The sequence below is a fragment of the Falco peregrinus genome, chromosome 6 (genome assembly GCF_023634155.1).
Source record: "Falco peregrinus isolate bFalPer1 chromosome 6, bFalPer1.pri, whole genome shotgun sequence".
Lineage (NCBI taxonomy): Eukaryota > Metazoa > Chordata > Aves > Falconiformes > Falconidae > Falco > Falco peregrinus.
In genome coordinates this window covers 42,863,396-43,124,037 of record NC_073726.1, presented here as the reverse complement: position 1 = coordinate 43,124,037, position 260,642 = coordinate 42,863,396, and the positions used below count along the sequence as shown (strand labels likewise).

The following is a 260,642-nucleotide window of genomic DNA, read 5'->3' as shown; positions in this document are numbered from 1 at the left end:
GGGCCGGGGGCCGAGCCGCGGAACCGGCGGGGGGTGCTTCCGTGCGGAGGCGTGAGGTGGCGCCGGGCAAAACGGACTGACCGAGGGTACAAGCGATTCAGACCGGCCTGCCCGGCAGTCCCCTGGAAAACCGCTGTTCTGTTGTCACCCAGTGTTGCTTGCTGTCTTGGTGTCTTATCTACGTCGCCTTGTTCTCCTTGCCAGAGAAATTGCTGCGGGGTATGCTTTGCAGTAAGAGAGAAGCAGGGGATAACCAAACGCGAGGTTCTGCGTAGACCTTGGCCGGAACCAGCCCGTTCTCCTGAGGCGCGTGGAGGACGCGATGGGTACCGACACAAAGCGAGGAGAGTGGTGGTACCTAGCACCCCTGTGCCGTGCTTTTGCACCTAAATCCCATATGCACAACGTGGTTCACACAGCGTGGCAACATTAAACAAAACAAAACACTGGTGTTTATTACCTGTGTTATCTTAGTGCACAGGAGCCCCAGTCAGAGACCAGGATGCCATTTTGCAAGATGCTGTACAAACAGAACAAAGAGCACATGTCCTAAGTGCATAACAAAAGGCGGCAGTTAGAGGCAGGTAGATGGCAGAGTGCAAGCAGACAATGGGATGATACTGGTCACCAACACAGTGGTCACAGCTGGTTTTGCTGCATTGCCTTTGTCAAGAAACCATGGGATTTCGAGAACAAAATACACCCGAGGGGAGCTTTAGCCAAGTGTCTCAGAAAGCATAACTGAAGATGTAGACATCTTTGAAAATTAAGCGAGTGGGCAACAGAGAAGGTTTCTGATTTGGAAGGCAAAGTTCTCAAAAATTATTTCAGCTAGAAATACTGGGGTAAGATGAAGAGAAGGAAAATGTAGGTAAAGTGCTTGACATCGTCTTAAGGGAAAAAATGAAAGACCCATTAGTTGGGACATTATGTTTACGTAAAAGTAGTAATACTTTTAGAGTCACAGTTTTCTGTGTCTCCCAGGCAATCCCTTACATCAGCAACTGGAAGCCTGCGTAATATTTCCTACTTGTTGTTGGCCTTTTCTCCTAATTTTCTTCTGCATTCACATCCTGCTTCTAGTATTGTAATTTTCCCCATCTTCTGTTTTTTTCCATATTTACCTTGCCTTTTTCTTTCTTCCTCTATGGCAGTTTTTTTTCTTTCTTTATGTTTCTCATACAGCCTTCTGTAAATTACAAATAAAATGTATGGCTTGCAGTTCTGAGGACAGACTACGCCAGACACAGACAGCTGGCCTGGGGTTTTTTGTACTTAGAAATCTACATGAACTAGGTGCCCAGACCCAACCCCCAGCAGGGAGAAACGAGGTCCTGCTGAAGGTGATTGGTCTGATGCCAAGACAGGCATACAAGTTTCTCACCTACAGGGACCGTTTCTCTCCACTGACTATAAAGACAGCTTTGCACCAGTAATCCACAACTGGACACCTACCCTTTAAAATTACAGAATTACATGAGGTGACTTACCTGTGTTTGAACCTCACACCACGTAGAAATCTCTATCATAGACAGGAAGCAGTGGAGAAACCTGTCTCCTTGTGCCCTTTTCCACAGTGCACTCTCCCTACTGTATAAATAAACATACTATTTCCCCGCTTTCAGAAAGCAATTATTTTGAAACAGCCTCTTTCTCTTGACCTTTCCTTTGTCACAGCCTACTTTTTCCATACTGATTGTGAGAAATAAAACAGAACTTCCACTGATGGTTACAAAACACTGGGATATGTTGTTATCCCACAGGAACCATTCTTGGAGAGAACTGTTTCTAACCAGCCGGAGGAATCGCAACTGCCAGTCACAAATGTTATACCTAATAGCCAAGTAATCTTTCTGGTTGTTGCATTCCAGACCTTCTGCTGCATGGCCATCACCCAGGCACCACTATGCTTAAAGATCGCAGTGTTGTCCCAGCAGCATTGGGCCTCTTTCCCACTGAACTCCCAAGTAATCCTGATTTTGGGAGCTGAAAGGTGATTTGGATGGTACATTCAAAAGTTCAGCTGGATGGCTCATGGTGCTCTCTGCATGGTGCCACCTATGATGCCTGCGAGTCTGTTTAAGGTTGGGTCTCATTCCTGAGTAACACTGAAAAGGAAACAAAGGCCTTTTCCCTCACACCGTGTTCTGGCCTCAAACAGGAGCGCAAGAGAACACCAGTAAAAGCACCAAGCCATCCCAAGTCATCTCTGCAACTGAAACGGTGGTGGAAAACATCTTGTGGCAGCAATGCAGGAAAGCACACGGAAGAGATAGGTGTGATAGTGAAATACTTAATTAAGAGATTTAGGAGGACTTTGTTACAAATTGACAAAGTTGAGAATTCTATAGCTGGACATTTTGTCATCCAGTGATACCCATGTGAACCCAGAAAACTCATCTGTCTCTACCTAATAATTGTATGGCACAGGACCTAGATAGTTTGAATGATGAAATTGATGACATCAGTATTAGCAGTCTTTAAAAAATGTTTCAGGAAATGAAAGGGGATAAATGAAACTTCATTTTGAATTTTGAGTTTTGAGTTTGATTTCATCTAGAAGTACAGTTGTTCCAGAATAGTTATTTGCACCCTATTTTAATTCAGCTGAGCTAAAGTAAACACATCTTTAGGACAGACGGGATGGGCAATATAACTGTCTTTTTGCACATCAGGCATTCACTCTCTAACCAGTGTTTGGTCTCTTACTATCTTAAAATTGACTTTTTTTGTAGCATTGTACTACGGAAATGCTCATGGTATGATTATGATATTGAAGAAGATATTATGCTGATAGTTTTGTGGAAGTTAAAGATCTAATAACATTTTCAACATCTTAGGGTATAAATGTTCTGGCATCAAGATTTCTCAGTTAAAAGTTTATTCATATTAAAAAGGATGTGAAAGGGGATGTTTGCAATTTCCAAGTATCTTTTTGTGTGAAAATTCTTGCTGCAGAGAAAATTACAGTAGTTCCTGGGATAAAAAAGCGTTCACATATGAGGTTATTTAAGAATAGGCTATTTCTGCGTAAATCCATATGAAGACTTGCCATTTAGTCAATACTTGAACCATTGTTGTGCACATCAAACCTATGCCAGTTGCTGCATTACCAGCATCTTGAGCAATTAAGTAATCACTTCGTCACTGCTTGAGTTTAAAAAACTCTCCATAAAGACGATTATCATTATATTGTAGATAAACCACCTTTTAATCCCTATTCATAGAAACGAAAGCTACATAAGTATAAAATTGCACTGGAACAAATGCATGTTATTCTAGCACAGTGTATCTGTTTTGCTTGGGTTGCACTGATGTAATAAAATCAACACAATTAAATCAATTCATGGGAATTTGGTGATTATTTTTAACATGCTTGGCATGATGAGGTCCGAGTCCTGTCTGAGCTTCTACATGCCACTCCACTGGGAAAAAACCCCAAAAAATCAGAGCTTTTGAAAACTGAAAGATACTTGCAGACCCTGTAGTAAAGACCATTAAGACTGGTGAGAGTGAGAACTGCCCCTCCAGCACGTGTTTGCTCAGCCTCAGGGTCAGCCCAAGCTATCAAAAAAGTATCAGTGGCTCCTGGCAGTCCACACTTCTCTTGTTGGTGTGTAGAGGCAGGAAAGTGAAGTTCTGCTTTAGAAAGGGCTGGGGCAGAGAGGGACCACATCTGGGGTATGTCATAACATCAGAGAGCCTCAAACATGTTTTAAAAGACTGCACTTCCTTGCGTGTACAAGCCTGACCTAAACACATTATATAATTTTTAGGAAACTATGGCATTCATGAGACTTGGTTCACCACTGTATCCTTCGGGAGTCAGAATGGCCCTGACATCAGCAGGGATATGCTGTTGTGAAGCTAGAATAACATGGTGGTGAACGAGTCCTGGAGTCTTTCTAGGGCCATAATTTGACCATATGTGTGTGAACTTAACTCCAAACATGTGAGACAGAGGACTGTAAACACTCGGTGGTTACAGTGCAGCAGCAGTAGCTGTGTGTGTAGGACCAAGAAAAATTTGTCCATAGTGGTCATTTTTTTTATTTGTCCTTTACGGACTGGGATAAAGTTATCAAACTACTTAATTTCAGATGCTTGGTAATTATCACATAATTATTTCCATTACTGCCTACTTCTCATTCACTCTCCTGGTCTGGGCCCAGCCTTTATCCTTGCAGGTTTTGTAGTGAACTTAAAAGATGACAAATGTTCAGCTTTATAGTCTCAGTAAGTCCTCTACGTGATCACAGAAAACTCTTAAAGTAGGATTTTCCCTACTTTTTCCATTCAGCCTCTCTCAGAGGTAATCTGAGGTGTGAAGGTTCCCTGCTAGGAATAAAAGAACTTTCTCAACTCTCATTAAATATTTCTGGTCCTTTTGCTGAGATTCCCAGGCATGGTGGTACACACAACGGTCTTCTATACTGAAGATGATAATTGATTTTGGATAGATCACTAAAGATTGTTGATAAATAATACCAATGCTTGGTTCTTCTATCACTATCTTCTCACAGCAGAGGTGTGCTAAAAACTGCCTGTGAATGCTAAATTGAAGGTATGCCAAGTGATGGCTTCAGACACTGGAAAGGTGTTCACACACCCTGTGTCTGGACTGGAGGGGCCAGCAGAAGTTTTCACCCTAACAAATGGTGAAAGACTGGCTTCTCCAGGGCGAATGGTTCAAAGCGGTAAAGCTGGGGTCTTACTTTGACCCACCTCCAAAGGGAGCGGAGGGAGACAAGGCTCACTAGGCTCTGTGGGTTTGGATCTCTGACGTTAAAGGAACCTGGGTGAAGCTGCTATTATCCAGTATTTAAACTTGGGGCTAAATCTTTCCCTGGCTGCTCCCATGAGGGTGAACCAAGGTAGTGTCCAGCACATCCTCTGCCAAGGGGGATTCATTCACACAAAGCCAGTGCCCCCTGAGGAGGAATGGGTATGCATTGCAGAGGCTCCTTTAAACAGAAACAATCTCTGTCTTCAGCTGCCAGTTCTTGCTGACATCAGCATAAGATCTAGCTGGTTACAGGGGTGAACACATACATACCTTGATTAGCAAACCAAACTCCCTCGGGGCTATAGGAGAGGGAAAAAAAATAGCCCACTGTCAATGCTATCTGTTCAGGACTGCTCCCTGATTTCATCATCTGCCTTTATCCCTCCTACTTTGCTCCCTCTTTCCCTCTCTGCTATTTGTCGTCTTCCTGGTGGTTTTTTTTTTTTCCCTTTTCATCCTCCTCTTTCTGTGTTCCTTTATTCTTCTTCTTGTTCTATTTTTCCTTTTTGTCTTTACATCTGAGATTTACCATTCTAGCTGGACTTCTGCACTGCTAATTCTGCCTGCTCCGTCCTTCTTTCTGTCATGTCTCACTCTTCTCTTGCTTGCTTTTCACCTTCACTGATGACCTGTCTTTCAGGAGTTGTTTTAAAGCATTAAAATCTGGCCAGAGGTTGAGTTTCCTATTTTTGTGTTGTGCAGGTGGCAGGCTTCCAGTGGAAATACTGCCAAAGGAAGAACAGCAGCCCAAAGGAGCTTTCACATTTTACAGCAATATTGAAAGAATTCTGAATCTGATTAGGGGATATGATTGAAAGTCACATAGCTTCCTGGTCCTACATGGCATTTTTTAAAAGCTGTCAAAGCAAAAAATGAAATACTGGAACTAAAGCCCCTAAGCAAGTTCCAGCTTCAGTTTAGTACTCCAACGTTGTGTCAGTCAGCACGCAAATAGCTACTGCAGCAGCTGGATTCACAAGTGCCATAAGCCACCTTTGGATCAAAAGTGCCATTCAATTTTTCTCACTGCAAATCTCTTTTATAAATTCCTCCAGATTTACTCTGAGATCAGAATTTGACTTACAGGCATTACCTCTGACGAACGAAGGGGAAAGAGTGAACATGTAGCACTGTGGCATCAGAAGGGAAAAAGGATATTGCAGATATACTGATTTTTTCAGATGTAATAGTAGTAATGAACAAACAAACCAACCTTCTGTCAGAAATAAACATATAAAGATGATGAGTCCTTAAAATGAGTGCCTTCTCTGTGTATAACAAAAAGTGTGTATCACTGCTTATAGCCATACACAGAGACACACATACAGAGACATGGGTACATAAATATTCAAAACAGTTGCAAATTTGTCTTAAAAGGTATTCCATATCAGCTTACTACATTTTCATTATGAAATACTCTGAGGTAAGAGACCTCTGTGAGAAATCTCTCAAGTTCCCTTTTCCCAGTTTCCATGTTATTCTAGGTAAGAAAGGCAACAATGGATTTAATACAGGTGCAGCATGCTAGGAGTGCTGGTAAGAGATCTCACTTCCTTTTTTTTGGCTTGGAATCACTGGCTTTGTCTCAGTTTGGCCAAAGATTATATCCTTCCTGACATAACCCATGGCAGCATCCTCTACCTCCAGCTCCAGTGTTACACTTCCCGTTTTTCCTTTAATTTTCTTCCTTTTAATTAAATTAATATAAAATACAGCATCTAAAGAACAAAAAGGAACACAAAAAGCATGGGGATCAGATCCAGCTAACAGAACACATCACTGTGTGCGCTCAGAATCAAGGCCAGAGGAAGCCTCTCCCCTGAGAAGACAATTTCCTTGCCACGGTGCTAAGGGTATTGCAATGCTAGCATCCCTGAGCAACCACGCACTGCATCTACCGCCCCTTCGTCTCTCTCCCCATCCTTTTGGTTGGATTTGTATTGCTGCCAAGTGCAGGGCTGGACTGCATAGAGACTCAGTATTTGGTAGAAGTGTTTTACAGAGCTTCTTTTTCAAAATAAAGAAATATATGAGAGAGAAAGAGTAACGAATTTCTTTAATTAATGTGGAGTGTGCCCTCAGGCTTTGCCTGTAGGTTCAGAATACTGTCTGTAGCGAGCCCATTGCACTGACAGGTGGACTGGGGGTGGGAGAAGCAGAAATCTCCCAGAGGAACCTGTCAGTCGGCATGGATTGGTGTTGATTCCTCCTGTTAGATAATTGCTCAAGTGGAAGATTCTCCAAATTGTTCAGGATTCACGAAGAACTGTTCAAATAAAAGACCATCTAGCCTTCAGTGCTGCTATTTTTCAGATTATTTAAACCTTAAAAAAAAAAAGTGTTGTGGAAAAAAATATTGCAGTTATCAAGGTGATCATCACAGATCACCATCACTGGGAGTTGAACATTGAGGTCAGAGGACTTCTTCACAAAGCAGCTGCACTGCACAGACTGGCTGTGCTGTCTAGCCTGCAAATGACCGGGGAGGCTGCACGGCTAATGCTGCAAAGGCACACCACTGATGCAAAAGATCTGCTCTCAAGCTAAACTGCTGCTCTCTGGCTGCTAAAAAGGAAAAGGAAATGTAGTTACACAAAAGGGGGTTTGAAAAATGACAAATTTTGCTACTTAAATCTGCATTGGAGTTATCATCTGTAGCCATTACGTACACTTCACTAACCCTCAGAATGCTCTCTTGCAGCCTTACAAAGAAATCTTCAAAGAAACCCTGGGATCAAGGCAGTGTAAGCACAAGCTTTAAGTCAGCTTTGTGTGACAGCTTCTGATTTATGCTTTCAAACATACAGACAGATCTCTGCCTCAGTTTTAGTTACCACTTGCAGAATGCTTAAAGACATGCAGTGCCTTAATACACCTCTCCCAGAAAAATAAAACCTTTACACATACCCTATGAAATCAGGTGATTTGGAGAAGAACTGCATTTTCCTGAAAACACGGCAAATTCTGTAGCATTCTAGACAACTTTAATGTCCAAATTTGTCATCACTATTTAACTACTACTATGATCATATAAACATTGATAAATATTGCTAAGAATGAAGTGTTGAATGTCTTTTTTTATCATATCAGTAGAATATACAGTAAAGGCTTTACCATTTCCCTTATCCTTGGGGAAGTACTTAAGCAGATAAAGTAATTAATAATGATGTGAGTTACTAGCTTATATAGTAACAACAGAATATTTGGTAGCTGCACATGTAAGAAGATTTCAAATAAATTCAGTAGTTCTATCTGGAGTTCAATTCTTTGAAAGAAAAAAAGAATCCTATAATTGGATTTATTTGTCGAAAAAAGCTGTTTCACAGTGAAGAAGGAAGACATGTAGCAGAAGCTCTTTAGCCATGTCTCGCATTAATGTGCAATAAAATGAGCTAGATTCTCTGCTTGGGTTAACCATCATACCTTTATGCAAGCTGTTTGATCTGTACACTCCACTCCAGGTAAGAATCTGTCCCTATGTAACTAGAAGATAACAAACCATATAGAAAACATAGGAAAAAAAAATCATCTCAACAAGGCAGAGGCAGGAAATGATTGACTGACTTTGTGTTTGTTTAGTAACCTCAGGAGGTCAATACAAGAGAGGCTGTGGAGCTTCGAAGCCTAAAAAATGCACGTATTCTAAGAGCTGTGTTCTCTCTTCTTAGGGGTTTGCCTGGGACACCAGCCAGAATAACACTGCAATAGCACCTGACAGATAAAATTAAAGCATGAATCATAATCTCTCTGGTCTGCCAAACTGAGCTTTATTCAAGTTGTAGCTTTAAGACAGATTACAGTTTATAATTTGATAGCATGTCCAAAAGCTAACTAACCCTTAATTTCAAACAGTGTTGAGGAAAGGTTCTGTATTTACACTGGGGTACAAACTTGGGTTTGTGCAAAGGGAGCTCAATATCATAATGGTTTCTATTATTTAAATTCAAATGAAATACCAGCTGGACATTTGCCAGGATAAGGTATCATTCTGACAAGGCAGAACGCTCAAGTATATTGAGCGAGTTATTTGGATTAGTCTAAAAGAATCAAGGGCATCGTAACACCCTTACAAGGCAGGGAAAATGTGGAATGTTTCAAAAACAAGCATTCAAAACAGCATTGATAGTAAATGATTTAAATGGAATTTGGAATATGGATTTCTTGATGTTTGAAAACTTTTTCTTAGATATGAGGAAGAAGGCAGGCAGACTATATGTAGAAGAAAGCCCATGATAGGGTAGAAGGGTATTATTTTCATTAATGCTAGCATTAATGAATGCTAATGAATGAATGAAGGCTAATCTTCCAAAACAAATCTACTTAATCTATAATCTTTGAAGCTATAGAATTGGTTGAGTACCATAGTAAGTATCATCCTTCCAATGTTCATTTTAGATGCTGTAGCAACCCGAGGATGATATAGCTTCAAAGACTAATGTAACATAGTTTGAAGTTCAGTTTATCGTGCTGGTAACGGACCAGCCACTGGGATTTTTTAGTTAGCTTGACTGGGACAAGGGATGGACATACAGAAGTCTTCAATCATCAGATGACTTTGATATGCGTGACATTATAGGGTTAGGTAAACTAAACACTTTGCAATTGACAGCAAAATTCCTGCTTTATTAACACCAATAAAAAAAGACTAATGCAATCTAAGAGTTTTTCTCTCTGTGCCTAGGTATGCAGCAGCTTTGTATCTCTTAACAAGTGTTGTAAACTATAGATCAAAGGATAAAATAGTAGAGAAATGAAACAGACTATTCAATTTATAATTCAAAGCTTTCTTACATTTAAGATATCAACTCACAAAAGCAAAATAGCTAGCAGACTTCAGTGCAAGAATATGTATTTACTTTTAGCCTCTTTGGTAGTGTCCTGTCCATTCTGGGCCTGACATTCAGTTAATCAGTTGCAGATGTGACCACATCTGTGAGAAAGAGGATCTAGATTTTGATGCGAGTAGCCACCAAAAGATGCAGTTCATATCTTTTCTGGGAGTACTTTCAGTTAAATTAGTGATACACTTTCTCAACATTGACTTCAATTTAACATTGATCTTTGTCTGAGAATTTCTTTAAAAGGCTTTTACATGTGAACATTTAACAAGAAAACCCAGGAAGAAACCCAATAAGAAGACACAAGAACGGCAGCATAGTATCTGCCAAAACCTAAAGATGCGTATGAGGTATCTTGGCTTAGCTGAAAATGTATCTGATGTTTTGAGACAGATTCATCAGTAGGCACTGGTTGCTTTGTGCTGCTACATGGCAATGCAAAGCAAACAAAATACAGTCATAAGCTAGGCCAGTCTACAGCTGCTTTGCATTTCTGGGAGAGATAACACCATCCAAAGAGACCTTATAAGCCTGATCATTAATTGTCTAGCAGTCAGGCACTGAGAACCTTCACAAGAATGGCATCAGGGACTGGGCAGTAATTGTGTGTGCTGTCAGGGAGAGCTATTAACAGATGAGGCAGGTGTCCAATTAAACTGCATCATGCAAATCGGTGAGTGAGAAAGGATGACGCTTGGCTTTCTTATCTCCAGTTATATACATCGAGGTATAGATCTGCACCTGCTTATCACCTACAGCAGTTTCCATACTAGTCATTAATAATATACTGTCAACGTATGTCCTCCAGGTGAAGCCTACATGTGAGATTTCGGGTGCTTTAACTACAGAAAGTTTGAATGCTCCTATGTTTTCACATATCGAACAGAGATGGGGGACACAAGACTGGCAAACTGCAAATTTCTAAAGTGACTGGTGGTTTGGCCTTGGGTTTTTTTTGGTTTGCTTTACTTTTTAAATTAAAACCTAATTGAAACACTTTATCTGTAAATCATTACAAAAAGTGCTTTATCCATAGCATAGGTAATGCATCCTATAAAATCCATATCCTAGGTGATGTGTCCCACAATGCATACAAAAGGATCTTGAACTTTGATGTGTACAAAGCAAAGAAGTTTTGAGTATTGAACCATTTGCTGAGATATCTATTAAGAAGACTCATACCACAAACACACAGGTGTTCTGTGTTCCTTACGGTACATCCAAGGTCTGGAAATATGATGAAAAAAAAAAAACAAACAACGTATGGTGATGATATTACAGACCATACAAGCCTTCTCTGTTGTTCACAGGGTGTAGAAAGGTTTGGGATAGTAGGCATAGTCAGGATGATCTTTCACAGCATGCTGCCACTTTAGTTTGACGTCCTCAGTAAAAAGCTCGGAAGAATTATTTCAGGCCAGTCCAATCATAGTGTCTTAGATGTGCTGATGAATGGGTTGCTATACAAAACCTCCAAGTTCAGAAGCAAGCTTGAAATGTCTGTTTCCAGTGCTATCAAAGATGGGAAGCATTGTAAAGCTAATGTTACTCATATAAAAATGAACAGCAGGAACATCAGTGATAATACAAGTGTGCTGCAGCTGTACCTGGACAGTGGGAAAGCCAGGGAGTTAAAAGCAAGAGAGAGTTCCAGAAGATGGTCTGGGTGAAATTTTTCTTTTATTGTCTGCTGGTTTATTTCGTTTTTAATTGGTGAGGAAGAGGGGTCATATTTTGATACCAGGAGCTTTCCAAAAGTCAAGAAATGTCATATACAAAGTAAGTCAGTGCAGTTTTTTATTTTCTTGGAAAGCCTATCAGCTACTAAGTTGTTTTATTAGATACACATTTATTTCAAGAAGCAACTGAACATTATACAGAGGGTATCAAACTGTAATAGCTGGGGTTTTTTTCTATTGTACACGAAATATTTTGCAGAGGCAAATGTGACTGCACAGTCACTTTCTTTGTGTTTGAAATCTGGTAGAGGTGGGAAGAGTAAGAACATTTGTAAAAACTAGTAATAGACCATGTTTTTCAGCCGTAATAGGAGAACTTCATTGCTGTATTGGGGAAAAAAAACCAACCATTCTTCAGCTGGAAAGCCCAGACAGATTACTCCAGGACACCAGTAACCTCTGCAGATATTTGCATTGAGGTCCCCATAGAAAGGTTATGTTTTCAGAAAAGGTGATTGTTACTAGTTTTCATATGTCCACTAACCCGCAGCTGTTTCAGCCTCTTAGTGCTTGCAGCAAATGAGTTAGCTAAGTTAGCTAACTTAACTAAGTTAGCCAAGTTCTTAGAGCACTATTTTTTTAATTTTTTTTTTGTGAGCCTGCCCTTGCAACACCTAAATCTGCAGTGTCATGGCAATATTCTCCTTCACTGCAGCCTGGCTTCCTGCTTAACTAGCAGCTGAGCACTGGAGCTTGGTATTCAATGCTCCTCCAGTGTCCCAGCTGAGGAACCTTCTTTTGGTAGTTAACAGCATCAAGCTGACTGCCTGAATTGAATCACAGACTTTATTTCAAGATAGCATTATGTGCTTACACTGAAATAAACAGTGGGTGCAAGTTCTTGTTTAAACCCACCTCCAGGTTGTTTATATGTGTTCCTAACTCAGACTAAGATTTTGAGTTTTTGTCTCTCACTGTACATCTTCAGTGACTCTGCTTAAATCCAAGCATCCACTCTGGATTTTGAAGAGCTTTAAATGGATGCAGACTCTTCAGTTTTATCTTGTTTGGGCTTTTTTCCCTTCTTTTCCACCTGGGAAATAAAATAAGCAGAGGGAATCTCAAGTCTTTTTAAGAACAACTGCAGGGAAGTTTTCCGTGGGTGTGCAAAAACATTGGAACCTATTGCTGCACTGCTGAGTCTGAAGTAATTGTGCCACTTCTGAGCAGTCTGAGGAGGCTGTGTGAAAGCACACATTAACATGGGAACGTTACTAGAAAAAAGTGTGATGTCAAACTGGCTAGTTCCGACAAAAATGGCTTATGTGGAAATAACAGAAAAAATATTTTTCTGGATGATGTTAAACTATGTGTGGATTAATTTGCATTAAAAACAAATAAATCCACAGCTTTTCTGGTTAGAAACCTGTGTTAACGGTTGTGAATACATTAAGAATGATTTGCTTATTGCCAGCCAAAGTATTCTGACATAATTATAGCACTCCATGGTCTTTCTTAATGGATAGTGTTAATTTTGGAGCCTATCTGGGTTTGCAGAAATTACTCACTGTATTAAGAGGTGCCAGCTGTGAGATAAGCCACTGACAGCTTCTTAAAAATACTGTTGTTCTTTCACACTGACTTCATGTAAAGCTAATCATTGTACAGTTTTACATTTTTTTGCCGAAAGCTAAAAAGAAAACCACTTCACTTTACTATTGTAAATATTTAACTGATGAACTATCAAATATTCTCTGGCTTGCCCTTGTTCTATGCCAGAAGAAATAATAATTTTAAAATTATAATTCTTTTCTGCTACTTTTGTTCGAGGGGAAAAAAAAACTGGGAGGGTGTCTTCTACTGACGCTGCAGTTTCATGGGGGATTTCTCCTGGAATGTTTAAACATGTAAAATCACCTGAAGAAAGATTTTAATGCAAGTACTTCTGAAGATCAAAAGGTGGCTGACCTTGCAGTTTCATGGTCACTTTCTACAAGCTGATTGTAGGCTGCCCCCGAGGGGAGTGCTCCCCCTTCTCTGCCCAGGGGTCTGTCCCTGCCTCCCCACTGCCCTGGCTGCCATAGGGAGAGCAGGGCACGGTAAGCTGGATCAGCTTGCCAGGCTGACTGTAACCGCTCTGCTGTTTTTTTTTTTAAGAGTTCATTTTCTCTGCTCTGATCTGTGAGCCAGTCTGGCTCAGCCCACAGCTGTTTGATTGGAAGCAGCAGGAGCTTATAACCAGGGGCAAGGAGGAGAGAGCTGGACTGTTCTTTCTAGGCTGCAGCGAGTCAGGCTTCATTGCACACATCACAAGTCAGCAATATAAAAATAGGTAACCCGAGCAATAAGACAGCATTGGAGGTTGCACTGAAAATCATGCAAAAAAAGAAATTGTCCTAACATCAAAAAGGACATGAATCTGACCCATGATCAAAAGACTGAAAAGCCTCCAAACAGACAACTTACAACTTACTGGGAAGCACAAAGCTCTTTGTAGATTATCACTTATTTAACAGCAGACATGTAAGTGGTACTTCACAGATACAGGACTTGATTCTTGGCACTCACAGTGTAAACCCTTGCCCTGTACATTGCAAGATGGAGGCACGGAGACCAGCCTACATCAAGGGGTGGCAGTCCTGAAGGATCAGGTCTTATATTAAATAATTAAACATGATAGTGGAAGAAATGACCTGGACAGTGAGTAGACACATGTACATGATCTTACAGGAATAAAACTACTGTCTCACAGCTTGCTGATGTGAGAACCTAAGGCCCTGTTTTCCCAGCGTTAATCCTGGCTGTGTGGCTCCACCTTTTCCCATTTTCTTGCCTCTGGCACTGTCTGACCCATGGGTGAGCCAGGTCAGCTCACTAAACTAGCCTTCTGCCAGCTTGGCCGGCGGATCCAACAAACTGTGGGGCCACGTGAGCCATAACAAGAAAGCAGGAAGATCGGCAGAGCAGAAGCCATCCTTCGGGGGCAGCCAGGCATCCAACTGCCTCAGCTGTAATGGGAACCCTCCCAGCAGTTCTCCAAAGTGCCATTTGCATGTGGTTTATAGCACTAGTGACAGCAAGCCAGTAACTGGTTATTTTTCACTTTAAAAAATCATAGGATCACAGGAAAATTCAGGTTGGAAGGGATCTCAGGAGGCCTCCAGTCTAATCTCCTGCTAAAAACAGGGTCAGCTTTGAAGGCAGACTGCGCGGCTCAGGGCTTTGTCCTTTCCTGCCTTGAAAAATCATTCTTTATATTTGAGAAGTTGCACAGTTTATATAAAGTTTGTGATATCTTCCAGGGGAAATGCTTTTCCTCTGTCACAAGAACATCTAATGTAGCTTTAGCAGAGAACAAAACTAAAAAATTACCACTGTCCTTCTGCTCGGGTTGCTCAGGTGTAGGCAGAAGAGCACCCTGCAAATGCCTCTGCACAAACAGTGTGCTGGCGTGATCGTAGCCTTCTCTGCCAGGAGGCACCAGTTCTTAGGAACCATTTCTCAGGGTCCATTGAGAGAGCTACCAGCTCCCACCCTGGGACCCTTGACTTTCCCCTAACCATTTCAGTCTGAATGAAGCATGTGAGCGAAGCCTCCGGCTCACAGTTTAACCTGGAGTGATTTTGTTCTGACCTCAGAGGCGGACAGCGGGCTCAGCTGGCAGGCACCAGGACACAGGAGCTTTTCCTGGGGAATGGTGGGTGGCTATGAACCGCGGGGAGGATAACTCTTCACTCCAGCAGAGCTAGATCTGGAAAAGGGCATCTGTCCATAGCCTGGGACACACATGTTATCATGGCTGTATCTTCTTTAAAATGAACTTCAGATTTCTTTGTAAAAAAGAAGCAAGGAAGCTACTTAGAGAGAACATCATGTGGATAGCAAAGTCAGCTACCCAAAAGTTAGACAATGCCAGCTGACTACGACATTGGCTTGGTCCCCTGAGCAAAGTGCATTATGCAGTACCAGCACGTATTGTTCCTCCATGGGATTTCTGTCTGGTTCAGTGCAGAATACAGATGAAAAAGGAGTAATAAGGGGGTCTTAAAGTTGCCGTTTTCTAACACTCAAAAGTTTCACCTTGGACCTTATACCCCAATTAATATTCCTGTAATGTAGAGGGTTACACACAGCATGCACGATGTGTGGACACACCTGTATGTACTTTGGACCAGGTTCTCACCTGAAAGAAAAGTAAAAATGCCTTGAAAACGACTGAAAAAAATACAATTATTAATTATGAGATTTGATTTTATCTCCTTTTACAAGTCATATTAACTTTAGACTTACAAGGTCATGTTAAAAATATTATCTAGGAAGTAGTAAATTAGCTTATTGTAGCAAGTGTAAAACAAATATGACTGAGTTTGGATGTGGCCGTGTGAACAGTCACATGGGGAGAAAATCCAGGCAACTGCCTCCAAATAACCATTAATCCTCCCAAAGGCAAACAGACAAGAGAATGGCCTAAGGCCCCCACGAGCCAGACCCCATGCACTTCAGGAGAAGCAACACTGTGGAAGCTGGGATGAGGCAGAAAACTGAGAGGAGAAGAGCTCACATACAGTGGCACCACTTAGTACCAATGCTGCCTTTTTTCCTACTCTCTTAATACCTTCACCTTTTTGTTTTTTTCTTAGTTTTCCATTTTTTTGTCCTCCTTCCAGAGTCTGAAGTAAACTCCAGAAGACAACACATGCATAACATCAGCCAATTAAAACTTGTAGATGTTTAGGAATCAGAGCTATTTTTAGGTAAAGTTTCTTATCCATCTCTGCCATACATTGAGTTCAGCAACCCTGTTGTCTAGCCTTCTATCTCTTTACTGCTTCATGTTGCCTTTGTGGATGAGATACAGGGACCTGATACATTTGGTTTTTATTTGGTCCCCTGATTCCTATTAAGAAAATGAGGAATTATAATGTGTTGGTAGCAACACACACTGGATGAAAAAGTACAGCAGGAAGGTGAACAGGAGGTTTCCCATTGATTTGATGTGATCAAGATTTACACCACTGTTTTTTAAAAGTCCATCCATTTCTAAATGTCCATACAATAAAAAGGCCAAAAGGTGCCTACATTTAATCAGAAAAACACACAAAACAGAACCATTGTAAAATATGAAAACCCTCTGACATAAATAAGATGTCTTTAAAGATACTATTTTAATTCAGATCAAGTGTTTGTCAATTAAGAGCATTAACTGGGGACACAGTCATCCTAAGTGGCATATGCATTCATCCATGGACGTAGCCTGGAGGAGTGGTGATCAATTATTCAGCAAGGCATTTTATGCTGCCTCCACCTTTCATAGCACATCATCTGTTAGATTATGATCAGCAGCAAATATCTGAACAGCAGCGAACGAGAAAACAATATTTCTCAATTGAAACTAAGAAAGATTTTAATTTCCTCAGTAAAAACTCTCCTCAGTGACTAGGTTATGGAAGATGCATAATTCTGGCTCCTGTTCTCCAAAAAGAGCTGAAATGGTGGTTTCCCATTCTCCAAATATCCCATATGCTTTAGCATTCAAACCTCTCAGAATTCTGCCTCTTCCATCATATTTATGGTCACCTGCTCCTCCCCCGCATCTTTGCTGTTGGTCCAGCAGCATATTGATAGAGAACAGCTCTCCCTGTGTGCTTTTCCAGCTTTGATGCTGCCTAAGCAGCTGACTGCAGCCAGAAACGTTGCTCTGGCTAAAGCTGATAGAGGTAAAGAGGTCACATACTCATCAGTTCCTTCCCCATCCTCCCCATCTACCCCCAGCTCATTTCTCTTGGGTTAGCCCAAAGCAAACTATCCCACCAAAAACCTGTTCATTTTCTGTTGGATCAGGGGAGCTGATTCACCCTGAAGTTGCATAATCCCTCGATGTGATGCAAGGAAGAGAACAGGGACACACGTGGGAGTGGGGCCATGAAGACAGAAAGACTGCCATCTTTGGTGGCAGCCCACAGTTGTACCAGATTAAGCACAGCGTGAACCACTCTCAGAAGAACGCATTGACCACAATCTCTCTACTGGGGAAAATACAGTATTATGAGGTTACATAAGCTACCTCCCAGTCCTTTTGGGTTTTCCAGTTTGGCTTTCATTGGCTTGCCCCTCACTGGAGCTGGAGTCACAGTTCATGAACTTGAGAAATTTGACACGTAAAATTCCTTCAGACTAATTTTTTTTTTTTTCTTAAACTCTCACTAACACGTGCCTGGATGAATCCATGCAGGACTCTTTCCATACCCATTCTCTCACTAAGTTACTTATACTTCATACCCTTGCTTTTTAGCACCAGGTAGGCTCTAAATAATATTTTTTTGTGTGTGTAGCAAATAGCTTTTTTTGCCTCATAACAGGAAAAGCATACCAGAGGCCATTACAGAATAACCAAGATCGTTAATCCTATTCTTCTCCTGTGGGAGGTGCTTTGTGTTTCTGTTGCTCCAGGGCATCCATCTCTTGGAAGTGCATCTTCAGCCTTTTCCCCCAGGTATTTCTTGTTGTCATGGGTAATATCAGGTAGAGAGTAGGATTTGTGGGGGAAATTGCAGTATCTCTTCATCTCTTTCCCTCTCTCCTACGAGGTTAGGGATAAGAGCAACATGACTTGTTAGACAGCATTTCAGTTGATGTTCCTGTGGGCAGTTACTACATCTGCATTGTCTGGGTCCATTTGCTTAGCATCTTGAAAAGGTCTGGCTGATTCTAAACTGAGGTCAATATTTGGAAAATAAGATGTCTTTTACTATGAAATTAAAAGGAACTGGTAGCTCTGTAAGGAGCTTAGTAGCTCTCTAAGAAGTAAACTGTGCAGTTATTACCTTTTGTGTCAATAATCAGACCTAAACCTAATCCTAAATAATCAAACCTAACAGATAACTAAACTATGTTCTGGGTGGAATTAAACACATGACTCAAAGAAGTAATTCACAAGAAAACATCTTGGTCACAAAGGTGCCTCAGTATACCTAGTTTTCCCAAAAAAAGTCAGCTAATTTCTGGTATCACTTAAGTCAAATATGATCATTGAAAACTGGTGAAAGACGGACAGCTACACCTGTCCATTGCCAAAACACTTTCTGATCATAATAAACAGCTTTGGGGTTGTGTGAAATGTATGAATGTGTCTGCCATCACTTTAAAAATTGTGTCTATGCTTGTTCAGTGGGATAGTTTTTGGGAGAGAGAGCAAGCAAAAACTAAATGCTTAGTAGTCTCCCAACCATCGAGGGATGGGGATGTGAAGTGGCCTTGATCAAAGTCTCTGAGGTGGGATGGGCCAGAGGAGGGAACATGTCTGCTGCAGAAAGGTTGGGGAGCAGGATAGCTGAGAAGACTGGACAGCCCTGCTGGAAAACTCTTTTGTTTGGCAGTATTCCCAGAAAATAAGATTTGCCATGAAAAGGAGGCAAAGCACCCACAAAGGGGGCTGTCCCTCCCATTTTGTGCCCTTGTTGGCCTGGGACCTTCGCAAGGGTACCTGGGAACTGAGGAAGTCTTGTTTACCTCTTGTTCCCTACCCCCCCACCCCCCCCATTCCAGTTCCCACAGTACTCCAGTCAGTGTAGATGGATGCCCATCTTCAGAGGAGGGGAAATGGCTCCTACAGGAGGGAGGCTTGGGGCTGTACCACCTAATCCCTGCTGTAATTGGGAAGCGCATCCCCAACTCCCACACCAACTGCAGCCAAGTTCATTCTGCTACAAACAAGACATCCCCTGGCACTAGACCATCTATTAGTATTCTTATACTTTCTGTAGGCCTTCTTCAAAACCTTTATCAGATGCTCCACTAGTCCAAGTCCTTTTGATGCCTCTCCTTAAGCGCACACATGGCTCTGGCACTGTATTCCTTATCCCTGGCTATTTCACCAGTGAGGAACAGCTGCACAGCAGCTCCCTTTCAGAGCCTCAGCAGGTCTCTTCCCAGGTCCACTGTGGATCACAGCTGATAAGACTGAAACCAAACATTTCTATGGCCTTTGATTGGCTCTACATGGGTGATATTGCCACTGCTGGCTACTATGGCAATGGAGACCTGTGGTGTAAGGCAAGGTCCAAGGTAAAGGCTGCAGAGATCCAGCTGCAGTACCTGCAGCAAAAGGATGGGCAGGGCTGAGAGTGGGTGCTTTGAGGAATCACCTTTGCTCTTGGGCAAAGCAGTTATAAGTTGGCAAAAGACTTGAGGAGAGATGTAGAAGGTCCACTAAAACCCTAGTGAGAAAAGAAAATACATGATCTGTCATAAGACCCTTCAGCAAACACTTAACCCCTTTTGGGAACACTTCACCATTTGGAGTGACTTTATTCCTGGTCATTACTTTGTATTATGTAGCTACAATATCTTGATGGGGTGCAAGGCATTCAAAAGTCAGGCTTACTGCTTTGCCAGGTGTCATTTAACCCCAGCTGGTAATTAAGCACCACGCAGCTGCTTGCTCACTCCCCCTCACCCAGAGGGGTGGGGAGGAGAATCAGAAAGGAATGTAAAACTTGAGGGTTGGGATAGGAACAATTTAAAAATTGAAATAAAAATGAAAGAACAATAATAGTAACAGTTGAATGGAAAGGAGAGAGAAGGGGAGAGGAATGAAATCCAAAGGGAAGGGAGAAAAGAAAAGAAGTGATGCCCCACACAGCTGTTCACCACCAGCTGACCGATGCCCAGCCAGTCCCTGAGCAGCGATCAGCAGCCCTGGCCAGCTCCCCTGGTTTATATACCGAGCATGCTGTCCCATGGTATGGAATATCCCTTTGGATAGTTCGGGTCAGCTGCCCTGGCTGTGTCCTCTCCCAATTTCTTGTGCCCACCCCCTCTGGCTGGCAGGGCCTGAGAAACTGAAAAGTCCTTGACTTAGTATAAACATCACCCAGCAACATCCAAAAATGGCAGTGTGCTACCGACATTACTCTCACATCATAGCCAAAAGACAGCACTGCACCAACTACCAAGAAGAAAACTGACTCCAACCCAGCCAAAACCAGGCCAGCAGCCTGTGACCCACAGCCCTTCAGCCCACAGCACCGTCCCACCCGGTAAGACAGCTCGGGACCCAGGGTGGGCAGGCGGACCCGTAGCTTGACCTCACCACTCCGTAAACCACTGCTCAATTTTCTCTTCTGTACTTTCTGCAATAAACTGTAGAGCACCACTGTGGAAAGCAGTTATTAAATAAATAAAAGCTGGTGATGAACAGCCTCCTCTTAGGCAGGAAACTGTGTCGTTGAGCTTCTCACTTATGTCAGGGAAGAGAGGAGTGAAGGAGAGGTGATAATGACAGGGGCTGCCTCCAGGGAGGGAGGTGGAGACAGCATTGGAGGGGGTGGAGAGCTCAGATTGTGGTGAAGGGAGAAAAGGAATACAGCACAGTCAAATGAATACAGTGGAAATAGATAAAGGTCAAGCAAAAGAAGAATTTATTATAAGTGAAACAAAGCAGAAACACCAAAATCTTCAGAGCTATAAAAATGAGGAAAGGAAAAAAATTTGAAAACATTCTCAGCAAAATTCCTAAAATAAGCACATTGGCACACTGGGAGAAGGAAAAAAATAACAGGGAGGCTTCGATCTTGTCTGTCTCTTTCTCTAATCTAGCTAGCAGTGTGCCCACGTTCCCATGCAACGTGACTATAATTATAAACTGTGATCTATCAAAGTGGGACCTGGAAATTTTCATCTTATTGCCCTGCAAACATACGGGGAAGGCTGCAAAATTGTTAAAGCATTGATTCTTCTCATCTAACCACACTATTTGTTATTTAGCACCATGATTCTATACATAATGAGGGTGGCTGGGTTTCCAGTGAGTAGGGCTTGATAGTATCACACAATTAGATAAGAAATGTAATGAACATGACCAACATCTCACCCAGGTTTACTGGCTCTTGGTGTCTAATGGAAACGGCTTGTAGTTGCCTTCTCTTTAAATTATGATCCCATACAAGGCCTTCTTTCCAATTAACAAAAAAATCTAGAAATTTAAGAACACATTTAAAGAGCCCTTTTTACAGTTTTGTCACTTATTTGTGCTGCAGAGTCTGTTTCTCATTCTTTCCCTCGTGTGCTGACAGACTGAAGGGGGTGAACTCGAACAAAGCCTGAAAAATTGTTTCAGCTTTGGCATTTACTACATTGGCAATGGATGGTCTCCCCCTACCACTTCACCAGAGCACCAGCCTCCTGCTGTAAGGGAGTATAAACACAAGCAAGGATAGGGTTGCCCTCAATCCAAAAACACTGAGGTTTTTATAAACGTTGTATTTGACCTTGTTAGTGATGGGAGGTTATTGATATTTAGAGAAGCATCACAGCTAGAGGCATAATGAAGCTTGTTGGGGGCTGTGGGAAATACCGTCTATGGCCCCAGGCTTCAACACAGCCTTGAAAGACAGAGGACAGTTATTAGCTTTGAAGATCTTATAACTTGTCTCCAAGGAAAAGAGCGTCTTGTTTTGCTAGACAGCGACTTTGAAGATTAAAAAAAAACCCAAAATGCAAATCCCCAAATGAACAGCACCCCTCCCCAAAACAAAAAAAAAAACCATCCCACCCAGATTTAAAGGATCTCCTCCTGAAATATTAAAGTGCCTGTGAATCAAACATTACCAGACCAACCATTCCCTGGGAAAGAGATAGAGCATCTACTGAAAACAGATCATCCAGGAAAAAATGGTCAGGTGTGTGAAACCAGATTTAGGGGTTTCAGTCCCATTTTCATCTGGAAAGCTTTTATTAAAATATTCTGCCTAGTTATTGATCATCTTGCCACTGTCTGCATAGGACAAAGACACATAAGCCTTGAGCACAGGTCAGTTCAGCTGGTGAAATCGCTGTGATGAGCAGAGGGCAGGAGCCCATGCCAGCTAGGAAGAACCATGGGGAGAAGCAAGGGCTGAGCAGACGGTGCTTGCAGAGGTCATCAGAGGTAACTGATTAGCTCAGGAACAGCCAGGAAGGGAAGAGCTATTCTTATGCCCATTCAATATTCAGCAGTTCCAGATGAAAATCCAAGACAGCTGGTGTCCTATGTGATGCTGGTTATTCACAGGTTTTACAAGCATATTTTCCATTCCGCCATCCAAGGTTTTGAACAGAGTATTGAACAGTATTGCATTCGTGACAGGTGTCTGGAGAACCCCACTCAGTACATCTCATCAGTTTGTCTGTGAACCACTGACAGCAGTTTTCTCCAAAAATTTTCACTCAGTTTATAGTAGTAGCATTTAGGCCACATTGTTACTATGTCACAATATTGCAAATCTTAATGAAGTCGAGACAAATGATATCTACCACCTCTCTTTTACATGTAAAATCTACACCCTTGTACAGAAAGACATCAGATTGATTACAGTCTGTATTGATTTTTACCTCTCACCCCTTTGCTCGATAATTTTGTTCCAGGATCTTTTTTAACCATGGGTCTAAAGTTTCTCAGCTCCCATTTTTTAACACCAGAACCTGAGTGTATACTTGTAAATGCAAATTCTCAAAGACAACTCCTAAAATATCCTAGAGGCTCCAGGTACTCTTTGAAGCCCAGCCATTTTAACAACACCTAACTGCCCTAAGCATCCGCTACCCCTTTCTTTCCCAGCTGCAGCTTGCACGCTGATAGGTGGTTGCTAGCACTGCAGTTGACTTTATTAGTGAGGGCTGATGCCACCAGGGCTGAAACACCTCTGCCTTTTCAGCTGCTACACTGAGGACTTCCCCCTGCTGAAGGGCAGATCAGCTTGTTCCCTGGTTTTACTCTTAGTATGAACATACTCCTCTTTTCATGTTATTCATACAACACTCATTACTGCTTCGTTTGATTGGCTGATCTTTTGATTTTGCTTCTGTATCCTTGTGCTACTTACACTTAGAAAACTGATCTAGGTTCCCCCCCTTTTAACACTGTTGAAGATTTCATGGTTTAATTAGTTGGGCTCTTACCTCACTCTTTATTTTATCCCACTTTGGGGTAGTTTGCAATAATGTCTTTATCACAGCTTCTTTAAAGAATTGCCTCTTTTAGCTTTTGACCACTTCCCATGGGCTCCGAGTTCTCATCTCTTACTGCTTCAGTTCTGTTGTGACAGTATATGAAAATTAATGGGATCAATAGTACTTTTACTAAGTGAAACTTGAGCCACTGTCTCTGGATGAGAAAAATAGGTTGGGAAACCAGTTGAGTGAACCATCAGTTGTCTGGGATTTCTCCTCAGCAAGGTGACTTCTTTGTTTCATATGGCCTTCCTGCTTCTTAACAAACTGTTCATGCCATGTAAATGATAGCAGCCTAGTGAGGCTCCTCCCAGTCTCCCAGTTACCTTCTGTGGTTCAAACTGGAGTTGAAATGCAGTTTCCCTAAACCAGCATTCAGCTGTAGTGGTACTAGTAAGAAATATGAACATTTGGGAACAGTCTGAGCATGCATCTATAGAAATACGAATCAAAATATGGAATAACCATCAGCTGGTTGGCTTATTCTTACTAAAGGGGACAATCAGCTAATTTTTATTTCCAAGTGAAGTACAATAAATGAACTAAATAAGCTTAAGACAGTATCTTTGAAATGACAGAAGAATATTACAGAGATTCCCCACCACACTGCTTTCTATTTTAGAAATAAAGACACCATTCTAAAGTGAATATTTTCTGCCAAACATCAGCAGATTTCCACAGTGAACTCTTAAACCCTTGAAAAGGAAGGGGAAAAGAAGGGGATGGGGGGGGGGGGGGGGGAAGGAACAGCTAATAAACCTTCTCAGATAGCAACAGCAAAACACACTGCCTATCATCACACTGTGGCACAAAATACGTCTTTTAAAACCAGTTATCAATGAATAATGCACTTATCACTCAGACTGGATGCGTGTATGAAATTCATACTTGAGTATTCTCGAAAGGAATATGTCTAGACATTTGAAATACACTTTGTTGGCCTCTCTCATCAGCTGAAGCCTAAGTATGATACATCTGTCATCAAACACGGCAGCAAACATTAGCCCGTGTGATTCATTGCTGGTTTTGCTATAATTCAGCTAACAATGACCATGTATATTTTAATCATCTCAGGGAATTCAATTTAACTCATTCATATTACGTCAAGGAACTGTAACAATTATATTGCAAGAGAGAAACAGAGATGGCATAGGAAAGCTACCACGCAGCAAATTTTGGAATTAATTTCTCGTGCCTTATTCATTACTAAGACAAGTAATTTTGGAACAAAACATAAGATTAAGTTTTATTGTTAGTTCCTCACTTCAGCTTGTTAGGGTTGTGTCCATTTTTAAACTTTTTATACTTTTCTAGTTAATTAAAAATTAAAAAATAGATGGACTAAATGTGACAGAAGATAACTGAACACCTCACATTATTAGCAATTTACTGAAGGAAAAAGAACATGGATGAGTAAAGTCTCCTTCAGTTGTAAACCTAAGCCTTTATTTAGATATTAAATAATGCAGAAGATAATTAGACAGAATAATTAAATGAATGGCATAGCTGGAAAGCAATGTTGGTTTTTTTTAAAAAGCATCTTGCAGGTAAAGTATAGTTACAAGGAGACACCCTGAAGCTGGTCTGCAGAGCAGATACCAACACATAAAAACCCACAGAACAGAAATCCCTCCATCTGAGAGAGTCAGAAATCTAGGGAGGAAACCTTCATCATAGGCAGAACAAACAGCAAGTTATGAATGAGGAAAAAAACCTCAGCATAAATCATATAAATGGTGAAGTGAATAGAGACAGGAGGACTTTGTCATCCAGACAGTTAGAAAAACTGGAGAAAGCTCTGAACAATAATGATCCCATGGGGGAAGAAGGGACAGGAAAGCAGGGAACTGAGTTTGAGACACTGGTTTTCAGAAGCATCATTAGGTCTTAGAAGTTATTTATTGACTAAAGAGCTCTTCAACAATAACTCGTGACACAAAGGATAGACTGGGAAGTAATTTGTGGCTGCATTTTTCAAGAAAAGCTGAGCCACATCCACCTTTGCCATACCGCTGTGAAGTTCAGGACCTGAGAAAATCAGATACCTGAGTTCAGAGTTGAATGTGAAAAACGAACCTTCACTGCAATATGCAAAATCATTTATTTCCTGTAAAAGTCTTCTTTAAATAGAGGGGAAATTATGTTACAAGTGATTGTGTGTGTTGATTTTTAGCTAGTCTTTTTCACTCCCTTTTGCCCCTTATTCTGATGCTGATCTCTCCTCCAACAATAGTCTCAGTCTCACCTGCCAATTTTGGGTGGGTTTTTTCACTCCTGAAGTTCTGCTCCCTCTCCTCTAAAATGTAATACATCCTGTTAATTTCCACAAAGCCACTGTGCTATCTGCTTTCAAGCCTCTCATGTAAAAATCTATTTAAATAATACCTATGTAAAATATAGTTTACAATAAACAGTTCTACTAAGAGACAGGTGTCATTGTTTCCCTGGAGAAGCCAGTTGAAGCATGAAAGTAACTGAACATGAAGATGTAGCGAGCCCCATTTGCATTAATATAATCCATATTAGACTTCCATGTGACTGAAATAAAATCTTTGCCATTAGAATTTACACCTATGTATTCCAGAGAGCCACATAAATTTAATACTCATAAATTCTCATCTAAAGTACTGTTTAGCGGGGAATCTGTAGAAAGAAACCTGAAAATGTTTGGCATCATTGATATACGCTTACTCTGGATGCACGTTTGGCCTGCTCATCTCTTTGCCCTGCCTGCCTCCTTCCCTCCTCCTCTGGCTGCCAGTCCCCAGGAGCGGTGAAGGTGCATTCAGAGAATGCTGCAATAATAATTACTGATTGCCCTGTCCTCAAAGGAGCAGAGTAATCTGTGTGCAGTGCTCCTACGACATTCTGATTGAGGGAGCTCAGTGCCTCCCCATCAACTAGTTTGCCATTTTGAAGGTTTAAGTAATGATTGCACTCATATGAAATCCTGAGGAGGAACACCACACCACATCTGCAGTAAGCTGGCAGGAGTAATAATAACATATTGTAGCTTGTATTTTTTTTTTATATTTAGCTGGCATATGACGCGTGTGCAATACAGTACAAAATCTGCCACCCTAGCATAAATAATGTAAGAGTGAAAAAAAGGTAAATGTTTTGCAAGGGCTACTTTGTTCTGAACTCAAGTACTCCATCATGGGCTTGATTTAAATTGTGCAGAAAATGGAGAGAATCCTGGACGTTCTCCCACAGCTTCAGCTAAATTAAATATGAACATGAATAATGCCCTGGGGCCCTGCATTCTCTGGGATGCCACAGGCATGGGACTCACAGAAAATCCACCCTTGCTGCAGAACTGTGTTCCAGACTTTAATTAACTGAGTTTCCTCTGTCAAGCTTTTCCCGTGAAAGCCTCACACAGTGAAACATTATGCTGCAGCTGATGAAAATAAATTTAGCTGTTGGATTTTCAAAAACTTTCTTTGAAAGAACGTAATTTCAAGGTCTACAATCACTCATTCCAGATACATGGTTCGTGAACTCAAAACCATCACGTCCAAGTACTGCATGTTCTCATCTTTCCTGACTGCCATATGCTACTAAGTCATTTTGTTTTATATGCACCCTCATGGCTCCAGGCTTCATGGGCAGATGGCTCTTTGCCACCTAATCAAATTCGCACATCAAGGGCATCCCAAGTGAGGTCCTTTGTAGAACTGTATCTTCCTTTAGTTTCTCCCCCTTTCTTGAACATTTGCACGTCAGTACAAACTTGTACTACCAAAAGGTTAATAATTTTCACATATAAGACACTCATTCTTCAATTAAGCCCAACACAGTACAAGCAGTTCTATCCCATTCACTCTAAAAATACAATTCAGTGCCTTGGAACTTCACAGTCTTTAATATCTCTTTTGGTTCTATTTTGGGCCTCTCCTTCCACAGCCACGTCTGTTCATTGGGCAGAACATGTCTACATCCTCTGCCACCACATATGTAGTTATGATAATGCATCTTTACTCCTGCAACTAAGTGACAGTTTTTGCTGTACTGCACCAAGCTTGATGCAGTATCTAAATTTGGATGCTTTCTAATGTTCTTTAACTACATATTGATAAAACTGAATTTTCATGGATCAGCTCATCTTAACATAGGCTGGTGACTGTTGCTTTTTGATGGACTCATAATCTCAGAGCTGCATTTGATTCTCTGGAACATCCTATGAATCAGACAGGAAAGTTCTTGTATTAGTGAGGTATTTCTTCAAGCCACTGTGACCTACATTACCTCACTGCATTGGTTAGATTTTTCACACACCCTTTTATCACATTTTACTGCCACAATTTCTGTAACTCTTTACTTGCTGCTTTATCTATTACATCCATTCAATACTTGTATAAGCACACATCTGTTAGCCAGGCACTGATGAAACATTATTTCACAAACCTTCTTCAACTTAAAAAAATACTGCTTTCTTTTTACATGCAGAATCTCCTCAGCTTATCCCTTCTAGGATACATTTTATAGACACCAGCATAGATACAAGAAACAAGGTCATCTACACTGACAGTGACTAAACCCTCCACTTTACACCTTTTTCTCTAAAGAAGGAACAGTGTAGTAATTTTTAATATTGCTGTCAACAGCTACAGAAAAAAACCTCACCTCGTTAGGATCTGTAAGATAAACAAAGCTGTTTAGTATGAACATTTTAAGGACACCTAAAAACAGTTTTGTAATCTATACTAAAAAGAAGCAATCAGCTATCCAATACCAATGTTTAAGATAACGCAGCTGGAAGAGCATTACTGGAAATATTTTTATGGAAGAGCAATGGTGGAATTGTGATGGTATATGTTACCATATTGACACTCCAGATGCCAAAAAGAATAGAAAGCAGAAATGAAAAGGCCCATATACTAGTTACTTCTAAACATTCACAGTAGCACTTACTACATCCCATTATAAAATCACATTTCACATCTAGCTGTTCTAAGCAATTTAATATTTTGTGCCTCAAAAGACTACAGCCAAACCACATGCACAGCTCACCTTCCCATGCTACAATGTCACCTCTGTAGATCAAAACAGGGTTATCCCAGAGAACAGTGACCCAGAAGCCAAAGATAAAGTGTTTACAATTTGTTCCAGACATCACCTATTTAGCTACACATAGTTCTTTATATTTACAGCCCCTTCTATTGCTCTGCTGAGAGTAGTAACCTGAATATGCCAAGAACATAGTGGGAGCCTGTGAAACGTTGACTAAAATTACTCCAGTGTCTCATAGCTGCTGTGGTTTAACAAGTGCTGCACAGGCACAGTATAAGCAATACCATTTATAATCAGTTAAGCTAATCATCCTTATCCCCCTTCCATAGCTCCTGCTTCCCCAAGGACAGATAAAAGTCATTTTGTAGTGGCTTTTGAGACACTGTTCTGTTAGCCATTTCAATAGATGAGAGGTCCTATGACCCAGAAAGCATTATTCTGACAATTTTCAAGCTGTTTTAAAAATACAAGAGACAAAATCTAGTAAGTGGATGTTTGCAGAAAGATCCAAGTTTTTGACATTATTAAAAACAAAAAAATCTGTCTGCCACTTAATGTCATTTTCTCTATAATCAGAGGCATATTATATATGCTCTATAACTAGCATTCAGCTAAGCTAGGTACCTCAAAATACAAAAAAACCCAACCAAACCCAAACTAACACAAAAAACCCCACCCACAAACCCCTGTGGTTTTTCTAGCAATAACAGGAAAGGTGTTCTACAAGGCGTTTTTTATTCTCTCTTTTGATAACATGGCTATATAGCCTCATCTGCCTGGCCCAGAGCCATACAGCCACCAAAGCTGTTTTCTGCTTCCTGAGCTGGTGCTTTAAGATACCAAACTCTGACAAAAGCACCACTCTGTTGCTCAAGTTTTGAAAACTAATTGCACCTCATTTGCCTGATCTAAATTAGGAGCCTAGTTAATGCACCACCTAGCCTCTACTGACTGGACTCGGATGGAAACCTGAAGCCATGCTGCTTAGAGTAGGTGAAGTTGGGCCTGAACAGGAGCAAACCCCTTGGCATTTGAAGATCCAAATGGGACTTAGCTGACAAGCTGTGGCCTTCTTCCAGAATGAGGCAGCTGCATCAGGGGGTGCTGCAGACAACTATTTTGGATTTAAGCACGCAGAACAGGTATTCGTGCTATCCAACTTGATGGTTATCTAAGACAAGTGTTCTGAATTTCTCACCTAGAGATGCTTCGTTATCTTGCTAACAAAGAACAGAAAGATAAAACTATTCAAAAGACCAAAGTGCAAAACTGCTAGGCACTAGGTACTTTCTTCTTTACCCTGACTCTAAGTCAAAAACAAGAAGTGCTGCTAATCAATAGAAGTTCAAACAGAGTTAAGAATGCTGTTAGAGGAGGATGATTTAAGGTAAGGAATTCTAGATGCCAATCCTGCACAGAAGCAGGCTCATTTTTATCCGTTTCCTTTCCAATGTCACCTGCCTCAAGTGACTGTATGCTTGTAACAAAAGAGCATGGAACAACACCGCTGGGTCAGTTGTAACAGTCTGGACTGAGCTATTGCTTCATGCTGACAAAAGCAAATCCTACAGGGAAAGCAGGGAGGCAAAAGCAGCAGAGTAGAAAGATAGATCAACATGCTTCAGCTACTGGAACTCTTGAAAAAGTACAGTATTAGGTCAGAACAAAGGTCGATTTTGTTTTTATTCTTTCTGACAAGACACCAGGAGCAAATATGAAACTGTAAAATGCATATGAATAAAACATTCCTAGACTGTTAATATCTCTGTATATTTTACAGTTAGAGGTAGTCAGTAACTTAAGATATTTCTGAATGGAAACTGTATTTAAACTAACATTTTAAGTATCATATTCAACATATAAGCCTAATCCTTTTGACCCTATGACCCTGAAAAAGTCTCATAGCATTGAGTTCTATTACTACATTACACAGCATAATGAAATAAAAGTTTGAAACTTGCTGCCTTATCATTTAATTGAAATCTTAATTCTTATAAGCTATCAAAGATTTCCAAATCCGCATCACAGACAACATCAAACTGGTTCTCTGTCACATTTTAGTTTTCTATCTTTTTTAAAAACACCGTTGAACATGGTATTGGAGAAGACAACAAACCCTGATTTTAAGTAGTGGCATAATACTTTTGTTTCTTTTGCTTTCGATTTTTTAAATTTTATTTTATTTTTACTGCCATTGAACCCCAACCTAGCATTTGCAGAGAAGCATGCTGGCAGCAGGACTTTATTCCTTAGCAGAGTTTAGAACTTCTCAGTCTTCATTATTCTACACATGATGAAGTGATTTGCATTTATTAACGCTAAGTTACACCTGGCACTTCAGTACTTGCTATTCAGTATCAAGAGATCTTTCCAAAATTCAGTAAAGGAAGCTTCAAACTGAATATATAGTACTTTCATTAGAAAGTAAGTCTTTGGATTACTGAGTCCAAGACCTTCCTATGTATAAAGCCCAGTATTTCTCCCCATTCTGTGGTGTGAGTAGTTCATACAGAATTATCTTTTACATTACCTTGTTCTTGCTTCTGAACTCTGGTGAGAGTAGCAACAGAAGACCCCAGAATTACCTCCTGAAAGTGACTGTTTTATATTAGCTTGGGGCTGGTGGTGTGTGCTTTGCACCCAGTTATATATCTGAAAGTTAATTGGTATTAATTATGAATATGTAATGGTGTATTTGAATTTACATTTTCCGTACTTGGAAGAAAACCAAGATCCGATGAGCAACAGGAAGAGCTGAAAACAGGAATAGAGGCCAGCCGATCTCTTCTTCCAACTGTAAAAGTGTGAATGTGATTTATATTGTGCCTCCTAAAAATGAAAAGTTTGACCACACCAGGTAGTCAATATAAAAGGATTACCACCATCACCATGTGTCTGTGGTTTTGGGAGCGATCACTGCTGCAAGGCTTTGTACAGTTTTCCTAATGTGTCTATGAGGCTTTTTAGGAGAACACGGCTAGAACACTACAGAGATTTAAGGACAGAGACACTATTTAAGAGATCTGAACAGCTTTAGGCACAAGCCAGGTGCCAACATGCTTTGCTTCGAGACTATGACAATTCAAAGTATACATGAAAACTGACTTCTAAGCACACGGGAAACTCTGTGCCTTTTGGATTTTGCCAGCAGGTTCAGATGCCTGAGAACACAGAACTGTAAGCCATGTTAGATACAAATATATTTAAAATCCTGTGCATAACTATATTTACTGTAGTCAGGAGAAACAGTGCAGTATAAGCCCTTATTACAGCAAGAGACTTACGATATCAGATCAGAGCATATTAGAACATATGCACATTCCCATTTTTAACAATACGGCCATTCTCATTTTTAATGCAAGAACAACAGAACTATCAACCTTAGTATTTTTTCAAGTACGTTTCAAGACTGAACTAATCACCACATCACTTTTAACTTGCATCTCCTATGAAGTCTATATTGTATACAAGCTATATAGTACTATGAAATGTACAGCAAGTTACTAAATGTGTGCATAAGACAGAAGATCAACATCTTAATATCCTTTTGGGAATCAGATAGATGTATTGTTAGTCTAAAATGATTTCACAGACCAAGCTGATATGACAGTAATTTATTACATTACGCATGAAGAATTAAAAGACTAGTACAATGCTTAAGGCTGAAATTCAACCCTATGCAGAAGAACTAGTACACGATTCATATACTACTGAAGTACTACTAAAGCACTGCTTCCAAACAGGCAATAAACAGAGCATTACATAAACCATCAGTGATGTTAACAGTGATCCTAAGAGGAAGTCCTTTCAGGAAAAAAAATAAATAAATGGGAAATTCTCTTACAAAAGATTTCACTCCAACGGTCTGGGTCTAGATACTAAATGCAAGAAGCATTGTCCCTGATAATTTTCTGGATGTAAGTGTAGAAACACATCTCTCAAGTTCTCTTAAGAAACTGCCTTGAAAGGTGAAGTTTTGAGAGAGAGAGATATCAGAAGATCAGAGGTTCAGAGGGCAGGGTAGAACTACAACGTGATTTTCATTAAGTGTCTTCAACACCAAGACAAAACCTGTATTACACTTTGTAAAGTGCTACAAAGTTATCTGTACACTATATATACCATATATGCATATAAAACAGTATTATTTCAATCACTAAGTTCTTCCTCATCACTGAAATAAGCACTTTTCTTAATCCGTGGACGTTTTGAATCATCTGAAATTGAAGATTCCCCTGCAGTCTGCGTCCATCTTTGCTGTTCTTCCTCAATTTTTGCTTGCTACAATGAAAGAAGGAAAAGTATTAGCTAGGATTAAGAACAATTACAAATAATAATGCTAATTATTAATGTGTATTGAATTATTTAATAAGTTAAAGAATTCAAAGGGTTTGTTTTCATTTGCAGATAAACTGTGTGATGAGAAATGTTTTTTAGTGCATTTGAAGTAGTTCTCACATGCAAACAGTAAGTTTTTGGCACCAATGCAGGCCACATGACTACCTTCTATTTTCAAAGAGGGCTTTCCCATGGCAGACTTACAGAACTATAGAGCAACTGAGATCTGAAGCAAAGAATGCATCATGTTTTAAACTGACATTCCTGAATCAGCTTTGTTCCACTAAAAAGTCTTCTACCTGTTGTCTTTTGCAGTCATTCATTCAGGGAATGAATGTCTTCAGGGATGTAAGAGTTATTCAACTAAAGGTTTAAATAGATGCTTCCTATTTCTACTGGGAAACATACTATCCCAGTTAAAAATATCGGGATGACAAGAGAAATGGAAATGTTTCCTGGCTTGTTTACATTTATAGGTTTTACTACTGGAATTTTCTGGGGGTGGAGGAGGATAATTCTGCATATTTGCATCATTTTTTTTGACTACGTAATGTGTAAGTTTTGCACTCATCACAATCATATTTAGAAGAAAGTTATCTTAAAAACTTTTGAGCGTTTCTAGGGAAGCCAGGGCACACAAGGGACAGCTGAGGACCACGGAGCCAAGAAACCTGAACAGCAGGTCAGGCTTGCTCTATGCAGTACAGCAAAAGCCTCTAAAGAATTATTAAAGATAGCAATACAGCTGTCAGACTATTAAAAAAAAATTGCATTAAATATATTTTGAGAGGTCTATTAGAGACTGAGATGGACTGTATTAGGCAAAGGAAATGCTCCAGAAATAAATGTTGTTTCAGGATATTCAGTGAATGACGGCAGAGGATGTACGTTGTTATTTATATATTACTTTTTCTGGCTGCTCAGTTAACAGAGTAAAGACGGATTTGTGGACCAAAAACATATTAGAGCATCACAGCAGTGATGACAGGAAACTAACTAAACAGCAAGGGAGCTTGAAGGAAAGAAAAAACTGCTATGCACAAACAATGCAATAGTGAAACGGGGCAGGGGGCAAGAGAAAAAAAAGGACCACTGAACATGCCTGCAATACGAAGGAACCGGCTATAGTCAACAACTACTGCCAGGCAAGAGCGCCCCGAGTGCAACAGAGCAGAGAGACCTACAGGGGTATCTCAGAGCTTTTGAAAAGCAGCTAAAAAGGAAGTAGAGTTGCATTTAGATAGTAATGAATAATAACTATGCAATGCTTCAGTTTTGTACCTGAAAAGCTATGGCTTGGCTGAGGCTATCTAGGGCAGGGTCTTCGCCTTCCTCTTCGCTTTCTTCTTCCTCCTCACTTCATTGTGCAGAGAGAGAGAAGAATACATAGATCTTTAAGTGTTCATTATGAAAAAGCTTCCTAAAAGGGGTAGTGACATGTAAATAAATATACATACATTTCTTCTGGCTCAACTATTTTCTTTCTCTTCTTCTTTTCTTTTTTTTTTGGTGGCTCCCGCTCTCCTAGCATATTTTTAGGACAAGCATAACTTAAGTGTCCTGCTTCCTTTGAGAAAAAGAAATATTGCTTAACAGAAACCATTACAGACAACTGTATGTTAAAACCTATCATGAAGAAAGTTAATGTAAGACAGTTCACGGGGAAAAAAATGGAAGCAATTAGTAAGATAAATTAGCACACAGAAGACAAACTCTTCTCTATAAGCTTGCCATAGAAACGAAGAGATCGGTGGTGATATGCATGTTTAACTGCAAATTGAGAAAAAGCTATAAGCAAAGTAGATTTACTTTGGTTGTTGCAATAGCTGAATACACTAACTACAGTACGGTTTATGTTCAAGACAAGATTTAAACCTCAGCATTAACAGTTTAAGAAACAGGAAAGAATCAACATTTTTGTTCTAAAAATGTGTTATGAATATAAATCAAGTTTGTATTTGACACTGAATACTATCCAAATCTCAATCTCCTATGTTACTATGTTCAGGAAAAGTAAGGAACTGCCTAAAACTTAGAACACACTTCTGTACAAAAACAGTTGTTTCCAATATTTATTTTACTTCCAAAGATATAGAAAAAGCAGATATTTTGATGCAAAGGTTAGGACGTTTTCCTTCTCAAACAGATTTATACGGATACTCAGAACTGTCTGCTCATCAGTATGTTACATGCATTTACATGGACATATTTTCCCCCACATCTAAAATGCCAAATAAAAGACAAAAGGGGTACTACCATTCCTGAAAATGGTACAACTGCTACGCAAGTTGGTAATAGCAACAGAAAAAAATTAATTTAACAGCACAGGCAGGATTAACAATGGCCAAATGGAATATCAAGCTAAGAATCTGTGCTGGTTTTGGCTGGGGTAGAGTTAATTTTCTTCATAGTAGTATGGAGCTACTGAAAACAGTATTGAGAATTCAGGGATGTTTTAATTATTGCTGAGCAGTGCTTACACAGAGTCAAGGCGCTTTCTGCTCCTCACACTATCCTGCCAGCAATTAGACTGAGGGTACACAAGAAGCCGGGAGGAGGCACAGCTGGGACAGCTGACCCCTACTGACCAAAGGGATATCCCAGACCATATGACATCATGCTCAGCAACAAAACGGGGGAATTTGGCGGGGTGGTGGCGGTGTTATCAGTCAGTTAGTGGTGAGCGATTTTTTTCATTTGCGTCATCTGTCTTTCTTGGGTTTTATTTCCCTCTCTGTTATTTTCCTTTTCATTACTTTTTTTTAATTACAATTATTACTATTTTATTTCAATTACTAAACTCTTATTATCTCAACCCAGCAGTTTTCTCCCTTTTACCCTTCCAATTCTCTTCCCTTGCATCCCACTTCAGGGGGAGCGAGCAAGCAAGCAGCTGTGTGATCCTTAGTTTCTGGCTGGGGTTAAGCCAAAACACTCAAAAGATGTAAAATATTAGTTCAATCTTGGTTTTACTCACCCCACATTCGTAACACTTAGACTTATCAAAGTAGTTACGCCTGCGAATGAATTCTGCTGCTCTTCCATTATCAATGGCAATACTTGCTTTTATTACTCTTCCAAACAACTACAGCAAATTGGAAAAAAAAGGTAAGTATTTTGGGACTTACCCCCAACCCTCCTGCCATGACAACTTTCCAGTTTACCTGTTTGTTATTAAGTGCCCGAGAACAGTTTTGTGCAGATTCTTTATCCAAAAACAAAATAAAGGCGACTCCTTTGCTCTTCCTGGTGTCTTTGTCTTTCATAATAGTAACTCTGAAAACATATAACCACATTACTGATACACTAAAATTACTTCAGAGACATTTCTTTCTTAAAATCTCAGTGGGATCTTAGCTTTGTTATACAGCAAATGGAATAAGTATATTTAATAACAGAAAGACTCACTAAACAGAAATCCAAAGGACAGCTAACCTGGCCATGTGCTTACACATAGAGTGGAGATGATCTAAAAAAAAAAAAAAAAAAAGTATGCGGGGTCTTTCTGGGGCTAGTGTCATTCTTTATTCCCTTGAATGACCTGAAGAACAGAAAACATACTCTAGGTTTGCAGACAACTTAACTGGAGGGAACTACAAATGCTGGAGGTAAAATGAAAATTCAGGACCAATCTTACCATTATTACCATTGCTGAAAAACATAAGTGTGTTCAACTGCATCCAAACTAAGAAACTATCTTCATATAGGACTAACCACTAAACAGATTAATGATAGGAAACAGTAAGTATATGCAGTATTGTTCTACAAATATCTCCAGCTGAAATCCAAGCAGAACACGGATGCATGTGCTATTTTACATGACATAAGAAGTTAAATCTTCAATCTAATATTGGAATTAACAGCTCCAGTAACATATCAAGAAATTCAAGACAGATCTAGGCCCAGTCAAAGGAACAAAGAAAAAGAATGATAAGAGGTAAAGGTGGAGGGAGGGAGGAACCCACACTAACTCAATTCTTTTAATGTCAGTTGTATTTAGTCCTTAAAAAAACCCCACATGTCTGCATGTACATAAAAGTACATGTTAAAAAGTAGGGAATAAACTCGTCCCTGTGTCTACCATGGGCAGAACAAGGTTCAGCCATAAGGCAAGCCAAAATTGTAAGTTGGAATAGGCCAGTTAAAAAAACAAACCACAAATTCTACTTCGATGCAGAAGACCTACGAGAGAACCTGTATAAGTAACAGATGACCTACACAGCAAAAACTGTATAAAATAAAAGCTCAGCAAAGAAAGCTCAAGTTTCCCCCAAATACAGGCACAGAAAGAGAGATTAGAACAGGTTTTCCACCAAAGCCTCTTGGACAATAACGTGTCCAACTGGATGCATTGAGTTGAAGTATCAATAAAACTGATTTTAGAATGATTGTACTAATTCTTTTACCTAGTCACTCTTCCAAAAGTTCCAATGGAATCCTAATATGACTGTCAGGCTTCTAATTGGGATACTGAATGTACCAGTTAATAACACAAGCACAGAAAGAAGTGTGACAAATTTTTTAAAAGTCAGCAACTTCTTGGAGCCCTAGAAAGTTTGATTTCTCACTGAACAAACCGAACTGACTGAACAAATGAACTATCATAATAGTCAGGATATATTGTGCTGAGAAACGCAGTGCTGAAGAAAAGTCAGCATGATTTTGCCGAGTCAAGACACACCTCAAAAAAAAAAAAAAAAAAGTTTATGAAAGCTTATTTACATTAAGTTAAACCTGACCAAGATGGCATGGCAAAACTTTCTGCAAAGTGTTTTAAAGTCCCTGGACAAAGATTACAAAAATCAAGCTAATATTTCAAAAGATTTTTCTAGGGAATTAATAACCAGCTCCAGATAGAAAAACTGATCCTTGTTAGCCTCAGTTTCACAGTGAAATGAGAATACCAGTAGAACCCCACAGTATCTGCACTGTTTATAGTCGGGTCAGCTTGTAAAGGCGTGAACAGGAAACAAGTTTTGCTAGATAGAAGAAAAAAAATCATGGTAGTATTTTACACATGGTATTCTGTGACTCTTTGCATTTGGTTTAGCTTCTGGCAGTGACTGGACAAAATGGCAGGAAAAACTATGTATCAGTAAGTGAATTTTTTGCAAAACAATATATAGATGGGGAAAACAGTAATTGCACAGACAGAATTGCAAGTTCTAAATTAGCTACTTTCACACAGAATGCAGCACAGGATTTCTTCTGCACTGGCATCTGATTTTTTCTGTTGTCTATGACTACAAAAGAAAAGCAAATAAAATGCTAGAAACTTTTACAGAGGAAAAAAAGAAGAGACAACACTGCTACGACACATTTTAAATAAACAAAGCATCATACAGCCAACACTTCATACAATTCCCATTCTCCTATCAAAGAAGTTCAAAAACCAAGACAGTAAGAGACCCCTACCCCCAAACACACAAAATATATGTATATTACCAAATGATAGCAGGGAGGTCAGAAGAGTCAAGTTTATGGAGGACAAGCCCCTCGATGTGTTAACACCAGTGTTACTACAACTTTTGCTCAGGAAATTTCTAAATCGGTAGTTCAGCAATCAACTGCTGGAAACAATAGAGACTGTAGGTGCTTAGTTGTATTGGTAACTGCATGTCTGCGCAGAACCCTACATAAAGGTTTTCCTCTCAGTCAATTTAAAAAATATTTTTTTTAAAAACTGCAGTTTGGCTTTTCCTGCTATTTGTCACCTGAAACACACTCCTGAGACTTCAAATTTAGCTCTGTATCTCAGATTATTACAGCAGCTACTAGAAGTTAAGAGTAGCTATTTGCTGGTGTAGGGTTAAAAACTGAAGCATTGAGTCTTGTTATTCTGACCAGTTAGAAAACTAAAGAAACAAAACACAACAGCAAATTCCTTACTGTGGCATTTGTTTCTATCATTTGAACAGAAGCAGGTATTCACAAGTATTGTTCATGAATATTCAAACACTAAAAGCCATTACTATGCAGCCTTACATCTCATCTTAAATGTAACACTAAGCAATCACAATAGCAAGTCCTTCTGGAACCACAAATAGAGGAATCATACATTGCAGTTGGGGGAAATGTCTGTGGGAATTGTGACACCTAGTTCATATAAGTAGAAGCTCCCACTTTTACACTTATCAACTTGTGTCCCAGGTGGTGTTCAGGAGAAGGGGAACAACACTTACCAGGAGAATATTATTTCAGCTATTTCAGAGAAAAGATGATCGGTATATAACAACATTCCACTTGCTCTTAAGAACCAGTTAATAAAACCTATACACAACACAAATATTCTTACATTACGTGTGTAACTGCAAGAACTTCCAGTTGTTAAAATCAATCTATACTTTATTAAAAACGAACAGGACCTTCAATACAGTTCTAAATTCATACTGAAATTATAAAAAGCTTAAGACTTTCAAGTGAAGCAAAGACATTAAACATTTAAAATGAAAGCTACAAAAACAGCAGGCCATATCAGGTCACTTACTTGACAACTTTCCCATACTTTGAAAATATCTGAAATATAAAATAAAATAAAAAGATTTAGCAATAAACAATTGCACTTCATTAGTAATAAATTTATCATGACAAATTTTTCTAAGTAAAAGATATAGATCAGGATTATATTTACGCTCAAAATTGTTGTCAACGAGTTTAATCTGAACAATGCAGTTCTTAAAAACTTACCCTGTACAGATCGTTGTTTGTCAAAGCAAAGGGTAAATTGGACACATACACCGTGCTTTTGCTTGGTGCCAACCCACCACTCATTTTTCTGATGAAAGAAGAGAGAAGAGTTAAACTGTAGTCAGATAAATCCATTAAAAAAGTTGCAAGATTTTTTTTAAGTTGTTTTTCAAACCTAGGCCAGACAGTCATGATAAAGTTCCAGGAAAGCACAGCTTTCATTTCCCTTTCAACATTTTACATGAAATTAGGTTTGCCTTCACGTGCTACAGAAGACATACATTCCTTCTTCCTTCCCTGGATCCAAAGCAGATTTTTGCTGTATGCAAATCAATTTCTAAGTCATGAAAAAACAGACAAGATAGTGTACTTAAAATAAACCTCTGTTGATTTGTGCAGTAAAGAAAGGCTTAGGACCAGAAAGAAGCAAGTAATGTCCACTTATTAAACATTATGGCCAATATGTGAAATTATTAACCTTTGTTCAAGTACCTGCATGACCTGATTCTTTATACATATTTCAGTTCAGCTGCATCCAACACAAATTAAATCACGATTGTTTTGGGGGTAGGGGGTGGGGCTGGAGAAGCTTCCCTAACACAGAGTCCTAATTATCGGTGGGGCAGGGAGGGGAGCTACTATATTGACTTTGAAATATATCTAAGATGCTAAAGGAGCAAGCATTTCCTCTTGCATTTATTGCTCAAGCTGTCAAGCTTCTACACTGCTGTGGACCTGCAAGTGTCCAGAGCTGATCATGGACAGCACCTCCCCTAGAGACGCTCCCCCACCTCCTCCTGATTAAGGAGCTCTGTACTCACAGGAACCAGGGAAACCTCAAAGCCAGGTTCATTTCCAATCTCTTTTAAGCCCTTGGAACTAAGTATGTCTGGAAACAATGAATCAATTCAAAACCACTATTATAACTGCATACACATCATCTAATACTAGGTGAAGAGTAGAGCAACTGAACTAACTTGAAAAAGAACAGTCTATGTTTTTCTTCATGTTTGGATGTTTCCCAAAATTTTAAGTGGTGCTAAAGTCTGTGCAAAACACTTCTTCCCTTTGATCCACTGTGTAGCCGTGGCTCAGTCCAAGAGCTAAGCCAGTAAAATTTAAGATCAGAATAAAGCACAGCCCTTATGAGAGGGCACACCAAACAGTAAAACAAAACTGCTCCCTACACAGTCCAATTACTACCTCCCTATCCAGTTTCCTGCAGCCTTATTCCTGCCTCTTGGCACCTCTAGCTGATTGCTAACTGTCGATCAAGCCATTTCTTCAGCAAGACCACCTCATTTAAAAAATGCAGACAAATGCTGATAAAGAGATAAAAGAAACTGCAGTATTAAAAAAACCCCAACATCTGTCATAGTACACAGTTTCTTAGGGGACTTTTCGGGTAGTGAGTCTGAACAGATTGCTTGGCCAAGTGCCAATGAAGTAACTAATATCACACTCTAATCCGGCTGTGGTTATTTTCTGGCATTTCATGATTCAGTCATCTGAAGACTTGATATTCCCAGTAGACACTGATTATCCAAGTGTTTTGCTTCTCCTTCCTGACATGCTTACTGTATCACAATTCATTTGAGTGGCAGTTTCCAAGTGATTGAATTTTGAGGTTTTCCATGTTCAGAGACTGGTTTTTGGCACAAGCAGAAATGGCAACATAAAGGTTAAGCAAATGAAAACAGAATAAATCTGCAATAAAGCCCACACATTGCATCTGGTGTTACGCAGACTGGATTAATTATCCCGAATTCCTTGCTGCTTGGCATCAGCATCCTTGACAGGGCTAACCAGACTGACTTGGCAACATGCCACGCGAATAGATGGCCCGAAGTGCAGTTATCCAGATGTACAGTGGATACAAAGGACTCTGTAAGAGCTGCCTTAGCTCTGCATTATGGTGTGCTGCCAGTGCTAATATATTAGAACAGCAAAGGAGAAAACAGCACATGGCTACAGATCGCAATTTAACTCTGCCTAAAAGACAAGAGAAGCTAGAGCACCTTGTAACAAGAGGCCAAGCAGATGAACACACACCAGGGAGAACTGCACGACTGGAGAGCAGTCAGCTTGTTCCACACCACCACAGTGCAAACCTCCAGAGAGAAGGTGATGTGTCATGTGAAGATCACTAGAGGCCTAATAGCTCAGTTGATAGGAGATGATTAATGAATAAAAGCTACAGAAGTGCCATTTTCAGCTGCATGCTACTTTTTCCAGAAGCAAGCTGAAAGAGTTGCAGCCTGGAGCGCTGGCTGCCATACAGCTGAGATTGAGCTTTGTTTCTAGTTCCCTGGACAAACTTGAGCAAAACAGCTTTGCTGCTCCAACTGCCCCAAGAGTCTTAGCTATTTGTATTGTTAGGACTATTGTGCCTGGATTTCTTACTTTTAATGTCTGCCTTGCCAGACAGGCACAATTTTAATAAAAGAGGAAGTACAGTAACTGTAAGGCTGTCACTATGCTCATGTTCAAGATCACAGAGGTTCAGATTTACCACTCCAGGAAAGAATATTTCCCCATATCTGCAGGAAAACTTCCTCTTCCAAATACTAAGGGGTCATTGGGATGGTTTATAAATATCTTATTTAAGCCAGCAGATACTGACAGGTTTGCATAATGTCAGCATTTGGGTCATTCCTCTATCTACTTAAAAGTCTGGTCATCCTTACTAAGTCTTCTGCAGGACATTAAAAAACAAAGCTTGAGCAAGCTAGAATGCAGATTTCTGGTTACCTGTTGCGAATACAGTGGTATAAATGCAATTTTAGATCCAACTACTAGCACAATTCTTCCCACACTATAAACCTTAACAAAACATCAAATGTCAATTTTCACTTTGATATAACCAATCTGTTAGTCTTTTTCTTTTTTTCTAAACCACCACAAAGCCCCTGGGGGATTACCAATGCCAATACCATATGAACAATAGCTTTCTCCCCCCCCTGCCCCTTCATTTATGGATACCAACCTTGCCACATCAGCTTCACATTTATTGGTCTGACATTTTCTAGTTGTGCGTGTGTGTAAAAAATGACAGTTCCAGCTTTAAGCTAACTCTCCAGATGAGACATATCTCATCCAGAGGCTCATCATTACAAGGCTCAGAGTCCTTCACAGAACTGTCTGATACAAGTTTAACATTTTCATCCCGTTCTTTCCTCTTGATCACCAGTCTCTATGCTCTATAGATTTTCACTTCACAGGCTGACAAAAAAAAACCAAAACAAAAACCACCCACCCCCTCCCCCCCAAAAAAAACCCCAACAACAACATTTGAGCTTTCTACTTGGTGCAGGGGACTCAACCGAGATTCACGTACAAGCTGACTTCTATACCGTGCTAGAGGTCTCCAACAAATCAAAACCATTTCTGTTTAATATTGAATACTTTTACGGGGCTTCCCTGATCTTCAAAGTATTATCATGGTTACTTAGCTGTAAAGCATCAGCTGGAGCCTGTAAATTACCTCCGTGGGGCTGAACACAACTCCCATTAATGTAATAGCCTCTCTGTAATATTAATGCCTTCTTCATTTATCATTTTCACATATTAACTTTCAGGATGGAGTTGTCTCCCATTACGATGACTTCTTGAATTCAATCTTTTCCGTCTTTTCTAACAACTTGAACTAAAAGAAGCCATTCCTTGACAAGAGACATCTGTCAGTATTAAGTCTCCTGTAAAATATATTTGGTACACAAGTATGTTTTCCTTGAATCCAATGTGCTTAGTGTGGCATCTATCACTCATGTTGAGAAGACCGATTAATTTCAGTAACTGGCTTTTCTACAATGTTCTAGAACATATGAGGGCACCACCAAAATAGTTCAGATGCCTCTGAAGCATCAAGTGGAGTCTGAATGTACTGATACTTTCATAACTTAACATCAACATCTTAACTCAAGCACGAAGTTCTGTGTCTGTTTTTAAGTGCACAGTAGCAAGGTCAGTTTTGTGATTTAATCATTTACAGCATGTGTAAATGACCTGTGAGTTACTCAAGACGGGCTCACTCAGGCCAACCAATTTGAGTTCTTCTATCTTGATCCTTGAAACACCCTATTTTATTTCTGACTTAACAGTATCAACAGAGTTTAGACCCAAATCAACAAACCATTAGTTGTGGTGGGAGATTGGCTCAAGCTTATAATCTGTAGTAGAGGAAACCGAACTCATGTTCTCCTTGGTCCCAGACATGGGTACTAACCACTTGCTAGCCTGCACAAGGGGCCTGTAAAAAGTTGTCAGAGCATGTTCTGTTTTATCTCTATGTAGTCAATTAAATAGTTCAAGGCAAATATTAATCAGGATCAGATATTGGTAAATAAAGTTGGCGCTATCAGCAGAAAGAGTACAAGAATCTTTCAATCCGCCAAAGCCAAAGATGTATACAAAGGACTCGGGGCTTGAATCAAACTACTCCCATATACTAATGTTACTACAAAACCTTCGGGACGGTAAGGTTGGGCTCCCAGACCACCAGCGGGGCTACGTTAACAGCTTTAACGCCAGTTTCTTTTAAAAGGGATTTCCAGCGTAGTCAAGATGTGAGAAGAGCTGCTCGGCTGCACCGCACCTGGCCTCACCTCGAGCTTCACCCAGGAGAGGCAGACCCAGGTAACTCACCTGGCGACGGCCCTTCCTCCTAACCCCCGCCGAGCCAAGCGATTCCATCTCAGAGCTCACTATGTGCAAACCGACATCGAGGCGAGAGAACTACAGGCTCCTCAGAAACCCCCGCACGTCGCACCGAAGCCGAGGGCTGTCGGTAACGTCACGCTGCGGCCCCCCCCGCAGCGCGGCCCCCGCCCGCTCCTTCCTTCGCTCTGCCCAGCTGCCGCCCGAAGCCAAACCGCGGCTTCCCCGGCACCGGAGCCCCTCCTACACACACAAAACCCAGAAGCGAGGCGAGCAGCCGCCCCAGGTGCGAACCAGCGCTCCTGCCGCCCGCGGCGCCCCCGCTCCGGCCGCCACCGAACCGTGGCGGCCGGGGCGGAGCGGACCCACCCCCACACCTGCTCCCGGGCCTACTCCCCCACCCCTGCCCCGTAGCGGCCTAGCCAGCCGCCCCGGCCTACCCGTCACGGCAGGACTCAGCCCGCGCGGGCTCCCATGGCGCGACGCGATCGCGGCATCCGCGCAGGCCCCGGCAGGACGCGACACACCGCTCCCGCGGCGCCGCCCCAGCCGCCCTCCCGGCACGGCGGCGCTCTGCTGCCGACGCGCGGCGGCCCGCACCGTTCCCGGCCAATAGGCGGTGGCAATGGTGGGAGGAGGGCGGGCGTTTCCGCTGACGTCTGCGGAGCGCCGGAAGCGGCGGGAGGAGGCTCGGCGCTGGCCCGGGGAGCTGCGTGCCGCGCCGCGGGAGCGAGAGGGGGAGGCGGGTGAGTGGTGGGGGCTGCCCTCCCCCGCGGAGTGAGCTGGCACTTCGTCCTGTCAGAGGCGATCGCGTGGCCCTCCGCTTCGGCCCGCGGGCGGCGGGTTTCCGCTCGGCTGCCTTGCGCGGCGGCTGGCGTTGCGGGGCGCCTTGGGGGCCTGCCTTCCCCTCCAGCCGCGCCTCGCCCTGCTTGCGAGGGGCCGCCCTGTGCTCGGAGGGTCGCGCCAGCGTCAGTGAGGCCCGTCCTGAGAGACGGCACCCGGGGCGGGGGGGGCTTCGGAAGCGGCTTCCCAGTGCCTGCACCTGCGGGGAGCCCCTGTCGTGGGGCGGGACCCTTGGCTTACCCGGGTTTCTCAGAAGTTGGGGTGAATGGAAGTGGCGGGACAGGAGGACTGGGCAGGGTTGTCTCTGGGCAGGCGGCTGCGGCGGCAGCACCGAGGGTGGCTTCTGCAAACTTTGTCTTTTAATCCTTTTTAAAACCCATGCGCGTCAGAATATTTTGATTTTCAGTTTAATCTGTGTTTTTGTTTTGAAAGGAAGGATGCTCCTACTTGTGCATACTTCTGAGAATTATTTCAGACTTTAATAATTGGTAATGAATCTTTAAAGACTGTATAAATCCCATTGTAAAAACTTTCTGTGAGGTGTCTTGTGGGTATGATGGTGCAGCATCAGTATCCTTGTGTTTGTAGAGGGATGAGTAAGACGCGTGTAACTTAGCTGATTTCCTCCAAAGTACTAGAATTAATATTCTTGTTTAGCTTAACAATAGTGTGTCCTGGAATATACGTGAAGTTATTAGTATTCAAATGCTTTTAAGTCTGTTTTCCATGGTTCTTTGTTCTCACTCATACTCCTTAAGTATTCTGTGTACATGCATTAGTTTTCACGCATAGTTTTGTAAAAATTTTTTATCTCAGGTGTCTGGGACTTAAAGGGAACAAAGACTTTGTCAGAAATACACAAAAAGATGTAGAAACCCACAGAACCTGTACAGGCAATGAATAGAGTTTGATACAGTAGCTTCCCTGGATGAAATATTCAGTTGGTTGGTACTTTAAAGTGTAAATATTGAAAGCATTGCAGTTTTGACCCATTATGACAACAGTACAGTGAGCTGATGTATTTTGTTGTCAAAATGTTTGTGCTGCAAGATGGAAAGTCACAGTGGAGGCAGTGATCCATACAGTTGTTTGCATTGACACTGCTAGTGTAGCAGCCCCATCACAGCCTGGTCTTAGAATCATGGCATTGATGCTGATGAAGGACAGGACGTTGGTAACTGCAGGTGTTCAGGCAAAGATAAGTGCTAATATATCAGTCATTGTATTAATATAGCCCTCAATGTGTTGCCTCCATTCCTGTTGCTGCGATATATTAAAATGATGTGGTAAGAAAACTGAACCGGTGAGATTGTAAATCCTCATGAGAATACTGCTGTTGTGAATAATTTTATTCAGCTTATACATTTCTAGCTTTTTTCCCTTTTGAGGTGGGAGTTAATTTGACTTTTATGGTCAGATCTCTTTTAAATAATATTTTTTCCTTTTTTTTTTTTTGATTTTAAGTCAAAATTATTGTGAACAGGTCAGGAAGGATTGGAAGAAAGCCTTTTCCTTCAGGTTATTTGGTATATGGGTTGAATATGGCTAGACTCATAGCAGTCATGCTTCTATTTCTTTTGAAAATCTTATAGTCTAATATTTGTTGTTAGGAAGAGACAGATTCTCTTTGAATCCTTGTTTTTTCTTCAATGCCTCCCTTGCAGTATTTTATGTACTGTTATGATGGATTTTTCCTTCTGCTTTTACACTTCTGTTTTTTCGTCTTACCAGTAGAGGACTATGTTTGGTGTTATCTGCCTGTTCCAAGTATGGGGGCAGGAGAAGAAAGTTACTTTTTTTTTTTTTTTTTTTTTTTACCCCAAACTCAGTTTTATCTGTTTTGCCTTGTCTAGGTAAGACATACTGGGATATCTTTGAAGCACTATGAAACAGAGCAAGGTGTTAAAAAGATTGGTCAGGATGAGTTTGGTACAATGCTCTGGGTGATGCTCTGTTTGTGTTGAGAAAGGAATGTACTCTGAATAATTAGAAAAGGTTCCACTGACAATGTTAAAGGAATATACTCTGAATAATTAGAAAAGATAAGGTGGGCATCTGAAGGAGGTAAAGGGGACCACAGTCAGGAAATCGTTGAACAAAGAAAGTTGAAAGGTTTACTCCACCTAGATCCCACCTATTATGAACAGAATGATTAGGTGTCAAAATCAAATGAATATGTATGTAAGATGTTGTAACCTCTTATGAAAACTATAAAATACCTAACTTTTCACTGAAAACTTTGGAGCTAGTTTATCCGGTGTGAACTGGCTAGCTCCCCAATGTTGCATGAAATAAATACCTTTGCTGCTTAAAGACAAAATTCGTCTCTGAGCAGTTACTCTGTGCTGTTTTGGCATCAACTATCAAATACGGATTCTAATGGTTGGAAGGAAGAGTGGTGTTTTCTGTTTGTCTTTATGTCCTCAAAGCAGAACTGTTGCAAAGTTGGCCATGATATTTCTAGTGTTAGAATTCTCTAAGCATCTCTTCTAGGTCTTACTCATACAAAAGTGTCTTAAGTTTTTTGTGGGTTTTTTTGAGAGTTTTCCAAAGCAGAGGAGAGACAGAATTGGCTGACACTTGTCAATCTCTGCCATTTGTCAAAGTAACAGTGTAAAACCAGATATATCCCAGTAGCATCAGAGATACTGCAGCTGCTTGCCTCTGCATTTACAGCACTGGCTTGTTTTTGTGCTTTGTTCACGTATGGCAAGATGTAGCCGTTTAGATTAGAAAGCTGTATGTTTTTGAAACAAAAAGGTAGATTCTGCTGAAGGTTGATGGCACATGCTGGAAAATTGTGAATCCTGGAGAGGTAGATATTTCTAGCTGTGATGAAAATGTATGTCTCAAGTGTGTGCAAACAGACGAGAATGGTGTACATAATACTGTGGAATACTGGAGTGCTTTCATATCAGGGATTATTTTTTTTTAGCATACATTATTTAGAAAGAAAAAGAATAAGAAATTAATGACTGATAAGGAGAACCCAGTTGTGCAAAAGATCTAAAGTTTAAGTGACCTAAGGGCTTGAGGATGAAGCCCTTTTTGTATTGCATCAGTTATACTAGGATAGAGCAAGGCATAGTGCTGTGATAATCGGAGCAAAGCCATTGTTGGCAGCTGGCCACAGTGGAGCAGCTTGTACTCCATTAATAGAATGGCTTTTGCATGTGCTGGAGTGTCATTATTTGACAAAATTAAGACCTTGTTTTGGGGAAAACAGTCACCTCTGATCAAAAGTAGGAAGAAGTTGTTTAATACAGCAAGTGATTACATGTTATGATATTAAAGAAATATTAACTACTTTTGCTGTATATACTAATAGAAAATAGTCAATATGAGTGACAGTGGTGGTAGGTGTGAAACAAAAACAGATTTTTTTTTAAATCTTTTTAGAATAACTGTACAGAGAGAATAGATGCATCTAAACAGAGTGTAGTAAACTTGAGGTCTGATTTCTTGAATCCTTGTTAATAGAATCTTCTCATATTGATCCAAAGAGTTTAGTTTTTTCATGGTTGTTACTAAAGCTGATAACTTTAGGTCACATCATGTAAGAAATGGGATTTGTTTTCTGTAGTAACAGATGAAATGTGCTCAAGGTGCTGCAAAATGCATTTTCCTCCCTTTAAACATTTAGGTTGTTTGATCGTCCCCCATCCCGTCCCCTTTTTTGGGGGGGGTGGGGTGTCTTCTGGTATTTTCAGGTGCATCCTTACTTTCTCTCCTTGGTCCCAGCTCAAATTTGCCCATTTAGTCTACTATATAAATTTGGTCTCCTCTTAACTTATTTTCCTTACCAGCATTTTAAGCAATGTACTTGATAGTTGACTCTAACTTTCTTAATTTCATTCCTCTAAATGCAAAGTATTCTAATTTCTGAGATTGTATTTTTTTGTTCAGCCTGTTGACTTTTGTGATAATGTATCTCTGCTTATTTTCCAGCTTATGTTTTTGTTTTGTCAAAGTACTGGTGATAATCCATACTAGTTTCAGTGAGATCCATCAACAGTGATAAAAATAGGAGTGTTTTTATCAGCCTTGCTGCCTGACCGTGTAACAGAGTGTGTGTTGGGAGAGGGGTCCGCCGGAGTCAAGAAATTACTCCATATGAGTTATGCATCTTGCTCATCTTTATTGGCTTCTAACATTTCTTATATAGCCTCAATACACAAGCATGTTCCCAAAGTAAACATATAATTGGTTATTAGCCCCTAAGTGTGCACTGCTCTCACACCACTAATTATCATGATTAGAACAAGCATTCTATCCATGCAGCTATTTGCGTTAGCTATGTTTTAGCCTTGCGGTTTACTACTCCCTTTATTCCCATTCCGCTCCCTATCTCCCTTGGCCTTGCACCTGTCTTCCCTAACAGCTGCAGCTTGTTACAGCCATGGCCTGTTAGTACAACAAAGTTACTTGGTCTCAGGATTCAAGAATAGATCAAGGCCACTTTCTTGTTAACTTCAGCACAATTCTAATTACAGGCCTATTCTAATTCCAGGCCTGGATTGTGCAGATCTTTAGGGATTCTATGGCCACGCTTCTGCAGCCATTCTTCTACAAGTGTGTACGTGAATGTCAGTGTCTGCTGCCAGTAATGTGTGTTGGCATGTTGGAGGTGGCTTGACTGACAGCAGCATGATGTGCATGCAAGCTTGCACTTAGCTTCAGTGGCACTTACCTGAAACGTGTTGCTTTTTGAGCATTCTGTTCAGTTAACAATTTCATTAACTGCTGCAGACAGCAGGGCATGGACACTGCTGTGTCAAAATGCAAAAACACCTACTTGAGTATCTCATCCGAATCCAGCTTCTTATATTTGCTGTTGGTCTAAAAACTGAGCGAGGCTTGCCATCAGGTACCAAAGTCTGTGTGTGCGTGAGGAGTGGATGGGCAGGGATGGGAGCAGGTGCCGTGGGATGCTCAGGTGCTCTCCATCTGTGGGCAGGTATGGACAGAAGGAATGGTCTGCCTTGGGGCATGAGGGTCTAGATGCAAAACTTGATAAAGAGCCCATTATGCTGTTCCAGTGTGATAATTTTGTCATGCCTCATCTAATTCTGTCCCTTCCAGTACATGTGAAACACAGGAGTATTCAGGTACTGTTCTAGGTACAAAGAAAAGGTTTGTGGGGACAGTTTGGAGCAGATAGAGCACTCTCCCAGTGAAGTGGGAAGGAGGGCACAGTGTTGGCCTAAGAACAGTTAATGCATGTGTAGCCTCCGGTGTGATTTTTTAAGGCTTTAGCAAAAGTCCCCGAAGTAAGAGAATGAAGAAAAGTTGAGGCAGTTACTGTGAAACTGCCAGGAAGGTGCTTCTGATGGATATACATGACTAACAAATATGAGCAATGGTTTCAGAATTAGCAACTGTTACATGGAATGCACTAGAGAGGGCTATAGACCCTCTAGCTCTTGTTCTTACCAAAACCAGGACCAGCCAAACTGTTGGTTTAGTCTGCTTTTGGTTTATAATCTCGAGCTAGATTGATATGGAATGTTTCTTGTTGTGGAATGTACTTACGGTCTGTTATAAAATGCAACAGTGTTTTAAGAAGATGCTGTGGTTCGTTTGTACCAGTGGTAGTGTCAAAATCTCTGAACATAAAGACCTACCAAAGGAAAAGCATTTGTTAAATCAAACTTTTCATTAACTTCTCATCATATCCAACTGAGTCTTACTTTTCTCTACTTAATGATATTGAAAGACAGTTAAATAAATCTAATTTAAGGGACTATATTAAATATTTGTCTGACTGTTTTTAAGAAAGCACTTACAGTAGTTTCCAAAAGCTTTTGCTAACACACAGAAGAAAAACTGAGACTTGAGATAGTAAGAGATGACAAAAGGGAAAGAGGGCTCTGGAATTTATTAGGAAAGTGCTGTATCTGTACTAGTTTGTCGCAGGAAGTTTTTTGATACTGTGAATTCAGCTGAGTCGTTCTTATTCTTTCTTAATTGAAGGTAGTGAGTTACTCTGTACTAATTCAGACAGATTATGGGGGCAATCAGTCGAAAGACAGATTTTTAAGGGTCTGGTTTACTTGAAAGAAAAAATGTACATATGAATATATATGTATTTTTTGCTAACTTCCATTTCTTCCCTTTTTTGTAGGTAACCGAATGGATCTTCAGAAGCAGACTTGCTAAAACTGACAGAAAAGTAAGTATGTGAGTGTTCATTATTTTTCACAGAAGTATTTATCTGACATAGTGCTGTGCTGTTTGTAGTTAGTAAACCCTTTTTTCATGTTGATTCTTTATACCTATAATATTTTTATATAGCCTCATAAGCCTATTTCCAGTTCAGTTTTTTTATTTTGTGAAAGTAGATACAATGTTATGTATTTCTTCTTCTGAATACGTCCCACTGTTTCTTTTTCTTATTATTTTTAATAGCTAGATATAGCATTGAGAAGGGAAACTTTGAAAAATATAATTCTAGCAATTTCTTATCTATTTTCAACAATGTATAATATAATAATTTGTCACCTTTACAATCATCCAAAATGTTTCACTTCCTCAAGTTTGTGTTGACTAACATAGCATGACTAGAAGCTCTTGTGGTCATGGCTTGTTTTCACCTGTATTTTGTTACTAATTTTGACTTTGAAAGCTACCTTTCTCTGGAAAGAGAAATTTTTGTGTTCTGCTGGCTCCAATTTAAAATAGGAAAAATCTGCATATGAAGAATGCATTTTATTTATGTATTCAAAATATGTAGCTTTGTTCTAACTGCCTGCTGTGTTGTAGCCTCCTTCCAGATGGTAGAGATGATGAAATAATTGTATCCAAGTTATCATATTATATAAAAATGTGGAAATTCTTCTATTTCATGAATAGTAGTTGAACTTTTACCAGAGCAATATCAAAATTTCATAAGATGTGTGTGTATGAATTTACATGTGCAGCTGGTATTTACAATATACATATTTCAAAAGAGCTGTTTATTGTATGCGTAAGTCCTGTAGTTCTACCGATTGTTGCACTCATTTGCAGTTGTTCTTGCACTTACTGCGAGTTATTTTTGCTTAAAGTTCATTGATTACTTTCTATAACTAGGTATTTTTTAACTTTATTTTGAAAGGGTTAGTTTTTTTTAAAAATAGTGTACGTATAGGGCTCTTGCACAGTTCGTTATAACAGGGGAAGTCCAGGAACCTTTATTTCTGTGCTCGCTGTTCTTTCATCTATTCATGAGTTTGTGTTGCAGCACTCTCAAAACTAGCCAGCTGCAACAAGGCTTTTACCATCCCATACCAGGTTAACTTCAATAAGTAGTTCCCACACCTTGCCCCAGCACAATCACCAATCCCCCAGAAGGTTTCAAAGGTTCATCTACCGTCCATGCTGTTTCTTCATACTCTTCAGGCCAGTCCACCCCATTTCTTCCCTCTGCTGCATCCTTCTCCTTGTGTCTCCTACCTCCAGGGTACTCTCTCTCCTCCCTCTGCTTCTTCCCAGTCTCTCTTCATTGGCTGCTCCTCTTCCATACCCCTTAGAGCTATTTAACTACTTAGCAGGAACCTGCCACAGCTGCACCTTGTCCACATCAGCCAACCCACCGCCCCTGAAGCCAGCCCACAGCTGTATATTGTTAATTAACCCAGCTTCATTCCTCTACAAGTTTGTATTTGGCTAATTGGATTTTTGTTGGCTTTAGTGGCATATCGAAGAGTTGAAATGTGGTCTGAAGGGCGATATGACTATGAGAGAGTTCCAAGAGAACGTCTCCCTCCAAGGATTCATCCTGATGTAAGTGTATAGTATGTTTCTTTAGCATTATATCGTTACACTGTACCTATATACCATGACTTGTACCATAAGGGCTGGATTTATGTACATGTTTAAGTTCCTAGTATACCCCAAGTTCTGTTTTTTCTCAAACATTTAAGCCAACAATCCACACAGAGATAACAGTATGCCTACAAAATTAAATCTTGTATTTTTTTTCAAATCTATTGAACATGTTTTTTAAAAAATTGCATTTGATAATTACACCAAAAAACTCAATTTCTTTATGTTATTAAACACAGGGGTTTTAATAACTTCTGGAAAACCAATGGCCATACTATGTTATATTTTTCCACAGACTTTTTTTTTTTTTTTATGTCGTTTGACGTGGTGAAACAACTGCTTGTCACCAATGCAGTTTTTTATTATGGTGCTTTAAGTCTAGAATGAAATGCGTTTTCAATATTTGTTATGAACATCCTTGCTAAAGAAGCTGTGATTTGCAGCCTTGTAAGGGAAGTGCTTATCAAAAAGTGTGTTGATGGAAGCCTACTTTGTAGGGATGGAGAATTCTACTGTATGTTATGCTTGTAAAAGCAAATGCAGAAGCTATGCTTACTCTGCTGTAGAATAGCTTGAGAATGGTTTTAGAAAATCTCTGTGCTAAAGAGTTGGGTAAAATTATTAATCTTTTTTTCTCCCATGTTTGAAGTCTTTAAAGAAGAAAGAAAACAGGGTGTAGCTTTGTCTTTTGAGCTATTGCACTTAAATAGGACTTTTAAGAATACTTTTTGATATTTTTGTTTACATGCTGTGCAATGTACGTTTGTAAAAATAAAAATTCCAGGTACCTGTGCCTGTTATCTGGCTTTTCTTTTAACTCTCTTAAATGTTGGGATAGTAGCATAGCTGGCTTGGCATACTTCAAGGCTTCCCTCTACTGTATTTTCAGCTTGGTAACTAGTTACGAGTCTTCTCTATTGAGTGGTGTATTAGTGTTTGGCTACTCCGTGACATTTTTAACTTTTTACAGGCAGCAACAAAGCTGCTGCATTTCCAGGCACAGGGTAGTTAGTCAGCTGGTTCTCCACAATATTTATCAGTAATAGGACATGAAGAAAGGCAAAATCTATTTTCACAGATATTTTTTTTTAATCAATGTTTGACTTGACTAACGCAGTGCTAATTTAATTTAACCATTATAACAGTGACATTCCTAAATTCTTAGTCTTTCCGGCTGTCCACAGAAGAATGCATGCATGGCATATGCATTATGAAAATTTACTTTACAATTTAAAAGATATGATGCATTCATTTTGATCCAAAAATTAACTAGATATTTGAAGGATAGCTTTATATTACATGTGTTTGGAGCTGGGGATGAAAAGACTAGCTGAATACACTCCTTTACCAGTCAATACTATCCATCTGCACCAAAACAACACCCGTAGTAGCTGGGCAAACCAAGACCTGTTGTCTGTCTGCCTTACTGAAAGATGTATAGGAAGCTCTTTCTCATGCAGCTCAGCTGATTCAAGGTAGTTGGCAGGCAGTTTCTGTCCTCGCAGGCCTGTGCCATTTTATCTGTCCATGTATAGAGGGCTGACTTTAATTTTGACTGGACAAGTAAAATGGAATTAATTTTATTCAGTCTGTGGATGTGTTTAGCAATTTGCTGGTAGGTTAGTGCATTGGAACTGAGGCATGTCAATGGCACAGAATGAAGTATCCCTTGTTTGAGAGAGCAAGAGACTTGTTCTGATCTGAACCGGGTACTAGTTATGTATCAAGTATAGACTGTAGTAGAAATACTTGCTTTCAGATCCTGGTAAACAACATAAAGTTGCAAGCACTTGACCCAGTTAGCTGTAAGTGGGTACATCTCGGGCTTTCATTTAACTATCCTTCTGTATGTCAGTATAGTTATGTGATGGGGACTTCTGGGTGAGGCTAAAGAATGGAGCAGTTTTATTTTAGCTTCAGAGCACATTTTCTTTGTAAGATGCCAAACTAAAAAAAAAAAAAACAAAACAACAAACAAAAACCAAACCAACATGTGGAGGATACTGAGTGAGGTAAGGGTAGATCAACCATTATGGCTGTATATGAATGTGTATGTAGTCTCTACTTTGCATCAGTCTGGCTGTAGGCTGGCTGTGGATTGCCCTCTAGTGAGTTTGTTGGGTGCTCTCTGAAATCAGAACTAACTTTTTTTGCATGACAATATTTAGGAGTTTGTGAATTTAATGTATTTTTCTACAAAAACTACTGGTACATTAGATTGTGACTTCTACCACTGTTAAAAAATCTAGTTTGATTATCTTTCCCCTCCAAATTGCACATGCTAACTCAGGTTTCTGCATTTATAGTTTGTGTTTTTAAGGCTCATGGAAAAAATATCTTGCTGAAGGAGGAAGACTTAAAATATATAATCTTGCATTCATGTTTTAATTTGCTTTTTATTTGCAGTTGATTCATATAATATAATCATATAATGGGCTCCTTGTTCTACAGATGTTACAGGTTTAACTTTCTTTATTGCATTCCTAAGTTAACGTAAAAGTCTCTGAGTATGTATATATGTGTATGTAGCTAGTGCTGAAAAAAAAAGTAGCTGATGCTTAGAAAGTAGCTAATGCTACTGCTTTAAATTTCCAAAAGAAGCTTAAAACCATGTTGAAAATTTTCCTTCTATAATTAAACTTGTAACGCCAAAGGATTGCATCTGAATGGTGTCCGAACCAACTAATTAGATTTAGTAAGTTATTGTGCCATCAGACTGTCATGACTTTTACTGTTTGTTGTTCCCTTGTGCTATTTCAGCTTTAAGGTTATTATAGTCCCGTATTATAGAAATAACTTGTTTTTACTTTTGTGTGTTCATTACAGATTTCCAGCTGTTAAAAGCAATATGATTTTTTTGTTGTTGTTGTTTAGGATGATTACCATAGAGTGGTAAATGTTGTGCCCAAGAAACCACCACTTCTTGAAAGACCTGGGGATGGCAATTACAGTCGGTATGATGATTACAGTCACACTGAGTACAGAGACTATGAAGAGGGTCGCAGTTTTGCCCATGATCGAAGAAGTGGCCCTCCACACCGAGGTGTACGTAAGGTGATTCTTCTTACAAGTTTATGATGGGGTTTTTTTGCATTAGTGCTTGAATACTGAAAAATTAAAATGTTAGTTCAGACAGAGCATTGATGTTACTGCTATTCTGCTGCTATGAACCAAAATAAAATTAATAGAAAAAACATCCGGCTTTTGATACTTGGTGCTTTTTTGCAGTTACTGTGCTTCTAAGACTCTTGTGATTATATGGTAATAGCTGTTTGCTGCTGCTTAGGATTCCTAGCTGCTCTGTTGACTTAGAAAAGAGCCCTTATCCCCATCTGTGGAAAGCACAGAGTCTGAACTGGGAAAAGTGGCCAGAGGTCCTCTCTGTAGTGCAGTGCAGTTATCTGGATGAATAGAAGAATGATTGCAGAATCCTTCTATTTAACAGGTCCTTGCACGTGCAGCTTGTTGAATGATGTCTACCTAGCCTTCTAATTGGCACAGTTGTTCACTTGTTTAAATTCTGTCCTGATGCTGAATGCATATTTTTTTCTCCAGTACCTATACTTAAATACAAAATTTATGGTCCGTTTGAAAGGTCATTACTGTTGCCTTCTCCAACCCAGCTATTTGAAATTCTGTAGTTTCAAGCTATTGATGATAATTTACATTTCAATGAGGAATTTTTTTCTTTTTTTTAAGTCATGCCTATGTATGTAGCTTGGATTTTTTTTTTATTTTTTCTGTTTTTTACAGTCTTGCAAAGTTGTTCTCTTTAGTAATGATAGAGGGGGAATATAAGAGGAATGGGGTAGAGTGAATAAACTGAGAAAAAACTTGCTGTGAATAATTGATACTTTCCTTTAGCTCATTAAATACTTTGGTTTTGCAGTAAATAAGTAGCATTTGGCAACTAACTGTACCTGACATCTGATGTTTAGATACATGTCACACAGTTGTTCTACATGTATGTTTTACAGGATGAATCGGGTTACAGATGGCCAAGGGATGATCATCCTATAAGTCGGCAGCCTGAGTACAGGTATTTTATAAGACTTTACAGTGGTGTCCTGCATGGACTGGGGTTATTTAGGCCATTTTTCTTTGTTATCAAAACAGTTTGTAGAGCAGAGCAGTGAAATAGCAGGGATGTAGGAAGGGACATTGTTGAAGTAAAAGATGATAGCGGAAAAGTGGTTTCTAGTTCTGTTGTTTGAAATGTGAATTAAATAAATGGTATGACATGAAAGTCTCTGTTATACTATTTGTTTAGTAAGGGTAGAAGGCATAATGAGGGCATCTTTAGGCATATTAGCCTGGGACTGTAAGACATTTAGTGCATCTCCCTGGTTAGTCACATTTTTTACACGACTTCACTGAATTCTTTGGTCTAATATTTGCTTCCGTGACTGTAGTACCTTGAGGCCTCAATACAGTGGAGAGACACCTGCGCCATTTTGAAGGCTGGTGGGGTGGATGATAGGATCATGAAGTTCACCATAGCCTTGTTCTGACCTCCCTGTTTTCTCAGCTGGACTGATGAGTGGATATTTCCATTGTACGTTATGTTAATTTCTGCGAACACTTCTTAGTGTATACCTCAGGTTCCCATCCGAAATGTAAGGAATAATATTAAACAACAGGGCTGTAACATACATATGCTTGCAGCGAAGCTTGACATGGGATTATTTGATATGATAAATAAAGTGCACAGGGTAATGTTACAGTCAATATTTATGGCCAAGGATGAAGCTCACTTTCAATATTCAGACAAGAATTACTTGTTAGTTTAACTGAAATATTAGTGGTCTAATCTAAGAATGTCATCTCATGGCTGTACTTTTATATGCCACTTCTCAAGTTGTCTGCTGTTATACCAGGCCTGTATTTCTGTATACTGCATCATAGTAGCTATCTCTATAAAACTATGGCTGTACCGTACAAAGATAAAGAAAAATAAAGAGTTAGCTACAGACACCAAACCTGAGCTGACAAGCTTGCTCAAAGCCTCACTCTTGAGGATGTGGCAAACTCACTATGAAGCTGTTAAGTAGCAATGGCGCTACAGGGCTACACAGTTTATTTGTTTGACTGTGATGATTTAGATGTAGCATAACTATGTTATTACATAACTTCACTGTAAAAAGAAAATATCTTTCATATCCCATAAGGGTCTTTGTGCACTAGAGTTCTCTCAAGATTGAACTACTGGGGCCAGAAGCAGCAGTAAAAGGTTTTGAAAAATAGTAAGTGTTTTATAGAAACTTGTGTAAAAATTCTTCCATCTTTTTCTCCCACTGTGGAAGAATCAGGGTTGCTTAAAGCTGAAAAACAACAGCAACAAAACAGAATTGAGAAGAGTGCCAGGCAGTTTATTTTACGCAGAACAAGAGTGACACCCAGTGGTCAAAAAGATTTTCTTAAATGCATCCTGATTTCTTCTATTTAAAATGTGAGGATAAAATGTCGGCTTGTTTTGTTGAAGGCTTGAAAAATGTGTTCTGTGATAGTCCCATCTGAGTCTTTATTATACATTTCAGAATATGTAAATGTTACACAACTGCAGTAACACTATGAAAGAACTTCACGAAGGTGCTTGGTCCAGTTGAGGCTATGGGCATGTATTTGCAGTTGAATGAAGCCCTACTGATTTATTATATAAATATGGATTAGCATGTCAGAAGTCTGATTTTACTGTTACTGTGCTCTTCTGTACATAATCTCAGATATAAAATTCTGTGATCAGAATGTTAAACAGTTGTTGAATTGCATGCTTTGTAAACTTAACTATGATTTTTTGCTGTTGAGCTATGTAATGATCTCAACAGATGAAATTGAAGTACAGTATTTGGTATATGTTATCTCCTGTGGTGAAAATGCTAATTACTTTCTATTTCTAATTACTTTCTAGTTACTTTCTATTTGCACTATAAAACATGAGATTAAAAAATTATCATATGCAAAAATGCTTTGTCTTTGGATATGATGAAAGTTACTTTGGGTGAGTTTTTCTGGAGTACATATAATTTTTTTTTTTTTTTCCTCTGAGGTAGTAGAAGCAGATTAAGATTATTTTAACCAGAAGTACTTTTTAAAGAATTGCATGGAACATGGCCAAAACAAAGGTGTCAGTGTCTTTAGCTTCACAAATATAAGACTTACAAAGTTAATGGGTTTTCATAGTCAGTACAGTGATTATAAATATTAAAAATAATAGTTCTTTTATTGACAAATAATCCGTTTTCTTGAGTGTTCTTAAAAACTCATTCAGCAGCTAAAAAAGTGCTGTAAGAAGTTGTTTGTCGATGTGATGTTTAGCATTTCCTCTTAAGCATTAATCATTCACATTTTCCTGGTTTGAATTTTGGCAACTTAACTGTCAAAAAGTAGTTTCTGATCTTTTATTCTTTCCATTTTTCTTTCCCCATCTTTCTTTGGAGTGCTGAAAAGCATTACTCAAAATTTTCCCAAAGTAAAAGAAGCTGCTTATCTGGAATATAAAAAAATCCTTAAATGATGCAGAATTTTGGGAGGTGAAAGTTTCCTGTGTTGAAGAAACCAGCTGTTAGATTGCTGATGTTGTTTCTTTTGTGGATTTTTTTTATTGTCTTTTAAGCTTCTTGTCTTTTCCTTAAAAATAGGAAGTGCATGCTTACTTTGCAGTTGCACAGCTGTGGCTTGAGCTGTGATGTGGCTCTGGATCAGCAGCAATTCTCCATGACTGATGAGAAGATAGTTGAGGTTCTATCACTTGGCTTAGTCGTCTTTTTTCCTTGCTGCCTTTCTTCTTGCAGTGATGTGCTCTGGTTTGCAAACAGATGTCATTTGCCAATAGTCTACCATTGAGCAAAGCATTATTGTTGCTTTTGCGCTTTCTGGACTGCTGTGTTCTTGAAAGTTGTTATATGTAAAAAAAAAAATAAAGTAATTCAGAGGATGTGCTGGGCATAGATTTCAGAATAAGTTCCCATCCCTTTTTTTCTTGTTCTGACTTAAGGGATTCTTGCTGGATTTCTGAATGCCAGGAACTGATGTGACTTCTGTAACCTTACAGTCATAGCTTGGTTTGAAGTGCCTCTTGGTTCAAGCCCAGTTGTTATGTATAAAGAATTGTACATCAAAGCTGAATCTTAGTTTGGAGAACAGAGAATTTTCTGCACACATAATGACAGTTTTAATGTCTTGGTTGCTGATGCTATGAGAACTGTGAAACTTGGGAATGATGAGAGGAGTAGAGATCAAGTAACACATGACTTCTTCGTACGTTTATCTTTTACTGATGTTGATCATTTCTGGGTCTGTGTTACTACTTGTCTTTAGTGATATATCACACTCAGTTATTCAAAGCACTTGAATTCTTTTATACATGTTAGATTTTTTGAAAAGTTGAAAGGAACTGTGCTGTTGAAGAACTCCAGTTTTACAGTATGGGCCTCATAGCAATGGATTTTGCATACAAGTTCATTTTTATAAAGTCAGATGAACTTTTCAGTTTGAAATGCTTTAGAAGACTGTTAGCTGCTGTTCACTTTAGTCATACCAAATTTTAATCCTTCTGAGTGCACAAAGCATTACTTCATGCTTTTTTTTTTTCAGCCAAACTGAGTTCATAAGATGTGAAATATGTGAAACTTGGCAACTTAAGATGGGTAAGACTCATCTTCAAAGAGAAGTTACAAAATGACGCACTTGTAAATCCCAGCTATACATGCATTAAATTTGATCCTTAAAATTATCTGAGGTCCAGATTTTTGTAAAATGAGGATTGCTATATTTGAGACAAAGTACTGTGCATCAGTAGTAATGTCGGTTCATATAATACACTCCTGAGAAGTGGCTCACATAGGACATTTTTAATATCTCCTCTCAAGCTGTTGATCTGAATAAGTCTTCCTTTGTTAATGAAGGAAAATTGCTGCTATTACTTGTGTGGTTTTGTTTTTTGGTTGTTGGTTGTTTGTCCGTCCCGTGCCCCCCCCCCCATGCCCCATGTCCTGTATTAAATTAGGAACTAGTTGTAGTACAGTCTTTAATACTAATGCATTTATATATATAAAACAGATCTGCTTGTCTGTGGAGTGCACAGGAAATACTTCGTAATAATAGAAATAATAAAATAATTTTGATGCTAGAAAGAAAACTGACAAAATATTGAAACAATTTTAAACAATGATCTGTGAACAGCTAAGATTCACCAGTCAGTTCTATATTTTGTTTTTGAAATCTTTTAAATCAATGGCATATTGCCTTTCCTTTGAAGATTTTATGTGGCTTTCTGAATGATAAATGTGCAGTTACATCTTTAGGGTGGTAAAACATAATATACCCCAGTTTTTGTAGATGCATAAACCTTCACAGTGAGATTGTGTTTACCAAAGGCCATGGAGAAAATTGGCAGGAAAGTGTGGGATAGAAGCTGAGCAATCCTGGCTTTCAGATCTCTGCTTGAACTACCCTTCATTTAGTGATTAACTCTTTGCAGGTGCAGTATGTGATGACAAGATGTTCTAGAGGAGTGGTCTGAACATTGTACACTAAGAAGAAAATTGTTCTTTGGCAAGAATGGTTATTTTAAACCAAAACCGTTGATGGGCGAGTCTTCAGATAGAAGTTAAGGGTCACTGACTTGTCTCTCAATAAAGTAGGATTTAATATTCAGGGTTCAGATGTGCCATAGGCCAAGGCAGTTATCTTTACATTATCACTGTGCAATCACCTTTGAATTACAAGGGGTAGCTTATATGTTGTTTTTTTCCCCTCCCTGTATGTGTTCTTTAATGAGTGAAAAACTGAACCTGGTTAAATATTTTATACTAATTTAAAACAGTGTATTATATTGAGGGAGGTCTTTAGGCCTTGGATTTAAACTTTTTTGTAATGTAAACCGATCTTTGTCTTGCTTATAGAATAGAAACAACCAAAGGGATTTATGAGATGGTGCTAAAAATGTACATAAGTGTGCTGTTCTGTTGCAATATTTGACAGGTCTTAAGGGACACCATACAAGAACCTCATTCTTCATTTAAAAACCTATGTGGAGGGAAATAAATATGGCAGTTACCCAAAGAAAATGTTCTTGCTTTTGACAGAGATTGATAAGCAGATTTCTAATCATATTCATTAACACATGCCTTTTTCTTTTAATAAATAAAATCTCTGCCAGAATATTGAACCTCTCAGGTATTCACACAAACTACTAGAGTAACTTGTTTATTCATATACGAAATTACAGTTTCCTTATAGTAGGTCGTTGTGGTAGATTCGTTATACCTGTCTACAAATCCAGGCAAGGACTTGTCTGTTGAAATCTTTAGTTCAGAAGACCCATTGTATTAGGCTGCTAGCTAAATTAGTTTACCTTGGCTTATGATATTTTTGGGGGGTGGAGAGGGGCGTTAGAACTTTCTGGAACAACAGAATAGATAACAGGTAAGAGTAGATTTTTTTTTTTACATTAAATATTTAGTGACTTCCTGTTATACTTCATGTCTCATGCTGCAGTCTTACCGATTCAGTAGTTGCTATATTTTCTTTGATGGCTACTTTTTGATCCACCACCTCTTTAGCTCTTTTGTGCTTGGGACAACTGGTTTGTTTGCAGTCAGATTTCTGTTTTATAATTTGATTTTTTTGTTACTTGGCTGACATTATATATGTCTAATTCTGTTACTAATGCTTTGGGTTCCTTTGGACCATGGTTTTTTATTTTGAATGGGTTTTAAGAATGCAAATTTTCTCATGCAGCTACCACTTAGCATTTTAAGACTGCCCTGTACTGAAGGTGGTGTATAATTAAGAATGTAGCCATCCACTATTGCAGGTCATTGCAATTGAAAGTAAAAAAGTTTCAATTCAGACAAATCTGGTTTTGTTGCTGTGATGGTTCTCTTTCCTTTATTTAACTTACAACCCAGAGACTTAAAACTACATTATGTGGGCACTGGCTGTTTTCCTGCTAAGAATACTGTGTTAAAGTAAGTTTCTGCTGTTATTTATGCTGGTGGGACTTGGTTTGTATCTAGAAATATACTAGGAACTTCTTCAAAGCTAGACTGCTGTCACTCCACTTCTGAAATGTTTGTCATTTGAGAGAATGGGGAGAAAAGGAGAGACTGGTGGATAGGGTTTCAACTGTAGAATATTTTTGCCTCGCTCTATAATGTAAGAATAGGAAGAGGAAGTAAAAATTCATCTTATTTTCAACTGGATTCTTTGCACATTTCAGCTAATTATGGGGTTATTCTGTAAGGTGACTGTTGCTTTCACTGGCAGCTAGTTGTAGTTGTTCAGTGATTGCTGTTTTAAATAATTTGCCTAATGATTGACTGTGATCTTTATTGAAGGCCTGTTTTCTTATATTTCTTTGTGGAATTTCTCATTCCAACTCTAAAAAAAAAGTTTTCTCTAGAAAATTGCTTACTAATAATTTTGTTCCTTTTAGAGGGTCTTGCAAAACTCTGGTTTAATTGTTTATGCAGTTTCCATCTCAAGTTGAGGAGAAGGAGTTTAAAGTAATTATATATGCTGTATTGATAACGTAAATTCTTTTTCTTTTGATCATTTCTCCTGAAGAGCTTCTGAGTTCAGTGCCAGTATTCCTGCCATTCAACTGAGACCCTGGAACCTCCTGCATGAGTCTGTGCTGTGATTTATTATTTTTTTTCTTTTGTCCTTCTAGCTGGTGGGAGACTCCTTTGTTGCTGGTTACAGAGAGTTCTGGCTGTTCTGTTTCATTTCAAAATAATGTCATGGAAGCTTTATTTTTCTAGTCAAAACATTTCAAAGTTTTTCATATGGGAATTGTCACATTAGTAGAACTACCCACTACCTGATTTTTTTTCTTTTTCCTGCTAAGCTTGTAAATATACAGCATCATGCAGTAGAGCTTACCCTTTATATGAAAAGTAGAATGGTTCTAAATCTCGGGTTTAACTCCTGCTGAAAGCCATAAGAGAAAACTGGATAAGCTTGTTTTTGAAAAGCATAATTAGAAATAGGTAATTTCAGTCTGATTATGTGTGTATGGTATTTATTATTCTTTGGTCCTTTGAAATGTTTCAGTTACATTTAAATATGGTCTGTATGTTGTGACTAAAGGATTGGCAAAATATTGTTTGGACTAAAGACAGGTAGTATCTTCTCAAAGAACACTTTGCTATTCTTAAAAACCTAGTCTCAATTGTTGTTGAATAAGGAACAGCTAGGTAGTAAATTGAGTTGTAAACATTTATTTGATAAAAATTACAGTAAACACATTGAATTTGGTAACAAAAAGCCTAGAATTTCTCATCATGGCAATTCTCAACTGCTGTCATGCATTTATTCAGCTTGCTTTTGATCCAGAGCTATGTTATGTTTTAAAGATCTATGACTTTTTGTGAGTACAACTGTTTCCTGCTGCAGTTTTTCTAAGAATGTAAATTGTCATATGAAATTGATGTCATCATTATATTTTTTAACAGTGATTATTGCATGAGAACTGTTTACTACAGCTGTTAGTATGTTATGATAAACGTGTAAGGGAAAATTTGATAATGTGTGCAAACTCAGTTAAATTTTGTCATAACAGATTTGTTGCTTAAAACTAAGTCACATTTTGGGAAAATGATTACTTTCTTATCAATGATCTTTACATAATGCTAATAAACTGTAAGGAGATCCTCTGTTTCCAATGTATGATAGGGCAACATGCCTAAAGATTATATACCTTTACACTGTAAGATCTTGGCTAACACTTTACTTGAAAGAAGACTTGAAAAAGCAAGCTCATCTGATCCAGTTTTATAGCTAGCATTATAATCAGGTGGTAGATGGTATCAAACTAGCAAGTTAATGCTGTATTGGGAAATAATGAGGCAAACTCCCATGGGTAGCATATGATTATTCTGGAAAGGTTTCCTAACAAATATGTTGAAAAACAGCTTGGTACTGAGAGACAGTGGGGAGAGAAAAAGAAGGGAGTCTCCCTTCAAGTCCAGACAGCTACTGTTAAGATGGCATCTAAGTCAGTCATGTCAATGGCCAGCCAATGAATTGGCTTAATGAATGTAGTCATGGCTTTCTCAGGATGGGGAGTATTGTCAGAGGACTTGTACGTAATTTCCCTTAGGAAGATAGATTTTTCATCTGTTTGGTTCCAAGCACTTGTTATGTTTTGAATATACTAAACATTACAGGGAATTTAGTTCCCATTGAGAGAGGGTGGGAATACTAGGATACAGTAAAGGAGAGGAAAAAGTTTGGTGTTACAGATAGCATAGACATCCTTTTGTTAAGCATTTTACTGCAAAGAGAAGGTTTTTGATATGCAGTTTCCACCTACTGCTGCATTTGAGTGTATTATGATCGACACCTGAGGAAAAGTTCATCAATAAAGCAATTACATAATCTCATGCCATTGGTATTATTTTTAAAAAGTGATGCTGTTTTTGCATGGTAACAAATTATTCTCAATGCTAGGCTTGACATTTATTCAGGATATATGCATGTATAACCATACAAGGTTCTTTCCCTTGTATATGAAGCTTTGTAGTATTAGTTTGTGAGTTGATAAGAAATGTTTTTGTCAAAGTGGAACTCAGTGTTGACACCATGACATACACTTGTGTCAGCCAGCTGTGGGAATGTCCTTCTCTTCTGAAATCTGACTTTGAACAGTTGCACGTTAAATGAAGTCCTACCTTACCTAGTCTACTATGCCTGATTATTTTTGGAAGTTATTTTTGAGAATGTGTTTATACAATTTGGAAGTAGAATGGGAAAGTTATTTTAATGAGTTACAGAATGGTTTTGGTTGGAAGGGGCCTTTAAAGGTCATCTAGTCTAACCCCCCTGCAATGAGCAAGGGCACCTTCAACTAGATCAGGTTGCTCAGAGCTCCATCCAAGTTGACCTTGAATGCTTACAGGGATGGAGCATCTACAGCCTCCCTGGGCAACCTGTTCCAGTGTTTCACCACACTCATAGTAAAAAAAAAAATAATAAAAAAATCTTCCTTATATCTAGTCTGAATCTACCCTCTTTTAGTTTAAAACCATTACCCCTTGTCCTATCACTACATGCCCTACTAAAAAGTCTGTTACCAGCTTATTTATAAGCGCCTTTTAAGTACTGAAAGGGTTGCAATAAGGTCTCCCTGGAGCCTTTTCCAGGCTGAACAACTCCAGCTCACCCAGTGTTTCCTCATGGGAGAGGTGTTCCATCCCTGTGATCGTTTTTGTGGCTCTCCTCTGTACCTGCTCCAACAGGTCTGTGTCTTTGTTGTGCTGAGGGCTTCAGGGCTAATGCAGTACTCCAGGTGGGGTCTCACTAGAGTGGAGCAGCAAACCAATTTGGGTTTGATGAAGTAGTAAACAATGTACATGTTCTACAATTTTTATCTTACTAGATGCATTTTTTGGAAGAATTGTGTACAAGGATTATTTAATGTAAAGGATTACGTTAACAGGAGATTGAAGTGACAAGCAATGAATTGTCTTCAAAAACTCACTTCAGCTATTGTTAATTTTATCCGTTACTAATACTCCTTTCTATTTAACAGTATGCTGTTTTAAAAAATTATCTTTGCATCTACATTTATCTATCATTACAGCCAGAATATTGTTTTCAGTGTTACTTAGATATGTATGTGTTGTTATTTTTGAGTCTTACTGATGCTAACTTTTAAGTACTATAAAATTCTGCCAAGGGACCTATTTTATTTATCATAAATAAATAACAGTAATGAATGCAGTAAGGAGACTGATCTTCCAACAGTAAAAATCTATTTCCACAGCAGTTTAAACCTATCTAAGCTGGTGCTGTGCCAGTCGTTCCCTCTCCCTGGTACTGTTTCAGGTGGTTGTACTCTTCAGTGAGCTGGTCCTGCGTGCTAACTCACCACAGTCAATTAAATAATTGTCTACCAGTTTGGTTGCCTGCGAGAAAGTATCAATGCCAGCTTAGGCATGGAGTAGTAAAATGGATTCAAGGAAGGCCGGGAAGGTTGCGCTTGTAGCAACATCAGTTTGAATCAGTATGACTTGTGGAGCTATGTTCTGAAGTTAACTGTTATTAAATCACTGAAATAACTGAAGACATACAGTAGTTACTGAAGGATTTTTAATAATGAATTTACCCAAGTAGCATGGCTTGTTTTTGTGTTAAATAAGTTCATATTTGTAACAGATAGGAAACGACCTAAAAAAAAAAAAAAAAAGGCAAGAGATACTGGTGTACATTATAGTGATTGTAAACTGTAATCAAAGTGAAAGAAAAAAGCAAACTGGGAACAAAAAGGTAAAGCTATGTAGCTGAATAATGTATAAGAGAAAATGTCTTAACTTGGGGCTTTGTGATTCTGAACAAACTACATACATGACAGGAACAAATGAGAGCAAACAAAGAAAAAAACTGGTTGTGGTACAATAAATTTTTTCTTCATATATAATGTCTTTTATCTTGAGAAATCCAAAAGCAGAGGTGGTTTGCTAACTTTTATTTAAATTTGTTATGCAAAAGTCTGTACCACTATTACAAAACTGGTGCATAAATGAATGAAACTTATTTGACCTAATTGTTTCAGATCTCACTTTAAGAATAAAAGCATAGCAATTTGTGGAGCATTTTTCTGATACAGAGAAAAAAGGAGTGTTTTTCTGATTTATAGATCTCATTAAGGGATTTGGAAAGGGGGAGAAAACTAAATATAATACGGGTATTGTGTGACAGTATTACTGACATAAGGTATTACTGCTTATAAACTTCTTCCACAACTTGCTCTTTCCTTTTGCAGCTTTTTATTGATAGGGTTAGAAAGTCAATCACAAGGGCTGATCAAATCAGTATGTATTACTGCAGTACGCTACTTGTTGCTTTCTCTGACGAAAAGCCTTAAGAGCTTCTTTAGCAGATATTTCATGGTTCCTGAGTTCTATTCAAAAACTTTAAACGTATTCTTTGCGAAAAAGATTAGTAGTTTGCTGACATAAAATTCATTATGCCCGGAAAAATGTAGTGCAAAAATATATCCTTCTTCCTTTCAGGTCCTTAGTGTGTGTAATAGACAACTGCTTGCCTGCATTGAATTGCTCGACAAGCACTGAGTGTGAAGTAAAAAACAAAACAAACCCAAAGGAAACCCCCAAACAGCCCCCCACAAAAACCACCAAAACAACACCCCCACAAAACCAACAAAACAAAGAACCCCACTAGACATACACACACCCACACCCCCCTTTCATTCAGAAACAAAAACATTCTTTTGTTTTGAATTTTGGCAGAATAAAGTTGTGTGACTCTAAACAGCATGTGTTTTCCTCTGCAGTCTCATGCCTTTTTCCATACTGATTAAGATCTTTAAAAATTAAAATTTATTTTAAATATTTCATAGAACTGTTTACTTGTGTTTCATAGTATGTTATTGACCACACGTGCTTGTTCTCAATACCTTTATGCTTGCTTTGGGGTAGTACTTGGGAATGTTTTCCATGTCCTATGCCATCAATCCCGTGTCCTTTGGTAGCACAGGGAAACTTTCTGAAGTAATTTTCTCATGTGCTGGTCTCGGTGCCTGAGGCAGGATGACAGCAAATGTGCAACCACCTACTTAGGAAGGTCTGTCCCATTAGAACTTTCTCTAGAAGCAGTAATGATGACCAGTTTCACTGATCTGTTATGGTATCAGGAGAAAAAAAAGAAAGAAATATGTGAAGATACTGTATCATGCTTCCTGTCTTCCTTCCAATTTTAAGCTTGTCTGTTGAGATACAAGATTTGAATGGTTTCCATTTTGAATTAAGTCTATTTAGGATTTGGTTCAGTTGGTACTATATTGAGAAGTTTTTTCGTTGAACTAGTTACCTGAACTGCTTGACTGTTCTGGGGTGACTGCGCAAGAAGTTGAGAGTATGAGATCCAGCCCAACGATAGTGTCTGTCAGTAAATATTTGATCGGTGAAATTCTGTGTTGTTGTAATTGTTGTAGCTGTTAAAAGAAATTGTAACTTGGTCATCACTTCATGCCAATACACACTTTGGAACTTCAGTCCTATGATTTATTTTCTATTGCAGAGAAATTGCAGAGACTTACTTGGCCCTTGTTTTCAAAAAGAAAAGAGGCCAAGATCACATGCATTTGAATGCAGTTATTTTGTCTAATTTGCTCATGGTTTGTCTAATAAACATATTTTGTCTTTATTCTGCATACAGTTGTATAAAGCTGTTTGCTCTTAATTCTTTGGAACTTAAATCTGTGTTTTTCTGGACTCGTAACTCTTTCTTTTTCCTCTGTCCTTATCTGTATGCTTGACCATACAGAAAGAGAGTTTGTGTTTAAATATACTTTTATTGTATATGCTTATCTTCCAGCAAGTTTAGTGAAGTACATTATTGATGACAGTAGAAAAGAGCGTACTTTTTACTAAGGATAGAGAGGAGTATGATCTGATCTCCAGTTTTAGCTGGGTACATCGTTTTACTATTCAATTATAGGACACAGAGGCATTTCTCTCTAATGTTGCTGTAATACTCAAGTTGTCTAAGTTTTATTCCCTGATCTGTTAAGATGTCCCCAAGGTTGGGGGTAGATGAGTTTAGTAGCTTTTATATTGAATGAGGTGGGCAAGTGGCATCAGTGTGGGGGTTTGGTGTTTACGTATGGTAACTTCAATAGTACCACATGCAGCACAAAATTTGTGAAGCATTTATAAATTTTTAAATTTTTTTTGTACATCTAGTTATCCTCCTGTACATGAGATTGCCACTGTTTTGCAATGCACTTGCCTTTTTAGCCTTCCTGCAAAAAGTCATTAATAGGATTACATTGACTAGTCCTAATTACATTAATTTCATTTAAAGCAAATGCAATTATCACTTGCAAGTACTGCAATTACTTGCTTAGCCATAAAACATTGAAAACAAGTTGTCATAAGAAATCTGTTGTCATTTCAAATGTTCAGATGAAAGCCGATGGAACCAGATGCAATTACTTCTGTCTACTATGCTGTAATTCACTGCATTGTTTTAGCTTATGGTAAATGAGCATAAAGATCTTTGGACAATAATAAGATTAACTCCACTTTAGAGACTTATTTTAAAGTAAACAGTTGGTTTGTTGCACAAACGTGTACTGCATGCTTTGGAAAGAGAGGGAATGATTTTGGGGAGAGTGGATGGTGGCTGGAATCTTCCACAAGTTTGAAGATGTTAAGAGTAGAGGTGTTCTTGACTCTTCGTGTTTGCTTTTGGAATGTTTAAGACAGCAAATCTTTTGAGAAACTTAGAGGTCAAGGGTGTAGTATATTTTATTAAATGTTTTCTACATCATCTCAGTCACGTTGTTAGTGACACAGTTAGTTAGCTCTGTTAGTCTCTGCACTGTCCTGACAACACAAAAGGATTTTTTTTGTTTCGCTTTTCCTCCCCCTTCACTTTGCCTATGTATTATGAGACAGTGTATTGAGTTAAGAAGCGTAGTTCAAATCTTGTTTATTTCTTTACACTGAAGTCTGGAGTCTTAGGAGATATGTATAATTTCCTGAATTTATTTATAAAATGGTGTGAGTTACTTTTAGGCAAGGTTAGTAATAAGCCCAGGCCAATAAATTGAATGTCTACCCCCTTTGACAAGAGCAATAATCTTTCTCAGATGGAAGGGGTCACATAAACTTCTCTGTTGACTTTTTATCTAGGTGATAGGCTGTGCTTACCTGTGAGTTACTGAAAGGACCTACAGTTTTGCCTCCACAGCAATATGCTGTTGGTTGCCAGTCTCTTTGGTGCAGCATCAAAAGCGTGAGTTACGTCCTCTATGGCTGGACCACTTCGTAGATTAATGTTTTAGTTGAAAAGATGGATGTCTTGGCATGTAGAAGTCAAGAGAGAACTGTAGGAATGAAATACTGCACACAGTTGCCCAGTAGCTTGAATACAATGAGAGCAAAGTAAGATTCCACTTGCAGTATGGGCAAAAGTTTTGTTTGTATATGATGCGCTTTCATGTACCCAAGTACACCTCCATTCTCAGGCATTTCACATCTAGCAAGTGATTGAATTTTGCCTTTATGTACTCTTAAAGTACAAAACTGACACACCAGTTTGTGTTAGTCTTTGTTTCACATAGCTTAAGTTGTACCTCTCCCTTTTGTAAATTAGAAGGCTTCCTGTAGCCCTCATTTTCCCTCAACATTGCTGCTGAATGGTTTTCAGGGCATAAAAGGGCAGGGAGGGACGAGACCAGAAGTACTCTGTGTGGTAGTGGTAATTTAGGAAAGGTAGTGTCTCTGATCCTTTGATAACTGAAAATCTCCCATGTTGTATTCCCTTGGTCTTCTGCTATTCAGAAAGCCCTACCTTTGCCTATTCTGTATTTGTGCTTTTTCCCCTGGGAATCTGGAACTGATGTTTAACTGAAATAATTCTCAGGCTTGTGCTCTTCTCTCAGCTGCCCTTGGTGGATGGTATATCAGGGTATGGCTGTTTACTTATAAAATTGCAGGAGCTCATCCAAGATTATCCCCTTTGGTCAAGTTTCATGGAGGTTAAAAATGCTAATGCTTCCTGTTGTAATACTGCTGAAAACTAAATTGTGCTTTCAGGACTAAGTGTGAGATATGAATACAAAGTATAAAGATAAGAGGAATTGTATATAAAAGGGATTAATCCTATATTTGTTGTTAAGGGCACTAGTTCTATTTTAAAGTTATGGCCAAGCACAAAATTTTGCATCTCTATTAAATATTGTCCCTGCTCAATAAACCTTTTGAGTATGTGTTGGAATCTGAAGCATGTGCTTAACTGCTTTGCTGAATTGAGGCCTTCATTACCAAATTGCAGGTGTATGTTAGCTTAAGTATTGAAGGAAAGAAGAAAAAAAAAAAAAGTAAAACAATCCTTATTTTGTTCTGTTTGCTATATTAATGCAAAACGTCAGAAATGCTGTACTGTTGTTGTCTGAAACAGAATTAATACTGTTAATGGCTTGAGTTTTCAGCATAAGATCCAGTTAAGAATTACATGGAATGATGAAATGACAATATAAGAAATGAAAGAGTTTCTACTTTTTTATGCATAATGTTATTGTAGAATGAGGCTTTAAAATGTTTTCCTGTTTAAAAGTGTGTTTCAATGATATTTTGTAAATTTACAAAATTCTTATGTGGATACTAGAGCATTTATTATATGTGTGCAATAGCTGGGGCTTTGTAAAGGTTTCCATAATAAACTTCTCTGTATACTAGTGCTTAATAACTTGGTCATAAAAACGTGTTTTGGGCATAAAAGTGATGTACTGGTCTGCTAGAACACTTGTGCTTCTGGTCTGCTAGAAAACTTGTGCTTTAAAAATAAATGACATTATTTAAAGAGAGAGATTTAGAAGGAAACTGAAGAAATAATGTGTTGTACCTAAATGATTCTTGATAAATATTTGATCTGTATGTTCTTTAATGAATAAAACCCAATTAATTAGACAAAATACTTCAGTGCTGAGCTAATCTTTCTAGTATTCTTAGAAAAGTTTGAACTTTTGCTTTAAGTCTGTTGCTACATAAAATGTTCATACATGTAATGTAGATAAAGCGTTAGTTCTCTATTTTTCAGCTACATCTCGTATGTTTGAGAACTCGACTGGCACCTTTTAGATACTTTTTTATTCCTAAATTTAAGTGGAAAAAGGGGTTTGAGTGTTTCTTCATTAAACATGTTTTCTCAGTCTCTGATAATTTCAGTTATTTCCTTCTGAAAAATCTCCCATTAATCTATACATATCCTAAAGAGTAGTGGCCGAAGGTGGGTACGTTGTTGTTAGGCCCTTTAAGAAAGTAGGATTATCCTTCAGTGTATTCTAGGGTGATTCATTCTTTGATGTAAGTATCTATACAATGGCTACTGTATAGAGGCTATTTAATAGAGTAATGTTTAGCAATTCCTTAATTGCTTCTTTTGCTGGCTCACTTGGGAAGAAGAAAGCGTAGCAACAAATAGAAGAAGAAAAGATGTTTAGAAAGGAAATTAATACTGGGTTTTAGCACACCTGTTAAGATACAAATCCATGTAACATTGTCTTGTATCAGTTTTGGTATGCAGACCTGTAAAATATCTTTTTCTGTAAGATAACTATAAAAGGCCTGTGGTCTGTTAACGGTGAAATAATTATTTAATTGTAAAACCTGGCTTTGCTTCACTGGCATTTTACTGAAAACCAGGGTTACTGAGAGCTATTGATTCATACTTTAGTTCCGTATGAAAATTTTCAAAAGAAAGATTTTTCTTTTTGTTACTATTTTCCTGATACTATATTCCATCTGGAATGGGAGAAATAAGCTGAAGGATTGTCTATATTTTTACTGGATATCCTCCCACCTCAGTGATTTTTCTGTTGCAGAATAACCCGAATGTTGCTTGTGGGATGTTTGTGCTCTGAAGCAAACCACTCATGCCAATGTGCTTTCCATGCAAAAAGTAACTCAGTGCTGTATAAAACACATTGATGTAATAGCATTTGTATTACTGTGGTGGTACCTGTGTAGTTGCAGTAGTCCAAAACACCTTTGGCACACTGAAGTCCTTTGTTAGCTGTCACAAATGTGGGCCTGTAACATGCTATAGGAATTGTACACTAGAGGGCTTTTTTTTTCTTCATCAACATAAAATTAGCTATAGCTACACTGTGCAAAATAAGACCACCAGATCTTTGCTTGTCACTGTGAGACCTTCCCTTATTTAAAATATTGGACTATGATGAGAAATAGAGAAAAACAATGAAATAAGGTGCATCCTGGCTTACTGTAAATGCTACAAATCTTTATTTTTGCTTAGCAGTACTATGGAGGAGCTGAGAAGTACTTGCTTCTCTTAGCAATGTGTCTTCTGACCCAGGCAAGTGTCACAAGTCTAGATTCAGTAGGTGCTTGTGTGTTTGCTAGCTTTGAAATTCTTCAGGAAAAGTTCAATTTGATACTGTGTTTGTGACCTTTACGTATATATGTATATTAATATAATTTGCAGGTAACCGGGATGTTTGGGATATGGTCTGGAGTAACAATATATAAATTTAGTAGAAAGTTTTGATGTTTACTAGGTTATGGTTTCAAATCAGTTTGGTTTCATAGAATAGGGAGTGTGTGGCATTTTACAGTAAAAGTTCAAAATGAGTATTATGTATTGTGAAAGACAGACTTTTTAGTATGTATAAATATTCATATTTTCATTCAAGGTTTGACCTTGGGTGGATACATAGGCATGAGGATAGATATTCTGCAGTTTTCTTTTTGTCCTTGCTGTTTATAAACTGAAATCCCTCAGTGATATTTCCCACAGCAAGCTGTGTGAAATCAAACGAGGGACATGGTCCCTTGAAAATAAGGGTAAGAGAAAAATAGAGTTGACAAACGGTGAAATACTGTGAGCAATATTTGCATATGCATTTTCAGCTCTTGTGAATTAAGGCTTAATTTCCGTGTGGAGTGAATCTGAAGAAATAAAATATAGGAGTCCCAATTTCTTGAATGTCTCTTTCTCTTACGTAAATTATAGCTGTATATCAAGAAATAGAAAGGAATTAGCTTTTAGTGATGAAGTAGTTGAATGAAATCTGAAAAAAATTACATGCATATACATGTTTTTCTACTTTCCTACTTGTTTTTTGTTCATTGCCTAGTACTCAGTGCTGAAGATTGCAGCTGTGTCCAGCAGATAGATGACAGCTAACCTATTTGTGTGTACCAGACATAAAATGTTGCCGTTGTATTATCTATTGCTGTTCTATGAGCATTGGAAGAGCTAAACAAGTAACTTTTATTTTTCGGTTTTCTTCAAAGGGACATCAGAGATGGTTTCAGAAGAAAAAGCTTCTATCCTTCTCATTACATGAGAGAGCGATCCCCTCATAAGAGGGACTCTCCTTTCTTCAGGGAATCACCAGGGAGCCGAAGGGATTCTCCACACAGCAGATCTGGCTCTAGTGTCAGTAGCAGGAGCTACTCTCCTGATAGAAGCAAAACCTATCCTTTCCACCAGTCCCAGCATAGCAGAAGTATGTCATCTTTACATAAAAGAAATATTTCTTCTCAGCAAGGTAATGCTGGATTAATGATGAGAACTGGTTAGTGAGGTGAAACTCACTGTATAAGCCCTTTTTCTTTACATGCTGTCTTTTACAATGAGAAGACTAGACAATTTGTACTAATTATGTGTTGCCTGCTCCTTGGTTTTTTCATTGTGTACTCTGTTCCCTTACCTATTTCATGTGGGAGATTGTAGGTGTTATTTCAGTAGCAGCTCTAGACTGACTGTAGGAGTTTCAGCTGCACGGTTTTATCTAGTAGCATATGTTATTTTCCTTTTAGCATCAACTGCTTCTCTTATTTCTTTATGTGCTTTATTGAATTCCCTTACAGGAAACTTTGCAGTCATCTATAGCAGATAAAGACTTTTATTCCTGCAACCAGGGCAAAAGAGGGATTAAAGAAAGTTGGAGAAATTAAAGTGCATACTGCTACTTGTTACATTTTCTGTAAATGTTCTTAGAACTATATTATTAGAGTTTTGAAGCTGGTGATTTTTTTGCAATTTCATCTCATTGTCAGATTCCCTCTAATCGTGCTTTCCTCAGTGAAACGTGAAACCAATCTCATTTGAGTCTATACTGCGTATGTTCTGACGTTTAAAAGCTTGGCTGTTAATCTTAACCAGAAATTTAATGAATCATCCGTTTTGAAAATATTTAAGGTTTTCCTATTTGAATAATATGAAACAAACAAAAAAAAGAGGCAAAATTGCTTTTTTTAGTAGACTATAATCTTAGCCACTGCTATTTGTACAGCCTATGTAAATTAATCCAATTTGATTGCCCTTTCTGCAAACACTTTCTAGTAAACTATATAAACCTACTGTTCGTTTTGGCAGCTTTTTAAAAATCAATTAGATTTTTTTTTTAATTCACTGATAAGCATATTGTCTGTTTCTAGAGTGGCACACTGGACCGTTATGTAGCACTTCTTGCCAAAAAAAGGTCTTGTGGATATTTTTTTAGTCAACACTGTTTAAATATTGAGAAATCATTTCACTCCTTATAGAGTACAAATTGTCTTTCTAGCTCATCATTGCAATTCTTTTAACATTTTGAAACAATACTCAGTGAACATGAATTCCTCTAAGTGTAGGAAAGGAAGAGAAAAATATGATGTTCAGTTATATTTGTAGAAGTGTTGTAGGTGTGCAGATCGCAATTACCAGGAACCGGAAAAATTGTAAGAAACCATATAAAATTTTGGAATGTTTCAGGTTTTTCCCTAAAACTTTGCGCCGACTTCAGTCACATTTGTAGTATGTTGGCAGAATTACTCAAACAGTAGCAGAGGTAGCAAAGTAGAAGCAGACATCTTCACAAACCAGAAAGGATGCTGGTTACATTTAGGCCTGTGGTTTTTGTGATTTCTTTCCAATTGCGTGGAAAACACCTCTTCCCATCATCTTTAAATCAGTTCTAAGAGACCACATGGCTGGACTATTTCTTTATAACTGCCTGTTCACTGGAAAAGAGTACTAGTGAACTGTTCCTCTAGGTGACTGAATTAAAATGGCCTATTCAGAATGTATAAATGGCTTAAATAATACTTTCAGAATTATGTTTGATTTGTCTTAGGAAAGCTTATATGTTACATATTTAAAAGAAACATAAAGTGGGACATACGTATGTCAGCAGCACATTTTAGTCTGTACTTAAATGGGTTTACAATATGTGAAGTACATACTGTTTCATGCAGAACTTACAATACTGCATCTTTTTAAATATCATAGTGCTGTTTAATATCATGCTGCTGTCTGAATCAGTTTGGCCTCATGACTTCCACTGAAGGAGGAATATCCCATGCTTTCCAGCCCTTTATAAATTAGAATAAATACAGTATTTGAACAAAGACAGCTTGGGAGGTGACACATAAAGCAGCTTGGTAAAGCGAGGGGAAGGGCTGATGGGAAAGGACAGGCATTCAGCTGTGGTGGCAGACCATGGAGAGAAGCAGGGTGGTACTCCACCTGTGGAGTGCTGCGCTGAGGAGGTGAAAGAAGGCAAGTAGTGGAGCTTGGAAAGCATCGTGTTCAATTTTATAGGTAGGGCTTGCTGATTCAAAATAGCCACACACGTTCAGAAAAAAATGCCCTAATGTCTCCAGGTTAAATGGTGGATTTTCTCTCTGGTTAATTTTGAGTAATTCACTGCCACTTGTATCAGCTGTTTCGTCTGTTCAAGCGCAAAAATATAATCCACTCATCTGAGACAATCTTTAAAGAACCCAGTGTGATGTAGGAGGCAAAGTTAGAGGAGTATGTAAATTTAAAAGGAGGTGGCTTATCCATGAGGCTGAAAAGCAGGTATCACAGGAGCAACACTCTGGTGTTCCTTGGTGGTGTCAAGGGAGGCGTTCTGTCTCCCATGCTTTGGGGAGTGTGACAGATTAAGGCACGATTACTTCTATCCTCACGTTTTTGGTTTTGTCATATACTTTATATTTATGGGAACTTTTAATTTTTAAATTGGAATACTTGCTTTTGCCAGAGTAACTTCCCCAGCTATTTTCAGTAGCGTTTTCGAAAGACGGATCGGTAGCTGGGAGGATTTTGGTGTGGATTAGTAGACTTTCAACATCGTAGCAGTAACTCGCTTGCCTCTAACGAGTGTAGAGGTGAGCAGCTGTTTGATCTTTGCTTTGTATTAAGTCTATGCTATACATATGGTATGAAAATGTGGGCAAAGAGTAGAAGACCAACCTTTCAAATACCTCTTAAACATTTCATATTGTTAAAAGTATGCATTTTGCATAGACTTTTCCTTACATTTTTTGTGTAGATAGTGGTATTTTAAAATACACAACACGATGCAGTCTTATGACATCAAGTGAAAAAAAGAAAATAGCTCAGCTCTAAAGAGTGAGATGCTGTTTGCTCTTTATTGTTTTGATCATTAAAGCCGTATTTGTTCACAGTTACACTGAAATAATTTATATCCTAATTTTCATAAGTATTTGACAGACTTTTAAATTCATCCCTTTCTTAACTCTTGTATTAATACAAATTTAATGGAAGCCAAGGTAAGTCTATATTATTTCCCATTTGTGAAGAGTCAACCATGTCCCAGTGAATGTGAATAGTTAATTTAGGCCTACTGACAACACGTTTGCTTTTCATACTTACCTTTTGCAGATCACTTACATGTAATCCATGCACCACAGGTTGAAAACTAGTAGTTTACACTGCAGTGAGTTCTGCTGCTGCAGGCTGCCTGTAACCTGTCTGTGGTAAGGCTGTGCACAGGCTGTGATTAGCACTGTGAATTTGAATTGTCATTATACCAATTCTAGCTCTTACAAGACAAACACTGATAATACAAAGAGCATCTAGCCTGTGGTTGCTACAATATAGGACTGTTTCCCATGGCAGAGCTTTTCAACATACTGTGGCCTGCTAAACCAGTTCCTACACTGCCTGGTTTCCTCGAGTGATTGACTGGTGTCTAATATTCCACCTGTTTATATTATTACAGGAATATTAAAGAGTAGAACCACATTGTCTTGCCAAATCATATTGATATGCCCTTTCAGTTAATGTTGAAAAAAAAATGAAAAATGGCTTCTCTCTTTGTAAAGAGGAGAAAGTGTTATCAGTGTTTATTAGATGGTGGAGCCTGTAGATTTCATGTCTCACTTAAGCGACTTTCACTGCAGTTTTTCTAGACAATAAGTATATTTTCAACATGTATCTGTAATACAACTTTACAGTCATTATTTTTTTCTTAATTGTAGGTAAAGAGAGGACATCAGTTCAATCACTGAAAACATCAAGAGATGCATCACCTTCAGCCTCCCTAGCAGTACCCTCATCAAAGGTGAATTTTTTTTTCTAGTAGTTCTCACCCTGGTTTCAGATTGCTCATTGTTATTGGATGTTTTCCGCAGTTTGAAGGAGTTAATATATGCAGCTGTTAAGGAAAGGGCATCCTGAATTGCTCTGCAATCCAGCAGAGAGGATAAGTTTCCCTTATCTGGCAGGAAGGTGCTGATAATGCTGTGTATCTAACGATGACACTGACAAACCGTTTTGTTCTGTCTCATTTTAGGAGAAAGGGAGTTCTGTATGTATTTAAAATTGTGATTTTTCCAAAGTCTAGAGTGTGCTAGAAAAGGAATGACAAGGAGAAAACACTGTGGAAGCAGTTTTGAGGAGCAACAGATCTATTGAACAGGCCTGTAGTTGCACTGAACAACATCCTTCAGTGATTCCTAAGCTGGACTGGATTTGGAAGCTGGTGAAGTGTCTGACTGACTAGGAAGATAATGTGAATAGCAGAGTTGACTCTGAAGCAGGGCTGCTCAAGGATGTGTCAAGAATGATAGCATTTGCTTGGGAAGGGAGTCACTTTGCAAGATAGTTTGGTAATGTTGTTTTATATTCTAAATGATGCTTTTTTAATTTCCCATCAAATCTTGTGGGCTGAGCATCAACTACATAATATTGCTAATTAGTTAAAATGGACAGGCTAATAAACACTAATGAACAATCAGCGTTCAATATTGTTCTGGCTATCCTGTGGCAGCAAAAACATTTTCACATCAGACTGCTTGCCTGTAAATTATATTTGAGGTTAAAATTAACACAGGACTATTTTTCTAAATTGTTGAGAAATACTTTAATGAAAAATAAAGAAACAATACATTATATTGTTCTAAGTGAATAAGGGCCTATTAAAAAGTAGCATTTACCCTAAATAGCATGGTGTACTAGCCTGGTTCTTGAGGTCTTTTTAATAAAAGCAGTGGAATGCTTAAACAAAAAACAAAGGGGAAGAAAGAAAGGTACTTTTTGTTGCGAGGTGAGACTGAAGGAAACAATTAGGTGGGGAAAAAAAATCAGGCTTTGGTTGTGTTAATGTCATTCAAAGTACTTATCCCGTATGCAGCTCTTTTAGAACTGCTGTGCTAGGCATTTACTAATTGCCTGTGTCCTTAAGGAGGGAGGCAAGTGATACATTTTCAGTATATGTAAATAAGGAAAGTAAGATAAAAGCTGTTATTTACAAGTTACACTTATTTGGATTATAAAATAAACTTTAAGATTAGTTCGCCTACTTTGCTTACAGACTCAGAGCATTACAGCTTGATACCAAATCCTTGCTTAACACAAACATTTGAAAACACAGAGACGTTGCAAAATCTCTTGCTTTTGTATTAATACATAGTGTGAGCTTGCATATAAATTATTCTTTAAATGTTTTGCTTTCTTTTTCAGTCAGGTCTGATCTATGCTGTATTGGTTTTTTGCCAGCAGTTCACATATATCTGCTGGCAGTAGGTATCTACTTGATCCAAGCTACGCAAAATGAAATTCTGTTTGATGGAAACTGTTTCCCCAGACAACACAAATACTTATTGGGTATGCATCAGCTACAGAAATGGAAGTAGTTCAGTGACCTTTTACTGCTTTTATCTTGAAGTCCCAATATCTGCTTGTAACATACTGTCTTGTCAGGGGAGCTTCTTGGGGCGATGGCTGGATTACACTGACCAGTTAAGTTCTACAAGTGCTTCACCGATACAGAAATATTGACAGAAAAAGTCATAGCAAAACATTAACATCTCTAGGGCCAAGGTCTTACAATCTACTGAGACTCGAGACATGAGTTATCTATTTTATAGATTAAAGGAGATAATTTTCAATGCTCTAAATTATGATTTAGCTTTGAAATACTTACAAAGTTATATGCTTCCACAGCAGTATCTCTTTTCACTGTACTAACTATATGCAAATCTGAAAAGGTATTCTTATCTGTCTTGTAATTAATTTTTTACATATTCATGCATGTGAATTAATACATGTTGGTGTTATCTGATCATACCCACCTGTTTAATTGACTATGGCACAAAATCTTTTGTATTTTTCTTTGATAGCTGTCTGAACTGCAGGCCTTGGAGGCTGTATCCAATGTAATTAGAGCAAAAGGCAGGTGTGTGAGACAGGAAAGCTTTCCAACAAAGATAGCAGAAAACTGACATGTTTTTGCTGTTCTCATGTTATGCATAAGCTAAAAAAAAAGACAAAAAAAAAAAAAAAGACACCTCCGTTTTGAGGCAGGTAGGGAAGTTCAGCTGTGTTTTACAAGATATACTAGGTTGTTCATTTCTTGCAAGTTTGCAGCCTAAAATTTAGTGACATGGAATTAAAACAGAATTTTTGCTGTGTTCCAGTAGTTATACTAGAGTGCTTAGTTTCTGTTTAAGGCTCGTTGGAAATACCGTAGGTCATGTGAGATTTTCTTTATTTCATTTCATGCAAAGCTGACTGTTGGTGACAAAGATACTGGTCTTTTTCTTAGTATTGGCCAGAGCTACAATGGAGGAAAGGGAAAGATTCATAGTAGAACCACAGTGCAAGATTTTTTGGCAGCTAGGGAAAAGTCAGGTTAAAGGTAAAAATCAGGCATGCTGTGGGGAATAAGAACATTGGGGGGAAAAAAACCTGGCAGCAGGTAGTTTGTAATGAGATTAGTGTAAGAATAATTGTGTAGTTTGGAAAGGTAGAGATGGGCTAATTGTTCTATGAATTATATTACCCCTTTCTTTTAAGGACCCTCTTCACACCCCTGCATATTGAACTTTGTCACCTCCTGACTGCTGATTATAATTCTTTAATTTGCAATTATAGAAAAGAGGGATTCCTATTTAAACATTGTGTTGTACTTCTCTTCTGGATTCAGATAAAGGTGGTGTCTTTGACACAGAATCCTGGAAGGGTTCGGTCAATTTTATAATTGTGCCATCCTACAGCACAAAGAGATGTTTGGATATTATTTTATTTCAGGTAAGCACAAAAGGTCTGAAAATGAAGCAGTGTTTTTACAAGTCACAGTTACTTGCTTCTGCTGGTCATTTCTGTAATTTAAAAAAAACTAATGGTAAGAGAAGGGAGTGTTGCCTTTTTTTTTTTTTTGCCCACCTGTTTGCTAAGATGGAACAGGCATTGGTAGAAATTATGAAAACCTTTTTCAGGCAGTAGGATTTTTGTATCTTTTTCGTATATCTGTCTTAGTGTTGTAGTTTTTAATACTAGAATTGTACAGATTCTTAAATGGATTCTTCTATATGTGTAGTTGATTCCAATGAAATGCCCACATAGTGGTAACAGGATTTATAAAGCTAGCTATTCTTAAACTGGTTTTGTTATGTGGGTATTTGTCATTGTTTGTTTGTTGCTCTGTTAATAGAAGCTAAATTGTGTTCTTAGAGAGAAATCAATTTTAAAGTATTTGAGTGTTTCATCTTGAAAGGTAGGTTAAAAGGCCATAAAGCCATGACTGACTCTATTATAAATGATCAACGTTCCCACAAATAAAAAATAATGAAATTTAATACAAGCAGCTCTGATCATTTTAAAGTATGTATAAAATAGATTTTGTCCCTAATTAGCTTAGGTTTTATAATCTACACAGTATTTAATAGTTTAGATTAGTTACAATCTAATAATTCTCTCTGAATCTCACTGATCTCACTGAATTATTAGATCACTCCATGCATGTATCCAACTTCTTAGTGCCCATTTGATCCAAGTCTCTTTAAACTCAAGCGATCTCAAATTTTCCGTTATCTCTCTCCTGTGAACTTTATTAAGTTGGTTCTGAAAGTATAGTGCTTTTTTTAACATTTTACTGAACTTTATTGATTTATCTTTCTTTCTCCCCTCTTTTTTTTTTTTTTTTTCTTCCTTTTTTTCTGTTCTCTCCCCACCTGCTTTTCTTTTTAAAGAAATCAGTCAGGTAATGAAATAGCTTCAGCTTCTGTATTTCCTATTTTAAAATGGTTTTGGGATCTGATTAACTATTTTAGTTTTGAAGATGTTTTGCCATGTGTAAACCTATTTTGTGTTAAACTTTGACTATAATGTTTTTGTACAGGCCTTGGATAAGAGCAACAGACTATCGGAAAAGGAACTCGCAGAAGCTGCAAGCAAGTGGGCTGCTGAGAAGTCAGAGAAGGCCGATGAAAGCAATTTACCTGAAATAACAGAGTATGATGTAAGACGGGATTATTTATTGTTTTATTTTAAAGTGTTACAACAATAGACTCTTGTTTTTCTGTACTCTCCTGAAAGGCACATTTTGTAAGTCACCCCTGAATTTGTCTGCTTGTGCTATTAAATGCTTGTTGAAAGGGATGGAGTGGGAGACTAAAGACTTGTTATTTTTTTATTTATTTATTGGGGGTGGGGAGTGGGGTGGTGGAGAAACAACCCCAAAACACAACAAACCCAAACCGCAAAAACAGAGTAGGTTTTGTTAGTATAATTTGAATTCATGTGACAACTGACAAAGTAAGACTGCAGCTTTCCCAGTGATTCTCCAAGGAACTCTTGCACTGGTGTACGTCTGTATGCCTACTGAGCTCCTAAAAATTAGCAAGGGACTTCTAAGTCAAAATATGCGTGTACAAGTAAAACGTAAGACTAGAAAACAATCTTTGATTTATTGAATTCAGTTCTGTGCCATGTCAACCTGCCATGTTCTGTATTCTTTTTTTCAGAAAGCACTCCTATGTTAAAAATTAAGCTTTTGCCTCAGTACTGCAGTGGGTAGTTTTTGGGGTGGTTTTTTTTCCGCAGAACCTTTACTTCATTAATACTTAGCTTTTTCCAGTTCATCTTCCGCAGTGCTTAATGGTTGAACTTTGTGTTGCACTGAATTTTTTAGCAGCCTTTACTCATTCTCGGGCATTTAATGATTTACTGCAGTGACAAGATGTGGGATGCAATCTAAAATGGCTTATATTGCTAAGTTGTGAGCACATACTTGTAGGACCACTTAAGTTTTTTGGGGTTTTTTTGGTGTCTAATGGTCTTCTCGTTCACATTAGTTAAATCTTAAGATTCTCTACCTCTTTATTTTTGAATAGTAGAAAATATTTTTATGCATCTTCTTCAATTCTCAAATCTTATTTAAAAACAATATTTTATTACTCTACAAATCTGTTCCATGATATTGGATTTAAATATGCTGTAGTAATTTCTTCTCTTTTTATATCTTCTATATAGCCTCCTTGAAGGGGGAGTCTTGTTTTCTTTGGGGTAGGGATACTGTCCTAACCTCTGTCTTAGAGGGAAGCTTATACAATTTTGGTACTTCAGTAAGATGTCTTATATTATCAGGAATCCGCTAAGATACCTATACAATAGGTATCTCTGTTCCTTTAATACTAAACCTGTGGTCCTGAATACTGCAAGAATTCATTCTGACAGCATTTAGATTTTGTCGATGCCTATTTAACTTTGATTTTGTTACTTTTATCCTTTCCCAGAGAACTAATCCCGCTTTCATTGTGGATTTTTCTTGCTAGCTGGTGTTATAAATACTACAAATCAAAGTTCCTTCTCAGCAGAAGGGCAGGTAAAGGTTATCTGACATCATTATCTTTATGCAGTTAAGACTGAGTCACAGGTGGTTTATTTATGATGTCATGTTTTTAGATATTTAAAATCCATACTTCTGTATTTTTTAATGGCAGCAATAATGCGTCACTAATAGTCTTGATAAGAAAACTCCTCTCTAACTGAATGACTGTATTTGAGTTTTTATTTTTGCTCTTACATTTTGAGGTTTTCTTGTAGTTTAACCCCAGGTGGTAACTAAGTACCATGCAGCTGCTCTCTCACTTGCTTTTAGAACTGAATATTATTATTTTTTTAAGGCTGGATCTTCAGCTCCATTATACATCGAACAAACAGAGGAATCAGAAATAAATATAACGGATAGTACAGAATTATATGAGGATGGACAGCTTCTTGGTCGTTCAAAAGCAATTGCAACTAAGACAAAGGAGATTGAACAGGTGAGTCATCTTGGCATTTTGTCACTGATATAGTACCTGTGTGATGGTTTGATCTGCTGGAAATATATTGATTTTTTTTATTTTTTATTTTTTCTTCCTTTGTGAAGCATAATATGAATGTAATCTGATTTCTTGGATAGTGTGATTATAACATCATCTGTTTAATCATGAAGAAGCACGGCATTTATCTTCACATGGGAATTTGTGGTAGTTTTCTGTAACTCACATGCAACAACTGCCATTTTGTAAGCCAAGAAAATGACTGCTTCTTTGAATAATTGTTTTAAAATCAAATATAATATAAATAATCTCATTATGTTAGATCAAATTATCAGAAATTACTTTTAGATTGTAATTTGCTTAACTTAAATATATACAGTTTGGAATTGAACACTATAAGCTTCCTGATGGTTGTGGTGGGGGTGTTTTGTTGTTGTTGGTTTGATGATTTTGGTGGGTTTTATTTTTTGGGTGGGGTGGGTTGTGTTGTTTTGGAGTTTTGTGATTTTTTTTTTTTTTTTTTTTTTTTTTTCAAATCAGCTTTGAATCTCAGTGCCTTTGGCATTCTCTGAAGATTAAGAACCTTTAAGTTTTGCTTTGACTACAGTGGGGTTTTTTTCTGTATATATATGTATAAGACACTACAGTGTTTTATATCCTAGATGAGGGAGGGATATTGTGTTCAAAGTCTGTATTCTTGTCTTCTGTGTTGAGTACTTGGGGACTGATTTAATATGAAACGAGATTTCTATTACTCTTGCAACACTGAGTTTTTGAGGAGGTCCACTGGAAGTTTATTCATGTATTAGTCTTTAATGTCACCTCATAGTGAGGAAATTATCAAAAATCACCTTCAATTTCATTTGTCATAAGCAATCGGAGTGTTTCGTTTCCATAGTTTTGTCACTTTAAATGGAGAGTTTGGAGATTCTTCTGACTTGATCTTTCTGATGTAAATGCAGCTATGCCCAACTCTGGAAATTGCAATCGAAGTTCATAATTTGAGTAGGAGAAAGATTACTTTCTTCAAACTTGATGGGATTTACAATGTTTTCAGTGTATGCCTGGGATGGATGGAAGGGAAATACAGAACACTTTTGCCCCTCATGATTATCTCATAATAACATCTTCAAAAAAACAGGTTTCTTGTCTTGTTCAAAATAAGCTTATTCTAGGTCTTCGTTTTCTATCTTAATTCTAGTGGCCTTTGTTCTGTTGCCTGCGAGCCCGTTTCCTGTACTATAACACTGTTGTTCCTTTTTTCTTGACATTTGAAAAACAGCTTTCTACTCAATTTTTTTTTTCTTTCTTTTTTTTTTAATACTGACTTTGCATAGTAAATGTTCCTGGTGAGCATGACTTTGCATGTGTGCTAGGTCTGGCTGGGATGGAGTTAACGAGAGCATGCTGTAACTATGAGGGTAATGATGCAGTTTGTTTATCCCTGGGTGTCTGGTTATTGAGTGGTACATGGCCTACCTCAGCTACTACCAAATGTATAAACTTACCGCTATTTAAAAATGACAAACTGAAAAAACCGGAGACTGGGAGCAGATTTTTAAAAAATAGCAATTGTGATTATTTAGCCTGATCATAGAATGGCCATGGGCAGGGACACCTTCCACTAGACCAGGCTGCTCAAAGCTCCATCCAGCCTGGCCCTGAACACTTCCAGGGATGGGGCATCCACAGCTTCTCTGGGAAACCTGTTCCAGTGCCTCACCACCCTCACAGTGAAGAATTTCTTCCTAATCTCTAGTCTAAATCTACCCTCTTTCAGTTTAAAGCCATTCCCCCTTGTCCTATCACTACATGCCTTTGTCAAAAGTCCCTCTCTAGCTTTCCTATAGGCCCCCTTTAGGTACTGGCAGGCTGCTGTAAGGTTTCTCTGGAGCCTTCTCCAGGCTGAACAACCCCAACTCTCAGCTTCAGAGAAGTGCTCTGGCCCTCTGATTATCCTTGTGGCCCTCCTCTGGACTCCAGAGGACATCCAGCAGGGCCATGTCCTTCTTATGTTGGTTGCCCCAGAGCTGGATGCACTGCTCCAGGTGGGGTCTCACGAGAGCAGAGTAGATGGGGACAATCACCTCCCTTGACAGGTCGTGCTCCTTGTGATGCCGCCCAGGATCCGCTTGGCTTTCTGGGCTGTGAGCGCACATTACCAGGTCATGTTGAGCTTCTGGTCAACCATGATGCTGATGAATCTGTGACTGGTTTATTTCCCCTGGGTCCTAAGGACAGGTTTATAGTGAAAACAGGTGAAAATTTGGGCATAAAAACTAAATGTTGTTTTCAATATGATGTAATGTTACTATGGTAGAATTCGCACTTACCTGTAACGAAATCAAGATTATGTTCTGTAAAACAGAACGGTTTTAGTAACTTAGCTCAGAAAGGCCTGAGGAATAACTTAAAAAGATTTGGATTGCATAGAACTAATTTCTCCTGTTGTTGATTTAAATATTGAAGCTGTCAGCTTCTGTAGGTTCAAAATAAGATTTTAGAATGATACTGGAAGCATCTTGAATACATTTTATTAAACTGAACAATCTTGATTTTTTTAATATATATATTCAGTTACTGTGAATTTGTTGAGAGCTAGACAAGTCGTGTATTTAATCATTTAAACTTAAGACTGTAAAATGACATACATGTTTTTCAGATAAATGTTTACAAGTAACTTCTGCTTCAGCAATTAAAAAATATGCAGGAAATTTATTATTATATTCCTGATGATTTTCATAATTGTGAAATACTGTGAATCTTCCTGCTGTGTATGGAAGAAATCTCACTGTAGAAATTTATACACTGTTGACTTTGAGTTGTCAGCATCTAAAAGTAAATTTGGTTTAAGTCTGTGTGGCTTGACTTCTCTGCCTTTGACAAGGAATGAGAGAAGGAGCAAAGAGTGGACTAGAAACTAAATTTGCAGTCCTGTGGTGAACTGTTTACTAAAAGTTCTTTGGATGAACTTATCAGTATAATTTATACAGATTTTACTACTGGTTAACTGAAAAAAATGGCTTTTGCACAGTAAAATTAGTCCTTAACATGCAAATTTAATACTGTCACTCATCATGCTGTATTGGTTTATACAGGTATAACATTTAAATCTTAAAAGTGAACTGTAGGCTATAATACACTTTAGGAATAGGAAGACTGACTTGATAATTAAATATAGAGTACATTTATAAATATATATAAATTAAGTATTTTGTAGATATAAAATATATAAAGCTTTTTAATAACTTGTTTCTGGTTATTTGTCTTGAAGACTCAACTGTGGACAATATTTTTGTTCCATGGACTTATTTCCATTTGAATTTCATTCCGGTATTTAAAATAGCTTCTGAATACCTAGTTTTAATGTATTATTTCTGGAATGTAATTTTGTGGAAGGATTGCTGAACTAAAATACTTATTGCAAAGAGCTATGCTGCAAAGATGGTGAAGCTGTAATCCTGCGAAGCAAGAGTCACAAAAGTCTTCACTGGACAGCTATTGAAGTATTTAAAATAAGCAAATAAGTACATCAGGGTAGAAATTACTTCTTCTACCACTGAGTATGTGTCTAAGAATTGGTGAGGGTCCAGCTAGTGCTTGAGAAACAGGCTTGACCTGTCAGACCTCTACTGCTTCCATCTCCCAGTTTTTTCTGCTTTCTCTGGGAGCACCAGATCTAGGGATGTTTGCTTTTCAGTTCATATTTATTATCCTGGTTCCCAGGTATTCTTGCTGTTCCGAAATCCAGACAAAGGCCTCTTTGCATTTTCCTCTGCACATCCGTCTGTCTCCAAAGCTCCAACCAGGAAACAGCAAAATTTTCCAAACGTGTTTTTTCACTTCATAGTATGGTACTGTTTCAGGTAAACCCAGAGAAAAAAAAAACGTGCTGACAGAACACATATAGTGTCGCAATGAGCAAACTCATTGCTGTGCATCAGAGAAACGGGCAGCCTGATGCTCTGGGCAGGAATGAGGGTGGCAGCTTGCTTTTATAGTCTATTTCTCTTAAGAAAAACCAACAAAATAATCCCTCAAGCAACTGAATGAAATATTCATACAGGTTTTCTGTTTACGTAAGTCCATCTCTGTATCTTGCATATTGCTCATACCACTGTTTTGTAAAGTTCCCTCTATCTTTCCTCTAAATTACAATAACACAATCAGGAAATTCAGAATTTAAATGGAGTGTGATTGTAAACGGTCACTCTGGCTTATCAACAAAGTATTGCTATATTATTTGTTTGGTGGGGGACTTACTGCAAGCATTCATGTAGAATCATATAATTTGAAGAAAAATGAAGTTCTTTATGTGTTGACTATGACAGGACAAAAATTGTCAAACAAATGCTAGTTGCCGTTTGCTATCTAGTGACTATCTTTTAAGAATCTGCAGTAGCTTTGTAAGTATTAAGTGAAGCTGACATAGAGGAGAATAGCAGTTATGCTTGTAGATGAAGGCTCGGAAAGATCCAGATATTGTTTGAACAGAGCCAAGAATTATGTGTGACTCCCAAACTAGAAAAACTCCAAAGCATATGTTTAATGTTTAAGCCAGCCAGTATTACTTGGGAGGAAGAACATGGATGAAGATGCACAAGTGCTTGAGAACACTGCTGAACTGGGACTGTAGATCCTGGAAATCTCTGGTCTCATCTTTTAAATGGTAGGCATTGTGCCAGTATCATGGAAACGTCCAGGTTGGATGAAACCTCACCTGGGCCAATCTTTTGAAACAGGACCTTAAATCAGGTCATTCAGGGCTCTGTCAAGCTGAGTCCTGAATATTTGTGGTGAGGGAGACCCCACTGTTTCACTGGACAGCCTATTTCAGTGTTTCACTGCTCTGTCTCTGAGCTCAGTTGCCATCAGTCTTGGGTGCTGTTGTCCAGAACATGCTTTTCTTTCCACCAAGAACATGGTTTCTGTTCCCTGCTTCTCTTGGCGGTTTGCTGTCCCCATTCTTGAACTGTGGAGTCCCAGCTCCTTGCTGTGGTCCCTGCTTTTGGCTGGCCTCACCTGCCTGTGGTCCCTGCTTTTGGCTGGCCTCACCTGCCTATTGGGACCTGTTCCACCTGGAGTGGGCTTAGCTGCTGTCAGGGAAGGGTTGAGTTCCTGGGACTCTCTGGCTCTGCCACTTTGTGGTTGCTGGAACAGGATCTTCCCTGGCACTTTCATGTAGCAAAGTAGTGGGAAAACTGATCCTTTCATCCTGGTGCGTCTTCTTTTCCATCTTTGTGTCTCTTTGCACTGAAGAAAAATTCAGCATCGTTAATGTGTATCTCATGTTTTAATATATCCTGTGGAGTAGGGTCTAGGTCCCTGATGTGGCTTTTCATGTTCTATTTGTAAGCAATCAGAAACATTTGAGAGAGTTTAGTAACAAAAATAGTGAGATAAGTAGCGTGTTGGGTTGGGGGTTTTTTTTGGTGTTTGTTGTTTTGGTTTTTTTAAACTAGGTGTTTCCTTATGCCTTTGAAAATGCCTTTCCCTCTTTCCTCCACAATTATAATTTTGAAATTTGCTTTTCTGTGTTGTTTGAGCATGGTGAAGTAGAAGCCCATTACATGGATGTTTAAAAGATTGGTCTGGGTACTTGAAAGCAGGGTATCAGACTTTTGCATTGGCATGTCAAGGTCAGTGAATGTCCACAGGTTGCTGATGTAACAGTTTCATGCACTTTCTTATATTTTTGCATATAATAACATGCAATATACGTTAAAGTATTGTTTTGGAGTTATTCAGTTTCTGTTTTTATATAGTTAAGGATCATCTTGTGCTTTTAGCATGTAATGTGCTGAAGTGTGGGTTTTTTTGGAAGTGATGACAAATATGTCCCTGGTGTTAAATTCACAATTGGAACGATTGAGCGTCAGTGTTACACAAAAGGCTATCTCTTTGTTGTTCCTTTATGAGCATGAGTAGCAGGGATTCTTGAAATGTCTTATCTTGTCTAGACATCAAGTCTGCAACACTGTTAATTAGTCCGTTATTATGTGTCCAGTTTCTTAAATGTTGCATATGCAAGTTGAAGTGACATGGGGTTACCTCTGAAAATCTGTTATTTTCTGAAGATAAATTTTACCAAATGAGCCAAATACTTTCCTTGATTTTGGCAAAAAGTCAAACCTCTTAAGTTTCTGAATGAGATTTGACAGTCAGACCTCCATTTGTCTATTACCACAGAGCTCTGGCATCTAAGAAGGAAGCATAGGAATTAATATTCAAGACTTTTTTTTTTTCTTAATGGAGTTACAGTCTGAATGGATGCCTTCAGTTCAACAATATTTTTAATGTTCAGCAGAATAACTTTTTTTAATGTTCAAGAATTTGGATTAATCACTTGTTTACTTGACTTTCTAAGTTAATATTACTTGTTAACAGCCCTCAGTAGTATTAATGAGCTCTTATCCTAATTGGACAGCCTTCTTTCTGGAAGATGCTGAAAATCACAGCTTTTTCTAAAGCTTGCATTTGAAGCTTCATAGATATGGTGTGTAGAAAGAAGGAAAAATGAGCGTGTGGCTGGGTCAACAGGCTGTCCAGATTCTGTTTTCAGACCTGCTGTCTAGCTCCTTTTCTGTTTTAGGTAAATCCCTGGCCTAGAAGTTGCCCTTAAGTAAGAAAAGCAGTTAGGTTTTAGCAGTTGTGCTGTGTGTAGTTTCAGAAGAACTGTCTCTATTCTGGGTTGTCAGATCTCTTGGTCTCGCAAGATCTATATAGCAGTAACTGAATTGTCTTTGTGTTTATTTAACGCTTTTTAATGGGACTCTGTTCTCGGGAGGTGCTGCTCTGAGAGAAGACTTGACAGCTCACAAAGTGAAACTTTACATCGCAAGGACTTAGTTAAGACAGTTTTAGTCTTAATATCAGGCCATTAAAAAAAATACAGACATTTCTTTCGTGATAAGATGGTTACAATTTCTGTAAAGTATGGAAGTACTTTACATGTCTTCTTCCCCACCCCCAGTCCCTCCTGTATTCATTGCTAGTTTTGTTTTGCTTCAAACAAAACTGTTTTACAGTGCTTCAACAGTGTAAAGGTGGAAGAAGATGTAAATACGAGGTAGCTTCCGTATCTTGCCTAAGAACAAGCTAATGAGAAACAATGGTATGTATATAGGAAAAGTTTTTTAAGTTCTGGATATGTTAGATTTAAACATTTAAGTTTTAGCTGTTGTAATAAAGTAAGTTAATGAATTGGACCAATGGGAATTCAGGAAGGAATGAAGGAGGCTATCAGAGCTGGCCTTGGATGTACTCCTTTTGACTTCAGATGAGCCAGAGAAACAGGTTGCCATTTCCTTAGATGAGCTTGTTGGTCTGCTTATGCTGTTGCTTCTTTCAGGCAAAATTATCTAGGTTAGAAAAAATCCCCTAATTAAAATATGAGTTAAGAGGTAGGTAAGTTATGTGAAGCTAAAGGAACTGGAACAGTAGCTAGAAAACACATTAAAGGATTATTTCTGATTATGGATGAGGTCAGAGATGCTTTGTTTCCGACAGGAGTAGACCAGACAAGAGTAACAGGCCAGATGAGAGTAAAAGATGTGGAAGCTGTAGATTTTGGTTCCCTCCTAGATTTTCTGTTGTACTTCAAACCTTGTGTACTTAATACACAGTAGCAAGGCCTTAATGATGGACTCATCATCAGTCTAATTTGGTGATAGCGTAGTAGGTATCATGCCTCCTCTGAGCTTATGTTTATGTTATTTAAATGTAAGATGTAATTAAGTGTGTTAATTTATTTTTTTCTAATCAGGAAAACATTTGTCTCAGCTTTTGCCTTAAGCTTCTCAGAAAAATTGATGACTATTCCTTTGCTTAATGATATCATCTGCCTATGATCTTGTTCCATCCTTTTGTGGTTTATTAGTTTTCTTGTACCAGTACCGCTCTCCTTATATATGTCAAATAATTTATTGCTTTTTACATATTCTTAGGCACTTTTTCTTCCATATTAATTCTGACTTGCTGGTTTTTCTGCTCTCTTTCGATATTTATTCTAGACCCCCTTAATTTTTACCATTGCAAAGTCAGGTCAATTAATTTGTTAGGGTTATTTGCATCTTTATAGTTCACGCTTGCCTTTTTTGTGCTGGGTTCTTTCTGTTTTCTAAATCTGAGCTGCTTGTTAGAAATCTGTTTTTTCATGTTTATGAAACTATGGGATGAAGAACAGAAAAGCTTTTGTTCAGTATCTTCATAGTATCATTGATTCCCCTTATAAATATATTGATTTAGAGCAAGATAGTTATAAAAAGATGTGAAAACTTCAGCTACTTTCCTTTTCTTGTTCTTGGGTCACCATGTTTTGGAAGTTGCAGTCCTTCACTTTCCATTTGCTTAGCTATGTTCTCTTTCCTTTCCATGGACGTTAATGAATTATTTGGTATGCACCGCAGTGTTTGTAATTACAAACTGCTGCATGTGCAAAATCAGTGCAACTCACTCATTTTACTTCAGCACCTGAAGGTATGGTTTAATAAGGAAATGTATCGCCACATTTCAGCTTTTTGCCAGCAGCTTTTTTCATTGGAAAGCTGATAAAAAGTGTTATTTAATATGCAACACTCATAGGGCAATAATTTTAAGAGAACTTAACACCAGGAATGTATGCATGTATCCAGTAACAGTAGAGTGTTTCTTACAGAGACTTAAATGAATTAGATAGAATCACCTTTAGCTTTCTATCACTACCTATCTATGGAAGATTTTTGTCCTTGACAGTTTATTTTGCCTTGCGTTTTTTTGATGTAAACAGTTTTTGGCCGGTGCCGAGTACCTTATTTTGAAGCTGGTGAACGCTGGGGACTCAACCCATTGACAAATACAGTTATTGATACAGTTTTTGATGTAGTGATGCTTCATTTATGTGATCAAGCAGTACTGCAGATTGCCAGATCTCAAAGAGGACTGACTGTTAGCTTCCAGTCTTAAAGGAGATTGTTTACAGGTACTATAATTTGATGGCAGATCTCTGGAAGACTTAAATGAGAAAGGGCTGGTAGTTAGGTACTTGATAAAATTACTGGATTTGGTTGAAACCAAAGAAAATGTGAAAGAAGGTTGTACCTGTTTCACTCAGTGCCCAGCTGTTCAAATCTAAAGATCTACCTCTTGGTCAGAGAAAGTGAAAATCTAAGGAGTTGTCCATTAAACAGTGTTTTTTCAATCAACAATTAGCAGTGATTGTTTCGATTTACAATCTCTTGTTCTGTCATGAGAAACCAAAAGAACTAACAAAATATGAAGGTGACTTGAAAACTATAGTACTGACTAAACTAGGAGGAAGAAAGATTAGTTTCAAGAGATGATGAGTGTAAACAAGATTGGAAAATGTGTTAGGAAGAGAAGAAACTCTAAAAATTGTTGGGCCTTGATATATAGTTAGGAACTAATTATGAGAAATTGCCTGCTGAAAAAAACTGTCAGAAGTTGAGGTGCTTGGAAGGATAAGCAGGACTGACACTGGTGAACCTCCTGAGAAAGCTGAAGGACCAAACAGAAATGATGACTAGACTGAGCCTGGATAAAGGCGGTTGTTTCTGTGGGACTGAGGGTTATTGCTTGTCTGTGTGTTTTGGTGGTGGTGGTATTTTGTTGTTGGTGGTTTTAATAACTTGGGTTTAATTTAGAGAATAGAGAGAGCCTCTCCTCCAATTTTGTCTCCAGCTTTTTCTTGCTTTAACAAAAGGGCATTGGTGGACCTGAGAGGTGGTTGTAGCAGTGTTGTTTGGTTTTATTTTTGAAATGTTTTAAGGGTGAAAGATAAAATTCTTAGTTTGCTCAATGCACTGAGGCGTAAAGTTTTAAGTTTTTAGTATTTTTTCTTTCTTATAACGTACTGTCTCTTGACCAAGGCATCTGTAGAATTTTGGATGAATATTTCAGCATTACTGCTGCTTCCTAGATTAAAACAGAATGAGAATAGGATCAGTCCCATATACCTAATAATTAGATCCAGAAATTTAAATTGTCTCAGAAGTAGCTTTAGCTCAAAGAGCTACTGTCTAGCGTCTGTTCCCTGCCCAACACTGATTTCACTTCAGCTTTATCAATATTCCTGATACAGTCTGAGCATTGATCTTCTGAAAGACTTTGAGATGAAACAGGAATTCCAGTGGTGCTTACAACAAGGATGTATGTAGGACAAATAGAGGACAATGTCACAAAGGAAAGGTTTCATAAAACTGTATGTGATGATGGGAAGGTGTAGCTGAGTGAACATGCAAAAGCCTCTGGTAAGTGACAAACGAAATGTAGTGGCAGGAAGGTAGGCGACAGGAAGGACTTGATGTTTGGCATGGAAGCTGGTTACCGTTTCTCCTGCACTGACAAGAGCTTTCAGGCCTCAGGAGGTCGGAGTAGACAGCAACAGAAGAGTATCACACAGACGCCTGCAGGTAGGGAAAATCTGCTGAAGTTTGCATCTACAGGTTTATGGGGTTTTGTGTGTCTTTGTTGCAGACTGTAGGGCTGATCTTAATATAACAAAAACTTGTGGGTGATAGTTTTGCTGGTGCATGCAGTTTAATCCTCTAATCCATTTGTAATCCGTTTCTAATCTGTCATTTTACACATGAATCGGTGTTGTATGTGTATACAATTATACAAGTATAGGATCGTCTGTGACCAAGGCCACTTTGGTGACAGGTTTTATTTGTCTCCTGGTTCTTAAGTCTGTATCCCAGTGCCTAGCTTGATGTCTTCTTTCTTCTAGCAGTTATTTTACTGAGTAGGATAAACTTAATATATTTTAAAGATGGGTAGGCTACACTTTTTTTAATAGTTTGTTCTTTTCGGTGAACATTAGTGATTTGACAGCATTAATTGGGTGACATTTGAAAAGGAAGCAAATTAAGATGAAAAAGTGGCAATTTACAGAGAACTGTTACATGGTTTTTGTTCAAATTATTTTGGGTGTGTGTAGTATTTATATAGGTTTGTATCTTAAAATCTTGGCATATAAAGTATTCATTTGCTCTGACCTTTAAAATATAATGTTCTTATAGTTCCAAAAGGCATCCAAATTGGGAACTTACTTCCCTAAATGATATAGGAAAAAAACTTCTGTTGGATGTTGCTTATGCATATGCTTCTTCTGTAAGTTAAGATTATAAAAACAGTAGATTTTTATCTTGGGGTGCAAATGACTAACATTATCATTTAGCACTGACCCACAAGGATCACTTTCCTCGGTTTTTTTAACTCTTATTTGCACTCATGTTGTAAGTTTCAGTCCTCAGTGATTGTCTGGACATATACTGGTATGGATATCACAATGGCCCACTTCACAACATACAGCAGAAAAGCAAGGGGCAAGATTCCCCGCGGAATGACGATTATGGTGTGCCTGTTTTATCTCAATACTCTGACTTTAAAAGGCTAATAATAGAGTCAACCTTACTTATAAAATCAGAGAAGTTGAATACTGACAAAATCAAGTGGGTCATGTTATTCATGGTTCTTGAACTTCTCATGCTTCTTGAGAAGGTCTGTTTATACATTAATTTTCTGAACTATTGAACTTCAAGTACTGCTCTGAATGACAGTAATAACCTTTAATAGTTGGGTTTGATGCTGTTTCTCTATGGTTTAATAGGCTTGCTAGCAATCTTTCCCCTTCTCCTGCCCCCTAGATAGCTGAAATACTTGGTTTTATTACAACATGAAATGTTGTACTTATGTCGGTACTGTGTGTACTTATTTGACCATAATTACACCCCACAAGCACTTAGTACAGTAGGTAATTTCTGTATTAACTTCTTCAGTCTTGTGCTACCTAAATAAAAAAATATCTGTATAAGCATTTTTAAACACAAAATCAGAAATAGATTCAGGTATGCTGACAGAAGCTTTTCAGTGATCATCTTCAACTGGAAATGTGCCCATTTTATTACTTTTTTTTTTTTTCTTTAACTTGGCTTCCTGAAGAAACTAGCTTATGCAATCGCAGAGTATCTGTGCTGTGTATCTTTTGATTGCATTGTCAGGTTTCAACTAAATTCAATTTAGGCATAAGGTAAGATGGTTAGTTGTTACAAGCTTTATGAAAACAGACAGTAGCAGAAACTGTATGAGTTCCAGTGGAGAAAGACTATAATATAATATGATTGCATCTCATTAGACATCAGAAAGTTCCCTTAAGCAAGGCTGCAGTTGTTTTAAAAAAAACAAACCGAACCAACTTGTACTATTGCAGACCTCAGCTGCACATTACAAAGTGTTTGGTGGCAACTGTAGTTTAAAAAATTATGTACCTGTGCTGTACTGTCTCCTCTGCTGGCACAGCAGTCTTTGTGGGATCTGGCTATCAGTCGGATCAGAAAAAAGAAAGAAAATTTTTTAGGTATTTGTTTAACGAGTTCTGTTATTCACAGTGTGGTTCCTTAAATGTACCTGTTGCCACGAGTGAATATTGATGCTTTGCTGTGTGTCAAGCCACTACTGTCTCTGAACATTCAGTATCATGAAAACATTGCATTAGACATTCCAAGTTATTTAAATCATCAGGCAGAAATCTATAGAAAACTATAGTCTATAGCGGCATTTGCATAGTAACTTTATTTTTTGTCATAGGGAACATAAAACTTGCAAAAATATTTCTGTTCGGTTTCTATCTAAAGCTGCCATGACCAGAACTCTCTTCTTCCTTTAGGACACTCACCATCTTCTAACTTCAATAGCCTTGGTTCTACGTATTTTAGAGATTTTACTCATTTGGGAGAACTAGTGCATCACTAAATACCCTCATAACAGCTTCTTCCAGCTGTCATGTTGGAGCTGAACTTTGATCTAGTTGTGAATCAAGCTGGTACCCAGCTGCTCCAGCCCCTGAAGTTATTGAGTAGATCTTGAAAGGAAAGAGCAGTCCCAATAGCCAGTATTTTTGGTAGTAAGATAGCTTGGTTATGTAAACTAAATGGTGCCTTTTAGTTCAAACTCTAGCCTCTACAGCTCATTAAATAATTTGCACTTTAGGAAAAGAAAGATCAAAAGATTTCTGAATGTTTTAGGTATTTATTGCCTGTCAGCAAATATGATGAAGAACTGGAAGTGTGCAATTACAGAGAAATGTTCCCACACCAAGGCACAGCTCGCTGTGAAGTAAAGCTGAATGCCCTTTTGAATGTGTCTGTTACCTGCCACTGAACAGGAAAGTTACAACAAAGCCTTACGGTTTAAGATCTAAATGTCTCTGTTCATTTGGGGAGATGTGTGAGCTGGATGCAGCCTCCTTGAAACCTGTAATTAGATGACTCGCCCGTAGCTCTCCCAGCAAGGGGATGGAGCCTGTAGCTTCACCAGCTCTTGGCAGTGACTGGTGCACCCCTCCACCCCCAACAAAAGTTGAAGTTCTTTCACACAGTTGAAAGGAGAGAAACCAGTGTAGGAAGGCATATGAATGCCAAGTTAGGAATCTTCCTGTCAAAGTTCCTGCTCTATGTAGAGAGGTGGACCATGCCAAAGGGAGGATAGGAGGAGGACTGGATGCAGGAAAGCATCCAGAAGGCAAGGTCAAGAGGATACAGGAGTTTCTGAGGAAGAGGTGGAGTGGAACTGTATCTAGCTGAGGGATGAGGTGACCTCAGATTTGGAGGGTGGAGGAAATCTGGAAGAAATTAAAGGATTTGTGGTGACAGGAGAGTTAGGGTTGGTAATTGGGAGTATGGGAAGGAATGAATGAGGGTGGGACTGGACTTGCAGTTGGGGAGTTAAAAAAAAAAAAAAAAAAAAGAAAAAAAATATTTGTGCCAAGATCAGAAACTGCAGCCAAGAGGGTGGGGAAAAGAATGAGATGGGGAACAAGAGGAACATGGGTGGAGATGGGAAATTAATTCCACAGAAGCTCTAAAGCCCATGGGCAAATGCAGTGGAGTTTCTCCCCGGCTGGAGGGTGGAGACGCTACATCATGCAAGAAAACTCATTGCTATTTCTGGTGCCAGAAACAAGTGGGGAGCAGTCAGGTGCTTCCAGCTTGGTGTCTTCCCCTCTGGATGCCCTTAGGGCATCTGCAGGAAGCTACAATCGTAAGGCAGGAAATGCAGCGTTCCTTCGTCCAGTACCTGAAGTTGCTTACTGAAGAATTTGATAAACGTGTCAGTTACTGCTGATTGTTCTGTTGTCCTTTTGGTTCAGTTTACTGTATTTCTCAACTACAAATAAAAGCAATGTGAATAATTTACTAATATAAAGGTGACTTTTACATGAAATTATTAATCTGATTACCCAAATGTAAGTGTAGCCATAACTCAAAATTACCCTCATTAATTTTTAAATATTTCTCATAGTTTTTCTCAGATTTACTGAGGCATAACTACAGCTCACTGTACAATTTTCCTTTTTCTTACATTGGTATTTAAGGATGTTCTCTTGCAACTATGTTTTTGCTAAAATCAGAAACAAAGATAAACTCTTAAGATTCTGTTTCCTGTTTTGTTGAGGTTAGTGCCTTTTTTTTTCCTTTGATTTTCTAGCGACAGGATACTTAAATGTTTAACTGAGCTCTGGAAAGCTCTCTGACTCACGTTTGGTTTGGTTTAGGCTATTGGTTTCTTAAGCCTATGTATAAGTGGTTGGTGCTTTTAATAACAGAGTGAAGTGTTTCATATTACATACAACAAAATTACTGGTCTTGTTATTTTTGCAATCTCCTTTTGGATCAGGAATTACATCTGCATTCCAAAATGTGACAATTATCATATGTACACAAGTAAATATACAGTAAAATGGTTGTAGTATTGAGTCATTAACATACCTAATCCAGATGTGAGTAATCTAAGATTGTGAATTTATATGTGATCTGGTAAGACACACTTTTAAAAAATTAATTAAAATACAGTATGCATTCTTGGTGTGTGAATTTTCTACATCATTTGTCAGCCAGTATTTGGGGAGTGGGGGTGGTCAAAAAAAAATCTTGAGTTTAAAGTATTTATATGGTCTCTCATGACCCAGATAATTACAAAAACTCTGTTTTAGGAGTGTTCTTTTCTATTTTAAGCAGGATGGGCTTTTTGCTACCAAGAAGAGCATGTATCATTATAATGAGTTGGCTCTGGAGCCTTTTAATTTGTGTAGGTGTTATGTCGCGGTAAGCAGTCAGAGCTGCGATTCCAAAGAGAAGTATCTCGTCTACTGTAAAGATTACTCCCTCCTTGTTCATTTATATTGATCCAAATACATTTGTTATTGATGGGGGAAACATAATTTTTACATGTATGTATTTCTGACAGTGCAGTGGCAATGTAAGGTAACTCCTTGCTGGTCTTAGACCTGTGCTATACATTCGGGTCTTTGAAGAATGTAACCTGTGCTTTGCAGCGCAGTCCTCTTTATTTACTCTGCATATAGACCAGTTTGTTCACTTCTTTGAATTATTACCTTTATTGTAAAAATGTTCCTTTTCTACTTTAGGAAAAGCAGGATTCTATCACTTATGACCCTTTTGTTAAAAATTCTACTGGGTATTTATGAAAGTCTAGTGCCTTTGTGGTAATATGGCTTGTGTCTTATTTCTTTAAGTTTCTCTTCAGTCGGTTGCTGTTTGTCTAAGTGTTTCTGAACAGTAAGACTAAATATTCTTGAAAAATATGCGTTCATATTGCTGAAGAGTTAAGATATGCGGAGGTCTATTAGGGATAAAGTGCTGAGCTTGGTTTTGTCCATTGTGGATCAACTAAGATTTTAAGAGAGGCAAGGTCATTTAACATATTAACTGAGTATGAATACTCTGTGTCTAGTGTCAGGTGAGGCTTTATGCACATAGGGATACAAGCTTTCATTGGTACGCTTGCAATTCATTTCAATATGAATTGCTCAGCATGTGTGTGTAACAAGTAGCTTTTTACTGTATTCCCTAAAGCTGCTGTATTATAAATTATATTAAAGCTCTGAAATAACATGTGTGCATGTGTATACGGTGGGCAGTATTTGTTTCTGTTCTTTAAACAATGTTTCCATTTAGTTGTGAAACATACCTTTTGTTTATGTTTTCATATCTGATAGAAATGCATGAAGTGTAAGTGCATTTCTGTCACAAGGTAATACAGAGGTGCTCAGATAATTCAATTGATGTGAAATAGTTAATATTTTTTATTTAATTTGGCTTGCTGTATTCTAAATAATTAAATCTTTTTTCCTCATTTAATTCTGTTTCCAGACAGTGTAGTTCAGCCAGATCTTTATTACCATGAACTGTTTTGTTAAAAAAAAGTTCTGGAAGGCTGCATGAAGGGAGGAATGCCTTATTTTTTCAGGATATGTTTGTACGAGTAACCCCTGTCTATTCTGTATCTTTGAGTGCACATGGTAATCTTGTATGAAGTAAGGTTAAAAGGTAAACGGCATGGTACTGTTTCTTTTGGCTATTGCATTAAAGTGTTTGACCTTTAGCAACCTATTTTTATCTTGGGCAGTAAACTGTTTAGTTCTGCTTATCAAAAGAGACTTCACTGCTCTCTTTTCATGCTGTTCTTATCCAAAACACACTGTATCAATCCAACATCAGTAGACTTTATCAGCAACAGGTATTATTCTGCTGAGAGATACAGCATAAAAACGTTTGTTTATATTGTAACAGTACATTTTATTCAATAAATACTTTCATATATAGTTCTGTGGTTTCCAGTTTCGTTATCTGGTTTAGATCTTCTTTTGTATTACCTTCTTATTAGCTTACTCTTTTGGGTGTTTTTAGCTGTTTGACTTAAAATTACTTGTTTTGGTTTCTGCCCGAAAGTGAATTATTTTAGACTATTCAAACAATAACCTATTTATCTCTATAGATAAGGTTAATATGGCAATGTGACTGTGTTTGCAGATATTAATGGATTTCCTAATTATTTGAGGATATCTTCAAATCATCAAGGTGTTGGTGGTAATTTGAAATCTATGAAGTGTTTATTTGAAGGGTCAGCTCCCCCATCCCTTTAGTTGTCTGTGTGATTTGGCAGAGTGAAGTTCTATGCATTGAACTGTTGGCCAGAGGCAGAACACAGCAACGTCTCTGAAGTGACCACAATTCATAATGCTGCTGGTGATACTCAACAAATCTTTAACCTGCGGGAAACTTGAGTTGCTGGGCAGCCGCTAATTTGTTCTAGCTAGGTTTTTTTTTCATTGGCTTGTTCATTTAAATGATGCCTTACTGTTGTTACTTGCAAAGAGATAGTGGTATAATCAGCCTTCCTGTCTTACAGTTAGAGTCAATAATATATTTCATGAAGTAAATCCAAGAGGACTGAGTCTAGACCTCTAGTGTCCTTCTATGAGAAACAGTGTGGCCAGCAGGACAGGAGAAGTGATGGTCCCCCTGTACTCAGCACTGGTGAGTCCACACCTCCAATACTGGTTTCAGTTTTGGGCCCCTCACTACAAGAAAGACACTGAGGTGCTGGAGCATGTCCAGAGACAGGCAGCGAAGCTGGTGAAGGGTCTGGAGCACAAGTCTCATGAGGAGCAGCTGAGGGAACTGGGGTTGTTTAGGCTGGAGAAAAGGAGGCTCAGGGGAGGCCTTATCGCTCTCTACAGCTGCCTGACAGGAGGCTGCAGTGAGGTGGGGGTCGGTCTCTTCTCCCAAGGAACAGGTGATAGGACAAGAGGACATGGTTTTGAGTTGTGCCATTGGGAAGGGTTTAGGTTGGATATTAGGAAAAATGTCTTCACCTAAAGGGTTGTCAAGCATTGGCACAGGCTGCCAGGGAAGTGATTTGAGTCACCGTCCCTGGAGATATTTCAAAGCTGTGTAGATGTGGTGTTAGGGACATGGTTTAGTGGTGAACTTGGCAGTATGAAGTTGGACCCAGTGCTCTTAAAGGTCTTTTCCAACCTGAATGATTCTATGATTCTAAGTCTTGTCTCTTGAGTACTAGAAATAGCTCTCATTTTTTGGACTTAAAGGAATTTGTTGCATCATGCTGTTGTCACAATTTATAGATGTCAGGAATCACAGAAAGCTGCTTTTAAGCTATCTGAAGAATACAGAGCTAAAGCACTCAAAAAACCCCAACACAGAACTGTATTTGATGGTCCCAGTTTTCTTCTATTGGTCATAATACTTTTTATAAGGACTGACTGAAGCCAGACTTGAATCAAAGCCTTTCAGCAGATGCCAGAATCTGAAGACAGACGAACACTTCAAAAAGTCACGAGTGTGTTCAGATATCTTGCCAAGTTCATTCCAAATCTGTCCTCTGTCAGTTCACCCCATCAGACAACTTCTGGAAAATGTTCAGTGACACTGGATTGAACAGGGCAGGCATTCCTTTAATGGGTTTGATAGGTAACGGTTCTTGTGCTGAAATGCTGCAGCATTGCTTAACTGTCTCATTAATAAAGGCTTGTAATGAGGAATCAGAAGGCCAATGTTTTAGTCTCAGAAATCTTTCAAAATACAAAACAGGCTTGTTTTTCACATGGAAAAATAGTTCACAAGGGAAAAAAGCAGTGATTCCCAAGCTTTTTTGAACAACCTAATCACTGTTATTCTTTGATATTACTTACGAGCTGTAACCCAAACTTATCAAACAATTACTTCCAAGTAAGTACTGTGGGATTCAGTCTCAGTGTATCCACTGAGTACATGCAGAACTCCTACTGCATTCCCTTGGAACCACAATTGGTAAATCACTGCCCTAAGACATATGATTTACTAACTATAAAAGACAATCTCTACTCCTTGTGGCTTTCTTTTTGGGGGGAGATATGCTTTCTATTTTTCCAATTTTTGGATCAGATTTCTGCTTCCAAATTGAGGTGGAAATATCTGGAATTGTGGGAACAGATTCAGAAGGATAGATTGTTTGGGTGTTGAATGCTAAAAATACAAAAGGAATAAGTATATTTGCAATAAAAATTGAGGCTTCATCATGCAGCTCTTCTGACCTGTCCACCCCAGCCATTGTGCTAGCTTTATGTTCTATTTCTTTATATTTTGTATTTGCCTGAAGATAAATGATAAGGTATGCAAATGTTTAAACACAGAATCCTGTGTGCTTTGTCTGCCTGGGTTAGGAGGGGTTCTCTTGGTCCCAGATGAGTTCAAAGAGACTGGACACACTAATAAGGCTACAGATAAATGTCCTCTGTAGATGTCATCCACAGCTGCTTGTCAGCTTCTCACTCAGAATAGGTGATTCCTCCCTGCAGCCCAACTGGTGTGTTAGCATGTGACCTAATCAGGCTGATTTTGCCTAAAAATTAATTTTAGTAGTCCTGCGTATTCCTGGCTCACACATCCAAGTGGGGTGATGGTTTCTGGCATGGGGATGGTGACAGCTGGGAAGGAGAAATCCTCTTTTGAGCAGTCACAGCTGCATATTGAAAAAGATACCCATCTGCAAGCTAAGGAAAGCTTACAGAAGTCTTCAAAAACATGGCCTTAATTTACATTTTCCTTTATTCGATTTTCTGTTTGAAATGAGCTCTTAAAGTGAATGATGAGAGCGACTATGTAGAGGGTAAAGACAAGACCATGACTTGGACATGAAAAAAAATTTGACCCATTATTGAGGCACTAATAAAACTGATTTGTGAGGCTAATATGATGTGTGAAGTAATTCTAAACTTTCAGAAACCTTAAGGTTTAACATAAACGAAGTAATAAAATGTTGGTAATTGAAGTAATTGTTTTTCTTCTTGCAGCTGTTGCTTTTCCTTTCTGAAAAGTTGTCCATTACATGCTACACAAAATAAGTAAACTACTGTATTTTCTTTATGTTTCACATGTGATTAAAAAACCTAGCCTTTGGCATGCATATCCTAAGCATTAAAGAATTTAAAAATAATGAAGTTGCTCTTTAGACAGAGATGATGAGAAAGTCTTCTCATTTAAGGGCTGGTTCTTAAATTAATTGATCCACTGGCTTTGAGTTTATAACAACAACGCTGCTGCCAGTTAATTGTGCAGCTGATCTACTGGGAGTTGCTCTTAATTGGAAAAGGCAAGATTTATTTTTTTTGTTTTCTTGTCTTGCTGTTTGTTTACATTGTGCCGTTGACGAAAATACAGGTGATCCATACCTCAGGATAAAATTCTGTCTTGCCCATTAACAAAAGTGAGCCCTCTTAATGCAGAACGTTGAATATGAGAATATCTGTAGAAGAGAATATTTTTTGAAATGGAATGTGTGAAGACTTTTCTTGAGGGAAAACTAAACTGCCGCAAGTCGCTTTTTGGTAAGAACAAATGTGTCATGGCTGATCTTGACTGCAACACAGTCCGCATGTGTTGATTTTTAACTACTGTACTTCCCATACAAAAATGTGACAAGGAAGATTTGGTTTGTCGTGCAATTGTTGCCATTAATATACAGCCCATTCTGATGAAGCTTAAATGAATATCACTTTCCTTTATGGTCAGTGGACATAACCGAAAGCTATTAAAGCATTTTTAACAAGAGAATTAACATAGACAGCGTCTTTTGTAGATAAACTTCACCCTTCCTGTTTTGGATGGAGCAATAAGTTTACCATAGAGCAGATTGTAGGAAATAGCTTTCCATCAATTCAGTATTTCATAAATAAAAAGTTGCAGGGCGAGGTCCTTCCTTTGGCATAAAGCTGATTATTTCCTGTTTAATCTGAAACTGGTGCATTTCAAGTAATGGGATATTTTTAACATTCGTCAGAGAGGAGAGTTTTTAGGACTTTTTTTTTTTTTTTTTCATTTATGGTCCTGTGAAAATGCAACTTCTAGACTTGAAGATCACTATAGAACAAAGAGAAATTAATAGATATATAAATTGTTGATCTTTCAGACAATTTTTGGACTTAGCTGCACAGTTGTTTGTAGTTGGGCATACTTAAACATACAGCAGGGTATTCGTATACATGAGCTGAAAAGATGTCATTGATGTATCTGTAAAAGATTATCAGTACTTCTAGTGAGGTTTAGAAACCGATACATTGGAATTGCTATGCATTATTTGAATTCAGATTTATCATCTGCTTGCAGAAGGCACATGCTTTCTATAAGAATAATATGCAAGAGGTAAACTTAAACTAATACTGCTGTTTTACCTAAGGAACCCACAAGTTAATATATGAAGTAACACTACCCTCATCCAACACATCTGTTGTAAAGAAACCTATGAAATTTAGGCCACACACAAACTGGTCTCCAAGGGCCTGTAGTTGGTGTTAGAATGCTGTTATTATGTGGTCTGATTGCTTTACTAAAGAATTATCTCCAGTAAAACCATGTAACATAATAGTTCTTGCTCTCCCACATGGGAGCTACTTCTGCCTGACTGAGCAAGACATTTCTTGAAGAAGTGGTAATGCACTTGCTCTTGCCAAAATGTAATATTAAATGAAGTGTATCGTCATGTATGTTTTTGCTGCGTATCAATTCCTGTTCATTTAAACATTCGCTTAAAGTCCTCTACTGTAGTATTAAAAAATATTAAATATATGGATTTTCTAGCAATATATTTAAAGTGAATTTCTCCCTTCTTACTGAAAACTTGGTTTTAGTAATTTTAAAGCAATGGGGAACTACTTGGAAAATGTAAGTTTCCATAAATGAAAACTCTGTTGCTGAACTTTACAGGTATTAATTTGTCAGGCAGTACAAGTCATAGCAGTTCAAGGTTTATCTTGCACTGTGCTGAATACTTTGTATGTGATGCTTTCCCTGTTCACTTTGACTGAAAAGAGAACTGAGACAGTTCAGTAGTTCATACAAATGGTTTTCTAAATAGTGCTGACTTGGTTGGCTTTTGCTATGTTCAGAACTATGTAGCCTTGCTCTACAGATTTGTCCTTGCTGTGTAAGTGGAGCTGTAAACACTACAGTTGTTGAGGAGTTGTCTTTTTAATTGCTTTTTATTATTTTTTAGCTCTGCTCAGCTGTGTCATACAAAAGCTGCATGTTGCATCTTTGGATTGCTTTATAAGCAGTGAGTGAATGCACAATAACATGTAATTGTTTTGTTTGGACGGTGAAGGGAAGAAGAAAAGAGTTGAGGATGGATGATTGCTTCTCTACAGAGATGATGCTTTGAGGTATTATTGCTGAGGGGCAGAGCCCTGTACAACAGAAGTCATAGTGAGAATAGGCTGACATGCCAAAGACAAGGCAGCGTGGCTTTGTTCAGGCACTCCTGCAGTCACTGCACACCTGAGCCAGGCACAGGCTTCTCCTGAGCTGCAGTGGGCTCCACCCTGTGCAAACCCCATGACTTCACTGTAATTGCAGAGGTGTCATCAGAGGTATGATATGAAGCAAAGGGGTATCTGGATGATGTCTTGAGCTTAAACGGGAGATAATAGTTTAATGCAAGTAAAGAATTTGGCCAGCCTGTTTTCTTCTCAGTGTATTACACAGCATGGAAAAGAGCAAAGTTGTGTCTCAGGACCCAAGCCAGCTCTTCAGGGTTTTCAGTTAAAGTGTATGTGTAAACTCAGCAGAGAGTTTGTTACTTTAGACATAGACACCTGTGCCCCCCCCCCCCCCCCAGTTTTACAGAGCATTTTTCATCTCTTTCCATACCAATATTCTACTTTAAAATGAAGTGGGAAGCCTTGCAGTGGCATTGTTTTAGAATGCATCTTCCTCTTGCAAATTAGTTTAATCAGAGGAATAAATGGAGATGCAGGCAGGAGATGCTGTGTCCTAGAAGCAAGATGCTGTAGACCAGCTGAACAGAAACACTGCGGTCCCATGTAGGGAGCAGCAACTGGCTCCCTGGGGAGTTGAGAGTGGGGTGGCTTCAGTTGCCTCTCCCAGGGGCCTCCCCCATCTGCTGTGGCACCCGGCGCCTGTCCCTGCTATGCTGTGCTGGTGCGCTGCCCCCCACATTGCTGGTCCTGGTCCTTGAGGGCAAAGCAGAGTTCAAATCTGAATTCAGGCTTCTTTTAAAATGATGGCTATATCAGCATCAGTTTCACATAAGAGACTTTCAGCAGACCTTTCAGTCAGGTGTTCAGATGCCAAAAATAGTGGGCTTACATTCTGAAAGCCAATTAAATCTGTTAAACCAGGCACTTGAAACTTTCCATGGAAAGGGAGGCAGAATTGCATTTAAGTGCAATTAACTTTAACATTTTGCATATCTTCAGTAAGAAGCAAATTAACATGGAATTGTTCATTACTACATAGTAGATTAAATAACTTGTTTCCCCAAATTTGCATTTAAATAGATATCTAATTGGTCCATAAACACATTGATCAATGGGTGCAGAATACATAGTTTCAAGGCAAATTTGTTAGTAGTTTTTAAGAAAGAAATAGAGTAGACTTGTTGATATTTTACAATTAAAAATTGTATACCAGTATTGTAACCAAGTATTAACCTTGTTGTACATTAATTAGGCTTTTTGTAACCATGAGAAGTAGTTAATCTTGGTTGAAAACCAATTATAAATGGCTTGATCATGAGAATTGTCTGCAAGTGGTTTAATGACAGTTCTGAGCATTCTTTGCACTGTGGAGCTATAAATTTATATATTGTACTCATAAGCATATCAGTACGATTACATTGCCACTGCAGTAATGAAATTTTCTTTGTACTCTTTCAGTAGAAGATTAGCTTATTGTACTTGAGGAGAGTAAATTTTGGGTAAGTTCATAAAGTCTAATTTGCACGGTTGAGAAAAGCCAAGATAGTACGTAAATAAATTAAAAAGAAGTGATTTGGAGAGAGGTAATAATTCCTTTAAAGAGTTGTCTTTGGCAAAGAAAATACTGTGACACCAGCAATACTGAAGTCATTCAACGTGACTTCAGCTTACATGCACAATTATAATGCAGCATCTCACTGCATATGCAGTCAGCTTAGAGCTACATCTACATTACAGAATCTTTTAGTATTGCTCTTAGTTAGGAGTACAAGAAAAATTATACCACATAGTCTGTCTACCCAGGCTGGGAAAACCTGGCATCAATGTGGCTGTGTTAAGAGTGCTTTGTCAGACTCATTTTAGGTCTGCTGAGGAGGGGAAATACGAAGCTGGCTTACACCACGAGAGGGCTATGCTGGCCTATAGCTGTCCTGGTTTAGCTAGAGGAACAAAAGCTCTTACCTCTGTCAGGTGTAGAGGAGCCCTGGGGCATCACTGAAGCAAGAGAGATTTCAGGCAGTTTGCTCTTGCATCAGTGCGGTGTCTGGAGGGGATGTGGTACCGCTTTCAAACTTGTGCTGTACTTGTGCTGTGCAAGTTCAAGCTCTGCTTTTGTCAGAAGTCAAACTACCAGTGAGCATGTTGTTTCTTTCCTCCTTGCGTGGGGTATTTGATACTTGTGGGAAATGTGACCTTAATAGCTGAAAAGTTTTTGTCTTCTGAAGGATATTAAATGAATACTTGCATGAATCACAGATACAAGATTGTGATTGCTGGGCATGTTGGGTCTTCTCAAGGGTGAGTTAGTATCTAAGGGTTGCAGGCTGTTGAACGTGGTTTCTGAGCCACAACCCTAACTCCTCCCCCCATGTGAACTGAGCCTTGAGGGTCTTTGGCCTTCTGGATGAGGAGCTGAGAACAGGCATCTCTTGAAGATGAGCACTGACTCATAAGCACTGATGGTGGGCTGTATACATACGGTGCAGAGCTGCTCAGAGAGCCTAGAGTTGCATCCTGTTGCTATGGAGGAGGAGTCCTGGTGGAGGTGAGAGAGCATTAGGTGAATCTCTCAATGTATGGAATGATAATACTCAAAAATGCAGGAAAGGTGGTGATAAAAAAGACCAAGGAAGGGATTGGAAACTACAGATTAAATCATGGGCATCGCTTTCCGTTGCTAAATAGTCACATCCACTTAAATGGACGTGGTCCTCCTCATGCCTGGTGGTCCTGCTTGTGTTTGTGAGCAGAAGTACCACCTTCTGCACTGAAGTGAATTTGCCCATCTCTCGCATAAAGCCGCACAGGCTTGCATGTGCAGGTCTCTGGATGATTCCTATCCAAGAGGCTTTTACATGTGCATAAAGCCAAGAGCATTCAGGAGAAGTGCCACAGTCATATCCATTCAAAACCATAGCTGGAGAAGACAGTTAATGTTGTCTACCTTTATATAGAATAAAGCCCATTCATTAGAACAATTCCTCCAGAAATGAAAACTGAAGATTCAGTTGAGTCTTCTGGGGTGGACAGGAGAAATTTGCATCTCCCGTTTGCTACGCAGTTGTACTTTCTACCAGCTGTGGGCACGGGAGGTACAGAAGCTAACTTGTAGCCTGGTGGGACCAGTCTTCCTGAGGGTCGCTCCAGTTATGTGGGAACTTCTGTCTTGTTTTCCTCTTCTTCAGAGGCTGCTTAGAGCAGGAGTTAGTTTTAGCTCTTCTAAATCACCTCGAGAATTTAAAAAGCCTTTCTTTGCACAGACCATAGAGCTAAGGTGGGGAAATGGTACACGGACTGAAATAAGGGTGGCGAATATCCCCATTTTAACTTCTCTATTTTTCCTGGCCTCATCTTTTTTGAATATTACGGGGGTTTTTTGCTGTTGAAATGAAGCTGCTTTTTGGCCAGGTATGCAAGACTCTGAGACCAAGATGACAAAAGTTTCTGACTCTTCTTCAGACTGTAGTCACTCACAGGGGAGGACATCTTAAGTTCTAGTTTTTCTCATTACAGTTTTTATTGTCCAAGAGCTCTGTTGTGCAAAATACATGGGCAGCTCCGCAACAGGTTTTGAGAAGAACATGGGGCTGTGCTAGGCAGAGAAAGGAAATGATGCAGAATTCGTCAGTGAGGAGTAGACATGTCATCAAGATATTCCCTAGCTAGCTATAATTTCATCCATGCCCATAGTTCAGGTTTCACACAAAGTTTTGGTGATGGTGTTTTGCACCCATCAGTTTATCCATTCAATATGCTTTCTTTGGTTTAAACAGAGACAAGTTTTAGGTTACTGTTGCAGGAGGGATATAGCAGTCTAAGGCATGAGCAGTCCCCACATGCTTGCTTCAGCCCCTCTTTCTTCTCCATCAGATGTTAAATGTCCCAGAGCTGAGCTGGAAGAAGAGATGTGTGGTATCCTTCACCTGTTTCACATCAGTGTCATACATCGTAATTTAAGTCACTGTTGATGGTGCCTTAGGGTTAACTGAAAACTACGCAGACTGTAGATGAGGGAGTTCTCGGAAGTTTTATTCTGCCTGGTGAGTTCAAGGGCTTGATCACCTCTGACCTGGGGGACTAACATCACCATTGCTTTAGCTAGATCTGGAAGTAAATGTCTTTTAGCTATATTTAAACAGTTCTCAGTGCAAATTTTGGTTTCGTTTTATCAAATACACGAGGAGTGTTCACTAACATGTTGTAGGTGCGTCACACCTTCAGATTTGCATCCAGATAAAGCCTAAGTGCTCATACAGAGACTAGCACAGTGAAGGGTTGATCTCAGCCAGAACTTCTACGCTATTATCATGTAAGAATAAAAAGAGTTAAAATGCCATGAGAATAATATGGAAGTGGGCATATTTATGATCCTTTGACCTCACAGGTGGCAGATGTGCTGATTTTGGAAAACTCTTCAAAGAGAACTTGAATTCAGCTTATATACTTCTCATTCACAGGAAAATAGACTCTGTGCGTGTACGTGTGTATATATATATATATATATACATACACACACACCCCTACCTTGTGTGTGTGTGTGTATAAAATATATATTTGGGAATAGAACAGCTGTTTCTGCTTCTCCTTCATCTGCTTACTGGAGTGTTACATGTTCTTTCTGTTACGCTGGTGCTGTAGCTTAGGTCAGAGAATAAAGTATGCTAGGGCCTTGGTAAATGATCACCCTATGGCTTTAGCTGTTTTCAGGATTACCTGACCTATATATCAGACAGAATAATCATGTCATTGGTATCATTTCCTTTCTTGTTTTTCAATATAAAAATGTTATTTCTTCTTTCCCCACATGTGGAATCATTTTCAGGTTTTAGTTCCAGATGTTTACAGATGAGCTTTCTGTGGTCTGAGCTCAAAATCAGTATCAGCTGGAATTTTAAAGACAGGATTAGTTTCAAACCTTGTTGGGTTACAAGTTCTTTCAGTATTCTTCTATAACAGAAAGCTTTTTTTTGCTTGTTTGGAGTCTTTCCTGCTGTTTTCTTTCTTCCTCAGACATCACATTCTTGGGTTATTTTCCAGAAATACCCTCCTTCTCTTCTGTAGAGAAGGTGGATTTTAATATGCCATGCCACCATCCTCTTTTTCAAGAAGTTTGAGTGCTTTCATAATTTTTTCAAATAGTTGACTTTACCATTAGGCTGTGATCAGTATCTTCAGTGAATGGTACTCTTACAACTGATAATCTTTACTCCCTTCTGCAAAGCATAGTAACCTCTCTGAGGGTTGGTAGTCGTGCACTGGCTTCAGATATAAACTGGTTTATGAGGTTACTTCCACTTCACAACTGTGGCTCACAGTTCTCTCAGTTGTGCTGATGCGTCTGGTTTTAGAATTGCATCACTGAATCACATTCATTGGAGGGGAAATAATTTTAAAAGGGATCATCTCAGTGATGCAATTTATGTCGCAGCTATACAAATAGGTTTATCAACATAATTGAGGAGGCAGATTGCACCAGGAGGATCAAATTAGCAGCTGGGGTAGAAAGCTTGTTGAGGGAAAATTACTCAATTATTGTGAGAGGACCGGAGCTGTTTCCTTTGTTTTCTGTTGTTAGAACTGCCTTCCTGCTCCACCTTCGCCCTCTTCCCCTAATGTAGGTCAATTCTATTTTTTAAAAAAGTCTTTTGTCACCAAGTATTGAAAACGTTCATCTTATGTGTGAAGGTGTTTAGTTTCCAGACTGTGGTGACACAAAGTGACTTCTGACTCCAGGCGCAGCAACAATGATGGCTTTTCTTGATTCTCCTCCAAGTCTTCTTTTGTGAAGGTTCTGAAGAAAAATGTCTTAGAAGGAGCTAATAATTTATACGCTAAGGGTCAGAGAATTTCATCTGGATTAGTTCTTTGTGGTGTGTGAGAGAAATAGCAGATAGCACTATTTGCCGTTAATTTGAAGACCAATTAAAAGTAGAGCATTTCCTGTGGTTGTAGCGGTGGGTGCCTCCCCGCGCAGAAGCCGGGGTGCTGTGTCTGTTCTCTGTGAGCGTCAGAGTTCCACCGGTGCCGGTGGTGCGCAGCATGTGCTGAAGACTGACAGTTACCAGGTTCATTTACCTGTGGAAGATGGTTCACGCGTCCTTGGTCTGACCACTTCAAAGGTGATAAAATAAGACAAGTAGACATGGAATAAAGGGGGAGAAAAAAAGTTTTGAACTATTCTCCCCAAAACATAATGGCTCTGGGGAGAAAAAACCTTTCAGACATCGTTGTGTGAAGGTGCTAGCAAGCATGCTTGCAAGTACTTGAAAGGCACAAATTATCCAAAGTGCAATACCATCTGTCTGTCGTATGGCTAATTAGAGACAGTGATTCTTCCTGAACTTTTTCCTTGCAAAGAGAAAAAAAAGTAACTCAAATTTACTCTGTTTGAAGCTGAGTACTGTATTTTACTTGCTGTGGAACATGAACTCTGAGAGTCTGGGGTTTGTGCTGCTATTTTACTACCAAAGAGCTAAACATACAAAGCAGGAAACAAACCCCCTCCCAGAAAAAACACCATGTGCACACTGTTCCCACACTGAAGATGTTTAGCTGCAGTGTGGTTTGGGCTGCACTCTTCTCTTGGACTTTGTAATCTCAATTGAAAGTAAGTTTCTTCCAAAAGGTTTTCTTTTATTTGCCAACCAGCGTTTGAAAAGTAGGTCTCGTTTTAAACTATTTGTGTAGAATATACTATCAGGCCTTTGGGAACAGCCTTTGTTAAGGGTATCATGTGAAGTCATTGTGTTTCTGGGAATAGTTCAGTTTGTGTGCAGAATGTTTGTTTTGTTTGTTTGCTTTTTTGTTTTTTTTACTGCTCCTCTGACATGAATGTGCTTGGGCTGCCCTTGGACTGGTCCTTATGAATCAAACAGTATAGTAGTGTTTGGGGGTGTGTGTGTGGTTATTTGCTTTTTTTCTTTCTTTTTTACTAATGAGAAACTGATTATATACAGTTGTATCATGTCTGTCCACAATATAGCTAAATGTCAGAGGAAGGGGTCACACATATTTATAAAAAAACAAGTTCTAACATGGGCACGCAATACTAAAAGGTAGTCATGCTTCGAGGAATATCAACATCTTAGCTTTTTTTCCTTCTGAAAAATACAGAGATGTAGAACTTACTTATCTTCATTGAAAAAGCCAGTGTATTTTCTAAACAGAAATTGGCCAAGGAGGTGTGAAAATGAACTGCATCTGGCAGTTGGAAGACTTTGACAAGTTCCTTTTTTGGTGGATGTTTAGATTAATAACCTTAGCTGGAATCTGGGAAAAAAAAAAAAAGATATTTTTTTTTTTTTTTTTTGAAAGGCCACTGATTGGCTTTGAAAACCACCTAAGAGCGTACGTAGTCAGATGTTTGTTTGAAAAACAGTTGCAGTGATAATGAGAAGTTACTTCTCAACTGTGGTACATAACTGACTTGCAAACTCTGCATTCCCTGCAGTACAAGATCAGACAGGTTCATGTAAAGAATTGCCAGAATTTCTCTTCTTCTTAGTGGTTGAATCACCAATGCAGTCAAATTAATTGAAGTCATATTTGTCAAGGACTTCTACAGGAAACAGATAATCCGACAAACAAACATATATACATAATTTGGTGGAATTTTTTAAATACAACTTGTATTTAAAGTATTAGGAAAGATTACAAACTAAGTTACTGGTGCTTTGTATAAAGACTGAGGTAGCTAGACATGCCACAGTTAAATTAGTTTTACATATATTTGCGATGAAAATCTGGTTAGCCTTTGCAGTTTGCCATGATTTATTAAATATTGCTGCATTAGGAACCTAATCTCTCTTTTTAAGGTATTTCTTCCAATTAGAGTTGCTTATATTAGTGCAGGTCAGAAGAGAGGAAAAAGCAAATGTGTCTTACAGCTGAAACTTGCATAAAATCCAGTATTCTTTGGTTTGGATCTACAGTAGCACCTAACTCTATGTGGGCTGTTGGCATGCTAATGTAGAGTCTTGCATTTAACCATTTTCTAAAATCTGTTGTTTCTAGGTCTACAGACAAGACTGTGAAACCTTTGGCAAGGTAGTGAAGATGCTAATTGATAAAGATCCATCATTAGAGAAGTCCATTCAGTTTGCCCTGAGGCAGAATTTGCATGAAATAGGTGAGCGATGCATTGAAGAACTCAAACTTTTCATTGCTCAGTACGATGCTGCCAAACAAGATCTGTCAGAATCCTTCAAAGAGGGCTCATACTAAGGACAAAAATACGCTTTTAGATCCTCTACATTGTGTATGCCATGATACATAAGTCTGCTTTTTGCAGGGAAAGAGGAGATCTTGTTGGAGATTTAAACCCAAGGCCTGCACTACTCCGTAGTAGCTCAGGTGGCTGTGTCTTCTTGTTCACTGTGGTCTCCGCAATTGTATTCTTCCTACCTGTACTTGTTGACATATATTCCTTTGAAAGGATGTTCTTTTCAAAAATGCTGTAAAGTGACAAACTATTTTTGAAACCTTTACACAGTTACCTAGGAAAAAATGTTCAGTCCAATGTATGTACACTTCTGTTTTGATGTTTATAAGTGTAACTTCAAACACTGTATTTTTTATTAAAATAACAAGAAGCAGCTCTTCATTCCTCAACTTACGCAGAAATATGTCTTGTTTTCATATATACTGTAGGAAGGGAGGACTTGCAAAATCGGTCACAACTATGGTTTAAATTATTTATTGTAGTTTAAAGTTCAGGATCATTCTGTAAAATTACGGCAGTGGTTATCTGTAGTCTCTGACTACCAATGCAACTCTTAACTACTTGATAGAAGAAATGCTATATTTTTTTTATAGTTGCAGGTTCTGCAAATGCCTTTAAAATTTTGGTGTTTTCCATATCATGAGTCATTACTAGTAGGCAGTATTATGTAGGATGAATTCTGTGTTTTATTACTATTTGCTACTAAATGTTTCCTTTCTTGTTTTTGACTACAGCTTACAGAGTGTAACTGCAGGCAGCCACTGAGCAGGGAAAGGTCTGTTCTACTCTCTCCCTCTCTCCCCTTACGCCTTCTCACCATTTTTTATCCATTGGTTTTAACTACTAGGAGGTTGTGTGTGATCTTTACTTCCAACATCAAGAAGGAGCAGGAACTTGGGGTGGCAAGATGGGGCAAGGAAAGCGAGCAGACAGTCTCTTTGGTAACTCCAAGGTGCTTTGGATTAGGTGTAACATGAAGTTGAGCCCTAATGCCCAAAACTCATCACCATTTCAAATCTAGGTGGTTCTAAGTAATGTATGCCACTTATGACCTGATAGAGTGACTTGTAGCTGGGGAGCAGTGGTTAAGGAGAGTCAAGAGGCTGCCACTGCTACCTGATTACTTTCCAGAGATGAAAAATGTTTAGGACTCACTGGCAGTATCCTGACTGTTAGATTGTGTACAGCTTTATATTGAATAAGGTACTGGCTTTTATAAATGTTTTAGAGAAGGGCTAATTTGAGTCATAACCATGAAGAGGTAAGTATAAGCACGATTGTTTTGTATACGTTTGCATTTAGAAAGATGTGAAACTCTGTAAAAGGACTAATGACCAAAGTTCACCATTTCCAAAGCACACGGTATTTTTAAATGAAAAAGTCATTGAATTCAGCCCACTTACCAAGATAATTTCTCAGACTTCATCAGAATGTTGTACAGAAAAGTAAATGAAAGAGCAGTGATTTTGCATGTACAAGGTACTGTATGTATCACAGCATCTTACACATGCAAATCTTGATATGGTATATTAAATAAATATCACGTCACATTCCTGAGATGCCCAATTAGTTTTAATGACAGTAGGGTGTGGTTTTGCAGTTTGCTTTTGTTGGTTTCTGAGAGTTTACATTGCTCAAAGAAGATGACCTGCAAGTTACCCTGTTGGCACCTGGGATTGTGTGGGCTGCACAGTGAGTGGGAATCAGCTCACAGATCCTACAGGATGCTAATTTGGGGAGGGAGACAGTGGAAGAGGGGCAACCTGTTGCACAGTAGCTAGACTTGACCTGCCTCTTCTGGCAACAACCTGGGTTACCAAGATAGTCATGAAAGCAGAGGCAAAGTCTTCTCCAAGGCAGAAGAGTAACTACAGTGCTTTCCTACTTGTCTACAGGACTGAGAGCCTTCAGGGTATTACACCAGAGTTTCTGCTTTGGGTTAGAAATGTTAGTGAAAAAAATACTGAAATCATATTTAATATATTTTTGATTAAAAATGTCCATTATTATTGTACAGTTTGTTAGGAGTCTCCTTGTTAGAAGCCTGATTAAATTTACTATGATAAATGTACCTGAATCTTCAGTTGTTTTTCTGTAAAGTAAGGCCTAAGCTTATAATCACAGAATCATAGAATATCTTGAATTGGAAGGGGCCCATAGGATCACTGAGTCCAGCTCGCTGCTTCTCGCAGGACTACCTAAAACTGAACCATATAACAAAGAGCATCGTCCAGATGCTCCTTGAACTCTTGACAGGTTTGGTGCCGTGACCACTTCTCTGGGTAACTTGTTCCAGTGATAGACCACCCTCTGAGTGAAGAACCTTCTCCTAACATCCAGTCTGAGCTTCCCCTGATGCAGCTCTGTTCCACTGCTGTTCACCAGAGAGAGGAGATCAGCACCTCCCCCTCCACTGCCCTCCTGGAGGCAGCTGTAGATTGCGATGGGGCCAGCCCTCAGCCTTCTCTTCTCCAAGCTGAACAAGCCAGGTGACCTCAGCCACTCGTAAGTCTTGCCTTCAAGGCCTTTCACCGTCTTGGTCACCCTCCTCTGGGCGCACTCTAATAGTTTGATGTCCTTCCCATACTGAGGTTGCACAGCACTCAAGGTGGGGCCGCACCGTTGCAATGTGGAGAAGGACAGTCACCTCCTCAACCAGCCAGCTGTGCTGTGCTTGATGCACTGCAGGACACGGCCCTTCTGGCTGCCAGGGCACACTGCTGACTCTCATTCAGCTACCCCCAGATCTCTTTCCACGGGGCTGCTTTCCAGCCTCTCGTCCCCCAGTTTGTACATATAACCAGGATTACTCCACCCCGGTGGAGAATGTGGCACTTGCTGTTGTGTTTCATACGGCTGGTGATTGTCCAGCTCTCTATAGTCTATCCAGATGTCTCTGTAAGGTCTCTCTACCCTCGAGGGTGTCCATAGCTCCTCCTAGTTTAGTATCGTTGGCAAACTTACTTAATGTACTCTTACTTACTTAAAAAGACTCCTGTGTCTATAATCATTTATAAAAACATAAAGAGCACTAGCCCTAAAATTGAGCCCTAGGGAACCCCACTGGTGACTGGCCACCAGCCTGATTAACTCCATTCACTGGAACTCTTGGAGCCTGACCCGTCAGCCAGTGTTCTTGAGGTTTTTAATTAGCTAATAGGTCAGTAAGATCTTTGAAAAGTTTGTTAGGTTGTCCTTAGCTTAATCTGACTTTTTTTTTTTTTTTTTTTTGTAATGGATTACATTTTACTGATGAACTAAGGAGTCTTTTTAATTTTTTATAAGCACTGTTTCATGAAAGGTTTAATTTGCATTCATGAGTGATAGGGAACCAGTTTTCCGGTTTTGTCATTAAGTTGAATGATCACATTTAACCTTTTGTGATGTAAGTTTTTTGTTGATGTAAGTAAAATATTATGCCAGTCCTTTAACTTAAGCAAAAAGCATGGCTTTTAGTCTTGCTTCCTGCAGAAAGAAATTTATATTATGGATTTGTTTCATATCAATGTAAAAAGTTGTCCTTGATCTTGTGGACAGCCTCGATGGGCTCCTGGAAAGGGGTAGGAGGAGCACTGGTGGAAGAAACCAGATGCTGTGCTGGAGGATTTTATTTTCTTTGTCACCTTAAGAGCTCCTGAAAACAAGTTACTCCTGGCACTCAGTATTGTGCAGGTACCCTTAAAAGATTAAAAAGGGAAGAGGAAAAGGAAGGAAAGGAGCATGGAAATTCCGTGCTACCTGCTGAGGCTGGAGCGGTTCTGAGTGGATTTGTAACCTCCCTGGGTGAGTTGGTACCTTTCAGAAACAACGTAAGCAGTTATGGTGAAAATCAGCAGTAAAACTGCTACGGATAGGAAAGGAGCTAGTGCCAAGTATCAGAGAATGACTGGTCCCTTGCGACCTCGGTGTCTGTGCAAGGTTTCCTCTTTTGATGGGGGTGAGGGTTATGTATTGCCCTAATACTTCTCACCATCATGAAGGTTGTACAGGGTTTGGCTGGAACAGAGTTAATTTTCTGCATAGTAGCTGGTATGGCGGTGCCGTGCTTTGGATTTGTGATTAAAACAATGTTGACGATAATACAGGGATGTTCCTGTTACTGCTGAGCAGTGCTTGCGGAGCTCAGGGCTGCTTCTGCTCCTCACCCCACCCTGCCGGTGAGCGGGCTGGGGGTGGGCAAGCAGCTGGGAGGGGGCACAGCTGGGACAGCCGACCCCAACGGACCACAGAGATATTCCATACCATAGCACGTCATGCTCGGCAATGAAATCAGGGCCGAGGGCAGGGGCAGAGTTTGCCAGGGCTGATGTTATTCAGGGACTGGCTGGGTATCAGTTGGCTGATTTTTTGTATCAGTTCAGGGTGGGTTGGTTGGTTGGTTGGGTTTCACCTATTGAACTGTCTATCTCGGCACACGAGTTTTTCACTTTTACCCTTCTGATTCCCTCCCCCATCCCACTGGGGGGGAGTGAGTGAGCAGCTGTGTGGGGCTTAGGTGCCTATAGGTATTACTGCCAATAGCACAAAACAGGATTTACAGCTTTAGTGACTGTATCGGTCTTGTGCTGGTAGCAGATGTTATATCCCGTACCATTCTCTTTATATTTAAGGTGGAAGACTCAATTAGAAACATTTCTCATAATAAGCGGTCAAAAATAATGAAGTAGCAACCGTTTATGTCAGGCTGAAAAAGCTCAGCAAAGTTGTATAACCATCTTTAAACTTAGCGTATGATTTTTAAACTGCATAAAAATACAGGTTAGCCCCTCTTTCATTAAGCATTATTACGAATACCTGTTAGTCTTCTCCTGATGTGAACGTCTCAGCAGTCAGTTCCTCAGCTTTCTATGTGTCTTGTAATGCTCTTTATTACTTGTGGTCCTGCAGCCCAGCACGGGTGAGGGGAGATGTACGCACCTTAGAGCAGAGGTGTCTGCTGGCGCTGAACAAGCTGCGTGACCACTGGGAGGCAACGCTGGAGCACTGCTCCCCTGGGCATGGTGCTGTGCAGCCCTGCCTCCCTGGGGAGTCGGGTCCTGAGGGACAACAAGGGCAGAGCTCCTGCCTCGGGCAGAATTGCTGCTGCGTGGAGAGAGCACCACTACACACACAAGGTTCGTTACCCCCTTGCACAGACAAACGTGCCTCTAGATTTTTTCCAACTGAAACTGAGGACAAGGAACAGCCTCTGCCCCACTGCCAAAGCTTCCAGCTGAAAAATAATAATATAAACAGTGATGGTGAGAGGTGAGAAGTGTCATTATTTACATCACTCATTTTGAAGTAGCCAGAGCCCTTGCAGGAGCAGAGAGTTGACAGTGTCCCAGTAATGACACCTTTAGTTATCCTTGGGTTTTGGAGAAGGGCACAGGAAAGAGAGAAATCTTTCAGCTCATTTATTTTGAGGTTTAAAGGGAGGTAACATGAAAGTTAACTCTGAAGAAAGTTTGTAAATGACACACTTTAGAGATCTGTGTCAAATAGTTGGATATTATTTATTTTTTTAAGAAGGAACTAACAATCTACGGAAAACTTTTATCATCTAGTACTCCATAAGACATTGCACTTTGGGAGACCATGTATGCTGTTATCTCGGGAGACGATGTAAGATCGGAAGAACTACTCGTGGAGAGACATGTCTCCATGAGACAGTTACTTGCTCCAAAAAAAGAGACAGCAGTAGCAGCACAGCATTTCATTTCTGAATCCTGGTTCCCCGTATTTGGAAACACAGGTAAGAATGGAAGGTCCCAAGCATTGTTTGAGCATCCTGGGGGAAGTATTAGAAGTCAGCATCTCTCCTCAAGTCCTGTAAACCCTGGCAGCCTGCTGGCTGTAACATACTTAAGTACAACAGGCGTTTGGCTGCGAGGAAAGCAAATGCTGCCTAAGCCACCACAGCAGCCTGCCAGCTGGAAGCATCCCAGGAGCTGCCCACTGGCCCATGCAACGTAGCATATTACTTTGATCAGCCTTCATGTACACAAGACTTGTTTGTACTAGAAAAGTGACTTACATGGTGAATACCACCTCTGGGAGAAAAGGGTCTTTTGCTTACTCTACCCTGAAAAAATACAAGCAGGTAACTGCTAGTCTGGTTTAGCCTTAGCAATAGCTTCATGTTCTTTGGTGTAAGCCAATACTCATGTGTCCGTTCCCTCCCTTACTTCTAGCTGCCTTTATTTCCAAACTGCTCTATCCTCTCAAGGGCAAGCTTAGTTCAGTTTGCCAGGCGTCTTTGGTAAGAAGCATCTATTATTTAATTAGTTACCTTTCTTCAGGTGGTCAGAAAGCCAATGGCTTTAGCCTTTACTGTCTTAATTGGTGGATGCCACTTAATTCAACTATTTCTGCCCTTCATTAAGAACAGTGGAAGAAGTTTACTATAACTTAAAATAGCTCCTGCTCCACATATGAATTCAAGGCTTCCTTTGAGATTACCTGCTACTTTCTAGTTCTTTGCCAGCTTGCCTTCTAGAACCACCCAGTATCTCTCTCCCTTTATGTAGGTGAACTTCAGAAATTATTTTTGGGAAAGGAGGGGAATAATAATAAATTTTTTAAAAAATAAATCCACATCCACAGGAGTTGCATATTTGTTGCACTGATATATTCTAGGCTTGTGTGGTTTTTACATTTATATAGTTGACATTTTGCTTGACCCATAAATAACACTTGCAAGATTAAGAGGGCCATAGAGAGTATTTACATAGCCCCACCATGCATACAGAGCTTTTAATACCTAGTAGACAAAATTAAGCTGTTTTGCACTAAACATTTTTCAGTATTTTTCAACTTAAAACCCCTGACTAAAATACAAGCAATGTTTCATCCATAATGCTGCTGTTAAACCCCTAACAAATCTAGTCTGATATTGTAACAAACTTCTTCAAATTCAGGGATATAAAAATATTCAGCTTTTAAAATTTAACTGTACAATATGTACATTAGTATTTGCACTGTTAAATTATGAATACATTTAAGCCTATGAAATACTAAATTATAAATATCAATGTTTTTTTTTATTTAGAATTGCAGCTAATACATTTTAAAACCTGGATAATGCATTCCAAAAGACACAATTCTGGAGCCTAATCCTTTAAGCCCTTATGAAAGTATTTGTTACGCAAGTAGATTCATTGACTTAAATGGGGTTACATGCCTGAGCAAAGGACTCCAGCAGTTGTACCCCTCTCTTTCGCTGCTGGGGGTTGGGGGGCACAGCCCAAAAATATTACCACTTGCTGGCAGCGAAGTCCAGTTCCAGTAGCTGAATTAGTATCTTCCTTTAAAAAGGCATGTAAAACAAAAGAAAAAAACCAAAACCCCAAAACCTTACAGAGGGATGGAATTCTTAAAAAATTGTGGAGGAAAAACCATGAAAGTTAAAAGTATCAGCGACTTACTGCTGCTTTAGGATATATCAAGGCCTCAAGCATTTCAGCTCCCACATTCTGATTTTTGTCTCCTTAATAGTGGACACTTTGGAAAAAGGAGCATTTTCCCAAATAAAAAAAAAAAAACAACAACCAGTTTTTGTGAGGAAACTTGAAGGAGGAAAAGTGAGCTTTATCAATGAAGAAAGGGCACAGCACAGAGCCACCTTCTTCTTGGCAGTAAGAGGGAAAAGTCAAAGATCACCCTGTGGATATAGCTACAGCACAGGACCGACAGTTTTATTTACTGATCTTTGTTCGATCCCCTGTCTCAGATAACTCAACGTAGATGAATAGTGAGCATAAAATAAAATGTCTGCAAAAAGTCAGTATCAAGAACTGCAGGAAACAGTATTTTAACAGCTGAGACATAGTATGTAAACCTAGCGATATCTGAGCAGATCATCATTCGGCATGGTGACATTTCTGAATGTTACTTGTACAATGTAAACTCTGGCAGGGTTATCATTTACACTGGCAAAGCATTAAGAACCTTAGCAACTTGCCTAAGTACAGGTATTAATACAAAAAGATGTGGTTCAAACTGTAGCTACAGAGTTGACTGGTCTTCCCAACTGTTAAAACAAATTAAGAAATTATGCAATTTTTTCCTTTGTGTCCCCTCTTCTTCTTTGATTTGGTTGTCCTTTGTCCAAACTGAGAACTAGATAATGCAGTAGTTGGACCAGAAAGGTCATCTGTATAGTATGGGTATCTCAGTGATCGTGGCTGTGGAATCGGCTGTCCTAGAAAATATCCTTCCTCTTCAGAATCAGATGACGAGGATGAAGTTGAACACCAGGAGTCATCTTCCTCACCATACAATCCAAAAAATTTATCAACCACCTGATTCCGCAGTGCATAATCAGACCTAGTATGGGCATACTGTCCATACAGCTCTGCATTTTGAATATATGCCCGAATCTCCCGTGAGCTTCTATTTTGAATAAATTTTTCATGATCCTGAGGGGAGTAATAACGAAATCTCTCTCTTGGAGAGCATCTTCTTTCTGTGGCCAAGTTAAGTGCATTATCTGAACGAGACTTCCTACTTCTTCTACGATGATGAGAAGGCCGACTTCCACGCTCTTCAAAATGGTAAACACGCCTACGAGTCCTTTCACTCATTGGAGGCTGGCGTATTTCAAGATTCTCGTAACTTCCATTATCAATAACATCATCTGAAAATTTCACTTGCTGAGGCCTAGACTGGGATTTGGATCTTCTCAGTACAGGCATATGCACTGGCTTTTCCTCTGGCAAGACCTTTTCCTGACACAACTCTGAGCTCAGACTCTTCAAGGACTCCGTGCTCCGGTGGAGCATTGAAGAATTCAGAGTTCCCATGTTGCTCATCTTCTCACAGTCCTCTACCTCCAGTTCTTGGAAAGTTTGCAAAGAGTACAGAGATGGCCGTGGCTTGCCTTCTCCATCCATTGAAGCCCCTGCGGTGGGAATGGAGAAAGGAGGAAAAGGAAAATGAGAGGACTATCGGAGAGATAAGTATTGTAACAAACTATTAAACATTTCTTTTCAGTAAAGCAGTGGGTTTGGAACTACTACCAAAAGGAGTAGCTTTGTAGAAGAGGAAGCTTTGTCTTGACTTAAAACATTTAAGTATTAGCTCCGTTTACCTAAGAATTAGTTAATGTTAGGACAACAAGGGTGGAAGTTTAATGATTTTAAAATTTTTAAACAGCTCTAACATGCATACAGCTAAAGCCTCTAAGAAAAAAGAATTACTTGAAATTATTCCACAGTCCGTGCTTGGCATTTTTCAGGCTAAAATATTTCCTGTTTCTGGTATTGCTAAATTCAATATTCCAGCTGTTGCTACAGGAAAGCCAGGCTTACTGCCTTGCAAAGGAGGATCCGTACCCTCCAAAAATCATCAGCAGTAAGCTGGCCTGGTTTACTCCAGGATGGTGGCCAGTGACCCTTCATTCCCACAGCAACCGTGTCACCTGTCCGTGATGCTCCCAGGTGCAATACCTCTAGTTCCTCCTCCTCCTGTGCCCCCTGAACCAAGCTCCCGTCATCAGTTCCTTTGCTGCTGCTTGGGCAATGCCGCATGTGGGTCAGGCCTGAGCTACATGAGTAGCTACAATAATTCAGGTTATAGGAAGAGAGGAACGAAGGAGACAGGACAACTTTTTTAAATGGGTCTCTCATACCTAGCTCCCACATTTGGGTTTTCTGTAGGGAGATAGGAAAGGAAAGCTAACGCATGTGCACATGCGTGCACACACACCTACACACATGACTTATCTCTGGCTAACTTCAATCACATTTGACAAGAAGGTTCATAGAAGTGGATTATCAGTTCCTCTTTAGTCAATGGAGAAACATAATCTCATAAACCTCATTTCCTAAGGCTAAGTTGTTTACCATCCTTTCAGATTTTCTACATATTTTTACAAGCAAATCAAGGAGATTACCTAAAGTCTTTTGCAGTATTTAATATTACCCTAGTATATAATGCAACTTCTTCTATTTAAGGTATGGAGAAAAACCAAAAAAGTTTTATTTGGCTTGAAGTGGTGGTTAGTATATAACAAATGCATAGTTCAAGACCATTCTTATTCTGTTTAACATTATGGATTTTTTTGTTAAAGGAAAGAGAATTCAAAAGGAAAGAAGAATTTAAATAGAATTTAAGTAGCAGAAATGTTTCTTGTGGAAGCGTATGTGCTTGTTTAAAGCTACTGCCTATTTTACACGCATCTCTTGCTACGAAAGCTTTTTAGAGATCACAGATATGAAAAGTCTTAGTTCAGAATACTCCAACATGCACACTTTGGTTGACCTCTCCATAAAAAATATTCATTTCGCGCAGACACCCACCCTTACCTGTTATGTTAGACAAAGCCAAAGAATCCATTGAGTCTCGAACACTTTGTTCTTGCTGTTTGAGGTCAGACAGACATTCAAGTGAGCCTCCATACCACGGTGTTTGGTCGTGTTTGTATCCTGACGCCCCGTGTTCCATGTCTAACTCCTGGATTTTCCTGCTGCTGGCAGGGCCTGGGTGGCTGCCATATGCAGAGTCACCCAAACCATCTTGTGACTGGGCCCAGTACATGTCTGATTGATACTTCTTACTTGCTAGGCTTGGGTTATTTTTTTTCAAGTCCGACTTGCTTTTGACGACACTATCAGAAATCCAGTGTTCACTTGATCTAATGTCTACTTCCGCGGGCTGCTGGAAGAGGCTTTTATCACCAAACTTCAGAAGAAGTTGAGTCATGTAGTCTTCATGTTCAGCCCATTCTTCAGGGTCTTCAGGCATTTCTTGCTCTACTCTTCCTTTCCAGAAGTCTTCATTAACAAAGCTTGCCTCTTCCCTTGAAAGGCTTAAATCATCCAGCTTACGAGAAAGAGTATCATCAGCATTGCCTGAAAGGCCAGGAAATTTGTAATTGAGAGCTGGTGACAGGAGGAGTGACTGGCGGCACTGGTCGGCTGACCGGCTGCTTTTTCCCATGCGGACACTCCTCCTGGAATCTCTGGATCGAGCAGACTGAAACGCAGAATCAGAAGAGTCGGAGGCATGAACATCCTCTCCCAAGCTGCAGGTTTTTGAACAGTAAATCTGCCCTTGCTTTGGAAGGAAAGGGCAGCCAAGCAAAGAGGTCTTGCACTGAGCACAAGAAAAGCAAGTCTCTGTGGCATGCCAGTGCTGTCCATCGTAGGTCATCTGAGCATGGTCAACACCTGGAAGCAGAGCAAAAGCAATGCTTTGGGTTTCTCTAAAAAATTACTTGTGGAATGCATACTTCTGGAATGTGAAATAATTTCATAAATTTGCTTTCCCTTAATTTGTAAGTTGAGCGCTTAAAAAGGACATACTTACCAATGTGTTCCCCACAGGTCTCGCAGTATTCCGCATAGAGAGATTCAAAGCAGTTACAGCAGAATGGTCGCCCATCCTTCATGATGTATCTCTGTCCACCCAGGATGGTTTCACACTCGAGGCAACAGAAGTGCTTCATGTGCCAGTGGCGACCCTCAGCTTCTGTACACTCATCAGCAAAAATTATCTTTTCAGAGATAAAAAGTAAACTTTTAGTTAAGTGGCCAAAACCTCACCTGGGAAGTTAGAGCATGCAAAGTACCCCAATTGTGCAGTTCACTGAATTTATTTTTATTTAGCTGCCTTTTGAATATAAAGATAGAAAAAAAGTCTCCCACAGCAACTGCAGCATTCTGACCTTTTCTGTAACAGAAAGAAAGGAATTAAAAAAAGAAACCCCGTACTTTAAAAAAAAAAAAAAAAGAGAGAGAGAACATAGGAACTTAACCATTAAGAAGCTGCTGTCAAGGTATTCTGGCTGTTTGTACAGATCCTTTTTCTAATTTGATCTACAAGACTCAATTCTGAATGCAAAGAGGTATGCACTTTCTGAATACCATCATATTATTTACGATACTGCCAATTTGACAAGAAATGAAACACCTCAGCCTTCAAACACATCTGTGCAGCAGAGTCCTGACTTCTTAAAACAATGCATCTGAAGTTAGTAATTGCCCAAGTGATGCAGTTTGCTAACTGAACAACAGGAATGCAGACTGGTTGTAACACGTGAATTATTCACCTCATCGCAGGCTGAACATCGAGGTTTGAGAAGTTCAGCGTGGTGTCTGCCACAATGAATTTTTCCATCTTGGTAGAAGTAGATAAGGTCAACGAGCAGCTCGTTACATGTGAAACACACAAAACATGAGGGGTGCCAGCACACACCAGGCCCAGCTCTTGAGGCAAATACTGCAACTTCACCGCCGTTTACTTTCATACCACACTAGGAACAAAACCAGAAAGTGAAAACACTTCCCATCCCAAACTACTAGCTTCTAGCATTTAAAGTTAGAACACCAAACCCAATAGAGCAGTTTTTATTCCAAAACTGCGACGAGAGGGAAAAAATTCCTCTCAATTTAGGTCTAGACAAACTCTGTGCATCAACAAACCTTTTGTGAATAGAATTTTATTTTAATCATAATAACATTTTTAAGCATATGCCTGGGTTTCATTTGTCATTAATTTAGTATGAGTCAGCAACAGGTTTTTTTGAGTAGGAAATAGATCAAAGATTCATTTCATACCCAGTATCAAAGGTTACGTTTTGCTTAAGCACACACTACCTTCTTTCTATTTACATGCAGTTTAAAAAATCATCTTTTTTTTTAATGTTTACAGACATAGACAGCGATAAGCTTACATTTAATATTTAGATACTGTATTTTCACATTATTCAGCCCTCCAGTTGGCTTGTAGAACCAGTAGTATTACCTGCTCACAAACTGCATGCATCACTGCTCTTGAGAGTAGCTTAATAGTGCCTCGGCCGAGTGCCTCCTTTTTGCGCTGAGAACTGAACATCTGCAGCTCCTTCTTTTCTTCTTCACTTAAAGACTGGCAGTATCTCACCTTCCAGTGAAAACACAGGAGAACTTATTTTAGATACTGAGCTTTTAAAGTAACAGATTGGTGAGTAAGTGCATATATGCAAGAAATTCATCAGGCACGCCGGCAATCATCATTAAACTTTTCCAACTTGTTTGCTCTACCATCAATATTTAGCTAATATAGCATAACACAAAAGTAGTACAGAGAAAGTTTTTGCATTACAGGGAAAAACCCCACCAAACTAAGAAGTTGTCTAGGCAAGAAGTAAGATGTAAAAAAGACAAACCAAAACCTGCTGCTATTCTAAAACAGTGGAATGAACGCAGATCAGCCATAACATTGTCCTTTAGATTTATGGTTAAGTGCCCACAACTAACTATTGCAGTATACACAAGATCTTAAGTATTGACACCCCCGCCCCCTTTCCTTACAAAGAGCTTGTTTGTTATTTCCACTTCTACTCCAAATTACACTGCATATCTGAGATGCAAACCTTTTACTGTCACAAAGCATCCTTTTTGTGTGCTACAATGCAATTCCAGGAATTTGTAGGTTCCTGGTTAATTGGTGGGTGGCTGCAAACACTATAAAACCAACTTGTGTTAAGTTTATTGCAGTGACACCAGCCTCCCTTACAAGCAAAGGCAGTGTCCTTCCAGACAGCTCTTATCCGCACACAAGCCCACCGGACAGCTGAACAATGGACTCAGTGTACACACCGTGCTGCTTTATAGGTCAGATGCCACTGCAGGCCACAATTTAGGCTTTTAATATAGACCCAGGTAGGTAATTCTCCACGTAAAAGCCGCCAGGGAGACAGACCTAAGCCCTGACGGTCCATCCCAGATGCTGTATTTACCTCATTATCGTGGGGTGGCAGCTGATAGAGAAGTTGTTTAATGCGGTGCTTCTCTCCAGGGCTGTTAATGTAAGGGACCTTCTCCTCTGGCAAGCAGGCAAAATACAGCTGGACCTGAACAGGAGGAACGCAGTGTTCAGACCGAGGGACACACATCACCCAAGCACTGCAGGCGTCCTTCAGCTACTGTTTTATCTCGGGTCTCATTTACGAAGGTTACGCTACATTAGACCTGTGGCAGGGGTTGTGCTGAAAATACGAGACCCAGATGAACCAGCTCAGCAAACCTGAATTGTCTCTGATAAAACTAGCACCCAGCTGCTGAATTGCTTTTCTGGAATGCAATTTGCAGTGACAATTAGGGGGGTATCATAAATTATGCACATGTAATGTTCTCATTATTCCCACCCCCTTCAGGGCTGGTCAACAACCTCATGGAAATTCCAAGTTTCCTTCTGCAATTTACCGCACAAGGCATGAAGCTTTCCAGAAAACAGCCACTATATAAACAAATTTAATTTGCTCTCTGCATTTTACACATTGTTGAGACAAAAGCTGTTTTGTAGTCTCCTGCTGATCAGGCTCACCCAAAGCATCAGCTTTCATTGCTTCCATGTGGGCTTTGGTAAGAAGGTGGAAACATCCTTCCCTTGGGAGGAGGCTGGATACAGCCACATTTCAATCAGATGCAAATTAACTACAAAATTTTCATGGGCTGCATGTTTTTGATAAAGGAATCAATATTACATGTACACACCTATCAATCTTCACTCTTTTTTTTTTTTTTCAGAAGAAAATTATGACAGGAAAGCTGTAATGAACACTATGACAAAGCCCAATGGCAAAAAATATTTTTGTGGAACAGCTACAGATTTATTGTTTTTCCTACGCAGTTTCCAGCTTGTCACGAGGCCTGGGGCTGTAAATAAGAGCTGAATATTGGCAAAAATATTACTTGCCATCCAGATTTAAATAATGCTCAGGTCAACAGCTTATTACTGTGCAAGACAGATGAAAAAGAAGCAGTAATCAGTCACTTGACTCGGGAAGCAATCAACATTATATGGGACAGGTTGCACAAAACATGACTTGGTCTTCATTTAACCCAAACTGAAACATCAGAAGCCCACTTACTACTGACTGTACTTCAAGAGGCTTCAGGAAAAAATAACAACATGCATTGAGAAGTGAAGCTTTAAAGATACTTTATGCCCTTTTCTCAATTTTATTGCACCATTCTCAGCATGACTCATTCTTCTTGGAAAAAAGATCTTCAGTGAGTTTGAGCTAGTTGGATCATGAGGGTATTTTAGGGCATTTAATTGTGCTGGCAGAATGTTAGCTTGCTGTTTGCCTTAAGGTCTGATTCATCAGGATTCTTATATATGCTTAAGTAAGTGATAAAAAGTTTCCCTAAAAATAGCCCACTATTTGCCATTCCTGCAGACTCGTTACTTTATTCATCATCAAGAAAATCTCTGCACAGCAAAACAGAGATATCTTCTGCGCCTTTACAGCTATGGAATGTATTATCTTGTCAGCTGAAGGAGAGTTGCTCTGCCTTCAGTAGCAGACACTACAAAGCCACTCTGTCCATTTAACACTGGAGTCTGAGTTCTGGACATTAGTGAGTACACAGCTTCAGCACAGTTGCAGTATCATCAAGTAAATGAATACCACGAGAGATTCATTTTCATCTCCCATGGCAACTTGCCCATCAATAATTTCATTTTTATTTCCATTACCATGGCGTTGTAAAAGATAAAGAAGAAAGGGGAGAAGGGAAGGAACAGCCCAGCCAACCCACGGGTGTCAGCTCTATAGAGACCATAGAAGAGAAATCCTGGCACGAACAAATGGCAGGCATACAACTATTTAAACAAGCGTAAAATACATTACTACTTGTCACAGTGACAGAACACTTCTGTTTATGTGCGCTGTAGTAACATACGTGTTCTGCGTGTCGAATGCCTAATTATTTAAAGAGTTGTCCAAGTGCAGTGAAGTACTGGCCAAGTAGCACACATGCCACAAAGTATGGAACAAGCTTTAATTTAAGCTAATAACTTATTTCAAAGAGAAAGCAAATTTCTATGCTGCTTTTTAGACTTGACAATACATACCTCTGTGGCACATATTTATTGAAAATTCTTGACTGGGAACTTTTTTTTTGGAACATAAAAACTCCTCAGTGTAGAGGATCTTAAGCTCCCTAAACAGAGCCTCATTGGAACAGGAAACAAAACAAGATGTGAAGAGTTCTAGATGAATTTAAGTTTTATACATTGTAAGAATTTAATCAAGACTTGCAGAGGCAGCGTATCGCTCCCTTAGACAGTCCTTACAAGGCTTATTTTAAAAATGCAGAAGCACAGTTGGTACCTGCTCCGGTCTGAGGCCAGGGGGGACCCAGGCATATTCTTCCAAGGCACACCCAGAGTCATCGTCAGATGTTGAGCTTCGCTGACACCCGAAGACGAGATTATTGGCCTTGGGGTCCATCTCCAATGGCATAAGTGTGAAGTATTAAATATTTCAGCTGCAGCTCATCAAGCGATTGATCTGGAGGAAGAAGTTAACAGAGTTTTAATAAATTTGAATGTGTAACAACTAATTATCAATGTAAATGATCTTACAACCGTTTAGTATTCCTTGTGCTGCCCAGAATGATAAATGACTGAAGCATCTAAAAGAAAAACTAGTCAAGAGAAAGAAAACTAGACACACGCTACCACGTTTGGCAACTGCAAAGAATTTCAATATTAACACTTGTCATCTTCTACACTTGTGCTCGTTTCACATCACAGGTTGTATGCAGGTGTATCTGGGAAAGACTCGCTGAGCAGCTATTATCAATAGCAATGACATGAGCTCTTCCTGAAGTCATTACTACCACCAATCTAGTAACACAAAAGACATGACAACTGCGTGTCAAAAACTGAAGAAATTGCTAGGGAAAGACTGTTGTGCAAGTAGCATCCTGTTTTTCACAAGGTAGGCACAGAGCAGTGTCTGCTGGATTCCTCCGAGAAGTTTGTTTTAGCTGTATCAGAGCGGAAGGGCGTTGGTCCAGTTAAATATCTGAAATCCAATTATGCCAGATTAGGCTCTGTAAAATACATCATGATTGTTCTGTTAATTTAAAACCCTACAGGGAGATGCTTCTCTTGATTCATGAAGCCTGCAAAGCTTCGTATCAGTGGGATCATTTTGAGTCACAACTGGCAAAGGTGGTTCTCACCAACATCCACAGCATCCTGCAGTAAAAAGCTTATTAGGATAAATATCTTACATTAGTTCTAGGGGAAGTTCTTAGGAAATTCGGACCAGGAATTTCAGTGAAATCCACATAACCAAAAGCAGAGAGGATGCATTCTACCATGACAGAGGTTCTGACCACTGAGGATAGAAACAAACTTGCTTTTGCAGTACAACATTACACACGAGCTGTGCCTTCCCTATTTTAGGCAATTCTTCAACGTATCCTTCTAAACACAGATGCAATTTTGTCAGTACTAGATCTGAGCCATAGAAAATTTTAATCTTGACATACAGCCTTTCTGGTGGGTCTGAAGGGGGAAGCAATCTAAAAACTTCTGGTGGGTCCCACGTTACATTTCCAGTCTTAGCGCCACCATTTCAGAGAAAATAAGCTGCTGCTAGATCACAGGTGGAAGAAAGATTTAAGCCCCCTTACCCAAGTATTCAGCTCGTTACTCAACAGGAGTTTCTCATCCTCCAAGCATGAGGCACTGGTTAGTGCCAGGCTCTGTTGAATTCAGTACATAAACCCAAACCTGTTCCATAAAAAATGGCCACATGCATCCAAAGCTACAAACTTGGAGAAATTACAATATTCAGCATTACACAGTCTTACCTACCCCCATTTTCAATACATCTGTACGTAACCACACCCAGTAAAAAGCAACAAAAAATTACTTAACTCTTCCACTGGGCTAGTGCTCAAAAAAATGAAACTTGTTTGTGAACTTCATTCCAAAAACTTATGGCTGGAAAATACACTATTTCTGCTGCACTGCTAAGATGCCAACACGCTTCTATTACACTGCATAGCTGCACTGTAATAGAAGATTGATTTAATATTTGATGGGGAAAGCAAACCTGCCAACCTCCGCTTTGAGAGCAGGCTATTTCTACAAAGCTTGTGAGCTGTCAAGCAAATTTCTGAAATTTTACTCTAGCTGCACAACTTCAGAAGGTTAGCGAAAACAGTTTCTAAGCTTAACATCACCATATTATAAATCTCTGTCAAGGAAGGTGACTAAAACCAAATCCAATACTAAAACCTCAGTACTATATATTTAAAGTAGGGAGACAGGCATCCTTGTATGTACTAGACCCCTTCAATTAGTTTCCTTGAGAAACAATAAGTGATACAAAACTGTTTCCCCCCTCCAGGTACTAGTGGAAATTAAGTCAAGCATGAGGTATGCTTTGTTACTACTTGTATAAAACTAGGGTGCAAGGAGGGACAGAGGAATACCGTGACGCAGTTAAGAAATCACTAGCAAAAAAAAAAAGGCAACAGTGCTTACTGTTGCAGGTGGATGGGGATGCTCAGGTTGGCAGCTTGTGTCCCTTATTGACACCCAAATAATTCTTAAGTGTAAAAATCACTGTGAGTATCGAGAAGTCCAAGTCCTTCCAAGATGATCTTAGCAACAGATGAACTGTTTTACAGTTTCCCTTCAGGAAGGTGCAGATACCTGGTTTACAATAATGTCATGTACTCACTGACGCCTAAGCTGGTATTTCCAATTCTTACGGCATTGCAACATGAGAGCTTGCGTTGGTCAACTGTCCCTTTTCAAGAACAGGCTCCTGCCCAATGACCCAGGAATAAAAGGAGTCACTAGGTGAAACACCTTTGCCAACATTTCGCTAGGCAGCCTGACCCGAACCGCACCCCAGGCAACAGATCTGAAGTGTAATTTAGGCTGAGACAGGTTCAGCTCTGCCAGTCCCCGGGCACTTGAGCAAGGTGCACCCCTGGCTGGCTCACACCGCATCCAGCGCTCAGGAGCACAGATAACCGAGTAATTGCTTCATATTGATTAATCACAAACCTCTCTGTAGGATCAGAAATTAACTTCTCTGACTTTCTTCTCTTGAAAGATAAAGAAACAAAGCAAAAACTGAATGTCTGAAAACATGTTAAGTCTTCTGAGGTTTTTTTGAACACTAAGGCTACACGCTACTTCTATGTGCCAAAAAGCGGTGCTAGGTAATGTTGGGATATCAGGTACAGCAAAGGTACAGAAGTGCAGGAGCGCTGCCTAATTCCAAAGGAAAACAAGGCACCACACTGCTTTTCCATGGACCACTTTTGACACATCTGTTTCAGACAGGATGCTCCAACAAGAGACCACCACAGGCCTATTTCCCGGTGATACAGGGCAGGTTGAAAGCATGGCTAGTAGAGAATAAAGGAAAAATACACCTTACCTCCAACTGTAAAATGCAACTTTACAGTCAGGGTGCTCCTCCCCTGATAAGGCAACTGGAAATGTATAAAGCGAGGTTCATAAATCTCGATGAACCAAGATTACTCAAAGGACAGCATTCACTTTAAAAGAAAAGCTCTATTAGCCATAGAGCTAATGTTAAGCCAGCTATAAATGACTGACAGTACACCATATATCAATACGGCCATGTCACAAATACTGTGGTGTTGCTGAGAGTGAGGCTTCTAAACCACCCCAGCTTAACAGCAGGCTATCTGCAGAACTATTTTAGCAACTGCTTGTTTAGGAGTTCTCCTTCCTTTCCTACTCCAGTGTAATTTGGTTTGCATTTTAAAACTACAGGGTTCTTCCTCCCTGCCCCCCAACCGCACTCATCCTTCAAAGTGATCCGTTTAAAATGATCACATCCTAAGGAGGATTCAAATGAATATAAACAACAGCTGAAAAAATAAATGCTTTCCGAGGGATGAGTAGAAAGGTGGTCTTTCTACTCCTGCCATGACATCTACAAAACACAGCAAGGATGTTTTGTTTTGCTTCCTTAAAGTCTGTGGAACATTTTGAGGTTTCAGCTCTGTTCAAATACTACCTCTCAAAAAAAGCTTCAGAGCCTACAAGGAGGTATTTCACTGGCAGCTTGACAACTATGAGTAACATAATTGAATTAAACAGCTACATCTGATTGTAAAAGAAAAGCAATTAATACTTTTTTTCCACAGATGTATTAAAATGACCCTATTATGACAAAGTTCTTGGAAGCAAAGATAAACTACGCTCCTAATTACAAACCTATTGGTACGCAAAATACTAGGCTAGCAAGCTTTGAGCAAAGCTATTGCTGAACCCATACGAAGGTTATCCCCATGCTAGGATTTCCAGCTCACTGATTATGTTCACCCCTGACCAGATAGAAGAGGTCACGATTTGTGAGCACAGTTAGACAAACATCTCCTTGCCCATCCCCTGCTGTTTTACTCTGTCCTGCGGGGCAAATTGTTTTAACAACTTTTTTGTTAGAAGGCTTGTTAACAAGGCTATAGGGGATACAAGATGCATATCGCATGCATCCATTCACAATGAAGGCTCAACGAGTTGAGATTAGCGTGGCCAGCCCATTCACCTGTTTATTTAATCGCCGGTCCGGTCCACGATAACTACATTAGAAGAAGGGTGTAAAACAGCAGCAATACACCACCACAAAGTAACTATTAATAATTTAAAGACTATTTCCAATAGCTATTATGCAAACGTTCAAAAAGTCCCATTCCCTAGCCACAGTACAAGTAACTATTTACAGACAGCTCTGCTGCTCTGTACTCGGGAAATCTGGACCCAGAGTTGATGAGTGGCATTTTTATCAGCACTAGCACACAGCAACTTCCTCAGCTGTTGGGTCCTTTGAGTAACGACCTATCCAGAGCAGCAGGGGGTGGAACGAAGGCTGTATACTTGTTCATTCAACAAACCTTTATAGATGGGCCCCAGAAGTAAGAACTTTTTTCCCCTCTCTTTAGCCAGCACGCAAGGACCAACTGAAGACTTAAACTGCTTTCCTCCTCTAGCATCCTAGCGCAAAGATCACTTTTCCACCTGGAAGTCAGATGATCCTTCTCGGGGGTATTTTCTTCTGACGAGCCATGCTGCAAAGACAGGCTACCTACGTTAACAAAAGGAGGAAGCACCGTGACAAAGCATCGCCCCACGCCAACACATCTGATTTGGATGTGTTATGCTTGGCGCTGCGCGGTGCCTGATGGAAACACAAGCGCAGGCTGCAGTTGGGCAAGAACCAAACCGCTGGCCAAGGAAGCGGTATTCTCACGGATGCTTCCCCCCTCTCTCCTTAAGAGGGTGTACAGATTCAGAAAGAAAGAAATCGTGCCTTTTACAGCCTCCCATTGATTTTTTTTTTTATTCTATTTTAAACAGCAGCCCGACTTTACTCCAATGTACACATATACTCAGGTTTCACCCCGTCACCTGTTGGCTCCCGAACAACACCCTTCTTTGTTAGGGCTCACAACCCTCATTTCAGACAAGTTTCCAGAGAAAACACTTCAAGCAAGTGTTCAGTAAGTCACGAGACTACAGTTGTCAAAAAAAAAAATCCGCGCTTAGGCCGGTTTATTCTGACGGACGCGCTGCGCCGCGGCAGCTCAGGGCAGCGCGCCGGGCCGGTGCCCGCCAGCAGGCAGCGCCCCGACGGGCTGGCGGGGACCCCCCCGGGCCTCACAGACATGACGGCGGTCAGAGGCGCCCCCCGTCCCCGGGTCCCCCCCCCTCCAGCCTCCCACCGGCGGGCGGGCCGCGGACACAAGTAACCGCGAATTACCTCTTGGCAGGACCGAAAGGGCGGCGAGGCGGCTGGGGCGCCGGGAGGCGAGGGGGGGCGACCGATGGCCGCTCGCTGCGCCCGCCGCGTGAGCCCGAGCCCCCTCCCCGCTGCCCCAGGGCTGCCAAGGCAGCGGGCACGGCGAGGCGGCCGCACTGCTCACCGCGGGCCGGAGGAGCGGCCAGCGCCAGGCGCAGCCCCGCCGAGGAAGGGGCGGGGGGCTCCGCCTGCCCGGTCCCTCCGGTCGGCGCCGCCGCTTCCCCTCCTCGTCCCGCCCGCTGGGAGCGCGGCGGCAGAGCTACCTGCGCCGCCCCCCGCCCTCCCTTCCGCCCCCCCGGGGCTGCGGGCCGGGCAGGGAGCAGCCTCCCGAGCGCTCCTCCCCAAACGCACCCCGGAGCGGCCCCGGCAGCGCCCGCCGGGGGGCTCCCCGCCATCCCCCGCCGGGGGCAGCGCCGTGCGCCCCTCACCGCTCGGAATCTCCCACCGACCTTCCCTTCGAAGCGCTGCCCACGACGGGGGAGGCGGAGGGGGGGGGGGGGGGGGCGCTCCTGCCACCGACCCCGGGGCAGGAAGGGTCGCCGGCCCCACCGCCTGCCCACCCGGGGGACCAAGCGTTTGCAGAAGCAATAAATTTCTGCGCCGGGGACACGCGGTTTAGCGACAGCGCTTTTGTTCGCCCCGACGCCCGAAACAGATTCCCCGCCCCACCCTCCGCCGTGCTCCGGGCTGACCCGAGCACCGAGAAATTAAGGACGCGGGTAAGGACGGGAAAACACTTGGCCTATTTACATCGCTGTGTGTAAATAAAAATAACGCAACCCGGGGCTGAGGACCACGGCGAGCAGCTGCCCATCGCTGCCTCGGCCGGCACGTCTCAAGTGAGAAAGGAGCGCCCGCGCCCCGGCTTACGCACAGAACGGCAACACCCGGGCTACCGGGGCACGCTCCGAACGCCCCCGGCCGGGCACTGCCGCCTCGCTGCCACCCCCGGCCCCCGCGGCGGGGCACGGAAAGCGCCGGGAGGCGGCGGCTCGTCTTCAAAGGCTGGCGGGGCGGGCAGCCCCCGCGGCTGCAACCGTGAACGCCGCGCTCAGGTTTCCTCTTTCCCCTTCCCTCCCGCTCTTTGTCTCCCTTGGGAAGTCATTATCAAAGGGAATTTATTCGCGCTGCTCGCGGGGTCAAAGTGGCACCCCCCACCCCCCCACCCGCAGCGAGGGGCAGCGGCCACCCAGACCCCCGCCGAGGGCGGCTTATCCGCCCGGGCGCGCCGTGCGGGACGGGGCACTTGGCAGACACCTACCGCTTCCCCCAGGAACCGAATCTGCATGAATTTCAATTCCCCTCTCCTCACTCTGCATGCTTTGCCCGCAGGGTGCTCGGGGGAGCCGGCCCCGACGGGTAAAGGCGCGGCGGCTGCCGCGGGCAGAAGCGGGGCACCGCCGTGTGTGCCCCCCGTCCCCGCAGCTCGGCCGGGCACAAGCGGGTTTCCAGGGGGCCGGGAAGAGCCCCCCCACACATCCCCCCCCGTGCCGACGACCCACCGCCGGGCGCAGCCACACAGAATGGGAGGCTGATGGATCAAGGCCAGCACCGGGCTACCTGATCTCAAGTCGCAAAGCCTGTCCTGGGTTCACGACGTTAAAAACAGCCGACCTCAGGACAGACCCGCTGTGGCGGGGATGCACAGAGGCCTTACACCCACACCTGTAACCGCAGGAGGACGAATGAACTCCCGCACCGACCCAGGCCCACGCCATCCCAGCCGCGGTCCCACCGGGCTCCTGCAGCAGAGGAAAACCTGCTGAAACTCCAGCAAATTAACCAGCTCCAATCCTTCCACACCCCATTTCACTTCCATAAGCAGTTTTGCTGGTTGTACTACCTCCATTCTTAAGCTGTTAAATTGTTTTGAGGCCAAAGCTGGTGTATCACTTGGCTGAACCAGAGATTTTGTCAGAGCTTTTGTAAGTGCTGGCTTTACAAGACCCAGACTGTTTCTATTCCATTTATTGGACTGAGCAGACCCCATCTGGTGGCCAGCTGAACATCTGCCAACTCCATTCACCATTAATCAAACATGGAAATGTCAGGAATAATGTTTATTCTTCCCCACTACACAACTGAATTAAATACCAACAATTTACATATATTGTCTACTCCTTTTCCAGGGGTGCCTGACCTTTGCTTAGTTGTTCTGCGCAATGAGGGCTCACAGTGCCTGCACAGCACCCTGCAAAAAGGAGAATCTCATTTAGGGACTTCAGCACAACCAACTCAATGGCCATAGATCCATTTGCAAAGTCTCCTGCAGCCAAAGAAGAGATGTTCACTTTACTGGGCAGTCAAATTATCCCCGATCTTGCTAACACCTCCCTGGACGCTGAAGAGTTTGAGGGCACACAAAGATAGTTGGCTGCACCACTCTTTTTCCTGGACTTTTCTGGCTTGAGCACAGAAACTAGTATATTGTTCTGAGCAATACACTTAGAGATTATCAGGCCAAAATCAACTCTTGTGATCTTCTAGCCTGAAATCACGTGGTCGTAAGATTTTTCTAAAATCACTGTCTGCATGAACGAACCATTTGATTTTGATTTTAGAAGTACCAGCAATGAAAACCCTACTACAACTCCTGTTAAAGCCACTATAGCTCTTGTTAAATTGTTTCAAGTAGTCAATTATTTGAAAACTTTTTTCTTTTAATCACAGATTGCTGTGTTTCAGCACTCAAATGCTGGATAGTATGGTACCCTTGAATGTTAGGCTGAAGAACCAGATATCATAACTCCCCTTAGGCATTTGCAAATTGTGAAAGTCATTCCTTAACTATCTCTTTTGATGCAAGCTGCTTCCACAAGAACGAATGTGTTGCTATGATATTTTTTTTATTTTTACACAACAAATATGACAACATACTTGTTCTGTGAAGCATAAATTATGCTACAGAAGTTGCCTGAAAAAAAAAGAAAGCTAAAAAAAGACAGGCACAAACCAACTTGCCCTTTAAGGCACGTTCCACATTCTTGACTGTACTGGATAGAGCTGATTTTTCAAACAACCCGATGCTTCAAGGGACCTGTAATGGATATGGAACCTTTTGCCCTAAGGTATTAGCACAGATTTAGTCTAAGTAACAACTTACTTGTACTACTGACCAGGCCAGGGGGTGTTCTCTGGCCTGTAAGAAATTCGCTAAGGGTATCAGGGTGGTTTCCCAGTTTGCAATTATCCACATCAGGGAACACCCCCCGAGATAACACTAGTAATTGCTACTTCTGTTGGCAGTCACAGAAGAGAGACCAAGGAGCAGAAAACAAATTAACCTCTTGTGCTTCAGAGGTGCCTTCTCCGGGTAGGACAGTGGCATAACACCCACCTCTCAAGCCTGATTAGTTCCGTGGATAAACAGAAGATCGCCCTCTACATCATCACCCTTTAATGATCACCACCTCCACTCCAAGAGTTTTAATTAAGCATCATCTCACCTGTTCATTTAAAAGAAAAAGTTGTGAGTCAGCTATGAAAGGTGAAAGTATGTAGTAAGGCAAATGGAAGCTAGAACAAGAAAGAAAAAAATCTGTAATAATTCTTTCAGAGAAGTCAATGAAAAAATTCTTCAAAATAAACTGGGTTTTGTGTTTTGAAACGAGACAAACCAAGAAAGGTTTTGCATGTTTCTGACAGCACAGGAGGAGTCCACAGAGCAGGAACTGCAACTGCTCCCCTGGGGATTATACACAAACCAAAGCCAGCGCCTGACTGAATGCAGGCAGGCATGCCCTTCAGGAATTTTAGGGACAGCAACTCAGCCACATAAGGTCCTGCCTGCAGGCTACAGCCCAGGGAGCTCTAGGGTGTGTTTCCAGCACCGAAGTCCTTTCCACCTTCAGTGGCCCCAGGTGTATGCCCCAAAGGAGCAAAGAGGCCAGAGTAAGGGAAGTGGTTCCACCACCTCTGAGCTGACCTACTGGAAAACCCAACCCAGTGACAAAATGCTGGTTCAGTTCCCTGGACCTACCAGTGTTAGCACAAGTTAAAACCAGGATGAACTGTCATGGAGCTGCAGGCTCAGCTGTCAGCCTTGCTCCCTCTCTGTTCTGGGAAAACTGGGAGTCATGGGCCTTGCCAAACACAAGTGCAAGAGGGTCTTCCTCAGCCAGTGCATGAACAGCCTGACCTCAAAGACCCTTTCATATGATGCTCAAATACAAGTGAAATTTAACTCTGTTCACCTTGGTGTGTTCAGAAACCCCTGTGGACATCCACCTGCATCTCTGGATACCTAAACATCCAGTCAAACCTGGACCTAGGTCTCCCAGCTTAAGAACATGACTGGGGAAGTATGCCATCATAGGTGTGAACAATTTACAGAATTTTGCCATCCTATATGATCACTAGGAGTCACCCGACACCTGGATGCTTTTGAAGCAAAGCTGAAGAAGCCTTGAAGGACCTTAATGGGCCACCAGTGCAAGGCCACCCCTCTTTGTGCCACTTTGCACCTACAGCCATAGGTGAAACCTCCTCGTGCCCTCCCTGTTCCACACCACTTCCTCCTGCCCACCCAAACCAGGGAGGCTGGCACCAACAGCGGATCACCACGTGCTGCTGGGAGCAGAGGCCGACCAGTGCTGTTACTGCTGACTGGTGTCTTCCTGTACTTTCTTTTTTGATGCTGCAAATAAAGGGCATGGAGGCAGCACCTTGTGATTCTGATGTCTCCACAGTATGAATCTTTGCCAATTTTTAAATAACATTTAAAAATGCAGAGAAAACCAGCTCTGTAGGAGACATGCCAGTAGAAGATTATATGCAACAGAGGGGGAAAGATACAGGGATTAGAAGGAAGTGTGCATATGAAATGCAACAAGTTAAATAAGGATAAGATGACTTTGCCCAGCACAAGTTTGTGACTGAGTTACAGTGCTTGGTTTCCACTCTCCTCTTTGCTGCATTCCCTGTGATCCTAACAGTCTGCCTTCTGCATCCCCTCAGTGCCAACAGAATGGGGACAATGCCCCAAACAACTTTAGAAAATGACAACATCCAATGGAAATATTAGCATTTGAGACTGTCAAGTAGCACTAGACAAAAAAAAATAATAAAAACAATAAATGCTCATTTTTTATTTTCACCCACTGAACAATGGCACAGGAAGCTGCCGAGGCATCCAACGACCAGGCATCAAGGAGGGAAACAGCACCTGAACAGCTTACAACAGAGACTTACACCAGCTACTGCTGGCCTGAGGCCTGGCCGGCGTCAGCTACGGCATGCTGGGAATGCATGCCTAAGAGAGATTTATTTTATTTCCTTTTCTTAATGCTCTCAGAGTTGAAGAAAAACAGACCTTTTAAAACCATGATCCTACTTTGCTTCAGCAGCAAAGAATTAAAGTTTCATTAAAATGCCCTTCCTTGTTAGATCGGGCTAGGACTTGCTCCTGAACCAACAGGTCTGTTACTGTATCTGGAAACTCTTAACCCCACAGGCTTTTCTGAAGACAGCGATCTTGATTTTTATCATAATTGTCTCCACGAAGCCCACAGTCACACGGGGCAGAGGTAACCGCCCGGGTGCCCACAATACTGCCACAACCACCAGCTGACGGGTGCTAGCAGGGCTTTCCTACCCACACTGACACCCTCCGTTAATTAGCACCCCATTTCCCAGGCTGCATAAGGCACAACAAAGTGCGCTGCAACAACATGCGCCTGCAACGCTTTGCTGGCAGCAGAGGCTGACGCAGGACAGAATCGCTGCTTGGGTTTTTAATAACACCCCAGCGCAAACACCATTATGCAATGGAGAAGGTGTTGCAGAACCAGTGCTAATGCGCTGTTTGCTTATTGAGGGACTTTTCAGCCAAGTATTGTGCCAAAGCCTGCGCCGACGATGAACAATGTCACTTTTACCTGTTTCGAGCTCTGTTCTCAGGCCTTGTCTCCAAAGAACTCCTTGCAATTTATCTAAATTGGTTTGGAAATTGATTTAGATTAAAAAAGGGAACTGCAAACTGTGTGGCTCTTCTACTATGGTCAACACATATATACACACAAAGGGATACAAACCCCAGGAGCGGGACATCCATGTAAAGAAACTAATATTTAAGCTAATGCTTAAGCTAATATTTAAAAACAAATTTCAAACCCTTTGTGAGTTTTATTGCATGAGTAATGCTCCAGTTACACTAAGTCTGCCCTGCCACTGGTGATGCTTTTCAACTCAGGAAAAATCCCAGGTGACTGAGTTCAAGTGAAGGCAAAGTTTGACATAGGGGATTATTACTGCTGCTGCAGCATCATATCCAGAGGAAAAAACCTCTCCATTTTAAGCCAAAGATGAGATTTGCAAAGGTTTGTGGTAACCTCTGGCTTAAAATCTGCACGGGGAGAGAAATGTTGCAGTCACTGAACAGGTACCCAGCATAGTGTTATGCTGCCATTTTCCAGAAGCCATATCTCAGCACACTAGAAATACAGGGGAGAGAACAATGCTTAGATTAACTATTAGTTTATTTTACCAAGTTAATCTCACAGGCCATCCTCAAGGCCACCAGTGATGCAAGGAGGATGTAAAAAATGTCAGGTGGATAATGAGATGCATTACACCTTTATTAGCTTTCTTTAGTACAGCAGTTGCAAGAGAGAGGGACTACCAGATTGATGGGCTGTCAAGACTGAAGGCTATGAAACTCTACCAAAAGGCATCACCAAAAAAAGATAAGCGTTTCAGTCTTTTGCATAGAAAGATCAATGGGCTAAGTGATTATCCCAGCCAGGTAAGCCTGGGAACAGTCCTCTCTCTCCTTGCTCAGCAAACAAAAAACTCTGTCTCAAAGCTGGGCAGGCTTCTACCTCAACAGAGGTTCATTGCTCTTCTATCTGGCCAGCTCATGCTCTCTGCCAATACTGTTACTGTAGATTTTTTGATTTTTACAAGGTTTGGTTTTCTTTATGCTTAAGAAGGCTTGTCATGGGCTAGGCAGCATTCAAATGACACCCTGAGTCCAAACACTCATGTGTAGTTTTACAATGAGTTTCCATGTGGCAGCCTTAAAACAGAAATTATACTCAAATCTCCTTCCCCTTCTTATTCTATCTTGTCCTGAAAAAAAAAAGAAAAAGAAAAAGACAGGAATAAGAGAAAAGTCCTCCACCTAACTGAAGTTCCTTCTATGACAGCCATGAAAGTTTCCGCTTCACTCACATACCTTGCTTGATTGTATTACAAATCTCCATAAACTGGCATCTTGCTAAAAAAAATTCCCAGTGTCTCATTTCTGAATGGAAGTCCTATAAAGTAACCCATTACTTTAACATGAGCATCAAACCAGCCCCCATCTACATGCCTGGGCAAATAAAAGTCAGTGTTTAAGGGGGTTCTGCCCTTAGATTAATGTTAGTAAGGTGAAGTTTGTACTAACTGTGTATGACCAACTAAGATGTGGGGTAAACACGCAAGGTTTAAGCTTGCTGTCTCTTTTCTTAGGAGGATTATGATTCAGCATGTTTTCTGGAAAACCCAAACAGGCTTTCCACTTAGTGTGAGGAATCCTGTTTGGAAGGTTACAAACTTTCTTTTGCTTCTTTCTCCACCCCCCCACACCCCACCCCCACCAAGTATGATTAGTTTTTCACTGCTGGTTTAGCTCCCAGAACTGGTTTATTGCAGGATGAGTGTAGCACAATTGTCAGTATTAGGGAGGGAATAGGAGGAAAGCCCAGAGGGATGGTCCCACTCCTGGTCAGTCAGTAGCTATTATAGCTACGCTGATACATCAAAACCACATCAAAAGGCAGCCAGGGAAGATGGCTTCACTGACACTTCTCTTGGTTGCCTGCCAAATGCCCTTGGGATTATGGACGCGGAGGTATGAACTGAGGAGAAAGATCAGGCAAGAAGTGCTAGATCAGAAAAAAACCCAGACCCAGTAGCGTCATAGTCCAAAGGCATTTGAAAGAGTCAATTTTCTCCTCCGAGTAGTCTCTTCACCACAGAGCTAGATGCTTGGGATTGGGTAGTTGGAGACACGTAAGTGCTCCTTTCCTTCTCTTCATCTCCACTGCACTTGAAATTCAAAGCCAAGTGGGCAGGCAATATCTGTTAGAGATGTGAGTTATGCCGGGTTTTCAGTAGGATAATAGTGCAGGCCTCCTTTAAACAAATATTCAAATAGAAATCCAGTTAATTGTTTCTTAGGTACCAGTCATTACCATTTCCACATCAACTGGCAAGATATTTAATTGTAACTACAACAGGGAAAATTCAGCTTAAGTCCCTTAAATATCAAGCTCCACCTCATCACCAACATGACATTACTATAGACAAGTCTGGAGCCTCCATTACATATGTATTTCCTTAACTGTATTTACAGAAATGTTTGCAGACTCTTAAGAATATATAATGTTATTTTCAGAGTAAAAGATTATAGATTATTCATAGTAACGAAATCCCTTACCTATGAGGCACATAGCACAAATGAAGATTGTTTTAAGAACACTCAGCTGGTACCCTTGACACCAGTGACCTTTGTATAAGCATCCATTTATCTTTAACTCCTTATGGTACTGTCAGCTGCTGAAACAGCAACTGCTTGACAATACCTGACACCTGATACTCAGCTGGCAGCCTCCAAGCTTTAACCTACACCCACCTGGATTTGCCAGCATGTCCCAGGTCTTCTTACCAGCTTGCTCAGAAGGATGGATTCCTTCACATGTGTAGCCTTGAAGTAATAATGCCTAGCTTTGAAAAAGTACCAGAATTCAATGGAAGAACTGCTAATGCAACGTATAGCCATAGACAAAGCATCTTTCTAGAACAACCTCCACCCCCATTTTAAAGAACATATTTATGTTCAGCTGCTATAAAGCATTTCACCATTGCTACAAGTTCCCACATCAGAGGTTGAGGAAATATACTCAAGTGTCAAGCCACTTTCACAATGATAGTTCAAGACCAATTTCTGCAATTCTGCAGTTTCTAAGGAAAAGTTCAATCACTTTCAAGGTGAGACAGCAGAAAAACATCCCACCTTTCCACTACATAACACCTCTGATTCTTTTAAACAGGCTTTGAAAGCAAGTATTTGAGATAACATGAACTCAAGGCAAAACCCTAAACTTTGACAAATCAGGTTTTCTTAAGTAAAGCCCGGAATATCAGAGCTGCTTGATATGACTTCAGATGTGTCTGACAGGTGATTTGTCAAGACGTGGCATTTTTACAGGTCTGAGAAATGGCAATTATCACATACAGAGTCTATAAAGTCCCAAGAATATTCATATATGTTTAGTGTTAGTTTCAAGTTTTCGACAATTTAGTACCTTTAAACTTGTGTATCTTCCTGACTTGCTTTCTTGTCTGCAATAATTATTGCTGAGACAAGACTAACTCTCAGAAAATTAGTAAGCAGAGGAAAGATGAGAATAAATGTTTCACAACAGCCACATACACATGGCTCTCCAGTTTGATGTAATCTTGGGATTTTTGTGATACACGCACACCCCTCCCTCCTCATCATCTACTTTCTTTTCAGTGGTAGTCATTCCTAATTCTCCTTCCCTGATATGCAGAAGTAATGAGTCAGTGATAATTACATTGTTTTTGTAAATGCAATCAATTGACAGCTGGCCTGGACTTTATTTCCACATCATAACAAGAACTCTAGTCTTCTGAAGGTACTCCGAACCTTGCACCAGGCAAGTTTGACAGCAAGAAACACTTTTTCCAACAAAGAGCAGGGTGGGGTTTTGGGCAAGAATCACTTTTTAAAATTTGGATGTTTCACTTTCATCAGCGGATATCCCCCACACACCTCCAGACTGGTGTAAACTTCATTCACAGAAAGAGGACCTTAACAGATTATTAATGCGCACATTAATTAAAAAAAAGAACAAAAAAGAAAGATAAAAGGTTTAAAGAGACAATCTGGCTACATTAGGTATAGTCTCATTACAAAGACTTCAGTTACAGAATGGAGAATCCTGACCTTGTTTTGAGCACCACCACCGCCTTCTCAACCAACTTGGTGCTATTATGCAGTTGGATTAGAAAGTTCTTCCTCAACCAATTCCTGGCGTGCTGATCAGATAGTATCTAAAATTTGGCAAGACTTAGTTACTATACAAAGGTCCAGAGAGGTGCCAGCTCAGTGGGAGTGAAACCAGCTCTCGCAGAATTTTATGTAGCTAGTTTGCACCACAATGAACTACAGAAAATAAGGAATGCCCATATCAATCCAGACTGGCTCTGTGATGGGACCAAAGAGCCTCAAGTGTTACTCAGCTTCCTCTTGTAAATGAGTTTAAGGCTGGATTTACTTTTTCACTATGCATCACACCAGGAAGACTGCTTCTGGAGACATCTACGTAGCCAAAACCAGCTGGTAGTATAGGGTCAGAAGCATGCACTTGTCACTGCCTAAAATACCCAAGTAGACCACGACGACTTAAAACTGCAGCTAGATCAGCTGCTTCACATCATTCAACTAAGTCACCATAACTGATTGATTCTTCAAGACATGAATGATCAAGTGGCATCACCTGTGCCACTGGGATGACACACCTGTGAGAAGAACAACAGACTTCATTAAGAAGGAAGAATGCCAGGAGGAAGAGGGTGGCTAGTACACAACAGCTTAGATGCTAAAATAAGACCTTCATACCTAATTACAAGCTTGTTACTCAGCTGCCACAACTGCAACAGGGCAGGTTGCCTCCTCTTGACTTCTGTAATCTACAGAAGACAATAGAGCTAATGTAAAAAGATCAAAAAACTAATCAACACACTGATCTTCCTAGCAGTGGATTTTTCTATAGAGGTCCATCACCACACAGTGAAAGTCAACTAAGTTAAGTAAGTTCAGGAGATGCAATTATCTGTAGCTTTTCCCCATTAAGCCTTGTAACTCTCTCAATGAGGATTTAAGAGCATACGTACTTCAACTTCTGTGTGAAGTTAATAACTTCACGAGACAAACAGTAGAACAAGCCATTCACATTTTGTACTATCAACAAACAAATGCTAGAGAGCAAGTTTTTGGATCCAGCTATTACTTCTAATTACACCTATCTCTATGAATAAATGAAAACTAGTTTGCATTTTTTCTCTGATCATTAGCCTCATTTACAGAAGTGTTATGAGACCAGTTCTTTATCCATTAGTGTGAATTAAGCGATACCCTGCTGGGTGCAGGACTGTTCAGACATGCTGACTGCAGAGCAGCTGCTCTCCTCCTTTGGTATTGACTGCTGATTAGCATCATAGCACATGACACACTGCAGGGCATATTGTGTGTCACACTACAGCATACAACATTTAATGAGAACCCAAAGCAAATCCCATCATTTAGAAAGCCAATCTCTGCTCTGAACAGCAAGGCAATAATTAAGCACATGGTCTGTCTTGGGAAAGACTGAATCCCTGAAAGAGTGGGCATTCATTTTTTTGGGACAATGCTGACTATCTGACAGAGCTGTACATTTTCTTGGCTACTCAGTAGCAAGTGTACCCACTGCCAAATAATCAAATCTAGTCACATTTTCCAACAAGACAATTGTATGTTACCCTTGCAATTCTGACCTATGAGACAGAACAAAGCTTCTGTATCATTAGACCTATATAGAACATTTAAAGACAGACATGGCAGCTATGAAAACAGAGCAGAAAATGCCAACTCAAATCCTCAAATTGAGATCCAAGGTTTAATACCACCTTCTAGTGACTGCTAACAGATCTCCAGCAGAACTTTTACATTCTTTGTCCGCTTTCTTCATCTGAAAGATGGGTTGACACCACCTTGTCTTGCAAAGATTCATTACTTATTTGAACTCTACTTTGACAATACTGTAAAATAGAGCATCATTCTATTATCAACATTTCACTGATTTGACACTATTACATGAAGGCAAAGAAAAACTTCTCACAGCAGTGGCGAAATTAACGTCACACCATTCAGATTTATGGAGAAATTCTACAGTTATTTTACAAGAAAACGTATCTAATAAGGGGTAACAATGCAAGAATGCTGAAAGAATTGCTGTCTCAACTCATCCACAAAGCAGCATCCACAAAATACTGACAATTAGCTTAGTTTGCTCTGAATGACTGGAACTTGATTAGTAAAGGTTTCAGCATGCACCTCTTTTCTCTAGAAGACCAATGTAGCAGCAGAATCCACTTTCCCAGCTAAATAACATGTTTTGCTCTGCACTGCACTCTCTTGCTCCTAGGCACTGGTGTAAGCAAATCAGGAGAATCCCTCTGGGGAGAACGGGCTAAGTTCAGTCACTGAAGTAGATCTAATTACCGTCATAGTTGTACATCTGTTTCAAAAAGCAGAGCTAGAACCCTCCTATGAGAGGTGTTAGAAGAAGTTACATGTCATTAATTAGAAGAACGATGAAGAAGCATAGAACAACCCGCTGCTGCTTCTGCGCTGTTCACAATACAGAAATACACTTTGCAGGAGAACATCATAGCATCAACAAAGGGTCAAAAAATTTTACATCTATGGCTCAGTCCATGGAAACAGCTAACATCACCTCTCTAAGACAAATGAGAAAAAAAAAATCACCAAAGGTTGCCACATTGCATGCTTTCTTCTTTTTCTCCTCCCACAATTCAAATGCACAAAGACATTTTTCAGAGTTGGTGGAGAGAAGCCACTTCAGGAGCTGGGCTTTGTATTAAAAGGGATCTTTTGAACTGAGAACAGACTTGGGTTATGCCAGAGATCTTTACAAACTAGGTTCCTGCTTTTGATGGCTTCACCCTCCCTCCTCATGACCTCAGTGAGACTCTCTGCTAGAATGTTTCATGAAAAAGTTAAGAGACAATGCTACCTCTGCAACAGTATTGTAAGGCAGTGGTGCCCAACCATTTTTTCTGGACAGATGACTGATCTCAGCTCAGCCTCAGAAAGGGTTACCCATCATAGCACCTCCCTCATCTTGGTACTTCTTTTTACTCCCTAGATTAACTTCTCACATACTGTCTATACATAATAATCTGAATGCATATCTATTTTGCAAGAGCAGAATGGTGTTCTGGGGACTCCTGGCCCGCTGTCCCCTTGGAGATGGGCAGGCATCAGAAAGGAACCCTCCAAAAGCAGGCTGGGTATACAGCTGTAGCGTGCGAGTCACACTGAGCACTTTTGCTAGAGAACAGTGCTGAGAGCCTTCAGCCCCCAGCCCAGGGGCCACTGGAAAGCACCCACGTTGGAGCACAGGTTGGGAGGACCAGCGAACCATGAGCCGCAGCCTGCCAGCCACTACAGCCAGGAGCCTCTTAAGAGTATCACAACCCTCCTTCAATGGGAAGGACACTCCAGCCATCCCTGTGTTAGTAAACTAAACAGGGCCAGGGCATAAGCTTAAGCACTACCCTGTAGTCACCTACACCATTTCACTGGTGGTATGCTCGCTCCATGGCATGTTTTTGAGTAACTAGCACTGCTGGACACAGTGCATAGGATGTAGGAAAGTCCACAGACTGTTCCTTCCGGGTGGGCCAGAAAAGTTGGGGGGTTTGGGTTTCTCCACCCTCCCTCCACAGTCCTCCAGCGCTAGCTCAAAGAGGCTTTGCACCACTCAGCCCACACTTTCACGCGGTACTCCAGTGCCTGCAACGCACACCCTCAGCTCAATCCACCAAAGAGCAATGTCTCTGCAAAGGGCATGTGTGTGGTGGGGCGCAGGACGCACGGCGACTGCAGGCAAGGGGCTATGCAACATGGAGTTGGGCAGTCTGGCACCTGGTCTCAGAGGCAGGGGACCAGTTGCCACAAAATGAAACACTGCCCAGACAGACGTAGTCTTGGGCTGCTGAGAAGTCTTCTACTGACTTTAATAAACACATTTAAAATGTGGAATAGCAGAGTAACTGCTGCCTTCCCTCAATTTTTAGGCTTCTATAGGTTTCATTATAAAACAAAACTCTGGAACTATGGTTTGCTCCAACGAGTGCTGGAAGTTGTTACAAATGTCAGTGCAAAACATTTATGTTACGAAAAACTTCTAGGAACTCCTCCATCATTTGGAAACTTGATAGAATCCAATTTTAATACAAAGAGCTTTTAGCTATACACATCTAAGAAGCAAATACAGAAAGACCAGTGTTACAAGACTGAAAAGAATACAAAATTAGAGAGATTTGGAACTCCCTTCTGGAGTTACAATGATTTTTTTAATGCATCTTGCACTTAGAAATGAACTCTAGTTTAGAGTAAAAGCAAAGAAGCAAAAAGACTTTCAATGTAATTCACACAGACATTAATTTCAGAGGATACTGCTGTTTTCAATCATGTTTAACAGTGTTAATTTTTTCTCATTATCAGCAAAACAAAATAAGTACATGCTGAGGATAAGGGAACAGCTTTGTTTATCTTCAAAATCATGTGCTTACCAAAACTAAAGCATGTATTTGCCATATGTCAGCCCCTGCACCTCTTCTTTAAATTACGAATTCATTAGCATAGCACAGCAGTGCTATATTGTTTGCAAGGAATAAAGCATATTTTAAAGACCAATTAGGTGGGACAAAAGTACTCTGAGAGAAAGGTTTTCCACTGCAGCAGTATCTTAGGGAGACCAAAAGGGAAACCTGACACGAAGGAATGTCAGCCTGAACTTGATTAATTTGTACTCAATGTGCCCCGTCCCCCACTGCAATGGCAGCAGCTTCCCACACTGCTTTGCAATACCCTTCATTACAGTCTGCTTTTGTTCCATAAGTTGTCCACAAGACAGATCTGTTTGGATGGATATATTTAATAGAGCCATATCTTCTACTGTTATTGTCTCAAACTTCACAACTCAAACCATCTGTATAGGATGTGTAGCCTGCCAGAGATGGCTGCTTCGCCACACAGACTGCATGGGCTGAATAGGCAACGTCCTGGCCCAGAACATGGGAAGCAGACTCAAACACTCCCACAGCCAACAGCAGCCTTTCCACAGGACCCACACCGGTTTCCTAGAGATGGTCACGCTGGAAATATCAATAGGCCAAGACAGGGACACAACGAGGCTCAAAAGCAGGTCAAATCTAAATTTTAGTTTCCTTTTCTTTGCTTTTTTGGTACTGAGATTTGAGAAGTCTAATGGTTCAGTTTCATGGCTTAGAAAGAAAAGCCTCAAAAAGCTTGATCCCTGCTTTAAATGAAAGCAGATTCTCACCTGCACAGAAGCCTTGTGCTTGTAAAATGTTGTTGAAATCAATGTTATATTTTTAAAGACAAATGTATTTATGAGGTTTAATGTATAAGAGCATTTGTTTCTATAGTGACATGAAAACAAAAGTCTGTTAAATGTATTTCCCGACAACTTTTTTTAAAAAAAGGTAACAGTGAAAAAAACTTTAGCATCTTCATAGGACATATATAAGAATATCCTCAGAACACCTCTCCTTTCCCTTGGGAGTTAGGATGCTCAGCAAGTTTGGCTTTTAACATACATTTGTTATTTAAGTTATATTGCCATCACTTCCTTTCTGTTCTGTGAGAGTACAGCACTGCTATTCTTTCCAGGCCTGGAAGCAGCATCTTTAAAGTGTGAATATTACATTACCCACACACCTACTAGACCAGAGAAAAAAAAAAAAACACTTTTGCTGCATAGAAAGACCTACAACTCTAAGCATGCTACAATAAAGAGCAAGACCTGATAAAAATTCCATTACTTGCTTATCTGGAGGGATTCTTCACAGTTCAAAGGGTCAATTTCCCAGCAGGGTACCCGTGCTTATCAGCTAGCTCTGCTGAGCCTTTCAATTGCAAAGAGAAGTGTTGCCTCCAACTGGCATGACAATGGCACTATTAAACAGGCACTTCAAAGATAAAGATGTTGTAAATGCTTTGATTTTGCCAAGTTCTCTATGCCATCACTATCCAACAGACTTTTTCATGCAGAGGTCAGTCTCTTCACTAGGCAAAGCAGGTAGTAAAATAAGCTGTGTGAAATGCAGCAAATCCATCACATGCCTCTACTCCCAAAGCAGGTCCCCACGTTTTCCTAGATAGAGAAGCCCGTACCTGACCAAGAGAGAAACGAGTCTTCTACAGTAAAGTTCAATTGACCTGCTGTAGCAGGGAGCCAGAGCCAGTAGGACTTGCTTATATCCCACAGATCTGCAACTCTCCTTCCCGCAGGAGAAAACACACAGACTCAGTATTACTGAGGAGAACTTGCAGGAGTAGACATTTGGAAAAGCAGATCTATTGATTAGCTGCTTGTCTGACACACCAGCCTGGATTCATTTTAAGCTGGCTGCGTAGGCAGGAGAGCCAATACTCCCTCAGATGATTAAAGGGACACAGGGTTTGTTTGTTATCTGGCTATATGCAATGAAGGTGAAGAGCCTGGGCACAGTCAGCAAGGACTGACTGGTCATTCTCCAGTTATCCCAGGATCAAATGATATAGATCACACATGTTAAGGTGCATACATGGTCTAACATCTGCCAGTTTGCATCAGCGCTGGATGTATATACCACTTAGATGACCAGCCTCAATCTTTCCTAGTATTTGATCTGTGGTCTTTCCTCACACATAAACCATATGTTTTACTTAAACTCTCCTGCCCTGAGAACAAGTAGTTTGCATGTCATTCATCTTTTAAAATTCCTGTTCACTTAGTGCTCTCCCCACTTACTTTGGAGCCACGTGCCACAGTCCCAGCTTTTTTTTTTTTTTCAGGCCAACCATCTGCATGGATGAAGCAGCATCCTTTGGAAAGTGCTCTGCAATCTCTTTCTCTGCAGTGCAGTTCCCTCGACTGGTTAGCTTGTAACCCTTGGGACGCCGGTAACAAGATGTGCGAGAAAATACTGCAACAGCAAGAAGCTTCATTTTCACATGAATAAGGACATGACAGGAAGCTTTTCAATCCAAAACACTTCCTGTCTGATCAACAGGCCACAGTTTACACATAGGAGTAAACATGTGAATCGCAAACCAAGGCCAGCTTCTAAAACATGTCTGTTGAAAGTACAAACAGACTATGATTAAATTAAATTTTAATTCTAGAAAGCAGCTGAAACTCAGATAGGGATTAGATTCAATCTTCACTGAAGGAATTACCCTTTTTCTACATACTCTAGATCCCTCCAGAATGGAAAAGGGACCCCCCATGCTCGGTTTAGGCAAGCATAGTTAAGAAAGGCATGGGATGCAAAGAAAAGCTACTGCAAGCAAGCAGCAGCAAGTTATGCCAGACCAGCAGAGCCCCACATATTGTCCACCTGTCCCAGCAGCAAAGCTGTAACAGCAGTTTATGCCAACGCATGACACCTTGCAGAGGCTGCAGTTTCCTCACTTTGGCCAACAACAAGTTGGCAGCAGCATAAGTATTCTCCAGTGTGCACCTGTAACACAAGGCACGCTAATTTCCACAAAAATGACCAGGGCAAAGTAAAAACCCTAATCTCCGCTGCTGACAGGCTGATGTGGATATAACATGCAAGTTATAAACAAGTTTTGTCTTAGGGCCTTGTTCCATCTAATGTACATTTATATACCCTCTCCTTCCATGCCCCTGGCAGCCAAGTAGTGAAGCTTGTGGTTGTGACTTGCACACATGTAGTTTCTCTTCCTCTCTTTTGTCCTCTCCCTCCCACCTCCCCTCTACTGTATTATCTTTCAATTAGCCACAGAAGTACGGCAAAACACAGTTCTCTGATCTCTTAGATGATCTTTTATCTATAAGGATTAGTACCTGCCTTCTCTCCAAGAGAAGGAATCTTTCCAGAAAAAACCTGCTTTTCAGAAAAGACGAATAAATAAGACAATATTGGAGGAATTGGGTAGATGTTTTAAATATTTATGCTAGCAACCTGTAATAAAAATACTGGTCTTGTTTCCTTCAAATATATACAGAAAGGGCTCTCTCAAAGCTTGAAGGCAAGCAGTTGTGTTTAAGTCAACCAGGTGAGTACTGGTATACTTACACAACCAGCACATACACCAGCAGTCCCTCCTCTAGAGCTGCCCAGGTTCTTTAGCCCTCAACACTTGAGTGTCAGAGGCAACCTGTACAGGTAAGTCTTTGTGCCTCTGTAAACACGTTGGTTTTGGTGCACACACTTTGAAATAGAAAGCATTTCAATACCAAGCCACATACCCTGGCCCGCACCAGCTGTACTTCCCCAGACACTCACTACAGCACTCTGCCAGAGGATGCTCTAAACCTGTGCTCAAGGAAGGGTTTATTACTCCAGCAGTTGCCAGGGTCCATCCAGCCATTTCATTCTATTAGCAATTACATGCAAAATACTAATTTGTCCCTTTAGAAGACATTCTAGACCAAAATTACTGAAAAACGATCCATGATCCTCAGGAATCTAACCAGGCTTTACAGGAAGAAAAAAGCTTGTTGTTAAGGCTTCTAGTTTAGTAAGTACTACCTGCTTAGAGCCATGAGCTTCCACCTACATCGCACACATCTGTTTAAAACAAGCCACTTACAGGGAATTTAATCATCATGCCATTGTGCACTGATTTTGGCAAGTTTTATAGCAGAAAACTATGGGACAGCATGTGTAATTCTAACTCAAGAACAATATAATACCACTCTTCCAGCGCATACATAAGCAGGGACCTGACCAACAAAAAGGCTCTATCATGAAAAGCTTCATTAAGATCTCATCAGTTAATATCTAGATGGCTCTCCTTGACAACACTGCTTTAACTGCAGTGCAACATGTCATTTTGTAATTTTACTTGAGGAAAAAGTAAGAAAACACTGAAATAAGATTTTGCAATGTTCAACTTATCCTGAAACATCTCTTCATTGGACAGTGATAGCGAAATAAGTATGTATAAAAATACCACATGCCTATCTTCATAGTGTAATGTATGTAGTGTAAGTGCAAGCCAGGATATCCCTGGGAACCAAACAAAGCAAGATTCACTATGTAAAGGTTTATCAGAAACTGATGGATTAGGTTTTCTAAGATAGTTACCAATGATCTAGAAGAGCTGATCTCTTCATTAATGTCATTATCTTAAGTTACTCCATCACCACCCATTTGAGTTTTCTCATGTTGCTCATCACCTTCTAAGCACATCTGCCTAAGAAAAGTCTTGCTGGAGTGTTCCTTTCATGGCAGTAGTAGAGAAGAAAGTTTTACATCCTCCTTTGCAATCTGTGGTTCACAGTTGCCCACTTGTTTCCTGGGAGGGTGCTTCAATGTGGAAGACCAGGCTAGTCCATCCAAAAGTTTGGAGGGGTCCAAACTTGGATGCGATTCCAAATTGAGCCACTGAAGAGAAAGGCATCAGGCAACATGCCCTTTGCCATACGGCTGCTGGGCTCCTTGCCAGTCATAGCTCCAGAGCCAGTACTTGAAATGGTAAAATACAAAGAGTTACAACTGTCTCGGACCGGACCCCTGAGCACATGCATCTGCAAAGAAGTGCGTGCCTACACCAAGCGACAGATCAGAAGCAGAGATTCATGAGCTAGTGGAGACCGAGGCTCATAAACCCACATGATGCAGTGCAGCTGGATATTCAGCTTGGGCCAGCAACTGTATAGCTACATTTACATAGCTCTTGTGCCACTAAACTTGGATGTCTCTATTGCATTCCCCCACAGCTTCTGCTTCCAAGGAAATGCAGCCAATCTGGGAACACTGGTAATACACATCTGGGGTCTAGAAAGCTCCAAGTCAAAGCTGACAGGATGAATCACCGTCTTCCTGCCAGCTAAACGATGGAAGAGATTTAACAACCAACCTCCTTCCCCATCCCCCATCCTAACAAGCAGCTGTGATACACAGGAGCAGAGCAGGGATTCAGGTGAACAGGAAAGCTAATGCAGACAGTCTGCATCTGGAAACAGATGCTCACCAAAGGAAAAAAAGATACCAAAGGAGAAAGAAAAATGTCAAAAGTGCAAACCTGTTTAAGGGTAAATTTCAAATAGAACTTCAGTTCTTGACAAAACTCAGAAAGGACTGCTGCTTTCAGTTAAGCCTTTAAATATCAGTGGGACTACGACAGCTTTAGATGCAAATAGCAGTGATCTACCAAATAGCCTAGAAAATTGTACTGAGGCTTTATTTTAACAATGTCCAATGGGATAAGCAAGCAGCACAGTCAGTACTGGCAGTGTTGGGAAAAAGCCAACACCAATGCAGCAGACTGAGCCAGGACTCAGAAGTTGGGAAGAAAGCTTCTCAGGGAGGCCTGTAGCCTTAGGCCAAAACACAAGGCACTGATGTGCGGAGCAGGGAAGGTAAGGGAAAGGCAACAGAAGACAACTTCCATTAAGCCATGTAAATCACTGGAACTACTTAAAGGCAGTGAAAAGTACTGGGAAGAAAAGTTTGACAACACACTGGAGGCTGTCTGAGACTGCTTTCCCTTCCTTTCCCTCTTCTTTCATATTAAAGAGTTAATATTGAAGCAATACAACCACATTTTCTTTTTTTTTTTGCCCACTTGAAGTGCTTTCCTTTTGAGCACAGGGAAAACACCATCACGCTGTCCTCCCACTTCTGCTCCCCATACTCCACTGTGCTGGTCTAGAGGACCCTGGTTCCCCAGGCTCCAGCAGTGCCAGGAGATCCCAGGGCAGGGGAGAGGGACAGCAGCAGTGCGCTCAGTAACAGCATCTGCACTTTCAGACGCTGCCCTTGCAGTGGAGACACCACAGGGGCAGACACCTTCCCCCAAAAGGCAGAGCTTTCAGAAAGGCAAGCCAGAAAGCCATGGTACACTGTGGTTAGAGAGGACAGACTGCTCAATGGAGAACATACTCTGCTTCACATACAGCCTAGCACCTCCTGCTCACTCCTCTGCCCAGGAGTTAGGGATGCCCAGCACCACCACCGGGTTTTGCATTAGATTTCTTTCTGCTTAAGACCTAATGGGGCTTCAGCTCTCTACTACTTCTGACAGCAGCAACGTCCCTGGCAGTCTGCATGGCAAAAGGAGGACCTGCTCCATCATCAGTCCCACTATTTGAAGTGACACATATAGGGCTTAGGATTTCTCTCCCTGAGGCCATCTTGGTTTTTACAATTTCACTGCAACACTGATCCAGACACACTCCCTATTTCATTTGAAAAGATGTGATCTGAAGTCATCTCAACACTTTGGTTACTCTTCTCAGGACAGGACTCAGAAGTGCAGAGGGGGAAAGATCTTGAGCCAGAACAACATGGAAGCAGAGCACACAGACTGTGAGCTACAGCAAAAGACATGCTCGGTTGCATGTCTTGCTATATATGCACACACGAGATACATACACACACAAGTAGTGTCTATGTATGTATGCACACACACATAGGCAAGACTATTCCAGAGCACTTAAGGATACAATGGTAGACAGGCTGAGACAAGTAAGTAACAACACAATTTAGAAGAGCAAGCTGACAGCTAAAAGATGCAAAGTAGTTTGTTCTAAGAAGTACCTCCATTATTTTATGGTGGAATAATTAATTTTTTATTCAGTAAAATTTGTTTCCAGAGTAATTAATGCAAACAGGTTTCAGATAACTTTCCTAATTATTTGTGTGGGTACAAGATGAGTTTGACCTGAAATAAGTCAACTTGAAATCCCCACCAAGCTTAACAAGCCTTAAATTGCTGGGATTTTTATTTTATTCTTTGCTAGAGCCTAAACAGCTATAGCTACAGTTTGTGTAAAGCCATGGCTGCTTTTCTTAAAGTGCTAACCTAGTAGCCAGGTGACACAGGTGTTCCAGCCACCTAATCTGCCGTACTCCAGGGCCCTGAGCCAGACATGGACTGTGGAAGGAGAAACAAATCCTCCTGCACTTGGACCAAGAAACATCCAAAGAACTTATATTTCATAAAGCTTTACCACTGCCAGGCCCAAAACAGGCTCACAGAGTGTGAGGACTCACACTCATTCTGGCAAGTGGCACCATCTGTTTTGTTTCCACCACAACTCTTCCAGTCACTAGAAAGCCTGAATGCAAGTATATATCTGTGACCACATTTCTCTTCACCAAGGCAAACAAATTTCCAGTGCACAGCATTAAGCACATGTGAGTTAAATTGTCAAGCAAGACTACCTCCCCCACCTCTCCAAAAACACCCTCAAGAAATCCTGCATCTCAAACCACATCCTTATTAAAAAGGATTAATAAGTAAATAGTCAGAAGGGTGTGTGCAAGCCACTAAACTGAAATTCCTAAACTCTAATCCTTTCCAACAATAAAACTTTCTGCTTCTGCCAAACCACTTGGTCCATCTGTTTCACTTTCTTTACTGTAAAAAGCAAAACATGGCTTCCTCCACAAAAGCAGTCTGTGGACTCAGTGTTCATAGTGCCCTCTTCCGAGAAAGCTTTTCCTTATTTTCAAATAATTTTCACACTAAAGCTTCAGGTCTTATCTAACAGAAATCTCAGGTGACTGTACAAGCATTAGTTCTTGTGCCATGGTCATAAACAAAGGATTATCCGCTTTTTGCTGTTGGCAAAACAACTGGAAAAAAATTAGGTTTTGACTTGGGCTTTCTTGAGAGTTGAGGGATGGAGAAGAGTGCATTGTCCCACATAAAATGCCACTGCTCTCTTGAAAAGTCTAAATTCTGAAGAACCAGAAAAGCAGTTCAGCCAAACTGCTTCCTTGTTTCAGCATTTCATTTGAAAGATCAACCTCCTTCCTGAGAACCCAAAGCTTGGAGGAAGTACAAGTATGCATTTATGCTAGCCTCATCTGACCATGAAGAAAAATCTAATGTATTACAAGGAGAATTTCTTTTTAGTTAAGTCATTAAAGAACTAATTAATGCCTTTTAATACTTCAGTGATGTAAAATTTGAACAAAATCCATTTCTTGTCCTGTACCTTGGTAAACCTTCAAAAGCACATGCTTTGTGCTTTTGACCACCACCAGTCCATCAAGATTCTAGGTAACTAATCCAATGCCCTCTGTACCTAAGGCAAGAAACAATTATTTAAAGAATATATACCACTTAACTGCAACCATTTTTAGGCCTCCTACTTGGAGGTATGAAGCAAAGGTGGCTTGAGAGCAACTTCAAAAATGTCTTCTGCAGGCTACCTTTAGAGGAATTGTTCCTGTGGGTGGATATATGTAAATAAGAGTTCCTGCTCCTCGGGGTTTCATATGGAAACATTTACTAAGTTACACCAGCATAAATGGCAGTAAAATCTCAGAACAAACCTTCTCCTTCAACATTAGACACTTCACCTCAGATTTTATTTGTAATTAAAATGTTCCACAGGAAATAATAACCATAGCCTTAATTAGGTAATTAAACCTGTTCTTGAAGACTTATGTAATGCAAAAGAACAATCATGTAGATGGAAAATTTAAACCTACTAATTACATGCATGCACAAGTTACAAGAAAAAGCTTCTTTCTTAAATCTCATACTTTAACTTTGGCAAAACTACATGTTCAACTACCTGCTGTTGTGCATCTCAAGTGAAGAGCTTACTAACACAAACCTAAATCACAGTGCTGCACTAAAAGCCACACTTACTAATTCTCATAGAAGACTGAGAAGTAAAGTTCACAAAACGCTTGTGTGCTTTTAGATCTCTTTCTGCTTAGATGTGCCAGGAGTTCAGAGTAACTTATCTTTACATGACTGTAATGTTCCTTCCCCACCTGCCTGTCCCACCCTTCTCTAAGATGAGTGCTAATAAGGATGTCTCAGCTGCTCATGAGGCAGCTGTTAAACTGTCCTATTTCAGAGCTATAAAAAGTACAAGGATTAAGGAGGGTGGGGAAAAAATTAAGTACTATTACTTTTCTTAGTGGGTAAGTGTACAGTTGTAAATGAGCTCTGAAAATTTAAGACAAGGATTTGTCCTATACTAAGGAGCCTTACAGATATTACAGGGATTTTTAAATAGGTGCTTTTCATTCTCTTTTGCAACTTGTTGCTCAAAATACGTACAGCCCAAGATGGGATCTGCAGCTCCAAATTAACTTTCTTTCCTATGATCAGCCTATGGTTTCATGAACATGTAAAAAAAGGATAACTGCAGTTATACCTACTTGTATAGAAATGCACTTCCCTAAAACATTTAGATCAGTTTACACCAGTGCCTCAAATAAACTGCCAGCGGTATTTTACAGCAAGTCAGCCAATTTGCAAAAGCTATTTAAGTAGTTTTGTCTTGCCTCACAGAACTTGGACCACAGAAAGGAAGAAAACATTGGTCTTCCACACAGCGTGCTCTACTTACCAGATCCTTCATACTTTGTCACATTGCAAAACATTTATAGACCATTCAGCCATACAAATTTTATAAACAGTCAGAAATACTTGACTGTTATTATATAAATATTTAAGTATCAAGTCTCATGGGGAAAAAAAAAAAGCCATCCAAACAAATCAGCCTTGTGTGTTGAATCAGTTCCATGAAACCCCTGGGGAGCAAAGAACAACTAAATTCACATGTCTCCCGACTGAAACAAAAACTAGCCATATTGAAACCTCACACACACAGAAGTCCAACTTTTCAGAAGCTGGGACAATAACAATGCCAAATTTACTCATCTTTACTAGCTAGGGTTTCCCAGAAGTGTTGAATAATTTGAGATTCTTATCCCAAGATCACAAAGGCATTTTAGTCTCAAGAAAAATGCAAATCACCTTGTCTATAATGGAAGCAGCAAATAAAAACAGAAAACCAAGCAACTCCCAGAAGTCCTAAATTGAGTCCTGTCCCTGCAGAACAGATGCTACCCACCACATTGCCATATTTCTTATAACTTTAAAATGCTTCTATTTTGCTTTTCTCTTTTCAGTAGAAAATTACCTGAGTTTAAATGTATAGGTTTTCATTTACGAAATTAGAGCCGATCTTTCAGCATTAAACACTGATGAAAATTTCACCAAATATGAACACCAAAAAAAATTATCAGCCATTAAGACAACTTTACAACAATACTTTCAAATACATCATGTAGCATTTTTGTGCCTGGAACTTAAGAATCCTAATGAAGACTTCCCTTGAAGCCTTGGGGGCTGGAAACTGCAGTTTCCTTCTGTTTCAGTAATGTTTATGTGAAGTCTTGGCAACATTTGGAACCAGTAAAGAGTACAACTGGATAGAAATCTTCTACTGGAAGAGACCCATATTTGGTCAATACTCTACAGATCTATCAGTGTGGGTCTAAATTAAGTAATCTGCAGTGCAACACAGAAAACAACTCAAGAACAGTATGGAGTTTTATACTAACCAATTACCTGGTTTGAATTAGATTTTTGAAAAAAGTAAAGTTAATAACTTACTGCCCATCAGAACACCACTACAGTTTTCTTTGACCTAGGAAGCTACAACTGTAGACAAGATACACAGTAATTACTTCACCTGACCTAACCAGCAAGGATTCGCTTGTGCACATTTAGCTGATGCAAGAGTAAGGTTGTGTAAAAATTGTGATCACCAGCATCTGTATTATTATTTCAAATAAAATTAATGGTCAGGTTGTATCTGTTCTTTCAGGTGAGTCCTTTAACTGTAAAATCTATGTACACCTAACACTTCCTTCATGTCAGTTTACTCTGTGCAGCACACAAGACACTCAACATGCTCTCCTCACTTTTTGCGGCATAACAAACAGAGTGACCAACCACTTCTTTGAAGATGGGTCTTCCCAAGTACCCATCTTGCTGCTTCAATTTAATGAAACTGTCTGTTTATCCCTGCCTCTTGGGTCTCCTTGTCTTGCACTGGACCCCTAAATACCAAACAGTGGATCAGTAGCTCTCGTTTCTCTCTTTTTCAGTGTGACATGGACTGAAATATCATGGCTTAATGGCTTGAGGCCACTCAGCATGTACCATTATATTTTATTTTAAGATCAGTAGAAGTAACTACTAGGTGTAACAAAACTTGTAGAAAAATATGAAAACCATGCTTCGCAGCTGCTTATGCTTCAGCCCAAAGACTGTATTTCCAGCAGCAAGACCCAACCCGCCAATGCCTACCTGGCTTTTATAGCCAGGTTCTGATTACTGTAAGACCTTTATCTTGTCCCTCCACAAACAGCTCTCCAGTTACAGGTATGTCTGTAATGCATCCATTTTTCCTTCTGTAATTCTGAACAGCATGCCTTTCCCTGTTCAAGCATTTTCCTACACGTATCCTGAAATTCATAAAACATGCATAAAAATACCAGTGTTAAACATACTCCTCCCAAGGAACACCGATTATCTCTAGCTTCAGAAATGTTAATGTCCTTTGGGAATGGGCAGACAGAGCCATCTCCTGGCTACAGAGTAAACAGAACTTCTGTAAATACACACCTGAGTGCTTGTGAACAAGCTATTCATCCACCACAAGAGAAATCCTTTGTGCAGATTCAAGGGTTAGTTTCAAAGGATAGTCTTCGTATCTGCATGATACAGTTCCTCAAAACAGTCAATTAGTAACTACATGGATGATGGAGAACAATCCACGATATTTGCTACTAAGTTTTTGGAGACTATAGACATGAAGTTACCAGCAACTATGGAGTAAAACCCCCAAGCCCTAACCCTCTCCTGCTGGACTGAGAAACGCCGACACAGCAGTAAAGCTTTACCCATTTTTCCTTAACAGAAGTCTCAGAAGAACATCCAGGGTCCAGGAGACAAACTGCACACAAATCTGGTCAGCATTACAAGGCATCCCACCCCAAAGACTGTCTGATTTTCTTCGGTATAACACAGTGATAATTAAGTTCAGCTACCTTGAGTTTTCACAGTCAATTGGTAAAACCAAATAATAGCTATGTTTTGGGGATCTTGTTCAGGCTATATGATCAAGTTAGCATCATGAGTTTAATCAGATTTAAATTTTTAAATATCTCATGTGGTGGATTTGCTTTTTTAAAAAAATCATAAAAATAATAGTATCTTTAGACAGCATTGCCTTTTGCTTCAGTAGGTTTCAAAGCTGTAATTATTGCATCTTAGAAGTCACCATTAGAACTCTTTCTAAAACCACTTCTCTGCACAATTTTATCTACAACCCATATGCGGGAAGCACTGTCCTTTCTCTACCAACCCAGAAGAAAGATGCGAGTGTGGCAAACAAGCCTTCTTCAGTACCTGAGCATATCTCTAGATTCCTTGTTAAACCAACACTCAGGACAGTTAACAGATGTGAGAGGTTACAGATAAATAAGTGGATTTTGTTCAATTAATGGTCTTTGTTAGTTTTCCTCCCTCCTAAAAAAGGTATTCCCATCTCTTCTGGATGGTTACAAACACTGACCCTCCTGTAAACATAAACAGTACAAACACTGCACACACATTAGGGCAGGCAGGGAAAGATACCACAATCACTAGGCTGAAGCCTAGCAGCATCATGAAATACAGTGAAATAAGGAACTTGCCATGGCAGTGAGAGCAACCTGTCATCAGTATCTTCTCCAGATTGTGAGTGCAAGCAGTAAGCAACTGCAGCTCTTGGCATCACACTTCATTTTATATTGCATTATGCCAGTCCTCACCTCAGAGGGACTAGAGGCTTTTAGATCGTAATTACAGCTGAGCAACTATCCTTCTGTTCCCTTCTTAGAGACGAGGCTCAGAAGTCTCTTAAAATACACTCTTCAGCTCCACCGGCTTGATCTACTGTCCGTATTATCACTTTTGACAGATTTGGGGGTTTGACCCTTGCAGGCAAATTCAACTTTCCCTGTGAAATCCTCATGAGCTGACATTAACACATAAGCACTTTCAGCAAAGGAAACGTTCTTAAGAAGTGTCAAAACACAGGGTTTCCAAAGTCTTGGTTTTCCCGCATATCACCATTTATACAATGGCAGGAGCAGGCACAGCCATTAGCAACAGGAGAGTGGCTTGTGGTCCTGTGCCAGCCTGGGCACAGTGTCAAAGTGGAACACATACCAGGATTTGGGCGTCTCAGGCTAGAGCAGTGCGTGACCGAGGTCAACAGCGTGAAGCAGAGCACTCTGATCCTGCACTAAGGCTGCCACCCCCTCCTACATGGGTGCATGAGCAACAGCTAGATCATTGGAAGCATTTCACGTAGGCAGTCTGGCAAGTCACAGATGTCACTTTTAAGTAACACAGACAGTATTCATAGCCAGTCACCGCTTGCTATCTACAGATAACTGATTGCATTCAGACCAGATTGGAAACAAGGTTGGCTAAAAAAAAAAAAATTAAAAGGAAAGAAAAGAGCCGTACAATCTGCTCGCTCAGAGCTCCAGCCATTCCTGCACACAGAAAAGTGGGAAAGACTTTGACAGCCGGGACCCACACTGTAGCACAATAGCTACTCAAAGTCAAGAATACTGCAAGGTAATGCATTACTAGCCAAGCACTGTAGAAACCTCAGCAACTAGCATTTGAGTTCTGCTTTGTACTGCAGCTGGAGAATCTGATGACTTTGTTTTCCAGTCCTTCTCTGTTCTGTATTTGTGTAATAATTTCTTTTTTTAAACACCCAGACTTTCTGCACACAGTATATAACTAGACAGATCATGTAACAGTTCAACCGACCCTGTGAAAATGCATGGCCCATTCTGCACTTTTTAACTGCATGAGTAAGTCTGGTGCTTTTTTTCTTTTCTTCTTAAAATACAAGTATTTCCAAGAATACACAGGAAAATTTAAACACAGTAAGAACAGCACAGATCGCTAGCAATATAGAGTTTCTACATCAGCTTATCATCACTTAATGAATTTGAGGTATCGCCTCAAATGAACTGACTTCTACACCTACTATAGTCTTGGCTTCTTTGCTAAAGCATGGCGAGGCATATTTATTACACTGCTGCAATCAGAATCTCCCTTCCCTAGGAGCAGGATATAATGAAATAATTTTTGGCAAGTACTTCACAGCCACCACTTGCTTAGATGGAGTTTAGTCTCTGTTTAGTTCAAAAGTTTACAAAGTCTGTTATCACCAGTTTTTGGGACCCACAATAACGTACTGTCATCAAGAAGTTCGCTCTCTGAAACAACATGCTAATATTTAAAAAATGTACTTGTGCTCACAGTATTTAAAAAAAAACACATTGAACTTACTGTGTGATTTTTTTTGATGAGCATTAGACCACAAAGCTTAACTAACAAGATGTTTTATGCAGATATCTGAATAAGCTGAATAAGGAAGCAACACACAATTTGGCACTGCACTTCCCTTGCAAACCCTCAGATATGAGGCTTCTGAAATCCTCATTAAGAGCACAGTAGTAGACACACAGTAGAAATGCATTAAATTTTTTTTTTAAGCTTTCCTGGTTTTCTGCTTTTGTACACCTGATGAATACAAGAAGTTGTTTATAAAAAACAGACCTGAGTTTGCATTTGTGGGCACAATACAGATCAAGCGATTAAACTAAAGACAGAACACACAGGAGACGTTTACAAAATCATACAGCACAATCACACTGACGAGACACTAATTTCAGCATTTAAGATGTAGTAAGTTCCAGCAATTCTTAGAGTTTGATGATTATTGTAAAGCATTCCTAAATCTCTTGCTATTGTCCTTATGTGCATCAAGATCAATATGACACAATGAGACACAAAACCAAACTCTCTTCCTTTGGAAAACGTAAACTCAAGTGCTGGAGTCTTTTCACAGCATTTCAAAATAAAAAACAAAACCAACACACCCAAAACAAACCAAAAAAACCCACAAAATCAATACCCCACAAACCAAAATAAGTTATAGCATCCTAGGAAAAGTCTCAGAAGACTGGATGGTAAATTAAGAAAAACACACCACTGACTACATAAAAAATACTTCGTTGAATTTTTTAATGGGAAATAATTACAACCTCACATTAAAGAAAGGCACTAGAGACAGAAGTTCTCAGATTTTATCTACAGGAAAAACATTAAAAAAACACCTGTCCTGTAGGAAACTTCAGCTTTAGTAATTACTTTCCTCAATCTAGACCTAAAAGATCTGAGGATACACCTCTTTTTCCCCAGGGCATGTACTCTTTACCTACCACTTGGGTTTAGACCCATCCTTGTATATGGTTTAGAGAGAAACCTCCCCTGAAGTGGCCGAGATCTACCCAACCCACCCTAGACTGCACCCCCTCCATCGGGCAGGGACAGTGCGTTTTGGCAAAGAGGCCAGGGGTGACAGCTGTGCTGATGCAGACAAGGCAGGCAAAGGGTTCCAACCCCTAATAATCTTTGCATCACCAGGAGCAGTAACCATGGGTAGTAGCATCCCCAATTATTTTAGCACATGCCAACATCTGTGAGGATCATTTCACCATTAGGAAAGTCATGGAAGTGAGCACAATAAGAAGAGCAGAAAGAGAGAAGCAGGGTGCCTTTGCAGAGCAAGACCAAGCAAGACACATTAAAACTAGGTAACTGGGGACTTTTAAGACAGGACTTAAACCCATTCATGTTTGGGATGCTGCTGGGACTCTGCCTTCTTCCTCCATGCTGGCCACACATAGCCTCCTTGGGCCAGCACTGGCACTCAGCTGATCGCACAGTGGAACTGTAAAGGAATTTAAACAAGCATAAAGCTAACTCTGCCAAAAGAGAAAAAAAGTGAAGTTTCCTGTTGATTTGATTCCTTAAACCAGTTCACCATAAGGCTAGACAAGCAAATAATACCACTGCAAGGGGAAAGACAGACCACAGCAGCACATATCTAAATAGTGCTCTAAGCCAGTGGAACCAGGCCCTCTGTGAGGACTTTTCCCTTTGCTGGTCTCAAACCATTATCATCATATCTATGCCTAATGATTCCACTTTCACATTCAGAGCGACACCCTAAACCTTTCTCCTTCTTTTGCATTTGCACATCAGGGTAGAGGAGGAGTAAGACAAGATAAATTTACTGTAGGTAGGAAATCTGATATCAGTAAAGAATATTGGAATTTTAAAGTATAATATATTAACTTCTGTGACCAAAGTGTCTGAATACTTGCTCTATAGAAACAGAATTAAGCAGTGATTAACAACTTAGGATAAAAAGATTGTACTTACTTATCCAAAACAATGTAAACTGGCTTAATGATAATAGACTGTAATGCTAGACAGTAAAAGAAAAACCAACAAAACACAAAACCCAAAACAAACAAAACAACCAAAAAACCATTTCCTTTGGAGCTTGCATTTGAGCATCAGCGCACAACAGTGGAATTCTTCAGAAGGACACATTTTCCCTGCATGGTCAACTTACATACCCTGTGCCACCAGCGCTCACTGGCAATAGGCCTGTTATACTTGGACACCTTGAACAGTTCTCTAATCATCCTCAGATACCCAGAAGAGCCATAGGAATCAAAGGACAGCCTCCATGACAATACCCACTCAAATCTGATTTCCACTAAATTGCTGTAGATATCTTTGGGCATCTGAAATTTCAGAGTTACTGTTCTTTAAAGTGTAGCTATGACTTACCAAACTCCCCCTTTACTGCCAAATTACCTGGAAGGAATCCACTCAAAAATTTTGCCTGAAAGGGCATAAACATGCAACTTCAGCTACTTGCAAGGGAGCATGATGCAGACACACTGCATATAGAACCAAAACAACCTGAAAGGCTCAAGCTGAGCTGCCAGATTTCTACTCATTCAGAATGACCAGTTTCTCAACCTTATTCCACACAACACATGTTTAGGAGATCATATAAATATAAGGCAATAAAGATTATTTTCCTCTGGAAGTACTCTAGACTGGCACTTACAAGTAGTTGTTTCTGAAGACTTTCCTGATCTTGTAAATATTTTGAGAACAAATCCCTGACCATTCACAGGCCATGTAAACAAGTAGGGTCTGCTGTTCCACATAATAGCCAAGTTGCCTTTAGCATGTGTCCTGGTTTCAGCTAAGATAGAGTTAATTTTCTTCTTAGTAGCTAGTACAGTGCAGTATTTTGGCCATGATGTGAGAACAATGTTGATAATGGGCTGAGGTTTCTAGTATAAACATCACTCAGCAACAACTAAGTCAAGGACTTCTCAGCATGGGAGAGGTCAATTGTCTGTCACCTATGGCATGTCTCTGAACAGCAACATGAAGCCCATATTTCATGAATACAGCTTCTAAATAAGTATTTCAGAAGTCATTTTCAAAAGAAAACTAACTTAGAGCCTGGTTGAATCTTAATCACCTCCTAACAGCACTAGAAGACAGTGTTACACAACTGCCACTTAGTCAACCACGGAGCCAGCTACTTCAGCAACCAGGCATCCAACAATGAAGGAAGCCATTCAAACAGATCAACATACTCTTTGTAACTGATCCTGATGCAGTACTGCACCCTCAAAGAAAAACTTCTGTACACACAAAGGAAGGAAAATTAGATTTTTCTATTATCCCCATTCTTCCAGTGGGAACAAATGACTTACTGAAGACATTCTAATTTATGAAGATATGATTCATAGAAACACTAGTTTATTTACTAAGAGACCTGCTTCATGCTGCAGAAATCCAAATGCTGCATTGATGCAGGGTGGTCTGAGTTCAGTCGACCCTGCTTTGAGAGAAGGTTAGATCAAATGACCTCCTGAGATTGTTTCCAAGCAGAATGATTCTACAAAAGCACTTGTATTTTCTCCTGTGGGGAACACAGTGAGTAACTATGCCAGCTCTCAGAATTTGTATCGGGTTTGACCTGACACAAGTAAGTGTGAATGATAACATCTAAGGGTCAAAACCTCAGTTTTCCCAACAATCCGTGGGTGTGAAGGCTTAAGTTTTACTGTTGTGATCAAACTCCTTGATTCAGCATGTTTACATGCTTGAAGCACTACAAAACTGTTGTCATCCTTTAAAATGAATTCGTAACATTCTGAGCATGACATCCATTGTATTTGCTTTTTTTTTTAAGCAAACTACAGGTGGTACAGGTGTACAAGCACTGCTCATATAACAACTATTTCCTGATGTGTAGAACACCCCAGTTACATCATTTGAAGTGTAACAACTCCCACTCAGGTCAGAGCTATACTGCTACTTCATTACCAGCTGTGTTGGGTCACTATAAGCTTGCTTCTATTCAAATTAAAGGAGGAACTATCTTCTGTCTCTCCAGATTCTCAATTAGTTGATTTTTACACCTTGCATCTTTACTCTGTTCCCACAAGTACCATTTTCCTTCTGTAATCACCACGGGCTTAAGTTCTTGAGTGGGAGAAGAGTAGACCCAAATCTGAACCAAGTAGCAGGAAAGAATACACACCATATTCTAGATGGAAATGAGACTAGTTATGTATTACATTAACATTTGTAACGTCCTCCTGACAGACTACTGATAAGAAGAAAGGATGGGGGGGGAGGGGAGGAGGCAGGAAAGCAGCACATTCACACTTGGAATTCTTCAATTCTGTAACAGATTTTTTTAAAGTACAGCTAGAAAAATGTGCTTTTGGTGGAATAAACAGTCTTCTGTAAATCTGCCAAAGTAATCAATAATTGCCAAGTGTCACTCAGTCTTAATAATTTAAGGTATTCCATAACAATAGTGCAGTAACATTTTATGGTACAAGCCAAAAGCAAGTCAGATGAACAGATACAGCTTAAGCATAATCTATAAATTGAGTATGAACACTTCAAGAGAAACAATAGATTTTTTTAAAGTAACAGGTTTTGTCTTTGTTAGGGTACAGATGCTTGATTAAACATGGATTTGGTCTTAAGGGAGAAGCTTCCAAAGACAATGCCAGTAGTAGTCCAAAGGTGTTAAGTCTAATTATTTTTATATAAGATGAATTTGCTCAAGAGTTGCCTTTATGAAATATCAGCTTAGAAGAGTTAAGAACTTCAGAGCTGGACATGCTACAGAAGACTGCCTTTTTCAGCATTTTAGATCTTCCTTTTGTTTTATGAGCTAGGTTCCTCAGCAGTACTACATATTTCTGTGAAGCACTTTGTCTAGATGCTGCCCTGATGCACTATATGGTGGCTTCACAGAAGCAGCTCACAAACCAGGTCCATCAAATTAATTCAGTCCTATTAAAAAAAAAAAAGACTGCCAGGGGCACCAGAGCTATACATTCTACAGAAAGGGACAAGGGATATTCTAGGTTTTCATTAAAAAATAATTTTAGAAAAAGAGGTGCTGTGTGGAAAAAGTAATCAGCAGTAGTCACTCACACAATATCAGCCCTCCAGTTAACTTACCTGAGCTTCCAAAAGAAACAAGACCACCGTTGTTCTTCAAGTTATTTTGTCTTATTTCAAGAAACAGCTTTGACATTTAGTACAGGCTTCAGTGAAGGGGAAGACCAGTTTACCTTTTAAAGATTGAAGCAACACTGAGATAAGAATAATTTATATCACTAGGCTTTCCTTGAGCTAACAATCCTGACAAATCTTAGCTTGCTCTGGTCACAACACAAACACTGGAATATCAACTGCAGGTTGTTGTCTGTATTGTCAATTTTTTGTATTCCTGTACTACTCTTTAGACATCGGAGTACAGACAGCACACATCCTCCACTTGGAGGCGAAAGAAGTATTACCCAATCAATATTAAGTTTCCTAAAGTTTACGCTAGAAGACTTAAAACCCCAAATCCCACATGATCACAGTCTGTTGTCCCCTGAAGGCATACATCATACTACCAGACATGATTAGAATGTGATAAGAAAAGAATTTTAGGAACACTAAGGATCACGTACAGGAAGCAGCTTCAGGGTTATGCCTTATCAATCCAATCTACTTCTAACTTTGTAATTAGTAAGAAATGGTCAGTCAGACAAAACATTCAGTTAGTACTTGCAGTAAGACTTACGTATTCTAAGTTCCAAATAAAAGCATCTGTACTTCTAAATGCAAAGCATATTTGTTAAGAAATCTTAGCCATTATAAGAAAAAACCCAAACGTTTAAAGAGTAAGGACCAGTTTCATTCCTCGCTTATTCTGAAGGCCTCTACTTGTCAGTCATACTCATTATTGGGCAAAATTATTTCTACTGTTTGCTATTCATATTCTTTTGCTGTAAAACATGGGCAACTTTGATCCTTGAAGTCAGTTTCTCAAGCAGGTTGCTCAAGACCAAGATGATCACAGGCATTACACACTTTATCATGACATACTGAATGCTAAGTGCTCCGACTGCTGCAAAGCACTGGCTTTCAAAGGACTGGCGTCTCAGAGGCAACTATGTTTTTAGTACTTCACCACATTTTAAAAAAACAGCTTTTTTAAAACTTATCATTCAGGCATATTTGAAGCTGTGCATTGTCTGATGAAAACTGAATGCTATTGTAATACTATTCAAAAATGTGGGGCGTGGTTTCCTTTTTAAAAGGAGTACTGCAGCACTGAACACTTCTCTATGGCAATTTCGATGCTTCATGACTGCACAATAGAACTACTCAAAGGAAGCCATCACTTAAGAGACCTCCCATTTTCTAGAGGTGCATAGTGACCATTTTTACTCTTCAGTTGTTGTTAGTGGTGGTTTGGTTTTACTTACCCTTTACCACTGGCTAATAAGTACTTCCCAAAGTCATCTGTACATATCCCACACCAGTAAGTCCTATGATTCAGAAACATACTTCTGAGAGTCTCTCATTACACATTGAGTTTCAATCCATTTTAACACCTTGTAAGATGCTCAGCAGCACAAGTCTAACTTCCTGTCACCCAATAGCCAAGCTACATGCTAAGTAACATACATTTCATAGTAGCTCTTCCTTCTACATCCTTATATTGTGCTTTTGCCCAGTCAAGAGGCAACTAGCAATGTACTCTGTTCAAAACCAGGACAGGATAACAACAGCAATAAAAGGAACCTTACAAGAAGCCCAGGAATCATGTAACTTTTTCCAATAAGAGACAGTGGAACAGCATGTTCCCATCAGCAGCTTATTCCTATAACAAACCAAAAAGCAGGCATGAACAAAATTAGATAGGGACTAGTAGAGATTAAAATTACAATTAAAACCTGATATTTTTGTGCAATTACAGCTTCTTAGGATAGAGGAGACAGCAGTATCGCAAAGAAATAGCAGGTTTTAGAGTCTGCATATAAATTGAATACATCGGCAACAAACAACTGGGAAGAAAGGACATGGAAGCAAAAGACAGAAGGATTCCTCAAGGAGGTTAAACACTGACCAAGAATATGTGTGCCATGTGGGAGAATGTCAATTGTTTACAGGTACTCAGGGCTGGAGGACTTGGATGAATACCAGGAAGCAGCGTTGAGAAAGTCCATTGTACAATTAAGAAGGGAGAGGAACCTCTGAAGGAGGCACTTTCAAATGAAAGTCCATCCTGCTAGTTCCTAACCTAAGTATTTACCACTGAGGGTTTCCTTTCCCAAGACTGAATTCAAGGGACAACAACAAAAAAATAATAATCCATCCCTGAAAGAATGTTTTCTTTCTCTTGGAGAGAAAGGTCTTGTCTAGTGTAGCACTAACCAGTATTTGTAGAAGATTAAAAAAAAATAAAAAATAAAAGAGTGCCCTCTGGTCTATTTGAGAGTGGCTTCAACGCCTGCCACTCATGTGCTTTGTTATTAGCACCTCTGCTTCACAGCCCCATCAAAGTTTATAAATCTAGTATCACTTTTCATGTTAATAGGATAATGCTTACAAGGATTTAGGTAAAAATTCTCCAACCATATGCCTTAAATTGAGAAAGCCGCCATTTTATTTTTAAACAATATTTTGGTCAAGTTGGCCAGACGCCAAAGTTCTGCAGTGCCAGCAGTTCCTCCCATTTCTTTTCTGTAGAAAATTTTCTGAATACTTTGTATGTCACCCAAGCCTAATTCTTCTGCAGTTAGACTAGTTTAATCCAGGTGGAGGAGTCCCCCATGAACACAGCTCAGGGTTCAGTGCTATACAGCTTTGATCCACAAACATTCTGGTCAAAGGCTGCACAGGCTGCCACCCTTTCTCTTGTTTGTCATGTGAGTTGCATCTGTTCCTTATTTGACGGCCACCCTGCATCCATGGAAAGAGACCGGCACTGGAAGGCACAACCCACCTGCAGCCTCAGTGAACTCCTGAGGTGTCCCTTCTCAGTCCAAGGCCATCAGAGGGAACCTGTGGCAGCTGGAGTCTGCATACCAAGCAGAATTACTCTGTAGGCCCAAACTTGGCACTTGCCCACGCTTCCTTCAGAAAGAGGACCAGCAGTACTAACCTGAAACAGCCTCGTGATCATTAACAAAACCCATTTCTCCTGCAGTCTTGAGCAGGCCTATCTCACTCCCATACCTTCAGGACAGGCTCACTTCAGTGCAAAAGCTCCCCAGGAATGAGGGCGATAAGAAAGCACTTCTTTGGCTATTCAGCAGAGCCCATTTCTTCCTCCTTTGCTGTCTCCCAGCCTGGTTAAACTAGTCTGGGCAGGCTACCAGAGGCTTAGGGAAAGACATCAAAGTGCCTGGTTTTCTGCCGTCTCCCATGTTTGTGGAGTGGCTGTTATTGGGTTCCTACCTCCATCTACACACTCAGACCACTTACACCCTCATGGAGCCGTCACCGCAACAGTCAACACATGTCCTCATCCTGCTAGAGGGTCCTCTGGGGCAAAGCGGCCTGGTGAGGAGAAGCTGCTCCCCCGGCACGGAGCGCCACAGCCTGCCGGGCTCCCCCGCTCCGCCCCAGCCAAGGCCCACGGCTGCCTGTTACGTCCCTCTTCTCCCAACAGGAAAAAACATCAAGTGAGGCGTCACCGTCTAAACATACCGTTGAGTGTATGAGCTGGGACCTTCAGGCTTGTTTTCCCTTTTCCTTTGGGTTTAGGTACAGTTTTGGACTGTGACAAATTAACAGAGGTGCTGCGAGCGGAGGAATGGAAAAAAAAGTGAGCCCTCTTTTTTTGCATTGGCGGGTTGCGTCTGGCCTTCAAATCTATTTATTTTGCTCGTTTCGAGTAGGATTATAATAATTTGAGGGAAATGAAAGCGCACACTTATTTTGCTCTCGGGTGTCACAGCAAACAAGCCTTTTTCTAGGCTGAGCCCTGAACTTCAGCCTCGACCCCCCGCCCGCCGCGCCCCGAGGCACGCCGACACCTGCGCGGCGCTCCCGCCTCCCGGCGCCGCTCCCAACGCCCCCCGCGGGCGGCGCCGCAGCCCCACCCGCAGCTCCCGGCGCCGCGGCGGCCTCACCGCCGGCGCACCAGCGCCATCTAGCGGCGGCGGGGCGGGGCCTCCGCGCGCTGCTCCCGCCACCGCCGCCGGCGCCCGCCGCCCGCCCCGCGCGGTGAGGCGGCACCGCAGCCGCCGTCCCGCCGTCAGAAGTCACAGCAACTCCGCGACACCCCTCCGCGGTGGCGGTGCGGGAGCGCACGGCCTCTTCCCACCAGGGCCGTGGGGCTCCCGCTGGAGATGACAGCCGACAGAGCTTTACCACTGCAGGCTCCGCGCTTGCCAGATCCCACCAACAACCCGAACATCTGCCACCTCCGAGTCCGCACACTGTTTGCTGCTGCCCTCCCCACTGCCAGCACCCTGCCTCCCATCACCTCTCCCTGGAGACCCTGGGCAGGCACGACCACACTAGTTGGGTTTTCTTGGCAAAACCAGACATGTAGCTAGAGCTCAAGCGCCATATTTCAGTATTTCAGTGCGATGCCCAGGACTGCTGTTAGTTCTGCGTATTTCTCACCGAGTGACTTCTCAAGCATTTATCCTGCAGACGGGTGGCAAGGCACTGACTTGAGATCTATCTACACCTTCTCAGGCAGGTACGTTCTGCCCTCCATCCTGGTAACACTCCTTCAGTGCTAGCCCAACAGCTACAGAAACACTTCAGTTTTGGAGATGTGTATCCCAAGTTTTCTTACAGAAGCATGCCTGGTGCTCGTCTACTGTGTTGTTAGGTGCAGTGCATGCACACAGGCTCATGAGTCTTCCGAGATGTTTTTCTTAAGGGCAAATTCATAGCAGTACCAAGCTGTGTGCGTACTTTGGTCAGAAATTTAGAGATAATTGTTTTGCAGCGTGTCCTCCTGATACTTACTTTATTCCATAGTGACACAGAACAAACTAATTTGTAGGGAAGGGCTGAATCTGCTCCATGGGAAAGAACTGAAGCTAGCAGAATGCTACTAGACACTGACATTACAACATTGTCTTTAAATAGTAACTTCAGAAGGATGTCGGTAAATACATCGTTTCCTATGCACCCTTCTACAGTGCACCAATTTTTAATCATTTTTTCTCTTCCTGAAGAGGACAGAAGATAAGACATCTGCTGGCATTATTTAAAATGTTGCTTTACATTCCTGCCCACCCTCGTACACACTTTTGTCCTTAACACATGCATATTCTTAAGAGTTTTAAACACTTTCTTACAGTGTACACCATGAAATGGGCCTATAACTGAATAGAAGGATTACTCAAAAGTAATTTGTTCATTTTCCTGATCCCATCCATTTTTGCTTACTGCCACAGAAGACATGGGTGCCAAGCATCTCTCAGAGGCTTCTTGTCAGAAAGCATTTGTGTGAGAAAAAGCTAGCTCTTAAAGACACCTGGAATAGGTTACATAGTGACCTACTCAGTAGTCTTAATTTTTAAGATACCTACATGCAAATCAAGACTGCAAGCAAATGGCTCTGGAATTATTTACTGGAAAGATTGCTTCCTAAATTTTACCTTGGGTTCACAGCTACTTCCAAAACAAATTTGTGTCTTACAGAAATGTTGTGCCATCCGCTCTGTATTTTGTGTTGACAACTCCTCAAAATTTTCTCTAAACAAGTTCAAGCTCTGGATCTCCAAAGACATCTCAATTTCCTGAGGTCAAGTCTAACATCACCCGTTTCACAAGAGGAGAATGTTACTTAAGTTTCTTCAAAGACTTCGGTCACAAACTTTACATGATATTGTCTTTGACTAGTCAACCACTACAACTGATAAAAAGCCAGAAGCATGCTCTTTATTCCCAAATAATTCTCAAAAATTTCTCAATTTCTCTGCTACATCCATGAAACTGATAAGGTGCTTCATTCATATTGCCTGGCAAAGATTTCAGTCTTTTTTCAAACTTGCTGTATATACCAATTTGCATTAGAGACTGATTTGCCCCAGAGATTCTCATAGTTTAGCTACAGCACCCTTTTCTTTCTCTTGTACCCAAAGATGACTTAAACAGACCTTATGCTTTGAAAATTATACCAAAAAGTAGTTTGTCTTCCAGAAATGCACTGCAGCCTCCACAGCAGTAACTCTCAGAAGAGCTTAAAAATGCTCCAAAAATAGTATGACAGAATGAGTCTCAGCCATCTGATTAAAAATTAGTAAAACTTGCCACCAGGAAGACTGCCTGCACATCACTGCACTTGCAAGTTCCCTACTCCACAAGGACTGCTCTACCAGAACAAAGTTGAGAAGCATCCAGCTGAGAAGTGCTTATTTGATTGACAAGCATATGTATCCCTACCATACTCACTTCTCTGCTCTCACCACTCCTCACATCAGCTATAGGTAAGCGCTGCTGCACATAATCACAGCAGCAGCGAACGCCACACCTTGGTTTAGTCTCTATCATCATGCTACCTCATGACTAGACAATAGTTAAAAAAAGCCACAGTTAAAGCTACAATCAATTGACTATGATAAGTCAACTATGTAAAATGCTTGACTTTTCCCAAGGTAATCAAAGCAAAACCTGTCAGGGACAAGGAAGAACTCACTATTGGAATTAACAGCTGTAGTCATAAGGTTGGAAGCCCTTTGTACATCACCTCTGTGGCTGGGAAGCTACGTTGAAGATTACAGTCTGCAACACTACAACCCTGTGCAGCAAGCTTCTGTGGCATCTTCTGTCCCTGATACTTCATTGACACATAAGGCCACCACATACTAGGTAAGCAACCTCTTAACTTTTAACTAGGTAAGCAAACTCAACTTTTTTTTGGGGCGTGGGGGATTAAAGTTGAAGAGGAAAGCTCAAGAACTGAACAGCACAAGAGGCTAAACACCACAGGGTTTCCACTCTCATGATAATCAAGTTAGAGATAAATTTTAAGCGATAAACTAAGCCTACCACATTCTTCAAGTTTAAAGAGACTCCCTTGTGGACACCTGCGATTTGTTGCTCAAGCAGAAAACAAATTCAAATAAGCCAATAGATCTACTCCAAGTTAGAATACATTACAAGAGTCAACTATTTCACGTTATTTTTTTTAACCTGTAGAAAGAGGCAGTCAAAGCAATGTTTCAGTTAGGTAGAGAATGCTGCATTAATTTCAAAACTAAACAGTGGTAAAGCTGAAGTCTGTTGCACTGGTTAATGAATGAGGTGACTGTTTTCAAAGATATCCACACATGTACAGATCATAGCTAGCACAAACAGTTTTTACAGCACTGCTGTATAATCCCATTCAGTTATTTGACTACTGATGGTAGTTAAGGACCATAATCCATTGCCAAAAAATAAACAAGTATGAACAACCACCAGAACTTAGGCAATGGCAGAAATTGTGTGTAGATATTCCAGGTTTATTGCCAAGTACTTCACTGTTCAGAGAAAATTTGAAGCTGAAATAAATTCTTAAGTACGTACAAAACATAAGAATGGAGCCAAACACTTTACAAGCATAGGGAAAACAACAATAACCAAGAAATTTTTGTTTATGTAGAATTAATATCTTGAACCTGGATAATGAGGAACAAGATTCACAGATTAGAACTAGTAAAGCAACACAAAACCACAAAGAAAGTTTAAGTTGTATGGACAGAGCCAATCCAGCTTTCTTTCCTTCGAGACTTGCACAGAAATACAGCTACATCCCAGACTTTTTGTATGATCTGACCTAGTGAGCTAAGTACTTTACCATGCATATTGCATATTAACTACCAAAACTGATGCAGTAGTACTGAGGTATTAAATCAAAGAAATGTGCATCATGATTAGGGGTACCAGCTGTAATGTATTACATATGAAAATGAAACATTATGTATGAAGAGAAACAAGCATAGCAACTCATATCTACAAACTAAAGTCACAGTGGCACACTGAACAATTTTAGGTTAACCAGACTCACTTAAAAATAGAAACCAGAGGCTGGTCTCTTCTCTCACCCCATTTTACATGTCTTTACTTCCACTGATTTCTAGTGGAGTTCTTCACAATTTATGCCATTGTGAGAGGAGAATCAAGCCTTGTGTGTTTGAAAGGAAACAGCAGATGTTTCCCTCCAGAGTGCAGGGGGAGATTTTTAAAAAAAATCCACAAGTATATGAACTGTGAAACCAACAGAGTACACAAGCAAAGGCAGGCAAAGAGGCTCTAGCTGGGGGTGGGGGTGGTGAACTTGCAGGATGCTTTTTTTTTTTTTTAAGACTTAGGATTGGTATTAAGTAATCAGAAGCCCAATCATTAAACTGGCTTTAAAATAAACTTTTAGAAATAAATATTGCATTCTTTTTCTGACAAGACATCATTGATTTACAATTTCTTACAGTTATTCTATAAAATGAGGAGCAGGCCATTTTATTTCTGAAGGACACAGACTTTCCATTCCCAGAAACTGGGAAGTGTGGGGAGAGGTCTGAACTATTTGCATCACTAGAAACGGTTCCTAACCATCACTCACACCCAAGCTCAAATAGATTATCTCTCAAAACCCTTCAGTATCATCCTGACAGCTATTATTACAATAGTTAGAAAGAGCAACACTTATGACTGGAACTGAAGTCCGACAAAGTACTAGACGATTTACAGGTGACAAAACCACTGCATGGTTTGGACCTATGGCACAACACAAGCTACAGCTTTATGGTCTGTTTTTTAGAGTAGCAGCATGTGGTTAGGAAGCTCCTCTTTCACCACCCCAGTGAGCAACTCTGCACACGAATACAATCATTGTACTGGTCTGTACTGATTTGGGAACCTCACTTAAACACGAAAACCCCCAAACGGTCCCTGGTCAAGCTGTGCCAGCACAACTAAGCAACAGTGGAAGGGAAATAGCTTGAGTATTTTACAGAGGGAATATAGACTCATTTCATTGCTTTATCAGGTTTGCATACCATAATAATGCAAGACTGAAGCCATTCATACCCATTAAGAGTCCAACACCAACAGAATGTTACTGTAATTGCCTCTTTGGATATGCTTTCCCTTCACCTGTGTGCACAAACTGTGTTGTGGCTCACATACCGTTTTTTGAGTCTGCCCCTGCATCCCAGTAGGAAGACATGCTGGCAGCTTCCTTTTAAAAACAAGTCTAGATTCTCTTCTCACAATTGCATTAAATGTTGGCTGATTTAGTACATGACAAAGCAGGAAGACTGTAAATGCATAGAACTACACAAAGGAGAATGACTTTACCTGCGGAAAAAATGTTGCATAATTCAAGATATACCTGCTGATTTTCATGAGACCTGCTTTTTCAAAGCATTAGTCTCCTTCCAGAGGCCATGGGAAGGTAGAGACACCCCCAAGAACAAACACATATGCCCTTGAATATCCCACTTTGAGTATTTTGGAGCTAGTATTTAGATGGTGAACACTGACTTAAAGTGAATAAAAACAACAAAAAAGCAGCCTTAAATGAACAGGAGCCCGATATCACCTCAATTCCTAAAAAAAGCCACCAAGCATACCTTTGTGTTGCTATATCACAGTTGCAAGAGTCCTCATCATATCACTACCTCTTTACAGCATCAGCTCGAGGCTAGCATGACATCAACTATTAGGTCAAAAAGGTTTATGAACAACTACAGTATGATATGAGACAGACAGAGACACATTAAAAATGAACCTACCAAAATTACAGCCTAAAAGGTGGCAGATGCAGAACTAGACTGTAGAGCTCAGTGTCAGGGTAGATTTTGCAGAGATCTGAAAAGTGATAAATCTGCAGCAATGAAACAGATGCCTGCTTGTCACTGTGGTCACTTCAGTTCAATCAAATACCTGCATTGCTGAAGTGCAGTATATTAACAGCTACTCTAAAACCGCAAGAGCTGTTCTTGCATGAAATCAACGGTTTCACATAACTAGAAAATCGTATATTGAGAAAGAAACAGGCTATTAGCCTGGACAACTGAACGACAGTTTTACACCACCTGAAACCCCCTGCAAAGATTGTCCAGGCAGATTGTCTGTATGACAGATCAGGGGGTAAAACTTGTGATGTTCACTGGATTCACAAACAGCTAACCTGCTCAGTAGTACCCTTCATTGTGACTGGTTCCACAGCTTTTTGGCAGCTCATACTTGAGCATAACAGCAATATGTAGGGCTCCCTCTTAATATGTGGATGCTTTCCAGCCTCACCCAAGTACACAATTCCTTCCCCAGTGCCTCCTAAGAGAAAGCCAATGCCCTGCAAAAAGGGGACCTGCAGTGTAAGATCCAACTGTGGAGAAAAGCTGCCATAACACAACCACTTATGTTTTAGGCAGCTCACATTTCTCCTGAATAGTAGTGGTACCTCCTAACAGATACCTGCTGAAATCCAAATGTACACTAGCTGCTCACGGGATGGAACAAAGCTGCACCCTGGGTAAAAACATCCTTACCAGGTTGGAAGTTAATGTACTTTTCCAGTACCTTGGTATAGATGAGAGCCTCGTCTGCTTTCTACATGTCTGGCAGTACTTTTAAGAATTTGTTGGCTATTGGCCTGCCAAGCTGTTTAGGCTTGTAAGTTCCTTTGCACTCCCTTTAAACGATTAATTTTGTTAAATATAAACATATCCTCTGTGTATCTTATTCCCATATTCCATATGCACAGAACAAACTCATTTCAGTCCTAGGATGATTAGGAACTCAATATTTATCACACAGATCCACCATGCTTTGCAAACAAGATCGAAGAAAACCCTTTCACAATGAAGTTATCCATATGATCTTTCTGATGAGCAAAGCATGAGAAAACAGTTCAAAGCTCTCAGAAGGCCATATGTATACTTTTACAAAGGACACCTGCAATTTACCAGTGAGGTTCTAGGCCTAGCATAATTAATTTAGCAGCCTGGATATATAGATGTAAATACACTAGGTTCAGACACTTCTTCAATGCCTTCATAAAATTTATTTTAAAGTATATAAATATTCATACTTTGACTAGTCATCTCAGCATGTGAAGTTTTTCTTTTTCTACAAGAATACAGATTCCTGCAAGGAAGTTGAAATAAAGTAAAAATATATTAGTCCTAAAGTATGCACATAAACACATGCAATTTTTTATATAAACACTTTTGAACTTCTGGGTAATTAACTATAACACTTGATTACAAGAAGAGATCTTTAAAAAATGTCTTCACTAATCATGCACTAATTTTTAACATACTTGAAAACAAGTCAGCTTTTACTGAGGTTAGGCAAGTTTATCCACACTTGAAAGTGCAAGGCGGCTTTCAGCTTGTGCCATGGTTATTGTATGTTTGTGTTGCTACAGAAAAGGGCCATGGGTGAGGGCAGTGTCCGACTAGCCCATGCGCTTGACAGGTTGAGCAAGAGTGCCTGGGTGCCTCGGCAGAGCCTCTTGCTGAGCTAGCACCATCTTTGTCACAGGAGTACTTTGTTAATGAAGAGATTAGGGGAGGGTAAAACAGGTAAAGCTGAACAATTACAGCACATGTGTCAGAGGTGGTTTATATTGCCCCAGTGAATGGAATGGGAATACAGATGAGATGTGTGCTTTGAGAAGTGGTATAGCAGTATCTGTCTGGATACGTTCAAGGATTCAACTGCAGAATTCTTAACATGTAAAGTTTTTCATTTTGATCTTTTTAAGACTAGCAAAAGACGATGCAGCTTTCCAACAGAACAAAAGGATGTAAGAATCCTACCATACAGCATGATCTCAAGCCTATGTTGCTATATTCATAATTACATGTATGTTCTTATTTTCTTTTTAAAACCCTCAAACACCTTCAGAAGGGAAGATATTTGGAGAATAAAGACTCCTTTTAAGAAAATTTAAGGGACTAACATCACCCTGCTTAAAACCTGTAAGTTTTATTATACACATCATGATATTGACATGCAGATTTTTAATCATGCCAGTTGCAATTATACAAATCAGTGATCAAATCCACTGAGAAGTCAGGATTTGTATATACCACATTAACACAAACATTAGACATGGATTTGGCATGTTAACAGTCAGAGAAGCCTAGTTCTGGAATCATATAATACTAAGACTGGAGCTACTTGATGAAAGATGAGAAGGCAACAAGCTTAAAAAGGTGGTTATAAAAACATCACAGGAAATGAAATTTATTTTAAATAAAAGCAAAGCAATAATATTTCAATATTTGGATGGCAGTTTGAAATGCTTTTTTGGCCTGCAGCTGCTCCACAGAGCCAATATTGTATGTAACTGGAAATATTTCAAAAAAACAGAATTGTTACTAAAGTTAAAGATTGCAATTGCAAGCTGTGGGATATAGGCTTAGATAAGAGGGGCAACAGAATAAAATCATCACAGATATAAACCTACAAGCACACTCCATAATACCCTTATCACTCTAGTTCTACCAAGTTGGCAATAGAGAACAAGGGAGTAGGGGGTGGGGGGAAGGAAAATGAGGGAGAGAAGCACACAAGGCAGAACAGCAAGAGCTATCAAGTGCTATAAATCAATGTTTCAAACACAAACCTTAGACAAGAGTACACGACTTTGGTACAGAACAACTGAAATAACACAGTTCCAGCTTTTGTTGATGTGTAATCCACTGGAAATGAAAGACCTGCCTGAGAGACCGTCTACCTCAGGTTTACTAGCTAGCAAAACACTCTGAACTTGATAGGTTCAAAGTGATCTTGAAAAGCAACTCACCAATCTTATGGTTATATTGAAGAACTTTTAAGGAGTTAGCCTTCCAGGCAGAGTTCCAAGAAAAGGTAAACTAGCTAAAAGCTGTCATTTACAGATATTTTAAAAATACTAAAAATGTTTGCATTGGCTCATACCTCTTGTATCTTGGCACTTCACTCATTTTGTACACTTAAAAAAAACCTCTTTGCACAAGAACATGCTTGAAAGTATTGTCAGTTTGTGCTGAGAAGTCAATTTGCTCATTCAAAAAAGTATAATGTATTTAGTGGACAATATAAACAAGCAAAATACAAAGAGGAAGAGTTATAGCAGACCACTTTAAGTTTTCTTCAGTAACTGGAAATACTCTTTGACAACAAACCAGCAGCCAAAGCAGCCAGTTTTCTGTAGAAACATGTAATTTTGGCAAATGGTCATCTGATAGTCTATCCGGGAATTTGTCAGAAATGCCACGCTTCAGTGTGTTATCACTTGCACAACATGTTTCTTCCCATCAATCTTCAGCCATAAGGTAGAGGGGGAAAGATGAGCGATAGCTGTGCTGTATCCTTCCAAGCTGGTTCCTCCCATACAACTCCTAATCCAAACAATTTAAGCGCACAAGTAAAAGCTACTAATTTCTGTAAACATTTCCAGGAGCAGGACCTAAGCATGCATGGCTTATACCAAGCATATGCTAACGACAACAGCTAACCTCAAGTTTACCTCTTTTTAAACAGCATAAGCAGAAAACTGTGCTGGCCAAACTGAAGCTTAAGCCTTAATATAAGGGGGTAAACTGAACACTGATATAAGCCACTTGGTCATTATGCATACATCTCGTAATCAGGGAGTATTAATGCAATATTATATCACAGAACAGTTTTCCCAGAAACACAAATTATAAAAAAAATATGTTTCTGAACATGTTTTTGTACCCCAACAGCAGGGATGTCTTTACTTCAGGACAAGGTAGCAGTAGAAAAAAGAAACAAAATCCAGCTTGTTTTAAATGGACTTCACTACTGCACATACAATTAACACTGGAATGCACAAGACATACCATCCAGGCAAACAGAGGCTTTACATGTAAGTGGCAACTCTTGGTCTGCTCTCTTGGAAACTGTGTAATACATTGTCAACAGCCGCTACACACAAGATCCACATTACAAAGCAAAGGGACTTCTTTCAGGCTAGGATACAAAGGCTGCAGCAGAAAGGGTCAAAGCAATCTGCAAAGCCATAAAATGAACCAAAGCCATTTAAATTACTCTGTAAAATGTAGACATCCATTAGCATAGAAAAGTTTCACAGGAAAACAAAGTAAAAGCCGTCTGATTTTCATATGCTAATTAATTAAATATGCCAAATGAATTTAATCTCTTATTATAACCATAGGGGGAGACAGACCAAACTCTTGAAGTTCTGAAAAGCCAGGTCATTAGCGTGCCAAGTCATTCTTCAGATCCTCTCCTTGTAATACACATTTACATTCCCAGCTTATTATATAAGTAAAACCTGGCTCTCCCACTCCCTCCATTTCTCCTTTGGAAGACACTTGCTATCGCCTGCTCCTGTATTCTAAAAGTCTTATTAAATTTCAGAAAGAACTCGCTTGCTAGGAAGAAAAAGCACAGAAGCTGTTTTGCCAAAAGCCCGAGTTAAGTGCCCTGGTCCCCCTAAGATGTAGAATAAGCTAGTTGAAAATTAGATTAATAACATTCTTGCAAATATGCATGAAAATCCACGCATAGTTTGTAGTCTTTAAGTTCAGATGACATTTCTAGCCATTTATTGCCTTTCCAAACACGAAAAGGATTCCAATGTTTACATAAGGTTCTTCTTGCTTAATAAATCTTAAATTGAAACAGATTTTTTTTTTTTTAACAATTACCTTCTTCAGAGTTATCATACTACAGGATATTAGGAAAAACCAGACTCTCCTGTTGCTTTTACCCACATCTGACTCCAATCTTAATAGTTTAGCTATTAACCCTGTAAGGTCCCCCCACACACACACCTTGCCCAGTTGATGTTAAAATTTTTATACGACTGATCTGGGCTTACTCATTGCAAAACCTTTTGTTACACAGAAAGAGAGCAGCTCCGTGGACCTTGATTTACAGGACACAATTAACCGTGTTGTTGGCAGAACTGCACCAGCCCAGCTCACCCGGGCCTCTGCAGTGTGAAATGAAAGAATCTGTCACTGCAGTCAGAATCACTGCTCTGCTTCTTTCTCTCAGTTCCCTTACCAAACCCACTCTGACCTGCTGACATTTTGGGATGCAAACTTGGCTGCTGTGATATACCTGTTCTGTAGAGAAGTAATAGAAGTAACAATAATTCCTCCTAGAAACATTAGTAACTAGAACTAAAGGGGGGGATGGGGGTGGGGAACAGCACCACCACCACATCCTGCTGGAAAATCTCGGTAGTCACTCCGACTTTGCCATGCAAAACATGCAGTTTAAAGACCTCAGTTACCAGCTGAACAACGAAAACAGGGAACTCGCCTAGCTGTAACGCTAGCCATTTATTTTTTGCCACCTTTTAGGTTTTAGCATGCAGGGAATATGCATTGTTAACCTTTAAATCCTCTGTATAAACATTTCTCTGAGAGCTTGTAAAATATCCCCCGCTGCGTTTCCTGGCTCTCCAGTTGATGGCATTTAGAAACACTGGTACTGGCGGGTGCTTTATTTTGCTTTCCGCGGCCACCCCGCTGGGGTACAATGACAGATTCCCGTCCAAGGCCAGACCTGGCCGCCCCAGGCTCGGACCACAACGAAGGCGCCCGGGACTCAGCCCAGCCGCGCCGGACGTTAAACGGTGGCTGCTAGAGCTCGAAATCCCGCAGCGGGCTGAGATATTCTGGGAGAAAGGGCTCGGGGGGCGCCCATCGCCCGCCCTTCCGCAGCCCGCTTCGCTGCCCAAGGTTAAAATACATACACACTTCGGCGAGGTCCGTGCTGCACCTCAGCCCCGCTGCCGGGGGGGGGGGGGGGCACCCCCCCGGTAACACACCGCGCCGGCAGCGCGGAGCCCCGAAAGGTGCCGCCCCCCCGCTCCGGCCCCGCTGGGGTCGGGAGGGCCCCGGGCGCGGACACTTCGCTGCGAGTAAAGCGGCAGGCGGGGGCCGCCTGAAGCGGCCAGTTGTCACCCCGCTAACAGGCAACAGCTGAGCTCCCGCATCTGGACCCTCACCCAGACCGGCGGCCCCGGCCCACCACGCCTCCCGCTCCGCCAGGCGCACCGAGCCGGCGCCGCACGTCCCCCCGCCCCGGCCCCGACAGCCGCCGCGGGGGTCGGCGGGACCCCCCCAGCCCGCTCTCCAGAGCCTGCGGCCCCCGTCCAACAACTCCGTGCTGGGCGGCGCTACTCCAGCGGCGCCGGCTCCGGGCGGCTCCCCACTGAAGGCAAACGCCCGGCGAGGCGCAGGAGCCCCACCGCAGAGCGGGATGCTGCGGAAAGGGCTCCGCCGGCGGCACGGTCCCGGCTGCGGACGGCGCCCCGCCAAACCCGCCGGGCGTCCCGCCGCGCCGCTGCGGGCTGCCCGTCAGCCCTCCCCGCGGGCAGCCGCCACTTACCCTCCGCGCAGCGCGGCCGAACCGCGGCGGCGTATTCCTGGGCGGCGAGTGGCAGCGGGGGGCCGTCGCATCGACAGCGCGGCAGGCGGGCACCCGGCTCTGCCCCGCGGAGTCAGCGCCGGCGGCAGACGCGCATCTCCGGCAGCACCGCGGAGGGGACCGCCCGCCCGGAGCCTCGCCAGCCGCCGGCAGCCTGCGCCGCCCGCCGCGAGTGGCCGAGCCCCGCGCCCGCTCCCCGCCCTAATGGGGCTCTGCCGCCCCGCGCCCGGGACAGCGACATGCGCGCTCCGCCGCGCCCATTGGCTGCCGCCCGCCAATCGCCGTCGGGCCGGGGCGGCCGGCGGCTCGGAAAACCCGGCGGGGCGGGGCGGCGGCGGCGGCGGGGCGCGAGGGGCGGGGCGCGAGGGGCGGGGGCGCGCCCCGGTCCCGCCGTGCCCGTGTGCCCGGCGCGGGGGCGCGGCTGCCGCCTGAAGGGCGGGGGGGCACGGCAGCGCGCCTGGAAACCGCGCCGGGGCTGGCTGCCGCCCGCTGCCGCCCCCCGGTCAGGCGGAGCTCCGGGCCCAGCGGCTGGCTCCCCGCCGCCGGCTGCTGCCGAGGGCGCAGGGAAGGGCAAGGCACGCGGGAGGTTGGCCCGCCGGTGGGTGCGGAGGCGGGCGGTGGGGCGGGTCGGTGGGCTGCGGGTACCCACGGGTTGCACGCGGGGCACTGCTGGAGAGAATGGGCCCTCGCCCCCCTCAGCCCTTGCCCTCACCGGCCCTCGCCCTCCCGGCTGCTGGAGCATGGCCCCGGGGGGCTGACGGGGGTGGGCCCTCCCCAGAGCCAAGTAGCCCTGATGCTAGCGTGAACAAGATGGCAAAACGAGTGCAGTAGGGATTACAGGGACGCGGGAGCAGGCAGGTATACATTTAAATCCCTTCTATGGTGACCGGCACTTTTGGAACCTGTGCAAGCTATCGGAGTGTGCAGCCCTTCTTTCAGTTGCTCCCACCTCACAACCTTTAGGCGACATGAATTGCACTCCCGGTTCGCTGGTGACCTCGCAGTGCTCGAATCCTCTATGAAAAAATCAGAGAAGGATGAGTAGCGATGAAAACGTCTGACTTATGTTGTATCTTTTTCTACAAATGCAAATTGGAAAGTGAGGTAATTTTACCAGGGTGACTTCTATAGCTATCACAAACTCGCCCCACTTGGTGAAACAAATGTGTTTGGAACTCTCAAAGCTTAATATAAAGCTGAAATTTGGTCTGTTGTGTGGCAGCGTCTCTCTCAGTTCTCCAGACAAGGAATTATTTGAGGTTAGGAAATGACAATTTTCCCTTTGTGTTTTGAAGCATGTTTGGTTTTCCTGTGCTAGCAGAGTAAGTTTGTTATCTGGAATCCAATCTGGTCAAAATCATCTTTCTGTACCCAAAAAAATAAATATGTAACTCACAGGAAACAACTTTATTACAGGTAAGAGCGTTAAACCTGCTTGATCACCTTAAAAGTTTCAGCAGTTCTAACCCTGGGTGCTCTACTCTGCCGTTTCCTTGCAGCCTGGACCTAGAATCAGCATTGCCCTGCCGAACGCCTCCTTTTAAATGCTAACCAAGTCTGAAAAAAACCACTTCCAGATTGCATCTGCGTGGAAGTTTCAGAGGGAAAGCAAAGACGCTTGTACAGACAGGTGAAACCTCAGAAGAGGCAGCCTCTATCACTCTTTCCATCACAATGAGTTTGGATTTCTCCTGTAATTTAAGAAAAAGAACAGAAAGGATGAAGTACAAGCGTGAAAAAATGAATACATTCTCAAGAAAAGGATGGCAAAAGTGTCAAAAGGGCTGCTTGTAGCCATCTGCTGCTATGGAGCTGTTTGTCCCTTGTCCTGTGTTCTTCCCTGCTACCTATTCAAGCATTTCTGTAGCGCTTATCACGGAGATCTAAATACGTTTAGGCTGTGCTGGCAGCGTTGCATGATTTCCGTCATTTACTTCTTCCCACTTCAGGTTCCAAAGGCATAGGAAATAAGATTGCTTGGCTTCTAAATAACCTTGTCAAAGGTGTTTACAGTCATATATTAGCAGATCTGAATCTGGAATGAAAGAATTTATGGCCAATGCACTCTTTTAAGTTGTGTATCTGTTTATCTGATCCTCACTTACAAATGCCTCTAATTAAGCTATAAACCCTTAGTTTCTACTTAACCATATGGGTAGCCTGGGAAGTTTGCTACAGTAATGTAATTTACCCATTCTACAGCCATGTCTGCAATGCAAATCCAGCATAACTGCTTTAATATTGTCACAACCTGCTCTATTTTTCACAGCATGGACAGAAATAAAGCCTGTCCAAGTTACCAGCTGTAGTCCTGATGAAAAGGTGCAGATAGTTTTGTCTTTGGACCTACAGGACTTTGTGTCAGGGAGAAAATACGCCCATAACCCTGCAAACAGTAGGAAATAAGATGAAAAATACAATCTGAAAATGCAAGTACTGGGGAGAGAGTTGTAATAGTCTCCATTATTTTTTTGCACTTTCTGTGGGAGTTACTTGGCTCTCCTGTGATTTTGTTGCATTCTACCCTTGGGTACTGTTCGCAGTTTTTAGTTGCATACACTTTTCATTCACTTGAAGTCTGGATAGTTTGAGGATTGGGTCTACTCTGCCCTGGATTGTGTTGACAGAGGGTATAAGGAAAACTTGCACATAAAAAAGGCCCAGAGTTACAATATCTATTTGTAGATCTTAAACTTCTATTAAATATTTCAGAAATACTTATGCAAGAAAAAAACATAGAAACTACTGATGCGTAAATTTAAAAGGGGCTTGAGTCCCAGCCTTGTTACTGTAACATAGTAAAACGCCCAACTTCCATGGGGGTTTTGTAGACACAGTAAAAACTCCAACTTCCTATTTTATGAAAAATGTATTCTAAAATATGTTCTATAGGATTTTTCTCTAGAAAGCAATGCTGCCAGTTATCATGAATTTCATGTAAGAAATATGGTGTTTGGTTTATGTTACAGGAGCTTGAGATTTAAAAATGTGAAAAGTTTTTGTGTGATTTTGAAGTAGGGGCAAAAGCATCCTTATAGGTTCACACAGGTACCTTGAGAGGAAATGCCTAGAGCAATCCATCAGACCATCTTTTCCAATCCTGCCTCTTCCAGTGAATACTTTAAATATTTCTTACTCTCTTTAAAGTATCCCATGTTTTCATATTGAAACCTCACATACAGAGTTGCGACTGCAGCTGCAGGTAGGTGAACAAAACCAGCCCTTCAGCTAGGTAGCAAAAATACAATCTAGCAGGGATGTTGCTTTGAGGCTAGCCCGGCTTGGAAGAGATGGCTGGACCAGATGCCCCTAGAGGTCCCTTCCAACCCTGCTCCTATCATCTGCAGCTGTTGGATTTGGCCAGTACAGAAGACACAACTCAGACTATGCCGTTTCATTACTACAGCAGTTCAGGTACTGGGCAATAGAAAAAGGCCATGCCTGGAGATGCGGAGTTTGAGTGAAGCATAGCAGACTTTATACTGACATTAGGCCACCCCACATGTGTCTACCTGGCGCGTTTACTGTGGATTTAAAACAAGATTTGTGTTAGATTAGGGGCAAGATTTTGATTTTTAGCAAGGTCAAATTGTACTGGTTTGTTTTGTTGTAGCCTTTCTCTGTGGTGTGGAGCATAGACCAGCTTCATTTGGGGATTTTGGGGGAGAAACAATGCTTTAATTTCTGCTGCTTACTTTCTACAACACTGTACTTTCTCCTTATTTCTTAGTCTTTCTTCAGGAAGGGAGCCCACAATGGGTATGATGGCCATTCTTTTCCTGTTTGTACTTCTAAGTACCAGTAGGAATGCCTCAGTTTCCCTGTTTGCATGCAGAGAAAAACTGTCTTACACCACATGGGTCTTGTAAGGTTTAGTTAATCTTTGTGCAGCACTTGAGCTTTTCAGACAAAGCTGTATAGAAGCACATCAATGATTAATATTAACAAGAGCACCTTGTTCTAGTTCTGCTTTGGTGTTTCTGGGACACTTCAACTGGAATCAAGTCATGTGAACTGGCAGAAGCAATTAAGTATAAATTTTCAAATGCCGATTCTTATAAATCCAGCTATTTTCTTTGGCTTGTACCCAGCAATATGTTCATTATCGGTTGTATAGATTTGGCTTAAAAAATCCAGCTTTAATAGTGAGTTTTCAAAATGTTACTGGTTAAGAGGGCTGCTTTTCCCACCACCTTAGCAGGTGTACTGCTTCCCTGCCCTGTATCCTCAGGAGTCTCAACAATCTACATCAGACTTACTCCAAGTGCTGGATGGTCTTTGCAGGGTAGTTGAAAAGCTGGTCATCAGCTTTTCAAATAAGGGATAGGCAGAGGAATACTGTGACTCCATCTAAGTGTCCAGGTTTGATTTCTTTTCCCATGTAAACCTGGGTGTAGCATGCATGGAGGGAAGGAATTGCATCCTGATACAGAGTCAGGAAAAGCTGGAATGCATGCTTGCATTTGAGAGAGGGGATGGCTTCTCATTTTTTCCAGTTCAAGTATTGTTCCAGGGTAGTGGAACTTTACTTTTCCGATTTATTTTTGCAATAAAATGTTTTTGCAATAAAAAGGAAGAAGAGAAAACTCCTTTTCTGATTTATTTTTGTAATAGTTCTTCATTCTCGTGTAAGAGCTGTCCTGCTGATTTTTGCCCTGTTTGTTTGGTTTGGCCTTATCCTATCACTCCATAACTTTTTCAGCTTTATGGTCCATCCTAATCTCTGTTTAAAAGTTAGCTGAATCCTTGCGTGGCCAGCTGAAAAAAGGTTCATACAGATTTAATTCCCAGGCATCTTCCCTAGCTGTTTAACATGTCCTCTCTACCTGGGCTAAAATGTTATCCTTACATGAAGGCTCACACCCTGCCTTTGATCACAAACTTCTCAAGTGTTTTTTTTTAGTCTAGGACTAGGATAAAACGAGTAACTCGACTGAGGTGAAACCCCCGACATGTAGTTTACAGTATATGTAATCCCTCTGCTGTTTCTGAGATCTGCTGCTGTGCCTTGTGCTCTCTCCTGCCAGAGCTGGAGTCAGTCCTGCTAACTGCAGTGACGTTTGGAGCAGCTTTTGGAAAACATCCCAATGTTTCTGTAGCTATTCCAGCCATGGATGATTGTACTCTTCCTTCTGAGTGGTCTCAGATGAATCTAGTTATATTCAAGAAAGCATGGCAAAACTCCCTGCATTTCTTTAGTTCCAGATGAATACTCAGAAACCCTGGTCCTTTGCATATCTGTTTCCCAGTCCCGCCAGGCATTAGACCCCTACCTGTATGCCAGTGAGGCTACCATGGGTTTTTGGCAGTGTTTTCCCCAAGAGTGTGGCCATTTCATTGCCTGGAGGTGTTTCTGTCTGAACAGGAGACACTGAGATTGAGCAACCTTCTGTTGTCCCTGCTTTGAGAGGTGAAACAGCTTTGAAAGCATATGTCTTGGTCCCACATCCATGAGACACTTGATGATTAGCCATTTCATAAGATCAACCCAGATTTATAAGTACCACTCAGAAAAAAACTTGATAGAAGGCAATAAATATTATTTTGGATAAATATCCTTGATGATTTTAAGAATCTTCTGTTCTTATTACATTCAATTTACTTAAAAATTACACTTTGAGAAGCCAGGGTGTTAGAAGATAAGGATAATACACCATGCCATTTGTCCTTTTCCTTCTCTATAATGGCACAAGTTTAAAACACAACCCTAACTTGATTAGCTTTTGTTTCACTGTATTACGGTTTTAACATTATTTAAACATAGTTCGTTATTTAACTGTGCAGAAGATCTTAGTCTTTTACTTAAATGTAAATTGCAAAGTACAATCGCTAAACAAATTGATTGAATACCATTGATTATTCATCAAATAATTGTGGCAAATCATGTAATCAATTATTCATCATCCTCAGAGAAGAATAGATGACATGAAGAATAAGTTGTAATTAAGGTAAAACACTATTGGATTCTGTACTGATAATTTCTTTTGAAATTACAATTCTTGCAATTAAATCAAATTGAAATTAAAATGTGAGTAACCTGATTGAGACTGAGTAATGATTGTACAAAAGTGTAATCTGCTAGAGTTTATTCACGTATGGGGACACAGATGACATTCACTGCCTGAACTATTTTCTGGTTTTCCCCATGCTTTACTTCTGTCTAACGCAAGGATGCTGATGTGATTATAGATTTTAGTCTCCTCCATTATTATGTGACCGACACACCAGTTACAAAAAGTAAAACACATTCTTAATAACAGATTAATCATTTAATTCCTGTGCTAGATTTATCTTTAGCCTAATTTTGGGTTTTTTTTTTATACTAAGTGCCACCCAGAATCTAGATTCCAAATGAACATGGATAAATTTACATTGCTGTAAGGATTTGATTTTGCACATCTTATGGAGTTTTGATTTTATTAATTGATTTATTATTTCCATGAATACAGGACCTGACCTGTGGACATTTAAATCAATGGAAAATCTCCTTTTGTCTTCAGTCGTGTAACATACCTAAGAAAAAGTATCTCTAGGAAACAATAAAAACATCAACATTACTCTTCATCAAAACCACTGTTAATGAAACAATTTCTCAGTCAATTTGACTCAAGTAAAAGCGAAGTCTGATCTTGAAGTAGTCCCCAACATGTGTCAATGCTGTCTTGAAATATGCAGCATTTTTTGACTGTCACACTAAAAATGAAAGGAATGAAATGGTCTTCCACCAGAGGAAGTAACCTGGAATGTCAGTAATACAGCAAATTGTGTTTCTTTTCAAATTCAAAAAATATTTCAGAAGAACAGATAAAGTTGGGGGATTTGTTAACACCAGGGATGAGTTGTTCTCTAGAAGTAATCACTATTCAATCTATATAACTGAACGCAGCTATTAGTTGCAAATAATAACCTCACATGACATTGTTTTGATGCTGATAGGATGAGTGCAGTAATACACAGAGTACAAATATTTAGGCAGATTTGAAATTCATGTACTTGGAATATGCTTTCAGTTATGATTAAGAATATGATTTGGATATGAGTTGTCTCACAGGTTTTTAGGTCTTTTTGCCTCAATGACATGCATTGTAACCATCAGTTCAGCAGCCATAAAGGCAAAGGTTGCAGGTAATCTGCACGCACATGAAAAAATATGTTCCTAAATAGCCCTTGTTTTGAAAAATGAAAAGGGGGAACAGATTTAAGTCAGACTTAAACAGCATTTTAGCTAGACCGCTAAAGTGAGGCAGAAATGGTAATGTCATCAGAAGTATTTCTCTTCTCTCTGCTCTCTGCTAGACAAAATGCATGTTATTAGGTCTTTATATGAAGTATCAATAAATGAATTATTTTCAACATTTCTTGAAAGTAATTTTAGAAAATAAATATGAAAAAACCAAAAAAACCCAGAGTAAAAGATACTTAAATTTATATTATTGAAAACATGCAATGAATTTGCTTTCTGTGTTTTAATGCATATCACGTTTTCAGTATTTGATGTTCTTTATTCAAATTATTTGTGTTTTCATGTATTAGGCTGCATGATGTTGATTCTCTTTTCTTATTGGGTAAAGGCACTGTACTGCTAGTGTTTGTATAGACTAATTTAAGATTCTGCTTCCTTTAGCATTTTGAAATGCATTTTCAGAAAGCATTTAAGTTGTACAACTTGGGAACATGGGCATTCATGGAAACATAAAAGCCACAAGTAAATAAATCAAAGGATGTTTTTTAGAGATGGTGAAGAGCCAGAAATCCAACAGAAGGAAAAGGGGATAATGAGTAGCAACATTTCTGAAAAGCAGAAATATTTACAGAATTTGAATTCTTGGTGTTTCCCTCCCCAGTATTTGCCAGATTCAGATATCAAGTATCTTCACTGAAGATGCAACCCGAAACAGTTGGTAATTAAGCACTGATCTATTTTTCAGGTTTCTTCTGTTCCATAGAGTGTCACAACACAATTTGCTATAGCCCTGTCAGCTCCCTTTAGCAAAAATCTCTCTCTTGGTCTAGTTAGAGGGGAGTCTTGCCAAATTTTTGTACTTTTTCATTCTCCATCCTGTAAGATTTATTTTATATTAATTGCCTCTGCGAAGTGTCAACAATTAAGTAACATGAGGTACTGGATGTAAAAAGGCATCGTTGTTCCTTTGGAGGTGTCATTTTCTCAGGCACTGCCTATCTATGTGTCAAGGTTGATGTGGAAATATGCCAAGTCACCTATTTGTCAGCTAAATATGCTGTATATTTCTTTGCTTGCATTTTGGGTAGTCAAACATGATATAATGGAAACTCCAGAAAGTCAAAACAGTGGAGTCAGCGAAGCAGGATTTGGCAAACTCACACTGATTTGGCCAGTTTAAGCTAATTGGGAAGAAAATTTCTCCGGGCTGACTGTACTCTTCAGATTATTTTGAGATTCTCCATAATACAATATGGTTTTACTATGTACATTATTTAATCGTGTCAAAGGAGAGCACATAAGCCAATGCACTTAAAACTGGGTACAAAAAATATAGAATCACAACCTTTTGTAAAATCTTCTAGCACATTTCTTTTGCATTTAGAATACAGTATTTTCTTATGTGTGTGTTAGCTGGGATCTTTTCATTCTTCTCATCATACTAATCTGAGAAATTTGCTCTTACAAAGTCCCTATTCTTTCAGCCAGTGGCAAAACTGTATCTTGAAATGTAATCAGTGGGAAATATGTCAGGATTAGTCACTACTCGTCAAATCTATGTCAAATCATGGCAATATCTCACTGACCCCTCGCTCACAATTGATCAAATGTAGCTAATACACACACACAATGTGAAAGCAGATTTTAAAAGGGGGAAAAGAGGGAAGAAATGGCGTTCATTAAGCGAAAGCATTTTCTTTTCTAATCTATATAGTTTTGAAGTTAAGCCTTGACTTAACTGAGGCAGACAATACCAAGTAGGTGAGGGGAGCGCTCTCTTTAGTGAATTTGTATCTGCACTGGTACTTTCTGAAAGGTGTTCTTGGCTTGGAGAATCAATGGAGAGCATGACAGCTGGAAGATGTTCAGGCCCCGATCTACATAGCTGATGGTGAAGAGCATGATTCCCATCTTTTGTACATCAGCCTAGTCACCAGAACTCTAACCTGAGGCTTGGCTACCTTGTTTTTCTTCCATCCACAGCTTAAGCGCTAAAATTCAGATCTTCTACCTTGCAGGGGCATGACCTGAAAACCCTGCTGGACAAACAGGGCACAGGGTGCTGGGCAGGAAAGTAACTGTTCATCTGACCAGGGAGGGTATGAGAAGGAGCAGGGCTGAGGAGGAGTAAGGAAATACAGGTATAAGACAACACAGCTGGAGACCTGGGATTATCTGCCTTCCCAGCGCTGTTTCTTGTTTCACTGGTTATTGTCTAATTCTGCTGTACGAGCATCCCGAAGTGTGAGATGCAGCTCAGAGCCCTGCTCTTGGCTGGGAGCTGCCCGTGCCCCTGGGCAGCACGCTAGCACTGTGGCTTTAGTCGCTCTCCTCAGCATCACGAGTCTCACTCTCCTTCCTGGATGGTGACACAGCTTAGCAGCAGTAAAGAGTTTTGCTCTCCCTTATTCCCTTGTTATTACTCTACTTAGGGAAATTACTTCATCCTAGGCCTGTCACTCAGCCAAGTGCTTTAAACAAGAAGGTATTAAGTAAGTAATGGATGATCACTGCAGGACATATTTAAAATAATGAAAAGTGAGCCACTGAGAGCCAAAGGGGTAACTTAAGTGTCTAAATCCAGATGAGGTTTTGGGTTGTCATTCATTAAATCAATTAGGCGTGTGTCTGGGAGCTGATTAGAAGAGATGTGGGATCTCATTCTTACCTCATTCTATGACATCTCCTATTAGGTCCCCTCCCCTGACATGCCATCCCTGTAGCACCTGCTTGCTCATAGCCTCTGCTGCTGCCTGTGTCACTGTCAGGAGGGGCCCACCAGGATGAGGGCTCTTGTTTAACAGATTCCATTCCAGAAAAGAGAACATCCAAAAATGAGGGGTGTAGTGCTGTGTCCAGAATGTTTTTTGTCAATCTGACTCCTATGAGAAAAACTTATAAGCTCTCTGAAGACTGATTTACGGTTCACAGAAACTGAATGGAAGAGAAACATGCTCCTTTTTTTTGTTCCACAAATAAAAGTGAAATATGAGGTACAGGGTGATATGTAAGTGAATATGTACAAAATGTATATGAAGTAGTGGGTATGTTTGGTGCATTAGTTTAGAGCTGGCAAACCTGGAACAAGCAGTTTCTCTCTTCTCCATTCACAAAAAAATCAAGGGGACAAAGTGCCCTCAGATACTCATCCATAACTCCTCCTGAGGTCAGTGAGAATTGGCTGTGTTGCTCTGGAAGCAGAATTTTGCCAGGAAAACTGAATCTAATAGAAACTATGCCACTGTCTTCACTGCTAGAAATTTGCTGGCCTTGCGTTATTTACTTGCCCCCCCCCCCCATTCAAATGGAAAAAGTTGACTTTGTGTACAGGTATCTTCAAGATGCTGAATTACTATCAGTGTGAAAATGACCCTTCTTCAATGCAGCAGGCTTTGCAGCAGGCCTTCAATTGCAGAAAGGCAATGCAATTCTACAATGCAGAAGATGTGGTGGAGGGTAAGATAAGGTGCTGGCAAATGAATTCAAGAAGGAGGAGATGAAAAAGTTGAGGTAAATGTTGCAAGAACGTCAAAATCAATCCAATTGTGGGATGTTGTTGGAGGTGTTGCACTTCACTCGGTTCCTTTGACTGATTCCTTGCTTATACATCAACGTGGTGGAAAGCACTGCTCTCTGTGACTCTGCCCCTGAATCTCTGATGCACGTGAGTCTTCATGTCCTGCATGCAAGATCCACATCATAGAGAAGTCCTTTAATAGGACTTCCAGAGTTGAAAAGATGTAAATAACTTAAGTACAATTTCTTTGACAAGTACAGTAATAATGAAAGACGGAAGGCTGCTAATCCAGTCTTTAGGACCAAGAAAATATATGAAGAATGACCTCCAAGCTAAAAAGGATAACCAGAGCCTACTGAGTTTCTCACCACTGTCCTGTCTTGTTCTATTGCTGCTCCACTCAGCAGTAGCAAACTTCTTAACTGTTACTCCTATTCCATAGACAACCTGTTTCTCCGTTTTCTCTTCGTGCCATTTTTCAGGCAGCTTTCTCTAGATTGCTAGGTTTCCGAACTCTGCTGAGTGTTTCATTCTGATTTCATGTAGGACGTCCATATTCTTTCCTCTGAATCTTATGGAGACCTCAACTGCCCTGATGTTCTTTATAATTTCCCAGGTTTAAAGTATAGGATGGACCACTGCAATTTCTGATGCAGCAACAGTCTTTCACAGCTATTCCGTCTTCAGCCTTACTCAATAGGCTGGACCTAGTTTTAAAGATACTGTCGTGTGGAAGTATTAATTGTGGTTCATAACATAGACTTGGTAGGATTTATACTCATAAACTGGTAACCAATCTTCCTTTTTCTTACCTATGCAATGCTGTAGCATCAGAAAGTCAGTGAAAAAAAACCTGCCACAGAAAGCCACAGAACAGAAACAGATGAGCTGCGTGCATAGGAAAATGTGAAAAGTCTATCCCATGTTAAGTTCAAACTCAAAGCCCACATTCACCTCAAAACTGAATTTCCTTGAGGTATATGATCTTTCATATGAACCTTTGGGTTTGTCTTGACTCATAACACCCATGTCATCCTGTGCAGTTTTCATTCAAGGAATTTGATCCATGCCATATGCCTAAATGTGGGGGGTGGGGGTGGGGGAATGCGTTGTTTTCATTTAGATATCCTCATTTTCTCACTGGTGCTGGGGTAACTGGTCATAACTGAATAGTATAACCACAATTTATACTAAGAACTACAGTAATCTGTCTCAGAAACCAAGGCCACACTTCAGGCTTGCCTCTCGTGTGAATGACTGATAAGCTGATTTTACTACTTGAGTATTGAACTGTGAGCATAACTGATAGCTGCATGGTTAAGTACAGCTTGGTCACTAAAAGTAATGAGAAACAGCAGTAAAGTGGATATTTTCTGAAAGGGAGTGCCAGGGAATTTCTAGTTGAAGAGATAAAAGAAGTCACTGGAAAGCAGCTCTAGGTATCTCCTGCTAGGGTGATTGAGTATGGCCAGCCTGACTTGGGCTGCCCAGGACAGGTGGGAAGAAATAGCGTCACCCCATTTTAAGACTTCTTGGTAGTAAAAGCGTGTCCAAGAGAGGCTGAGGTCCCAGTGAGGTAAGAGGTCGCAGCCCTTGCATGCTTTGCAGTCCTGGCTACCTGCTGCTGCCATGTCCCCAGCAGCTGTGGGATATCCAGCAGGGCTGCTGGGGGCAGCCCACAGGACTCCTTCCCCCTTGTGCATGAACCAGACATTTTCTGTAGGAATGTGGAAGAGGGAGAACCCCATATTAACCCCAGGGGAGGGAAGAAGAAGAGGGGATCAGGACAAGACCCAGCAGTCCAGAAAGACTGTGGGCTGTGCTGCCCCATCCTTGCTCTTCTCATCCTGCTGTCTCAGAAGAAGGCATCTGCTAGAGCCTCCATCCTTCTTCAGGACAAGGAGGAGGGGAGGGGGCTGAGCCCTCCCTGGACTGACCCCATCAGATATGGAGCCTCCAGTGCTGCAGAAGGAGCAGGGGTGATGCTAGGTCAAGAAACAGATGTGAGGCTAGGGGCTGAACTGATCTATAGCTGGAGAGCGTGTGCTTGCTTTTGCTCTCTGGGGTGAGCTGCTTGCAGAGTTTAATTGTAGATGTGGGGATGAGCATCAGTGAATTGATAGGAAACTGAGGGAGACATAACACCCAAACTAAGCAACTGTGAACTGACCACGGGTGGGGCTCCCAAGTGAAGGTCTTCTAAACAACTTCCAAAAGTATTTATCAGTATTTTGAATCTGGCAGCACTGTAAATACTGTATGGATATCTGGCAAAGGAAGATATGATGTAAAAATACGATCTAAACTTTCTAATGAAAAATGAAGGAGCCAGAAAGAAGCATCTCAGGATCTGGGACCTCATCACATACTGGTCTGGGGTAGGAGTCATGACTTTTAAGTGCTAGAGGTTGGCAGGAGTAGGCAAATATTGATTCAAAGTTCCAGGGTGTAATGTGGCAGGCAAATGGTCCTTTGAGATCACTAAAATACGTCCTGGGGTAAGGAGCACATGCTATAGCTTTTGGAGAGTGAGAACATCCACTAATTGTGCTTCCCTTAGGTTCCTGTAGGAATAGTTTTGGTTTGGTGGTTTTTTTTTGTTTTTTTTCCTCAGCTGGTTTCTATAGGCAGGCCAGGCATTTTAAATTCTCTGTACAACCATAATGCATTGGTAGTTCTGGGAGGTATCATTGAAGACACTTTTTTTTCCTGGTACTTGAGTTAGACTCAATAATAATAAACATTATTTTCTTACACTGGAAAAAAAAATTAAATCCTTTGATATAAGATGTATCATACATAGTTTTTGAAATCACAAGGTTTGGGAGAGGAAGCTTGGTTGGAAGACATTCAGCTGAGAAATAATGTCTACAATAAATTTTATTTTCAATTTTTCTCAATTTCTCCCTCTTTTCCAACACACAGCTTTGATAAGAAAGGATAAGACACATAATTACCCATTTTCTCTCCCTCTTCTTACATTTATACTTATAAAAGCAGTACATTTTGGAAAGCCTGCAATGTGGGAAAATAATAAAACATTATGTCTGTTTAGCCAGAAAAAGACTATATTAAAAATCTCTGAATGCTCAGATGAATTCTCAGCCTGATCTAAAACAGAAGAGAGGGGAAAAAAAAATCACCAGAGTTTCATAAATTCTAGGTACAGCTTTGACAGAAAATGTGGTATAGGGGCCAGATCATGTGCTTTGCATCACAGAGTCAGCATTTTCTGGCCATAGTAGGGGCATTATCTGTTCCTAGAGTGAAAGGGGTGTGCCTGGGCTGCTCTTCTGGGGAGCTGATCCCCTGCCTGCTCTTCTGATTGCTTGCGGCTTAAGTAAACCTGGAAGAACATTTTCACAATTAAAAATTGTGCTGTTAAAAAACCAGGAGTATTCCCCTTCTGTATTTTGCCCAGCTCTAGCTGTTACTAGCTGGTGTCAGACTAAGCCTGCTGGGTGTGTGGTCTGCAAACGCGGCCAAGGATCTGGCCTGGCACGTCTGACTCTGGTCTGAGTTACACCGGCATATGCAGAGCAGGACCAAATCCACTAGCAGAGCTGCAGTAAAGCCGGAACAGACTGCTCTGTGCCAGAGCTTTAAATAGCAGGAGGTTAGAGCAATGTGGAGAAATAGCTGTCTCTGACTGCTTGTCCCCACCTGTGGTATGACCAAGAGTAGATATAGCTCCCTGGGCAGAGCTGCCCTGAGCTCCTGCTCCTGCAGCGTGGGACACAGCTGTCTTTGTCGGTGGGTCATGGTGCTGCAGTTACAAGAGCATCCTCTGTTAAAAGGAGTAATTTCCTCTCTGTTTTGGCTCCTGGGGCTCTTAAGAGTTAATGTCCTGGAATTAGATCAGTTCAAAAAGAACTTGATTGATGAGGGACTTGCACCTTTATGACCCAAAACCAAACCAGGGTTTGGTCTTTGGTCCAATGCTGCATTTGTTATGGAAGATTTTTAGTTCTCAGATTTGATGTCTCTCTATGCTCTTCAGCTAATATAAGGCAGTTCTAAAGCACAGTAGAGTAGTGGCAAGTTTATGGTCCCGAGCAACCTGAAAATAAGAGCTATATGTTGCAGTAAAATGTCAGCATGAAATGTTCTTTTTTTTGATAAGGCTACAGATTTTTTGTGTTTAACATCTAAGTAAGATATATGATCCTAATAGATGCAAAGTATAAACTCTTAACAGTTTCGTATTAGCTAGAAAGTATGCAAAAAAGAAAGGCGGTACAGAATGTCCATTGAGTACAATGGAAAATCCTCACGATAAATCAATTCCCAGATTTCTTCCTTACTGCTGTTAAAAGCATGTGGTTTAAAAGACCAAACTCCCCAAAACCCAGTTGGGAAAAAGCCTATTAAACTAGGTGGGGAGAACTGAAATCAATCTCCTCAATTAATCCTCTGTTCGGACTCCTTTTAAAGCTTTAGCACATGTTATTTTTCTTTAACGGGGGATTTAGTGCTTGAGCAAATGTTCCCACATATCAGCAAATGTAAAGTCACTTCTTCATTTTTTCCATAGCCTTTCCTGATTAATGAGGAAAAATATTTTTATTTTGAATAAAGGTCTATTACTTCCTGATAATTTTCATGCTTGAACCTGATCTCTGGTAAACTAATATAAATCAGGAGCAACTTGGTTGAAACTGGTGTAGTAAGATTAGCATGGGAGCAGAGCTGTACCCATAACAGTCTTGCAATAGATCTCTCTCCTTTCCTAAATTTCTGCAAAAGTATGCAAGCCAACAGTATGAATCAAGCATAATTAAGAGCAGAATTTAGCCTGAAAGTTTGCATGTAAGATGACACGCATTGCTGTGGTGGCGGACTGATGTCACACACAGACAAGTTTTTACTTTCTTCCTGCACCAATAAGGAGATCCTTGAGTTCTGAAAAAGAAAGCAATTATTCAGGAGTAAACATCGAAATGAACAATGTGGTGAATACTCTGTATTACTGAGCAATTAAATTGCCGTTTATATTACTGGTGCTTTTTGAACCTTTGCTCCAATACAAAACTCTTTCTTCAAGAAAAGTAACATGAAAGACAAAGATGCAGCAAAGAAAATGCATTAACTTTTGCAATGGTTGCATGTGTTTTCTTGCTATTTAAAAGTAATGTTTATCTAATAAATAGTATTTCAGTGTTAAACAGTAACTCTCTGTCCCATTTTGAAAGTCAGAGCGTCCTCCAGGAGTTGCTATGATGCCTTTGAAAGCAGTTTTTCTCTAATGAAAAGACATACTATGTCACTGGAGCAGAGTCCCAAGGAACGCTGCCCACCAGTTTCTGCCTGTGGGTAATCTGGCCTCAAACACAACCCCGTGTCAATCTTTCTCTCTTGCTTGCTTTCTTCCTGGTCTGGAGTAAACTAAGCAGTACCTTGGAAAGAAAGTTTATCAAGACAATACCACAGTCCAAAGTCAAGCCTTTAAGTACTGCATGAATAGGTTTTAAAAAAAGAAATGGGTTTCTATTGCTTTTTCTGTGGGGAAAACAGTAGAAATGATTTCGCAGACTTTCAGGTCCTGTCTGCTGAAGTACAGTGCAATATTGATTTCTTTAAGTCTGCTTACTTGCTTGAAACTATGTATGCACTTAAGCATGTTGTTGAATTAATGCTGTACATGGTATCAACCACCCCACCCCACAGAAAACAACCCTAAAGTAAAATGAAATTACTATTCTGCAACTGTGAAGTTTAAAAACAAGCTTCTCTTCTAATTTTTAAACAGAGGAAATTAAATTCATACTTTCCAGTACAGTTAATCCTGAGCTGTTTGACATATTTGAACATTAGCCATTTGCACTGGGGTATAAACTGAGTGTGGCTTTCAGAAATGCACTATTCCTGTAGACTGTTGATCCAAATTGACTGTCAAAAGTTATCTGAAGAATTTCAGCAGCTAACCTGTTTTATCATGGCCACCAGCTGCTAAAAACTGTAGATGGTGATGAGAGCTTATGTGAGAAAGGAGTATGGAGACAAGTTAAGTGACAGGAGGGTAGAGGAGCTCTGTGAGCTCTTCAGGTCTTTGCATCTCATTTCTTACTCATTAAAGAGAAATTGTGGCTGAGCGATACCTACTGAGTTGGGCCCTTAGGGTGGAGACATTCAGAAAGAACAAGGAAATTATAAGCTATGATATTTATTTCTAGCAAATAAAATAAAGTGTTATACTTGTGTTAAACTGTTCATAATCCAGAAACAATAAGGATAAAGCTGATTAAGCTGTGGTGAGTCTACCTGAAGGGAAGCTGCAGTGAGATGAGTGTCCATCTCTTCTCCCAGATAACAAGTGATAGGACAAGAGGAAAGGGCCTCAAGTTGCACCAGGGGGGTTTAGGTTGGATATTAGGAAAAATGTCTTCACCTAAAGGGTTGTCAAGCATTGGCACAGGCTGCCCAGGAAAGTGATTTGAGTCACCGTCCCTGGAGGTATTTAAAAGCTGTGTAGGTGTGGTGCTTAGGGACATGGTTTAGTGGTGGACTTGGCAGTGCTCGGTTAACTGTTGGACTTGATAACCTTAAAGGTTTTTTCCAACCAGTTCTATGATTCTATGACTTTAGTACAGAAAACCATGTTTAAGGTAGCCAGTGAACCCCCTACATAACTACTGGAGAGAAAGAAACATTAAAGTAAGAACTAACTGGCCTTCATTAGCTGAGATGCCTATTTCTTTCTGTTAACGGTAAAGGGAACATTGATAACCAAGTCAGATATGTTTCATTAGGTAAGCCCTGTTCTCTTAGTTTCTAACTGTGGATTATTCAAGAGGAGAATAAAGGAGTTAACTTTTCTAGATTCCTCAGCAGATTTTGATTTGAGGTTCCCAAGTCCCTTCAGTTCGCAAGACTTGTATAAAAGGTCAGCTTCAGTGCTCACAACATGATTTTTATTACTAGAAAAAGATAATCACTTAGGGTAACAAAAGAGTACCAAAAAAATTCCAGCTGTTCCCTTCTTCCATTGCCTCACTCTTTTCCCAGGCTGCGTTTTTTATTGTCTTGAACAGGACCAAAAAGAGCACGAGAATTAATTAAGACAATGAACAAGCACTTTGCTGAGCAAGTCGGAGATGTGGCTGAATGTTAACATACATTTTCTGTCACCACTGTTTCTCTTACTCCTTGTCCACTCCAAGCAAGGGGAATGCAACTGGATTATCATGGCAATTTTGAAATAAGTTTTCTGATTTATATGATTACAGCACTGCTCCTTTGCATCGTAAAATTCCTGTAGAAATGTGGACAAAATGGGTACTTAGTGGCAGCAATGATGGTGTACTTGCATCTATTATATCAAATCAAAAAGTCCTAGAGATAATGGTGGCCTGAGCTTTAATTTTATTTTAGTTTCACACAAAGGAGGGGACGGAGCATGGGAATGGGATGGAGGAATTCCTGAGACCTGAACTTTTTTTGGATTCTGAGTCTGTGGCCTTAGGCTAGTCTGGCCTTTCACTACTTCAGTGACTGACACCCTATAAATACACAAATAATAGATAGGAATGACTTAGGTCTGGATTTCATCCTGGCCTCAGAAGGCATGAACCCAGGAGCTGCAGACAGTAGTCTCCTGAAAATCTGCCTTATGGCCTGTCAGCCACAGGACCGAGTGCTGCAGTCACTTCCTATCTTATTCCTAAAATACCTGTGAAGCAAGGCCTTAGAAGTGGTACATCGTCCCTCTGCCCACCTTTCCTCATCAATAGAACAGGGCGAATAGGAACAGTTTTCTTTTACCTGTGCTTGTTTACTGTCAAGATTTAAATCAATGACAGAGTAATCACTAAGCTACTATTTTCGAAAGTTCTCCGAAATCAGAAATGCCAGTGTGCAAGTGACCAACAGAACACCACATGCCAGATTGTGAACATCTTCCATTGGTGAACAGATGCTCACACAGGGGGTTACACTGAAGTCAGCAGAGGTTCATACAACTGTTGGCTGTTGTGAGTAAGTGGACCACAGTCTGGGCCTACTACTGATGTTAAAGCAACTTTAGTGATGACAGATGTTTAATCAGTACAAAAGAATTGTGAGATTTTTAAAAAAGAAAAGAGCTATTTAATGACAGATAAAATTGTGAAAGAAGTGAAGGAGTGATGTAGGGAAAAAGTGATTACTTAAGATATCTAATAAACCATTGCAAGAGGTTTTGCTATAATTATATAGCAGGTTTAATAATACATAAACTCTGACATTCTGTTGGAATTAATTGCTGTAAAGCATCGGTGTGGATTTCTCCCTCCCTCCCTGGCTGGTGTTTGTAAGTCAGAAGAATGAAAGGAGCCTGATTACTAATTGGGAAGAGTTCAATAGGTTACATTTTCTGATGGAGTTGTGCTTCCACAAACTCTTTGTGGCCAGATCCTCTCATCCCAGCTCAGACAAAATTCCCAACAAAACTCAGCATTAATGTGCTTCAGGATTAGGCCTCGTCTTTGTTATCTGCCTCTGCCTTTGGGGTCACTTAAGGCTGCCTGTAGCCCCAAGTGAACGAATTACTTTTAAATAAGGATTGTGTTTCTTTGAAGCTGCAATGCGAAAGGGGATATACAGTGGATTACAATACACTGCACATAGCATAAAATCACCCAGCACATACTAAAAAAGCTGACGGTAAGCTGCGAAGCTCAGCCTGAGACTCATTTCACCCAGTCTGGGTAATGTCAGTGCTGAGAGGGCTCATTCGGTGCTGTACTGCCTGTGGAGCATTACGGGGGAGGCTCAGCCCAAGGGAAGATCAGGAACGGCTAACCTCATCTCCTCCTGCCATCGGCACATCCCTTGGTACACGAGGGAGGCCCATGGGATGGCACCTCTGGATTTTCTTGTGCAGGTCTCTGGGGCAGCGCAGGGCAGTGGCACGCAGCCGCCTCGGGCATGGGGCTGCACGCTCCAGCTGGTTCTTTCCCTGTTCCATAGGGGCTGATGCCTTCTCATCATCCACACTGCACACATGCTGATTAATCCCCACACTGCCTTGCTCTACAGTAAAAAAAACAAGTAACAAATGATACAATTGTTGTCTCTGAACTCCTCTCAAGCATATGTCTGTATGTATGTTGGGGTATGCGCTAGAGAGCAAGCCCTGCGGGTGTTTGCGGATCCATGCCTGTAGTGCTTACTTCTAGCACAAATCTGCCCTTAATCTGAGAGTTCCATTAGAAGGTCACTGTGACTCCTTTATCTCGTATAACAATGTAAAGGAATCACATTGTGGACTTAGGTCCACCCCAGGTTGCTTTTAAGGACCACTTGTAGTCAAACAGATCTCGGGGGCTTATAGATGTAAGTAGTTTTCTTCTGTAAGAAGCAGAGGCCAGAGGCTGAGCAGCTCTGATCCCTTTGGAAGTGAAGGCAGGACATTTGTTTTCCAAAAAGGAGAGCTGCTGGTTCACTGTGTTTGATTTGCAGCCTCCTGCTGAGGCAATAAATGTTCGGAACTGCTGGCATCATTATGTACTACTGCTTGAAGTCTTCACTGTATCAGTAGCCAGGCAATGCATCTGAAAAGGTTAACAAAAAAGAGCTTCACTTCTATGCAGGACAAGGATAAACAGTAGAAAGAATTAAAATTTGCTAACCTGCTTCCCAGTTTTCCAGAAACTGCTGAGGTAAAATACAGTGGCAAAATATATGCCAGCTGCTAGCTCTGGGTGTGAGCCAGAGCTGAATCTGAGCACAGGCAATCGTGCTGCTCTGCAACGTGCAGCAGTGGTCCTGCTTCATCCACACCTAGGCAGAAGGGCTTTCTGGTGCTCACGCATCCACCGAGCCACACTTCAACCACTCCTTCAGGCATCAGGGGAATAGGAGTCTCTCTGCAGGACAGTGATTGGTATTAAGTTAATTTTGCCCTGCATGGTTCAGGTTCATCTAAATATTGCCCAATATGTTCTGAAGTAGAGGTTGTAGTCTGTAAAATATGCTGCTCTAAGCCTTCCAGATCTCATCGGCAATGTGTTTACTCCATGGCTGGGGCTTCATGTATTTCAAGAGGGGAAAGGGCTCGTTGTACAAATTGGCTTTATAGGAAAAGATGGAAGGTCTGTCACAGGTGTGCATGCCTTAGTAATCCATATTGTTCATGACTCATCTTCAGGTGTGAATGTTGCCAGCTAGAGACCAAACTTCAGATTTATACATGCTATTCATGGATGTGATTCTACTGTATGTGGGAATGATAGGAGCTATTGTAAGAAAAAGTTGATGTGCTTGCTGCGGTGCCTTGAAGTTCACCTGAAGCCTGCTATGGTCTTTGTGTAATGCTCTGACTGAGTCGTTGTAACAGAAACAGATTTGGGTAAAGATTCACACTGAGGCCCTCTTCCAACTTTCCAAATTTGCTGGAAGGAATGGTATGTCAGATAAGCTGCACATCACCTGTGTCTAGCCTTGGAGTACCATTTCCCCTCTGTGTAATGTGTAGAGGAACTGCTAAGCTTAGCATAAAGAGAGAAATGCAGTTACAGCACACATGACTAACATTAGAAAATTATTCTGGAGGCTTTCATTCACTGAAAATTATAAAAAAACCTCAGGCCCTGGAGACAAATGCTTTGATGTAGCTCAGAAAATAACAGAAAAGCTGCTCTGAGTGCTGGGCAACCCACCAAGAGTTCATAAGTTAATAAGACTCAAGAAAGCATTACTGTAAGCAGCATTTCAGTTTTGGGCCTTAAATTAAGCATACATTTTCCATAATGAAGAGAAATACATGCCTGGGACTTAAAGAAAATGTGAAGAAGGTTATGGGAATAGGGCATAGTAGGAAAAATTTTCCTATTATGCCTTGTGCTTCTCCGCATACTGACACCACCAAAACCATCAACAATAAACCCTAGGATGCTGGATTTGTCTTTCAGCAGTTATGGAAGGTGTTTAGTCTGGAATTGTGATTTACAGCTACTCTAGTGAATAAAATGGACCATGCCCTCAGAGGACCTTGAGTAGTGGCCCTTGGCTCTCTTGAGGGCAAATAGCACAGCTCAAGCCACTGTGTTTTTCCCCTCAAAACAGGGTGGGGTGTGTCCCCCCCTGCCCTGTGTTGCCAATTAGGAACAATCCTTCATAAGGACTCTCACCCAGCTGAGAAATTGTGAGCTGTGATGGACTGAGATCACAGGGTGCTTGCTAATGGCTAAACAGAATGAATGACCACATGCAGGTATTTCAGCCTGATCCTGTTGAAGTGGCTAGCATAAACCAGTAAAAGCTGGGACCATATAATGGGCCTTCTATGGTCCCATTTGAGAGATCTGCTGATGTGTCCCATGGAAAGTCTTTGCATGACATCCTCGAAAGGTTTTCCTGAGTAAGACTGGAGTTCGCTGACTCTGTTTTTGTTGTTTTGTTTATTTTAGGAGTTTGGATGACTCTGTTGCTGCACTGCTGAAGTTACTCATGCTGTTGAGTGTGGCTAGGCTCACAATGACCTGTGCAATGAGGGAAACTATTTTCCGAATAGGGAATCGGATGCAGAGCAGGAATCTGTAGTTAGATTGTCAGAGAAGAAAATCTGGAGGATCCTTCTTTGAAATTGCATCACTTTTCCTCTGCATTGGTTCATCCTGTTTAGTTCTAGAAAAGAGAACTCCATGGAAGTTTTACCAACATTCTAAAGATCTGTAGAGCATACTTCAGTATGTTCCTGGTGATTTGATTTCTGGCTCAACCAGACAAGCTTTTCCTATATTTTTAACTACTTTAACAAGACAACTATATTTGAGATGAAATATTTTTAATTGAGTTGCCACTAAATCAATAAATATTTCAGAATAATAACTTGTGAGTATTCTTCCCAATGATTCAGTAGATAGTCATATCAAAGTGTGGTGATAAGAAGAATGTCACTGGCACAAGCTAGGGACCTATGTCTGAGCAGTGTGGGAGCAAGGTAGCATTGGGATTGAACATAGGTTTAAGTACAGCCTTGAAACAACATAACACATTCTAGAGATCGAGTTGCTCTTTCAAAATCAAGAGTTTTGAGCAAATGGGTCTGTATGAGAAAATGCTTGTAAATACATATGTTGCCATGCACCGTTTAAAAGTTTGTGTCTTACCCTGAAAGATGGCAGTGAATGATCCCTACGTGTTTAGATAATTTCTAGATGTACATAGTCAGTTTGGGGATAAAACACTGTTACATTCTTAGATGCTTTTTTATTATTTTTAATTAATTTATCTTCTCAGCTACTTAATCAAATGTTATTTCCAGCCATGAAACAGGATAGGGGCTGGTGGAAGTTCACATTTCTTTGACAGATTTAGCTTTTGTGGCTTTCCAGATGACAAATTAGTCTGACTTTTGCAGTGCTCCGGTGACTATGGTGATACAATTATGTTTTCCTGAATTCAGAGCACTTGTTTTCCTTAATGATCTTCTTTGTTTGAATCTTTGAAGACATCTGTACATAATCTTTTCTACAGGTGTTCAGCTGTAGTCTCATCTGTAGAGAGACCAAAGGAGGATTTGTGCTGAGCTGGTCTACATCTTACCCATTCACAATGTGCTAGAGAATGTCTTTAAGATGTTCACTGACAGTTATCTACACCTGATATTTGGACTAATGTAAATGAGCTTTCAAAGGCATAAGGAATTCTTTAAGATTCCAGCACTCAGGATATTATGCTGGTTTTTTATATCACCAGGGACATCACTAACTTGAAAACAAAAAATTATTCATGTTATGCAGGCACTCAAAAGGAGTGGTGTGATAAACAAGGGCGTGATACACATTCACTTTTGTTTGATACTGGCCAATGTTTTCTCTTGCATCGCAGCCTTCTGATGTGTACAACTATTCATAGACCATGGCAGAACTGCCTCCTTCATTAAATTAATCCTGATGTTTGTATCTGACAAAGCTGGAAACCTCTTCCAAATTATATTGCATCATATATTTTTGAGATTTTTTTTCTTCATTGTGTTTCAACGTTATTTGTATTATTCACTACCTGAATTGTAGAAGCAAGTAGAAGCTTGGTCTCCGTGTGTGTCTTAGTGTCTGCTGTCCACAACCCCAAAATGTGAGTAATGCAAAGAGGCTCTGTAGGGAATTTGTGATCAAGGTTTATGATTAATATTGTACTTTTTATGTGAGTAAGCCTTGGTTATTAAAGGTAGTAAGTATGATTTTAATACTTCCAAAACTAAGAATCCTGCTTGGTTTAAACCCTTCAGAGATGAAACATGACTGACTATGAGCTTTTTTAGGTAAAGATTTCATTATCAAACATTTTCCAGTATTTGATTCCAGTAAAGGAATTGTTTGTAAAGGAACCAAGATTTTAAAGCTTATCTGAAAATCTATGTGGGTGTGCTCACTAGAAAAAGAAACACCCATGAAAGTATGGATATATGAAATCTGTTGCTTAGATGTATTTATATATGTTGATTCAAGATTTGTTAGGAATGGAAACGAAATTGCTAAAAAAATGGTAACTAAATAAAAAATGACCAATGTTTTGTCAGAAGCACACATTTCTGCTGATTACATAATAATAATAATGCATTTAAAGTATTTTCTTGAATGGACTTACCCCTTGGGACCAAGGAAACATTTGGCCTGTGGTCTATTGTGTACCAAGGACAAACAGACTAAAATGGGTATCTTGATCTGATTAAGCCTGTTTCGGAATAAGAGTGTGAAATCTATGACTCAGCTACTAGTTCTTTGAACAAAAGAGTAGTGAAAAAATACTTAAACCAAAGTGCTCGTCTGTTGTTTTGTTGACACATTAAACTATCCAGTCATTCTGGTTTGGATCCAGAAGGAATTAAAGATGTAAGGAAGGTGTGCTCCCATTTTGGAGCATTTGAAATCAAACTTTCTGTGAAACGTAGCTGAGAAATATCTTTACATGAGAATGGGAATTCTCACAATAAAAAAACCCCACAGAATCTACGTTGAAGTCATTCATAAGATAGTAAATGCCAAAATTAAGATGCTCGTGCAACCTTAGCTGACTTCCTTTGCTGTGCCCTTTGTATGTTTTTCTTTATATGATCACATTGAGCATATATGCAGCAAACACTGAATGAACAATTGAAGTGCTCCAAGGAAAGATCTTTTTTTTCCAGGACAGCAAGAACGCTGCGGGGTGGTACCAAACAGTGCCGAAACAGTATAGGTCGACCTATCTCCCTCATACTTTTTTGGGGTGGTTTCTCTATAGCAGAGCTGCTGAGTGCATAGAGGCACTGTGACCATAACACATGTGTATGTGTGTGTTTATGTGTGTATAAACAAATACATACTTTTACTTACGATTTTTCAGTGTAAGGTGTCTGAAATGTGAAGGCAATGTTGCAGACTGGTGTTTATATAAGATGATAATCAGAGTATCAGTTGTACACCTATGCATAAGCACGTACTGCATGGCATACTGAGAATCAAACCAGCAAGCAAACCAGGAAGCAGCAGTTCCTGGAGTAAACTATCCCCAGAACTGCACCTGGCTTTTGCCTTAAGGAGCACCAGTTTTTTCACTTGAAAAGTGAACCAACATATGAGCAGCGTGGATAATCGTGGGTCTAAGATCCTCTGCAGTCCCACGAGACCAATGCTTATTTCTCATTTCTGATAGTCAGTTTGACTGCCGCTAGTGAGTTGGGCATATCACCTCTGACTGAAGAAATCTCTGTTTTCCTAGAAAACTGACTTTTACACGAGTAGATCCACGTCTATAAATGTAGTTGTCAAGAAAAATGGTAAAATAACCGAGGAGTACTCACATCAGAAACTGTAATTTGCTCAAGAGCAGCAGGAATCCTATAAGCTGCTCTGTATTTGTGCTGTGCCGTGAACCCTGGGAGCACATTACTGGCTGATCCTGAAGTCTTACTTTATTAAGCATCATCACTGTGAAATTGTCATAGCAATAAGATGGTAGTGACTCTGGAGGTGGTGGCTGTGGAGTGGCTGCTGCTGTTATTTGTGCTGTAACTCCTGTGTGGGTGAGCAGGGGATTTAAGTGCTTTCATATGACATGCTGATGGTAAAAGAGTTTCCCTTTTGCAGCACATACGTGGGTTAAAACATTTTTAAATATAAAGTGGAATGCAAGAGGAATCCTTGCAGCTCCCAAGTACAGTGCAGTCTGCATGGTGAGAAAAAGTACTGGGACTCAAGATCCTAGTGGAGTCAGTTCTGGTAATGCAAACTATGTACGGCTTTGGTTTTGCAATTCTGGGAGCAAGTATAGTTTAGATCCTAGGAAATACTGGGGATAATTTCTGTCTAAAATAGAATACTGGGGGGCAAAAAGGGGTTGGTTACGTGGTATGTCTGAAAGTTGGGCAGTTATCGAAGAAAGGAGGAGACTGAAGAAGCAGACACCCCTGCTAGTCATTCTTACTGTTGTCCTAAAGAAGCAATCTCGTCCTTGGCTTGGATGGGTCCAGAGAGAGCTCAAAATTTGCCTTGTGGTCTGATAACATTCCAGCCCAAGAACGTGTAATTTCCTCAGTTAGCCTCACCAGCTCCTCTCTTTTGGGGTCGTCTTGAACCACCTGAGAATGCATGCACATGGCTTGGCTAAGCAGGAGACAGCACTTTCCTCTGTGCCTACAGGGCAGGAGAGGAAGAGGAAGAACAAACAAAGAACCTGCCTTTAGCTGTTTCTTGCAGCTCTCTGAGACCGAAGGGAAGGGAAAGGACATGGAAAGGGTCGTGGTCAGGCAAAGAACTCAGCCTAAGATCCAGTGTCTGGCAGAAAGCCCAAGTTTCAGATTTGTGAGAAACTGTCTGGGGGAGAGAAACATCTTTACACTAGATGTGAAACAGGAGGGCCTGAGGGAGGGTTGGAGAGGAGCCCAAGAATGAGCACAGCCTGCTGCAGTCATCGGCTCCAGTCGGGGCCTCCCTCCTTCCACTTGCGTGAAACTATTTCTATTGTCATTAAGCCTTAAAAAGCTGTTGTGTATCTGGATGTGCACGTGTGCATGTGCATGTGTTTGCAAAAGTGACATGTTTAACTTCAGATCTGACAACGTGCCTTTGGCAGATTCAATGTAAAAATTAACTTGCTCTGTGGTTGTGTTTTTTTTTTTTTTTTAAGAATAAAACAAAACCAGATTGAGCTTTTACACTTAAAGCCCTAAGAAAATCATAAAAGTGAATTATGGGGTGAGAATTGCTCTTTAAAGGAAGGCTTTACACTGGAGTAAACTTGGAACATTTATACATAAAATATTGCATGTAACATTTATGTGTATAAAATCTGCTGAACTGGCCAATTTCTGGCTATTATATAAACTTTATGCATTTGAGAAAGCAGACTTTCTTTCACAAAAAAATAATTTGTTCTAGCTTCTCTTATAAAATAATAATCCCTCAGTATCAACACTTGATACAGTTGTCACAAGCTGTCTCCTCTGTCTGCTGTTTGGTTGAATAATTTGTCCTTTGTAGATTGAGCATAAAGTGCATTGCTCTAGCAAGCTAAAAGCATAATGCAAACTAGCAGAAGAAAAAAGGTAAGGCTGGGAAGGGAGCATGTACTCCAGACAAAGGACACACAACTTTGGGGTGCAGAACTCGTATCTAAACCACTCCGTGTTCAAGGTTAGCTTGGAGAGGGAGTCTGGGTCTGGCTGGTGGTACAGATTGTGAGTTCTGAAATTTAATCTTCTTGATTTAAGACAAAGCCCTGGCTTTATAGCCGCCCGTTGAGATACCTCTCAGAATGGACCAGGAGAGGGTCCCCAGGGGAGGCAGCAAGCAGCAGCATGGAGCTGACCAGAGAAGTGTTGGGAAACCTCCTCCAGGAGAGAGCCCCTGGGGCTGCCGCTTGTGCTCCTGCTCTTTCCTTGCCTTCTGCCTTGCTCCTGCAAGTGCTGAAAGCACTCAGCAGCCTGGGGCTGATGCCCCCAAGGGAAGTCCGTGGGGATGACTGTGAGCAGCAGCCATACTTCTCCAGCACCTACTGGTCCAACAGACGAGTATCACCTCCTGGAGCAGTGGGACCTCCTTGGTGGTCTTTCCAGAGTAACTGGACTCATACAAGCACTGGAAACACATTAAGTGAATGGACCTAGAAAGACAAAGTCCTCTTCTGAATGCAGTGCTGTCCTTATGAGGAAGGAGTGACAGAGAATGAAAGAAAATGCAACAGATATTAATGATGTTGCTTAATTCATGTCTGGATGTGCTGGGATACCATAATGAGAAGGTCTTGTAAAAGCCAGTGCAATGCAGGATAGCCTGCAAAAGCATTTATGTGGGATAAGTAGGCATTTCTTAGCCTATCTGTAGAAATACTGGCTATTTTTGCAGGTTGTCTAGCATTGGGCTACTCCACAGCAATTCATGTCAGATCTTTTTCTGCAGATCCACTGTTTGAAAACTAAGACCTGTTCTTGCAGAAATTACTACATACTGATCTAAAAAGTAGCTGAAGAACAGGGATTGTTCACAGAATTGTAGGCTGTAGAACTGTTAATTTTTTTCTTACTCAAAACCGGAACAGAAACTAAGCATTTCAGTGCCCTCAGAGAAATCTAGCATATATGATCTTCTCTAATTGCCTGCCAGGGAAAAGCTGTGATTATGAAACAGTCACTGTACTGATCCCATAGTGGCTTTTCCCAAGTCAAAATGGTCTGTTTTCTTTTCAATTCTCAAGTATTGCATTGTTTTAAAGAATTTCGAAATGTCCTTTTCACAATGAAACAAACATCAACACTGGATTAACAGAATCAAGGTTTATATCCTGGAATGATAGGAAGAAAATAGATGAAACATTTAATTGAATTGCAGATGTTATGTCTAGAAGAGCAAAATACTCTGAGAGTAATTGAGTAGGTTGCCATCTACACTAAGCAGAGATTTTTAAAACAGAATACATATGGAGAATGCAAATGTGCAGAATACAAACATCTGTGTTGAATGTTAGTTTCCAGTGGTATCAAGGATTACATATGTTTTTCTTAGATTTTAGAACTTAGTGGTATCAGTGGAAATAAAATAAAATGTCTGATTATATTGCTGAAGTCAGCAGAGGAAGAGTGCAGGAGAATCTTATTCTTCTTCCTGAGAGACATCTATAATAAATCATTAGTGGTATATTAAGAAGTAGATTATAGCCATGGGACTAAGTGTTTTCCTATTCACCAAAGGAATAAAAAAAGGATGATATTGAATTATGAATACTATCAATTGGATTTTTTGCTTATTTAGGCAAAATATGAAAATGTCAAAATGGTCTGTATGATATTGTTCAGTCCCTTAAACTTCAGAACATTTAAAAAAATATTTGGTGAATAGAAAAAGAGCATTTTTTAGGGAATATTTGTAGTATAGAAACTATAAACTATGTTTTCTAGTTTTCTAAAACAAGCAGTTATTCAAAACACTGAGAAGTGATGATTGTGTGGAGTTAGAAATACATTACCAAATTTTAGCTTCTCAGGTAAGAAGAAATATGAATTGCAGATGTTATATTAAACCATTCATCTTATCGTTCATTTACATTTCAGCTTGTAGCACCGAGGTCTGAGTAACTGAGAAGATTTTAATTAAATCAAAGGACAAACCACGACAGTTTAATGACCTGATATGAAACCTCTTATGTTTCTGTCGGCCCCAGGAGTCTTCTTGGAGAGAAAATAGTAAGAATCAGATTTTCTGATCTATGTGGGCTTGGACAGCCTGTTCCCAAGAGAAATTACTAGGAATCTGGCTTTATATCCTGTTGGTGCTCGAACCCCACCCAAATTGCCTCAATTCTGGATCAAAGAGATACTGCAATTGTCTTAATTAGGCAAACATCTCCAATTAATTATGCAAGTTTTCTTCTTTGGTTGACTGCAGTAGAACCTTGTTAAGGCCCAGCCACATTTTCCGCTTATATAGATTTTGAGATAAAATCGATGAGGCAAGTCTTGGTCTTTTCTGGTTTTGAAAACAAAACAAACGAATACTTGTCCCCTCTTTTATGTTCATGGCAAAACCATCTCTGTGGTTTAATTTTAGCTTGGGCTGATAAGACACCAATCTTCTTGACACACTAAGAAGGAAATGGTGTTTGGATCACTGCTACAGCTTGGCTGGAGCTACTGATGTGATGCCTGCACTTTGTCAGATGGCTCAGGAAATTCCACAGCCAATACTCAAAGCTCTAGTTCAGGCAGGGATTTTCAATCCCCAATAAGTGTGAAGTTCACAAGAAGTTAGCCACCCTACATTTTCTGCGTCTGGTGTCTGTGTCAAGGCTTGCATGACGTATGCTGGTGGCCAGAGCTCCACTTAACAGTAGACATCATTATCACAGCCTGAGCTGTGCACGGTTTGACTACCTTCCTCTTAGTGAAATGGAAGTTGAGGCCCCTTACTAAAGGTGGTAGTAGCTGAACCTGGTGTAGAAAATACAACCCAAATACTAGAATATATGTTTACATATATATTGAAATGACTAATCAGGTAATATGAGTATGATTCAGGAATCATTCCATAAAATTAATTAATTTGCTCTTCTCTTCAAAAAGAGACATTTAGAAAATGCAGGTAGTTGGGAAAAACTTCAAGAAATGGTTTATTTGGTTTTGAAAGAGGAAAAACAAATGGGAACCTTCAAAAGTTTCACTGTATTTGAAATATACCTGGAGCTGGTACAATTGAGGGCAATAATCAATCGTTCTCTAGAGTAAACTTTGGCTTAAACTAATTAGCTGAGTTTTCATCAAGAGAATGTAGGTTAGGTAGTAGGAAAACATTTTCAATGATCAGCATATTCTGATAGTACAGAAACAGCTATCTGGGGAAGTTTTAGACTTTATTCTATTAGAAAACTTGAAGAACATGTTACACAAAATTTTCTCAGCTGTGTCCTACGTATATTGGTTCTTCAGCACAGGAGAAAGTTTGATTCAGACCTTACTTTCCTGTGACTTCAGGATTCTAGAGGAAATGGCCAATATTATCCAGATTATATTGGATGAACTTAAACATCCTTTCTACTATATGAATTTATCCCATACATAAAGACAAGAGTTCAGATCCAATGCTGTTGGTTTGAAGAACATTGCATTACTCTATTAATCTATTGGCTTATTCAGATTCTCCCATGCATTACTGTATTATTTTATAGGGTTATTCAGACTCTCACGATGAATCATTTTCTTAGCTTAAATAAGTCAATCACATCTGGAGCTGGTCAGAATATTTTCAGTGAAATAAAATATGTCACTTCATCAAAGCCAAAATGTTGTATCAACATATCAGTTTTGACAAACATTTCTTGAGAAAGTTTTTGCCTGGGGTTCCCTTGTCACTTATGGCCAGAGGAGAAAGAACTTGAGCTGAAAAGATCAGGTTTTATATCCAGAAACAGACATTTCGTAATAATTTCCATTTGCAAAAATGTTTGAGGGGTTTATTTTCATTCCTCTGAATAGTGAAAACAAATTCTGAAACCTTGAAATTTACAGCAAAATGGAATCCTTGTCCTCTGAACAGCTTTAATCACATCTGAGCATACAAAATGCTGATTCAGTAGCTCATATTTAGAGGATTTAGGTATACCAGAAGGCAGAAAATCATGAAACCGTAAGAAATGTGGCTGTATCTTGATGTTGGCTTCTTTTTCCTTGAAATAGTATTCTTTCACCAAACAGCATGTAAACATCATTGAATCTGACTCTTGCCATAAAGATATCTCCACAAAGCATGCATGATAGCACATTCTGTATCCTCCACACCGAGGATTAGTGAAGTGCATAGCAAAGTCCTTCCTAAATGATGTAGGATACAGATCGGGCCCTAAGTGATTAGAGGAACACTAGAAATGTGTTTTCTTTAGCTCATTAAAATTTGAGGATACTTCAATTATTCAGTCACACTTAAAACATTTTGACCACTCCAAGGGAAAAACCCAAACCCACTTGTATCAGCTGGAACAGGAGGTTCCAGTACACCAATGAAGCTCATTAGCAGCTTCATTGCATCCTGAAGAAATGGGCTGGGCACTGTACATGGCTGCACAGGAAAAAGGCACATGCAGCTGTGGCAGACACTGCTCTTACCTTCCCTGGTTGGCATTTTATAGCCATATTTCTGTAAACCATTTGTAGCCATTAGAAAATGATCTTGCAGAATATGTATTTTAAGTAGTTATTATTAAACAGGGAAACACCTGTGGCTGGAACACACACAGTGATATTTTCAAAATGCAGGAGGCAAAATATTGTAACGAAGAGAGATGTTGAAGTTCTACTGTATGAAATTAAGCTTGGGAAAAAAAGTGGGTTAAAAAAGCATTTCCAAACACTTTCTGCACTGAATCTTGAGAAAGCTAATTTTCTTCAAGCATGAAGTAGCCATGTGTCAGTGGAGAAGGCTGAAGTCTATCTTCCAGTTCTCACATGAATTTTTCACAGCAGTGTTCACGGACACATGTGCACAGCAGTGTACGTGCACTCCCCACACGTACAGGCTGGTGTTACCCATGGTAGGAATGCCTTCAGGGAAGGCAGCACTGGAGCTGAGACCCATATTGGTGAGGAGGATCCTTACCACAACAGCACGACCACTGCACCTGCCCCATCGTCTTCTCCACAGGTGGGTTATACCAGAAACTGCTGAGGGACAGCAGAACCAGCATGAGAGAAAAGGCTGTTAAGGAAAAAAATGTTCAGTAGATATTGATTTCAGGAAAGGGAGTGCTAATGCTGCACAAAGCCAGATGTGTGACCACATATACACATGTGAGATTGTTCCCGTTATTCTTTAAGAGGGGAGTAATACTGCGTATCAGTAGAGCTCATATTGCAATTCAGGCAGTATTTTTTCTGTAGGGAATTGGTTTAATCAGTTTACAGAAATATTAAAGCATAAAGTGTGGTTTTTCAGTAATCATCTTATCACAAAAAATATTACTGGGTGAATTCTCTGCAAAGAAGGAAAAAATCCACAGCTCTGATTTTTGTCCCCTTGCAGTTCACCTTTAACTCGGAAGGTTCTGAATATTTTTCTTAAGCTGTTTTTACAGCAGAAGCTCAGATTTTAGGGAGTCTGGAAGACTCCATTTTATCTGTAGAGCTAATGGCACTACGCTGTGATAAGACATGAAAGTGAAAGCTGAACAACAGAAAGGAGGCGAGATTAAGGATTTTATTTCAGTTGGTACACGGATTAGTTTTAATGGATTTATGGCTGTTGCTTGCAGTTAGGGAGCCAACTGCACTGATGCCTGTGTCTCTGATTTAGTGGTACCTATTGCCAAACCACATCACTGAGAGCTCTGGTGAGGCTTCAGAAGCCTTAATAGAGAGTGTGCATGCTGCTGGCAGCCTCAGCCTAAAAGCCAGAGATAAACTGAGAGTAGAAACTGATGTACAGCTTCACCTTCTGGCTCTCCAGAAACTGACAACTTCATACGATGTTTTTGGCCTATCTTCTTAATATGTGGAAATAAAATCACAGCTGTTATTTTGCCTGAGACTTGTAGATCTGCTGGTGGGACAGAGGATAATTCTTACTTCTTACACATGCCACAGCATTTGTTCTGATTGCTTCTTTTTAAACTAAGTTGCTAAAAATACATTTATTCTCTGATTCAGAAGCAGCAGCGAACAATGTTCATGAAACACTCCTAAAGAGGAAAAAAGATAAAATCTTGATGCAGCTGGCAGGATATACAAGACAAAGTGGTTTTTAAAAGGAATAATTAGGGAAAAGATCCTATTTGCTAGAATAATTAAATAAAAACCTTTAATACAGCTGATAGCCAATGACTCAGTGAAAAAGGAAACCTGAATTTTAAATATTAAGGATAACATCTATCTTTGCCTAGATCTGGACATTATTGGCGTTCTCCATAAATCATCCTCTTTTTAATTTAATATGAGCATCTGTAAGGTCCAGAGATAAATTAATTGCTGCCAGATTTAAATAATACGCTTGGTTTCAGGCATTTCCTGGGGATTAATGACAGGTTAGGGGGAGCTGAGGGCCTAAAGTTCAGCCAGAAACCATTAACCTCAGGTTATCATTAACCTCAGGAAACACCCTACGTCTCAGCCGTGTCTGCTCCTACAGAATGGGAATGAAAAGCGTAATGCCATGTATTTCTTTTAGGGGTTGGTGTCATTCCAGTTGGTATGCACAGAGAATTTTAACAGCCAGTGTTTTGCCTGGCTAGATGGCATGAATCAAACAAGTGCTTCCACTTGGCTTATGGTTCCTCCAAAAGGAAAAGTTTAGTGCAAATGATGTATTGTATTCATGCCTTTTATTTGGGAGCCAAACGACAAAGCCTTAGAAGCCCGGTGAAACCGAGGTGTGCGTTAGCACAGGGTGGGTTGACACTTCGAGAGCAGCATTCGGCTTGCAAACGCATCTGGCCTGGGCACGTGGAGCACATCTTCTGGCCTCTCCATTGCTGTCCTCGGCTGTTGCACAGCAGTGCTTGGGTGCAAGGAAGCAGGCGGCATGTTTCTTAATTTAAGCAGTGCAAAATTGCATCTGGAGGAAAATTTCAGAGTTACCAACTCAACTGATTAAGAGCTGAATTTTGACCTACTTTACATTTGCAGAGACCTCTGGAGATGTAGTATCTGGATACAGAAAATAAGAACAATATTTATAGGCAAGTTTTTATACATTTTTCAGCCTGAAGGTTTTCAAGCATTTAATGAGCATTTGTTAATTAAGACCTACAACATTCCTGTGAGACATGTGTTAGCTGTGCTCCATGCTACTGATGACAGGCATGACACCAAAGGAAATCTGGGGAGGGAGGAAGAACGTGGTGCTTCTCTCATCTCTGCTGTGGATGTGGGGCATACTCTGGGTTCTGTCCACACAGACAGGGGGAACTGGGAGCTGAAACCAGTGCTGTATATAAGGGCTTGGAAAAGTATCACTTTGAGTTACCACTCTTACAAAAAATAAGGGAGTGAGTTAATTTAAGCTAATTTCAAAGCACAGCCAGTGTGTGCCAGAGAGAGAGTAAGTTCCTAGTGAGCCTATTATGGCTTTCAGGTGCTGGTCCAATGAGTGCTTGGGATATGGACAGGTTCTGGTGGACTGTAGCAGCTATTCATGTCTGCAGTGGGGTTTGGATGCATCTTTCTAAGCACCAAATTCCCTTACTTAATATTAACCATGTACAAATTGGTGTCTAGCTTGAGCTAGACATTTAGGCTTCCTCTGTAGACTCTTCCATAGTTTTAAAATAAGTGTCTAAAATCCTTCCTTCCTTCAGAAGTGCCCAGTTATTCCCACTGATTGTAGTGTAGGACTCTAAAAGACCATTTTTTTATGGTAACTGAAGTTAGTTGGGGTGAACATGAGAGCAGGAGAAGGCCTGGATATTCCCAGTGAGGGGACAGCAAAATGACCTGCTGGCTATTAATTGCATGGGGACTGTTGGCTTGGGGACTGGACAAATAATCTATATTTACACACAAGCACACATACACCAGTGTGCCTTAGGCAGCAAAAAGGCCGCAAGCTCATGTTGGCTTCACGGAGGGAGATGATAGATGAGTGCCGAGAGATACATTGGGAACAACACTTGCAACACAGATTAATCTTACTGAAACTTGGTATGCTGACAGGGCTGCTCTTTGTTTTCTGGTCTGTTCAACTGGGTTTAGTTCAATGTTCATTTTTTATGATAGCCCTTACATGCACAAATCTATAGCATTTTATATAGCTAGATGGTTTTGTACCTGCTTTTCATTATAACACAACTTCTCTGTATGTTACTAAAATACGTTTTAATATATAAATCTTATCTAGTTTATGTTTTTGTAGACTCAGTGTTACTTTTCCATTTTGCTCTTTGTGTTCGGATCTTCTTATTACCATACTTTAAATGCTTCTGCTGTCAGGCTGCTTTAACTCTGCTAATGGCAAACCCCACTCCCTTAAACCTGCGACAATTCTGCAGATAACTGCAGATTACTTTTTCTTGGATTTCAGTTGTTGAAAAGGAATGGCACAGCTGTCTTTTAAAGCAAATTAGGTTAAAATTTTGGCCAAACTGTAACAGTATGACTGGAAAAAAGGGCTCCCTGGAAGCTGGTAACAGAAGAGTTTTTTGAAGAAAGAAAACACCAAATATAGATCACACAACATCTTTTCAGAAGCTGGCAGAAAACAAAAGATTAAACTTTTTCCAGTTTTTAGTGTACTTTTGGCTGCAAAAAACCAGTATTAGGCCAGCTCCGCAATGCAATCTAATTCCACAGAAAAGATAATAGCAGTGGGCTATGGAGAGTTGGAGTCTGACTTTCATGTGGGCCGGTGGGATAAGATATCTCTGGTTTACTAGAGCTTGTGATTCAAAGGCCCTGTAGTTTTGATTTTAGTAAATCTTGCTGTATCTGAGCTTCACTGAATTGAAAAACAAAATATTCACACTGCTTTCTGCTTGCACAGAAGGAAGGAATGTGAAATCTCCTAATGATATTGAATACCCTCTCCTCCACCTGGCCTTTAGTGCTATTGGAATTGCTCTCTTCTGCAGTTCATCCTGTTTTCACAATAATCATGCAAGTCTTACAGAGGCAGTTGTTACTAATTCAAGACGTAGTCTTCTCCAGAGTGAGTAATGCCATGCTAGTCTCTGTGAAGGTGGTGAGGTTTCTCCCCAGGTTTTGGAGTCCAGACAAAAACCCCGCTGTGTAAGCAAGATGGGGAGAGTAAGCCATGAGGCACAAAAACCCCTGAAGGCAAGGATGGTTAATGTTTTAGTGCTCTTGGTCACTTGTTTCCCAGCTTCTCATTTGGAGATAAAGCAATAGTGGTGCAGTGATACCATCGCTCAGGTAGAATTGCCAGCCCAGTCTGGTCCTACGATTGTCCCTCTTAATTCCTTCTCATACAGAGCAGTGCCCTTCCAAAAACCCATGCTCTCGTGGACCAGGTCAAATAGCCTTTGGGCTGGCAGAGGGTCACACCTGTGTGACAGTGTGCTGTGGAAAGAGGTCCTGCATTCCTGTAGCTACTGGGAAATAAATTGTTTTTTTGGAAAATGAAAAGCAGAGCTACATCTGAAGTAATGCTTTCTATAGGAAATAGAAACTAGTAAATTGAAGAGAGACACATCCAAATCCAGCATCAGATTTCTAAATCAGAAAGTGGTCAAAATATTGTGGTTATTTTTTGAGATGAAGACTAATTTTATAACTTTGTAATTTCTTTCATCTTTTAATTATTTTTGCCTAAAATATGCAATTTACGTCTATATTGTATACATGCATATATGTTACATACGTGCAATATGCATTCACTCTGAAATGGCACTCTCCAAATCATTCTCAGTTCCTATGATAGCAATGTCATACAGACATACAGCTAAATTAGTGTATTAGAGCATTTCAAAGGTACTGATTCTCAAAAAAGGAAGATATATTGTCACTCATTTCTACCCAGGTCAAACAAGTTATATAAACCACCAAATATAGTTTACAAAATTAAGCAGATGTAAGTAGTCTCATATCCCAGGTTCATGCATCCTTATTTCAATTATCTAGAACTAAAAGCAAAAGGATACTTGATATCATTAAAAATAAACGGAGGTTATAATGGCTTAAAAGATGATAGCATAAAATTTGCATGACGGATGTGCTGCAAGATACAAGAGGGATTTGCTATACAGAATTTAATGTTGCTTTACTTGTAGATGCAGCTTGCATTCAGGCATATCAAGAAATAAGATCATTTAATGGTTTATTCATTCTATTTAACAGAATATATCCATGGCCCATCATCCACATATTCACCTGCTGTCAGCTGCTATTGAGCTCTGTAATGAACAGCTGCGGAAAGGGCAAAAAATGTACAACAACCTCTGGCTATTTGCATTTAAGATATTTAGTTCTGTGTGAGAAGAATGACATGCAATCAACTAGGCACATGGGTAAAAATAGCAGACTCAAATTCTGCCTAACGTTTTTCTCTTCCCTTAGAGTTGTTTACAAAATTCATGAATTATTTGCATTTTGACTTTCAGAACAACATGCAATTTTTATAGGGCAAAGGGTTAGCTTCTGTCACTCTTGTTTCCAAGGGGTAACTGGAGAAGGAAAGAACTGGGTATGCACCATGGGAACAGAGTCTGATCTGTACTGTCAGTAGATAAAGTCTCATTAACAGGTCAGTGATAGAGAGTGATGCCCACACAGCAGGGGCAACACCTTGATAAAGAAGCAAATTTAAATGTTAACGTAGTAACCACTGGAGTTGTACTGTGTTGGTAATGGTCTCCCTTGAAGGAGTGGGACACCTATTAAAATTTGTGGGAGGTGTTGTTCAATGACTGCGAGCATCTCTGCTTGAAATTGTATTGCAGCTCTCTTACCTGTCTGGTGCATTTAGTTGTCCAAGCAGGCACTGAAAATAATGGACCTAGTCCTGTGAAGGCCCTGAGAGACTTCTGAGAGGCTGAGAGTGCCCCTGGCTCCCCTGGATTTCAGTGGGAGCTGGGAGCCAAACCAGGTGCCTCCAGAAAGCAGGAAAACGGGAGACAGCGAGTGGCAGGATCCCGCCTGTGAGTCCTGCTGTTGGAAGCTGAACAATAAGTAAGTCTGTTCTCAGATAAAATTTGCATAGAAGTTTCAGCCATCCGTCAATTGGGAAAGTATGAGGGCTCATTTGATACCAATAGCAGTGTTATCTGCTATTATCTGCTATGGGTTAGAAAATAGCATTTTAAAGGTTATTTACAAGAAACAACAGGGACATTTAGCTCTCTAGTCATAGTCGGTAAAATCTGGATAAAGGAAATACATCCAAGCTTTTCCAAACAATAAACAAAGATTCTTTAGTTGTGTGCCTTTAAAGTTTCCTCTAAGCTTGAGGGTAGTATGTAATAGATGGAAATAATAAAAAAGATACTGAGAAAGTGGTGTTCATGAGCCAATTTGTAGGAGACCATGTGACTTTGATGGTTGGAAAAATAATAAGATTACAGTGGAAGCTTGTAAATATTAGGTGTTGCTTCTAAAATCCCTTTTAACCAGTCAAAATGATGACTAAATTATTCCGAGAATCTGGAATAAAAATATCAGATATTATAAAGCATTCATGGCTTTACTAACTAGGAGAAGAAGCAGTCTGATCTGAGATTTAAAAGCATCATAATAAAGGTGGAATAGTCACCTTTCTGCAGTCACTTACATCAAAATGGCTTCATTTTAAAAAATGAAATTTTTAGACAAATTTGCAGTATACAATGAAAATCAAGAATAGTATCCATTCAAAAAAAGTTTAAATAATTCTCTGTTTAGTTGTAAAGCCAGGTTACTGTGAGCATTTCAGTAAAGAGACTTCTGTAAGCATGTGCAGAACTGCATGGACTGGAAAAGCCATTTTCAGAATGACTTGTCCCACTCTCACCGGTCAGCAAATGGAAAAGCCAAAAATCTCTTTGACAAAGAATCACAACAGCAGCGTCTCTTTTCCTCTGTGGTACAATGCTGAGTGGGACTGAGTCATACCAAGCATCACTCAGTACCAGTAGCGCTGGAGAAACAGTGTCAAGAGGGAAGGGGACTGAAAGACATCATCTCACTAAAGATGTGATTTCCTTCCCTTGGAGGCTCTGTTTACAGCATGGGAGTCCTGCATTTGGCCCCTGCCTCCCCCTCCCATGGAATGAGGATGCTAACCCATACACCTCTGAAGCACAGTGCCAACCTGCAGTCTTTCTTCTGCCTGGTGACCTCCTGAGCCAGACACAACAGTCGCCAAATCACGGGTAGAACCCATGTCCTCTGCCTCATGGCCCCATGCCCAAAGGTCCCAGACTAAAGTCTTATCATCTGGGCATCCTCCTCCTGGTGTGAGCTAACAGATCAGACATGTCCTTCACCATGTGAGAGGACAAGGCACTTCCTTGTGTGTTAGAAAAACAGATCTACAGAAGGTTGTGCAGCATGAGAGGATAATCAGGAGGAAGAACTGTGGAACAGTTGCTCGATTCTTCTTTAATTTAGGGAGCCTGAGAATAGCTCAGCTCATCTGGATAAGAGAAGAAAAGCACAGGCTAGACATTCACTATTTTATATGCTGGAAATAACCACAATGAAATCAAAAGATCTTTTTTAGCATGAGTAAGGTAACATGAGAGGATCTGGATACAGAAGTGACTTACTCAGAAGCCCCATCAGACCAAACAATATAAACTTCGGATATACCATGAGTTTAGTCTTGAAATATTTCTGGCTACAAAGATGGAAAAGCAAAAGAGAAACAGCAAAAAAGCTTCTATAAACAGTTTGATACCCAAGTGAACAAAAAGGGTGTGCTAGCTTTATTCCCAAACACAACTGAAACCCAGATTGGAGCTGGGATTTGGGGGGTTTTGCTCTGCTCTGCTCCTGTCCGCAGCACAGCCCTCTGGACCCAGACTGATATTCCCTATCCTGGGCTCAGAGATGGAAGGAGGTAGAGCCTGAACAGCGTTCAGTGACTGGAGAGCCTTTCTCCTTTTGCATACTAAAACAGAAACAACCTGGCTTCAGACTTGTCTCTTGGGCTGAGAAACCCACAAAAGCAAGGAAACAAATCACATGGAAACTAGGACCATATTCCAGCTCCAATAGCTCCTTTGGATGCTTTCACTTTTATGAGCACAAAGGTCGGGAAATCAGCTGGGATTCCAGCTGCTGCTCAAAATGTCCATGCTCCGGTGGCTTCAGCTCAGACAATTAATGCTGCTTAAATGTCCCTGTCTGAAGGTGGAATTGGTTTCTTGTCTGGGTTAGAGACGGGACATGAGCTGTATGCTTCAGCTCCAACAAAGCCTTTCTTCTTTCCATTGCCCTTATGTGTAGCGCTTGTAGAATTATCAATCAACTGCTAATGGAAAAATAGTCATGCAGGCTGGCCTGCGCCGTGCACGGTACTCCCCTTGCATACCCTGTCACACCCGCCTTTTGTTTAAACATTTGTAGACTGAAACATCCTGTCGAGTCCTGTTCTGTGGGAGAACATATTTGTGAGACAAAGCAATGCTGTGGCCTACCAGGAGGTCTATGACTCTCTCAGTGAATTATTCACTACTTTGCTGTGGTCTACATGCTAGGTCACCCGTGTTCACAGCAGAGAATGAAGCATTATTCATTATCAAACCTTTGGTTTTCTCTTCTAGGAGGTTCTTCCCCCCACCCCCATTGCACTTTCAGGTTTTAACAAGACATTGCATTCTTTCAGACTTCCCCTGGGCAGCAGTTTTTTGCACTTGCAGAGGTACGACAATAATAGGTAGAAAGCCAGAGCAGTTGTAAATTGTAGCAGTTAATGTCAAATTGATGGGGCAGTGATCAAATGAAGTTCATAACCACAGAACGCAACCTGGGGGTGGAATGCTGTTTCAAAGATTGCTAATGACAGGGTTATAAAATCATAAAATAGAAGGCTTTTTCCACTGTGAAAGTTTGAAAGAATTTATTTGGCTGACCAAAGGTATTAGCAGTGTTAGGGTCAGACTTTTATAAGACAGTTAGCCCAATTGCTAATCAATGAGGGGACTGACCGGTCCGTTTTGAAAAGGCGCTGAGGGAACAACACCTGCATTGTGTTTCTATTCTTGGACACCCTGAGTGCACCTTTAATGATTTTTAGGTCCTCTAGTGTGGTGCTGCTTAATTAGAAACTGCTTATACAAAAGGAGAGCAGCGCTTGACTAAAAAGAGCAGTTTTGGCGATTTCAGATCTGCCTTTTAACCACCAGCATTCAAGAAACCAAAAGCAGTGGGAAATGTCACAATGTTCGCACAAGGGAAAACGTTTATAGCTCATCAAAGCTGGACAGTACACAGCTGTGTCCCAGCTGGGCTCTCCAACCACAGTGCTAGAAATGTCTCAGAGAGGAAAAAAGAGGTTAGATCCATAAAACTATCCTAAGATAAGTAGGCGGGAAAACACTGAAGACATCCCACTGCAATTTACATAGGGAAGTAAGGAATGAACAGTGCAAATGAGGCTTATGCATTTATAAATGGATCCTTCTGTGTTTTCAGATTTATTTATTTGTGGGTTGGTGTTTTTTTGTGGCTTATGCTTCAGTTATTGAGAATAATCTGTCATGTGATTTATCACGCTCTTCTTACTTATTTGTGCTTATCTTAGTCAAGAAAGAGCAAAGCTAGAAAAAATGCTTAACTTGGAACTGGCCTTTTTCCTCTTATGGCAGAACATTATAAAAGGGAGAAATCCACTTGTAAAAACTACAACGTGACCAGGTTTTGATTAAAGAGTGGTTGACGTACTCAGATTGACACAAAGCCTCTAAGCTAGACAAACCTTGTCTTCCCTACCACAGATGCCAGCCTTGGTCATCCAGATGTGTGACCCGAGTCCTTGTAAGTCCAGACCTCACAGAAACATGGCTGGTCTTTTTGCACAGTCACTGTGTTTGGAAAAGATGCAGGCCCAAAGCATTTTCTGACATCGTTCATTACAATCAGCTGTCCAGTTTCTGACGTGATGGAGGACTATGCCAAACAGTAATTTTTCTTTTGCTTCCAGTCTTCCTACTCCTGCCCTATTTTGTACTCAGAGGCTCTTCACAGCAGCGCTTCTGAAGGTGGAAGACACCTAGAAACTGGTTAGGTGCTGTTTCACCCTGCAGCTCTCTGTTCAGTTCCTTCCTTGTTCCCAAAGATGTGGAGCCTCAAATTTCATCTTTTGCCATTTGTAGCCCTTTCAGTTGGATGGCAATCATCTCACACCTTCAGCAATATACCTTCCTGAGGACCAGCTGAGATTCAGGTCCTTAAAGGTTTTCAGGCCTTTAAAGCCATTTAGGCAACTTCATAGGCTGCAGACATACCTTTATGAACTTTGTATTGTCTATGCCGTACCCATAATGGCCCATCAGCTCCACCAGGCTCTTCTGCAAATTCCACCAGATGCTTATTGTTTTAAGCTAGGTCTTCATATAAGGGAAGAAAAACCACAACCCCACTTTTCTCCATTAGTATATAGCATTAGACATCTGGCTTCTGTGTTGAGAGCATAATACAAATGTTCTGCTGTGTAGGTCTACTTGACTGATACATAGCTAGCAACTGTCTACATTGCCTATTAAGAAATAGATCATTGTGAGTCAGCAAATAGCCCAGGGCCAGATGACATCAGCTGGATGGGAGTGAACTACGTGCCATCACTTGGAACGATATAATCAGTGCTAAATTAGTTGTTGGTCATCTGGTCAATCTGGTATCACTCTATTTTGTACTGTGGATGCCCTGCGGAAACAGTCTTGGGTGAATCAGCAGGTTGAGACACAGAGATATGAAACCTGGTTGTGATTTTTGGGAAATATAAGGAAGCAGATTCGTTCAGTGAATAATCTGGAGGATATTCTCCTTCTGGTAAATAATTTATACTTCGGCAAAGAATGCTTGAGAGCTACAGCATCAGTGACAACAGGAAGCTGCCTGTTTCATCTCTCCGTAACATCTACTACTGCATCCATCAGCTGCTGATGTTTTCAGAAGTGAACTGTGAAAAAGATTAAATGTTCACGTAAGAAGTAGCATCATGCTTGTAATTAATATTCCATTGTTAATATGGCATTGAGATGAATGAATGCAGCTCACATTTCAAAGCTGTTGTTTTCACGGTGTTTGCAACATCAGAGAATTTATATTGGCTACCTGACATTTCCCTTTACTGTTAATTATGCTCATAATTTAAATATGCTCAGAATGAAAGCTTAGATTTCTGGAGCAGGAATATGTAACTGATTCAGAAAGAACAATTATGTTGAAACATATGAAGTGATAGCGTGGCATTACAAATGACCCTGTTAGAAATCCTAAGAAGCAAAGCAATTTCAAATGGAACATGCAGCTTGTGGTTTATTGCAAAGTAAGATGTTGGATACAGTATCTCCATTTTTTGTATGTTTGTTTTTCAAACAAGGTCTTCAAGTTATAGTATGTGGAGCTAGCCAGTTTCTTAAATGCTGGGCTTTGCGAGTAACCTGGTAACAATTTTATCAAGTCATCATCTCATACTTTGTGAACACAGAAAGCTGGAGTCTTGCAATCTATGAGTGAAAATCATTTCCTAGAGAACATCCTACTTATTCTTTGTTGCCCAGTGACAGAACCAGAGGCATTGGGCACAAACTGAAACACGGGAGGTTGTCTCTGAACTTCAGAAAACTTTTTCACTGTGAGGGTGTCTAAGCACTGGCACAGGTTGTCCAGAGAGGTTATCTTCATATCCTTGGAGATATTCAAAAGTTGTCTGGACATAGTCTGGGGCAACTGGCTCTAGATGGCCCTGCCTGAGCTGGGGGCGCTGGACCAGATGACCTCCGGAGGTCCCTTCTAGCCCTAACCGTTCCATGATTGTAGGATTCTGTCTTTTCCTTCAGGTCAGTTTTCAAGACCCCTTACTACCACAATGTCCATGCTAAACTGCTAGCTGATGGAAGGTGCCCACTGATATTATTAGGATCTCATGCTTTCCTTAACAGAGCATGTGCCAAAGCCGCACTAAGCCAAGCTGTCCTGCCATGTGACCTTCCTTTTCCCGGCTTCTCCCTTTCAAGCTCCCTTTGTTCGCTTGCGCCAGCTTGCTTTATTTTATTTTATTTTGAGATCCTAAAATAATCTGGAAAGAATTTATTTCTCAGATTGTATTTGAACACCGGTGGAACTGGGTGCCCCTAGTCTGACAAGCTACTGCCAGAAGAGACAATGCTGTTACTAAATGGCACCCTGCTGGGCGTATTCTTGAAACCAAACATCTTCTCTAATTAAATGTAGATCTTCAACATCTTCTTTTTTTCCTTGAAAAAAAAATTATTAAAAAATAATTAACCCAGCCTTTTTGCAAAGGCATGTGACTCAGCTGCACCAAGGTAGGGTCAGGTTTGTGCTTCCATGCCTCTTAGTTGTGTTACATCAGGAATCACAGGGACAAACACTTTTTTTTCAGGGTTTAGAGGCTATAGGAGCGGTCATGGAGTTTAACATGAGTAATGAAAGCAAAGGTGTGTTAAAAAGTTCCCTCATGTTATTACTTGGCAGTTCATTAAGATATACCTTGTTTACCTGCTACAGCCTGCACACCAGATTTAGCTCTCTGCAGGAATCTGAAGGCATTTAATGTGCAGAAGCTGTGAAATGCAATGGAAACCAAAACACTTCTGTTTCATGCTTTTATGAAAAGCAAGGTACTTAAACAGTGACTGAGAGCCTGCTCATCCCTTCCAGACTTTTCCCCATGGCAGATGCAAGTGTGGAACACAAAAGTAGAAAAACAGATCTGATTGTCTTTACTTACCGGCAGGCTGGGAAACATGCTACGTTTCCTATTCAGTTCTTTGGGCTTTCTGTGAGATGTTATAATCTCCTTTGGCTTGTTAACCACTGCTGAAGCAAGCCAGAATTCATTTGCATTCTTATGCTGCTCAGTGACTCTCCAATAATGTCAGGTAAGAACACTGATTTTTAATTAAAATCTCAATTTCCAAAAGCACATTTCACAGTTAATACATGGCAAGAAATTCTGACCAGCTACATTATTTTGCTAAGTAGTGTGGGTTCAGCTATCGTCTTAATCACCTTTGAAGCAAAAAGTCACAGATTCACCACTGAAAAATGTGACTTCACAGAACAATGAGTATGTGAATGGCTGCTCTGCTGTACACAACAGGAGTTCCCCATTTGGAGGAAACATCAAGTGTGTGAGAACAGGAAAGCATCCTGTGTTTCAAGATTTAAAAGCCCATGATGGCAGTGTGATATAGTATACAGCAAATTGCTATGCAGTATACAATAAATTGCTGCTTAAGCTTTCCCATGCTATTTGTTTTACTTCTGTTTTTTTTAGGTCTTTATGGGCACATCACAACAGGCAGCCTTGAGACATTAGTGACTTTATCATCAGTCCAAGGTCCTCAAGATCTAGGAAAGCATTACCCGTCCTATTATACTGAGGGGCATGAGATGCCAGGGCCCAGATCTCCAGCTGGTATAACCAGTCCACAGAAGCAGAGGAACCTCTCTCAGAGCTACAGGAATTTGCATCTGCACATCTAGGGAGTAAACAAGTCACCTGAGGTTGCACAGCAATCCTGTGGCCCAGCTGGGAACAAAATTCACATCTCTGAACTGCAGGCTCAGGTTCAGCCTCCTCACCTGCCCACAGTGCCTATGAAGACTATTAAATATTTATTTTGTCCATTCACAAGCCATCGCACCCTCAGTGGCAACGGCTGGCTGCACACATCAGCTCCAGCTGGCCCTTCGGGAGCAGGCACAGTGAGCGAGGACATTCCCACTCAACAACCATTCCTCCTCCATTTTTTTTTTTTACAGTTGTGGTTGACTGCTCCTCCAGCTAAGGCTTTTCAACATTTTCAATGAATCAAAAAAAAGCAGTTCTGGACTGCTTGCAGCATTTAATTCACCTTGAATCATTTGGTTTCACTTTGGGACATGGTAAAAAAACCCCAAGGGCCAGATTCACAAGAGGAATGAAGTAATCATGAGAACCTGGTATTATTGTTCCTCCCTCCTGTGCCGTAGATCCTAATGCTGGACATTCACACCATATGTGGGAAACCTTGGGTCTGATGCCCTCTTTGTCTGGTCCACAGCCCCCAGGCTGCCCCACTCAGAAAATATGGCAAGTGCTAAGCTGCAGTGTGTGCTGAGGCAGGGGTGTCATGGCTCTCCTGTTATGGCTGGACCACTTCACAATGAAAACTTATATATTTATTGGATAAAAAATAAGATAAAACTCTTTAAGATGGTGGTCAGGTCATTTGACAAGGGGATCTTCAGATTTTTAGTTGCTGCTTCACTGAATATTTATGAATATGAGTAGAAGCATGTAAACAAGAGAGAATAAATGAGCTACATGGTCCATTGCCCAGACCCCAGTGCCAAGGAGTTCCCGTGGGAAGCAGTGCACTTAGTTATGTTTCTGACCTGATGTTTGTCCTGTCTGCTGGGCAATACAGCCTTGGAGTGAGAGTAGGGAAAGGGACTATGGGCTCCTTTCCAAAATTTATACTCTAGGAATTCAAACCAGAATTCACAAATAATTTTGTTGCATCCAAAAGTACAGCTTTGGGGCAGACTAACTATTCAGCAACAAAAGTCATCATCCACCTCGTTTAGACCATTGCTTTTGAAGTACAAGGCTGACAGAAAGCAGTAATGTCCACCAGAATGTAACACCCTGAGCTATGTCTGGTCCGGTGTTCAATTAGGTGAAAAAAGAAGAAAACATCACCCAAACTTGCAAGATGTGGGTGACTGGGAAAGCAATTGTCAAATATTGAAGGCTACGTTTGCCATTTCTTGCCCTTCACCTGCCCTTCCCTGGTGGGGGACTCAGAAAAATGAGGTTTCTAGATCATAATCTGCAGAGAATTCCTTATAAACCCCTTGGATAGGTTTCAGTTTTTAACATCATACTGAACCAACTGTTATTCTTCTGAACAAAGAAGCAAAAAAATCAAAAGCTTTCAACTAGGTCATGCTAGTATTATCAGGAGTGAGTGTGAGTGGTATCATTTCACACATACTGCATCTCTCAATTAAGGAAAATGCCAGACTTCTGTTAGCAAGACAGCTGGTGGTACTCAGTGACTAAATATAGTACTGTCATCACCTAGGAGCACAGCCAGGACATTTTAGTGGTTGGGACAACTGATATTTTGGTTTAGCCAAAACAATTTTTAATCATATACTATTATTTTAAATAACTAGTGTAAGAAATCAGTGAATGAATGTATTTTAAATATATTTTACCGTTTTTATTTATTACGTCTATTTTCAACTAATATGTTACTGATTTGTAAAAAAATTACACATATTGTGTACATTTGGGATAGAAAAAATGGCTAAGTAAATACAGCTGGCACTCAGCTGATTCTCTGATTGTCTGTACATTAGATAAACTCCTTTAGACAGTCTTTTTATTGTGTGTACAGTCCCTTGATCAGTGAGACTTGGGTCCCCTGGGGAGTGATTATTAGGCATGACTCCACTGCTCAGGAGAGGCAAAGCCACAAGTAAATATATGTAGCTCATCTTAAGCGAAGGCTGATGCAGTTCACCCCATAGCTGATGAAAATTCTTTCATCTGCAATTACAGCTGGATTAGGTCCTAAATTCGAGAATATATCTTCCCAAAAAAAGTCTTCCAGACAGAGGGCAAAAGACCTCTGGGTTCTCACCTCTCCATCAATGTCCCAGGCATTTTGCATTAGCACTCTTTGTATCTCCTGTGGACCAAGCCAAAACCAGATACATTTAGGTATATTCCTAAGGAAGAATGGAAACAGCTTTGTGTGCATAACGCAGTTGTAACTTTAAGGTCCATAAGCCTGAGCTTGCCAGGTTTACAAACAAGGGTATGCTCATGAGTAGCTGAGGCACAGAAATGAAGTGTCTGTTTCTTCCTTCTGTCCAAAAAAGATTGGGTTTAGGTCTGGTTTAGCTATGACTGAGTAAGTATTTCAAAATGTTTATTAACAGTTTTATTGTTTTACTTCTGCTGCCAGTTCTAAACAATAAGGGCCAGGAACACCAGCTTTGTTTGTACTTATATTAATCCATGATTGTCTGCGGATGTACACACAGAGGTATCCTCTGCAGCCAGTGGATTAGAGGATGAGTTGTTAGTCCTGCTGTGTGTTGAATATAAGCTGAAAAATGATAATGCTAGGGAGCTTTCTCAAAATGGTCTACCAGTGTGAAAACCTGACTGTTTACCTCTGTGCTAATATCAGCAAGAGTTTTTTTTTTCAGCATCTATCCTCTCTCATTGTCTTCCTTAGCCAGAGCAACCAATAATGTGTTAACATTAAGAATGAGTTGCAATCTTTCTTTTTTGTGATTAAAAAAATGGCATGGAAGCTAAGGAAAGAAAGACTTTAATACATTGCAGAGTACTTGCAAGTAAAGCTTTTTATCCATGCAGTCAAGATAACGTGGGCAGCAGTAATACACATTTCCCTCTTGGTCTTTTGGCCAATTTTCCCTCTGGCCTCCCAGCAGCCTTGGCCCTCACAGGACTGTTTTGCCTTGGACCCACACCTGGGTGAAGGCTAACTCCAGCATGGCCACCAGCAGGCATGCCTGAGCTGATCACTTGTTTCAGTCACTCCTTACTTCAAATGCTAGCTAAGAGCTGGTGCATATCTAGCTGCAGACCACCGTAAACAGAGAGGTGTGTGCGTGCTTTGTTCTGTTGCTGCTGCTCACCATATTGTTTGCATCCAGCTGACAGGGCTCAGCTGAACAAGGAATAAGCTTGTGTTTTCTTGGAGGTGACAAGAGCACTTTGCATTGTGCTTCTGCTGGTAGTTATCAGCATGGCTTCCCTTCCTGAGGCCCTGGGGGAAACCAAAACTGTATCAAGCTTTGTAAGGGAAAGAAAGTTCTCTTCATTGCTCTCTACCAAGGGTTTTTCTCTGATCTGGCACATTACTGGGAAAATAATAATAATCTGAAGGAAATTGTGTTTTCTGCTGCCCCAGTGCTGTTGTGCTGGCTCAAGAGGAGTGCTGAACTGTACGTGCAGCTCCTGACACCTGGGCAGCGTCCCTGCCAGCTCACTGAAGAGAACCAAAGACCTCAGCTGCTTCTGCTCTTTTCCTGTCTTGCCACTGCGGCTGAAGAAGATCCTGGAAGATTTAATATCAATGGTAGACATGTTTTGCTTTTGGATTATTCTCTTGCTTGAACAGTTTTCAGACGGACATCTATAGCAAGGACAATTAACATATCCTTCTATAGAAAAGCATTATTTTCCCCCACTCATTCATCCTTTGTTCACTGGAGAGTTTTTTTAGTTATTATTGCTTTAATAGCTCCATGTTTGTCACAAAAACACAGTACTGTTTGCTAATGAGGTAATAACTACAATCATAACCAAGGAATCTGTCCTTTGAGTGATGCTACTAGCCTTATCGCTCAGTTTTTAACTTTACTGGAACTGATAACTTTAAAGCATTAGTCAATAAATTATGATAGCCTTTCTCTTTTAATATAATTATTTTCATCACTTCCATGCTAAATTTGTTACTTTAAATAACTTTTTTTTAACACAACAGAAAGATATAACTGGGAAGCATTAATTTGTGCTTGAAAGGTGTATTTAAATTTTTTTCTCTAAAATGAACAAACACCATGACCTAATTTTTATAGACAGAGAAAGCAATAAATGCCAGCCCTGAAAGAGTAGATTTAACTAGATAGTATTCTAACTTCTTAATTAATTTTTAAATGTAAGAGATGATTTCACCTATTTACATATTGCTAGAGGTAAAAGGGGAAAAAAGCATTCATCTTGAGTTGAGTTCAGAGAGTCTGCTTTGCCAAAAATAAAGGCAAACACATTAATATACGGGCCAATGTCGGCAGCATCAGGAATACATTTTAAAGGAGAGGAGCTGGTCTGGTTTGTCAGTCTGGCATGTACCAATGGAAAAGTCCTTCATCTACCAACAAATACGTACCTGCACAGTTGGTCCTACAGCCAGGAAGGGTCTGCACAGCATGTCCACTCACAGGGGCTGAGCCCCTGTTAGTCCCTGAGCCCGTGTTGGCTCTGCTAGACAGAAAGACAGACACAGGAATGCAGAGGTGAAATATACTGCAAAGATGATTCTACTACATAGTATTAAATTTGCTCAGCATAAAATTTTACAGGCTTATCCTGGACCACCCAAAAGCTGTAGTGATTAATCCAGGGATCTCCCCTCTCCTTTACATGGTTGCTTTTAACTGTTCATTCATTGCAATGTACTTTAGCTTGTTAAACATAGACACACGGAGCATGTTTGTAAAATACATGTATGGTCTAAAGTATACATGCAATCTAAAGGCTTGCTTCTCTTGTTACAGTAGAGCTCCAGACATAAACTCCTTTTTTTCAGGAATCCAACGGTTAGATGAGGAAACTTCTCCAAAGTTGAAAATGAAGAATAATTAATTTAAAAAACTGAGCTTATATGCAGACTTGTTTTTAATTTACTAGACTGAAAAATGCTTAGCTTAGTGGGTACACAGACAGGCATAACTTTACAACTGATTTTTTGGCAGATAATTAGTTTACTCTTGTAGCAATGGCCTTTTTGAACACCAGAGAAGGCATCCCATCAAATGGATGTAATTTATTTTACAGGGAGGGGTGAAAGTTTTGGTGCATTTTCCAAGAAAAATTCCAAGGCTTAAGTGAACATGTTCGCCCAGCAGTTACACCAACATGAATTGTTATATAAACCCATATGTGTGAGACAGCTATGAGCAGTAAAAGTAACAACTCTGAGCTATTAAGATGTCTAAGTGTGCCTTTATATAAAAGCCTTAAAGAGCTGCACAGGGAGTCATTCTTGTGTATTATATCAGGACCTTACTTAACATGTAGAAGTCGACACTGACACCGTCAGCTGTGATGTAAAACACTTGGAGGCTAGTTTCACAGGGCAGGCGTTTCCAAAGAGTTCAGCGCCCACCACTTCCCACGTAGGCAGCTAAATGAAGTGATGAAACTTTAAATGCTCTCAGCTTTCATGGGAGCTGGTAGATGCCGGGTGGATTTAAAAACCTGTCCCTGCTTTTGAAAAATCCAGCTTTCCCTGGAGTAGCTGCTCTGTCTGCTCTGAAGCTCCTGGAGGGGTGATGAAGGGGACCAGCTAAAGCACTGGTGACCTGTGAAGGTGGCTGCTGGAGATGGGTTCTTCTGAGCCCCACGGGGGATGTCTAAAACAGGCTGAAGGAACATCCCTGCTGTCTCTCTAATGTCCATGCCATGGCATTGTGTTAAGGAGCTTAATTAAAAGAAGAAAGCTAAGGACTACCTGCTCTGGAAATGTCCTCTCTCAGATCATAAGATAACACCGTATTTATTGTGTGAGCACTGTATCTGCCACAACAGACTCTCATTCTGAATGGCTTCAAACATCCTGTTCCAGTACACATGAAAGCCAGCATAATTCACAAAATGCCTTTTATACCCTAGTAATTTTATTTTAAAAAGATGCAAACAAAACAATGTGTTAGATTACATTCTGGAGCTGTTGTTCAGATGTTTTATGCTATTACTCCAGCAATAAAAGGAACATTAAACTCCTGAGGCCAGGCTGAGTCTAGCTATTTTCAGCACCTCTGGCAGGCTGGAGTGGAGCCGAGGCACCTGGCTGCCGAGGGGTGGCTCAGAAAGTTTGTCCCCCACAACTGCCGGCTGGCCCCTCACTCTGGCCCTGCAGGTCCCTGTGGGGGCACAAATATCCCCGTCACTGCAGGAGACCGGCTCTGTTCACAATGTTAGAAGGGGAGTCTACAGAAGAAAAAGCCATCAAGGGCTATTGAACAGAAAGACATCAGCGATTACACCGCAAGGTGGGGCAGGTACCAGGCCTCTTCAGATCCTCCTCAGGCATCAGCTGATGGCTGCTGCCCTGCTGCTGGAAGCAGCTGGAGCAGGCTGGGACAGACCTACTGTTTGTCTGTGAGTTCACTGTTCGGTTGCTCACGCCATGATCCAGACAGTGAGCGGAGAGGTTCCTAGATGTCATATAACTTCCTGGAAAGGCCTGTCTGCCAGACCTGCCCAAATCACCTGGGACCTTCAGTGCTTCCCAGTTCTTGTCTTTTTGGTGGCGTGGTACTTCCATGCTCAGCAGAGCAGTGGGCTTTCCAAAGGTGAAGGTACAACTTTACCCCTCCGTCCCCAGCTGACCCTCTCTGGTCAGCAGAGTCTCCTGGGCAGCATTCAGTTCAAATGCTGTTTCAGAGTTAATAAAGCTCACATTTCTTCCTCATCAAATGCTTCACCCCTTCAGTTGTTTCCCCATCGTAAGTCGTGGTGACGAAACTTCCTCCCCTGCTATGCACAGGTAGGTACCTACTGCTTAAAGTAAACTCCAAATTTTAGATCCCAAGTGGACAAAAATATCTATGTGCAGTCTTGACTTAATTGCATAAGCTTCAGGGGAAACATCACTATGCCTGGTGTTTCTGTTGGCCACATCCAGATAGTTCTGTGCACAGCATGGCAACATTAAATTGCCCTTTGGTATTGATGTGCAATGAAACCCCAGAGACATTGCACTTAATGTATCCTCACTGTTTGGGCTTTCTAGCATCTGTATGCTGTACTTTGCAACTTCAGTGGTCTTATTATACATTTTTGGGGGCATATGTAACAGAATGATACTGTATCTGGCTGATTTGAGTAATAGATGTGTGATTTGATGCATCTTTCTCCTGTCTATTAGGAGATGAAGTCAAGATAATTTTTCAGTATGGTACGTTAGGTATTATTTCATGACACTCCATTGCAAAGATTATTCTACATTCTTTGCAAAAAGCCATGGAAAGGTTTAACCACCTGCAAATTAACTGCAAATTATACAGAGAGAAATGGATCTTCTGTAGGTAAACTAAAAAGAAACACAGGAATGATGACTTGGAAGAAGAATAATTAAAGAAGTTAAGATATTTTATTCCTTCTAAGGCTCTTTCATCTTAACTGACATTCTAAGAAATCGGCAATCTGAAATCTGTGATTTATTACCTTAAAAGTTTTAGGACTTGCCTTTTTTTTCTCAGGCTTTGTCAGATTTTAAACTTCCACGAGATTCTGCCCTAAGTCCTTTGAGAATTAATAAGCGAAAGGTTCCAGTGCAGACAGAGACACATTTTTCACGCTTCCCTCCTTCCCAGTGTCTTGTTTTCCGTGTTCAGCCTCCTCAGAATGAAAGGGAGAAAAAATTGCAGCCAGCAATGTCAGCTCATGTTATTATTTGAGATACAGAAATGCCTTAGCCAGCATTTATACAAAGCTTGGTAGAGTGTAATAAAAAAAGACTGAATTGCTTATGACTTCCTTATTTAGTTGGTTATTTTCCCAAGTTCAGACAAAAGAGTGAGATTCATCTGACTCTTATGTTGAACTACACAAAATTTAAGTTTCCCACTAAGCTGTTTGCCTGTGTTGTCCCCACAGCCCCATCTCACCATAGATGAGAGAAATGTCTCCAGACGGTGGTTTGCCCCCTCCGGGGACCGCTGGGCTGACTCGCACTGTGGAAGGGCCATCTCTGCGCTGGGTGAAAAGGACCATCTAGCTGACCAGCCTAACGGGTGCCTGCGTTGGGGATGGCTAAAGTTAGGTCTGAGTCATTCTTCTCTAAGTTCAGCTTTCAATTTAGGAAAGATCAGGGGGGCAGAGTACCTGAAAAGGCGGCAGCCTTGGTCACAAAAACATCCTCTCCCCAACAGATTTCCAAGTTGATTGCCAGCATGGTGTTTCCTGCCCCCACCATGTTTTTGCCTGGCCATGGTGGCCACCACGGTATTTCCTCTATTTATATTTATATAAACACATATGAATACATTTTTTAGATCTGGTCAAATACAGAAAGCAAACAAACAACAAAAAAAAAATCCAGGAACAAATGATGTATGAAAAAATTCATGAAATAGTTGAGCTGGTCACTGATCCATGATTCACTAAGTCAGTCTTTATACAAATGAGTTGAAATTAATTTCCTGGTATGAAAAAAATCCCCAAAGTCTCCTGAATTTTATTATGAATGATTCTATGCGCCTTAAAATTCAGATGAGAAATGAATTAATCATTCTCTCTTATTTTCTTGCTGACAAAGTCTTCCTTCTCATCCACTCAAGGCAAGGACTACACAGTGGGTTACTAGCTGTGCTCAGTGAATGTTGAGTAGCACCCATCAACTGAAAGTTTGTCACAGGAAATATTTGGTGGATCCTTGAGTACGCAGAATGCATTAGAATGAAATCAGAATTTATTTGCAAGTGATTCACTGACTGCAGAAATGTCTGCATTTGTAATGAGTAGTTTAACAGTCTCCACACACATTCATGGTTTATATGGGGCACATCTGTCATTTAATTAAAAAAAAGGAAGTAAGAATTAAGTTTACAGTTTTGATCAAGCTATGTGTATTTTAGTAAGATATTAGTCCATGTGAGCCCTCTGTACATTGTTCGAGTATGCAACTTACCTGAGGAATGTGGACAAATTCTGACATTATTAGTACTTCTAATATGACCAGATTCTGCAGTCCTTACAAATGCACAGTGTGTGCTAAAGCTCAAAAAAACTTCCTGTATGTTTTTGTTGGTATGAGGAGAGGTAAGGACAGACCCATACATGTGCTTTTGGAGGAGGGGTAAGGACAGACCCATACATGTGCTTTTGTGTATATATGTATATATGCATATTTATCTTTATTGTATTATGTAATATATTCCAATCCAATACGGTATGTGTATTATTTCATGATAATATATCTTACTTGATTGCGCAGCCTTTTTCTTCTCTGCTTGAGACTGCATTGACACACATTTGCTTCAACGGAAATCTGGAGTTTGCATAGTCTGAATGCATCTTGAAGAGATTTTGTCCTGCCTACATCATAATCTGAAATGAAATATGGACAAATATCTTTCCCAAAGAAAACTAGGTAGGAAAGAGTGAAAGAAATGGCTTCATTACTTTCCTTTCTTTTATAATACTTACTCACCCTCTGGATGTTGTGAAGTATAGTGACTAAGCATTTTTTTTTACAAGGCATTCAGCTTAGTTCTTTTTCTACAGTTACTGTAATGATGTTATTGATAAATTTGTATAAACCAAATCTTGCTCTGATAATGCAGGACTTTCCTACCTGTGATCCAATTCCTGCTTCCCATGCCTTGCCTGTGCACTTACCTGTGAATGCCAATGTGTGCGAGTGCCTCTGTGTCTGGGCCAGCACCTACAGGTCAGGGCTGACCTCTGGGCAGCCCAGGAAGGCACCCGGTATCTGACAGCACCATCAGGGCCCAGAGTGCAGCTGAGCTGCCGTGAGATGAGCGGTGAGTTCTGCGGTTAGCCTGTAATTACATGGCTGGTTTGTGATGGAAATTACCAGTTTGCACCGAAGGGTTCTGTAGCCACCTGGGACCACATTCATGGGGTTAACATACAGTTCAGGTTCTTTATTTCTGTGTATTAGTGAGCCTCCTGAAGTTGCTTTGCTGGGGTGGATTATTCGAAGCACATGACATGTCCACAGCTTGTGCACGTTCCATATAATCAAACAACAAACACCCTTGGCAGGGAACGGGGGGTGGTTTATATGAAAGGCCAAAATCCCCTTTGGCATGGCTCCGCAGAGTCTTTAGTGTTACACCCGCGGGGGAGCTGACCCCAGCCCTCGCAGGGATTTGGCAGGCCACCTCACCATGAGGACATTCCAGTGCTTCCAGGGACATGAATTTGAAACAAAGAGTTATTTTGGTGGGACGAGGTTGACAATTGTTTGTTTTTCAGAGAGTTACCACATAATGTTAAAATAGTATCTTGCCTTAATCGAAATCTTGATGTGGTGGTATCGTATGATCTATTAATCTGGGAAAAAATGTAAACCATAAGATAATAAATGTAAACAGTGATTAAACCGCAAACATTCCTTGGAGTAAATGACAATATAATTAAACTTGAACTCCACAATGCAGATTCTTTCAGTGCATAATTGAAATTGTGTAAGATGCTTTGGCAATATGTTTAACATTAACTTAAAGCAAGTAATTTTAGGCACCAGGGTCTGATTTTTCTCTTATTGACATCAGTTGTGCAGCTCCGACACTGTCTATGCTATGGCTTCTTTGTGATGTGCCTCATGGACTCGCTCCTGGAGAGTGCCCCTCCCGGCTCCGTGCTGGAAGGAGAGGGGGCTGCACACCATGCCTCTCCGGAGCTGGGGTCCCTTCGAATGAAACCCGAGCATTCAGGTATTACAGGGAGCTGCAGGGCGACCTGCTGGGAAAGCCAGGGAGAAGGAGTGCCAGGGGGGCTGCCTGGCACATCTTCCCACAGCTGACATGCCCTCCCAGGGACATAAGAGTGGCCATCCTGTGTTCAACCAGAGGTGCATCTAGCCCTCTTGTTTGTCTGTGATATCAGCTGAAAATTTATGCTTGGGAAGAGTATAAAAAAAGGTAAGCATCCCACAGAATATCCTCCCATGTGTCTGCAGCCTTCATGTTTGGACTTTGGATGTTCTGCTTTCAACTGGTGTACCACTATTCCTTCCTGCTGGTCAGCATGTGTATGTGGGAACCAGGACTCCAGCAGTTTTTGCTAGAAAGACTCCAAGCTTTTGCCTGAGGTCTTCAGCAAATGAACAGAAACTCCCAAATTTAAGGAAGTTGAATGACAGTTTAAAGCTTCCTTCACCTTGCTTCCCGCAGATAGCTTTTCTAGACATCTTGGCCGAAGGAAATGCTTTTAAAAGTTCACACTTCATACACTGATGTTGCCAGCCCAAGGGCATCAGCATTGCAGGAGCTGCAGTCCCATGCCATTCTCAGGGCAGTGGAGGTCACATAGGAGGCTCATCCTATGGGCACTGCTGCACAGCTGAGACCCAGTTTGGAAGATGTCTCTGGCTGATTTGTCTGCCTTGCCCCAGCCCCAGATGATGGCCTAAGCCCCTATGAGGTATGCAGGGCAGTTTTAGGACAAGTGAAGGCACTCCTGGCAAACCTGTACCTGCTGTGACTACACTGCAGGTAGACATGCTCTTGGCTCTGTAGTTAAGAGTAATCCAGGATGGAATAGAATAGAGTTGATGGTAAGTGAGGAAAGAAGGGAAAAAAGAAGACTATCCCTCTCTGAAGAACTCCAGGGACTAGAGTCTAGGGACCTTGACTTCAGCAACTACGAACAATCAGCAGCCACAGCCAGCACTGCTAACGAAACAGCATCAGTTCCATAGTATTGCATGATTATATAAACAGAAATGATAATTAAATATACAAAAATAAACATATATATATATATACACACACATGAGCACACACACACATATATATAATTGCTTAGAGCTCCTTGCTGTGTTCTGGAATGAGGCTTGTTGGGAAAGATGTGAATCTGGGATTTAGTGGGGATTGCAAGTTGCCAGGCTGTGGTTCCCAGAGCATTTGACAATAGCCTCTGGAGAGCTGGCTGGTCACATGCTAACAGCCCCTCTTCGTTGTTTCCAGCCACTAAATTACAGCCACAGGAACCGAGAGCCATACTAAGTGCATTCTTAGCATAGTGGTTCCTCAGGCTCTTCCCATAGTGAGGAGGGACAATGTCCACAAAAACTTTGTGACTGAAAGCAGCATCCAGGAGATCTCAGCCCATGAGGCAAGCTGGGCATATAGTTGTGGACCAAACTGTGAAAAATTCTGGAAACTTGCTCCATGCTGGTAGTAGTTCATATGACTGACACTTGGGCAATAGCGGTTTCCCAGAAGTAAGAGCTGGTGGATTTGTGGAGATCATTCTTTTTACATCCATCTAAAAAAATATTTTTCTGAGGTAAACGAAGGATGTAGAAACATTTTTACTGACATTCTCCTTTCTCTGCAAACCTGATTTAAACTACTGCTAGACTCATTATAGCACACGCACAGGAACAGATCACAGGTTAAAATAAAAGCAAGCAAAAGTGAGTATATATACTTCTTCTTACAATCTCTCCCCTCAAGGATTATTTTATGCCTTTTCAATCACACAGTTGGGCTTTGGGAGAATATTTAAGCTGGAGTTCAAAACCCTGGAATTGTCCACAAATGGTTTAAACCTTTTGATAGTTGATACTCAATGTTAATGTGACCAGTCGGCATGCATAGCAAACAGCCACAGCGAGTGCCAGCTAGCTCAACTTGTTTCACTTCCTTGCTATTGTCACTGGCTTGAGAAATTATCTTATTTTTTGCAATTATCTTACTTTTTAAAAGAAGAGCAATTGATGTAGCTGGCCAGAGGCCAAAAATAAACCAACTTTTTCTGTTACTGTTTTCCAAAATGGAAGTGAAAGTCAGGTAAAACTCTCTTTAAAGTTTATCTGATTCATTTTTAAAAAGCCTTACACTATATATCTTCATGGCACAGAATTTAAATCAAGTTGCCAATGTCATTGATGACAGAGGTACATTTTTGGAGTTATAATTAAATGCAAGGTAAAAAACTTGTAAAAAGTCGTTAAGCAATTCACACTCCTGATTTTCAGCCACAGATAGTGACCCCTGCAGCTCTGATCCTAGATGATGTGGTCCAGCATTCAAACAGGTTAAAATTACACTGGTACAATTTAGAGGCATGAGCAGTGAATTCTCAGCACAACAATGAGTATTGGAAAATACTCATTTATCAGATGCTTTTCTCAATGCGAGCAGATACTCCTTGCTGGAGTGTTCTGTGCAAACCCAGAATTGCTGTCAGTGCACTCTGAGCCTGGAAATAGCCGTTGTGGAGGCTTGGCCCAGGGTCCCACACACCACAGAGTGCTGCCTTTTCCACTCTTCTTGTGGGGAGACTGAATTCCTCCTTTCTGCTGGCCTGTTTAGCTGTTTTCGGGCTGACATATGCATATGAAGGACTGGATCCTGTTGAGAAAATGGATATTGAGGAAACTTTACAGAGACATCTCTTCTTGAAGAGATGTTGCAGTAGCACAGCGGCTGCCTCAGGCACTGCGGGCGGCTGAGGAGCTGCTGCTTGTGCAGCTGTGCTGCCCTTAGCACTGCAAAATGGCTTGTTCTATATTTAGCTCAGAAAGGAGACGACAGGGAATGTGGCTGCTGCCTATGAAATACTGACTGTGCCAGGCAAGGTAATTAGGGCACTTCATGAGAAGGCAGCAAGAAGTCTAAAGCTGAGAAGAGGCTGCACCTTTTCACATGGCGGGGAACAGATTTGTGGACACAGCTGCATCACGCTGTTAGCGCTCAGATGCTAAAAGGACAGAAATGGGACTAGAAGAATTTAATAGTGGGAAAAATTGTAAGGAGACTTAAAATACTAGTCTTTCAGAGAAAATAGGCCTTGGTGAAACAGAAAATGTTCTTGCACTTTTCTCCCTCAGTTTTCCTCTCCCAAGACTGAATCCCAGACTAGCAGGGTTGCTAGTCAATGTGGGGATGGCACATCTTATTTCCCCATGATGATGTCTGCTAAAATTCAGAGTAAGTTTATGCCATTTAACCAAAAAAAGAAGACGTGGGAAAAAAGGTAAAAAATGGTGCATCAGTTAGATTGAATACTTACAGATACTATGAAACTGAAAAACCACATACCAACCACATTGCTGTAGCCACAGTTTCAGCTGTGAACGGTTTTATCTTTCCATTTATTAGAAAAGTCAAGATAAGTTTGAGTCACCTTTTCATATGGCTAGGAGACAGCTTTTCTTATCATGATTCCCAGCCACAACATTTGTCTGGATGCCCCAGCAGAGGGGCTGCTGAAGGGAAGCTCTCACTGTTGGTCCATCACGTCTGGGCTGTGCTTTGCCCTGGAGCACACATTTGTAACCGGGACACACTGCAAAGCTTTTCCCTAGGCTGTGGTGGTGGGGGAAGAAGTGGGATGCAGGAGGATGGAGTGCTTGTAACCCAGGTTTGGGGACAGGCTGCTTTCCCTACATGGGCACCGATGGTGGATGGAAGTGGGTTGTACATGATGGATTTTTAATTTTGGAGTTTATGAGGAACTATTCAGAGCTCGAGATAAACTTTTCTGTTAAATGATCTCAAAATGTGTCTGGGTAAACAAAACAGTATTTCTATCTTGCAATGTCAGTACCAGCATACTGCAAAGCAACCATCATTTCACACGCCTGCTGGATATTTCTGGGCTTTGTAAGCACATTTGCTCCATTTGGAGCAGTGTCTCTTTGTGCTGCTGCTTTATAAAAGAAGCATAAAGATGGGAAATGTCCCACCCCAATCAAATGCAATGGGGGAAACTCTGAAAGCAACTGTTCAAAAGGTTTAAACAGTTCAGCTGATCTCTTCCATTTGTATTAGCTTTAGGTACCAGTTGCTATGGCAGTAGAGGAAAATATTTCAAATTGTGGCCTTTTTAAATCTTCAGAATTCTTTTGTATTTCAGCAACACAAAGTGCATTTATAGTTAGTGCCAGGCATATATTGGACATATTTTCTTTTGTAGCTGAGGAGTGTCCAGCTTAAGCTTTGTTTTAGCTTGGCTGGAGATTTCACTAGATATTTAATTTCTAAGTTATTTCTGCCTTTGAAATGGTATCCTTTAAAAAAGCCGAAATTTAAAATACAAAGATAAAATATATTTTAAAAATACAAAGTAGTTTAGCCATTTCCATTTTGACTCATTCAAAATAACAATGCAATGAGATCTGACTTTATAAAAGCTGCCAAAAATCCAAACTTTTTCAGTGGCTGTTTCAGCTACTGAGAGAATTGAAGAAGTTAATTCAGCCATCTGCATTTTAAAACATAGCTTATTTCTTCAGTGCTTGCTGAAACACTGTTCCCACAAAGTTCATTTTAAGTTGTTGTAAAGATATTCTCACCTTTGGGGATTTGCAGGAATCAACCCAACATGTATGGTTTTATTGTTTTTTTAAATTAATATCTCATAGTCATTCACCCTTTGCTGCCTCCCACTTTACATAATGGTTATTAGGCTTTCTCTGAGAAATGGTCTCTTAGTAACAACATACAGAATATAGGGAAGGAGGGCCAGGAACAGAATGCTTAAAGATAACGGTGATGAGGATGCTGAAAAAGAAGTCAGCAAGATAGGAAACAAGGGGATTCAGGGGTCAGCAGAGCGGGAACAAGCAGGAAATGGAGGGAGGAACTGAGTGTCAGAAGCAGCTGATAGATTCATTGACTTGCATTTTCTTAGGGTAATACTTCCTCCCTCGGTATGAAAGGCCAAGGCTGCCTCGCCTTGCATCTTAAACCTTCAGGCTGCGTACCTGAGAAATGCTGCTGGGTGACTCTGCGCTTACATTCCTTTTGCATGTCTTAAACAGCTGAAAATCCTGGTTACTCTATAATAGGGATGTAAAAACTTGCAGGGTTAAAGGAGGAGGAACATTGCTTCACTAAGTGACATCGACAAAATTCAAGTATTCACTGAAATCAAACCTGTTTGTAACAAGCACTGGCCAGCTGAAGTTTAATTTTCCTTCTGTCATATATAATTATTTCATAAAGGTTATGAATCTTTCTGACAAGAGGGAAATGGGGAAAGTATATTCAGGGGCTACTTTACCGCCAATCTTAAAGGCTTTTTGTGTTTTAGAGAAATTAGGTTTACTGTAAAACAAGACTTGAAAGTCTATATTTTATTAGAAAACTAGCCATGAACAAGGGATTGAATAAATAAAGCAAAGGAATGTTTTAGAACATATTAAGCTATTAATTTGCTAAAGCTGGTCATCTGGTAGTGGGTAGAAAATGAAAAATAAGTTTTCAATTTGCAACATAAACACAGTTTATGCACATTTCATGCACACGGACAGTGCATGAAATAGGTGCTAATCAACATTTATTTGGGAATGTAACTGCTAAATTAGTTTTTTAGAAACTGCTTGGACTGGATCTCATTAGTCTTCCTCTGTGTTCACTGTGGGATACACAAACCATAGCATGTTCTCACAGCTGGTCAAAAGGAGAGTTTATAGGTTTATGCACTATTTGTCAACCATGTGCAAAGATCAGCTGTAAAACAATATGTCTTGAACTAAATTAGCAAAAGAGCAGGACCCTGATCAAACTACATTGTCATATGTTCATCACCCAAAGCACATATAGAATCCATAAAAAAAGGAGTAATAAACAAACCTTAGGGCAACTGGTACCACATTTGCAATTATACCCTTTGTATTGGTTTCCCTCAGTAGCCCCCACAAAGCTGTATTTGAGAGCATGCCCAGCCCAGGACTGGCACACTGGGACCTGGTACTATGCTAGATGGACCCTCCTTCTTGCCTCAAATCCTTATACTCTGATAGTGGCCTTTTGCTTAAATAATTACCTTTGTAATAAGGTAATAATTACGTTTGTAAATACCTTTAAATAATTACCTTTGTAGGCTATTTACACATCCCTCTGATTCTGACAGGACAGGGTTTGAGGCGCCCCTTGTCCCTCGGCATGCTACGCCGGGTCCCTGCTCCCCTGATGTGTTCCCCCAGTGCCCACCATTTTCCCTCAGGGGAGATGTCCTCGTGCCACCTCTGCCTCCAGCGCTGATATTAAGCAATGTATAAATGTATAAAGAATGACCCATACCTGTAATCCTGTGCAAATGTTACCATGTTAATTTAACAACATGTATTTTGCATAAATGTGTGTTGATCGGCATTTCTTTTATTACATTTTAGAACTTGTTATTAATAGAAACCAACAGTAGCTGTTCCACTGCCTTTGATAGCAGGCTGCTGGGAGTGTGATCGCTCAGGATGTCTGCTTACACTTCTAAGGTATTGTCACAAAGTCAGCTTTCTTTTAATCCTTTGCAATTACTAGCTGTTCCAAAACTTACTAGAAATGATGACAAATATTAAAGAGATCCCTGTCTGGTTCTTTTAAAATTCATACATGGGAATTATCTGATCTTGTTGATATTAAATCTTCATTTCAAATCTGCTGCTTAGCATTCTTGTTAGAAAGGGTTATAATTGGTATGTGGAGTATTTTATCTTATGTATAAAACTGTCTTTTTTTCCCTGCCACAAGGCCAGAAATATTTATTAAGTACTTCTTCCCTCTTGTACTGAAACCATTGTTAGGATTTTTTTTTTTAATTTTAGTTATAGTTAAATTTTGTTTTGTCCTTAATCTTTTTTTGCTATAGATTTTATCTTGTGTCCTGTTTCCTGCCTTATTCACTTCCCACTGCACCAACATATTTGATGCTGTCAACTGTCTTGCTTTTCCATTTGTTTTAATAATTTTGTGACTTTATTACATTTTCCTTCTAAGTTGTTATTATTTTTTTTAAAACAATGCAGAACATTGTCTCTGTCTCTCTCAACTGTGGATTTTTGGCACCCAAGAGAGTGTTCTTAAATTCCCAATTAGCATGAGTATTTTTTATTTCTAAAAGAAAATGTGGGCTTGATGACAGAAGTGGTGTTTTAAGATTCATAGCCATGTGATCAGACTAGAGAACCAGAAAGGCACTGTCTGGCCATGTAAGCAATACATTAAGATTAAGGAGTACTGCACTTGGATCCTGAATATAGCACCGCATATTTGTTTCCCGAGCTTGCATTGATAACATTCCTCTGCAGCTGTTCTGGTAAAGGCGGCTGAGCCCTGTCCAGAAACTTGCATGCTGGCACTGCTTTGAAATGCACCTTGTTGGTAAAGCCTTTCCGTTAAGTGTTTCAGGCATAAAACCTCTTTTGTAGGCCTGTGCAAAATGCACGAGTGCATTTTGTCTTTTGTTTTATTCCTTTTTTTCTTTTGCAAATAAGTGTTTCTAATATTCTTATGTTGAAAATAGCATTTGTTACCTTTCAAAAAGGAACACCATTGATCTTGGGAGGCTGGACAGCTACTGTGTAGTTTTCCTCAGTTATACCCCGGTAATAGACATCTGAAGAGACAGTCACGACACCAAAGAAGACTGTCAGTTGCCAAGTCCAGAACAAAGGGAAGTACTCACCTCTCGATATCCTGCAAAGTTAATTCATAGGTCTTCATGTCACAGAATGCTGTGGACAATAACATTATAGACCTGTTCAAGAAAGGATTTGATGGATTCATGGAATAAAAGTCCATTGAGGGATAACAGATAGAAAGACACCATCTCTGACTCACAGAGACACTGAACACTGGGGATACCCCAAGAAAGCACTGCTTTCTGCTTTCCCCTTGCGTTTACTATGTCCTGGGCATCCACTGCTGGGCACTTTTGGAGGCTGTTGCTGGAGTAGATGGACTTTTGGCCTGACTCACATGGCTGCCCTCTGCAATTAATCCTGTCTGAGTCAACGGAAATGGGACAATTCGGACTGGCAGCAAGGCTTGACCTGCATGTTTTTTTGTTGAAGTATTTTTAATTCTGATAAACCAAGATTGAAATGAAAGAATAAAGGAAACACAATAACTCTTTCCCTGGTTCTTCTTATTGTGGTTTCGTTCCTTTGTTTCTTGATGTGGATTCCAGAAAATTAATTGAGCATTAAAACCTAAAGAGCAGTACTTTTGGGGCTGATTATTGCATGCCTCAGCTGCTGTAATAAGGTATGAGTTAATGACTTTAACCACCTGAAAAGTGCAACAATTTCCCTGTAAATTCAGTGCCTGGAGTTACTTATTGCCTGATCACCTAGGCTGTAGCTCAGGAAAAAGCAGGAATGGAAAAAGCAGAAACTTACTGCTATTGTGTTTAAGAAGTGTTAAATAAAAATAAGTTTAAAAATCAATCCAGATTCTTGTACTTCCTGGACATTATTGTCCTGTGCATGACATACCTGGCAATGAGTCAGCACGCTGTGCTCACATCTGAAGTTTGGAAGCTGTTTCATAACTAAAGAGAAACCTGTGACCAATCTGTAAAGTTAGCCAGGCCTGAATCTGGCAGCACCGCATGCTGTAATATTGATGTTAGATCAGGCTTGGATGGTGGAGGGGTTGCTGTTGAGCTGAATGTTGAGCACAATCCTGCTTAGCTCTGTGTGTGTGCTTCTCATAGGTCAGTTAGTGCTATCAGTAACTTCCCCTCTCAGCTCTGTTCACAGGAAACAAGCAAAATTCCTGTCTGCTTTGAATGCTTTTCAATGCAAGACAGAAAAAGGGGAAGCTGAAATTCAGTGCTCCTCATGTTCCTGGCACTCTGCCGCCCCTACATAGGAGGCCTGTGCATTTTTCTCATACAGACAGCTGCATTTGTAAAATGTTGAGTGACTGGGCAGTGAAAATTGCAAGGCTGGGCAGGGTTGTCCTGGAAATGTGAGGGACTGAAAGGCTAATTTTTGAATTTCCACCTCTTCAAGACAAAGGCCACCCTTTCATCTGTATTTTTACAATGCTTGGAGCAGCGGTCTCTGATTGTCATTGGAAACAGTGCCTGCTGTAATACTGTCTGTGTTTATTAATAGCAATAACAACAAAAGGCGGAAGTTAATGGAGACAAGGGATGGTGAGTTGCAGTAATTGATGTTCTTTTCCCAGCTTTGTCACACACTTGCTATGTGACCTTGAAGAATTTATTTAATCTCTGGTTTAAAGTTCCCCCAGAGCTGTAGGACAGCAGTGCCTAGCAATGGTGTTGGGAGGTTTCGTTCAGCAGTGCTGGGGAAGCCCACCGGTCTCCACAGGGGAGACGTGCTCCGTCCACAACACGGGTGATCATCCTGGAGGCAAAGGATCTGCAGAGAATGTGAGCAGTCATCAAAACAAGAAGTCCCATGTTGAAAAATGTCAGACTGACCCTTTATGCCACCTCTGTATGGCTTTGAGACAGATAAGGCAAAATGAGGGAATTCCTGTCTGAAGCAACATCGCAACAGGAAACATTCCCTTTAAGTCAGCAAAGGGAAAACAGCCACGAAACTTGCAGCAGTGCGGAAGAAAGCCTGTCCTGAGGACACAGGCTATTGCAATTGCCAGGAACCAAAATCCTCTCCTTTACACCTGGGGGGTCTCTCTGCCATTGGCACAGCTCTCTCAGCCTTCAGCAAAGACCGAAACGAGACAAAAAAAGTCAGTTGGCCTTGACTGAGGCATTCCCGGCACGCCTGGCCCTTCCCCTGCTATGGCCACCGAGGCAGCTCTCGGCAGCAGCAGCGGGGCTGGGGTGGCCAGCGGCCGGTGAGCTCTTGGAAGCCAGCATGGCTGCCAGGCTCCGTTATCTCCCACGGCATGCGTGTGGAGGGAGCTGCCTGGGGATGTGATTTACAGCGTGAGGCTGAATCTGTTCCTTGTTCTGCGAGTGGCGAGTGGTGTGGCGGTGGCAAGAAACACCATCTCCTCCAGGAAGGGATGGCTGGAGCCGGGGTCCTGACGGTGAGGGATTAAACCAATAACAGACTTGGACATGATACAATCAAAACCTCCTTCTTCCCATAACAAATCTACAGCTCTGAGGATCTTGTTTTAAAGTACCTCCGGGAGATACCGCCCTTCCTTTCTCCTGGCTTATCCTTGCTGCAAAGCCCCGCCATGCTGTGCCACGCAGACCTGGCCTGCGGTTCCCGGCATGCAAAGCTACGCCTTTCCCAATGAACTCCTAAATCATGTCACCGCAGTAAATTTTCTTTTATTGCTTTTTAAAAATTTTATTACAGAAGCCTGATCCTTTCATTCAGAGATACTGCACTGCCAAGCCTCAGGGAGTCACAGTTCTTCTGAAGAGCACAGACTCCCAAGTCCATGTTCCATTAGCGGACAGCCCTTCTGAGCACATGGCGGGAAGAGCTGCCAGAAATGCACATAGGAACATGTACCCAGATAATGAAAAAGGTGTCACTTCATCAAGGGAGCAGGTTTTGTGAGTGCATCTTATACCACTCAGATGGTTCGTTGACTTCCTCAGATTAGTATTAACAAGGAGCTGTTTAGATAGATGCCGTTGAACCCCTATTTCAACTAGCTCGTGACTAAATGCAAACTCTAACACTTGGGGGCATTTAGCATTTTTGTGACCTTCCTTGTCAATTTTAGTTTTTCAGATCAATGTCTGGACTACACCTCTTAAGAGATCCAGGGCAGTGCCAATATATTTAACATATGAAGTAAGTCAGAAAAGATACAAAAGAACCACAAGTGGCAACAGTTAGCCACTTGCATAGAGTAAAAAAATTCTGCATTTTGTTCAGCTTTTTCATAGCGTACTGTATCAAAGCACTGCTGAATAGGAATGGCTTGGCTTCATGTGGCAAAACAGTTTCAGCATTTTATAACATTAGGCATAGCTTTCAGAGAAGTAAAATGCATGTCACAGAAGGTGTTTTCAGCTGGGGCGTATCACTGCTGGATGCACTGGCATTTCATTTCACTGACATGCATGCTATGTGCTGTTGAAATGCTACAAATTTCACCGGGGTTTTGGTTTTTTGCAACCTAATCCCTTGGTGACAGTAAACATGGCATATGAGAGAATCCAGATCAGAAGTTATTTGTGCATCACTTTACGTCACCCCAAACTTGCTGGATATGTGTTGCAAACTGCAGGAAAAGTCACTATTTTTAAAGTCTACTTCTAATTGCTGCATTTTTCAGTAATGACAAACAAGGATGAAATTTTAGTTTTGAGATTCTGGGTGATGAATGTATTTAATCACTATAGTTGCAGGAATAAATACCAGACAGAATGTAATTGACCAGACAAGAGAATCAAGAGAAATGAGCTGATTTATTATCTGCTGGAGTAACAGTTCAGCTATTTGAGGAAAAGATGCTCCAAATGAAATGAACAAACAAAGCCTGCAAGTTTTATATGAACAAGATGGCTATTTCAAGAAACCCATGCTCTATCCTGGATCAGCTCTGCTATATTTTCTTGCTTTTACATTTGTCACATTTCTCTCAAAATTTATTTAATAAAGTTGCTTTAACGGTTTCTGTTTACCATTAGTAAAAAGTAAATAAAATAAATTAGAAGTTCAAGAGACAGTAACAGCTGTGTGTGCACTAGAAGATGTTTCAGTGACTGGATCACATAGCTGGAAGCTTTTCCTGCAATAGACTACCTGACCTGCAACTGAATAAAGTGGAAAAGTGCCAGCTTTATTGAATCTTCTCATGGAAGACTACTTAAACCCTAAAAACTCTGCCTCTGGTACACAACCGTCCTTACTGACTGGACAACGAAGAGAGTGTAAAAATGAGAGCTAAGTAAAAGTTCATAGAAGTAGGGTTTTTTTAAAAATAAAAGAAAAAAGAAATCCTAATTCAGTCTTATAGAAACCAGAATTTCAAAATTACTGTGTGTACTTTGAAATGAGTGCCCTTTCCCTTTTTCCAAAAACCCTGTTCGGGCTCCTCCAGTGATGGTGTTAAACAGATGTTTTCCCTGATCAGCAAATAGTTTTCCTGTCTCTTTGGAAAAGTATGAAGCTTCTTTGCTTAGGGACCAGACTTTTGCAGCCTATTTCAAAGTCTGAGATGTCGTCAAACTCCTGACGGTCGAATCTAAATACATTCTCCTGGATCTTCTTTTGGCAAGTTTAATCGTTACCTGGCTGAGTTCCAGGATTGAGTATGTGGGGCTGTAGAAATCATTTGATACCTTGAACCTAGGGAGTTTCATTACCTGACTATCACTGTGGTAGAAAGCACTGCACAAGTTCTGAAATTTAATTTCATGCTCCATTCGTTTTTGTGTCACTGCCTGTTCTGCGACACCCAGACCTGCAGGCCTGTCCTCCCTTCCCTTCACACAAACATGTGGAAAGACAACAATGTTTGGATAGACATTTTAACCCCAGCTTTCCAGCATCTGCTGAAAAACTGAGAATTAATTGTAGCGTGAGAGTGCTTGCCCATCTCAATTACCAAACAATGAGTAGGTGGCAGAGGGTGGTAGAGCACTGTCTCAGGGAGTGAAAGATGTCCGAATGAACAATAGCAAGACTTTCCCATCCCCATCCATAGCACAGCAGAGTGCAACAAACGTAGCCATGGTTATATTGATCAATACATATTTAGTTGTTGAGCCTTCCTGCCTAATGTTGACCAACAAGATTAGAGAACTCTTGAAAAAATTTCTTGTCAAAAGCTAGATGGATAAGTTTCCCTCTGGATGGATGGATTGTCCCTAAACCAAGCAGTAATTCAGACAAAGGGACATACATCATTTTTAATTGACTAAGGCTGGTCCCTGAACATGATTAATCGAAGCTTAGTGCCGACTCATGAATCTGCAGCGCAACACCATTGTAGCACTTTGACTTGAAGTTAGTGCTTCTAAACTACCACTTAATTGTTTCAGTTCATATAATTTGACTTTATGAATAAACATGTATTTTCCTTGGGGCTTTTCTAAGCCTTTCTTGCTGTGGTGAACAAAGTAAAATTTTTCAATTTCTGTACTTCCACAGTGTTTGACTGAAGCATGGCTGATTTTCTAAATTCCAGTGAGAATTTCTCAGGGTAACATCACTGTCACTACAAGGGTTCTGCTGAAATCTGTGATTAAAAGTGCAAATAGAAAATATGATTCAATGTGTTAGTTTTCTTAAAGTCCCTGCTGCTTCTACAAGTTAATAATTAAAATTCTTTTTGCTTGATTTGAAAACATTTCTGTCCAGAAATATTGTATACAACAACATATAGTATTCATTGCCCATGAAATGTATTTATCATAATTTTTAATTAACTTTAATCAATGAACATTAATATTTTAAATGGAAATTCACATTACCTAATAGTTGTCTGTTTATTCTTTTGCCATTTTTCTAGGACTTTTTTCTAGCCCTTTTTGCAAATTTAGTAACTGGAAAATAAATTATAATTGCAAAATGGAATTTTAAAAAACTTATAATTTGAAGTTATAAGTTGTGAGGGACTGAGTATGCAAATATCCTTGCTTGCCTTAAATTGCATGTTGGCAGAAGAAAGCAGACACTAACCAGCTAAGCTTGTGCAAGTCTCAACGTGTGTATTTTAGGTTTTTTTCTGCATTATGCAGATTTTGCTATAAAAAATAAGTAAAGCATTGATTCTGAAAATCTTCTTGCTAGGCAAAAGCTGGTGATGATTTGACTCATTTTACTTCCAAGAATGTCCAAATCACGCACCGGTGTTTTATAAACATCAACAGAGCCATCTGCAACCTTTGGTCCAGGTTGAGAACTCAGAAGCCAAAGGTAGTCTCCTCATAAGGAACAGGTGAGAAACAGCTTTGATGAACTGGGCTTTTTAGTCAATCACCTAACATGAATAGAGTCTGGGGGAAGAAAAAGGTGTGTAAATTTTTTGTACACATATCGCTGAACAGACTTAAATGATGTTTGGCACATCTCTGGTTAGTCTGAAAACTGAAACTTGGCTTGTGTATCAGAAAAGCACAAAAAATATGGGTAAGGTCATCAATTTATTTTTCATATGACAGATGTTGGAGATAGCCTGTGTGTATTAGTCATATTCCTTTATTGAAATGGTATGGATTTGGAATAAAAATATTTGGCAATAAGTAGAGCCATATGAATCAAAAACCTACATATTGTTTGAGATTTTTCTGAATAAGACTGTATTTGAAACCCGTGTTTTTTGCTGGGTAGGCAAGGTAAGAAGGGCAATATGGGCACAGGAAAAGGTGGTTTTACATGGACTTGAAGACCATTTTGAGGGTCATTAAAGCAGACATTCAGTCCTGACAGGCTAGGATTATCCTAAGAGTAAAATGACCGGTTTAAATTACAAATACATACTGTGATTCAGTTAAAATTAGACCACAAGAAATCACAGCTGCTTGAAGTAGGATAGCCAACTGCACTCCAGCCCATCTGCCAGCCTCCACTGTTTTCTTTCAGGGATAAAACAAAATATACGTGAGATAAGAGAAATTTTTCAAGATAAGGAATGACAAAGTTCCTTTTCTAATCCATCATGGCCAACACCACTTCACTGTGGCTGTCATGGTGTGTAACATATCCCTCTTTCTATTACATCCCAAGTCATAGGTGTGGGGCCTCTCTGCGAGGAGGGAGGCAGCTGGCCCCACGGGGACCAGCACTGCAGGGTATTTATTTGCTGTCCTGAATATGGCTGGTGAGGTAGTTGCATCTGAGCAAAAAAGAGCATCATCTGGACACACACCCATCCCAAGAGGATTTTTTTAAAAGTGTGTCTTTTTGGGGGGTTTGTTTGGGGCTTTTTTGATTGCTTGTTTTCAACTTTGTTTGGTTTGTTGTTTTTTTTGTTTAAGATTTTTTTTTGGAAGATATTCTAGACACTTCATTTATAGTAGCCATCTTCTTAAATGGTTTGTCCTACAAAGATTCTTTAGTCTTACACTGTGGCATGGATGACTATATATTTCAGGAATTACGCTGAAAAAAAAATAATGTGCTGTATGTCAAAGGAAAGCTGGGTTTGTGTTTAACATTGCAAGGACAGTGTTTGCACAGGACACATTAGTGTGATTTACCAAGGGTGAGTGCAAACCCTGTGATCACAAAGAACGCGTTGCCCAGTCTGTTCAGGAGTTGCACCAAATAAGCCCTTGCCTCTGCTTTAAGCTTATGGGTATATGACTGCGGAAAGGGTCACTACCTTTGCAATGGATATTTGGTTTTTAAGCTCAAATTGAGGGGAATGGCAATTCTTCTACTGCTTGGGATGGGCCCACCTCAACCAGCTTCAGAGATTTTCATAATTATTACCAAGGAAGATCAGAGAGTACTCAGGCTTCCTAATGACCACATTAAAAAAAAGAAACCAAACCCCAAAACTACCCGCAGTACAAAATGCTCTGAAAGGATTTGGGAAAAGGAGGATTTGTGTTACAGCTAGATACCAGAGAACAGCGCTGAAAGGGAAATAGAAAACAGGAGTGACATCAGTATGGGAAGGGCTTAAATTAAAAAGTAGAGAAAAGACTGTGAGAAACATATATATATGCAAGCATAACTTAAAAGTGAGAAAGTGGAGGAGTCAGCAACATATGGAAAACTGTATTTTCCATAAATTAATGTGTCTTGGTGATGCTTATTGCAAGAATATTGTTAAACATTTTGCATTAAAGTGCACTTTCATGTGTACACAGGTATGAGTATAGAGCGTACAAAAGAACACAGAAGGGTGTTGCTAGAAATGTCACCTGAACATTTGGAGAAGCTGCTGTTCTGTCCCCAGACTTGTGTAAGAGTCCTGGGTGATCAGTCAGGATTTTCTGATATCCTGATAACAATTCCAATGGCCATGGCATCATAGCAGGCAGCCGTGCACTGCCCATCGGGCAGGTGAATATGCAGGAGTGTGCAGGCAGCATCCTTCCACACTCCCCAATGAGGACAAGGTGCTAGCACTGACAGCTCATCAGCAGAACGCACCCAACCCCCAAAACACTGAAGAACAAACCTTGAGCAGCTGTACAAACAAGGAGCTGACAACCAGTTTCTATAATGGGTGCTGAACTTGGTCAACCTGACCACACAAGCAGGACTACTGAGTTCAATGCTGACAGTAAGGGTAGTGGGAGCTGTTACTGTCACCTTGGCAAGACTGGCTGAAAATGCCAACTAGTTCGGTTTATAGATACAATTCAAATGTGCTTTTCACACCCTTACTTGGTTAACCCCAAATACAACAAACTGAATAAATGTTTTCAACTACTCTTTTAAGGATGATTTGACATGAAGGATCAAGGGCATGCCCAGTCTTTGAGAAACATGAAGGTGTTTTCAAACACAGCTTTGCCTGGGGTAGATAAAGCCTTTCAGTACATTAGAAAACACTATTAGAACAGCTGGTTATCAATAGGTTAGGGAGAAGCCAGCCACAAAGCTGATGCAGGCAGAAGGTTCTGCACCACTGAGGGACCTCAGGATGCAGCCTCCAGTCTTGATTCAGATGGATACCCAATTAACAGGCAATACCGTTTACTGTAAACATCCATGTGGTTGTCTAGGGGAGCTGCTGTCTGCAAAACTGTCTACAAGAGCTAATGTATTCTTTACATGCTTTGTCTCCAGGTTGTGCAACACATTTTGTGAAACTCATAAAAAACTCTGGACCATACCTGGTGGATTATAAAGGTAGCCATCACAGGATGGGGAATGACGACTAGGCTGTGGGAGTAGGTTTGAGGACTCTGCATGCCTGCCAAGATTTCAAAGGGAAAACAACAGGCAGGCGTTTCAAACTTCTGCCAGATCCTGCTCTATCAGGTCACTCTATTTATTTTTCCTTTATAATATCTTCAGCAACTTTAATAAAGATCTTCTTATGACTAACAGCTTGAAGGGATCAGGATATTAGTGGAAATACAAAGGGAAAGACAACACTAAGTACACCCCTCCCTTGTTTCTGTGCTGTCTCTCAAATAAATCTATGCAATCTGTGATCTTTTAAATAATTACCTGGTGTTCCATTACCTACTCCCTCTTTGCAAACCTGTTTTTGTGCTCCTGCAGACCCAGATCCCACCCAAATGCTGCCAGGCTCATTCCAGGGTGTGACAATAGCTGAAACACTGAAACAGATTGATGTTAAACTTCCATTGATTACTGTAAGGTGATATATTAAGAATTATTGATACTAATACAAATGAGAATTAAGCATAGAAGAAAGTCCTGAGGACAGAGGGAGAAGGAGGAGAAGGTGGGTTTGTGGCTGTATGCACCCATGCACACAAAGTGGTGTGGTACATTAATGTATTCATTTCAAAGCAACTAAACTGGTATTAGAGCTTGTGCTTCCCTGCTATTTTGGAAAAAGATGTCATAAACCAGCACTAGAATAGCTTTCTGTGCTGGATCTCCATGGATACTAATGTTACACAGGAGCTATAGATTTTTCTAGTTAAAGAAAATTATATTTTTTTCTAGCTAAGTTTAATCATAAATGTCCAAATGCAAGAGATCCAGT

General features: G+C 40.4%; 3 protein-coding genes across 10 annotated transcripts; 1 reads left to right on the top strand and 2 right to left on the bottom strand.

Annotated features, from left to right (window-relative positions):
- Positions 1–31,906: 31,906 nt before the first annotated feature.
- Positions 31,907–44,574, bottom strand: ZCRB1 (zinc finger CCHC-type and RNA binding motif containing 1). Of its 4 annotated transcripts, XM_055807120.1 has the most exons (9): positions 44,429–44,569; positions 39,333–39,420; positions 39,133–39,161; positions 36,081–36,114; positions 35,810–35,921; positions 35,623–35,730; positions 34,103–34,212; positions 33,927–34,002; positions 31,907–32,588 (listed from the first exon to the last, which is right to left on the bottom strand). In XM_055807120.1, exons 3-9 carry the CDS (start codon positions 39,146–39,148, stop codon positions 32,457–32,459), a joined length of 588 nt encoding a protein of 195 aa, XP_055663095.1. In that variant the 5' UTR covers positions 39,149–39,161; positions 39,333–39,420; positions 44,429–44,569; the 3' UTR covers positions 31,907–32,456. The 4 variants fall into 4 exon arrangements, with proteins under 4 accessions (XP_055663095.1, XP_055663094.1, XP_055663096.1 ...); XM_055807119.1 differs by lacking the exon at positions 36,081–36,114 and having other exon boundaries at positions 44,429–44,573; XM_055807121.1 differs by lacking the exons at positions 35,623–35,730; positions 36,081–36,114 and having other exon boundaries at positions 44,429–44,574.
- A 44-nt stretch (positions 44,575–44,618) lies between these two features.
- Positions 44,619–115,163, top strand: PPHLN1 (periphilin 1). Of its 4 annotated transcripts, none has more exons than XM_055807117.1 (10): positions 44,619–44,734; positions 50,956–51,003; positions 52,504–52,595; positions 55,512–55,682; positions 56,615–56,676; positions 74,432–74,646; positions 78,413–78,495; positions 82,555–82,674; positions 84,341–84,481; positions 114,567–115,163. In XM_055807117.1, coding segments are annotated over exons 2-10 (1,095 nt in total). In that variant the 5' UTR covers positions 44,619–44,734; positions 50,956–51,002; the 3' UTR covers positions 114,777–115,163. The 4 variants fall into 4 exon arrangements, with proteins under 4 accessions (XP_055663092.1, XP_055663093.1, XP_055663091.1 ...); XM_055807118.1 differs by having other exon boundaries at positions 74,432–74,688; XM_055807116.1 differs by having other exon boundaries at positions 55,512–55,691.
- A 5,087-nt stretch (positions 115,164–120,250) lies between these two features.
- PRICKLE1 (prickle planar cell polarity protein 1) lies at positions 120,251–186,812 on the bottom strand. 2 transcript variants are annotated; one of them, XM_055807113.1, is made up of 8 exons: positions 186,546–186,812; positions 130,859–131,038; positions 128,477–128,590; positions 127,501–127,638; positions 126,806–127,009; positions 126,064–126,250; positions 125,061–125,924; positions 120,251–123,655 (listed from the first exon to the last, which is right to left on the bottom strand). In XM_055807113.1, exons 2-8 carry the CDS (start codon positions 130,988–130,990, stop codon positions 122,799–122,801), a joined length of 2,496 nt encoding a protein of 831 aa, XP_055663088.1. In that variant the 5' UTR covers positions 130,991–131,038; positions 186,546–186,812; the 3' UTR covers positions 120,251–122,798. The 2 variants fall into 2 exon arrangements, with proteins under 2 accessions (XP_055663088.1, XP_055663089.1); XM_055807114.1 differs by lacking the exon at positions 186,546–186,812 and adding an exon at positions 136,295–136,468.
- Positions 186,813–260,642: the final 73,830 nt, after the last annotated feature.

Bases quoted from the DNA above. Each gene is read 5' to 3' on its own strand.
- ZCRB1 (XM_055807119.1), bottom strand. From the start codon at position 39,416: ATGAGTGGTGGGTTGGCACCAAGCAAAAGCACGGTGTATGTGTCCAAT. The intron at 34,003-34,102 runs GTATGTATATTT...TGCACAATGAAG, and splicing joins ATAGTTGAGCCAGAAGAAAT to TGAGGAGGAAGAAGAAAGCG. The intron at 32,589-33,926 runs GTACAAAACTGA...CTTTCATTGTAG, and splicing joins GCCAAGCCATAGCTTTTCAG to CAAGCAAAAATTGAGGAAGA.
- PPHLN1 (XM_055807115.1), top strand. The intron at 52,596-55,511 runs GTAAGTGTATAG...GTTGTTGTTTAG, and splicing joins CTCCAAGGATTCATCCTGAT to GATGATTACCATAGAGTGGT. The intron at 55,692-56,614 runs GTGATTCTTCTT...TATGTTTTACAG, and splicing joins CACACCGAGGTGTACGTAAG to GATGAATCGGGTTACAGATG.
- PRICKLE1 (XM_055807113.1), bottom strand. From the start codon at position 130,990: ATGCCATTGGAGATGGACCCCAAGGCCAATAATCTCGTCTTCGGGTGT. The intron at 126,251-126,805 runs GTGAATAATTCA...ATCTCTGAAAAG, and splicing joins GATGTTCAGCCTGCGATGAG to ATAATTTTTGCTGATGAGTG. The intron at 123,656-125,060 runs GTAAGGGTGGGT...TTCCCACCGCAG, and splicing joins GGCTTTGTCTAACATAACAG to GGGCTTCAATGGATGGAGAA.